This window comes from Macrotis lagotis, chromosome 1, assembly GCF_037893015.1.
Source record: "Macrotis lagotis isolate mMagLag1 chromosome 1, bilby.v1.9.chrom.fasta, whole genome shotgun sequence".
NCBI classification, from domain to species: domain Eukaryota; kingdom Metazoa; phylum Chordata; class Mammalia; order Peramelemorphia; family Peramelidae; genus Macrotis; species Macrotis lagotis.
In genome coordinates, this window is record NC_133658.1 from 903,237,133 (window position 1) to 903,519,215 (window position 282,083).

General features: G+C 45.5%; 15 protein-coding genes and 1 pseudogene across 22 annotated transcripts; 7 read left to right on the forward strand and 9 right to left on the reverse strand.

Annotated features, from left to right (window-relative positions):
- Window positions 1-1,633: 1,633 nt before the first annotated feature.
- AXL (AXL receptor tyrosine kinase) lies at window positions 1,634-23,745 on the forward strand. 3 transcript variants are annotated; one of them, XM_074219142.1, is made up of 20 exons: window positions 1,634-1,982; window positions 3,820-4,033; window positions 4,856-4,956; window positions 5,779-5,949; window positions 11,381-11,461; window positions 11,579-11,694; window positions 13,351-13,561; window positions 13,767-13,906; window positions 13,992-14,142; window positions 14,372-14,398; window positions 15,076-15,208; window positions 15,720-15,814; window positions 16,395-16,490; window positions 16,705-16,782; window positions 18,624-18,713; window positions 19,083-19,204; window positions 20,327-20,436; window positions 21,166-21,325; window positions 21,458-21,594; window positions 22,533-23,745. In XM_074219142.1, exons 1-20 carry the CDS (start codon window positions 1,901-1,903, stop codon window positions 22,876-22,878), a joined length of 2,661 nt encoding a protein of 886 aa, XP_074075243.1. In that variant the 5' UTR covers window positions 1,634-1,900; the 3' UTR covers window positions 22,879-23,745. The 3 variants fall into 3 exon arrangements, with proteins under 3 accessions (XP_074075243.1, XP_074075242.1, XP_074075244.1); XM_074219141.1 differs by having other exon boundaries at window positions 1,635-1,982; window positions 18,621-18,713; window positions 22,533-23,743; XM_074219143.1 differs by lacking the exon at window positions 14,372-14,398 and having other exon boundaries at window positions 1,635-1,982; window positions 18,621-18,713; window positions 22,533-23,743.
- An 11,603-nt stretch (window positions 23,746-35,348) lies between these two features.
- On the forward strand, window positions 35,349-65,363 carry HNRNPUL1 (heterogeneous nuclear ribonucleoprotein U like 1). Of its 2 annotated transcripts, none has more exons than XM_074219146.1 (15): window positions 35,349-35,587; window positions 37,301-37,429; window positions 39,766-39,928; window positions 41,123-41,196; window positions 43,332-43,471; window positions 45,059-45,158; window positions 49,036-49,148; window positions 50,087-50,353; window positions 51,092-51,214; window positions 51,309-51,437; window positions 58,153-58,321; window positions 59,012-59,341; window positions 62,621-62,895; window positions 63,960-64,154; window positions 64,401-65,363. In XM_074219146.1, the coding sequence occupies exons 1-15, from the start codon at window positions 35,563-35,565 to the stop codon at window positions 64,509-64,511; spliced, it is 2,343 nt and encodes a 780-aa protein (XP_074075247.1). In that variant the 5' UTR covers window positions 35,349-35,562; the 3' UTR covers window positions 64,512-65,363. The 2 variants fall into 2 exon arrangements, with proteins under 2 accessions (XP_074075247.1, XP_074075245.1); XM_074219144.1 differs by lacking the exon at window positions 35,349-35,587 and adding an exon at window positions 36,437-36,835.
- Window positions 65,364-70,113: 4,750 nt separating this feature from the next.
- On the forward strand, window positions 70,114-72,545 carry CCDC97 (coiled-coil domain containing 97). The gene is made up of 4 exons (XM_074219147.1): window positions 70,114-70,556; window positions 71,643-71,906; window positions 71,988-72,117; window positions 72,318-72,545. Exons 1-4 carry the CDS (start codon window positions 70,253-70,255, stop codon window positions 72,436-72,438), a joined length of 819 nt encoding a protein of 272 aa, XP_074075248.1. The 5' UTR covers window positions 70,114-70,252; the 3' UTR covers window positions 72,439-72,545.
- A 2,949-nt stretch (window positions 72,546-75,494) lies between these two features.
- TGFB1 (transforming growth factor beta 1) lies at window positions 75,495-78,698 on the reverse strand. Its single transcript, XM_074217357.1, has 7 exons — window positions 78,344-78,698; window positions 77,203-77,351; window positions 76,991-77,108; window positions 76,598-76,675; window positions 76,332-76,473; window positions 75,917-76,070; window positions 75,495-75,828 (listed from the first exon to the last, which is right to left on the reverse strand). Exons 1-7 carry the CDS (start codon window positions 78,696-78,698, stop codon window positions 75,670-75,672), a joined length of 1,155 nt encoding a protein of 384 aa, XP_074073458.1. The 3' UTR covers window positions 75,495-75,669.
- A 2,781-nt stretch (window positions 78,699-81,479) lies between these two features.
- B9D2 (B9 domain containing 2) lies at window positions 81,480-84,505 on the reverse strand. 3 transcript variants are annotated; one of them, XM_074219149.1, is made up of 4 exons: window positions 84,341-84,505; window positions 83,087-83,301; window positions 82,431-82,556; window positions 81,480-82,002 (listed from the first exon to the last, which is right to left on the reverse strand). In XM_074219149.1, the coding sequence occupies exons 2-4, from the start codon at window positions 83,172-83,174 to the stop codon at window positions 81,689-81,691; spliced, it is 528 nt and encodes a 175-aa protein (XP_074075250.1). In that variant the 5' UTR covers window positions 83,175-83,301; window positions 84,341-84,505; the 3' UTR covers window positions 81,480-81,688. The 3 variants fall into 3 exon arrangements, with proteins under 3 accessions (XP_074075250.1, XP_074075249.1, XP_074075251.1); XM_074219148.1 differs by having other exon boundaries at window positions 84,332-84,505; XM_074219150.1 differs by lacking the exon at window positions 84,341-84,505 and adding an exon at window positions 83,412-83,822.
- Window positions 84,506-101,778: 17,273 nt separating this feature from the next.
- TMEM91 (transmembrane protein 91) lies at window positions 101,779-104,527 on the forward strand. Its single transcript, XM_074192614.1, has 4 exons — window positions 101,779-101,907; window positions 102,413-102,680; window positions 103,843-103,992; window positions 104,086-104,527. Exons 2-4 carry the CDS (start codon window positions 102,429-102,431, stop codon window positions 104,242-104,244), a joined length of 561 nt encoding a protein of 186 aa, XP_074048715.1. The 5' UTR covers window positions 101,779-101,907; window positions 102,413-102,428; the 3' UTR covers window positions 104,245-104,527.
- Window positions 104,528-105,342: 815 nt separating this feature from the next.
- On the reverse strand, window positions 105,343-112,249 carry EXOSC5 (exosome component 5). Its single transcript, XM_074219153.1, has 6 exons — window positions 111,646-112,249; window positions 110,741-110,854; window positions 107,502-107,623; window positions 106,608-106,748; window positions 106,223-106,312; window positions 105,343-105,601 (listed from the first exon to the last, which is right to left on the reverse strand). The coding sequence occupies exons 1-6, from the start codon at window positions 111,770-111,772 to the stop codon at window positions 105,509-105,511; spliced, it is 687 nt and encodes a 228-aa protein (XP_074075254.1). The 5' UTR covers window positions 111,773-112,249; the 3' UTR covers window positions 105,343-105,508.
- Window positions 111,814-119,328, forward strand: BCKDHA (branched chain keto acid dehydrogenase E1 subunit alpha). The gene is given in 10 exon segments (XM_074219151.1): window positions 111,814-112,071; window positions 112,074-112,379; window positions 114,197-114,376; window positions 114,479-114,565; window positions 115,044-115,152; window positions 116,638-116,799; window positions 116,975-117,181; window positions 117,587-117,728; window positions 117,844-118,015; window positions 118,706-119,328. Coding segments are annotated over 10 exon segments (1,779 nt in total). The 5' UTR covers window positions 111,814-111,828; the 3' UTR covers window positions 118,877-119,328.
- Window positions 119,329-119,760: 432 nt separating this feature from the next.
- On the reverse strand, window positions 119,761-121,149 carry B3GNT8 (UDP-GlcNAc:betaGal beta-1,3-N-acetylglucosaminyltransferase 8). Its single transcript, XM_074219152.1, has one exon. The coding sequence runs from the start codon at window positions 121,006-121,008 to the stop codon at window positions 119,842-119,844; it is 1,167 nt and encodes a 388-aa protein (XP_074075253.1). The 5' UTR covers window positions 121,009-121,149; the 3' UTR covers window positions 119,761-119,841.
- Window positions 121,150-122,427: 1,278 nt separating this feature from the next.
- On the reverse strand, window positions 122,428-126,292 carry DMAC2 (distal membrane arm assembly component 2). 2 transcript variants are annotated; one of them, XM_074219155.1, is made up of 6 exons: window positions 126,190-126,292; window positions 125,011-125,108; window positions 124,252-124,332; window positions 123,738-123,874; window positions 123,469-123,631; window positions 122,428-123,293 (listed from the first exon to the last, which is right to left on the reverse strand). In XM_074219155.1, the coding sequence occupies exons 1-6, from the start codon at window positions 126,205-126,207 to the stop codon at window positions 123,077-123,079; spliced, it is 714 nt and encodes a 237-aa protein (XP_074075256.1). In that variant the 5' UTR covers window positions 126,208-126,292; the 3' UTR covers window positions 122,428-123,076. The 2 variants fall into 2 exon arrangements, with proteins under 2 accessions (XP_074075256.1, XP_074075255.1); XM_074219154.1 differs by having other exon boundaries at window positions 122,429-123,293; window positions 125,011-125,240.
- Window positions 126,293-126,323: 31 nt separating this feature from the next.
- On the forward strand, window positions 126,324-132,969 carry ERICH4 (glutamate rich 4). The gene is made up of 2 exons (XM_074219156.1): window positions 126,324-126,823; window positions 127,649-132,969. The coding sequence occupies exons 1-2, from the start codon at window positions 126,662-126,664 to the stop codon at window positions 127,805-127,807; spliced, it is 321 nt and encodes a 106-aa protein (XP_074075257.1). The 5' UTR covers window positions 126,324-126,661; the 3' UTR covers window positions 127,808-132,969.
- On the reverse strand, window positions 127,903-134,324 carry LOC141509539 (thymus-specific serine protease-like). The gene is given in 12 exon segments (XM_074219158.1): window positions 127,903-128,811; window positions 128,913-129,107; window positions 129,110-129,327; window positions 129,804-129,945; window positions 130,030-130,308; window positions 131,163-131,210; window positions 131,622-131,699; window positions 131,834-131,957; window positions 132,578-132,707; window positions 132,917-133,016; window positions 133,951-134,099; window positions 134,194-134,324. Coding segments are annotated over 12 exon segments (1,623 nt in total). The 5' UTR covers window positions 134,264-134,324; the 3' UTR covers window positions 127,903-128,721.
- Window positions 134,325-138,408: 4,084 nt separating this feature from the next.
- Window positions 138,409-143,493, reverse strand: LOC141491812 (homeobox protein otx5-like). 2 transcript variants are annotated; one of them, XM_074192616.1, is made up of 3 exons: window positions 143,382-143,493; window positions 139,310-139,461; window positions 138,409-139,092 (listed from the first exon to the last, which is right to left on the reverse strand). In XM_074192616.1, the coding sequence occupies exons 1-3, from the start codon at window positions 143,491-143,493 to the stop codon at window positions 138,409-138,411; spliced, it is 948 nt and encodes a 315-aa protein (XP_074048717.1). The 2 variants fall into 2 exon arrangements, with proteins under 2 accessions (XP_074048717.1, XP_074048718.1); XM_074192617.1 differs by having other exon boundaries at window positions 139,310-139,480; window positions 143,407-143,490.
- Window positions 143,494-161,287: 17,794 nt separating this feature from the next.
- Window positions 161,288-232,340, forward strand: LOC141491833 (NTPase KAP family P-loop domain-containing protein 1-like). The gene is made up of 4 exons (XM_074192621.1): window positions 161,288-161,846; window positions 221,007-221,135; window positions 227,679-229,366; window positions 229,804-232,340. The coding sequence occupies exons 2-4, from the start codon at window positions 221,120-221,122 to the stop codon at window positions 230,047-230,049; spliced, it is 1,950 nt and encodes a 649-aa protein (XP_074048722.1). The 5' UTR covers window positions 161,288-161,846; window positions 221,007-221,119; the 3' UTR covers window positions 230,050-232,340.
- LOC141491844 (large ribosomal subunit protein eL30 pseudogene) lies at window positions 161,369-161,775 on the reverse strand (annotated as a pseudogene).
- Window positions 232,341-244,334: 11,994 nt separating the features above from the next.
- LOC141509542 (14-3-3 protein theta-like) lies at window positions 244,335-245,260 on the reverse strand. The gene is made up of 3 exons (XM_074219162.1): window positions 244,973-245,260; window positions 244,830-244,938; window positions 244,335-244,564 (listed from the first exon to the last, which is right to left on the reverse strand). The coding sequence occupies exons 1-3, from the start codon at window positions 245,258-245,260 to the stop codon at window positions 244,335-244,337; spliced, it is 627 nt and encodes a 208-aa protein (XP_074075263.1).
- Window positions 245,261-282,083: the final 36,823 nt, after the last annotated feature.

A 282,083-nucleotide genomic window follows, 5' to 3' on the forward strand; every position in this document is an offset into this window, starting at 1 on the left:
CTCACACACAACACAGACACACCCTCCCATTGACATCAACCCTAGTCTCCAAGGCACTTGAGGACTTACTCTCGGAGACATCCACCCTCCAAGTCACAGAACCCCTCCTTACAAACCACAGACACACAGTCCCACAGACATGACCGTCAAGCAGGCAATGGAAGGCCAGAGGTCCTGGCTCTGGGTGACTTTGCCTCAGTTACTCAACTTCTCTGAGACCCACCCCCTCCAGAAGGAAGGGGCTAGACTAAAGTCCTGTTCCATAAGCCTTCTCCTCCCTGAACCTCCAAAGAAGGGACGAGCCCATCCAGATTGCTCCAGGACTAAAAATCTTTTCATCTTCGAGATCTCTGATCCTGTGACCCGTGACCTGCTCCTGTCAGAATCACAGACACACCAGGACACACCGATAGGCATGTGAACGTACACACACCCTCACGCCAACACAACTCAGACATATACAGCCACCCACAGCTAGACAAATATAGATGTGCACTTCCCCCTTCTGAAGATTGGGTCATCTCCTTTGAGTTTCCCAAGGAAGGGGTAGGCTCCAAGGGGCCTGGGGGGTGGGGCTGGGGGACCTGGGGAGAGTGTGTGAAGGGCCAAAGTAGCCCTTGTCTGTGCCTGTGTCTAAGAGTCATGGGGTGGGGGAGGGCAGATGTTTTCCCTAGGAGTTGGGGAGGAAACAGGATAGTTTACTTGGAAAGATAGACACAGACTTGGAGACAGAGGCCCCAAAGTGAGTCTGAGACAAAAACACTGGAAGTAGGGGGTCAGGAGGAATCCGAACGTAAAGGAATGGGCTAGTCCCTTATTTGGAGGGATGAGTGGAGGGTCTGTGGCTCAGGGAGCAGAAGGCTTATGGAACGAGACAAGATGAGTGAGGAGGGGCTGTGGCTCAGGGAGCAGAAGGCTTATGGAATGGGACAAGAGGTCCTGGGGCTAGGAGGCTAGCCCCAGTGGTCAAGTGACTTCTTCAAGGCCATACATTTCAACCCCAGCTGGAATCTGAACTTGGTCCCTGTGATTTCTAGTGAAGGGCACCACATCCTTCAAGGCTCCAAGTGTCCAGACAACCTCCCTCCACCACAGGCTTTCGAAACTGAGAAAGACAAAAGCAAAGTGGAAGGTGAAAGAGAAGAAACGAGGAAAGGGGGGGACTTCCCCATCTCTCCCTGGCTCACTCTCTGCAGTTTAGCCCTGAGAGTTGGGATGCCAGCTCCTGCCCCGCTCCCCACATAGGAAGCAAGAAAAGTGGGGAACCCCCAATCTTCTCTCTTTCTTTTCCCCTCTCTTGAGTTTCCCTATCTCTTCCTAGCCATGTGGCCTTGGGACAGTTCCTTCCCCAGCCTAGGACTCAGTTTCTTCCTCTGTAAGAGGCAGAGGAAGGACTTGAGGGTTTGTCGAGTCTGTATTTTGTTCTGCCAGTCTATGGTGCTGAGGCTGCCAATGCTCCTGTGCCTTTAAGAAGGGGGCCGGGCAGCCCCCTCCCCTCTTCTTAACTCTTTGGGGTCCAGAGCTGCTTCCCCCTCTCCAAGGAGAGGGAGGAGGGCGGGGTAGGAGGCGGGAAGGGGGGAGGGAGAAGGAGGCCCAGGCAGGCGGAGGGGGCCCAGGGGCGGAGACAGCCAGGGTGCTGAGAGTGAGGGAGAAGGAGGAGAGAAAGTTTGGTCCGGGAGGAGTTTGGGGCTGGCCAGTCCAGTTAGGGCTGAGATCCAGAGGCAGAAGGCTGGCAGCAACGGGTGGGTGGTGGGCAGGGAGGGCTGGGCACCGTCTGAAGGGCCAAGACATCAAGACCAGGCCATAGCCGGGGGGAGGGGGAGAACCCAGGCCCTGCCCCCCTCCCCCCTTCACCCCCCGCCAGCCTGAGGCCGGAGCCAAGGGAAAGTTTGGGCCCCGGATGGCTGGGTCCACCAGGATGGGCAGAACGGGGCTGGCATGGTGCCTGGCACTCTGGTGCTGGGGAAGTTGGGCCCAGGAAGGTGAGTGGGTCTAAGGGATGAGGGGAGGATGGATACTATCTCTAGATCTGAGGCCTAGAGGTGCGCCCCTTGTTGGGTTGGCACAGGTGCCCAGAGCCCGGATGTGGGTGTGGGGCTTCCCTACCTCCCCCCACACCATACTCTGCCTATTCTGGGGTCTGTGACTCAGACCACCCACTGAGGGAAAGTTAGGACTGGAAAAGTTGGGAGCTGGGCAGTCCCCGGCTGGGTTCACACACACACACACACACACACACACACACACACACACGCACGCACCTAGAAAAGGCTCGGCCTCCAGAAACAGGGGAAGGGGTCTGGGGCGGGGTGGAAGTGTGGGTGGGGGGAGGCTTGTCCCAGAGGGAGAAGGAGGGAGTGGGAAAGATCCAGAAGCTAGAGACTGGGATGAGAAACAGAGACAGGAGGAAGATACAGACTCGAAAATGAGGACAGCCGTAAACTGGCCAGATCCAGAGATAGAGACGAGACACAAGAGACTCGGATATTTGGGGGAGACTGAGGAGGGCGCCAAGAGAGGGAGACAGGGGTGGGAGTGGCAGAGGTGGAAGGGGCAGGGAAGGCAGAAGAGAGGAGAGAGCCAGGGAGGAATCCAGTGATAAGAGAGAAGGTGAGAGACAGGGAGAAATGAGGAGCAGGGCCAGGGAGGGGTTTCTGCGGGGAGGCAAAGGCTGGAGGGCTGGGGCAGGGCCCTGAATGTTGGACTCGAAGGGGGGATGGGGGTTCTGTATTTAAGGAGATGCCGGCTTCCGTTTATCGTTAGGGCCTGTGACTCAGTTGGCATAGGGCAGGGATTAGCATCCCCCACCGGCTCTCTTCTCTGGGTCCAGTCCAAGAGCAAGGAGTTGTGGCCCCTTAGGAAATACCAAGGGGAGGAATGAAAGTGGGCAGGGGGCAAAGGGTTCTGGGAAGTGAACTTGGGGAGGGGGGAAAACCTGTTGTGGCTCTCCAGCCCTGTCCCTGGTCTCCGGCTCCATCCCTTTTGCCCCTCTTCTCTCCAAGTCTCTCCATTTTGGACCTCTGTCTCTTCTGTCTCCACCTCTGTTTTTGCCTTCTCACCTCCTCTCCCTCTGTCTCTATCTCTATCTCTCTCCATCCTTGTATGTCCCTCACTTTTGCTCTTGCTCCTTCCCTCTCTCTTTTGGAGACTCCTGTTTCTCTGCCCCATCTATCTCTAATAGTCTGCCCCCCCTCCACCCCGCTTTCATCCTCCAGTCTGTCTCTGGGGATGTTGATCCATACTTGGGCCGTCTTGATGGTAGAAGGCCTGGTTCAGAGCGTGGGAGGCTTCCCCAGGGTTTGGACTTGTTCCCATTGGTTGTCTGGACTCTGGGGTCCCCTGGGACTGTCCTTTCTCCCATAAAGGTCTCTTCTTCCCTCCCTCTTTGCCATTCCCCTACTACTGAGCTCCTGCTGTTGATAGACCATGGTCTTCAGCACTGCTGGGGCTGCCTGAAGATACCCTTCCCCTCCAACCTCCCCTTAGGTCATGGGGACCTCTGCCCAGGAGGGATCCCTTAGAAGGGAGGGTGCTGACAAGGCTCCTGGGCAGGGTTCAAGGTCAGGTCCCCAGGCCTGACTTCTGTCAACTCCCACTCTCCTGCCTCATCCTCATGTCTTTCTCCACTCATCCTCACCCCCATACTTCCACTGGTGTCCCACTGTTTCCCTCCCCAACTCCCCCGTCCTCCCTAGAGCACCCATGTGTCTCTGCCACTTCTCTCTCCTCGCCCTTGTCTCTCCCACTCCCAGTTTCTCCACTGAATTTCCCTCCAGTGGCTTCTACCACGTGTCTCTCTTCTGGTGTGTCCCTGTACAGGTGTTTGGGACCCATTTGTGACTGGGCCTGGGAATGTAACCGGGGCCAGGGGGAGAGTAGCTGTGCTTCGTTGTGAAGTCCGAGTGACTGGGGAGGCCCCAGAGGTGAGCTGGCTTCGAGATGGGCAGGTCTTAGAACTGGCTGACAGCACCCAGACCCAGGTACCCCTGGGAGAAGATGACCAAGATGACTGGAAAGTGGTCAGTCAGCTCAGGTACACCTGGGACCCCTGCCTCTGATACAGACCCTACCCCTTTCCCCAGTCAAACCTCCCTGCATGCCTTTAACCCTGATTCTTCCCTCACAACTCTAAATAGAAATGCCCTTGAGGGCAGGAAAGGTCTGCCATTTAGAGGATATTTAATGCAATGTTTGCTAGGAAGTGTCTGAGGCTAAGTTTGAACAGAGAAAGAACCTCTTCCTGACTCCAGGCTATGTACTGTATCCATTGCTATTAAAAATGATTTGGTTTAAAAATAAAAAGGACACTTAACCCCGTTTGCCTTGCAAAAAAAAAAACTAAAAAAATAAAATAAAAAGGGAAATCTATGTTTCTTCCTCCAGCCTTCTCCTTAATGTAAGACCTGGATAGAACATCCCTTCCCAATCTTCCTAAATTCAAATCTGGCCTCAGACACTTCCTAGTTGAGTGACCCTGGGAGAGTCACTTAACCCTATATACCTCAGTTTCTTCATCAGTCAAATGAACTGGAAAAGGACATGGAAAACCATTCCAGTATCTTTGCCAAGAAAACCCTGAATGGGATCACAAAGAACTGGACACATCTGAAAACTGACTGAGCAACAATTTAATCCCAATCTTCCCACCCTTGCCCCTAATTCACTTGGGTCTAGCACCTATATCCCTGTCCAATCCAGAATGCCATCTGCTTCCTTGCCCAGGACCCCCTATCTAACCCTGAATGTGTTTCCTTCTCCCTTCTGGATCCTATCCCCCCTCCCCTGATTATGACTTGGCTCCAGCCCAGCCCCCTGATCTATCTCCCCATTCTGGGCCCCTGCCCTGTCTCCCCAGGATCTCAGCCCTACAGCTCTCAGATGCTGGGAAGTATCAGTGCTCTGTGGCTGTGGAAGGGGAGACTTTCCTGTCTCCACCAGCCTACGTAGGTCTGGAAGGTAAGCCAGAGAGCAGTATTCTAAGAATGGGGTGGGAGTGAGGGTCAAAGAATCTTGGAAAGGGGCCTGAGGAACATGGGAGATTGGTATGGACAGTCAGAATGGGGGTCCTGGATGTGGTATCTGGGATTAAGATAGCCTGGTAGTCTCTGATGAGGCCTTGGAGGCAAAGGATTTTGGAAGGTTTATAATGAATCGGGGGAACAGGGATGGTTTGAAAAGATCTCGACTAAAAGAATGGATGTTCAGATGGTCTAGAAAAGATGTCTAGAGGAATCTGAGGGAACCCTCCAGTGGAGAGGGGGTCGGAAAGCTTTGAGGAACTGTAGGAGGCTAGGGTAACTGAGATGGATATTTGTGATATGGAAGGTTATAGGACTCCAGCTAAAGAGTTTATTTAAGGGTTTATGGGGTCCAAAGTTCCGAGAGGAGGAATTCATAGGACTGTAATCCTACAATCATGGGGTCTGAGATGGGGGAATATCTAAAGACTGTGGGTACAGAGGATTCAGGATGGGATATGTGGGACTAGAGAGAATCTAATATAGGAGTCAGGGACTGGGAAGAATTAGGGGTACATCATCAGTGAAGGAGGAAGCTATAGATCTGGGAAGTTAGGGGGTCCAGATCCAAAGAAATACCAAAAGAGCCAATCAATGGTCTGGGATCAAGGTTCTGCAGGGGAATTAGAAGGTCTAGTGTGGGGGAAGTCAGCCTGTCTACAATAAAAGTCTGGAGGAATATGGTGGGACAGAGGATTAGAAAAGGAACTATGAGCCTATAAGTTCCTTGAACTAGGTACTCCCCACCTCTACCATCTAGGCCTCCCCTATTTCCTGGAGGAGCCAGAAGATATGACTGTGCCTGCTGACACCCCATTTAACCTCAGTTGTCAAGCCCAGGGGCCCCCAGAGCCTGTTCATCTGCTCTGGCTTCGTGATGGTTCCCCCCTTGGCACACATGGCCCTCCCCAGAGCCTGCTCCACCTGCCAGGTGAGTCTCTCCAAGACCTGGGACGCTGGCGTGAGGGGAGGGGGAGGCTGGAATTCCCTCCAGCTATGGTCCTTCTTTTTTTTTCCTTTGAAAGATTTTATTTATTTTGAATTTTACAATGTTTTCCCTAATCTTGCTTTCCTCCCCACACACCCCCCGCAGAAGGCAGTCTGTTAGTCTTTACATTGTTTCCATGGTACACACTGATCTATGTTGAATGTGATGACAGAGAAATCATATCTAGCTATGTGACCCTGGATAAATCACTTAATCCTCTTTGTCTCAGTCCATTGCAGTGTCTGTGACTTATGTATCCCTTTAGTTAAGTCTCTATTTTCCGTGTCATTGTAATTATTTCTTCTTGAGATTTCAGAATTTCATTCTGGAGAGTTTCTCATCTCTTCTGAACCAACTTCCCTTCTACAAATACTTATTAGAACTTAGAGACTCAAACCTATATCCCAGCTGGAATGCATGCTTCACTAAAAAGTATGGCCCTTCTTACATCCCTGTCTCTTCCTCTGTTTATTTCTTTCTGTCTTCTATCGGTCTCTGTCTCTCTCAGAGTCTCAGTCCTTTTGTCTCCCTTTCTGACTCTTTCTATTGGTCCCAGTCTCGTCTCTTCCCTTCTCTCTGTCTCTTATGAATCTCTCTGGCTTTCTCTCTACCTCCATTTCCTACTTATTGTCTCTTTTGATACTTTGTTCTCCTGTCTCTCTCTCTCTCTCTCTCTCTCTCTCTCTCTCTCTCTCTCTCTCTCTCTCTCTCTCCCTCCCTCCCTCCCTCCTTTCTTCTCCCTCTCCTTTCTTCTTCTCTCTCCCTTTTCCCTTCTATCTTTCTCTCCTCCCTATCTGCCTCTCTCTGTTTCTCTATCTCTGTCTCTCTGTCCCTGTCCCTATCTCTGTCTCTGTCTCTGTCTCTCTCTCAATCTCTGTCTTTGTCTCTCTCTTGCCCTCCACCCTACTGGTTCTCAATGGCCTCCTTTGTTTGGGGTCCAGATCTGAAGGCTGTATTTGGTCCAAGTTCGTGGTCTTGGACCCTGAGGGTAAAGTTGTGGGCATGCAGGGGAGGAGGGGAGGCACAGCCCCAAATGCCTCATCTTTTGCCCTTGACCTAGGCTACCGGAAACTTTGTTGCCCCTCTCCCACTCCATGACATGGGTTGGACTCTGCCACCCTAGATTGGCAGAAGCTCTCCCATTTTCTTTCCCAAATAAAGTCAACAGACAGGGAGAGAGACATAGAGGGAAGGAAGGAGAGAAAGAGGACAGAGATGGAGGTGGAGGAGAGAGACAGAGTCAGGGAGAGAGAGGTGAAAGAGAGGGGAAGAGAGAGAAAAGAGGGAGGGAAGGAGAGAGAAGTGGGGAAGAAGGAAAGGTGGAGAGGAAGGGGAGGGAGAGAGATGACAAAGACAGAGGTAGAAGGGAGGAGAGACAGAGACAGAGAGATGTGGGTGGAGAGACTAGATAGAGGTGGCTGAGAGGGAGGAGAAAGGGGAAGAGAGAGGCAGGAAAGAGGGAGGGAAGGAAAGAGAAGTGTGGGAAAGAGGGGGAGAAAAGAAAACAGGGAGGGAGAGAGATGATAAAGACAGAGGTAGGGGAAAGAGATGGGGTGGAGAGGTTGAAGAGAAGAGGAAGATATAGAGGGATAGAGAGAGGAAGAGAGAGAGAGAGAGAGAGAGAGAGAGAGAGAGAGAGAGAGAGAGAGAGTGAGAGAGAGAAGAGTATACAGCAAGTCAACAGGAAGAGACATGAGGGAAAGAAGAAAGGTGGGGGAGAGACAGAGAGGAAGACCCGGATTGAGAAACTGGAGAACAAAGGCTGTTAAAGGACAAACTAATAGAAACCTGAGGAGAAAAGCAGAGTGAGGCAGAGCCGAGGCAAAGGGAGAAAAACAGAACAACCCAAGTCCAGAACTGAAAGAAAGACCTTGAGGGGAATAGCATGTGGCTCTTATTGAAACGGGGAAAGTGAGGCCCAGGAAAGAGAAGACAGTTGGCCTAGGTCCTCCAGGCCTCCAGATCCCAGGGGGGAGAAATCTGGCTCCTTCCCCACACTCCGCCGGAGGGGCCAAGGGGCTGAGGAGGCTTGGCAGCCTTGAACCCTGCCCTCTAATGGGGGTGGAATATAGGCTGTCCCCACTCAAATCCCCTTTGAGGCCTAGAAGTTGGGTTGTTGGGGGGGAGGGTTGGAGAAAGGAACATCCGGGAGGCTGCGCCTGAGGGAAATTAGGTAACCACATCAGAGAGAGAAGACAGGGGCCTGGGCTGGGGAATGCCATATCCCTAGGACAGTAGGGGCAACATTTGGGCGGGGTCCACATTCCCTACATTCCCATGGGTCCCCCTTTCCCCCTCCCAGAGTGAGTCAGGGGCGAGTCAGGGGTGACAAGGGCTGAGTCAGGCTGGGGGGGTGGGGGTGGGATAGGGCACAGCATGGACCCCGTGGGGAGGAGAGGACCAGGACCCAGTCTGTTTGCCCATGTGTTTGTGTGTCTTTGTCCTGTGTGTTTGTCTGTGTGAGTCTGTGTAAGTGAGTGTGTGTGTATATCTCTGAATGTGTCTGTGTATCTATGTGGGTCTGTCTGTGTGTGTCAGTGTGTGTCTGAGTGTGTCTGTGTGGGTCTGTGTGTGTCAGTGTGTGACTGATAGTGTCTGTGTCTGTGTGTGTGTGAGTGTGTCTCTGTCTGTGTGTGGGTCGGTCTGTGTCTATGTGTGTCTGTGTGTCTCTGTGTCTGTGTGCTTGTGTGTGTGTCTGTATGGGTCTGTCTGTGTGTATCTGTGTGTCTGAGTGTGTCTGTGTGAGTTTGTGTGTGTCTGTGTGTTTCTGTGTGTGGGTCTGTCTGGATCTGTCTGTGTCTATGTGTGTCTGTGTGTGTTTGTGTAAATCTCTGTGTCTGTGTGTTTATGTGTGTCTGTCTGTGTGTGTGTCTGTGTGTGCCTGAGTGTGTCTGTGTGCCTATGTATATGTCTGTGTGAGTTTGTGTAGGCTGCCTGTGTCTGTGTGAGTCTGTGGATGTGTGTCTATTATCTGTATGTATGTGGTCTGTCTGTGTGACTGTGTGTGTCTGGTGTGTCTGTCTCTGTGTGTCTGCATTGGAGGGGTTCGTCCTTGTGATGCTGCCTCTGTTCCCACAGCTGCCACCTTGTATCATTCCTAGCTCTCCACGCTGGCTCACTGCCCCTGGTGCCCCCACCCACCATAAGACCATAAGCCCCTTGAGGCCAGGCCCTATTTCTTTTAGCCTCTGCCTTTGACTTTGCCTCCCCAACCCAAGATAGTGCCTGGAACCAACAAACAAAAATGTTTGTGAACTGAGCTACGTTCAGTGTGTCTACATCTGAACGTGGGTCAGTGTCTAAGAACATATGTGTGTGAGTGTACGTTTGGATTCGTGTGTGTGTCCATACCCATGTGAGTGTATATGTCTAGCAGGGTGTACCCCGGAGCGTTGGGCCCAGACTTTCTTTCCACAACTCCTCCTCTCCGTCCCTGGAAAAGCTGGGGGCGGAGAGCCCCTGCCAAGAGCTGAGGCCGGCTCACATCTGGGAAGCACTTCTGGAGAACATCCAGCCCCAGGCCTGGGCCAAGGGGCTTTTCCCAAGGTCCCGAGCGAGGGCAGGGCCTGGGTCCTCCCTACAACCCATAGATCTTCCAGGGGACTAGAGGAGGCCCCTTGGTTCTGAGACCACAGCACCCCCAACACCCTGGTAGGATCCCTTAGCCAGAAGCAGCTCACCCGCCCCCGAGGTGACTCACAGGACCAGGCAAGGGTGGAGGTGGGGGGTCAGGAATGCTGTGGTCAGAGCCTGGGCAACCGTTTCCAGCCCCCTGCTTTAGAGACTCCATGGGGCCTCTCTTCTGAGACTTCAGGGTCCCCCAAATTATCCCCTCCCTGTCCCTTAATGTCTGCTTTCTGCCTCCCCCCTCCACTCTGTCCCAATGTCCTCTACTCATTGTTTTCTGATTCCATTATTTTCTTTCCACAGTTCTCCCTTTCTCTCACCTTACTAACTCCTTCCACCTCCCTGCCCCCACTGTCCTCTGCCCCCCCACTGTTCTCTCTCCCTGCTTCCTCTTGTCCCCTGTTATCCTTTCTCTCCCCACCCCACTGTTCTGTCTCCTTACTGCCTCCTCTCTGAACACCTAGTGTCCTCTCTTCCTTCCTCCACTATACTTTCTCTTTCTCCCCACTGTCCTCTCTTCTGCCTCTTTTCTGTCCCCCCTCTTCCATGTTCCAGCACTGGTCCCTCTCTGGCCCCTTCAGTCTCTTCTTTCCTTCCAGCTCCCAGTCAGGATCAAGACCTGGGGCATCTCTTTTTTCCTTCTCTGGCCCTTGGGAAAGGCCATCACTGGGTACAAGCTGCCCCCTTCCCCCAGTTGGCATTATGCCCACTGATGGCAGCCGCCTGGGCATCTGACCTTGGCAGAACAGGGGAGGAGGGTATGTTTCCGGCCTCATGGGTCCCCCTCCTCCTCCTCAATCCTTCCCCCTCACTCCTGCTGACGATGAGAAACCTTGTCTGTACTGAGGGAGTCAGAGAGGAGCTGGGGGAGGAAGACCAAGTGGTGTGGGATGGGATGGAGGCTGGGCAGAACTACAGACACAGGCACACTCTACCCAGGGGTCCAACTGCCCAGCTGCCTCACTCTGGGCTGCCTCCAGGACTGAGGGAACAGTTCCCAAGAGTGTGTGTCCATTGGAGACTGTAGAGTTAAGAAACCAGGATACCATGTAGGCATTGGGATTTTGTGGAGGACTCCGTTTGTGTGTGTGTGTGTGTGTGTGTGTGTGTGTGTTTGTGTGTTTGTGTGTGTGAGAGAGAGAGCGCCTTTGATTCTAGTATTGTGTGTGTCCATGGTTGTCTGTTTGTTGATATGTTGTTGATATGTCTGATCCTATATGAGTGTCTATAACACCCTCTATGTGTTAAAGTACAGTCAGACTATACCAATGGGCATTTGGGCTGTGACTCTGGTTGTGTGACTAGGAGTAAGCGTGATGGTCTCTGACTCTAATTGTGCGTGTGACTGTGGTTGTATATATCAAGACATCTGTATATGTTATGTATCTGCCTGTTTATAGTTCTTGGACTTGGTGCCTCTCAGTCCCTTACATACACCCCCCCACATGCACACATACACACACACACCCCACACATACACAGACACACACATACACACACACACACACACACACCAATCCCTGTGACTAAGAACCCTAAACCTGAATTCTTCATTGTATAATTTCTATCTTGACCAAAGCATACCCTTTTGTGTGGCCCTGGGGATCAGTTTCTTCACCTGTGAAATAGGGATAACCCTGAGCAGAAATACAGAAAGTTTCTTAAATTGAAATTCCTAAAATCCTATAAATCTCAGAGATACCCTCATTCTAAGAACCTCCCTTTCCCTCAATGGCTGCCTCCCCAGGCCTGAATAAGACTTCATCCTTCTCCTGTGAGGCTCACAACGCTAAAGGGATCACCACATCCCGGACGGCCACGGTCTCAGGTGACCTTAGGGGAAAGGGATGGGCTGAATCCTTGGAGGGAAGGGTTGAGGGTAGCATGGGAGGTGGGCCTAGGAATGGGAGAGGGCTTCACAGCATGCCTTGTCTGTGATCCCTAGTGCTTCCACAGCGTCCTCAGCATCTCCGGCCCACGTCCAGTAGGCCCACAGAGCTTGAGGTGACCTGGACACCAGGGGCCAGTGGTATTTATCCCATCACTAACTGTGCTCTGCAGGTAAGAGGTCCTCCCAGTGACATCTTCCTGTCCCCACCTCAAATGAGGAAGTGTTTCCCCCAGAGACCCAAGTCCCACTTCCCACTGGGGCTGAATCCAGGGCCAGTGTCAAGGGTGGGGGTGGGGGGGTCACTACCACCACCAGGAAAAGGAGAAGTGGGAGTTAGGATGGGGACATCCGTCACTCCCTCTGTCCTCAGCAAATCCCACTTCCCCTTCCCCTCTGTGACTGAAGGACCAAGGACAAGACAGGTGCCTGACCCCACCCATTTACATCTTTCTTCTTCTCCAGGTTATGTTAGAGAAGTGAAGTTAAGGGGAGGGAACTCTCAAGAATCCCTTTCTCTTAGTATCTTTAGAGTTCCTTGTAAATCTCTGGGATCAGAAAACAAAACAATATTAGAACCAGAGTTATAAAATCACAAAAGAGAGAACCTTAAAGCATCAGAACCATAGAATATTGAACCTGGGAACTATAGGCTCATTAATCTGAGAACCAGAGAAAACCACAAAACATTGAACAAAAGAATCACAGAATACAAAGAATGTGTAGCCCCAGAACCATAGCATTTAGAATCTTGGGAACCAGAGGCAACCATGGGACCAGATCTTTAGAACAAAAGAATCCCACCATATATAATGTTAGAACCATAGAATATAGAACTTCAGAACCATAGCATTAAGGACCTTAGATTTAGAGGAAAAGGCAGAACATAAAATTTTAGAAGATAAAATACAGAACCATAGACTATAAAACCTCAGAATCATAGCACTAAAAATCTGATTTTCTGAGAGAATGACAACATAGAACCTTAGAACAAAAGAATCACAGAAAACAGAACCTTAAAAACCATGGCCAGACCATTGAACCTTGAACATGAGATTCACAAAATATAGAACCCCAGAACCATGGCATTAAGAACCTTAGATTTAGAGGGAATGACAAATATAGATCCTTAGAACATAAGAATCACCAAAAACAGAACCTTAAACCCATGAATATGAGATTCATATAACAAAAAGCTATAGAATATAGAACCTCAGAACCATAGCATTAAAAATCTTATTTTTGAGGGAGTGACAGAACATAGAACCTTAGAACATAAGAATCACAGAAAACAGAACCTTAAAACCACAGACACACAGATTCACAAAAATATAAAAGCTCAGAACCACAGCATTAAGAATTTTAGATTTAAAGGGAATGACAAAATATGGAACCTTAGAACATAAGAATCACAGAAAGTAAGACCTTAAAAACATATGGTCTTCATAAAACATAGAATTATAGAATATAGAACCTCAGAACCATAGCACTAAAAACCTTAGATTTAGAGGGAATGGCAGAACATAGAACATAAGAATCATAGAAACTAGAACCTTAGAACCATAGAATATAGAACCTCAGATCCATTCAATTTAGAACTTCAGAATTAGAGGGGAAAGTGGAGCCTGGTACCTTAGAACAAAAGATTCTTAGATAGTAGAACTTTAGGACAAAAGAGTCATATAATAATGGACCTCAAAGTCACAGTGAGCCTCAGTACATGGAATTTTCAACAAAAGATTAGTAGAATATAGAATCTTAGATCAAAAAAATCATAGTCTTAGATCCATGGATGGGCCCTGAACCCTCTTCCCTCTTCCTTAACCTAGGCTGTACTATCAGATGATGAGGTTGGGGCTGGCCCTGGAGCCATGGAACCTCCTGAAGAGCCACTGGCATTTCAAGTAGCTGTACCACCGCATAGCCTGCACATGAGGAACCTGCAGCCCCATAGTGCCTACCACATACGTGTGGCCTGTGCCAGCTCACAGGGCCCCTCCCCTTGGACCCATTGGGTGCTGGTGGAAACACCTGAGGGAGGTAGGATGGGTTCAGGTCCCTGCCCTCTCTATCTCCTAGCCTACCCTCTGACCCTCTTCTAGCCTAGGAAGATGCCCAAATAGAGCCCCTCCTCCCATTCACTTGTATCCTCATGTTTATTTGGCATATCCTCTCACACGGTGTCTCCAAGAGGCACCCTGACCCACATGGGGCTTTCTGCCTCCCATTCCTCCCTCTTTGCCAGTGCCAATGGGACCCCCAGAGAATGTGAGTGCCATTCGAAATGGCAGCCAAGCTCTGGTGCGCTGGCAGCCACCTCGGGCTCCTCTGCAGGGGATGCTGCGAGGGTACAAGCTGGCATACCGGGAAGAAGATTCACCTGAGGTGGGCATGGATTCAGTTGGGCAGAAGGGGGGGAGGAGACTGAGTCTCCATTCTCACCCCTCTTCCTGCTCTCCCCATCTCCCAGGTGCTGATGGATGCAGGGCTGAGGCGGGAAGTGACTCTGGAACTTAGGGGGGAAGGAGTGCTGCCCAACCTTACCCTGCGGGTGGCAGCCTATACCTCTGCTGGTGATGGGCCCTGGAGTTTACCTGTGCTATTGGAGCCCTGGAGACAAGGTACCCAAACCTGAGCTTCCCCAAGCCTGGTCCAGATCTGCAACCCTAAATGGGTCCCTAGGATCCACCCTGACTAGTCCCTGAGACTCTCAAAACATTTCCAGGGCTCCTCATATATGCCTTCAAAAGAGGAACCCTATGTCCTGTTCATCACTAAGACTTTTCCCTGCCTCCATTTCCCATACTGAGCCTGCTCCTCTTCCTCCCCTCCCCTCTTTTCTCCACACAGGGGACGGGCAGCCAATGCACCAGCATGGTAAGGGTCCCTGCATGACCCTTGGGTGCCCACAGCCCCTTTGCATGTCCCTGACTTGATCATCAAGTCCCTTCTTTTTCCCAGGGTGACCCCTGGAAAGCCTGGCATTGGTGCTCTCTCAAGAAACTCCCTTGAATGCTACTCCTGTACCTCACTCTTGATATTGTGGGGACCCTTTATTTACCCCCCAGCATGAGCTGCTCAGGATTCAAGCCATTCCATGCTCCTTGGACACTCACACTTTCTTTATAACCTTCAGCTGTTCATGTGCAGCTCCAGTTTGATCCTCTGAAGCTTGTCTCCCCTGTTTCCTGACCTTCCTCACACCCCTGTCCCACATGCCTGGCACATCCTTTTGCATTCCTTACAAACCAATGCAGGCCATCAAATCCATCATATGCTCCTTGCACCCCCTCCTCATCCAGTTTCTTCTACTCCCATTCCAGGCACCAACCCCCAATCCACACCCTGCCCTTCCCCATCACACCTTCCACCAACCAACCTTTCTGCCTCATCTCTCCATTTCACTCTTGCTCATTCCTTGCCCTCCTGACCTCCCCCCCAGTCTCATCGCAGATCCCTTCCCTACCCCATCTTCTTGGGTCCCTGGTGGTGTGGGCAGGGATTCCTCTAGGAAAGGGGCTTTGCTTCTCCATGACCCCCCCAACACCCTGCAGTGAAGGATCCCCCAGCCCCTGCCTTCTCCTGGCCTTGGTGGTACGTTCTCCTTGGGGCCGTAACAGCTGCTGCCTGTGTCCTCCTCCTCGCCCTCTTTCTCTTCCATAGAAGAAAGAAAGAGACACGTTATGGGTAAGTCTGGCCTGTTAGTTCCCTGAGGTCCTCTTCTCCAGCCATCAGATCCTAGAGCTAGCTTTGGAAGCCACCCCAGAGCCTATCCCAGGCAGCCCAGGGATAAGATAACTTGACCAAGGGGCAGAAGGAAACTTGGGTACTCGACTTTCCATATAAAACTTCCATAGGTGGCTAGGTGGTGTAGTGGATAGAGCACCAGCCCTGGAGTCAAGAGTACCTGGGTTCAAATCCGGTCTCAGACACTTGATAATTGCCTAGCTGTGTGACCTTGGGCAAGCCACTTAACCCCGTTTACCTTGCAAATAAATAAATAATAAATAGATAGATAGATAGATAGATAGATAGATAGATAGATAGATAGATAAATTAAAAACTTCCATAATAGGGGGCAAAAGAGGAACTTGGTGGGTGGGGAGGCCCCAAGGACCAAATAGGCCCCAGGTGGCTAGTTCCTTCTCCAAGATCCCTGATGGGGTTCTGACCTTTCCTCCTGCCCCAATCTCCCCAGAGAAGTCTTCCAGCCCACAGTCGATCATGGAGGAGAGCTGGTTGTCCGATATCGGGTCCGGAAGTCCTACAGCCGACGCACTACTGAAGCTACCTGTAAGGAATGAGTGGTCACTAGGATGCTCCTGCCTCTATGGTTGCCCCCTCCTCCGGATGATAGAGTCACGGAATCTTTGAATCTTAGGGTTCCATAATGTTCAGGAATTCTAGAGTAGACTACTACTAGAACCCTCGAGTCTTAGTCTTCTATAACTTTAGAATAAGTGAGCGGAAGGCATTTGCAGGAATCTCCTAACCCAGTCCATACTTTTCTATAAGCAGTAACTTATTAATCAACAAGAATTTATTTACCAAGGGGCGGCTAGGTGGTGTAGTGGATAAAGCACCGGCCTTGGAGTAGGAGTACCTGGGTTCAAATCCAGTCTCAGACACTTACTAATTACCTAGCCATGTGGCCTTGGGCAAGCCACTTAACCCCATTTGCCTTGCAAAAAAAAAAAAACCTAAAAAAAATTTATTTATCAAGAACTTTACTAAACACTGGGCTTTTTTTAAAAATAGACCCTGTCCTTGGAGACTTTACACAATAGGGAAGAAAGCTGGAGGATAGGAGAAGGGAATAGACATGGGACTTTTTTAGACCATCTCTTATTTCTGGCTCTTCCTTTGCTCTCAGTAAATAGCCTGGGTATCAGTGAGGAGCTGAAGGAGAAACTCCGAGATGTGATGGTGGACCGGCACAAGGTAGCCTTGGGAAAGACCCTAGGAGAAGGTGAGTTTCCCCAGACCACTCCCAACATCACCCTGATGTCTCTCTTCCACATCCCAAGTCCAAATCCTTTCCACAATTCAGTAAGAAACATGGAGATTACCCATGATGCCCAGGCTACACTCTGGCACCTCTCTACATGGGGTAAGGGGTCACCCCCCAGCACCTCTCTTCCTCACTCTTATCTCTGCCCCCCCTTTCTCTTTCCCATCCCCAGGGGAATTTGGCTCTGTTATGGAAGGGCAGTTGAACCAGGACGACTCTGTCCTCAAAGTGGCTGTGAAGACGATGAAAAGTGAGTCTGTACATTGGAGACCCATCTCCTCCCTTCCCCTCCAACCCCCTGCCTTCTTCTCTATGCACCCTAGCCCCCCCACCAGAGTACCTAAAATCAGACAATGTTGCTACTTCCATTCAAGGAAACAGGGAGATACTGGGTCTGAGTTTAGATGTGACCTTGAACTAGTTGTGTGACCCTGGGCAAATCACTTAACCTCTTTCTGCCTCAATTTATCCAACTATAAAATGAGGATAATAAGAGAACCTGCTCACAAGTTGTTTATTTGTAAAACACCTTATACAATTCTGGCAGATCATAGGTGCCTAATAAATGCATGTTGAAACAGGCAACAAGTATTTATTAAGTTCCTACTGTGTACCAAGAGCTGTGCTGGGAATTGGGGATCTAAAGGCAAAATTGAAACAAAAACAAAAATGAAAGCTCGGGGAGCTTACATGCTACTGGGAGGAAATAGCGAGTATAGAAAATGTAGACAATTCTGTTGGGCACAGCAATATCATTTTACTTGCCTTGGGAAACAGGAAGGAGGGAGAGAATTGGGAACTCAATTTTTAAAATGAATGTTAAAAACAATTTTTAAGATAGAAAAGGATAGAGGGGGAGAGAGAAAAAGGGAAAGAGACAGAGAGAAAAGAGAGAGAAGGAAAGGGAGAGAGGGAGGGAGAGAGAGAGAAAGAAAAAGGGAGAGAAAGAGAGATGGAGGGAGGGAGAGAAAGAGAAAGGGAGAGAGAAAAAGAGAGGAAGGAGAGAAAGTGAGGAGAGAGAAAGAAAGAAAGAAAGAAAGAAAGAAAGAAAGAAAGAAAGAAAGAAAGAAAGAAAGAAAGAAAAAGAAAGAAGAGAGAAAGGAAGGAAGGAGACAGAGGAAGGAGAAAGAGTGAGGAGAGAGAAAGAAAGAGAGGGAGAGAGGAGAAAAAGAGAGGGAGAGAGGGAAGAAGAGAGACAGAAAGAGGGAGAGATAGAGACAGGCAAGGGAAGAGAGCGAGAGAGAGAAAGAGGAAGGGAAGGAGAGTGAAAGAAAATATAAAAAAAGTGATTTCCAGCAAGGAGAGCCCTAGCAAAAGAAGGGGCAGAGAGACTTCTTGTAGGGGTGGCATTAAGCCCTCCCACGAAGGAAGCTCTGTGTTCTAAGCAGAGTTCTCCTGGCATGAGTGAGGGAACTGCTCTCTATACAGACACAGGGATGGGGAAAGTACTGTGGTGTGGGGGGAGATCAGCTAGTTTGACTGGAACATAGAGTACATTCAATAAAAAGCCTAGAAGAGTAAGGAGAAGTCAGGTTGTGGCACTAACAAGCGGGCCTGTGGGATTCTAGGGGCAATAAGGGAGCCCCAGAAACTTCTTGAGCAAGGGAGGGACCTAATCAAAACTAGGCTTGCCCAGGCTCAGAGCTCTAGAGCAGAAAGGGTCATCTAGAACAATAGCTTCCTTTGACAGATGAGGAAATTGTCATTTGTCCAAGGTCAACTCAGGCAGGATTTGAATCAGGGTCCTCTGATTCCAGAGCCAATGCCCTTCCTACTACCCCGAGCTATCTGCAAGAAGAGTGAGCTCTGTGGTCTCTAGGGTTCATTCTAAAGTGAAACCCTCAAAAGCCTGGGAGGGATGGTGGATAAGGACTAAGATCAAATCCTTCTTTCTGCCCGGCCATGTGGTCACAGCTGCATCACTTCCCCCCCGAGTCTCATTTTCCACTTCTGCTAAAATGAGCGTGGCAGGAGATGACTGGCCGGGCCCCCATCACTTGGACAGCATCCCTCTCCTACCTGCTTCCCAGGTGATAGTGAGACATCAACCATTGTTCTAATCGCAATCTGCCCTCCTCCCCTGGCTAGTAGCCATCTGTACCCGGTCAGAGATGGAGGACTTCCTAAGCGAGGCTGTCTGTATGAAGGAGTTCGACCATCCCAATGTCATGAGGCTCATTGGTGAGTTGGAGAACAGGGGAAGGGAGAGGGTGGCACATGGGAAATCTGGGAGGAGGGAAGGAAATGAAAGGGAGCCTGCATGGAAGTTGGTCCAGATCCTTGCACAGCCCCCACCCATCCTGTGCAGCCCCTCTCTCCTCATGCCCCTCCCCTCAGCCTGGGAATGTGGCAGAGATGTAACCCCTGACCTCTCCCAGAAATAGCTGCTCCCCTCTAACCCCCTGGGCTCCGGAAACAAACCCTGGGAACCAACCTCCTCTACCATTAGCCTCTCTGCTCTCCTCCCTTCTGCAGAGAAAGATATACACAGTGGTTGGGGAGAAGCTGGGGTACCTCTGGGGAACTTATGAAAGTGGGGGTGGGCATCAGGGGTTTGCCTCCAGGGCTCTGAGTGTGAGGGCTTCCCTTCGCCGGTGGTCATTCTACCCTTCATGAAGCATGGAGACCTACACAGCTTTCTGCTCTATTCACGCCTTGGGGACCAGCCTATGGTGAGGGGCCTGGGGTGGGGAAAGGGAGGAGGGGCAAGTCATCCATAGAGTGGCTTGCTCAGTCTCCACAGTTCAAAAGGGACAGAACTAGGGTTTTGTACCCAGAATTCTGGGGACCCAAGGAAGAGATTGGACTGAGGAGCACAGAGAGAAGGAAGGAAAGTGATGGAGGGAGGGAAGAGGGAACTAGAGAATTGAGTCATCTTAAAATACAAATTCATAGAACCTTAGAATCTAGAACTATAGAAATTAGAATATTAGAATGCAGAAGGCCATGACTAGAATGGACCTTAGAACTTGGTCTCTCTGAGCTCTTTTTTTTTTCTTAAAGGACCTAGGTTTTCATTAGTGTATAGGGGACTCCTGGTATGAAACTCCCTTTATCAAAGCAAGTCAGTGCTTTCAGTTTAGAGTCTTCCTAAGCTGCCTAGAGCACCAAGAGGTTGAGTAACTTGGCCGGGCTCACATAGCCAGAACATGGCTGAGTAGGACTAGAACTCAAACTCCTTGTCTCTGATCAATCTGGAAGTTTAGCTCTCAAGTCTTCTCAACTTAAACAACTGCTCCTTTCCAACCTCCCAGCTTTTCAGTTTCCTTCTCTGTTTCTCTCTGGTCTGTCTCTGTCTCTCTCTATCTTTTCTATTTTTCTTCTTCCTTCTTGATATCTCTATGTCTCTCTCACTCTGTCTCCATCTCTCCTTTCCCTCTAGCTTTCTCTGTTCTCTCTCTCTCTCTCTCTCTCTCTCTCTCTCTCTCTCTCTCTCTCTCTCTCTCTCTCTCTCTCTCTCTGTTTCTCTCATCTTCCTGGACCATGCCTAACCCATGCTTTCATACTTGGAAGTAAAGGTACATATGGTCCCAGGTGTGAGCATCTCTTGTTACACTTCTGCTGGGAAGGACCATAATATCCAACCATTAGAACCAGGAGAAACTCTGGAGTTCATTCACTTCAGGGTTTGGGGATTTGGGGCAAGGGCTGGGTAGGAACAAGATTAAGAAGATGGAAGTGTGAGTGGGAAGAAATGAAGTTGGGAGGAGGGCTTTGGAGAGTGAAAGTGGTCAGTCAAAGAGACCTTGATCACTACTATCCCTCATTCACCTGCTTCCCAATCCCCTGTCCAGTTCCTACCAACACAAACACTGGTGAAGTTCATGGCAGACATTGCCAGTGGTATGGACTACCTGAGTACCAAGAGATTTATTCACAGGGATCTGGCTGCCCGAAACTGCATGTGAGCCCTACTGTGTGTTTGGATGTGGGAAGGGGGAAGGGGGAGGGGCACAGACATTCATTGAGAAGGCAAGGCTATTGGGAGGGACTGAAAAACGGTAGCCTGGGGAAAGAAGAATCTATATACCCCAGCCAACCCTCAACAAAGAAAAAAGGAAAGAAGGAAAGAAGGAAGGAAGGGAGGGAGGAAGGGAGGGAGGAAGGGAGGAAGGGAGGGAGGGAGGGAGGGAGGGAGGGAGGGAGGGAGGGAGGAGAAGGGAAGGGACAGGAAGGGAAGAGAGGGGAGGGGAGGGGAGGGGAGGGACTAGAGCCTGGACCCTGTCCTAGAAGGCTGGAGGAGCTCTGGGGAGGGGATATTCTTGGGTCCTGGAACAGTCTCAGAAGACTGGCTAGGGGAAGCAGGGGGAGAGGAAATGATCCTAATTAGACCCTGATGGAGTTATTACTTCCCTCGGGAAATTGAGGGTTGATAGCCTAGAGAAATCAATGGGGCAATGGTAGGAGCTCAGAATCCTATGTTGCAGGGGCAGCTAGGTGGCGCAGTGGATAGAGTACCAACCCTGGAGTCAGGAGTACCTGGGTTCAAATCTGGTCTCAGACACTTAGCAATTACCTAGCTGTGTGGCCTTGGGCAAGCCATTTAACCCCATTGCCTTGAAAAAAAAAACTTAAAAAAAAAAGGATCTTATGTTGCCCCCAACCCACTTTGGTCTCCACCCTGTCTCTATAGGCTGAATGAGAACATGTCCGTATGTGTGGCAGACTTTGGCCTTTCTAAGAAGATCTACAATGGGGATTATTACCGCCAGGGGCGAATTGCTAAAATGCCAGTCAAGTGGATTGCCATTGAGAGCTTGGCTGACCGTGTCTATACCAGCAAAAGTGATGTGGTGTGTATAGGGACATGGACATGTATGTTTAGGTTGTGGTCAACCATGTGTGGGCCAAGGAGGAAGGGATCCCTGAGGGACTGAATTACTTCACTAATCCCCACCTTTTTTCCTGTTTACCTTGTCTGCTAGTGGTCCTTTGGGGTGACCATGTGGGAGATTGCAACCCGTGGCCAGACACCTTACCCAGGCGTAGAGAACAGTGAGATCTATGACTACCTGAGGCAAGGCCATCGTCTCAAGCAGCCAGTAGACTGTCTGGATGGACTGTAAGGCCCTGCCCCTACCCCCTCTCCAAACACCCCATTTTCTGTAGCATTCCCCAATTCCCCCAAATACCGTGAGCCCTGAATATCCTCCAATACCCTGAAATGTCTGATAGAGACTCCCCTAAGAACCTGAACATTCCCCAAACACAGAGAGCCTGGAAATCCACCTACAAACCAAAACACTGAAAGCCCCCAAAGACAACCCCAAAGCAACAAGAATGTTGCAGGAATGTCCTCCACCAGAATGTCTCCCAAGACCCCTGAAACTATCACTCATTTAATCTTCTAAACACCCACCAAAATGAGAAGCCTCCAAAACCCAACAAACACCCCCAAGAACCTACCAAACTCTGATGATGCACTTTCAAAACCTTATCTGGACTTCCCTAGAGAATGTCTTAAATAAGTGCAGATACCCTGAAAGTCTCCTCAGAGACCCCCCCCCAAGACTGCCAACCTCAGACCTCTAAACTCCCAGGATCCCTTAAATGTTTCCAGATATCTAAATCCCTTCAATGAACCCACTGAAATCTCCCCTGGAGCTCCCTAGATGTCTACTACCTTCAAACATGGTGTGGTAGAAAGAGCATTGGGCTTGGAAGAAAAAGATCTGGGTTCAAGTCATTATGTACTGTGTGACTTCCTTTTCTAGGCCTCAGTTTGCCCCCTCTGTAAATTAAGGATCTGAGATCATACTTCCTTTTGGCCATGAGACCAAGGATTCCCCTAAACACTCTGAGACCTTTTCTAGGTCTCTGAGACTCAGCCTGAATCTCCCAAAACTTCTCAAGCTGAGGCAGGCCCCTTTGAGTAATTGTCCCCAAATCCCTTTGACCTCCAAAGAGCACCCTCAGAGCTTCCTTTGCATTATCTCTCTGTCCCTGCCTTGACCCTATCCTCTGAGGCCTCCATTGCTCAAGTCACTGATTCCTCCCCAGGTATGAGCTGATGTCCCGTTGCTGGTCCCTGAGCCCCAGAGACCGACCGACCTTTGCAGAACTGCGAGAAGAGCTGGAAATGACACTGAAGGGCCTTCCCCCCTCCCAGGACCCTGAAGAAATCCTCTATGTCAATATGGATGGAGAACCCGCTGGGGCAGCTGGAGGCTCCCCCCAAGCCAGCCCCCTTCCAATTCCAAAGGCCTCCTGCAACTGTAGCTGTGTCACCTCTGCAGATGTCCATCCAGCCGGACGATATGTCCTCTGTCCCTCCACAGCACCTGGACCCCCAATGCCCACAACCAGAGGGCCACCTGCACCTCCTGGCCAGGAAGAGGGGGCCTAGATGAGGCCCCTCAGACCCCACCTTGAGCTAGGCACTGCCACTGGGGAAGTCAGGGGAGTCCACTCCTGGCTTTACCCACCCATCCCTAATCCCTGGGCCCTTCCACCAATTCCTGCCCCTCAGAGCTTCCCCCCCATTCCACCTCTTTTCCTTGTCTTTTGCCTTCTCCACAGCTGTCTCTCTTCTTCCCCCAAATTCCTATTTCTTGGACCCATCTATTTTGCCATTTCTCCCCATCCCTGGCTCCACCCTCATTCCAGTCTTCTCCCATCTTCACTCCCTCTTTTCTCCCTATCTTCCACCTCTCTTTTCCCATTTCCTTCCCCATCCTCCTTTTCTTCCTATTCCCCACCCCAGTCCCTGGACAGCTCTAGCCTTCTATTCCCTGCTCACATCCTTGACTCTCCCCACCTCTGTGCACCTCTTCCTCATTTCCTCCTATCTTTGCCCTCTTCCCTATCTCCATTCCCTTCATATCTCTCTTCATCTCAGGCCATCTCTTCCTCCAATTCTGATTTCTTTTCTCCCTACTTCCTGCTATTTCTGTTCCCATTCTCCCCATCTTTGAACCTCTTTTTTCTCCATCTCCCTCCCTTTTTATCCACCTCTTCTTTTCTCCCTATCTCTGTCCCTGGCTCCCACAGCTCCATTTCCCCTTGGGGTATGCCACCCCAGCTCTGTGCAATGCAATAGGGATGACCCCCCCCCAGGGCCATCCTGCCCCCCTGAGCCAGTCCCTTCCCCCCATGTACAGAGAATTTGTACAATGTTGGGTCTCCCCCCTCCTTCTTCCCTTTTCACTTCCAGGGCCCATTTTTGCCCCCATAAACATTTTGTATCAACCAGTATGTGCCTCCTGTCTTCCCTATACCCGCAGACAAAGGCATTCTACAGAGATAATATGGAGAGACACTTACAAACAGAGATCTAGAGAAAAACATTCAAGATAGAGACACAGAGAGACATCTATTCCAAAAAGAAAAAGACAGAAACACAAAGAGAAGGTGATTTTCAAAGACAGAGATGCTGACACATTCAGAGACATGCAGAGAAATAGGAATAAACAAAGAAAGGAATGGACCCACACTCAGGGATAGAATTTAAGAGACATATAATTAAGCAGAGAGTCACAGAGAGGCAGAGATGTACACTCTGATAGACAGAGACAGCTATCCAGAGAGAAAGAGACATGCAGAGAAACAGGGCCATGCCTTCAGAGAGGGACCCACAGTCAGACATGGGAGAGACAGAGACCCACCCCCAGGGAGGGACACAGAGGGGCAGAGATAGGAGAGACAGGTGCCCACCCCCAGGGAGAGACACAGAGGGGCAAATAGGAGAGACAGGCACCACTCCCAGGGAGAGATAGAGAGGGGCAGAGATAGGAGAGACAGGTGCCCACCCTCAGGGAGAGACACAGAGGGGCAGAGATAGGAGAGACAGGTGCCCACCCTCAGGGAGAGACACAGAGGGGCAGAGATAGGAGAGACAGGTGCCCACCCTCAGGGAGAGACACAGAGGGGCAGAGATAGGAGAGACAGGTGCCCACCCCCAGGCACAGAAACAGAAGGACAGAGATAGGAGAGACAGGGACCACCCCCAGGCACAGACACAGAGGGGCAGAGATAGGAGAGACAGGTGCCCACCCTCAGGGAGAGACACAGAGGGGCAGAGATAGGAGAGACAGGGACCACCCCCAGGCACAGACACAGAGGGGCAGAGATAGGAGAGACAAGTGCCCACCCCTAGGGAGAGACACAGAGGGGCAGAGATAGGAGAGACAGGTGCCCACCCTCAGGGAGAGACACAGAGGGGCAGAGATAGGAGAGACAGGTGCCCACCCTCAGGGAGAGACACAGAGGGGCAGAGATAGGAGAGACAGGGACCACCCCCAGGCACAGAAACAGAGGGGCAGAGATAGGAGAGACAGGTGCCCACCCCTAGGGAGAGACACAGAGGGGCAGAGATAGGAGAGACAGGTGCCCACCCTCAGGGAGAGACACAGAGGGGCAGAGATAGGAGAGACAGGTGCCCACCCTCAGGGAGAGACACAGAGGGGCAGAGATAGGAGAGACAGGGACCACCCCCAGGCACAGAAACAGAGGGGCAGAGATAGGAGAGACAGGTGCCCACCCCTAGGGAGAGACACAGAGGGGCAGAGATAGGAGAGACAGGTGCCCACCCTCAGGGAGAGACACAGAGGGGCAGAGATAGGAGAGACAGGTGCCCACCCCTAGGGAGAGACACAGAGGGGCAGAGATAGGAGAGACAGGTGCCCACCCCTAGGGAGAGACACAGAGGGGCAGAGATAGGAGAGACAGGGACCACCCCAGGCACAGACACTGAGAGACGGAGCAGGCTCGGAGCGACCACCCGAGACAGGCGCCACCCCCCAGGTGAGCCCGGGCCTCCCCGGGGCGGAGTTGGGGCGCTCTGCGGGGCCCCCAGCCTCTGGGCGCAGCCCCGGGGGGCGGCTCGGAGCACACGCGGCCAGAGGCGCTGTCCCCCCACACACACAGCCCCCCGGGGGCGGCGCCGGGCGGACCGATGACCAGCGCCCGGGCGCCCTCTGCCGGGCGAGCTCGGCCCCGCGGGCCGCTCTCTGCTCCAGCCCCCCGAGCGCCGGCGCCCCACCGGGTGCGGGGTTCCAGTCCCGGCCGGGGGGCGTATCCGGGGCCAGTCTCCCCTGCCTCCCGCCGGGGAGTTTCCCTCCGCGGTCCCGGCCCTTATGCCGGGGGGCTGGGGGGGATCATGGCCCCCGCGCACGAGGGGCTGCCGGGGAGGGGCGCCGGGCGCGGACAAACGCGCTCCCACGAAGGCGCCGGGAGAATCCTTTTTGTAGCGGAGGAATCTCTATCAACGAGAAAGGAGGGAGGGGAAGGAACATTTGGAACTCAAGGACAAAAACGTTCAAAATGGTTTTACAAGTATGTTTGTAATCTAAAAAGATATGATGCAACGGATGTGTTGGACCTGGAGTCAGGAAGACCCGAACCCAGAACCCAGTGGGGATACGGAACCAAAGCCCCAAACCTCCGCCTGCCTCAGTTTCCTCATCTGTGAAAGGGGGATCATAGGAGGCCCCGGGTCCCAGGAGGATCACAGGAGCTATCTACAACGCGTGGGCAAGACTGGAAACGTTCTATCACCGCCAGCTACTCTTGTTGCTACTAAGTTTCCCCTGGTATCTTTTGTTTTTCTCGGTTTGCTACATTGCCATCACTTCCTCCGGTGCCCTCCTTGCCCCTCCAGCCATCCCATATCACACAGAACATTTTACCAAGGAAAAATCAGCATAAACTGATGGATACATTAAAAAAAACTCTAAAAATAAGTGCATCGTCCCACGCTTGTGCCCTTGCCAGCTCAGCAAAGGGGCAGGATGAGATGAGGGTCTTCTTTGGTGCCGTGCTTGATCCTTATTCAAAGTAAGGGTGAAGGAAACTGAGAACTGGAGAGGATCAAAATAGTTCTCTAGGAAGTGGCACCCAAACTGAACTGAGCTGGAGGGAAGGAAGGCACCCCAGTCATAGTTTAGCATTGCAAAGGTGCAGAGGCAGAGGATGGAATGTTCTGGACCAGGATACTCGATAGGACAATTTACCTGAAAGATAGACTTCATGAAGGACAGCCATTTGTAGAAAGCCTGGAAAGACTCCCTGGAATGCAGTGTAAAGGATTTAAATGGCAAATGGAGAAAGCCAGAAGCACTAGGTAGCCATGGACAGTTACTGAGCAGGAAACTGAAGTGATTTACGTGTTCTACAACGTGAAGGAACCAGTGGGGAGAAGGGCAGCGATTACAATAGAGGAGAGAAGCATGGATCAATTTATTTAGCACCTACTTACGACCCAGACAGCATGCTAAGCACCTTCTACAAATATGAACTCCTCTGACCCTGACAACAAACCCAGGAGGGAGGTGCTGTTATTATCCCCACCTTTACAGTTAAGGAAACTGAGGCAGACAGAGATTGAGTGACTTGCATACACATATCACACATCTAGTACATGCCCAAGGTTGGATTTGAAATCAGGTCTTCCTGAACCCAGCCTAATCCATCTCTCCATTGTACCTGCTAGTCACACATAGAGAAGACTCAGTGACTAAGTAGATATGACAAATAAAGTTAAGGGGAAAGTCAAAGGAATGGAATTCCAAACCTGGATGATTAGAAGGATGGTGGTATCTTCAGCAGGAGTAGCAAACCTGAGAGGAAGGCCAAAAGGTATTGAATTCTGTTTGGGATGTCTAAGGAGACTTATTGAAGTTAAGATGTCCCTTAGGTGATTAATGATATGGGATTGAAGTTTAGGTCTTTGAGTATTCTGCATAGAGGTGACAGATAATGAAGATGACAATGATGTGATCATTGATGTTTGTCCTTCATTCTCAAAGAGACTGTGACATCAGGGAAGTGATGCCATGACAAGCAGGTGAATTGGATTTGAGTGAAGGGGGTTATACTAAGTCATCAGCCTCACTTTCTCCTCCAGAGTCATATGGATCCGGGTGATCAGATAAGAATCAGAACAACTTAGCGGACAATCTTGAGGTAATCAGAGTTAAGTGATTTGCCTAATGCCACATAGCAAGTAAATATCTGAGATCACATTTGAACTCAGGTCCTCCTGACTTCAAGGCAGTGCTCTATTCACTGCACCATCTAGCTACCCAAGAAATGATAGCCCCATGGGAACTGAGGTTACCAAGAAAAATGCATAGAGAAAATGGGGACCAGGATGAAGTCCTGGGGAACATCCAGTTTTAGAGGATGGTGATGTGATATGACAGTCACATAAAAGAGACTAAGAAGACAGGTAAGAGAAGAGCCAGGAAGGAATGGCGTCATGAAAACCCAGGGAGAAGACAGTATCTAGGAGGCAAGGATGCTCAACAGTGTAAAATGGTATAGAGAGAAGGGAGGAGGAGGAGACAAAGAGGCAGGGACACATACTTCCAGTGACAGATAGGTGCACAAAGAGACAGGTCTACACTAGGAGGCAAGGACAGAAGCATATATACATGGAGAAACAAGGAGAAATACTCAGAGACACACAGAGGAGGAGAGCACCAGGGAGCTCAAGAAAGGTGAAGACTAAGAAAAGACTCAAAAAAAAGCCATCCTTTCAGTCCTTTGATCTGTCTCTGGATATGTATCTAACTATACACTGTGCATCTTTGTTCCCTATCACAGTTAATGCTATATATCTGAGTTGTGCTTTTGTTGTGTCTCCAAGAGAATCAAGCAGGGTGTGTGTTAAGGTATGTTTGTGTATCTGAGTTGTATGTCTGAGGGAAGCAGTGATATTATTGTGTGGCTGCTAAGTGGGATTGTCATCCATCAGATTTGGAGATGGGAGACTGAATGGTACTTTCTTGGTGTCTCCAATGTCTCTAGGGGCAAAGTTGTGTGTCTGAGAAGTAGCCCCGAGAGATAGATCATCCCTTGATAATTAGCAATTTCTCATTTGCATTCAGAAAAGGATATGATTGTTGTGAAGATGAGTATAAAAATTTGACCTATCACACAATTTAATCAATGAACAGATTAACAAAGATTAGGCTTGCCTTTACTTTCTGCTAGGCATTGAACTTTTTTCTCCATCTTAACCCCTCAGCTCTGCACTGTCCTCCTCTCTTGAATCCCTTGAACCTTTATTCTATGTTTTATTGAGCCCTGTCAAGTCTCAGCCTTGAATCACTCCCACAATCCATTGCTTTTACTCCTACACACAATGGAGAAAATCACACGACCCTCCTGACTTGTTCCATTAGAATTGTGTTACACAGCTCCATCTGGGCCCTCACTGTTGCTTAGCAATCTTACTATACCGCCATAAACTCACTCTCCCTCTGTCCTCAATGGTTCTTCCAAACCTTTTCATCCCTCCTCAAAACCCCTATGGCTGCCCCTCCTGACCCTCTCAGCTGAGAACCCTGTCATATTTTGCAGGAAAAAAAAATTGAGATCATTTACCATGAGCTCCCTCTTCCTCATCTTACTTCACCCAGATGCCTTCTGCCTTTCTCTTCCATCACCTCTGTCTCGTATAGAGGTGGCATTATTCATCCCAAGAACAATCCTACCTTGAGCAACTGATCCCATTCCAACCTGCCTAGCTTCATCAGTAGATTGCTCCCTCTATCATTCCTAGTTTTATTCATCTTTTCTTACCTACAAGTTGCTTCCCCACTTGCAAATACTTCATTTGATCCATCTGTTCTTGAAGCTTTCATGCCGTACTTCTCCCTTTTGTGGCTCTCTCTAATGGGTGTCTATATTTCTCTCCTGTTACTCTCTTCTTAACTCTCTACACTCTGGCTTCTGGGCTTCATCCTTCAATCGAAACTCTAAAGTTCCCAGTCTCCTAATTGCCAAATCTGAATGCTTTTTCCCAATCCTCATCTTTCTGAACCTCTGAGCCTTTGACATTATCACTAAATCCTCCTCTCCTTGATCCTCTCCTCTAAGTTTTTGTGACTTGAGTCTCTCCTGGCTCCCAGAACTGCTCCTCCCTGGTCTCTTTGGCTGGATCTTCACCAAGTCACAACCCCTAACTGTGGGTGCTTGCAAGGATTTATCCTGGGACCTCTTCTTTGCTTCCTCTATTCAATAATTTTGCTTGGTTAGCTCATGAGCTGCCATAGAGTCAATTGTCATTTCTATGATGGTAATTCCCAGATTTTAGCCAAGTTGAACCTCTCTCCTGACCTACCTCTTGCATTTCCAACTGTCTATCTGAACTCTCAAAATGGATCTTGCAACTTAAATTCATAACCTTAAACTTTTAAACATGTCCAAAATGAATTCATCTCCTCCCCCAAACCCTTCCTTCTTCAAGATTTTCACTAGCTGTCCCCCACACCTGCAATTCTTTTCCTCATCTCTATCTCCTGCCCTCTCCTGCTTCCTTCAAGTCCCAGCAAATATCCCACCTTCCATTAGAAACCTTTCTCAATCTTTCTTAATACAGTATTGGTGCTTCCCCTCTGATGATTATTTCTGATTTATCCTATTTATATCATTTATTTGAACAAATTTATCCTTCATTAGACTTTAAATTACATGAGAATTACATGAATTACATTTCTTTGACTCCCCAGAACTTGGCACTATAGTGCCTGGCAGATAAAGTAAGTGTATAATAAATGCTTTTTGTCAGACAGCAGTCCTTCTTCCACATGGCCATCTTCAAATCCTTGAAGTTGTCTCTAAAAGTCTTCCTTTCCTTAGTTTGTGTTGGTTCATAGCACATCATCTCCAGTGGTTTTGCCATTCAAGGCTCCTTCTTTTGGAAATTCTAGGGAATATCATCTTCTTTATTCTGGACACTGTGGTTCACTCAGTGGTTCACTCACTATAGCCTAGACTGAACTAATTTGATTTGCCTTATCAAGTTGCTGATTTATATATTGATCTGGTCTGCTAATGACACCTCTCCTCCCCAAAAATGTCCCATAAGAAGTTGCCATCCAGCCATGTCTCCCTCATCTTGGTACTTGTGGAACTGATTGTTTGAACCCAAGAGCAAAACTTTACATAAGTCTTTATAGGAATTCATCGTATTAGACTTGGCTCAAGATTCCAGCCCCTTTACATCAACATACATGTCCCATGTCTGAGTTTTTCTCTTGTGTCTAAATGTATGTTCTGGGTATCTGTTGAGCCCCTAAGCAGAAAACACTTGTGTTTGGGTGTGAGTCTTTATTAGTGAATCCAACTGCTTGCTGTGTGTTGATGTTATTCATTGGATTTGGTGTTAGAAAACTAAGCTGTGATTTTTATCATGACACCGATTGAAGCTAAGGTCCATATCATGAACCTGAATTTGGACTCTATGGGGACACAGGATTTACATTGCATGGCCATTTCATGGAGGTGGCATCTTGACTGATGGATCTCTTTTTTGTGGATGCAGTTGTGGGTTCAAGTGCTCCCCATGCATATAGTGGGTGAAGATCAGGACCAAGATTTAGGAAATAGATAAGTGTAATAGAGGTGCTGGATTCAAATCCTGCTTCTGTCACTTTTGACCTATGTGACCTCAGACAAACAAATCATTAAGTCTCTGAGCCTCAGTTTCCTAATCTTTAAGGGGGAATGAATTCCATGGCTTCTGAGGTCTTTTCCAGCTCTTCAAAACAATTCTCATGCCCTGTCTATTGATCTCAGACTGAACAATTGTTTTATTGCTGCCCTCTGTGGAATGGGTCCATTTGATACTATAGTTGTAGTGCAGTGTGATGTTGTTACATGGTGTTACCCTTGTGTTGTGTGTCTCAGTAGTCTTGATGCTATAGAGTCAAATTGTGGAGTATGAAAAGGTTATGTATGTTATATATATGTTGCAGTTACAATTTTGGTTGGCTAGGTTATAAGGCATGGTTGTGATTTCTGGAGTGCAGTTGTGTTACTTTGTGGCAAGGCTGTTTCCACGGCATTGTTGTAGAGCCATTATGTGACATGGTGGAGATGCTGGATGTGGTTGTGACGCTGTGAGGATGCTGGTACTGAATTATGGTTATGGTGTTGGGTTCCATGGTAGTATGTGGCAAAGTTGTTTGGATATGGAGTTGTAGGGCTGTGGTATGTCATGGTGGTTTGTGTCACGTTTGTGATGCTGATGTTTGGAATTCTGGATATCACAGTTGGGTGTTGTGTGATGTGCCACAGAGGGATTGTGTCACAGTTAGGCTATATATCATTATTGTCATGGTGGTGGCATTACTTAGTGTTATGGCTGTGTTGTGTGTCATGGTTATGATGCTGCTACATGTCATAGAGTCACAGTGGGGATGGTAAGTTAACAGTAGTGTTGTGCATTGTGGTTGTAATGCTGTTGCACTCATGGTACTGTATGTCACAGTTGTGATGTTGTGTCATGGTGGTGGTATTGTGTGTAACAGTTGTGATACTATTGCATACCACAGTCATGTGTCATGGTTATTTGTATGACATGGTGGTAAAATTATATGTCACATTTGTGATGTTTCTGTATGGCAAAGCAGTGAGCTTGTGTGTGACAACTGTGATGATGGTGATGGTGTTATGTCACATTATGATGCTGCTGGGTTCACAGTCATGCTATGTTATGTGCTATGTTTGTGATACCTTGTATATCATGGTGGTGGCACTGTATGTCATATTGTGATACTGTTGCCATATGTTTCCTAATGATGGTGTTGCTTGTCACTGCACTGTTGTCCCATGTCATGGTTGTGATGGTGATGGAGGTATGTGCCACAGTTGTGATGCTGTGTCATGGTTGTGGTCGTGTTGAGTTTATAGTTGTATTGAGTATCATGGTTGCTATTCTCTTGTGTGTCCTTTCAGTGTTGTATGTCACAGCTGTGATGTGATTGCTCTAACAATTGTGACATGGTTGTGATGGTGCTGGGTTCACAGTTGTGTTGAGTGTCACAATAGTTATAGTGCTAGGGTCACTGTTGTGTTGTGTGTCACAGTTGTGCTGTTGTTGCCCAAAAAGTTGTGTATCACTGTGGAGATGGTGGGGGGGTGAAGTTGGGTTGTGTGTCACAGTAGTGATAGGGGGATCACAGTTGGGTTGTGTGTCACAATAGTGATGGTAGGGGGGTCACAATTGGGTTGTGTGTCACGGTGGTGATGGGAGTCCCAGTTGGGTTGTGTGTCACGGTGGTGATGGGGGTCCCAGTTGGGTTGTGTGTGATGGTGGTGATTGGGGTCCCAGTTGGGTTGTGTGCCACGGTGGTGATGGTGGGGTCCCAGTTGGGTTGTGTGTCACGGTGGTGATGGGGGTCCCAGTTGGGTTGTGTGTCACGGTGGTGATGGTGGGTCCCAGTTGGGTTGTGTGCCATGGTGGTGATGGTGGGTCCCAGTTGGGTTGTGTGCCACGGTGGTGATGGGGGTCCCAGTTGGGTTGTGTGCCACGGTGGTGATGGTGGGGTCCCAGTTGGGTTGTGTGTGATGGTGGTGATGGTGGGTCCCAGTTGGGTTGTGTGTGATGGTGGGGTCCCAGTTGGGTTGTGTGTGATGGTGGTGATGGTGGGGACCCAGTTGGGTTGTGTGCCACGGTGGTGATGGGGGTCCCAGTTGGGTTGTGTGCCACGGTGGTGATGGTGGGGTCCCAGTTGGGTTGTGTGCCACGGTGGTGATGGGGGGTCCCAGTTGGGTTGTGTGCCATGGTGGTGATGGTGGGGTCCCAGTTGGGTTGTGTGCCACGGTGGTGATGGGGGTCCCAGTTGGGTTGTGTGCCACGGTGGTGATGGTGGGGTCCCAGTTGGGTTGTGTGTGACGGTGGTGATGGGGGTCCCAGTGGTGATGGTGGGGTCCCAGTTGGGTTGTGTGCCACGGTGGTGATGGGGGTCCCAGTTGGGTTGTGTGCCATGGTGGTGATGGTGGGGTCCCAGTTGGGTTGTGTGTGACGGTGGTGATGGGGGTCCCAGTGGTGATGGTGGGGTCCCAGTTGGGTTGTGTGTCATGGTGGTGATGGTGGGGTCCCAGTTGGGTTGTGTGCCATGGTGGTGATGGTGGGGTCCCAGTTGGGTTGTGTGTGACGGTGGTGATGGGGGTCCCAATGGTGATGGTGGGGTCCCAGTTGGGTTGTGTGCCATGGTGGTGATGGTGGGGTCCCAGTTGGGTTGTGTGTGACGGTGGTGATGGGGGTCCCAATGGTGATGGTGGGGTCCCAGTTGGGTTGTGTGTGACGGTGGTGATGGGGGTCCCCCAGTGGTGATGGTGGGGTCCCAGTTGGGTTGTGTGTCACGGTGGTGATGGTGGGGTCCCAGTTGGGTTGTGTGCCATGGTGGTGATGGTGGGGGTCCCAGTTGGGTTGTGTGTCACGGTGGTGATGGGGGTCCCAATGGTGATGGTGGGGTCCCAGTTGGGTTGTGTGCCATGGTGGTGATAGGGGTCCCAGTTGGGTTGTGTGCCACGGTGGTGATGGTGGGGTCCCAGTTGGGTTGTGTGTGACGGTGGTGATGGGGGTGCCAGTGGTGATGGTGGGGTCCCAGTTGGGTTGTGTGTCACGGTGGTGATGGGGGTCCCAGTGGTGATGGTGGGGTCCCAGTTGGGTTGTGTGTGACGGTGGTGATGGTGGGGTCCCAGTTGGGTTGTGTGCCATGGTGGTGATGGTGGGGTCCCAGTTGGGTTGTGTGTGACGGTGGTGATGGGGGTCCCAGTGGTGATGGTGGGGTCCCAGTTGGGTTGTGTGCGACGGTGGTGATGGGGTCCCAGTTGGGTTGTGTGCCACGGTGGTGATGGGGGTCCCAGTTGGGTTGTGTGCCACGGTGGTGATGGGGGTCCCAGTTGGGTTGTGTGCCACGGTGGTGATGGGGGTCCCAGTTGGGTTGTGTGCCATGGTGGTGATGGTGGGGTCCCAGTTGGGTTGTGTGTGACGGTGGTGATGGGGGTCCCAGTGGTGATGGTGGGGTCCCAGTTGGGTTGTGTGTCACGGTGGTGATGGTGGGGTCCCAGTTGGGTTGTGTGCCATGGTGGTGATGGTGAGGTCCCAGTTGGGTTGTGTGTCACGGTGGTGATGGGGGTCCCAATGGTGATGGTGGGGTCCCAGTTGGGTTGTGTGCCATGGTGGTGATGGTGGGGTCCCAGTTGGGTTGTGTGTGACGGTGGTGATGGGGGTACCAGTGGTGATGGTGGGGTCCCAGTTGGGTTGTGTGTGACGGTGGTGATGGGGGTCCCAGTGGTGATGGTGGGGTCCCAGTTGGGTTGTGTGTGACGGTGGTGATGGTGGGGTCCCAGTTGGGTTGTGTGCCATGGTGGTGATGGTGGGGTCCCAGTTGGGTTGTGTGTGACGGTGGTGATGGGGGTCCCAGTGGTGATGGTGGGGTCCCAGTTGGGTTGTGTGTGACGGTGGTGATGGGGGGTCCCAGTTGGGTTGTGTGCCACGGTGGTGATGGGGGGTCCCAGTTGGGTTGTGTGCCACGGTGGTGATGGGGGGTCCCAGTTGGGTTGTGTGCCACGGTGGTGATGGGGGGTCCCAGTTGGGTTGTGTGCCACGGTGGTGATGGGGGGTCCCAGTTGGGTTGTGTGCCACGGTGGTGATGGGGGGTCCCAGTTGGGTTGTGTGCCACGGTGGTGATGGGGGGTCCCAGTTGGGTTGTGTGCCACGGTGGTGATGGGGGTCCCAGTTGGGTTGTGTGCCACGGTGGTGATGGGGGTCCCAGTTGGGTTGTGTGCCACGGTGGTGATGGGGGTCCCAGTTGGGTTGTGTGCCACGGTGGTGATGGGGGTCCCAGTTGGGTTGTGTGCCACGGTGGTGATGGGGGTCCCAGCTGGGCTGCGTGCCACGGGGGAGGCTCCGCGCCCCTCGGCGCGCCCCCTCCAAGCTCCCGCGGCTGCGGGCGGCCGGGCCCCTTCCCGGGGGTCTCAGCGCGGGGGCGCCCCCCGCCCACCCCTCCAGCCGGCTGACGTCACTTCCTGCCGGAAGCCTCTATGGTGGCCCGGCCGCGTCAGCGCTGCGTCAGGCTACGCCACCATAGAGACGTCGTCGAGGGGAGTGGAGCTGGCCGGGGAACCGCAATCGGGCGGGCGCGGAGCTGGGGCGGCCGAGGGGAGGCGGGGAAAGGCGGCCGGCGGAGCGAACCACTGAGGGGGAGCTCCGAGCGCCCCTGCCCTGCCGACCCGGGCCTCGCCCCCCGGCCCCGGCCTCCCCGCGCCCCCTCGCCGGCCGCCTCGCCCGCCCATGGACGCCAACGAGTATTTCTCAGGTAAAGGCCGCGCCTGTGGCCCCGGGCCGCGCCGAGGCCCGGCATCCCCCCCCCGCCCCCTCCCGCCGCCGGCCCGCGCCCGTCATCTGGGATTTAACCAATCCGATCCGCGCTCATTAGCATGGCCCGGCAGGCGAACGCCTCCGGATGAATCGGTCGCGCCGATTGGTCCATAGGGGAGCGGGGAGGGTCAGGGGATTGGGGGGATTCGGGGGTTTGGGGTTTTAATTGTTGCCTTTGGTGGTGGGTTTTTTTTTTTTGGCGGCGCTGAGAAGGCGCAGGCCTCTTAATCAATCAACCTCCTTCCGGGTCCTCAGTGGCTGGAAAGCGCTGTAGGGGGCGGGGCTGCAGGCTCCGCCTCGTCCATTGGCCGTCATGGCTTCCCCAAGCCATTCCCTCCGGGGGGCGGGCGAGTCGGCCGATGGAGGCGCGCGTCACCGCGGCCGAGTTGAGAGTTCGGGGGGCAGCTTTGTGGGCGGGGAGCCGGGAGGCGTTCCGCGAGGCACGCGTCGATTGGTCGGGAGCGCGGCGCCCCCCGCTCATTGGCTGCGGGCGGGCGGGCTCGGGCCAATCGGAGCTCGGTCTAACGCCCTTTCCCCTTCCACGCCTAAGGGGAAAGGGGCCCGCGGGAGGGCGGGGTGGGAAATGAAGGGCGGCGCCGCGCGACGTCCGCGGCCCCATTGGCCGCCTTCGCCGCTCGGCGCGCCGGCCGCCCGGGCCGCGGGCCAATCAGGACGCGCGCTCGGGCGCGCGGGGCGGCGGGGGGGAAGCGGTGGCGGCCATTTTGAGCCGCCGCTGCCGTCGCTAGTGCCGTCGTTGCGGCCGCCGCCGTCGGCTGTCACTGGGGCCGGGGCCGGGGCCGGGCCGGGGCCGGACGTTGCGGCGGCGGAGCGGGCGGCGGCGCGGAGCCGAGCGGCCGGGCCATGGACGTGAAGCGGCTGAAGGTGAACGAGCTGCGGGAGGAGCTGCAGCGGCGCGGGCTCGACACGCGCGGCCTCAAGGCGGAGCTGGCCGAGCGGCTGCAGGCGGCGCTGGCCGAGGCCGCCGCCGCCGAGCCCGAGCCGGAAGCCGAGCCGGAGGCACAGCCCGCGCCCGCCCCCGAGCCGTCGGGGCCGCCCCAGGACGGCCAGGAGGCTCCCCGGGCGACCCCGCCGCCGCCCTTCCCGGAGGCCGCGGGCCCCGACGGATCCTGCGAGCCCCCGCGAGCCGCGGAAGGAGGGCCGGGCCCCGAGGCCGCGGGCCAGGAAGGCAAGGAAGGGGCGGGCGGGGCGCGGCGGGGCGGAGGCGGCCCCGCAGCATATGGCGGCCTCCCGGGAGCCTCCCCTGCCTCCACGCGGGGGTCCCCGGGGGGCCTTGGGCACGCGCCGCCCGCACTTTGCCCTTCTTCTGGGGAAGGGCTCCCTGGTGGCGGCCCGAGTGGGGAGGCTGAGAGGCGCAGCTGCCCGGCTCGTGGAGGAGTTGCTGCGATGCTGTTGGTTCGGGTTCCTCCCTCTGAACAAGGAGCTTTCGGGGCTCAGCCCCCCGTGTACGAGTAGCGAGACAGGCCCGAAGTGGGGGGTTGCGCGGGCTGGAAAGTTAGCGGCGGAGCGCTGGCCCCCAGCCCTTCACACGCACGGGGCGCTTGGGACGGTTGGGTCGTGTGGCAGCAAAGCCTGTGGGTTCCGTGGGTCTCTGGGACCTGTTTCCCTAACCCCTAACCCCTTGGGTCTTTAGATGTCACTGGCAACACTGCAGACCAGAATCAGTTTTATGAGACCACAAATGTTCACCAGGAGAAGAAGACTGGTTATGAGAGCAAGCCCCCAGAGCTGGAGCTGGAGCAGCAGCTGGCTTCCTACCCAGGTGAGGCCTTGGGCCTTTGGGCCCCGTTTGCTAGAAGGCCTGTTGGAAGGACTTCCTTACTGTTGTTGAGTCATTGGTTAGGAAGTGCTAGTAGTTATTTTATGGGTTTTAGGAACTAAGAGGATCCAGAAGATAAGGAAATGACTGGGAGAACAGTTAGTTCAAGGGGCTGGCTGGAGAAGAAAACTAGGGGAGCTTCAGCTCACCCTCTCTGATTTTTTTTTTTTTAAGAGATCCTCAATCAGAGAGAGCAAGTTAGACTTGTTCTTAGACTGAACTAGTTGCTGAAAGTAGAAAGTCACAGACTGAAAAGTAGGTTTCAGTTTGGTATCTAGTAACTTTAAACATTTAAAACCATCCAAAAAAAATGAATTGCCCCAGAAAACTATGCGACCCTTTGGGGGGTGCCAAGCTGTTCCAAAACACATCAACTTCTCAACACCACTTCTCTAGGGAATTTTCCCAGGGCTGGTAACAAGGGAACAGAACCATCTCAGAAGGAACCAAATGACCAATGACTGGACACACAAAAGTTTGCCAGTTTCTGGCATGTTTGGTAATCATTAAGTCTACTTATGGTATTATGGACACAGCATTAGATGTTCTCTTCTGTACAGGTAGGGGTCATTCAACAAGATCACAAGTGAGCAACCCCCCCCACCAAGGCAGGTAGCCTTTGTGGGAAAGGTGCCCAGCAGGTACAGTCACCAATAGGGGTCAAAAAGGCTGAAATTAGTGTTCCTTTAAGTGCTTCCATGGATTTATGAGGCACTGTTATACTAGGTGGGGGGGGAAGGGGTAACAAGAAGTATTTACAGGGTAGTTTGGGAGGGAGGCACCTAGCAATTACTTAGATAAAGAAAGGCCTCATGATGACAGGGATACTTGAGTTGCATTTTAAAAGAGGCAGCGGAGGTGGCTCAGTGGATTGAATACCAGACCTGGGGTCGGGAAAATTCCTCTTACTGTGTTCTAATCTGGCCTCAATCACTAGATATATGACCCTGGGCAAGTCTGTTGTCTTAATCCACTAGAGATACTTTAGTATCTTTGTCAAGAAGAACAGTCAGAAACAACTACATTCTAAAAGGAAGAGAAGGGCTTCTGTTGGGTCAGTGTGGGTATTCCATCAGTCCTTTCTAAAGGACCTATATTGTCCTGGCACCTCCCCTTAGCAAGTCTGATATGTTAATGAATCAGGGATTAGAGCTGGAAGATCCCTTAGACAGGATCAGAGCCAGCCTCTTTCTCTTAGAGAAAAGGCAAGCAGTTCCCTCCTGGCCCCAGAGGAGGAGCAACAGCCCATGTTTGGGGCCTCCCAGTGATTCATGGGAATACACATGCAGCAGGCCAGAGCCCCATCAACTCTCTCAAAGCCACCTTTACTGGCCATGTGTGTCCTTGAAAGTATCTTGTGCCACTTAGCACACTCAAGTCTTCTCTGGCAGCCTGAGTGGGCCTGGTCATTGCCCTTCTTCTGGGATGGTAATTTAAAATGCTATTAAGACAGCAGCTAGGTGGCGCTATGGATAGAGGGTCAGACCTGGAGTCAGGAAGTTCCTAAATTCCCATCTGATCTCAGACTAGCTGTTTGATCCTGGACAAATCATTTCATCCTGTTTGTATCCCTTTCCTCATCTGTAAAATGACTGGGACAAGGAAATGACAAGAAAATACCAAAATGGGGTCATGAAGAGACAGGCATGATTGAAAACATTGAACAGCTATCAAAAATCATATTAATATGGAACTCAGTTCTTCAATGGTCTCCATTTCTATGTTTGACACCCTGTTCTAGACAGCTTGGTGTTTGGCTAATAACATGTGCTTTTGTTTCTGCCACATTTTAATTCTTGTATAACCTATTTAGTTTCCTCTGCTGTTAAAAACAAACTATTTTTTCTGATGATTTGGGAAGGGAGGAGATAGAGAATGACAAAGAAATGAAGGTGGGGCTATCACTTTGTCCTCCTATAAAATAATTCCTTGCCCCAGAAATGTTTCCTGGACCACTGAGACAAATTCTTTTTTTAGAGCCCAAGTAAGTATGGAAACCCTGGCTCCCTAAGGAAAACATAATTAAATCTGGATGCTAGCAGATAGTTCTCTTTCCCTCTTGTAGAGCAGTTTCTTCCACTCAAAGAACACTGGCCCTGGAGTCAGGAGTCCCTGAGTTCAAATCTGACCTCAGACACTTAATAATTACCTAGCTGTGTGGCCTTGGGCAAGTACTTAACCCCATTGCCTTGCAAAAATCTTTAAAGGGGGGGGGGGGATACCTGTCTCAGGAGATGATGACTAAAGTCTTTGTCTTGACCCTCCTTGTCTGTCTATAGCTGAAGTAAAGTCTGGAATAAAGAAGGAAGACTCCTTTGCGGGTTTCCCCCCTTCTAATCCCACACAGCCTCACCTATCAAATAGACATCATTACCAGAGCCGGAAAAGACCTTTTGAAGACAACCGGGGACGTGGTTACTATGAACACCGAGAGGATAAAAGGTAAGTAAAGAGACCACACAGTCCTAAAGGGTCCATCTGAACTTCCTTTGTTGGGTTCAGTGCTCACCAAGCTAAGAACCTTGAAGTTTGGGATCCTGGACAAGTGCAAAAACTGTCTTCCCCGGCTCTTTCCCTCCACTAGTTCAAGTTAATCTTACCAAAGCTTTGTTTTGCTCATGTCACCTCCTACTCCAGAACCTTAAATGATTCTCCTAGGGATTAAAATTCATCTTGGTGAATTTGTCTGGGAAGTCTCCCCACAGCACCTTTCACAGTCATTGTTCTCTATCTCTATATGGATATTTCAACTTCCAAGTTTTCATTTCCCTCTTTGTCACTGCCCTGTTTGGGACGAAGTTCAAACCTCTTCCCTCAGCTGGACTGTCCTGGTGTTGTTTTCTTTTCACATGTCTTTATAAACTAGATGTTTGCTTAGTCTGGTGTCCCTCACGGTGCCAGGCTATAGTACTTGACATACCAGAGGGAGTGTAGAAGCCTTGAATGAGGGGAGGGAAAGGTCACCCAGAGGTTAATCAGTCAGCAAAGACTTGGATTATGTAAGATTGGCATCAGTGGCATTATTAAAGGCCATAAGACCCAGGGTACAATCAGAAGCCTATTGGAGGAAAGGCTGGCAGCCATCACACAAAAATCATTGCACCTGCTATACCCCTTGGGCGGAGCAAGTCTGGGTGTTAATTCTGGCTTTTCCTATTCATATCCCATATGAAAATACGAAATGTGTAAGGTTTTGAGGCTATCAAATCTTGGTACAAACATTAGGATGTTTTTGAAACTGAGAACTAAATCATTTGGAATCCTCATTATCACCACTCATTTGTGCATCCCTTGGAAAAGGCTACAGCCAGACCTGTGATGCTTTCCTAAGAGCCCAGCCCTTGGCTTCTCTTTCTCCATTTCTATTGGCACATTTCAGATCTGGTCACGTATACATTGACACCTCCAGCAGAGGGCAGGAAGGGGCAACTCCTAGAGCTCAGACCTGTCATCCTGCTCAGTGACTGCTTTGGGCAGGAGGTGAAAACAGCTGGTCTCAGTGGAGGTAGTGGTGATGGGACTGTGGATTGTCCCTTAACAAGCCTCATGAGAGGCTTCCCCCAGTGTCATCTGTGAGCTACTGCTCTCTTTGATGGTTCTATCTCTCTCTCTCTCTCTCTCTCTCTCTCATCACAGGGGTCGATCTCCTCAACCACCTGCTGAGGAGGATGAGGAAGAGTTTGATGACACCCTCGTAGCCATCGATACGTGTGAGTTCTGATGAATAGCCTTCCCTTCACCTTCAGTGAGGTCCCTTTCACATCCTGCACCACCAATCTGACCTTCCTGTCCTAGCCTTTCACAAGTACTAGTCCATCCTGAGATTTGGTTTTCATCCACCAAGAAAGATGCATTGCCTTACATAGGGGTCCTCATGTCTTATGTCTCAATCTTGTAGCCATGTTTGGGACTGGACCTTGTAGAGTAGGACCTTTCTGTAAAGGGGAGAGGGTAGCATTCTAGGTTGGGAAAACAGCATGAAATGTTCTAGTGGGATTCTGCAGGTTGTATTGGAATTTAGTCTGGTGGGAATGAGGGGGCTTGGTGAGATGGGTCCTGGTTTAGCTTTTTTTATACTTGATGTATGTTTGATTGTGTGGATGCATACCTACCATCTCCTGTCTGTGCCAGGTGCTAATCTTGGGCCCTTGTGACCTTGAGCCTAGGGTGGCAGGCTGGATGGAGGAGTTTGTTCAAGCCAATGGGCCCTAGCAGTTTGCACTGGCTGTGTTTCCCCTGAAATCCATGCCAGTGGTGTGCTCAGAGGCTCTTGGTCATTGTTCCTGCCATTCAGTCTTAACTCAGTAGAGAAGGACTTTTTTTAAACCTCCATGTGGAGGGAGTAGACAAGGAATTTTGGAATCTTCCTGAGCAGACAGGACCCTCCTGAGTGCGGTAGCACAAGACAGCCCCAAGGGTTTCTTCAACAAAGCCTTTATCTGATCAGTGAGTGTGAACTTGCCATGGGGTATGGTGGCCGAAGCCCCCAGACCAGCTAGATTGTGCTCTGCTGGCCTGGCTTTCAAGGACTCAGGGTCCCAGTACACTGCAGCTCAGGAGCAGACATGGGGAATGAGGGGGACCACAGGAGGCCATGCCCTGGATAGGCTACCTTAGACCTAGAGCTTTGGATCTAGAGCAGCATAGCTAACAGCTTGGCAGGACTTGGATCAGCAAAGAGAAGAAGCACCTTCTGGGGGAAGAACATCGATCCCAGCTCACGTTTCTGTAGCTATCACTTTACACCTTGACAAAGTACTTCTGCACAGGTAGAGAAACTGAGGCTCCAAGACCAGGGAAGCATCCTGCCCAGAGACCCTTAGTTCCTCCTCACTGAGCCCACCTTTAGGCCTACTGAAGAGACAGAACAGTACTTGGTGCTACAGGGAATAATCAAGGGCCTGAATGGAGTATAAGTGCTTCGAAGCCATAAAACACTGTAGAAATGCTTGCTGAGTTAGGGAATATTTCTAGGAGAAAGCCAAGACCTCATTGGATTTGATAGTTCAGTGCTCCCTGAGGACTAGTGGAGGTAGCACAGACCTGTCCCACATAATACCTGCCTGACCAGATGTGATCAGGTGGTGAATTAGTACCACTGAACCCACATAATCATCCTCGTTAAACTGAATTATCTGGTGACCTTCGGTTGTTCATGCCTGTCTTCAGAACCATGCAGGCCAGGGCTTTGGCTGTGCCTGAGTTACAGTGAGGAGACTCCAGCCCAGGGGCTGGCTGATCATGTGGTAACCACTGTGCTTGAGGGACCCTGGATCATGTGAAAGCACAGATTCTTCATTGTTGTTTATAATTATTATCCCTTACTGGCCATGTTCTGAGACTTGTACCAGATGCCAGACTTAGAGAAGAAAGTCAGGAGGGTAGTCTAGGTATAAAGCTCAGACAAGATGGAGTGACTTGTATGAAGAAGGTCACTTGTAGGTTCATCCAAAAAATGAAAAACCTCAAAGGACTTCAGAAGCTAAGCAATGAGAGGGAGGCACCAGAGTGATCAGGGAATTAAATGAAGGATGGATCTCAGGGGATCAATCTAGCATGGGGTGATGAATGTCTGCCCAAGGGTGGGAGTCCGATAAAGGTAGATGTAACAAGTCTCAGTGAAAGGTTGGAACTAGGGGATCAAGTAATGAGGCGTTGGGAGCTAGGGGTACCTGGGCAGGGCCGGAGCAGAGGGGACAGTGATAGAGGTAATGTTATCTCTTTGGTACTTTTATACTTGAGGTGTCCAAAAAGGCAGTGATTGACAGGAGACAAGGAACTGCATGTCATAAGAGTCTTTTGCTTCCACTTGCCTTACTTTGGGTCACCCCTTCCTTTTTTCCAGATAATTGCGATCTTCACTTCAAAGTAGCCCGGGACCGAAGTAGTGGCTACCCACTCACCATTGAAGGATTTGCATATCTATGGTCTGGTGCCAGAGCCAGTTATGGGGTCCGGAGGGGCCGAGTGTGCTTTGAGATGAAGGTAAACCTTGATGGTAACTGTCCTGTCTGATTGATAGACAGGAGATGAGAAGATCATAAGAAAGGTTGGGTCAGTCTGGCCCAACCACTTACTCCACTGACACATAGTTAGGCATGCTAATGATGAGAGGGAATGACTTTGTTTCTGAAATCTGGATAAATGATAGAAAGTGGCCAGAGGTGGGGGGAATATCTTTTATTCCATTAGAAGTCCATTATATTAGCCATGCAGCTTCCTGGGAGGGCATCTTTTTGTTGGACAGATAAGTTTGGAGTAATATTTGCCTAGATGTTGATAACATTAGTTTAGACATTTGTGTTTTGCAGTGGAATTGGGGAGTATGAAAGGCCACTTGAGAGAAATGTGATATGCAGGGCTTTAGGACTGGAAGGAAAGGACATCAGAAAGAGTGGTAATCTCTTCTATAGCTGAATAGTTTATGAGGTTTCTATTTCATTTGCTTCCTGTGGCTGTCCACTTACTGGTCCTTATTCTGCCTTCTTAGACAGTGTGCATGTGCCTAATTATCTAGAGAAAAGGGAACTGGGAACATGTCTCCTCTAGCCTAACTCATTTGGAGTCTTTGACTCCCAACCCCATATTTTGAGAGGTTTTGTCCAAGTGACAGACCAGGGAAGGCACAGATCACCAAGATCCTGAGGACCTCTTGAGATGTGCAGCCTGAGAAAGGGAGTAGAGAACTGTTTCCAAGTATTTGGGCTGCTGACACTCGAGTAGGAGAGGGATCCAATTCTTTCTGGACTTCAGGGTAGAACCAGGAGCTTGGGCAGAAATGTTTTGGCTCAAGGTTTAGAAACTTCTGAGAATGGAGGAAAATGCTGCCAAAAGATCTCATCTCTGAAGGTCCGAACAGATTTTAGGACAGCCCTTGTTAGAGAGTCTTGTCAAGGAGATTCCTTCCTATTCCTTAACATTTGGCAACTGGAGACTTTTCATCCATTAACATTTTACTCTTTCAAGAACTCTGGGACCTGATGGTTTTATTCAAGACCATGGACCCAAATTATATGAATCCAGGTTTTCTCATCCATATCTAGAGCTAGAAGCAGAGAGGACTACCCTTGGGTGTCTAGAGAAGGAGGAGGTGGTTCTTAGGCAGCACCATGTCAGCCCCTGCCCCCTCCTGCAGGTGATTCTGAGGTTTTGCAGCAGTGGCCTCCTGACACCTCTCTTCACCTCTATCCTCATGATTCCCTGCTTATAGGGAGTGAAATTGGGAAATAATGAAAGGCCACTTGAGAGAAATGTGATCTGTAGGACTTGAGAGCTGGAAGGAATTTTGCAGTGAAATATGAAAGGCCGCTAGAATTACAATTCGTATAGTGTGTGCATAGAGATGTATAGTATCTCTGTAAAATGTAGCACAGGTGTAGTCCCCATTTTATAAATGAAAGAAACTGAAGCCCAATGATCTTTTTTTTGGCTCTTACTTTACATACCTGGCTCTAATAAGAAGCACCTTAAATAGACCTCTTGCAGGTGGTTCTCCCTGAGAGATAGAAGTTACACAAGTTGTAATCCATGAGTATTTTTTAACTCAGGGCCCCATGCTTTCTCTTTCCTCAGATCAATGAAGAAATCTCTGTGAAGCACCTCCCTTCCACAGAGCCTGATCCCCATGTTGTGCGAATTGGCTGGTCATTGGATTCTTGCAGCACCCAGCTAGGTAAGGATAAGAAGGTCATCTCCTCCTGATTCCCCCTGGGGAGCATCTTGAGTGGAGAGGCAAAAACCAGGTCACCTGAGCAGCCAGGTTGAAAGAGTTAGATCCTTTTTCCAGTTGGTTATTTTTACTTTTTAAGGAGTTCATTTCTTTAGTAAATTTTTCATACTTTTCCTGCATGGCTTTTATTTTTTTTTCCCCATTTTTCTCCTTCCTCTCTTCTATGATTTTTAAATTTAAGCTCTTCTATGAGGTTTTGGATTTGAGTCCAGATTTGAGAGATTTCCCCTGTAGGTAATTTGTCACTGCTTTCTTTTTTTGAGGTGGCATTGTTACATGTCTATCTGTATCATAACTTTCTATGGTTAACGTGCCTTTGGGGGGGGGTTGCTCATTTTGATTATTTGAGCTCTGCTCCTGGAATTTGGGAGTATAGCCCCAAGCTTCTTCTGGATTCTGGAACTGGGGTTTGATCCCTGGCTTATCACTGGCCAAGATGTTACACCTGTGCAGTGGTCTGTTCCCAACTCAGTTCTATCTTTGCCCCAGTGTTCCCAGGATTCAGACTTTGGGGTTGGGACCCTCCCTTCTGGTTTGCTATCTAACTGCCAGGACCAGTGCTGTTGTCTAGCTTCTGGGACCTGGACTGCACCATGATTTAAAAGCCTCTCTGGTTTTCTCGCTCTCCCACCTAGCAGGGCATTACTTCCTCTTTTTCCCCAAAGAGATACACCTTCACTGAAGGTCCTTCATGATGTCTACAGTTGAAAACTTGTTTAGATGTTGCCTTTTTTTGGTGGGATCTGTAGCTTTAATGTCTATTAGAGGCTTCATTTAATATTGTGTAGGGAAAAGCTCCAGGAGTGTGCTAGCTTCACGCCTCCATCTTGGCAGCCAAGTTTGGCTAAGAGAGGATGGGCTCCCAGAAACAGAGGGAGAGTCTTGGAAAGAAGTCTTGGATTGAACCCAGAAAATCTGGATTCCTTTCCTCTCTGAGTCTTAATAGCTTCATTTTTCAAACACAGTTCATCACATGCTGCTTTTTATCCTCTCTGTTACAGCGTTGTTTTAGAAGATATTTGGTAAACTGTACGTGCCTAACCATGGTTCTTGGGTTGGGAGGGTGGAAGTTATATATCCCTTAGTAGCCTTTTCCCATTGGCTATAACTAGACAGTTTACAAAGGAAAAAATACAAAATATAAACCTGCCAATAACTATATTTAAAATTCTCCAAAGCACTAGTATTAGGGAAATGCAAAGTAAAACAGTTCTAAAAGACCACCTCAACCATCAGATTGACTAAATTGACATAAAAAAAATGGACAAATGGTGGTAAGACAGGGGACACATACCCTGTGGATGAATTGTCAGCTGCTCTTGTCATTCAGGAAACAATATGAAACTATGTTCCAAAAGCTATTAAATGGCCCAGCAGTATTACTACTAGGTCCATGTCACAGAGAGAACAAAGAAAATGACCCATATGTGCAAAAATATTTGTAGCATCTCTTTTTGTGATGACCAAGAATTGGAAGGTGAGGGAAAACCCATCACTTGGGGAATGGCTGGACAAATTAATGTGTGTGAAGGCGATAGAGAATACTATTGTGCTGTAGGATGTGATGAAAGGGGTGGTTTCAGAGGAACCAGGAAAGACCAGATACAGAAAGAAGGGAGCAGAAGCAGGAGGACAATTTCCAGTATTACCATATATCCTTCCATCAGGCTCATGTTGAAGCATGTTACCCACCTCCTGATAGAGTTGACCAATGAGGACATTTTTTTGGATATATGTATCCAATAGCGAAGTCTTTTTTTGTTTGGATTTAACTGTACATTTAATTGTGGTTGTTGGGTAGAGGGAGAAAATTTGGTCCTGGTTATAAAATCTTTCTAAAAAAGATAAACGCTTAGCTAGATGAATTGCTACTATTTAAAAACATTTCTAGGGTTTGGTTTATTGCTAGTAATCTTAATTTTTTCAATTAGCAGAAATCTGCCTTCTCTCATCTCTCCCTCCCACTAAAAGAGAAAAAAAAAATTCTTGTCACAAATATGCATATTAATCAAAATAAATTCCCGCAATGGCCATGACCAAAAAATAAATAGATGTCTCTGTCTGTCCTTTAGATCCTCCATCCCTTCTGTCAGGAAAAGGCTAGCATTTTCATCATTATTCCTGGAATCATGATTGGTTGTTGACTGGGTTTCTTAAGTCTTTCAGGGTTATTTGTCTTCATATTCTGGTTCTGCATCAGTTCATATGGGTCTTTCCAGGTTCTTCCAAAACTATCCCCTTAATCACCTTTTTACAGTTCAAGAGTATCCTGTCACATTCCTATGCCCTTACTCATTCAGCCATTATCTAGTTGATGGACATTCCCTCAGTTGCTAGGTTTTTAACCTGGACCTCCCTAATGTCATAGTCTTCTTCAATAATGAAGGGCAAAGGGGCGGCTAGGTGGCATAGTGGATAAAGCACCGGCCCTAGAGTCGGGAGTACCTGGGTTCAAATCCAGTCTCGGACATTTAATAATTGCCTAGCTGTGTGGCCTTGGGCAAGCCACTTAACCCCGTTTGCCTTGTTAAAAAAAAAAAGAATGAAGGACAAACAGCAGGTTTTTGTCACTATGAAAAGAGCTGTTATAAATCCTCTTATAGAAATGGGTTTTTTCTTTCTTTGATGTGTCTGGACCTAATTATCTCAATGGACTGAAGGGTATGTATGGTTTAATAATTTGGGGACATTCCTCCAACATTTGTCATTTTCTTTTTCTTTTGTCTTAACCAATCTGATGGCTATGAGATAGGACCTCAGGGTTATTTCAACTCAACTTTTTCTAATTATTAGTTATTTATGAGTGGTGATAGCTTAGCTTTCTTCCTCTGAAAACTGCCTCTTCATACCCTTTGATCACTTATCAATTGAAGAATGGCTTAAGTACCTACCCTAGGTATCTCAAAAAATGAGACCTTTAACTTGGATAGATCCCCCCCCCGTTTGTCTATTTCTTGTCTGATTTTAGTTATTGATTTTGTTTGTGCAAAACTTTGTAATATTATATAACCAAAATTGTCCATTTTATTTTCTGTTCCTTTAGTCACAGACTCTTTATTCTTCCCTTTTTTTTTTTTTTTGGCAAGGCAGTGGGGTTAAGTGGCTTGCCCAAAGCCACACAGCTAAGGTAATTATTAAGTGTTTGAGGCCAGATTTGAACTGAGGTACTCCTGACTCCAGAGCCAATGCTCTATCCACTGCGCCACCTAGCTACCCCTATTCTCTCTTAGCCCTAGTCGAAAACCACCAAAAATATTTAATTTTGTGGAATATCATTTGCCCAGACTTAAGGAAGCTGAAGCATATGAGTCTCTGCAGTCCCCTGTGATCAAAGCCAAATGCAGATTATTAGGGGAACCATGAGGATTGTACACTTAATGACCATTCAGGTCATTCTAAAGGGAAGGGGAAAATCTATTTCAGAACAGGTTTCTCTATGCGATGTCTCCTTCCCCTGTACCTCACATCATAATTTAGAGTTGGAAAGGTCACTAGGTCACCTAAGCTCAATCAGCTCATTTTATAGCTGAACAGCTGAAATTCAGAGATGGTCGCATACCTTATATTCAACACTGCTATGCAATGCTCACTGCCTGGTGATTATATCTTGTCTGAATAGTGCTTGCTTTCTTTTTTTGTTAAGTTTGCTATGTAAATAAATGGCCTCTTTATCTTCACAGTAGGCTTGTGGTACAGCTAAGTAGATGAAGGAAATGGATTCCAGGGAGATGAGGGTCTCAAAGTCATAGTCTCCTGAAGACCACAAGACAGGCACTGTGTTAAAATGACCAGCCCATGTTTTGTGTCCTTTGCTTTTCAGGTGAGGAGGCATTTTCTTATGGTTATGGGGGCACTGGAAAAAAATCTACTAACAGCCGATTTGAAAACTACGGGGACACATTTGCTGAAAATGATGTCATTGGCTGTTTTGCAGTGAGTATGATGAGTAGGTGCCCAATATCTGGTGGGACCATGCCAATAAAATGATATGGGAACCACATTTCTTTTAAAAAAGACAACTAGGAGGTAACCTGGGTATCAGGCATGTCAAATAGGAGCAGCTCCTTCCCCTCAGGCAGCTTCATCCTGTTGGGTAGATGGCCAGTGTGAGATAAAATAGGTTGATGCATGCCAGGCATGGGGCACAGCTTGAGCAAAGGTCTAGAGGCAGGAGGTGAGAGGTCCTGTGCAGGAAGCAACACATAAGCCAGCTTGGATGAAATATTGAATATAGGAGGTGAAGCAGTCTCTTGGGTTTGAGTACATGACTGGTAGAGACAGAAAGAAGGGAAAGAGGGGGCGTGGCCAGCTCAAGCATTGGTCTGCAGCCCTCAATAGCAGAAGGGATTTGGGGCAGAAGAGTTGGGCAGCATTAAGTTGGGATTAGACCTTATGCTTCTGGCTGGCCTCTCCTTAGAGTTGGTGTCCCTGGGAAGAAGCTGAGACCACTCAGTGACCATGGAAGCAGTAGGGCCTTGGGGTAGGCTGGGTTTTGCTGATTTGTTGATGAGTTCTTCCTAATGGCACTCAGCTGCATTGAAGCAGCCAGATTGGAGGAAGGGCAGAGCTTGTTTTGGGCTTCCTTCTAAATCTGGAGTCTGTCCCCCCTTCAGCCTGAGAGTCTTTAGGCTCCTTGAAATTATTCACAAGTGCCCCAAGGTACCCTGTGGCTAGTCAGTACCAAGGGATGTTCTGCATATCCCCTAATAGTTCATTTGTGTTCTTGGTCAGAGTTGAGAGCTGTGCTGCTGCAGGCCCTGGTCTCTGGTTTACCTGGAGGGTAGAGAGACCCCAGGACTGCTTGCTGAACACCTCATCCTTCGTTGCTAACTGCTCAATGCTTCTGTTTGGTCATCTCTCTTCTTTTCCAGGACTTTGAATGTGGGCATGAAGTAGAGCTCTCTTTCACCAAGAATGGAAAGTGGTTGGGCATAGCCTATCGAATCCAGAAAGATGCCCTGGGTGGCCAGGCACTCTACCCACATGTCCTTGTGAAGAACTGTGCTGTGGAGTTCAACTTTGGCCAGAGGAGAGAGCCCTACTGCTCCATCATCCCAGGATTCACATTCATTCAGCATGTGCCTGTGGGGGAGCGTATTCGGGGTACTGTTGGACCAAAGAGCAAAGCAGACTGTGAGGTAAGGGCAACCCAACTTTGTGGTTCATCGATAGCGTGAGCATTTGGGGGGTTTTGCTGAAGATCACACAGGAAAAATCAGAATTTTAAGGTGGCTCCTCTTTGGACCTTCTGAGCGAGGATCATAAATAACCTGTCTCCTGCTTAGACTAGAAAGGGTCTAGGGGCAATGGTTTGACTAGAAAAGGGAACAGGGACTGGGACTGACTTCCTTCGTAATGGTTTGAAGGATGTTCTCTAGGAAGCTGTGTGGTCTCTGAGACCAAAGAGCAACCTCTGCAATGCCCCTCCTCTCCAGTTGCTCAGATCCCTGGTGTTTGCTTACCCTCCAGCAGGACAGACTGCCCCTTTCATTTCCTTTTCTTTGGGTGGTTTGGTGGAGGACTCTCATCTTTGTGACCACTGGGATCTTCTTTTATTCCACCTGAGAAGGTGGAAAAGAAGACGGGAGAAGCCACACCAGGTGGGGAACCAGGCCCAGGTTTATTCCATTTGGTCAGGGCTTTGTCTTTTTTTTTTTTTTTTTTAACATGGATCAGTTCTCTAATCTGAGGACCCAAGGTGGTCTCCTCCTTCCTCTCCCCCCAATCGTAAACTTGCTTTGTAGCCTTGGAGAAATCTTTTGTTGTCTTCCCAGAGTCTTTCAACTCTGATACTGTATGATCTGTTAGGATAGATAGCATGCCCCCTTTCACCAACCCTTGTGTATTCATGATATTCTCCACTGGATTTTCCTTAGATTCTAATGATGGTTGGCTTGCCAGCAGCTGGCAAAACCACATGGGCTGTCAAACACGCAGCTGCCAACCCCACCAAGAAATACAACATTCTCGGTACCAATGCTATCATGGATAAAATGCGGGTGAGTGTGGTGCGGCCACCATCCCTCCCCCTTGTTCACATAGGGCCCTCGACAGCCACCCAGCCTGTGTCTCTCCCCCTTTACCCCCCTCCAGGTGATGGGCCTCCGCCGACAGCGCAACTATGCTGGCCGATGGGATGTCCTTATCCAGCAGGCCACTCAGTGTCTGAACCGCCTCATTCAGATTGCTGCCCGCAAGAAACGCAACTACATCTTGGATCAGGTACTGCCCACCAGTCCCCATCAGTGTCAGTGTGCACACAAGGAGTTTGCTTTTGCCATATTTTGTTGGCTCTTTAAACCTGTGGCTTCAAGCCTGACAACAGCTTATGGCCTTGAGCCTAGATATGTTGCCACTTTTGGGGTTACAAAAGTATTTCCAAGCCCTTGTCTATCTTTGTGAGAAGACAGGAGCTAAAAGACACCCTGAGCCAGCCTCCCCGGCCCCTAAGACCTTGTTGTTGGCAGCCCCATGCTGTGGGGAGGTCTTGGTGGGCCCAGAGCTCAGCATCAAAGATTTTTGAAAAGGCAGTGACTCAGGCTCAGCAGCTGATATGCCTTTTTCTCCTGTATGACTCTTGAGGGCCAGCCCCCTTTGGGCTTCAGCTCTTCAATGACATACCAGCCTCCTCATTTTCTAGATGAGGAAATTGAGAACAGCGCTCAAACTGGGACCCTTTTTTTTTTTCACTGCAAACGGGGTTGAGTGGCTTTCCCAAGGCCACACAGCTAGGTAATTAGTAAGTGTCTGAGGCCAGATTTGAACCCAAGTACTCGTAACTCCAGAGCTGGTGCTTTATCCACTGTACCACCTAGCCGCCCCAACTGGGGCCCTTTTCAGGACTCCCCTTCTGTCTCCACAACTTAACTCAAAAAAGATGGGTCTGGAGTGGGAGGTGCTCCATCACAATGTGGTGGTCTCCAGAGTCCCCTCAGATGAGAGTTATTAAGAATGTCCACATCCTCAGAATCCATGGCCATGTCCCAACAGTATCATTTTGGGGGATGTAAAGCATCCAAAATGTGCTTTCATCAGTCAGGGAAGAAACATACTAGAAGAGATAAGGTGCTGGAAGCATTTTGTTAAAGGATTCTGTAGTGGGAAATGGTTTGTGGGGCATCTAGTTTTAAGAATTGGCTCTGTCCAAGGCCAGGGAACTGGAAAGGTCACTTCTCTCAGTTTCTTGGACTTTGAAGACAGGGCCAGGTTAGTGTGGGTCACTTGGGAGTCTGCCTGAGGGCCTGGGAGTCACTTCCAGGCAAGCAGTGGGCTCCTCAGGAATTGGCTCTGGCAGAATTCCCACAGCCTATTTAAAGTCCAGCTTGTCAGAAGGCCCAGCCCCATGGGTCAGAAAGTGCTGGTCAGTTATCCTCACTTCTGCCTCTTGTGATGAGAGACCACAAGGTGGGCCACTAGTCAGTGTACATTTATGTTTGGCAGCAGTGCAGAGAGAGAGAGAGAGACACATGTACACACATGCACATGCACATGACTCTTCTGACCATGGGCCCTTAGGTCAATAAGGGAGTATTCAGCCCCATTGGAAAACCCAGAGAACACTCTTCCACCAAGGAACTCACCCTTGGCTTCCTTTTTCTCCATTCTTGAGCCCAACTTGGTGTGTTCTTTTCCTTTCTGTGGCTGCTTAAATCAGCTCTGAGCTCCTCTGAACTGTAGCCAGCTGAGCTCGGAGGGGGGGGGGCTCCTTTTTCACAGGGGGGGGAATTGGGGGAGTCCAGCAGCCCAAGTGGAGCTGTATGTGTGTTCTTCTGTATGAGCAGCTGATGGCTGACTTTTACAGTAGCAAGAAAGAAAGAAGCCCTGCTTTCATGGACCAGGGGGATGAGGACTTTTTGACTGTCCGAAGCTGGAGGCCTTTGGAAGTGTGGGGATTGGGGTTGAGCACCTGCGTTCAGAGTGAGCCTCAGACCCTTTCTAACTGTGTGACCCTGGACAAGTCCCTTTGCTTTTCTGGGCCTCCATTTTCTCATCTTTCAGATGAAGGACTTGGATTCATTGACCTCTGAGTTCCCAGAGATGTATGACCTTATGATGTGGGGTTAGATCTCAGCTTGGCTACAACCCCAGTCTTCCCCATGAAATTAGCAGGGTTGGATTAGGTCAGGAATTTTTCATCTTTTTTCTGTCGTGGCCCTTTAGGCATCACCAGAATGCCCGACGTCTCCTCAGAATAATGTCTTCAAATGCATAAAATAAAATGCACAGGTTTGCAAAGGAAATCATTTTTGTTGAAATAAAGATGCAATTTTTTTTCCATCCTAGTTCACAGACACTCCTCATCCCATCCCAGTGGTCTTTGGCCCCCTGTGCTTTCAGGAGTCCAAAACTCAGGCCTCTGGGTATACAAGATTCAACCCAGGACCACCTTTGGGGTTTTTCTCCCACTTCTTTTTTGGCCTTGACTGTGGTGTAATCAGCTAATGAGCCTCTACATGAGGATCAGGAGGGGAGGGGAAGGGGTTTACAAGGAAAGGCCACACGATGGCAGCCCCTTCCTCAGGGGCTCCTGCTTAACTTCAAGTTGCTCTGAAGAAACAATTCATTTGTAAGGGTCAGGACATATGTACATATTGGCCCCTTGGTGTCTGGGGCCATGATTGTTTTCCTGCAGATGAAATGGTCCAAGCTAGGTGGCCTTCCCCTAAGCTGGTCAGCTGGTGGCCTTTTTGACTTTGTTACAGTAATAGAATTGGGTCTGGTGAGACCCCATGACTAGTGAGAAGAGGAGGCTCAAAAGAGGCCCAAAATTCAGACTGGGCACTCCTCTTGTGCCCTGAACCAGCTTCTGAGCTTCTCTGAGTCTCAATTTCCTTATCAGTAAAATGTTGGTGATACTCCTACTGCTTCCCTCCCAGTGTTGTGAAGAAAATGCTTTGTAAATATGTAGATGCAATACTAAATGTTAATAAAATACCTGTACAGCTGGAAGGGAAGCCAATCCACCCACCTATCCCAAGTGAAGAACTTGACAACCAAAAAGAGGAAAGGGACTTGACCTAGATCTCTCAGGTTATAAAATCAGGATGCAAACCCATCACTGTATTTTTTTTAGAGGAACATAAACCTCAAATTGGGGACTAACTTTTAGACCAGCGTAGATGGAGTAGAATAAATATTTAAGAGTAATTCTCTGGGGTGGCACAGTGGATAGAGCACTGGTCCTGGAGTCAGGACCTGAGTTCAAATCTGACCTCAGATACTTAATAATTGCCTAGCTGTGTGGCCTTGGGAAAGCCACTTATCACCACTGCCTTGCAAAAAAAAAAATAATTCTTCCATCCCCAAGGCTCCATCAGTCAGTCATAGGTCTGCCAGCAGATACTCTCAGGGGTCATCTCCCTTAGATCCTGGGCCATGGGCAGAGGAGCCAGGAGAAATGGAATGACTGATGCTCTCGATGACTGATGCTCTTGCTGTCTATGAGCACCCCTCTGCCTGGCTCCATTGTTGGAGTCTGTGTTCTTCCTAGAAGCTAGGCTGGGGGTCCCTGTGGGGCACCTGTGATTGCGGAAGTCAGCAGAACCTTGAAAGATCTGGTCAGTCCTCAGATCCTCCGGGGGAAAGCAAGAAGACTTGAACAAGAAAGAAGGAAGGAAGAAAAAAGAAATTCAAATATAGTATACTTGAGTCTGTATTCAGATGGCATCGATTCTTTCTCTGGAGGTGGATAGCATTTTTCAAGAGTCCTTTGGGATTGTCTTGGCTGCTAAAAGGAGCACCAGAACAAGGTGTATTCTGCCTCCTGCTGCCGTCCAAAAGCAGAAGCATGTCCTTAGATGGAACTCAAGCGGAAACAACCTGATCCCTCTGCCTCTGACTACTTTCCCAAAGATCCTCTCCATTTTTAATAACCTTTGCTGTCGAGTAGCCTAGATTTCCTATCACTGTTGCCTTTGTGTGGCAGGAAAGACCCATGTGGATGACACAGGCATTAGAAGTAGGAATTAGGATTTGATAGTGAGACTAAGGAAGTGTGTAGGGCCTTTATGGAGACCCCAAGACCCTGCTGGGGGAAGGGGCACTGGCTTTGCACCCTATAGGACATGCACTTAGAAGAAAGGGTTTTACTTCAGTGGATTGGGTACTCTATAGAGCTGGGGCCTGGAGGAAACTGCCAGCTGTTGGCAAGCTTGCCAGAGGAAAGTGTTATTCACACCCATGCCCCCCAGGCCCAGCCTGAGCTGCCCCTCAGGCCAGCTTTCCATCCCACACATGTGGTTCAACAAGCCAAGTCTGGGTCACTCAGTTTCAGTTTCCTCTTCAGTCTCTGGAACCATATAGGCCAAAGGCCTGCCCCCAACTACTGTGCCTCCAGTAGCTGCCCACAGCAGAAGTAATGGGGCTGTAGTCTCTTGACATACTCTTCCCCACCTACCAGGAGTACAATAGGAAAAACTATCAAGACCAGAGGAACTGGCTTCCCATGTGAATGGAAAAGTAGGCACTGCAGGCAGCAACCGCCCCCCCCCCTTCCCCCAATAGTATAACTAGTGTATCCTAGCAACCAGCCCTGGTGGTCCCTTGGTAACTGCCCTGGCGCCACATCTGGCCCAGAGGCCCTAAGCTCAGGCTCTGTTTGCTGTAGCAACAGCCTCTGAATTGGAACTATTTCCTCCCCTTTTCCAAGTGGGGAATAGCCAGAAAAACAGTCTCAGCCCCACAGTTGGAGCTGGAATTTAGCCAGTGGATTAATTTTCTAATATTTGCCACCATTGTCGCTAGGAAGCACCTCAGTATCAGATAATTTTCAAACCACAAAGTTTGGCCTTTGACTCGCCATTACTAAGTAGCCTACTTCATTCCACAGGGGATTCCAGCCACATGGTGGGGGGGGGGGGTCTGCCCCAGACTTAAAACAGACAAGCCCTACTTTGAGGATCTTTCCCCCAACTTTTGCACAGGGGCCCCAGACCCTTCCTAGAGGAAAACATCCATGGGCGCTAAATTGCTCCACTATGGAATCAGAATTCCAAGTTTATCCAAATCTCACCCTAGAGCCTTTTAAAGATGTAAGGAGACAGGGCAGCTAGATGGAGCATTGGCCCTGGAGTCAGGAGGACCTGGGTTCAAATCCAGCCTCAGACACTTAATATAATTACCTGTGTAACCTTGGACAAGCCCCTTAACCCCACTGTCTTGAAAAAAAAATCTAAAGAGTTCCTCCACAAAGAAGCCCTTGATCCCCAAAGTGAGACAAAAAAGATGGGGAGAATTGGAACCCATCTTCCTGATGGTGGAGTTGAGCTATTTACTGGTTTTCTCCTTCCTGTTGCCAAAGATCTCAGAGGTTCTACAGAATATGATGAAAGTTTATCATAGTATCCAAAAAACTGTTCTGTGACCAGTAGACAGCCAAGGTAATGTTTTTGAAGGCTGTTGAACAGTTCTAAATGATGACGAACAGGATGGTCACTGATCCACTCTGCCAAAAGAAAAGTGCCTTAGGGTGAAGGGGGGACTAGGGTCTTTGAGAGGTCCCCCTTCTGCACATCTGAGCAATATCTGAGTCAACCTGGGGAGCTTGGGACCATGGCTATTTCATCATCTTTTCCCTTCCGCCCCTTCCCAATCAGTCCCCTTATGGGTTGTAGCCATCAGGAACTGAAATTCTTCATGAAGCACCCTGTCCCTTCTTACTTTCCTCACAAAAAGGTACAATGTAGGATGGCCTAGAAACCGGGGAACCAAAACCAGAAGATGAGTGTCCTTGGTTTCACCCATTGGTCTGGCCACCTACCACAATGATTTGGTGTCAGATCTTGCAGATGAGCATCAAAGCTGGGCTGGGCAGGCTCTGAAGCCAAATTCCTCCCAAGGAAACCTGCTCAGTGATAGGACTTCCTACATCCAGAAATAGCATTATAGGCCTTTGATCTCTAAAAGTTCAGATCCCTTTAGTACCTTTGGCTTTGCCAGGGGCTTTCCTCCCAAAACATGTGAAGTGGGAAATGCCAACTATTCATCTTTCTAAGACAACATTTTTTTTGAAACTTCATCTTTGGAAAAAAAAGCAGAAATTCCATTTCCATGGTTGGACTAGGCCTCTAGCTAGTGAGACCAGCACAGGCCTGCTGAGCACTTCATGGAAGAATTGTTTTGTCCCTTGCTCATTCTACTTCAACTAAGTGTTCTTTGTCATTAAAGGGACAAGGCTTCTTGTGGAAGATGGACAGTTCAGGGTGTCTGGTGCTCCCAAAGGTGGCAATCATCAGAGCCTACTTCTGATTGGCTCCCACTTGGATGCATTTTTATGTCTGGCATCCCCTTCCTCTTACACCTTGTAAAATAGAAGTTTTTGGAAGGCAGGGTTGGTGGCATTTGGATTTTATTTCCCTAGCATCTAGCCTTCTTGGTTGTAACTTGCTTGAGAGCTCTGTGTGATGGGACCCACTCATAGAATCTCCCCTTACCCTTTGCTAAGTCATCAAAGTATCTTTCCCCACACCTGACTTTGTAGTTGCTGCTTCTGTGTATTCCCCCTGATCCAAGTGGATCATGCTTGCATCGAGGCCCAGAAGGATGGGGTCACTACACAGAACCTGGAACTTCTTAGAGACAAGAAGCCTTCAAAGTTCTCAGTATCCATGAGCAAGGAGTCCCCTTTAGAAGTAGGACAGGTTCTGCAGTTACTTTAGAGGACATCCTGAAAAGGAGGCCAAGGGCTGTAGCTCTAAAATTCACCCTCAATGCTGCTACATCTGCTGCTTTGGACAATTCATTGAGCCACCCCAGAACTTGGTTTTTCATCTATAGAATGTCATTAGCTGACTGGCCTTTTGGGCCTCTCTAGTTCTACCTCCATGATGCTGTGAAGTGAAAGCTTCCTGTGGAGTGTCTATTGACTGGCTGCTTCAGACCACCCCCAGACCAGAGATAACAAACAATTGTCTGCCTCTTCTCTGTCACTTGTCGCTAGACAAATGTTTATGGATCAGCCCAAAGACGAAAAATGCGTCCTTTTGAAGGTTTCCAACGCAAGGCTATCGTCATTTGTCCCACGGATGAGGACCTGAAAGATCGAACGATAAGACGTACAGACGAGGAGGGAAAGGATGTCCCCGATCATGCTGTATTAGAAATGAAAGGTAGGAAATGAGGGAGGAAAAGCAACTGATTCAGTCTGGACCCATGGTATTGAGGAAGGGAAATGCTATAGAGTACTGGGGTGGGGGTGGGGGGTCTTCCTCTCCTTTGTTGGTTTTCTCTGCCTTTCTTCTGTCCCTCATTTTCCCCATGATTGCCTCCAACCCTTAGTGGGGAAATTCCATAAACTGCAATGTGCTGTAGGAAAATCTCGTCCTCCCTTACTCCCCTCCCACCAAAGAAAACATACCTGACCATTGACAGTAGATGGTAAGTGTGAGATAATGGACAGAGCCCCAACCTGGGACTCCGGAGACAAATTTTAACCCTGGCCTTTTCCTTAAACCAACTGGCTGCCTGTCCAGGAGACTCAGCACATCCTTAGATATTTCTGGGAACAGTTCACCTTATCTGTCCCCTTGGAGCTGTTGTGAAATTGAAATGTGAGTGGCCAGGAACTGTTTCAGAAACACTGAGAGACTACCCACATGCAGGGTGGTATAGAGCATCATTGAAGGGCTGTCCCCAGGAGCATCCTGGTACATCAGTGATTAATAAAAGCATGAAGGGGATCTGGGAATAGAGGAGTTCTCCCTTACTGCCCCCAATCCAACCCTCTGTTTCTGAGGTGATTTGGAAGTAGCTGACCATGTCTCCTTTCTTTCCTCTCCCCTCCTGGGCATGCCCCAAAGCCAACTTCACATTGCCCAATGCCGGGGACTTTCTGGATGAAGTCCTTTTCATTGAACTCCAACGGGAAGAGGCTGACAAGCTGGTGAAGCAGTACAATGAGGAGGGCAGGAAGGCTGGCCCTCCTCCGGAGAAGCGCTTTGACAGTCGTGGGGGCAGCAACTCAGGAGGCTTCCGGGGCCGGGGCGGCACTGGGGGCTTCCAACGATATGACAGCCGAGGACCACCTGGGGGCAATCGAGGGGGATTCCAGAACCGTGGGGGCAGCAGCGGTGGCGTTGGTGGTGGTAGTGGCAGCAGCAGCAGTAGCAGCAGTGGCAGCTACCGAGGAGGTAACACAGTTCCTTCCCCCCACCCCTTCCCTTTTACCCTCCTATTGCCAGGCCAGCAAGGCTGGGTGATTCCCTAAGACTTTATGGGTCATCTTGTCTTTTCCTCTGACTATAGCTGGGTTGTCCTTTTCCCCACCCGACTAACAGGGGTCCTCTTCAGAAAAGCATCTGTAGCATTTGTTCCATACCTAGCTTCCAAGATCATCATCTGTGATCTCTCCAGTGATAACCAGAAAGGGTGAGAGTCTAATGGGGGGGGGGGGGGGAGTATGAGATTTGTAATGTAAATGTGGAAGTGAGAGACAGCTCAGAACCAGGAAGATCTGGGTTCAGATCCATCCCATGACACCTGGGTAATCCTAGCTACATCACTTCTCAGTGTTCCAGGTCACTCCCATCAGTGGTTGAGAAGGGGCTGTTCTGCTTTGGGAGACTTTTCCTTAGTAGAGAGTTGCCTCTGTCATTGAGATCCCAAGTGCAGTGTCACTTTGGGACCCTGGGCGAGTTCTTCCCCTCAGTTTTTTTCATCAGTAAAATGGAATGATTAATCCATGCTTGATCTGTGTAACTCACAGAAAAACTGAAGGGAAAGGATGTTGGTAAACCACAGACTGGCCTGGTCCCTAGGTCTCCTGCTTCCCCAAGAACAGCTCGTAGCCTACTCTGTCCCATGGGCCTGAGCAGAGCAAGTCCAACCCAAAACACTTCATTCCCTTCTTTCAACCCCAGTTTTATGTCGTGTTGTCAAGTTTGCTTACCCTAATTACCTGCCAGTATGTGAGATACATGACCAGGGTCCAGCTGGATCCTTGCCCACCTTGATGAAATACAAAGGAAGGACATGATACAGGCTAAAGCTTTCCCTTAAATTTTAATTTTGGTCATTCAATCTATCCTTCAAGCACGGTGTAATTTATTCTACATTAGGATCGTTATCTGCATTTTTGCTAAAATATGAAGTCTCTTGTTGCTTAGGACCTGATAAAAAGATTAAATCTTAGAAGCCTAGCAGTAGTGTTTTGGGACACAGCCCTAGGACTTCTATAGCCAGTGATATGGCACCATTAAACTATTCTCACCTAGTCTCTTCCATATTCTCCACAATACCACACTAGAGTCTCTAGCCTTCCCCTGATTTGCCAATCCGGTAATCCTCCCAAAAATGAGTTAAGCCATGGCAACTTCCAAGTGTTTCTGACTCCTCTTACTTTGAAAATGCTCACAAACCATTCCTTAGGTTCAGAGTTTCGAAAAAATCAAAATGGGGGCAGCTAGGTAGCACAGTGGAGAGAGCACCAACCCTGGAGTCAGGAATACCTGGGTTCAAATCGGCTCTCAGACACTTAATAATTACCTAGCTGTGTGGCCTTGGGCAAGCCACTTAACCCCATTGCCTTGCTAAAATACCTTTAAAAAAAAAATCAAATTCTTGTCCTTAAAAAAGTAAGGGGCAGCTAGGTGGCATAGTGGATAAAGCACCAGCCTTGGAGTCAGGAGTACCTGGGTTCAAATCCGGTCTCAGACACTTAATAATTACCTAGCTGTGTGGCCTTGGGCAAGCCACTTAACCCCATTTGCCTTGCAAAAACCTAAAAAAAATGTTCATAAAAAAGTAAACTACTGTGGTTTATTACTAATTCATAAACCATTCTTGTGGAATACAAAAGATAGGTATGCCCATTCTCCAACCACCTGAGGGTCCTCAGAGGGATGTCCACACATCCAGGAAAGGCCAAAGCCTGGATAGGTAGGCCATATGTATAAACCAAGGAGGGTTAGCTGTTTCCATAAAGATCTGAGGTGAGGTGTGCTGTCAACTGCACCAGCTTACCAGTTACACAGAAGCTAAGAGAAAGTCTGTTGAAGAGTCCCTTTTCTTTGGTGTCATTCCCCTCATCCCTTTTGCCTGCCAGGTGGGAATGGACAGATAGGATCTCACCTGGTCCTCATAGCCACCCAGGGAGGTAGACTCTCCATTTATAGCTGGGGATGTGGAGGCCCAGAGAGAGCAACTGATTTCCTTGGGGTCATGCAGTTGGTCAGCATCTGTAGCTAGATTTGAACTCAAGATTCCTGACTGTTCACCTGACGTCCAGTTCCCTGCCTTTAGTATTGCAAAGTCTTTGCTCCCCACGTCCCCATTTACTGCTTCTTACCTGTTCTAAGCCCATCCACCTCAGATAGCGGTCCAGCTATGTCTTTGATCTCATCTATTTGGGGTCTTTCATGGCATTCAGCAGCTTCAGTGGTCCTGTTGCTGGAATCATAGCTAACGATGGCTCATGTTTCTGTAGAACTTTCTGTGTCTCATTTGCTCTTCACCAAAACCTTGTGAGGGAAGTGTGGTACTATTAGTTTTAAAATGGGGAAATTGAGGCAGGTGGGCAAAATGACAAGCCCAGAATGGTTCAGCTGGGAAATGTCTGAGGTCAGATTTGAACTAGGGTCTTCCTGAGTGCACAACTCAGTAGTTTAGGTGGGGCATGGCATGGAATGCTGGGCCTGGAAGGAGTCTGAAAGACCCAGGTTCAAATGCAGCCTCAGGTGTCATGCAGACTCTGCTACCTCAGTTTCCTCAGATGTAGAATGGGAAGGATAACAGCTCTCACCCTCCCTGGGGTCTGTAGAGCATCCTAGAATGCTAGTTCTGCTTATTGCTCTCCAAGGGAGGCTCCATTATGGAGTTGTCTTTGCCTCTGCTTCACATTTTAAAAACTCCCAGACCTCTGCCCCGTCTTCCGCCTCTGGTCAATCTGGGAGCTTGGGGATCTCCAGCCCCATCCCTGGAGTCAGGATCTGAGTTCAAATCCAGCCTCAGACATGTATTAGTTACGTATCCCTGGGCAGGTCACTTAACCCTGTATTTGCCTCAGTTTCCTATCTGTAAAATGAGCTGGAGGAGATAGCAAACCACTCCAGCATGTGTGCCAAGAAGACCCCCCCCAAAAAAAATAGTTATGGAGAGTCAGACACAACCAGTACGACGGAAGAACCATGATCACATTGGCCAGTATGCGGGTACAGTTGTGTGGTAGATGAAAGAGGGCAGGGATGACTGAGGGGTTTATGCCTCCAAGGAACCTGAGCACTCACAATCCCGTCCCCTGTGCCCTGAAGGCCCCTGCTGCTGTGGGCAGGGATGCTGCCCAGAGTCACACACACACACACAAACACACGTGCGCGGATTCATGTTTGTCCTCCTTTCTTGAAGAAGACTATGGCATCAGGGAGGTGAGCCATGAAAAGCCAACCAACCACATCACATGATCTTTGTTTCAGGTTTCAACCGTGGTGGAGGTGGAAGCAATAACAGTGGTGGGGGCTACCCTCAGAACCGCTGGGGCACCAATAACCGGGACAACAGCTCCAACAACCGAGGCAGCTACCCTCGGGCCCCACAGCCCCAGAGCTACCCTCCAGTTAGGAGCCAGCCACCCAGCAGCATCAGCAACAGCGGCAACAGCAGCACCAGCTACAAAAGCAGCAATATCCCCACCTCGGGAGCCAGCAGTGGCGGCAGCAACCCTCCTGTCAGCAGCTACAGCCCCCCCCAGGTGAGACCCTCCTCTCCCCCATTGGGAGCTCCTGACCTTCTTGGAAGCTGTGCATTCAGATTGATTACTCATAAGATCTGAGCCTCTGGAGAGGCTGAGGAGTTATGTTTGGCATCCTGGGTGGCTTCATGGCCCTGCTCCCGGCTTCCAGAGGCCCTTGGTCATGTCTGATGCTGGGTCAGGTCTTTTCTCTTTGCCGTGCCTCGAGCCAGTCCCTCTGCCCTTTCTCGTCAGGGTTCAACTGAGGGCACTCAGAGTAGAGCAGGGGCTCCTGCCAGTGGAGCCTGTGGACCCCATTTGGAAAAGGATCTTTAATGCAGTGCATAAAGTGAGGTACATAGGATTACAAAGGAAAGTAATTTTCTTGAAGTCCAGCTATCTAGACATTTTATTTGTTTTTTGGGTTTTTTTGTTTTGTTTTTGCAAGGCAAGGGGGTTAAGTGGCTTGCCCAAGGCCACACAGCCAGGTAATTGTTAAGTGTCTGAGGTTGGATTTGAGCTCAGATACTCCCCACTGTGCCACCTAGCCACCTATCTGGGTATTTTAAAAAGAAAAAAGCAAGTTTATAATTCCCAGATAAAAACTGCAACTCTCATGGTGGACAGGAGACCAGTGGTGTGGCCTATCTTTGGGGTGCCCACATCCCTTATTCCCCAATTACCATTGAGGGATACTTATCTCCACTTCCTGGAAACTGTTTGGAAACATGTTTCCAGCTGGACAGGTAACAGCAGCATCCCATCTCAGAGCTGATCAGTTAGGTCTGGGCCTCCATTTCACAGATGAGGCAACTTAGACCTAGCTTTGGGTCATTTGCCCCTCAAGTGCCACACCTCCCTCACCTCTGACCTGCCATCAGGGTGGGGTCCGGAACCATGGGCTGCCTTGTGCCTGCTGCCTCTGGGTGTTGTAATGACTCCAATTATTTAGAAGAAACTTCAGTGGGGCCTGAGGAATTCTCAGCTGGCGCCAGAGACCAGAGCCAGAAGCAGCTCTGGGTCTGTAGCACCTGATGAGAACGCCCCTGTGCCCATCGACAAATCCCTCTGTTTTTCTTTTGCAGCAAACTTATACCCCAACCTATAATCAGGGAGGGTACACCCAGCCAGCTTACACCGCGCCGCCACCCCCTCCACCACCACCCCCTCCCACCTACAATTATGGGAGCTACACAGCCTACACCCCCCCCTATACCACTCCCCCGCCACCCCCCACCGCACAGACCTACAATCAACAGAACTACAACCAGTATCAGCAGGTAGGCCCTTGGAAGGAGGAGGGAAGGAGGGAGGGATGGAAGGAAGGTGGAAGGGTGGGAAAGTGTGGAGTGGGGGGCTGGGGCGTGCGTGGTGTGTCTGTGTCTGTAACTGGGACTGCCTTGTGGTGTGTGTGTGTGTGTTTCACAAGCACAGGTGGCCTCTCTGCCACTTGGACTTGGCCTGCATCACCCCAGATGCTGATGCCTCCTGTTCTGTCTTTCCTCTCCTATACCCCTTCCCTACAGTATGCCCAGCAGTGGAACCAGTACTACCAGGGCCAGTGGCCACCTTACTACGGCAACTATGACTACGGGAGCTATTCAGGGAACACACAGGGGGGCTCAAGTACACAGTAGCTGGGGCTGCCCCAGAGGCAGATGTGCCCTCCTGCCCGGGCAAAAGGGCAGCTGCCGCCTTGCCCTACTCTCACAAGTCAGTCTGCCCGGCCACGTCCATCCGTCCGTCTGTCCGTCCTCAGCTCCTGCCTTTCTTGCCCATCCTCCCATTGAGAAGGCGCGTGATTCCTCCGTCCTCTCCCACTCTTTTTTCCAGTTCCACAATGCAGCAAAAAAAAAAAAAAAACACCCCTTGCTTTTTATTCTTTTTTTTTCTTTTTGACTTTGGAACACCGGCACTGTGCTGCCCACCCCTGCTCCTTCCCCTCGGAGGCCTCAGGGGGCCTCCTGGAAAGCACTCGGTAGCTTCAGGGGCCAGAGGAGAGTCTGGGGGGACTGTGGCTGCCACCTTCGATTGCTCCTTGCTCCTCAGCTTTCCAAGCCTTCTTGAAACCAACCCCTGCCGGAGATGTTTTATTGTCTGAGACTTTGCAGAAAAAAAACAAAAACCAAAAAAAAAACCCAAAAGAATAAAAACGGAAAAAAATTAAAAAGATGGAGGGAGGAAGAGGCAAGCCAGATGTTTTATGGTAATTATGCTGTTTTTTAATTTTTAGAATTTATGTCAGTTTTTACTGTGGGACGGCTGTTAATATTTCATCAAGGTAACAATTTCTTTGCTGAGTTCAGGTGACTGAGGAAGAGCACGCATCCACTTGGGAAATGAAACCACGAAATCATCTTTAACCTAACTTTTTATACCATGTCTAAGTTCCCGTAACTTTGCACACACGCTTCTGTGTTGAGTTGAATTGTAACTGCTTTTTGTATTTGGAGAGAGTGACTATTGAACTTTAAAACTTTTATTCTAGACGTGCTGGTGGTCTCTTGGAGGGAGAGGGAGGGGAAGCGCCAAGGGACGGGAGGGGGGTAGCAGCCCGGACTCAGGCTCCCACTCCATGAGCTGAGCAGGAATTCTCGGGAAACCGTGCACCTGCTGCCTCAGTGGTTCTCCAAAGCCATTTCCCTTGGGGCTGCTGCTTGTTTTCTTCACTTCCACCCTAAATCAGCCAAGTGTTTGAGACCCCAGTAGGAGGAAGCCCAAACTCCCATAGGCAGAGGAAAGAAGCAGACCCAGGGAGGGTTCTTATCTGCCTCAGACTGCAGAGGGCAGCAGGCCCCATGTCCAGGCCAGTCCTTGGGCAGAAACCCACAGCAGTCCAGAAATCATGATGGGGGGTCTCAGAAGGAGCAGGCTTGGGGGGGGGGGAGGGGCTGAGCAAGGGAAGAAGCTGGATAGGACACAGACTAGCGGCCTGTGATCCCCAAGAGAACCCCAGGGAAGCAAGAGCTGTCCATTTGAACCCCACCTTACAGAAGAAGAAAGTGAACCTGAGGAAAGTGGCTCCCCACCTACCCACCCAGGGAGCATCCACACTCAAGCCCATCCTGCTCACCCTGAAAAGCCTGTCAAGTGTATGCAAGGTGCTGGTCGGGCAGCACTGGTAGAGGATAAGCCAGGCTTGGTCTCCGGTGCAGTGGGGCCAGGGGAGGACAGGTGGGCAGAGGCCCCAGCAGACAGCTGCTGAGTGGAGACCTTTGGGGAGGGCAGGGGCTGGAGCAGCGTTAGGATAAGTGTGGGAAGAGAAGTGGGCCAGGGACCAGGACTAGCGCAGTGGGCATTTAAATGGGGAAGCGTTGGATCCAGAAGGAAAGTTGGGTTGACTGGGGGAGTCTCTAGGAAGGAGGGGAGGGGGGTTGGTTTTGAGTGTGCCTAGTTTGAGGTGGGTGGAGATAGGCCATGCCCCTCTTAGATCAGGGCGAATCTGAAGCCCAGCTCTAGGCCCCCAGAGGGCCGGCCCTGTCTGGCCATGGACTGACCTGCAGCGCCCCCTGCCGGCTGGCTTCCGCTTTGTTCTCTTAACATCCCAACAAAGATGATGCCTTAAGAATACTGGCTTTCCTGAGGAGGATGGTGTAAGCTGTTAAATCTGCTCAAGTCAGTCAATCTGGTCATGTGGTGCAGAGCTGGAGAGGGACCGAGTTTCTCCAGAGAAGCCCTAAAAATGGGTGGCCGCCCCCCCCATTGTGCTTGTCCAACATGGGCTATTCCACTTTGGCAAGGCCCCTCATGAGGGAGCAGATAGGGAGGACTCGCCCTCTCCAGGACCACAGAGAGACCCCGACCTAATGCTTGTGCCTCCAGTTAGCTTGTTGCAGACACAAGTCTGTTTTAGGATCTAACCCCAGTAATGATTGTTCTGAGGAAAGCAGAGGAAGGGCCCTGGAGCCAGTGTTGTGGGGAGTGACTGTGAGAATCAGATGCTGCAGGACAAGTTCAGTGAGGTCCAAATCAAATGGAGACAGGGCCTTTCAACTGTTCACCAGGATCCCTGCAGGCTGCAGACTGGCCTGGAGAACCAGACATTTAATATGGCTTTCTTTTCCATTACTTTGATGTGTTTCCCACTTTGATCCAGTTGGGCAGCACTAGGGGGCCTCATGGCCAAGTATTTGACACCTTTGGTTCATCTGACTGCAGTTGTTCTTAAACATCCAAAAGGGGGTCAACCAGCCTCTTGCTCATGACAGCTCTGGGCTATTTAACTACTCTGAGGTCTCCCTAAGTCTCCAAAGTGTCTTTGGCATATGCCTCCTCGTCAATGGCTTAAGTAAAAATTGCCCAAGAGCTGGGTCTGTTTCAGAGTGGAACTAGAGCCGAGAAAGACTCACTTCCAAGCATGTGAATCCACAAAGACAAGTTTATTTCTGCTTCCAGCATCAGAGCAACTGGGGAACGCATTGCTCCAATGGGGGCCAGGGAGCCCAGAGAGCAGCTTTTTGACTGCCACTTCCAGTCCACTAGGATCCCCAGGTGTTGTCATGTCCAGTCTTGGTGATCCCACAGTCATAAAGCAGTTTGCCATTTCCTTCTTCAGAGGACTAAAGCAAAGAGCTCTAAGGCACTTTGGGGCAGGACAAGGAAGCCAAGGCCCAGGGAGACCGAGAGCTGCCCAAAGAGAAGCTTGAGGAGTGGGATTTCAGTCAAGGCCATCTGACTCCAAAGGGAATGTTCGTTCGTCAAGGATTGTAAAACTGGATGGGCCTTCCTTTCCTACTGGAATTAGGACAGGTCACTGGGCCTCTACCTGAAAATGAGGGGTTTGTGGACTAATATGGTTCAGAGCTGAAAGGAGCCTTAGAAGCCCCTTTTAACACCTTTTGTTTTATAGCTGTGGAAATTGGGCCAGAGTTGAGGGAACATTTATCAAAATAAAAGAGGCAATGTTGCTGAACCTCTCTAGGAACCCTAGACTGGATCTACTCAATTGATCTTAGTGGGGCCTTCCATCACAACATGGTAATCACGTTCTTCCTTGATGATCTGGAGGGCAACTAGGTGGTGCAGTGCATAGAACACTGGACCTTGGATTCTTGGGCAAGTCACTTAATCCTGATTGCCTCGCATCCAGGGCCATATCCAGGATCCACATATCTGGAACCAGATGGCTCTGGAGGCAAAAGTGAGGCTGGTGACTGAACACGCACATGTCATGGCATCACCTCCCTGATGTTGGGGGTCTTCAAAAATGAAGAACAATCATTATTAAAATTCCACTCAGGAAGTCTCTGTTGTCACTTCCTCCTCCTTCATGGATGACTTTCCTCCTTACTTTCTGTCCTCTCCACTTTGCATTCCAAACCTACCCTGTGCTATTCTCTGCTCCAGGCCCTCATAAAGAGGTGGAATGCTTCCTGCCCAAGCCAAGCCTGGATGCCATCTTCTCCTGTCTATTCTGTTTGCCTCCGCATTCTCCTTCTCTGTGGGCTTCTTCCCTGACTGATCACACAAACATTCTCAGGTCTACTCCAGTCTTAAAAAAATCACTCACTTGACCCCATCATCTCTCTAGTAATCAATCTCTCCTTTCTTTGATCTCACAGTTAAATTCTTAGGAAAAATTTTCTACACTCATTCCTTCTGCAACCTCACCTTCCTCCCACTTCACTCCTAGCCATCTGGCTTCTGACTTCATCACTGCTCTGAAGCCTCTCCAAGTTTAAATTGATTTTATTTCTAAATCTGGTGGCCTTTTCTCAGTCCACATCCTGATCATCTCTATCTCTGGCATGTCTTGCACACAGCAGGTTTTTAACAAATGCTCAATTCTTAAATCTCAGATTTTGACACAACCACCCGCTCTTCTTACCTCTCCACTTTCTCCTCTGGGTGATGTCCCATGTTAGCTCAATCATATCTGTCCCTAGAGTTAATCATAGCTAGTTCTTATAAGTGCCTACTGGGTACCTGGCACTGTTACAAATAGCTCCTTTGATCCCTGACTATCCTGAACTCTTTGGTGGCACCATTACATCATGGGTTAAATGATCATATCCTTCAAATGAGATACCTGTCACTTTGCAGAGTGGGTGAGGGGTGGAGCTGGGAGGGGATGTCCATTTTTTCATGTATTGATTGGTTTGTTGAATTTTTTTACCTTTCTGTTATTGGGGTAGCTTGGTGGTGCAGTAGATAGAACACCGGCCCCGGAGTCAGGAGGACCTGGGTTCAAATCCGGTCTCAGACACTTAATAATGACCTAGCTGTGTGGCCTTGGGCAAGCCACTTAACCCCATTGCCTTGCCAAAAAACAAAAAATAATAATTATATATATGATATATAAATATGTATTACTACTGGTGTCCTTAAAATGAGAATATAAATTACGACGAGGGCCTGTGGGCCGAGGCGCTCCCCCGTTGTGGCCCAGGCGAGGCGACCCGGCGCCCGGTGAAGGCCCTCCTTGCCAACTTGCCCTTCCAGAACTTTCCGACATCCCCTGAAGGTAAGCCGAGCAGACCCTGGGGCCCTCACCAGGGCCCGCCCTGCCCTTTGACCCGAGGTCCGCCCGGCCTGAGGTGTTAGCAGCACCCGGATGTGCGCGGCGCCCAGCCCGGGGGTGCCCGGATGTGCCCATTGTACGGACGGGAACGGCGGAATAGGCAGCCGCGCCACCTTCCTGGTGGGGGGAGGGCGAGCCCCGCGTGGTCCGGAACCAAAGACCGGAAGCGCGGGCCCAGGCAGGAAGGGTTTGGGCGCCGCACTCGGGAGCGCCGGAAGTGGGCTCGGAGAGCCCGGCTCGCGAGCGAGCGGACTCGGGATGGAGACGGAAGCGGCTCAGGGTCCCCGAGCAGGTGAGCCCCGGGCCGGGCGGTGCAGCGGCGGGAGTGCCAAGCCGCGGCGGCCCCAGACACCGCACCGGCCCCTCCGCCGGAGGCCCCCGCCCCCCGTCCGCGGGCCTTCCCGGAGAAGCCGCGCGAGACGACGGCCGCCCCGGGAGCGCCCCTTCCCCCCCGCCCTCTCGGATGGCTGGTCCCGGGGGGCCGCCCCCTACCCATCCCGGTGTTGGCGCCTGCGCACATGGAATCCCCGCCTCCTTTGGGGGCGGAGCTGCGGGGAGGGGCGGGCTTTGGAGGGAGGAGGAGCTGGATTCGAATCTTAGCTTTCCCTTGAACCTGAGGCCGCGAGTTTCTGCCCCCTCCCCCGCCCCTCTGTGAAAGGAGGCGGCTAGAGTGCGGGGGGCGGGGGACCCCCGGCGGACTGCTCACTCCTCTTCCCCGCAGCCCCCGGGCTGGGAGGCGGCGCCCTGCACTGGGGGGAGCCGAGCGGGGCGCAGCCCCCCGAGGTCGCCCGGGCCGAGGAGGAGGAGGAGGAGGAGGAGGAGGAGGAGGGCGGCCCGGGGGAGGCCGGCGTGCGGGCCATGCTGCGCGCCGTGGCCGGCGGCCGCATCCCGGTGCAGAGCCAGCAGAAGGACGAGCCCGACTTCACGGAGCGCGAGAAGGTGGCCATCCTGGGCCGCCTGTACCGGGACAAGCCGCTGGTCTTCCTGGAGCGCTTCCGCGGCGGCCTCCGCGAGGAGCACCTGGCCTGCTTCCAGCACCTGCGCGGCGACTACCGCGCCGACTTCTACTGCGCCGAGGTGCTGCGGGGCGCCGGCCGCGGCCGGGCCTCCCGCACCCGCCTGCGGAACCGGCGCTACGCCGCGCTGCAGGAGCTCATCCGGGGTACGGCGGGGCGGGGCCGGGGCGCTGACGGGGGGGGGGGGGGGGGGGGGAACACTGCCGGGATGGGGGCGGGGCCCGGGGACACTGACAGCGTGGGGGCGGGGCCCGGGGACACTGACAGCGTGGGGGCGGGGCCCGGGGCGCTAACGGGGGCGGGGCCCGAGGACACTGACACTGCGGGGTGGGGGCGGGGCCCGGGGACACTGACACTGTGGGGGCGGGGCCCGGGGACACTGACACCGTGGGGGCGGGGCCCGGGGACACTGACACCGTGGGGGCGGGGCCCGAGGCGCTAACGGGGGCGGGGCCCGAGGACACTAGCACTGCCGGGGATGGGGGCGGGGCCCGGGGACACTGACACCGTGGGGGCGGGGCCCGGGGAACACTGACACTGTGGGGTGGGGGCGGGGCCCGGGGCACTGGCAGGGGATGGGGGCGGGGCCTGGGCACAGGTAGGTATAGAGAGTGATGGGAGTCTGGGGGCTACGCAGCCTTGCAGGGCTCATGGGGTGTGGGAGGGGCAGGATGGGCATAGGGTCTCCCCATCCCACTGCAGAACAGGGGGTACACAGCACTGGAGAACTCGTCTGAGTGGGGGGGTGACACCGACAGTGATGGGGGCAGGGGGCATAGAGCACTGAAGAAGCTCATCAGGGCATGGGGGTGGGGTGGAGAGTGGGCACTGGCCATGATGGGGTTGGCTAGGCCTGGCTGCAGGAGCTCATCCAGAATTTAGTCCTGGGGGCATGGACAGGCTGGGGAATGGGGGAAGTGATGAGGAACAGGGTTACACTGCCTTTGCTGCAGGAACTCCAGGGCCTATGGCCCTGGGGGTGGGGTGGAGACAGGGACAAAGACTGAAAATGTAGTCAAGGATGCAGACCTGGGCAGGCAGCTTACAGTGACCTTGCCCGATGGCCAGGCCCCCCAAAGGTAACTCTGCCTACAAACACAGGACACAGTCACCTCCAGATAACACATTCCCCCACAGAAACTCTGGTTGAAAAACTGAGTGTGGCAGGGGAGGGAGGGAGCTGTGGTTCAGGGCACCCAGGCGGACCTGTCCTGTGTCCTGTCGTGGCCCAGGTGGGGAGTATTTCAGCGATGAGCAGATGCGAGCCCGGGACCCGCTGCTGTACGAGCAGTACATTGGACAGTACCTGAGTGAGGAGGAGCTGGCAGCTCGGTCCCCAAAGACCCTGGCGGCCGAGGGCTGCCCCCTGGCTGACCTGCTCCTCCAGTCCTACCAGGAGGGAGTGCTGCAGCGGAGGCTGCTGCAGCAGCAAGAAGAAGAGGAGGCCTGCCTGGAGGAGGACGAGGATGAAGAGGAAGATGAGGAGGAGGAGGAAAGTAAGAGAGAAGGGGCTGAGGGGGGCTGCAGAAGCCGCTCCAGGATGACCCAGCCCACCGCTTGAATGGTGTGCCCCACAGATTCTGGACCTGGCCAGGAGGAGGAGAGCTGGGTCCCCGACTCAGAGGAGAAGGTCATTCTGAGGGAAGAATTCACCAGCAGGATGCACCAGCGCTTCCTGGATGGCAAAGACGGAGACTTTGATTACAGGTGGGTCTCTTGTCCGCCCCTCACCCCAGTGCTAAAGCTCTGTGTGAGCAGGTCTGACAAAGCAGCCCAGGGAGCTCAAGAAAAAGAATATTCCGCCCGCAACATTGGCCTGGGTTGGAGAGCCCCTGGGGCTCTGAGCTGGACTCTCCAGGGGTTGAGGGGAGCAAGCCTGTTGACCCCCTTTATCCCCCCCCCCGCAGTAAGGTGGATGACAACCCAGAGTTTGACAACTTGGACATTGTGACTCGGGATGAGGAAGAACGATACTTTGATGAAGAAGAGCCCGGGGAGGCGCTCAGCACAGAGCTGGATGAGGACTAAGACTGGGGGGGCCCGGTGCCGTGGTCATCAGCCCCCAGCAGAGGGCGTCCTCTGCCAGACACAGATACCCCCCCACACACCTGTAACATGACTGTTGTGGAACCACAGCCTCTGTGCTTCTCTGGGGGCCCTCGGGCCAGCACCCCTGCCCCAGTGGTTCCTCTGTCCCCCAGGGGCTGTGTGGGTCTGTCTGCCTCTGTCCATGCTGCTGAGTGTCTCCAGCCTCTGGCTTTCTCTCCCCCGAGCCTGCCCCCTCAGCTGCTTCTCTTCCCCTTCTTTCAGGGTCCTCCTGCCCCGGCCCCATCCTTGTCAAGATCTCCCTTGCAGGATCTCCGGAGGAATGGAGTTTGTTAGAGGAGGCCAGCCCCCGGCTCCCCTCTAGTCCCCAACCACAGCCACAACTTTCCCTTCCTTCACTTCCTCCTGTCCTGTTTACACTCCCCAAATACTTGCAGCCTGTTATCATGGGCCCTGAGTCATCCTTTGCCTTCCCCCCTCTTCCCCCGTGAAGGCCTTCCCACCCCTTCAGGTCCAGCCCCATGGCCTGCCTGGGTGGGGGGCTCAGATGGTAGTCTAGCTGTGCCTAATGGGAGCCAGATGACCCTGGTGACTCAGCCAGTTGTGTGGGAACCCAGGCGTCCTGCCTTCCCAGGCCCCTGATTCCCCCTCCCCCAAGGAAAAGAAGGCTTGGATTCCCTCCCTCCCCCAAACCCTTGGGGGGAACAGGCATCTGAGCTCCTAAGCTATCAAAAGCCATGGGAAGGAGACCACCTAGCAGCTTCACCCCTCCCTTTCTTCCTTCCCAATGGGGCTTTCCTGCTGAGTCACAGTGGGAAATGGGGTGAGTAAGGACTGGGGAGACGTGCCCCACCCCTACCCTTCTGCCCGCTGGGGGGGAAGGAGGCAGGGGCAAAGTGCTGAGTTCCTGAGGAAGGTAGGACCTGCAGAAGTGGAAACAGACCAAGATGAAGTCCCACTAGCAACAGTCATAGAGAAACAAGATGTGCTCTTCTGCAAACACCAGAGGGGAAAACTCAGGTCCCAGAGGACAAAGCTCAGAAAACCCAAGCCTCTCAGCTGCCAGCCCAGGGCAGAAAATGCCAATGAAGAAATGCAGGGACTGAGGGCAGGGGGGAGGGGAGAGAAGAGTCCTCCCTTAGTGGCTGAGGCTGTTGCCAGACAGGTCTCCCTAGCTCCATCTGCCTCTCTGCTATCTGCTTCTCTACTTCCATTGTCCCTTGCTGGGCTTCCCCTCCCACGCCCCCCATTTCTCTCCTGGGACAGACTGGGTGATTCCAGGTCAGGGGATGACTGGTGTCCCCCACAGGGGACTGAGGGGGTCGGTGGGTCGGTCAGTCTGTCTGGGTCTCTCCCTGTGGGGGTTAAGAGGAGTGAGTCTGAGTCTGCGTCCCGGGCCAGGCCCAGTCTCGCCCACGGCTCTGGAGTCAGAGAAAATATTTGTGTTCCGGGCTGCCCCCTCAGGGACCCAGGCATCGCGGCCTTGGGGCGCAGTCTCTGCTCTCCCAAGCCCGGGAGAGAGGAGCTAGGGAGAGATGAGTGTCTGGGCTGGCTAGTGCCTCCCCGGGCCCCCCTCCTCAGGGTCCCCTCCCCAGGGTATGTACCATGTAAACACACCAGGCCTGGGGCTATTTATACAGTGGGCTGGGCGCTGTGCCAACGCCCACCGCAGCCCCTGCCCTCGGGCGCCCGCCTGCCACGGTGGCAGGCAGAGAGGCCCCAGGGAAGGGGGAAGGAGGGGTGGGCACAAACGCACACCCCAAGCCACAGACAACACAAAACACCAGCAGGAGGGAAAACACCCAAACTCCAAGACACAAATACACCCACTCGGCTCAGCTGAGATGCTCTGACCCCCCCAAAGAAAACTCACACATGCTCCTAGGGAAAGGGGGGCAGTGACAATCCCTTGTTTTAAGACCAGGAGGAGAGACAGGAAGGGTCCCTACCGCCCTCAGTTTCCTGCCCCTGTGGGGGCCGGACAGGAAGCCACACCGGAACCCAGGCATGCCCCCCTTCACTTCCCTCCGGCCCCAGCCTCAGGGGAGGGACTCGGGTCTTTGGGGGAGCAACCACCTTTGTAACCCTCCTCTCCCCCATCCCCCACACGCAGACTCGAACAGCTTTAGGCATGGGGTAGACGTGCCCTGACTTAGCCTGACCACCCAGCCAGGGGCCCCTGGCAGGCACGAGTCAGGCATGGGGCAGGGCCCCGGGTGCGAAATGGGGAAGGAGGAGGGGCTCTGGAGATGCCAGGGTGGCACACAAAGGGGTGGGGCTTCCCCCACCTCCCCAGAAAGGGGAAGGTGCTTAGCTACACAGTTTCTTGACTACAAGGCAGGGCGGGCACCCCTGAGGCCCAGCCCCCTCTTCTTGCCAGCTCACTGGGCATCCCTGGCCCAAGAAATTCAGCCCGAGGGCAGAAGGAAAGGTTAGGAGGAAGACAGGGGCATTCCACTCGTGTATGTATGTGTGTGGGGGGGGGTGTATGTCCACAAATGAGATATATCTGAGCCTCCATGTTCATTCAGTGTTTCCGGCTCTCTGTGTGGGTATCTCTGATCAGAGTGATGTCCATTCTGTAGTCCATGCCTGGGGAGTAGGTGAAACAGAGCTATGTGTTGGGGGGGGGGGGGTAAATGTCTGAGTCTGCTGTTGCACCTCCTCACTCAGCCCCTATCCCGACAAGTTCTGACAGTTCCCCCACTACCAACACTGCTCCCCATCAGGAGGAGCCAATTCCCAGAATCCTGGTCCTGGGTCTGGAGAGACCCTACTTTGGGAACCCAGCCTGGCTCCCAGTTCATGCCCACTGCTGGGGGGAATCCCTCAGTACTGTGAGGGATCCTGGCTGGGAGAGATGGGCAGAACAGAGACTTCAGGGAAAGATGGATGAGACAAAAGAGCTGGAGACTAGGCCGATGAGGACAAAGAAAGGAAGGAGACATGGGATAAGGAAGACAGGCAAGTGGAGACGTGCCCCCAGTTCCTCATCCCAAACAGCTTCCCCGGTGCCCTCAATAACACACAGATCCCAGTTTCTCTCTCCACCTTTAATCGGCCCCCGGGGTGGGGGGGTCCAGGTGGTCTTTAAATACCACACCCCCTCCCAGGCCAGGTCCCTCTCCCCCTCCCATAAGGGGCCAGCTTGGGGAGGAGTGGGGGGAGGGGGCCGGGCCTGCCGGGGGCTCCCCGGGGATCAGGGCAAGGGTCTCAGCTGCACTTGCAGGAGCGGACAATCATGTTGGACAGCTGCTCCACCTTGGGCTTCCGCCCCACATAGTAAACGATGGGCAAGGGCTCCAGGGCCTGGGGCACACAGCAGGGGTTCACTGATGCCCCAGGGTTGTGCTGGTTATAGAGGGCCAGGACCTGTAAAGAGGGAGATGACAAGACTGATGCACCCAGGGGCCTGGCAGTTTTCTCCACCCCCAGGCCTGCTGCTTTGACTGGGGCTCACCTTACTATACTGGTTGTCCAGGCTCCAAATGTAGGGACAGGGCCCCAGGCAGAAGTTGGCATGGTAACCTTTGGGTTCATGGATCCACTTCCAGCCCAAGTCTTTACGAAAATCAATGTAGAGGGGACGAACACAGCAGTTCTTCTCCGAGGAGCTAGAGGGAGGAGAAGAATGCCAGTGCTCACAGGGGAGGGATTGTGGTCAAAGAGTTAGGGGGGGAAATGGGGCGCTGCCAGGGGACAGTGGTTAGACAAAGGAGATGGGGCATCCAGGAGAGGGGAGAGAGAAGTAGAAGCTGGGGGGTGGGGAGCAGGCAGAATGACAAGGGTGAGAGGATATGGGAAGAGAAGCTAGGGGTGAGTTCCCAGTAGCTCTGGTAAGGCTGGAGCAGAGGGGACAAAGCAGTCATCCTCACCTGAAGCAGTAGTCGGTGTCCAGCGCCCTTCGATGCCTGCTCTGAAGGTTCTGTGCCCGCTCCAGGGGGGTGGCCATGAGCAGCAGGAAAGGACGATTCTGGTTCTGAATAATACCCATGTCGCCCCGGACGCTGTTCAAACCTGATCCAGAGAGAAGACGTGTGGATGAGACCAAAGCCACAGGTGTGGGGGGAGAGGAGGAAAGGTGGTGAAATGCTGACCCCAGAGAGGCTCCACCTCCCAGATGCCCAGATCTGCCACTCACCACTAACTTCCATATGGAGCTGGGTATCTTTCTGGTCACAGGAGCAGTGGGCACTGAGGCGGAAGGTCTCAGTCTTTTCTGGGAGCCCCAAGAAGAGAGAGAGAGAGGTGAGGAGGGGGGTGGGCAGGTGCTCAGGGAAAGTGAAGGGATAGATAGGCCTAATGTCCCCGGGGACACCTAAAGAGAGCAGGGGATCTTAACCTGAGGCAACCCAGTGCCCCCGAGGGGTAAAAAGCATCCTCGAGGGAATATCCGTAACTATGGTCTGCTGTTGAAATGAATCAGTCCCCCTCTGCTTTGTATTTCCCAGACCAAGGTTCACTGAAAGGGGGGCCCAGGAAGTCGCCCCTCCTTTCTCCCCAGTGCCCCCCTCCTCTGCCTTCCCCCACTCACCTCTGCTTCTCAACCACTCGAACACCACACTGGTGACATCAAAGGACAGCCACTCCATGTTGGGGCTGACCCGCACCCGCTGGTTGGTCAGGTACCGCCAGGAGCCGTTGCCATATTTCTTGGAGGAGAAGGAAGGGGAGTGAGGGGGCGTCCGCAGAGGGGCCCACCCCCCCCCCGGGCCCCGCACCCCGCGGCCCGGCGCCTGAGCTCACCTGATAGAGCTCCACGTGCTGCTCCACCGGGGTCCGGATCTTCAGCATCCGGAGCTCGGCTCGAGACAGCAGATGCGGGTCGGGGACGGCGTCCTGGAGCTCCGACGTGTTGAAGTGAAAGTAGATGCTGTGGGGGATCTTCTCGGCGTCTGGGGGGCAGGTAGGCAGCGGTCAGGGGAGCCGGCCCCAGGCCGCCTGGGTCTCCGGGCCGGGGCCCCTTCCTCCTCTCCCTCACTGGGTGCCTCCCCCGGCCCCTCGCAACGGCTCTCTCTGCGCCCGAGCCCACTCATCAAGCAGAGCCAGCCCCTGGGTGGCCTGGGCCCCGGGATGTAGGAGCAGAGGCGGGAGGCTCGGGGTCCAGCAGGAGGCGGCGAGGGGACCCCGACTACAGAGCAAGAGGGCGGGGAGGGGGGCAAAGAGGAGTGGAGGGGAGGAAGCTGGATGGAGGGGGACCGGACGGCGGAGGAGACAAAGGCCCCGGCTCGGGGGCCGAGAGGACACCTCGCCTCCCACGCCCCTAGCGGGCGGAGGGCTGGATTCGAACCTAGGACTTGCGACTTGAGGCGAGAAAAGGAGAGGGTGAGGGGCCGGAACGCAGAGAGGGGGCCGGGGGTGGGAGGAGGGAGAGCCGGCCGGGGTCCCCCGGGCAGGGGGGGAGGGAAGTGAACCGCCTGCCCCCAGCCCCGTGGGACCCTGGGGCTGGGTCCAGGCCGGGCCGCCCCCGGGGCCCCACGCAGCCGCGGGTCCCCCGCAGCCCCCAGTCCCAGTTGGGCCGCCCGCAGCCCCCGACCCCGGGCCGCCCCCCTCAGCCCCCGGTCCCGGGCCGCCCCCCGCAGCCCCCGGTCCCAGTTGGGCCACCCGCAGCCCCCGGCCCCGGGCCGCCCCCCTCAGCCCCCGGCCCCGGGCCGCCCCCCGCAGCCCCCGGTCCCAGTTGGGCCGCCCGCAGCCCCCGGCCCCGGGCCGCCCCCCGCAGCCCCCGGTCCCAGTTGGGCCACCCGCAGCCCCCGGCCCCGGGCCGCCCCCCTCAGTCCCCGGCCCCGGGCCGCCCCCCGCAGCCCCCGGTCCCAGTTGGGCCGCCCGCAGCCCCCGGTCCCGGGCGGGCCCCCCGCAGCCCCCGGCCCCGGGCCGCCCCCCGGCTCACCCGGGCTCTGGGGCAGCATGAGCACGCGCGTGACCTCCTTGGCGTAGTAGTCGGGCTCGGCCTCGGGCCGCGGCTGGGCCACGCGGTCGCGGGTGCTGTTGTAGAGCGCCAGCACGGCGTCGGGCAGCGGGCCCGGGGGCGCCTCGGCCGCGGCGGGCGGGCTGTCCAGCCGCAGCTTGGACAGGATCTGGCCGCGGATGGCCTCGATGCGCCGCCGCCTCACCAGCTCCATGTCCAGCGTCTTGCAGGTGGACATGGCCGCGGCCGGGCGCGGCGGCGCCAGCAGCGGGCCCAGCAGCAGCAGCAGCGCCAGCGGCGGGGCCGGGCCGGGCGCCCGCGGCCCCGGGGGCGGCATGGGGGGGCGCGTCCCCCGCCCGGCGGCGGCTGGCGGCGGCTCCGCGGCCCCGGCGGCTCCTCGGCCTTCCTGCTTCCTCGGCTGCGGCCGCGGCCCGGGCCCCGCTAGAGCCGGGGGCGTCCCGGCCGGCCCCGGGGGCCCCGCATGGGCCGGGCGGGGCTGCGCGGCGCGGCGCGGGGGGCGGCTCGGGGCGCGGCGGGCGGCGGCGGGGGGCGGCGGGCGCCGAGGGGCGGCGGGCTCGGGCTTCGGAGCTTTTTGAAGCGGCTGCGGCCCCACCCAGGAAGCGCGCGCGGGGGCCGGGGAGGAAAGGCGGGGGGGCCGAGGGGAAGCGGGGAGGGGGGAGCGCGGCGCCCCGGCACCGGCCGCGCCCCGCCCCCGGGACCCCGGCCCCCCCCCCCCCGGCCCGCCGGCCAGCGGGGGCTTCCCTCGGGCGGGGCGTCTGCCGGACCGGCCGCCGCGGGGAGGGGCCGTGGAGCGCCGGGCGCGGGGGACCGCCGAGTCTTCCCCCTCGGGGCGGCGGCGAGTGTCCCCCCCATGCGCGGTGGGGGCTGCCTCTCCCCGGGCCCCGATCTGCTCTCCCACCTCCCCACCCCTCCATCCCCACAGTCAGACGGGCAGCCTAGGTCAGGCTTAGCCTGCCATCCAAGAGGGTCAGGAGGGAGAGATGGGCACGGGATGGCAGGAGGGAGAGATGAGGGGCACAGGACGGCAAGAGGGAGAGATGGGCACAGGATGGCAGGAGGGAGAGATGAGGGGCACAGGACGGCAGGAGGGAGAGATGAGGGGCACAGGAGGGAGAGATGGGCACAGGATGGCAGGAGGGAGAGATGAGGGACGTAGGACAGCAGGAGGGAGAGATGAGGGGCACAGGAGGGAGAGATGGGCACAGGATAGCAGGAGGGAGAGATGGGGCACAGGAGGGAGAGATGGGCACAGGATGGCAGGAGGGAGAGATGAGGGGCACAGGAGGGAGAGATGGGCACAGGATAGCAGGAGGGAGAGATGGGGGCACAGGAGGGAGAGATGGGCACAGGATGGCAGGAGGGAGAGATGAGGGGCACAGGATGACAGGAGGGAGAGATGAGGGGCACAGGACGACAGGAGGGAGAGATGAGGGGCACAGGACGGCAGGAGGGAGAGATGAGGAGCACAGGACGGCAGGAGGGAGAGATGAGGGGCACAGGACGGCAGGAGGGAGAGATGAGGGGCATAGGACGGCAGGAGGGAGAGATGAGGGGCACAGGAGGGAGAGATGGGCACAGGATGACAGGAGGGAGAGATGAGGGGCACAGGACAGCAGGAGGGAGAGATGAGGGGCACGGGACAGCAGGAGGCAGAGATGAGGGGCACAGGAGGGAGAGTTGGGCACAGGATGGCAGGAGGGAGAGATGAGGGACATAGGACAGCAGGAGGGAGAGATGAGGGGCACAGGAGGGAGAGATGGGCACAGGATAGCAGGAGGGAGAGATGGGCACAGGATGGCAGGAGGGAGAGATGAGGGGCACAGGAGGGAGAGATGGGCACAGGATGGCAGGAGGGAGAGATGAGGGGCACAGGAGGGAGAGATGGGCACAGGATGGCAGGAGGGAGAGATGAGGGGCACAGGATGGCAGGAGGGAGAGATGAGGGGCACAGGACGGCAGGAGGGAGAGACAAGGGGCACAGGACGGCAGGAGGGAGAGATGAGGGGCATAGGACGGCAGGAGGGAGAGATGAGGGGCACAGGAGGGAGAGATGGGCACAGGATGGCAGGAGGGAGAGATGAAGGGCACGGGACGGCAGGAGGCAGAGATGAGGGGTACGGGATGGCAGGAGGCAGAGATGAGGGGCACGGGACGGCAGGAGGGAGAGATGAGGGACACGGGACGGCAGGAGGGAGAGATGAGGGGCACGGGACGGCAGGAGGGAGAGATGAGGGGCACAGGAGGGAGAGATGGGCACAAGATGGCAGGAGGCAGAGATGAGGGGCACAGGAGGGAGAGATGGGCACAGGATGGCAGGAGGGAGAGATGAGGGGCACAGGATGACAGGAGGGAGAGATGAGGGGCACAGGATGGCAGGAGGGAGAGATGGGCACAGGATGGCAGGAGGGAGAGATGAGGGGCACAGGATGACAGGAGGGAGAGATGAGGGGCACAGGATGGCAGGAGGGAGAGATGGGCACAGGATGGCAGGAGGGAGAGATGAGGGGCATAGGATGGCAGGAGGGAGAGATGAGGGGCATAGGATGACGGGCTTCATGGGAGGGATGGATAGGGCAGATAAGGGACAGGAGGCCCTGGGGATGGGGAACAAGTCTCACTTCAGCCCACCCCCACAGGGGAAGGCATTGCAGTAAGACTAGGGAAAAACTCCAGAGGGAGAGGGAAAGGTGGTGAGAATAGTAGAAATGGGGATGGAGGGACAGGTGAGACAGAAAGATGTGAGATGCCAAGGACATAAGAAATGGGGCCCAAGGAAAAGAGGAAAAGGGAAAGACCAGAGGGCAGGAGTCAGCCAGAGGCCAGGAAGTAGGCCCAAGGAAGATGCCCGGCCAACGGCTGGGGTCCCTTTGGGGAGGTTCCCTTTCCTTCATCGACCTCTAGTTCCCTATTCTCCAAGAGTAGGTTGCAACCAGATGGCATCTGGGGGTCTCTACGGCTCCTTTTAACTTAACATTCTGGGACTCGGTCACTGGAGTCCCCGGGCTCAGTTTCCCCCTCTGCAGACATCTGAGGCCCATTTTTCTTTGACACGGTAGGGGAAGGTTGGAGACCAGGCGTTTTGCACTCAGTAGCAATCTTGAATATACCAATATCTATATTTCTTTCCACAAGGGCTCCTCATTAACATTGCTGCCTGGGGCTGCCCGGCTTGTTCCTGGCATCCCCATAAGTATTCAGTAACAGTTTGGTGGCCCCCAGCCAGGGCAGGGGTTTGGGGACAGACAAAAAAAGAGGAGGGGAGGGGAGGAAGGGAGAAGGAGGTGGGTAGGGAGCTGGCCGAGGTGCTCAGCACTCAACCCCATAGCGGGAAAAGTTTCTCAGGATCACTGCCAGCTCCAGGTGCACGGTGCCCCCCGCTGCCGTGTGGAGCCTGTAGCGGTCGGCCCCGCTGTAGACAACATCACTGTGTAGCAGCTGGGGCCCACCACCTACGAAGGCCCTCGCCAGCTGCTCTCGCCAGCCCCCCAAGGGCCGCCATGTCACACAGTCGAGGCTGTGGGCTCCGGGGCTGCTGGGGATGTGGGAGAAGCCATAGCCAGACAACTGGCAGCGTCCAAAGCTGTCCTGAGACCATACTTGGAGGTGGATCCGAGGCCAGCCTGGGGGGAAAAACGGGGCCCGAGGTCTCAGCCGGTGTGCCAACCTTCCACGGACCAAGTCGGTCCTCCTTCCCAAGCCTGGAGCTCCTGGCCCCCTTCCATGCCTTTGCTAAGGCTGCTGTAGCCACCCCACATGTCTCCCGCCCACCAATGATCTCTCCACTCTGACCAGTTCTCATCTCCCCACCCAGAAATGACAAGTCTATGTTAAACAACACAGACTGTCTGTCTCTTTTCTCCTTCTCTTCAGTCCTCCCAGTTGTTCTGGGTCCAGAAGGGATTCCCATTCCCTTCAGGGAAGCCTCTTGGCAGGGCCAACCCCAGAGTCCAGCCTTGGGCTCCCTTCCAGCCTGGAGAATGGCCAGGTTCCCTGAAGTGGACACTGTCTCTTTCCTGCTTACTTCCAACCAGAGGGCCCCTTCCCTTACCCTGGAGGCCTTTGGTGGCAAAATGCAGATCAATTGGGTGAGACCAGTAGGCCATGTTGCCCAGCTGGGGGGTGTCCACTTGAGTCTGGCCCTCACGAACACCAGATAGCAGTTTCCATGCTCCCCCTGCCAATCAGGAAAGGAAAGGGGCACTGAGGAAGGGGGGCCAGGGGAGGAAGGACTAAAGGGAAAGGGGTTCAAGTCCTGGTCCTGCCAATAACCTAATTAGGCCTTAGCTTTCTTAAGTTTCTTGAATGTGGGTTCTCTACAAAGGTCAGTAGGGTTTGGTGTAGGACAAAGACCTGTCTCTGAAGCCCACTCTGTCTCCAAAGCTAAGGGTTCCTCCTAATAAGAAAGGATTGGCACTCACAGTCTCAGAGACAAGGAGAATAAGAGGGGGGTCTGCCATGGGGTGTGGGTCCTGAAGAATCAGGAGGAGGGCCTCAGGGCTCTCACTCTGCTGTGAAGACTCAGCTTGGGTCCTGAAGAATCAGGAAGAGGACCTCAGGGCTCCCACCCACACATACTCTCCAGTTGTACGGACCAGGAAGGTCAAGGAGGGCCAAGTTTCCTACTTGGGGAGGGGTGGGTGGTATATGGGAGTCCCCAGGGAGCCAAGCAGTAGAGGCTGGCTTCCCCCCCACCCACACACACACCTGTATGGACACCCCACTTGCAGAAAAGGCTGCTCTCAGAAAAATCTGTTGCCCCAACGATCTGCCCAATGACATGGACCTCAGCCATGGCCGGATAAAGAGGAGAGGAGACCCCAGGAAGGCCACCCTTGGAGATCAGCAGGGACCAAACTGCTGCCCGGACTCAGACATGCCTCTGGGTCTGTGTTCCCCTGGACGGGCCTCAGTTTTCTCATCTGTAAAACGAGTGCACCGAGACTTCAGCAAGCTGGCTCAGTGGACTGAGCACCAGACCCAAAGTCTTGACCATCTAAATCCAGCCTCAGAGGTTGGCAAGTCACTTCACCTGTCTGCCTCAGTTTCCTCCTCTTTAAAATGGGGACAATGAGAGGTCGGACCTCCAGGGTTGTTGTGACGCCTAATCAGGTAATATCTGTGCAGCGCTTTGCACTGAAAACAATATATGGACGGGTGGGTGGAGGGATGGATGGATGAATGTATGGGAGGATGGATGAATGGATGGATGGGTGGGTGGATGAATGGATGGGAGGATGGATGAATGGATGGATGGGTGGGTGGATGAATGGATGGGAGGATGGATGGATGGATAGATAGGTGTGTGGATGGACAGATGGGTGGATGGATAGATGGATGGATGGATGGATGGGAAGATGGATGGATGGGTGTGTGGATGGATGGGTGGGTGGATGGATGGATGGATGGATGTGGGGATAGATGGGTGGGTGGATGAATGGATGGGAAGATGGATGGACGGATGGGTGGATGGATGGACGGATGGATGGACGGATGGATGTGTGGATGGATGGGAAGATGGATGGATGGGTGTGTGGATGGATGGGTGGGTGGATGGATGGACGGATGCATGTGTGGATGGACGGATGGGTGGATGGATGGGTGGATGGATGGGAAGATGGATGGATGGATGTGTGGATGGGTGGGTGGATGGATGGGAGGATAGATGTAGATGGAAGGATGGGTGGATGGATGGGAAGATGAATGGGAGGATGGAGGTCAGAATATGCCGTCTTCAGACTCCTCCCATCTTTATAGCCCCTCCCCCTCGTTGCCTCTAACCCCGCCCCCAACTCCAACTAGGCATGCGCAATATCCCTGGAACGGAGCAAAAGGCCGGGGATTGCAACCCCCGCGCAGGCGCCGTTCCTCCGGCCAGCTCCCGCAGAACTCCGCGGGGACGTCCCCGCGTCTCTCCACGCCCGGCCCCCGCCTCCCCTGCCCCTAATTCACCCGAGAAACCTGAAGACTTCGGGACCGTCGGCAGGCTCTCCGGGGTCCGGAGCCTGCTCAGGCCGTTGCTCCGGCAACTGAGGCTCGCGGTCTGGCCTTAGCGGCAGTCGCGCCCGCCCTCGCGCCGCTGATTGGCTCTCCGAGAGGAAACGGGCGGGGCAGGAGAGGGCTCCGGCCTTTCCCCGCCTCATACGCCGTTGATTGGGCCTCAGATAGAACCGGGGGGGGGGGGGCTCCCGACACGCCGCTGATTGGCCCTTGCGGAAGGGAATGGGCAGGACTAACGTCTCCTCCCTTCCAGGATGCCTTGCGCCCGCCCCTTTGACGCTGTTTGGTGTGTGACTAAGACACCGGGCCGGGACCAGGGCTGACGGGCGCCATATTGAGTGTGGCGTGTGGTGGGCCTTGGCGTGACGCCATGTTGAGTGTGGCTTCTTTGCCCTCTCATTCCAGACAAACACGAAGAAAACCCGGGCCCCCCCCCTCCGCCCGCGTCTTACCGGTCAGGGCTCCCCCGTGTAGCGCCCCCACCCCGGCCCAGAGCCCCAACCGGGCCGCATTTAGCAAAGGCCTCCTCGTGGCCCTGAGGGCTTGTTGCCGCGACCCGCTGCTCTAGGCTGCGGACTCGATAGAGAACCCGAGCATGGGTTGGGGGGGAATCAGCACTTAGGAAGCGCCTCCTGCATGCCAGGAGGCCAGAATGGCCCGGGGCGGGGGGGGGGGGGCAAAGGACAAAAGGAGACCCGGGCCCTGGACTTGTACCGGATGGCTGGGCGGCCGTCAGGGACACTGCGCGGCGCTGGGTGTTGCATGTGCCCAGAGACGCAGCAAAGGTGGATGGAGGGAAGGTGGGCAGACAGGGATGTGTGAGGAGCCAGGTGGAGAGGTGGGGGTGGGGCGGCTGACCCAAGTTCAAATCCGGCCGCGGACACTTACTAATGACCTAGCTGTGTGGCCTTGGGCGAGTCACCCGACCCCGCTGCCTTGCCCCCCAAAAAACTTAAATAGACGTGGATGGATGAATAGATGCTGGGTAGATATGGAAATGTAGAGTGAAATCAATAGCTGTCAATGGATGCTAGGTAGCTGAGATATGTAGAGGAGTGAGATCAGTAGGTATGGATGGATGCATAGAGGAGGGATAGCAAGGGGGCGGCTAGGTGGCACAGTGGGTGGAGCACCGGCCCTGGAGTTCAAACCAGCCTCAGACACTTGACCTAGCTGTGTGGCCTTGGGCGAGTCACTCGACCCCACTGCCTTACAAAAACCTAAAAAACAAGTGAGATCAATAGATGTGGACGGATGGAAAAGATCGAAAGATAGATATGGCTATATAGAGGAGTGAGATAAATGTGGATGGCCTTTGTTCTTGAAGAACATCAAGGAGGTGGACGCCATGACAAACACATGGATTGGATTTTGAACGAGGGGAGGGCTGTGCAGAAGTCATCAGCTTCACTTTCCGCTCCGGAGTCCTCTGGCTGGGTCCAGTGGCTGGGTCCAGCTCCACTTGGAGACAGCCTGGATGCAAGGCAATCAGGGTTAAGGAACTTGCCTAGGATCACATAGCTAGTAAGTATCTGAAGCTCAATTGGAATTCAGATCCTCCAGACTTCAGGGCTGATTCTCTACCCACTGCACCATTTAGCTGCCCCAACCTGGTACAGAGAAGGAATATCATTCTATGGTAGCTGGAACCTTTTCTGGAATTGAACCCTTTTGGCTGTCTGATGTAGCCTATGGATACACCTTTCTTAGAATAATGCTTTAAAATACATAAAATGAATAGGATTTCAAAGGAAATCAATGATATTGACTTTGTTAGCAAAATATTTAAAAACAAACCTCAAGACAAAAGCTCCTAAAATTACCTAGAATGTTGACAGTTAAGTGACTTGGGACAGCTAGGTGGCACAGTAGATAGAGCACTAGCCCTGGAGGCAGGAGGACCTGAGTTCAAATTTGGCCTCAGACAATAATTACCTAGCTGTGTGACCTTGGGCAAGTCACTTAACCCCATTATGTTAAATAAATTTTTTTTAAAAAAACAAAGTTAAATGACTTGCCTAAAGTCACACAGCTAGAATATGTCAGAGGCAGAACTTGAACACAGGTTTTTCTGTTTTCAAAACTGGTTTTCTAGCTATGCCACACTTTCTCTTGTATGCCAACTGACACCATATAACACCATATAGCTAGCTTAATAATGATAGGGCATTAGATAATAACCTGTTCTTTTTCATTAAGCTGTCCTCCATTACATACATGTTTTCCAAACAAGTCATATGTTGGAAGGAGCATCTTTCCAATCATAAAAATGGGACAGTACTCTCATAATTCATAAAGATAGTCTCTGAAGAGTCCCATAGGTCTAATACTGAGCAGGAAGCAGTCTGTCCATTTACTGTCAACAAAACTTCTCTTGTTCCAGTCTGACTGATTCTGATGGCAGAGCTTTCAAAAATGAAGGAGCACAGCCTCCTTCTAGGTTGTGGACCTGAAGAGCCAACATACTTTCCTGAGTATATAACCTATAATTATTGTTAAGAATCCTGTTCCCATTAACATCACTACAGATTGGGGTGGATGTTTGGGAGCTCATGATTCCCCATTGTTTCCAGGATATCTTCTAAGCTAATGAATACTGAGAGTAAAGCTCCATCTGACCTGATTATGTTCTGTCTGTCCAGATCTGCTCCAAAGACATAGAACAGCCAAAAAACCTTTTCCCATGCTGTGGCCAACTGGAAACATGTTGATGATAAGTGTGATCTCTCCTGGCATCACATGACAGTATTTTGTTGGGGATTTTTGAGCTACAAGACTGTGGTTCTGGACTCCACATGTTAGAAGGATGTTGACAAGCTTAAGACTGTCCAGAATGCAGAAGACACTGGAAACCTTGTCATACAAAGAGGAACTGGTCCTATTATTTTAGCCTGGGTAAAGAGAGACACAGTAAAGTGGAGGAGGGGTGTAGTTTTTGAGGAACTAACAAAAGAAAGGGGGAATTAAACTTAGAAGGGATACTAGCAGGGTTAGCTAGGTGGTGCAGTGGATAGAGCACTGACCCTGGAGTCAGGGGGACCCAAGTTCAAATCCGACCTCAGACAATAATGACCTAGCTGTGTGGCCTTGGGCAAGTCACTTAACCCCATTGCCTTGCAAAACAAAAAAAGGAATGCTAGCTTCAGAGCTTGAAAGAACCTCAGATAGAGAAACTGAGGCCCAGAGAAGTGAAGTGATTTGGCAAAATTCATAAAGGTAGTGTCAAAGGTGGGCTTTTTACTCAGTTCACCTAACTCAGAAATGGGCACGCTTGCCATTATACCACAGTGGTTGGTACCGGAAAGATGCTGAGGAGAGGTAAATGAAGGATTGAATTTTTTTTAAACTTACTAATATTTAGAGCTATCCAAAAGTGTAATGGACTGCCTCTGGGAACACTGAATTATCCCTTATCAGAAGTCTTCAAATAAAGATTGGATGGCCACTCATCAGGACCATCATATAGGACAGAGGTAGGGAGTATTTTTTCTTCCAAGGGCCATTGGATATTTATAACCTCAATCACAGGCCATACAAAATTATCTACTTAGAAATTAACCTGCTATATTTGGTCAACCAATTAATTCACCCCTTAAAAGCTCCTAGATTTATTGAATTTTGAGTCCTGACTGCAGTTGACATAGCAGTGCCAGGCCAAATGATTTCTGGGACCTTAGACTCCCTGAGGGCCGGATGTTTCCTGTTGCTGATATAGGAGATTTCCTGCACTGGTAGAGATGATCTCAGTCCTGAGATTCTCCTAATTCTGTGGTCTAGTCCCAACCCGTACATTTTACAGATCAGAAAAACAAGACCCAGAGTGAGTCATCGATTTCCCCAGTCACACAGAACTAGATTTTCAAACCTTGATCCTCAGACTCCATCATCAGTACCTCCAACCCAAAGGATGGATGGATCGGTAGATGTGGATGGATAGTCAGATAGTTTAGATAGAGATATAAAGAAGTGATTCCCTAAGTGTGGATGGAGAAATAAGAGATGGGTTTGTAAACTCTGTCTGAAGCAACTTATTTCAACCTATACCTGTTGTCTTCTCCTACAATATCTTGGGATTGAGGATGTTTAGAGAAGACAAGTAACTCTGGTGTAAGGGCTGCTTTCCAACATTGGTGCTCTTGATCCACCTACCTCTCATCTGTGCCTCCAAGAAGTTGCAGCATGCACAGTGGCCACATGCCGTCAATTGTTTTGGCATATGGGTTAAACCAGATTGTGGGTAACTAAGGGGTCTCAATCCTATTGGTGGTGTCTACCCCAAGTGTGTAAAGATGGCTTCCAGTGGAATGGGGATAAGTGAACAAGAACAATTTGTTCCAACAGCCACAAAGGTAGCCAACACAGGCTCTGTGGAATGCTAAGAGCTTGGTTTGATATCAAAGATGCCAAGGACATACCCTGTATCTAGAACCCATCACCAATTGTCTTGACTCTGTCCTGCCACTGGACTATGATGTCTCTGGAAGAAAGAATGAGAATGACAACTTTGTGCAACTCTGAGCCATTTAAATCTAACTTATATACGAATCACCCATACTATATCACCATTGTTATCTCAAAGTCCTGTGGCAATAGGCAAGTGATGCAACAGCAGGTGTGGACACACTGGCAGGGGGATTCAGCAGTCCCTGGGTGTCTGAGTAGCCTTTTAAGGATCACATTACTCACTTGTTTTGGGGAAGGGGCTAGAAAAGGTGCCCTAAGAGTTGTCTGCTTACTTAACCCTGATCTGATTACTGAGGCAGATGGGGATACACACACAAACATACACACACACACACACACACACACAGAATGTACAAAAATGTCTTCAGAGATGGTTCCATTTACCATCAGTACATGGAATATGTGCACACTCAGAGACAATACAAAATCTGGTACACCTCCCTCTACTGCAGAGAATACAACTCCAATGGGCTGTTCAGACTGTTCGAATGCCAAAGGTATGTGTGCCAAAAAAACATATATTTTATGGAGAACTCACACGGGCAAGCACTCCCTGGAGGATCGGAAAAAGTGATACCAGTCCAACCTCAGACACTTAATAATTACCTAGTCATGTGGCCTGGGGCAAGCCACTTAACCCCATTGCCTTGAAAAATCTAAAAAAAAAAAAGTGATACCAGAACACCCTGAAGGTCTCTCTTAAGAACTTTGTAATTGATTGTGCATCCTGGGAGACCCTGGCACAGGAAAACCCAGCCTGGTGGGCCTTCATCAGAAGAGCTGTACTCTATGAACACAGAAGAATTGCAGCAGCTCAGAAATATGTCAATCTAGGGAATCCACCCCAAATGTTCATATGGACTATTTATGCACCACCTATGACCTGTGGTAGGGCACTGTGGCTCCTATTGGTCTGAGCTGCCACAGTCAAACTGTAATTTTTTTTTAATGTTTTTGCAAGGTAAATGGGGTTAAGTGGCTTGCCCCAGGCCACACAACTAGGTAATTATTAAGTGTCTGAGACCAGATTTGAACTCAGGTACTTCTGACTCCAGGGCCAGTGCCCTATCCACTGTACCACCTAGCTGCCCCTCAAACTGTAATCTTGACTTTGCACAGCGGATAAAGCACCGGCCCTGGAGTCAGGAGTACCTGGGTTCAAATCTGGTCTCAGACACTTAATAATTACCTAGCTGTGTGGCCTTGGGCAAGCCACTTAACCCCATTTGCCTTGGAAAAACCTAAAAAAAAAAATAAAACAGCTCATGATGCTTGGCCTGGAGAACAAGAGGTCCAAAAGTCAGCAAATAAGGGAGGAAGAAGAGGCACCTGTCAGAAAAAGAAGTGACAGCTAGGAGATGGAGTAGCTCAAGAAGGTAGTAGCTAGATAGAGCTGTGCATAGAGCTGGAGTCAGGAGGACCTGAGCTCAAATCCTGCCTCAGACACTTACTACTTACCCAGCTGTGTGACCATGGGCAAGTCACTTAACCCCATTAACCCAAACAAAAAACCAAAACAAAATCAAAAGAAGGTAATGGGTTAATGTGATTCCAGAGGAGGTAATTCTTCCACTTTGCTGGCTAACAGATGGAGATTATTTGACTCAGAATCACCTAGGTCTGAAATGGGTCTAAGGTGACTTGCTTCTCCTTTTCCATCAATGTTAAAACCAACAGGGGTGGGGGGAATCCTGACTTCAGATCTGCTGCTGCGTGATTTTCTCTCTTCAGCTTGATTATGCAAAGTCCTGTCATCTACATAGGAGCTGAATAATCCCTTCAAGTTGATGCTGCGGTGAAGGAGAGAGGAAGAGACCCTGCCTATGGGGGCTAGAGCCATTTCTTAGTGCCGATCTTTGTTTGGGTTAGAAACACCCATTGCTTTTGGCTAGACAGACTCCCCAAGAATGACATTGAAATCTGGAGGAACCCAGGGACCAGGCAGGGCTCCAGGCAAGCGGAGCAGGGGGACAGCTGGGGCTTGAGCTTGCCCAGTTTGCCGGGGGCTGATTTCCACTTGGTGGGGACCCACTCATGCACAATGACTCTGGTTCATGGTTCTGGGCTTCAGGTGCCCCCTGGTGGCCAACTCGGATAGGACACCTGGAGTAACTTCAAGCTACACCTGCCTTGGGAGCCAGTGGAGAACAGCCAGGTGCCTCAATGGTAGATACATGTCCTTTTTCATATGAAAAGGAAAATGGTACATGAAGTGGCTCTCTGAAAGAGGCACAGGAATGATACTAGGGGAAATTTTGGTGATGTAAAAAATTTTTAAAATATATCAAATAAAATATCAATAAAAAATATCAGTTAAACAAGTTTGAAACAAGTTTGGGCATCAGGCAGGTAGAGGTGAAGAAAGAATGCATTCCAGGCAAGAGGGATAAAGTGAGAAGATGGAAGAGCCCTCCCTGGGGATGGCGAATGAGCCAATTTGGCCAGAAAGAATAAGGGGAATCCAGGGTGGAAAGGCAGACTGGACATAGTCTGTGAATTCTACGTGTCTGGTAACAAAGGGATTGGAGAATTGTCTAGGGTGAAAGGAAGGGAGGCAATATGCATTTATGGGCCTATGGTGGGACAGGCACACCGGGAAGATCCATTATAACATACTTGACCATCAGCCATTCAGGGTCTGAGGTAGGATCCACCAGCTCTCAGGGCAACTTATTTCACTATTGGATATTTACTGTACAGTAGGGATGATAACAGCCTTTACCTCAACCCCATTTTACAGTTGAGAAAACTGAAGTCGAAGTTAGTGTGCTCGCTCAGGACCACCAAACCAGGATCTAAGGACAGATTTGAACTCAGGTCTTCTTGACTCTTGGTTCAAGACTCTTCATCCTTGAGCTGCCTCAACTAGAGATGAAGTTGCAAAAGAGTGGAACAAGTTGACTTGTCAGGATCAATTTCCTACAAATTAAAATTATCCAGGAATTATAAAAGCCTCCTTCAGAGGTGGCAGATTCTACCTCAGACACTGGATGACTAAGGGTCAAGTATGTTATAATGGAAGATCATGGCAACATGGGATGTCCAAGGAAGTTCATGAGGATTGTACATCAGTTCCATGATGCCATGCCTGCCCGGGTTCTAGATAATGGACCATACTCTGGAGCTTTCCCAGTCACCAGTAGAGTGAAGCAGGGTTGTGTGCTTGCTCCTATGTTTTTTAGCATGATGTTTTCAACAATGTTATCAGACACCTTCAACAAGGATGAACAGTGTTAGGAAACTTCAAATGGAAAAGGCTTGATACAAACCAAGACTGAAGTGGAGGGAAAGTTGGTCCATGATGACTGTGCATCAAAGCTAAGGCTGAGATAAAGCAGAGTACAAATTTATATTTGTATCTACCGCTTGTGCTAATTTTGGCCCAACATTTAACACCAAGAAAACACAGATTCTCCACCATCCATATGTGGAAACATTGGTTACAGCCAATGGAGAGATTTTCAAGGCTGTGGTTCATTTGCTTACCTTGACTGTGCTTTCCAGGGATGTCCACATAGATGCTGAAGTTGACACACACATTGCCAGAGCTAACCCACGGTTTGGGAGGCTCTGAAAGCATGTGTGGGAAGGAAAGTTTGGTAGGCTGCCTTCCAAACTGAAGGCCTGAAGAGCCTTGTGCTGACCTCATTGTTGTAGACCTGTGAAACATGGACAGGCTACCATGCCAGGAAACTGAATCATTTCCATCTGAATTCTTAGGAAGATTCTGAAGATCCCCTGCAGGATAAGGTACCAGACACTGAGGTCATTCCTCCAAATGAACCGCCAAACATCCAAATTCTACTGCAGAGAACGCAACTCCAATGGGCTGGCCATGTTGTTCAAATGCCAAACATTCCCTTACTTAAAAGACTACTTTATGGAGAACTCACAGAAGGCAAGCACTCACAAGGAGGTGAACAAAAGAGAAATCAGGACACTCTGGAACTGATACACGATCTTCATGAACTTCCTTGAGCATCACGTGTTGCTATGATCTGCCATCATAACATACTTGACCATTAGTCATCCAGAGTCTAAGGTAGAATCCAACCGCCTCTCAAGGCAGCTTCTTTCACTTCTGGATAGTTCTAATTGTTAGGAAGTTGGGTCCTGAAGAACTTTGGAATCAGTTTTGAGACATGGGAGACGCTGGCAAGGACCGTTCAACATGGCAGGCCCACATCAAAGAACAACAGCCAAGTTACGAGGGGAAGGCAGCTAGGTGTGGCCACAGTGCATAGAGCACTGGACCTGGACTCAGGAAGACCTGCATCTGGCCGACCCCAGATATTTCCTACCTAAGCAAGTCAACTTGATTTGGTTTATTAATCTGTAAAATGAACTGGAGAAGGAAATGGCAAAATCGCTTCAGTTTCTCGGAATTCCATAGCATCTAACATGACTGAAAAGTGATTGAATATGTTATAATGGTTTTTGCTTTCTGATCTGGGTTAGATCCACTGGTTTCTGATGCCTCTTCCAACTCTAAATTCTCTGAATTTGTATTTTAACTAAGAGATAGGAATGTTCTGGTAAATAGTTAAAAACCAAGGGGCGGCTAGGTGGCGTAGTGGATAAAGCACCAGCCCTGGAATCAGGAGTACCTGAGTTCAAATCCAGTCTCAGACACTTAATAATTACCTAGCTGTGTGGCCTTGGGCAAGCCACTTAACCAGATTTGCCTTGCAAAAACCTAAAAAAAAATAGTTAACCAACTCTCTAGGAAAATATGCAGCAGGACACACTTCTAAGTTGAATTTGAATTATTGGCATTTCTTCCATCACTGTCATGTCTAGACAACCAAACAATAAATACACCAAACTCAGGTTTAGCTTAGATTTAAAGCCCTTGCAGTTGTCTGAGGTAGAAGTATTCATTCTAAAAATTTAGCAATCGGTTCTGAGTTCCGATTCCATTAGGCTTCCCCATCCAGTGCAGAGGTGCAATAAAGAACCCTTGAAGGTTTCTAAGCAGAGGAAAGAAAGAGAAAGACCAGTGGAAGATGATTTTGGTGGCTCCATTGAGGATGGATCAAGGAGGCTGGCCTAGCAGCAGGGAGTCCAACTTGCAATAGCACAAGTAAAGGAGGAAGTAAAAAAGGGAACCCACCAAGGATGGCATTGAAAATATGTTTTGCGGGGCAGCCAGGTGACCCTACAGTCAGGAGTACCTGGGTTCAAATCTGGTCTCAGACACTTACTAATTACCTAGCTGTGTGACCTTGGGCAAGTCACTTAACCCCATTGCCTTACAAAAAGAAAATATGTTGTGCATGTATAATCTATATCAAATTACTTTCTATTTTAGGGAAGGCAGAGGAAAGGGTGGAAGGGAAAACATTTTACAAAAATGAATGCTGAAGGGGCGGCTAGGTGTTGTAGTGGATAAAGTACCGGCCCTGGAGTCAGTAGTACCTGGGTTCAAATCTGGTCTCAGACACTTAATAATTACCTAATCGTGTGGCCTTGGGCAAGCCACTTAACCCCATTTGCCTTGCAAAAAATAAACTAAAAAAACAAAAAAAAATGAATGCTGAAAACTGTTTTGCATATAATTGGAAAAATAAATAATTTTTTTTAAAAAAGAAAGCTATCCTGGAGTTAGAATGGGTAAGAGTGGTAGATGATGAGAGAGGATATTGAAAAGAGGCCAACTTGAGCTGGCAAACCTGGTAAAGTGGAAAGGACAGTGGCATCCTCAACAGAGAAAGGGAGGGGAATGTGGTCTTGGGGAAAGGCAATGAGTTGTTTTGGACATATTGAGCTTGAGATGATGATGCGCATTCAGATGATATGGAACTGGAGCTCAGGAGAGTGGTGAGGCCTGACTATTGAGATGATGGGGATAGGGATGCAAAGGGATGATCACTGAGCCCATGGGAGCTGATTGGGCCACCAAGGGGGAGGGTGGTACAGAGGGAGCACCCCTTTATCTTGAGGGTGATGAGGAAGCTGAGCAATGGTCAAAGGACCAAGAAAGATCTGGGTCCCAAAAGCCTCGAAAGGAGAGTGTTGTGTCAGAAGCTGCAAAAGGGTCAATGAAGACTGAGAAAAGATCATCAGCTCTGGGGTTTGTGGGTAACTTTGGAAAGAGCAGTTTCAGCTGAGTGATGAAGTGGGAAGTGAGAAGCCAGATGGGAAAGAGTTGAGGGGAGGAGAGGATCTGGAAACAGCAAGAATAGACCACTTTTCCAGGAGTTTGACTGAAGGGGCCTGAAGGATGCTCTCTTGAGAGAAGAGTCAGATCTGTTGAAGATTTCGAAGGAGGCTCCAGAGTTGGACACATTGGAAAGCAATAGGGAATGAATCACTGGACAAGGTGAGGCTGAAGCCTGCAGACTAGGCTGAGGATGTAACCTGTGAGAAGATGCAGGGGGCTGGGGTCAAGGGTACCTAGAGAGGGGTTAGAATGCCTATTTTGGCTCCACTTTTGGTCTGGCAGACCCATTTCTGAGATGAGCATGTTGGGACCGGGATGCCAGAGAAAGGCCAGTTCCTTGACTCAGAGATCTATTCTATTTGACCTCAGAGGGAAGGACCAGAGAGGGCAGAGCTCAACCTGAACAAGTCCTAAAGTATCCCTAAAGACACATCCGTTTCCCTAAAGATAATGAGGATTTTCCCCAACCTCTAGTCATTGCTTGGCTTAGTCTCAAAATCAGGTCTTCCCATGAACCTTCATTGTCCCTTCTCCCCCATCCCCTCTTTGATGACCCTCAAACTCTGCCCCACTGGAAATCATAAAAGGGAGGTTTCAGTGACAGGCAGAGAGGGCTAGAAAGTCGCCCGACTCTCCCATCAACCAGGAAGAGGACTATAGAAGTTAGAACCCAAGGAAATCTGGCCTAATAGTGTTACTTATGGGAGAAGGCCATCTCCTCCATGAAGCCTTCCCTGATTTCCATCCCTCTTCAAAGGAATATATATTTATCAAATACTGTGCCAACTCCCTGTGGGTGTAGTGTCCCCATTTCCTGGAATTTAGTAAGTGCTTAATAAAATCATAGTAAGAAGACATGAATTGTTGGATGAATGAAATTCAGTTTGGAATCATGATTGTGAACTGGGAATTTAGAGATTATCTAGTACAATCTTCTCATTTAACAGAGGAAGAAACTGAGGTTCAGAAGGAAAGGTGAGCCCAGATTAACCACAGATAGTTAGGCGTAAGAGTCCTGGGAGTTGCAGTTAGACCACCAGCCATCATCTGGGGAGGCACAGAAGGAGTCCTCTCTCCCCACTGGGACGTCAGCCAACTGCCCCAAATCTCGGGGCTGGCAAGCCAGCCTAGCTGAAGGAAAAGGGTCCTGAGGAAGAGACGGGGAACAGCAGATGCCAGGTAAGTCAACCCCATGGTTCCCCCTTGGCCACCACCTCCCTCCAGGTCCTGAGCCCAACGCCTTTGGGATGGTGGGGCTTCTGGCCCAGGGGCTGCAGCCCACAGCTCCCAAGGTCCCAGAAGGAGCCTCCTGGTCCTGCCAAATGGCTCCATGTCAGTGGTTTGTTGGTCAGTGGAGAAGACACGGAAGAGGCCTCACCATCTGTTCTCTGACTGCCCCCAAGGCCTCGCGCCCTGCTCCCGGCTAGAGGGGAAGCGAGCAGGGGCTCCCTCTTGCCTGCTTGGACCCCTAGTGATAGCATGGTTGTTAAGTATTTAATAACAGGGTCCCTTTCCGACCAGAAGGCCGACTCTGTCCTCGCCATCCCTCCGAATCTGCCCTGCCCCCAAGAAGAGCCAGGCACATCTCCAATATCTCCAGACAGTTCCTGGAAGGAATAAACGAAGCCAAGGCCCGCCTGCTCGCACCCTGCCCCCAGACTCAGGAGGTGTGGGAGCTTCCAGGCTTCCCCACTCCAGAGCAGGCTAGCTCCCACCCCTGGCCCCATGCCCCACCCCACCCCCCAAGACAAAGCACCAGGTTTTCCCAGCCTCCTCTCTCCCCTGAGAGACAGCAGATGGAGTGTGTTTGGCACCTCCTGATCCTGTGCCGGCTGGTGATAACCAGACCCTGCAGTTCTGGAAGGGATGCCAGTGCTGGGGGGGGGGGGCACAGAGAAGCCCTTCCTAGTGTGGAGAAGAAAACAGCCCTCCTCCTTCCCGGAGAGGAGTAACCTCCCCTGAGCAGTCTCATCTCACCCCCCATCTTCACCCATCCCCAGAGCCCGTAGCAAACCCTCACAACCACCTTCTGTAAATGAGAGGCTGGGCTGGATCCTCTTACCCCCCCATTCCTTTAGCCTTAACATGCCAAATTTGGGGGGTGCTAAGATGGTAGAGACAGAAAACTGACCCCCGTTCCCAGTCACAAAGATGTGCGTCCAGGATCTGCCTCAGACACAGACTAGCTGTGTGAGCTGGAGATCAGCACTAGGAGGGAAAGTATCCACGGTGGGAGTCCCTGCTCCAGTGAAATCACAGGGCTGAACCTCCCCAAAATGTCCAGACCCAAAGCAGCTCTGGGGCTCCCTGGGTCCAGTTCGGCGGCCAAGGGGCCAGCATCTGCTCATCATGGGCCTGCTGGGCAGCTCCCCCAGACCCCACTCGCAGACCAGAAAATCATTCAATCGAAACCCAAAGGATGTTAATCGTGACAGGGGAACCTAACAGAGTGACTCCTGACCCTCGACTGGCTGCCTGGGAGCCTCAGCCCGCAGTCCACCGGGAGCTGCCCTGAGCAAGCAGACTGGATGGGAGCCCTAGAGGACGACAGGCCCTGGGCTTGGTGCAGCCCCTGGAAGGGGCCTGAGGACCCCAACTGGAGCTGGGGCCTGGGTGTGAGAGCTGCACACGTGTGTGTGTGTGTGTGTGTGTGTGTGTGTGTCTGTGGCTTGGATACTTTATGGGTCAGCAGACCTGCCCTGGATGACCTTTAAGACCCCTTCCACTATATATCCATAGCCCTGAAACTTCCCTTCAGGGGACTTGGTTTCCACATTTGTTTTTGGGGGTTTTTTTAGGTTTTTGCAAGGCAATGGGGTTAAGTGACTTGCCCAAGGCCACACAGCTAGGTAATTATTAAAGTGTCTGAGACCGGATTTGAACCCGGGTCCTCCTGACTTCAGGGCCGGTGCTCTCTCCACTACACCACCTAGCCGCCCCGGTTTCCACATTTGTAAGATGATCACCTCATGTCTCCATGGGAGCAGGGCTGTGTTGGAGGAAGACCCATAGCCTCGTGGTATTGGGGCCTTTGGGGGTAAAGGGTACATCGCCTGAGGTAGCCCTAGGAAGGCAGAGGCAGAGCGGAATCTGGAACCAAGGTCATCTGATGGTGGAAAGGGGAAAGCTTCAGGCCCTATCCCCAGGAAAAGAAAGCAACCCCTGAACCCCCCCCACCCCAAACTGAACCCCTTCAGGCTGACCCAGCTCTAGTGCTGGAGGATAAGATTCACCCAAGGAGGCTGGAGAGGCTCCTGGCCCTAGAGATCAAGGATAAGGGCAGAATTCTGGGGGGGGGGGCTGCACATTTAAGGGGAGGGGGCCTTGTGCTGAGAGCCAGGAGGGGTTATGAAAGAGTATTTGAAGGGGAGGAGAGGATTTGGGGGGTATTATGGGGAGAAGAGGCTATTAGGGTATTATGGGAAGAAAAGGGTTTTGAGGTTATTATGGGAAAGAGAAAGTTTTGGGGTGTTATGGGGAGAGAAGAAGTTGTGATTGTTATGGTGAGAAGGTATTGGGTTGTGATAGGAAAGAGAGGGTTTAAGGGTATTATGGGGAGGGGAAGGTATTGGTAGTGCTATGGAGAGTTTTGGGGTGGAGAGGGGAGGAGAGGTTTTGGACATATAATGGGAAGGTTTGGGGCATAATGGGGAGAAGAGGTTTGGGGGATGGTATAGGGAGGAGGGTTGGGGGATGTTATGGGGAGGAGAGGTTTTGGGGGATATTAAGGGGAGGAGGGTTGGGGTATTCTAGGGAAGAAGGTTTGGAGTATAATGGGAAGGAGAGTTTGAGGGATGTTAAGGGGAGGAGGGTTTGGGGATGTTAAGGGGAGGAGGGTTGGGGGTATTAAGGGGAGGAGGGTCAGGGGTGTTGAGGGGAGGAGGGTTTGGGGATGTTGAGGGGAGGAGGGTTTGGGGGTATTGAGGGGAGGAAGATCGGGGTGTTGAGGAGAGGAGGGTCAGAGTGTTGAGGGGAGGAGGGTTTGGGGGTGTTGAGGGGAGGAGGGTTTGGGGGATGTTAAGGGGAGGAGGGTTTGGGGGTGTTGAGGGGAGGAGGGTTGGGGTGTTGAGGGGAGGAGGGTTTGGGGATAAGGGGAGGAGGGTTTGAGGGTGTTGAGGGGAGGAGGGTCAGGGTGTTGAGGGGAAGAGGGTTTGGGGGATGTTAAGGGGAGGAGGGTTTGGGGGTGTTGAGGGGAGGAGGGTTTGGGGGTGTTGAGGGGAGGAGGGTCAGGGTGTTGAGGGGAGGAGGGTTTGGGGGATGTTAAGGGGAGGAGGGTTTGGGGGATAAGGGGAGGAAGGTTTGGGGATGTTAAGGGGAGAAGGGTTTGGGGTGTTGAGGGGAGGAGGGTCAGGGTGTTGAGGGGAGGAGGGTTTGGGGGATGTTAAGGGGAGGAGGGTTTGGGGAATAAGGGGAGGAGGGTTTGGGGGTGTTGAGGGGAGGAGGGTTTGGGGAATAAGGGGAGGAGGGTTTGGGGGTGTTAAGGGGAGGAGGGTTTGGGGAATAAGGGGAGGAGGGTTTGGGGGTGTTAAGGGGAGGAGGGTTTGGGGGTGTTGAGGGGAGGAGGGTTGGGGGTGTTGAGGGGAGGAGGGTTTGGGGGATGTTAAGGGGAGGAGGGTTTGGGGGATGTTAAGGGGAGGAGGGTTTGGGGGTGTTAAGGGGAGGAGGGTTTGGGGATGTTAAGGGGAGGAAGGTTTGGGGGTGTTGAGGGGAAGAGGGTTTGGGGATGTTAAGGGGAGGAGGATTTGGGGGGTGTTAAGGGGAGGAGGGTTTGGGGGTGTTGAGGGGAGGAGGGTTTGGGGGATGTTAAGGGGAGGAGGGTTTGGGGGATGTTAAGGGGAGGAGGGTTTGGGGGTGTTGAGGGGAGGAGGGTTTGGGGGATGTTAAGGGGAGGAAGGTTTGGGGGTGTTGAGGGGAGGAGGGTCGGGAGTGTTAAGGGGAGGAGGGTTTGGGGATGTTAAGGGGAGGAGGGTTTGGGGATGTTAAGGGGAGGAGGGTTTGGGGGGTGTTAAGGGGAGGAGGGTTTGGGGGTGTTGAGGGGAGGAGGGTTTGGGTGATGTTGAGGGGAGGAGGGTTTGGGGGTGTTAAGGGGAGGAGGGTTTGGGGGTGTTGAGGGGAGGAGGGTTTGGGGGTATTGAGGGGAGGAGGGTCGGGGGTGTTGAGGGGAGGAGGGTTTGGGGGATGTTAAGGGGAGGAGGGTTTGGGGGTGTTGAGGGGAGGAGGGTTTGGGGGATGTTAAGGGGAGGAGGGTTTGGGGGATGTTAAGGGGAGGAGGGTTTGGGGGATAAGGGGAGGAGGGTTTGGGGGTGTTGAGGGGAGGAGGGTTTGGGGATGTTAAGGGGAGGAGGGTTTGGGGATGTTAAGGGGAGGAGGGTTTGGGGGGTGTTAAGGGGAGGAGGGTTTGGGGGATGTTAAGGGGAGGAGGGTTTGGGGGTGTTGAGGGGAGGAGGGTCAGGGTGTTGAGGGGAGGAGGGTTTGGGGGATGTTAAGGGGAGGAGGGTTGGGGGATAAGGGGAGGAGGGTCGGGGGTGTTAAGGGGAGGAGGGTTTGGGGGATGTTAAGGGGAGGAGGGTCGGGAGTGTTAAGGGGAGGAGGGTTTGGGGGATGTTAAGGGGAGGAGGGTTTGGGGATGTTAAGGGGAGGAGGGTTTGGGGATGTGAAGGGGAGGAGGGTTTGGGGATGTTAAGGGGAGGAGGGTTTGGGGGTGTTGAGGGGAGGAGGGTTTGGGAGTGTTGAGGGGAGGAGGGTTTGGGGATGTTGAGGGGAGGAGGGTTTGGGGGTATTGAGGGGAGGAAGATCGGGGTGTTGAGGAGAGGAGGGTCAGAGTGTTGAGGGGAGGAGGGTCGGGGTGTTGAGGGGAGGAGGGTTTGGGGGATGTTAAGGGGAGGAGGGTTTGGGGGTGTTGAGGGGAGGAGGGTTGGGGTATTGAGGGGAGGAGGGTTTGGGGATAAGGGGAGGAGGGTTTGGGGGTGTTGAGGGGAGGAGGGTTTGGGGTGTTAAGGGGAGGAGGGTTTGGGGATGTTAAGGGGAGGAGGGTTTGGGGGGTGTTAAGGGGAGGAGGGTTTGGGGGTGTTGAGGGGAGGAGGGTTTGGGTGATGTTGAGGGGAGGAGGGTTTGGGGGTGTTAAGGGGAGGAGGGTTTGGGGGTGTTGAGGGGAGGAGGGTTGGGGGTATTGAGGGGAGGAGGGTCGGGGGTGTTGAGGGGAGGAGGGTTTGGGGGATGTTAAGGGGAGGAGGGTTTGGGGGTGTTGAGGGGAGGAGGGTTTGGGGGATGTTAAGGGGAGGAGGGTTTGGGGGATGTTAAGGGGAGGAGGGTTTGGGGGATGTTAAGGGGAGGAGGGTTTGGGGGTGTTGAGGGGAGGAGGGTCGGGGGTGTTAAGAGGAGGGTTTGAGGGATGTTAAGGGGAGGAGGGTTTGGGGATGTTAAGGGGAGGAGGGTTTGGGGATGTTAAGGGGAGGAGGGTTTGGGGGGTGTTAAGGGGAGGAGGGTTTGGAGGTGTTAAGGGGAGGAGGGTCGGGGTGTTGAGGGTCGGAGGGTCGGGGTGTGGAGGGTCGGAGGGTCGGGGGGTTGAGGGGAGGAGGTCCGGGCCCAGCGGCAGGCCGGCGCGGGGGCGCTGTGCTTGCACTCAGGGCTCGGCCCCCTCCCCGCCGTGCTGCCAACATCCAGGTCCAGGGTAGCGCGGGGGAGTGCAGGGAGGAGGGGGAGTGCGGTCCTGGGCGCCTGGGGCTCCGGGCGGGGGCGGCGGGAGCAGCTGCGCAGAGCGCGGCGCCCAGAGCCCAGGACCAGTCTGCTCAGCTCCGCAGCAGCAGCCTCGGCCCGTCCTTCCCGGCCTTGCCCCCCTCTCCCCGGGCACCCTGAATCCGCAGGCTCAGGAGGCTGGGCTGCCCAGTCCCGGAGGGACCGGGTGAGTGGGGGGCGGCGGCGGGAGAGGGAGGGCTCCTGGGAGAGCGCGGGGCACTGCCCATCCCCCCGGCAGGGGTGGGGGGCGATGGGGGCACGGGGGGGGGTTGCCCAAACCCCTTTGCCGCAGGCTTCCAGGGCTCTGCCTCCGATCCCCCCACTTCCTCTGTTTAGGGGGAGGGGGCGAATATCGGAGGATCAGAGGAGCGGGTGGATGGGTGGGCAGCCTTGGAGATCTACGGAGCTTTTGGGGGGTAAGGGGGGTGGGGGGCAGGTAAGCTTTCCTAGAATGCCAGAACCCTGAAATGCTAGTGTGAAGGGAGGATGAGCAAATGGGGGAGGGGAAGAGCTGGGGAGAAGCCTGGTTCTGACCCTGACCCCTTGCTGGGCCTCAATTTCCCCACCTGTCAAAGAGGGGGGCAGGGATTAGACCCCGGCCAGGCCGGATTCCAAGGAGAAGGTATGTCTCTGCTCTTCTGACGGACCTCCCCCTTCTCCCCCTCCCCAAGGGAGTCTAGACAGACCATGGACAGTCCCCAGGAACTGCACCAGCCCTTGCTTGGGCCACCACCAGATGGGTCCCCGGTCGTGGAGCCCCCCAGCACCAAGCCCCCCAGCTCTAAGCCCCCCAACTCCACCCCAGGACCAAAGCGGGCCTCTCGCAAAGAGAAGAGCAAAGATAAGCTCAAAGAGAAGGAAAAGGAGAGGATCAGGGAGATGCTTCAACTGCCCACTGTGAGCTTGGGGCTGCTCGAGCCCAAGAACCCCGATTTAGAGGTAGGAACTGGGGGGGCAGACCATGCCCTGGTAGTCGTGCCTGGGACCCTTTTTCGGTGGCCTGTCTCCTCGGGGTCTCTGCCTCCCAGACGAGTGAGCTCCCTGTCCATGCAGGCTCCAAGCAGGGCCACTTGTTGGGGCTGTGGAGCCCCCCCCTTCACTGCAGCTTGCCATGGCTGGCTCAGCCCGCCTCCTTTGTCCCCGCTCCCCTCAGCCTCTGGCCCCTGTCCGTGGTCCTGGCCCTGGTCCCTGCCCGTCTCCCTACTCCCGGCTGCCCTGGGCCCCATGGGCCCCCTCCTGGCCCTCTGGGGCTGCCCCTGCTCCATCCCTCTGCAGTCTCCTTGCTTTGTCCCCACTTCCGCCTCTCTCCAGCTCCCTCCTTGGCGTGTCTCTTTTTCGTTTTGTCTCCAGCTGTTCCTCTGGGCCTCTGCTGCGTGCTGGCTCTGCTACTCTGCCCCTCCCCTCTTTTGGGGAGGGAGGGGGGCTCTCTCTCCCATGGAAAGCCTGGGTTGGAAAGGGAGGAGAGGGAGGCTTGGTCCTAGCAGCTCCCCTTCAGCTGAAGGGGGGTTCGCCGGGCCTGGCATGACACCCCCCCTCCCAGATGCCCCTCGGATCCATTTTGTCTCCCACCAGTAGAATGGAAGCTGGAGGAGGAGGGACTTTCAGTCTTGCTCTCCTTGCTGCCTCACACAGGTGTTAGGGAGGCCTTGCCAGTCTCTCTGCATCTGCCCAGGCTGGGGGTGGGCATTGAGGCTGAAGGTCGCCCCAGGCAGGGCCCCACCACACACACACACAGACACACACACAGACACACACAGACACACACACACAGAGACACACAGACACACACACAGACACACACACAGACACACACAGACAGGCACAAGACACACACACAGACACACACAGACACACACAGACACACACAGACAGGCACACAGACACACACACAGGCATACACAGACACAGACACACAAAGACACACAGACACACACACAAACACACAGACACAGACACACACAGACACACACACACAGAGACACACAGACACACACACAGACACACACACAGACACACACACACACAGACACACACAGACACACACAGACACACACAGACACACACACACTCTCTCTCTCCTCTCTGTCTCCTTCCTCCATAGGATTGCTGGTCCAGTGACAGTGACTACGACGGAATGGGGGTCGGCCAGTTCACCCCACTGCTGTCTCGGGATTATGTGGGCCTGGCGGTCTTCTCTATCCTCTGCTGTTTTTGGCCTTTGGGCATCGCAGCCTTCTCTCTTGCCCAGAAGGTCAGCAAGTGCTGGAGAGGAGGGGGAGGGGAAACGGGGGAGGGGGCCTCTGGGACGCAGGGCTCACGGTCTCTTCCCCTCTTGTCTCCTCAGACTAACAAGGCCTGGGCAGCAGGTGACGTTCGGGCAGCCGGGGCATCTGCCCGGCGGGCTTTCCTGCTGGCGGTGCTCGCCATTGGTCTGGGGGTCTGCATCTACACGGCAGCCCTGGTCACTCTGGCCACCTACCTGACCTCTGGGGATTCCCTCTAGAGGCTCAGCCTGGCTCCTCCGTGTGGGGCCAGTGTGGTCTCAAAAACACAGCAACTGGGACCACAAGGACCTACCCCACTATCCACCCCCCTCTACCCATCCCCACCCTCACCCGCTATACTCCCCCTCCCTCTCTCCCCCAGTCCCCACCTTCACCCCATTTCCCATCCTCACCCAACTGAGCCCATTCCCCACCTCTGCTCCCTCCCATTTCCCACTCCCACCCCCGCCATTCCCCATCCCTATTTGCCCCAACCCTCAGTCCCTCCCCATCCTACCCTCAGCCCAGGAAGAAACAAAGAATTAAACCTGGGATTCATCTGAAGGCAAACTGTTGTGTGTCTGTGTTGGGGGGATTGGGACCCCCTAAGCCCTGCTCTGGGAAGGGTCTCCAGAAATGGCCAACCCCAACACCACCTAGGTCCTCAAGAGGACTCTCTCTCCAGGCAGAACCAAGACTCTGAACCATCTCCCCCTTCAAGGAGGTGACCCTGGGGCCCTCACCTCATATCACATTTCCCAACTCCTCGCCTTTGCCCAGGCATAGTTCACATTCCCTCTTCTCCTCTGCTATCATTCCTTCAAGGCTCAGCTTGGGAATCAAGTGCCCTTGGTCTGCCAGCACCAGGCATAAAAAGACCAATGGCCTGGTGCTGGGTGGGAAGATGGCACAATGCCCGGAGGGCACCATGATGCCCCGAGTTCAAATCCAGATTCAGACATACACTGCCAGGATAACTCTGGGCCAGTCACTTGCCCTAACCATTTCCTCAAATGTAAACTGGGGATAACAGTCCCAAGTCCATCGTGAAAATGAAAGAGACCATCTAAGGTGAAATCCTTAGCTAGGGCCTGGCATAAAGTAGGTGCCACATGAAGGCCCATCAGTCCACTCCCCAGCACAGGGTTAAAGTTGGATGGGTTCTAGAAGGCCAGAGTCTGAGCCCCAGCTCATAGTGGGCAGCCGGTGGGCCACAGAGGACAGAGGCTAGCTGGGGTCACGAGGCCGGTGGGCTCAGAGCAGGGGTCTCAGGGTCTTGCCCAGCACCCCCCAACAACCCCTCCCAGGACAGACAACATCTCAGACAGGTTCTTGAGGCAGACAAAAGATGTTTCATTTTTCCAGGGAATGTGGGAGGAGGGCAACAGCGTTCCAAGCAGAGGACACCTAAGATGGCTTCGTGCAGCCCCTTCTGTTACAGAGGGGTCGCCTGGGCCTGGCCCGGGCCCCGGGAGTGCTGGGGGGGTCCCATCTGGCTGTGGGTCAGCTCTTGGAGTATCGTCGCTGCAGAGAGTCTCTGTAGAACCGAAAGATGTGATGGGAAGCGTGCTGAGCAGCGGCAAGACACTGCTGGAACTGTGGGAGAAGAACAGGGGGTCAGCAACTCCTGGGGCTCCTCCCCTTCTCCCCCCCCAGGACTTCAGGAGAAGGGTTACAAAGGGTCATTGGAGAAACCTCCCCCCATCCCCACCTCAAGAGTTGGCTCCGAGGATCCTCCCTGTCAACTCTCCAAGGCTGGGAGGAGCCAAGTGCACTCCTGCTCCAGGTTACAGGGCCAGGAAGCATGGCAACACTAGGTGTACCCAGGTCACCTTCTGGGTGAAGATGCCACCCTCCACCACAGCTTGCTGTCTGTCTCCTGGAGGGTTGGGGTCCCCCTTCTCCAAATCCCTGTCCAATAAGGGGGCTGCAGGGACCAGCACTGCAGCAGCCAGAGGGACCCCAGGAAGAGCCCCAAGAGTTGGAGTCTCTAAGAGTACTGGGAAGGTGGTGAAGAAGCTGGTGTTCTAGAAAGGAAAGGAAACCACCACCCTGACCTCAAGCCAAAGCCACCAGGGGCCGGAGGACAAATGGGCCTTTTGATCTGGGAAGGGCTGGCCTCCTCAGACAGACCCTCAGCCCCACCACGGAATGCCCTATTAGACCCCTCAGAAAAGTCACTGGGGCCACCGAGGCTCCTGGGGCCTGGGAGGTTACCTCGGCCACAGAGTAGAGTCCCTTGGTGGTGGACATCAGCAGCTTCTGCTCTGTGCTGTCCAGGGCAAAGGTAAGGATGGCCCGAGCCTCCTAGAAAACAAAGGGGGATGAAACTCCTGCACCCCCTCCCCCCCCATCAGGCCCATCTGTCCATTCTGCCTCTCCCTCCACCGGCCATACGTACACATGACCCAGAGTCACCTGTCACCCATGCATTATGAGGCCCTCCTCTCTGGCAGAGCAGAGCCCCCCATCCCTGTGGTCAGGTGGAGGACTGCCAGGTCTTGGGCACACCCTCCAGGTCAGAGCTCCAGGTCTGGCCATGTGATCGGCCTCCCGTGGGACCATTCATTCCTTCACTCCCATCACCTATGCTTCTGCTCACCTTCTCCTGCTTGGCTGTGGGGTCAAGGACAAGGCCGCCATCTGGGTCAAGGACACAGGTGACCCCGCAGAACAAGGCCCGCATGGGCACCCCAGCATCCACCAGGGCCAGACAAGCTGCGTTCAGGCAGCAGGCCAACAGCTGTGCAAAGGTCAGGGTCAAGGAGGCAGGGTGTGGGTGAAGGATTTGGCGATTTGGGGAAGAGGGGTTAGATGAACTGTCTCGTCACCATCCAGGCCAGGCCAGGACTTTGGAGCAGACTGTGGGTCACAGGGTCACTGTTCTAAGCCAGGAGGGAGCTCAATGGTGACCAAGAGTCTACCTCCTGGCTGAAAAGGGGCTGGATACACACTAGCCAATCCGGAGGGCCTCTCCCCCAACCCCCCTCATGCAGAGGCCCTTCTCCGGAGGGAGGCAGCTCCCACATGCAGGCTTCAATTTCTCTCAGCCACTTCCATCCCAGGCTCCCTGGTCTCCCCTCTACAGCCCTTCAGATGCCTGGATATGGCTCCCCAGCCTTCTCTTCTCCTGAACAGCACAGACTGACCTGAGCCACCCTCCCTCCAGCTTATCCACCCCCTTCCTAGACCAAGGCTCCCAGAAAGGATCAAAATCCCTCTACTGTGCCCTCAATATCAACCCCTTATCTGGAAGCCGTGGATCTTCTGATGAAGTTCCAAACTCTAAGGCTTTGGGAGCTTCTCCCTCCCACTGCAAACACCCAGGGAGTTTGCTGATCACTTGCTTTCTAAATGAGTAATCTGACCCCCCAGAAGGCTTTGGAAAGGGTTAGCCCCAAACCATTTGAGAAATTAGGTGTGTTGGTCACCAGCCTGGGGAAGGGGCTCCAGCCTAGAAGAGGGAGGAGAGGGAGGCCCCCAGAGCAGAGGATACAGAGCCAGCATCACTGATGATCTGCAGTACGATGGTGATGGAGGTTCGGGGGTGCAGGGTCCCCAGAACAACAGCCTCACATGTGTTTCGGATCAGCCGCTCCCTGCTTTTCTCTGCCACTCCTGGGAGGAAGAAACAAATGGAACTGGGCCCCGGCTCATCAAGGGCCCTGCCAAGCCCTCTCATGCACCCCCTCATTTTACAGCAGAGGAAGCAGTCCACAACTAGTCAAAAGTGAAGCTGACTTTGGCCCACCATTTTAAACTTCAAATCAAGTCTTCCTTCTACTGCAGCGCACGATGTCTGCGGTTGAATCCACTGGACGCCGGACCAGCGAGCAGCCCAGGAGGGGTGGCAGGAGAGACGAAAGCTACAAACACACCCCCAAACATACACAAGGATGCAGACAGACAGAAATGCCTCAGCAGATGACCATGATAACAAATCCAATGAGAAGACCAAGGCCATCTGCTTCAAATTCCTCTTTTATTCACTAAACTCCAGTCTGAACCAGCCCTCCTCCAGTCTCTGAAGATGTGGCTCTCCTCTGCCCCAGCCCTCAGACCCATCCTCCCACTGGCCTCCCCCGAGGATTGCTCCCCTCTCTCATTTTCTATCTAACTCCCTATGCAGGCTCTTTCACCATAAAATATCTCTGCCTTCCTCTGACCCAGCCAACCCCTCCAGTCATCATTATTTCACTTATGACAGCTAGGTGGCACAGTGGACAGGGCACTGGCCTTGGAGATGGGAGGACCAGAATTCAAATCTGTATTCAGAAAACTGACACTAGCTGTGTGACCTTGGGTAAGACACTTCACCCTCACTGCCTCACATCCAGGGCCATCTCCAGCCAAACTGATTTATAACTAACTACTGGACCCCGATGGATCCGGAGGAGAAAGTAAGGCTGGTGACTTAGCACAGCACACCCTCACTCAAAATCTAATTCACTTGATTGTCACAGCATTGCCTCCCTGAGTCATGGTCTCCTTTGAGAATGAAGGCCAAACATTATTATGACTTCTAATCTCTGCTTCTCCCTCTTCTCAAGCAATCTCTCAAGACAGCCCCTGGACGCTCAATGGAGAAATCTTAAGGTTGCCTTTTTGTCATCCTCATGCTTTGGGGGTCTGGACACAAATGACCAGCCTCTTCCTCCTAGATAACCTCTCCTCCCTTGCTTCTTAGACCTGGGATCTCCTGTCCTCCTCCTCCTTCCTCCTCCCACCCATGCAAACGGCTCCCATGTTGTTCAGTCAGGTCCAACTCATCAAGAGCCCACAGACCATACTGACCTTTGGTTTTCTTGACAAATTTTCCTGGAGTGATTCGCCATTCTTTTCTCCACTGATTAAGCCATAGAGATATTAAGTGATTTACCCAGAGTCATCGAGTTAGTGAGAGTATGAAAAGGATTTGAACTCAGAAAGAAAAGTCTTTCTGACTTCAGGCCTAGTGCTCTATCCACTGTACCATCTAGCTGCCATTTTCTTTATTTACTTAACCCCATTTGAGGCTTTTTAGTGAAGATACTGGAGAGGTTTACCATTTATTTCTATAGGTCATTTTATAGATGAAGAAACTGAGGCAAACAGGGGGAGGGGGTCAAACAGCTAATGTGTCTGAGGTGAATTTGAATTCAGATCCTCCTGACTTCAGGCCCAGGGCGCTAACCATTGCATCATGCAGTCACCCTAAAGCTCCTTTTATCTGTTCTAATAATGACTCAAACTTCTTTAATGCTTTGAGGACTGAAAAATTTGAGAGAGATGTTCCAAGTATTACCCCAATTCACAGATAAGCAAACTGAGATTTGAGTGATTTGTCTCAAATTATACCACAGACCCTTAGGAAGGTGCCCTCATCTTCTTTCCACTGCCAAACCCCTAGCCCCAGCTGGCACAGATTTGACCAGGTCATCCTCTACTGAAAAGCCTTCACAAGGCTAATGTGGAAACATGTTTTGCATGACTTCACATGTACAATCAATATCAAACTGCTTACCTTCTCAGGGAGGGGGAGGATTTGGAACTCAAAATTTTTTAGAGTGAATGCTAAACATTTTTATATGTTACTAGTAAATAATTAACAAAATAAATATATAAATAAGTGCACATATTTTTAAAGGTCTCCAGTGGTTCCTACTGTTTAAATGAAAAAGGAAAAGCAGCTTCTCCTGGTGTTCATGGCCCTCTACTTTCTAAATCCGACCTACCATTCCAGACTTCCTTCTTTTTCTGTCCCTTTTAATATCATTTGATTCTAGAATCACTTTCACTTTGGGGAGCACATGCCTCCTTCTCCTATCCAGTAAACCATGTCTTGTGGTTAGAAATTTAAGAAAATAAAGGAAAAATGCAGTTTAGCAACTAGTCAACTATTGTCTTATCTGCAACATCCCTACCCACAGTCCTCCACCTCTGCTGAGAGGCAGCCAAAGTGCAATTCCTCTGCCACATTCTTGACCACCACTGGCACCCCCTACTTTTCACCATAACTATTGTTAGAAAGGAAGTCAATTGCCCCATGACTCTGGTTCATGGATCACTGAAGCTGAAGTCAGGAAGACCCAAGTTCCAATCCAGCCTTAGACACCCAATGACCAAGTCCCTGAAGTGCTCTCTGGCCACAGTTTCCTCATCTGCAAAATGGGGATAATAAGAGCAGCTAGCTCCCAGGGTTGTTGTGAGGACCAAATAGGGTAATCGGAAAGGATTTTGTGAACTTAAATGATTCACCATCTTTATCATTTTTACCAAATACTTCCCTGACCCCAACTCATTTGTGTTGTCTCCCTTATGAGCATTCACACCTGCATACATATGTGCAGATACATGCCCCACAGACACACATATGCTCATCCAGCTTACTTAATAAAAGCTTTTTCTTTCCTTCACTGACCTCTGCAAACACAGGAGAAGGGTACTTCTTCCTGCCTCTTCTCTAGCTCATTATGATCGGTAGCTATGTAATAAGAAGCTGGAGCATTTCTTGGCTCTTTCCCATGACATCACCATCACTGCTGTGGTCCTGGCTCTGCCTGCTTCCTCCCTGCATCAGTTCTGTCAAGTCTTACCGGACATTTCTCATTTGTGAACCAGACTCTTTCTAGCCCTGGGCAGTATTCCTACAACTCTAAGGATCCCTGACCCCACCCCCTTCCCCCAAGGATGGGCCGAGAAGAATAAAGAGGTAAAACAGAATAAACGAGGGTCTCCGGCCCACTCCTTGCTCACCGGGCAGCCCTATTTTGGGCTTCAGGATCACCTCCAGCGTGGCCTTGTTGAAGATCTCCTTGCTGACTTTGACCTCTGCCGGACCATAGACTCCGACTAGGACTGACGTGTCACCTGCAGAGACGGGGGCAGAGGAGGAAAGTTCTGGTCTGAACACTTCTCCCATCTCTAGACCACTCCCCGCTCCTCCCTCCGTCTAAATTAGTTCCACTTGACGATAACTGGGGTTTCAGAGCGATGCAGCTTGGAGCTGTTAAGACTCCTCTTTCTGAGTTCAAATCTGGCCTCAGACACTTTCTAGCTGTGTGACCCTGGGCCAGTCACTTCACCCCGTCTGCCTCAGTTTCCTCGCCTGCGGCTGACCCCTCCAGTGTCTCTGCCACAGTCAGGCAGGGCAGGGGCACCGTTTCCTACAGTCCTTCTCCCTGACGGGACGGGACGCGCCTGACGGTTCTTGTATGTTTCTCTCTCGGGCCATGACGTCAGGGGGATGATGTCATGACGGTGACGTCATGGCGAGCGCACCTAGCGGGTGCCGGGGAGGGGGAGGGGCGCCCCGTGAGCCTCCGCCTCCTCTGGGGGCCGGGCAGTCGGGGCGCAGGGGCTCGCCCAGGGCCCCCCCGAGTCATGAGCGCCGCCGCCACTCCCCTTTGACACATGAGGCCGGTTAGGGCGCCAGGACTCGAACTCGGATCTGAGGGGTGCCGCTCGTCCAGAGGCGGGGTGCCTCCGCCCCCTCCGGATTGTCCTGCGAGGACGCGGCCACATCGCCCCGCCCCGCCCCCCCCGGGATGCTCCTTTTGCGGGGGGGGCTCCCCCACGGGGGGGCACCCCCACGGGGGGGGGGGCGGGATCTACCGGAAACAGGCCATTCCCCGGAAGCAAAGGGGGAGGGCGGCCCTTACCCTGCAGGAAGGAGGCGGAGCCGTCGGGGCGGGAGAGCAGGTTCTGTTCGCAGGCGAAATGCCGGAGGCTGCAGCCGGCGCCCCGCGGGCCGGGCTCCGCTTCGGGCCCCGCGCTCTCCGTCTCCATCTCCCTCCACGTGAAGGCCGGCCGGGACCCAGCTACTTCCGGGGTGGCCGGGGCGCATGCCCGGAGCCCTCGGGGAGCATGCGCGAGGTCGTTGTTTGCTCGGGCACGTGGTTTCGGTCCACTTCAACCTCCCTCCCTCCCTCCCCCCAGCTCCTGCGGACGGCTGCAGCGCCGCACGAGCGGCGGGAGAGGGCGCTCGCGGCACGGTGGCGACACTGTTTGCCGTGGCCGGACGCCACGCTTTCCCTCAGCCCCGCCCCCGGCCGAGGCCGGAGAAGGCTATTAGTTGTCCAGAGCGGGGAGGCGGGACCGGAAGGGCGCGAGGCCCTATCCCGGCCCGGGCCCGGCCGAGGGGCGGGGCGTCCGAGGACCCGACCTCCCCGGGCTGACCGCGCCGCCGAGGGCCCGAGGGGTGTGGCTGACGCGGGGCGGCGGCACAGGCCGGGCAGCGGCGGCACAGGCCGGGCAGCGGCGGCGGCACCGCGCGGGCACGGCTCCGCTCCAGATGGCGATGGCGGCGGCGGCGGCGGCGGCGGCGGCGCGAGCCTGGGCCCTGCGAGGGGGGCTGGTGTGGGCCCGGCGCGGGCCCCGCGGACTGGCGGGATCCGTGAGTGCGGGGCGCCCCGGCGGGGAGCGGGGAGAGGAGGGGCCCAGCCGCCTGAGCCCCCGCCGCCCGCGGCTCGGGGAGCCCCCCGGAACGCGGCCCGGGCGCGGGGAGAGCCGGCGGGCCGCCGCCCCTCCCCCCGAGTCCCGGAGGGCCCGAGGGGTCGGCGCCCCGCCCCTCCACGTGGGCAGGTCCTGGGCGGGGCGCGGCGCCTCCTGCCCATTGGCCGGGCCGGGGGGGCGGGAGGGGCGCTTGGAGGAGGCGGCGCTGGTTCCGGGGCCCCCCGGTTCCAGGGGCTCCCCACTCTCTCCAGGGGCACGCGTGGGCCCCCCAGCGGGCTGCCTGGAGCCTCGCGGGCGGGGGAGTGGGCCAGGCCGAAGCGGGGCCTGCGGGTGGCGCCCCCCACCCGCCCCCACGGAAGGGCCCCTTCCTCATCCGCGGCCACGCCACGGCCGTCTCTAGTGACCTTTCACAACTCCCCACAGCCCTTTTAAGCCTCAGCAGTCTAGGAACTCGGGCCAGGATTTGGGGGTCGGGGGCTCTGACCGGGCCTCAGTCCCACCCTGCTCCCCCACGGAGCCCCCGGGGAGGCCACCGAGGCCCCCCTGAGAGACCTTGCCTGGATAGACCCGGGCCGACTTTGATCTTGGCTGCTCTCCCCACCCACCCACACGCTAACGAGCAGAACTTGCCCTTGTGGGGAGCAGGGAGGCAGAGACCCGGACTGGTCTGGGCAGGATGAGGGGAGCTGCTGCCCGAGGAGGGCCCACCCACCTGCCCTCCCCCTGCAGTCTCCCACTGCCCTGGCTGGTTGTCTTGGAGCAGGCTGAGACTCCTGTCACCGCCAGAAAGGGCACCGGGCCCTTGACCTTCAGTTGGCTGTGGGCAAACTCTGAGCCTGTTTTCTTTTCTATGAAATGGAGATAAAACTTTTCACCAAGATATCTCACAAGGTTGTCCTAGAAGTGAGCCCCGATAAGGGGTGCTAGGTGCTTTGTAAACCTAAAGACTAGAAATGTCATTTGTCCCCCTTGACCTGGGCCTTGGAAAGGAATGCGGCTGTACTGAGATGATGGAAGGTGGTGGAGTCTGGAGAGTAGCTGAGGCAGAGGGAGACAGATTGACCCAGACATGCCCCACTGCCCAATGGCTCTTCTTTTTTGTTGTTGTTTTTAGTTTGTTTGCAAGGCAATGGGATTAAGTGACTTGCCCAAGGTCACACAGCTCGGTCATTTTTACAGGTCTGAGGCCAGATTTGAACTCAAGAGACTCCCTACTCCAGGGCTGGTGCTTTATTCCACTGTGCCACCTAGCTGCTACCCCCCCCCATGGCTCTTCTGACTAATTAAATCAAGCCAGACCTCCTTCAGGCTCTCAAGGCCATGTATTGGGAGGGCATCACAGAGAAGGCCCAATGTGGGGCAGGCTGGCTGATGCAACTGCCCAACAGCCAAGCTGAGAAGGAGTCAGCTGCCCAGAGCTATGTCTTCTAGGACTACCTGGGCGGCTGGAGCGGCCTCACCCTTACCTTCTTCCTAGTTTGGAAATCAGTAAGCCCCTCCCTTGTGCCCAACTGGGCTAGGCCCTGCAGCCACACTTTGGAAAAAAAAGTTTGCCTTCCTAAGGCTCATAATTTAGAGGCAGATGAGGATGGCAAGTAAAGAGGGATAGGAAGACCAGAGGAGGACAGCCTCAGTGGGCAGTGCCCCTGAGAGGGCCATCAGAGGGCAGCTGAGCCAGCTTGTCCTGGGGGATGATAGCCTTTGAGGTGCTAGTGGGGCCCTCACCTTCCTGACACATTTGCCTCCGCTCTGTCTCAGGCCACCCATAGGCAGCAGGAAAATTTTTCATCCCTGGATGAAAAGCCCCAGTTCCCTGGTGCCTCTGCTGAGTTTGTGGATAAGCTAGACTTCATTAAGCCCAATGTCATTTCTGGCATCCCCATCTACCGGGTGATGGATCGTCAGGGGCAGATCATCAATGTCAGCGAAGATCCTCAGGTGAGTTCTTGCTGGTGTCCTAGACCCTTAGCCTTTTCCCCTAAGCCCTCTGTCTGGCTCAGACTCAGACCAACCCCAGCCTTCTCCTTGCTCTGTCCTCAGCTGCCTCAGGAGGTGGTTCTGAAGCTGTACAGAAGTATGACCCTTCTCAACACCATGGATCGGATCCTCTATGAGTCCCAGAGGCAGGTAGGAGTGGGTCAGACACCTGGGGAGGGCAAGACTGGCTGTTTACAACAGATGCGATGAAGAGAGAGAGAGACACACACACACACACACACACACACACACACACACACACACACACAAACACAAGGTAGGGAGGGCCGGGCTCCTGAGACCTGACTTCTGTGAGCCTACCTGAGCTCCTGTGATGGGGGAGGAGACAGAGTGGCAGAGAGGGAAAAGGACAGGAGGCTGCCTGGTCATGACCCAGTGCCAGGTCACGCCCTGGGGAGCTCAGTCTGCAGCTGGAAGCTGCCCAAGGGCAGGCCGGAATTCCATGGGTTCTAGTCCAGTGCTTTCCTCAGGGTTGTAGCTTAGAGGATCTGGGATTGTTGGGGTGGTATGGCCAGAGAGGGAAGGTGAGAGATGCATGGAAAAGGATCTGGAGGCATCTGTGGGACTTGGGGGGCTCCCTTTTTCCATTTCCCCCATCCCCATGCAGGGCCGGATCTCCTTCTACATGACCAACTACGGGGAGGAGGGCACTCACGTGGGCAGTGCAGCTGCCCTGGAGGACACAGACCTGGTGTTTGGCCAATACCGAGAAGCAGGTATGTCTTCTGCCCACGCAAGCTGGGTTCTATAGGTGGAGCCAAGGGGAACTGACAGAGGAAGCATTGTGTGAGTCTGTGATGGGCCTTCCCTGTGTTCAGGGTGCTACCTGCCCACCCAAGCCCAGCTGAGCAAAAACAGCCTGAGGAAGTAGGGGCAGGAGGGATTGAGGGAGCCAGAGAACTCCTGAAGATCAGCCTTCACTCTCCTGCCACATAGGAGAGGAGAGGCTGCCCATCTCTAACCCTGGACCATGGCAATTCTGCCTTTCCTTTCCCCTCAATCCTCTCCAAGCTCAGGGAAAGCAAACGCACTCCGAATTTGCCTCTGATCTGCCCCACTGCCAGCTCCCTGGGGCCTGACCGAGCCCTCCCTCCAACTTAAAACTGCATAGGAGTGGATACTGCCAAGTGACTTTCCCAAAGCCACACAGCTAGGTCATTGTTAAATGTCTGAGGCCGGATTTGAACTCAGGTGTTCCTGACTCCAGGACCGGTGTTCTATCCACTGTGCCACCTAGCTGCCCCATGGGGAGCCCTTTTAAACCGGCAGCTTGAGTCACCCTTTGGAGAGCATCCACTGCCCTGGAGCATTGTTGGTGCATCTTATCAGACATTAGGCATTGTTCCCCCCTCAGGAATAACCTGGGTGTTCAGTACAGGGATAGGGAGGAAATTTCCCCATCAAGACAAGTTGGCACCTTCTCTCTCACTGCCAGTCTGGGAGCTGCCTACTTCCAGTTTCAGTTCCTTTCCATCCTGCTGCCCAGGCTAAATAACAGAAACCAGGAAGGTCTAATCATGGGGTTATGTATCAGAAGGGTCACTTCAGCCAAGCTTCAAAGAAAACTAAGGACTCCACAGTCAGAACTAAATGGGGGGGGTAATACCAAACTTGGGGCTCAACCAAGCCTGTCCTGGTCAGGGTCACTGTGTGCCAGCTTTAGTGGTACAGACATCTGTCTGTCCTGGAAGCACTCCCTAAGCTGGTCTGATGTGCCAAAGGCCAGACTGAGCCAGGCTCCAGCAGAGCCACAAAGCTTTCTGCAGGTAAAAATGGAAGTGACCTGGCATTGTCAGGCTCTGTCATGGAGGTTTCTAGATCCCCACAGGGCACAGCACATTGAGCACCAACGCTATGCATGTGGGTACAGAAGATTGGGCAGGGCTGATGGAGGCTCTAGGGAGGCTCATGTGAACCCCAGACAGCGTCCTCAGGAGAAGAGAGGCAGGCCTCAGAAAAAAGACCACCCTGGGGCAGCTAGGTGGTACAGTGGATAGAGCACTAGCCTTGGAGTCAGGAGTACCTGGGTTCAAATCCGACCTCAGACACTTAACGATGACCTAGGTTTGTGGTCTTGGGCAAGCCACTTAACCCCATTGCCTTAAAAAATCTAAAAAAGGCCACCTTGGCTTGGATATCCTCATGAGTGGGATTGGTCTTCACATCTAAGACCAGATCTGTAACCTCCTTCCTCCCCCCAGGAGTGCTGATGTACCGGGGTTTCCCCCTGGAGCTGTTCATGTCCCAGTGCTATGGCAACTCAGGAGACCCCAGCAAGGGCCGCCAGATGCCAGTCCACTATGGCTGCAGGGAAAGGAACTTTGTCACCATCTCCTCCCCACTGGCCACGCAGATCCCACAGGGTGAGTGTTGCTGCTATTGGGAGAAGGCCCTGTCCACCTTCAGGGCTGGCTAGCACAAGAGATGTGGCCCTAGTTCTTAGAGGTTCTCCAGGGTCCTGGCCGGCCTCCCCCTGGGAGGGGAGGATGGGTCAGAGCAGATAATGTGCCCCTCACCACATCCCTTTTTCTTTCCTAGCGGTTGGAGCAGCCTACGCAGCCAAGAGGGCCAACTCCAACCAGGCTGTGATCTGCTACTTTGGGGAGGGGGCAGCCAGTGAGGGTGATGCCCATGCTGGCTTCAACTTTGCTGCCACCTTGGAGTGTCCCATCATCTTCTTCTGCCGCAACAACGGCTACGCCATCTCTACTCCCACCTCAGAGCAGTATCGGGGTGATGGCATTGGTATGCTAGAGTTGGGGCTTCCTCCTTTCTTTTCCTCCCTGCCCCTCCCCCCAAAAAAGCTGCAGAGTCTGTGGCCTGGGCCTCTTGGTGCTTGGTCGGGCATTTCCCCTGACCGGCCTTTCTTTTCATCCTCTCCATGAAGCAGCTCTGACAGGATTGTCCTCCTTCACCCAGGATTCTGATGTTTGGTGTCATCTTGCTCGACCACACACCCTCTTTAACTCTTCTTACTGGCTTTGGCCCTGAGTCCTGGTGCAGAGGATGGGGGGGTGGGGAGTGGCCAGCAAGAATCAGGATAGGTCCCTCTTTTACCCTCCCCCTGCCCCATTGCACTGGAGCTCTTGGTAGTTCCCATGTGAAGGTAAGGGGGTTCTCCCCTGGAGCTGACTGGGGCCTTCTCCACAGCTGCCCGAGGCCCTGGCTATGGCATCATGTCCATCCGAGTGGACGGCAATGATGTGTTTGCAGTGTACAATGCCACCAGAGAGGCCCGGCGGCGAGCAGTGGCTGAGAACCAGCCCTTCCTCATCGAGGCCATGACTTACAGGTGTGGTGAGGCTCCCCCTCCCAGACTCCTCTGGGGTTGGGCATCTTCTCAGGTCCCTTGGCAGGCACCCCAGACCAGCCCCCGCCCCATTCTTCCCAGCTGTCTCCTCCCACAGGATAGGGCACCACAGCACCAGTGACGACAGCTCGGCCTATCGTTCTGTGGACGAGGTGAACTATTGGGACAAGCAAGACCACCCCATCTCCCGGCTGCGCCAGTACATGCTGAGCCGAGGGTGGTGGGATGAGGAGCAGGAGAAGGCCTGGAGGAAACAGTCCAGAAAGAAGGTGGGAGTCTGGAGTGCCTGAGGGGGAAGCCAGAGGCTCCTTGAGGCATAGGAAGGGAACCCCTTGGGGGGGGGGGCTGGAGGCCTAGGCCGCTTGGCAGGCTTCAGAAAGCTTTCTCTACATTCTCTTTGGACCTCCCAGGCACAGCCAGACCTCTAAGGGTCTGCCTAAAGTGAGTTGACCTTCCACATCAGCTTCAGGCAGGACAGTGGGGGAAGCCTGTGAACCACTTGGGGTGAGATACTACCCCAGGACTGGGGTCTGTGAGGATCCTCCCCTGTACTGCAGGCCACACGTGGCCAGGCCTAGTAGGGGAAACTGAGGCCCAGAAAGCCAGACCAACATCCCTGCTGGCTCAGACTGAGACCAATGACAAGACATGTCCCTTCTTGGGCCTGTCCAGGGAGTCTTCCCGTGTGTGCCAACCCAAGAAGACCTTCCTGCTGGACACTGCCGCAGCAAGCCGATTTTCCCTGGCACACTCTGCCTGCCTCCTCCCTCATCCCCTGCCCAGCTCTGTGCCCCTCTGCTGTAAATGCCAGGCTGGCTGTTGGGAGGCCCAAGTGTACCACTCCCAGACAGCAGTTCCTCAGGTTGGGAGCACATTTTACCAGCAGGTGTTCTAGATGTTGGATAAATGTTGAATTGTCTCTTCTCTCTCCCTCCCTTCCCTTCCCCCATGCTGAGAAGGTGATGGAGGCCTTTGAAGAGGCTGAACGAAAGCGGAAGCCTCCCCTTGGCCTCATCTTTTCAGATGTGTACCAAGAGATGCCAGCCCAACTCCAGAAACAGCAGGAAGCCTTGGCCCGCCACCTGCAGACCTATGGCGAGCACTACCCACTGGACCATTATGAGCAGTGAGGGACTGAGCAGGGAGAGGGCTGGGGCCAGGGGCCAGATGCCAGCCAGACCCAGCCAGGCAGCGAGGGTCTGTCCCGGCCGGGCCCCTTCCTTCGGAAAGTTCTAAGACTCTTCAGGGAGGAGTTGCAGGGAGTGGAGCAGAAGCTGTCTCCTCTGTCTGTACCACCAGAACTCCCCCCACTATTAGCACAATTTAGAAGCCTTCCCTTTTCTCATGGTTACTGCACCTGGGAAGAGGCAGGTCCAGATCTCCAGCACCTCCTGTCTGTGACAGTGCCTTTTCTCCAGGCCTTTTGGGAAAGTTAGGGCAGCTGGTCCCTTAACCCCCAGCCAAGAAGCACTTGGAGCTCCTCAGGGAAGGGGGTGCTCCCAGACCTGGTGTGTGAGGGCTGGGTGGTGTCAGACATGCACTTGGGTGGTGGGGAGTCTAATAAAGATGGCTTTGCATTTGACCCAGCTTTCGTTTGGGGGCTGTCGGTGAGCCTAGAAACGGGAGGAGGGATAGGCCCCCACTACCAGCCCCCATTCTCCCATCTCCTAGGGGCGCCACGGAGGATGTCAAGGGGCCATCAAACCTGGCCCCATGCTAGGTGGCCCTCGTGAGGACCAAGGGTAGGTCTGCGCCTGGCTGGACGTGGCCAAGGAGGTGCAGTGAGGAAAGCTGGAACTGGCCCAGCGGCCCCCTGCGGGTGGGAGAGAGGACTCCCCCACTCCCCACTCCCCAGCCCACCCTGGTGAGAAACAAATCACTCTGGAGGCCCGGATTCAGGAAGGGGTTAGTTTTAAATAACGCAGCCGCATACAGCCGGGGCCCAGCGGCCCCGCCTGGGCACCCCCGCCGGCATGGAGGTGGTCCGAGTCCCGAGACCGCCGCGTGCGGGCCCCCGGTGTCTGCCAGAGCCCCCCCCCGGGCTCCCGCCTTCCCTCCCTCTGGCAGCGGGCCCGGCCCCGGGGGTGCCGGGGCCTCAGCAAGGGGCCCGCAGGTTCTGCAGCACCTTCCAAAGCCGGATGGTCTGCTGGGGGTCGCGGGGCTGGACCAGCACCAGGCTCCGGTGGGTGCAGGGGTTCTCCGGCTCGCCGCCGCTGGGCCAGTTGGTGAGGAAGCCGGGGTGGTGCTGCGGGGCCAGGCCCAGGGCCCTGAAGCAGAGGCCCGAGTAGACGTCGTCGATGGGGAAGGGCACCACCCGCTCGGCGGCCCGCAGCAGCCAGGGCGCCAGCTGCCCCGCGAACACGTAGCCGCCCCCGCTGGCGTAGGCCGGGTAGGGCCCGGCGTAGAAGGACTCGGGCACGTAGTAGGGCCCCTTGGGGCTGCGCACCGGCGAGGCCCGGTCGAAGACGTGGCCCAGGTAGAGGCCGCGGGCCGCGGCGGGCGGAAGCGCCCGGAGCAGCCGCAGCAGGGCCCGGACGTGGACGAAGCTGTCGTCCTGGGCCCGCAGCACGAAGGTGGCCCGCGGGCAGCGCCGCGCCAGCCAGCGCAGGAAGAGCACGTCCTTGAGGCTGCGGTTGAAGGGCACGTCGAGGAAGTCCCAGAGCAGCAGGTCCCCGTGGCGCCGGCTCTCCCACCGCAGCAGCGCGCTCAGGTCGGGGCCCGGCTCGCCGCGGGCCGAGCCCAGCAGGAACAGGAGCCGCACCCCGGGCTGGGGGCCCCCCCACGTCTCCCGGATGGCCTGGCGCTCCCCGAACCTGCCGGCCGACGACTTGACGGCCAGCAGCAGGTAGGGCGCCGGGGAGTCCGGGCAGCCGGGCACGCCGGCTCCCGACAGCCCCCAGGGGTAGTCGCGGCAGGCGGCCGACAGCAGGAAGCGCCGGTGGGGCTCGGGGTAGGAGGCGAAGTCGGGGATCTGGGCCGCGGCCGCCCGCCCCCAGGCCCGGCAGTCCCCGGCCGGCGCGCCGGACAGCAGCTGCTGCCGGTTCCAGTAGGCGGTGGCCGGGGGGCCCGGCTGGCCCAGGCGCCCGGACAGGTTGGCGGGGAGCGAGGGCCGGAACGGGAGGGCGCCGGCCCGGCCCGGGGGCGCCCGCGCCTCCCGCTGCCCCCGGAGCCCGAGGCCGCCCGCGCTCCACTCGATGTAGACCTTGAGGGCCAGCAGCGTGAGCAGGGCCAGCAGGCAGAGGACGCACCTGGAGCAGCGCATGGCGGGGCCCGGGCCGGACAGCGCCGGGGGCCGCGGGCCGGGGCCGCCCGCCTCCTCCCTGCTGGGCCCCGGGCGCGGGGACCCCGCCGCCGAGCTCGCCCCGCGCTCACTCCGGGGCCGGGCCCCGGCCGCCAGCTGCTCCCGCGGCCGCCTCCGTCCCCGCCAGCCGGTCTGGAGGGGAGGGGAGCGGAGCCCCCAGGGGCCAAGGGAGCGGCCGGGGCGGGGCCGGGGAGGAGACCCGGAGATACCGACTGGGAGGGCGTGTTCGGACTGGTTAGCCGGCCCGGGAGGAGGGGCCGGACCGGACCAGAGACAGAGACCGAGAAAGGGGGACCCCCGGGGGAGACGTCGGCGGAGACGGGGGGGGGGGGGAGCTGGGAAGAGCCCAGAGGGCGAGAGGCCCCGGGGACTAAGGGGCAGGACCCCTCCCCGGTCTTTCCGCGGGGGGGGGGGGGTGTGGGAGGGAGCAGGTCGTGGGCAGCAGCGTTCTGGGCCCCACTGGGGAACGGATCGGGGCGCCCTCCGCCCACCATTAGACTCCCCACTCGCCCCACCCCACCCAGGTAGCCCCAACACCTACCTGGAGACTCCACCCACTTCTCACGCCCCTCCCCAGACCTCCTAGCGGAGACTAACGAATTTCCGGCCCCCTTGGGAAATAGTGTTTGCATCAGTCGGTCCTCCGGGGGCCCAGGCTTGTCTCTTAACTGTCAACAAACACAGCCCCTGCCCATTGGGGTGCCAAAACGAGGAGTTCCTCACAAAGGACCTGGGGAGAGCTTGGGGTCACGGACCCACCCTAGCAATAGCTGCCTCCCGGACTCGCATCCCCCCTGGCCCTAATCTTTGCTCCCCACACCCCAAGGTGAGCGTGGGGAGGGCCCCCTCCCATCTGTCATATTTAACATTCATTTTTTTTTAATTTTGAGTTCTCAAGCCTCCCCCCCCCCCCCCCCCCCCCCCCGCCCCGCTCCAGTCCTTCCCCCTGTCCCGGGGCAGGGAAGCAGTGATTCCCACTGTTTTCTTGTTTGTTCAGTGGGATGAGAGAATGAGAGCAAAGGCCTCCTTGGCCCTGGGGTGCTCCGATCCCGATCTTATCTTCCACCATCAACAAGCTGCGCCCACAAGTCCCTTCACCTCCGGGCTTGGGCTCCCACATCTGTAGAGTGGAGGCGATTACAGACCGACCCCTCCCCTGGGTGTGAGAATAAACGATTCGGGTAATGGTTTTACTGAGCCCAAAGCCCCCTCCACCACCAGCAGGGCCATCAGCATCGAGGATAACATCATCGGCATCAGCATTCCCACCCACCACACCCCTTAGGGAGCTTCCAGACTCCAGACTAGTTTCCAACAATGTTTATTATCTGTGTGTGAAGGAAAGGGGGGAGGGGCTAGAGTGACGGAGCCCCAGTTCCCCTCCCTTCTCCCTCCCTCCCCCCCCCCCAGGCTAATGAAACCCATGGGGAGAGGAGGAGGGGAACGAAGCCTGGAATTAATGGACTCAGGGCTATACTCAAGACACTACATCCCGGTGGAGGTTGAGAGGGAGGAGGGAAGGGCCACCAGCATCTTCTGGCGTCTCTCACCCTGGTTTCTGAGGCCACCACTGAAGGCGGGACTGTCAGGGCTTGTCAGTCCCCCCATTTTGCAGATCCCCCTGGCTCGCCCCTTGTTTCCCCCACACTCTGTTACTCCCATTAACCAGTCCCCACTCCTAACCCAGGACAAAGAGAAACGGGGAGACAACTGAATGAGGGAGTCTAGTAGGGGCCGCTCTATCACCCATTTATTCAAGGGTACAGAGAAGCTAAAAGAGAGGGGCAGAACTGTTAGGCAGATCAAACATCCCCAGTCCCACCTCCCCCCACCGAGCATCATTAGGGTAACACCCCTTACTTCCAGTGTATCTAGAAGTACAGGGTAGGGAGGGGGAAAGTGACAACCCTGATGGTATCCTTCTCTTCCAGAACGTTCCCTGTCCCACCTATGCCTTGGAAATACAAGGGAGGGGGGGACCCTTAGAAACTCAGGGCTGACAGTGTCTCTTGGGGGACCTCTATACACTTCAGGTTCCTGAGGAAGGCATTGGACCCACGGGGGTTCCGGGGATGGTGGCTGTAGTCCCTGCTGTCACTATCTCTTCCTCAGAGTGGGGTTCCAGTCCATCAGCATACTCTGACCCGATCACCTCACAATCTGGCAGCATCTCCTCCACCAGAATCTGGATTAAGCCCTTGTTGGACACTGCAGGGAGGTTGGAGATGTCCAGACACCGAAGGTTCCTAGAGTGACAGTTTTGGGCAGTAAAAGGGTATAGACCTGGGGATGGGATAGGGAAACCCATCCTGAGGTCCACATCATTTTATCCCCCTCTGGGCCTTGGTCTAGAGAGCTGGGGGGCAAAAATCCAGAAAAGAGAGGTCAGGAGGTGGGAAGACTCTGAGCCAGATCTCTTACCGGAGGTGATGGAGGCAGGCGAGGCCTCGCTCAGTGACCCGGGGACAGCCAGCCAGGGAGAGTTCCTGTAGGCAGCTGCTCAGAGAGTGCAGGCGGCTCAGACACCAGTCATCCACGTAGGGGCAGCCACACAGCTTCAGAGACCTCAGCCTGGGCAGGTGTACTGGTCAGAGGTAAAAGACAGGGTGATTCCCAACCCCAACCTCAGCAAAGAGGAGGCCCTGCTAAGTCTGCCTCCAATGCCAGCCTGGCCATACCAGCCCCCTCACCCAAGTTTTCCAGCCCATAGTAGTTGATGACACAGCCACTGGCATCCACCTCCTCCAGGGGCAGGTTCTGGAATTGAAGGCAGTTCCGAAAGAATCTATTCTTGTCTTGGGGGAGGATCCACTCCTGGTCCTGGAACCTGAAGGACCAAGGTAGGGAATCCCATCTTAGCATATTCTATCCCTGATTCCCACACTATTACCACTCTTCAAAGTACCCAAATCCATTTGTGAAGATCCCAAATCACTGGAAGTCGTTCCAAGTCCCCCTTCCTGAGTTCTACATTGAGATCCTATTTGTAAAGCACAAAACCCAGGGCCAGCAGGCACCATGTAAATGCTTATTCCCTCCCTTCAAACCCAAGTCTTCGGAAGCCCTCTTGGGGTCCCCAAATCCAAATCTCTCCAAATATCCAGAGGAACCAAATCAGGTTCCCCAGATATCCTACATCTTTCCAAATCTCCCTTTTGGAGTCCTCTTGACACCCTTTCCCTTCAAAAGTCTGGGCTTCCTTACCTGATAGCTCCCCCTTGGGTCAGGACAAAGTGAGCAGCTGCCACATTGGGGCCATAGTGTTTCAATGTATGGCTGAAGACCCTGGGTTGAAAAGAAGGATGTATCTTCAGCATGGGAAAGGAAGTGGCTGGATAATGGGGAGAAGGGAGTCTCTCCCATACCTAGTGAGGAAATCAGGACACTTGGTTCTATAACAGTTTCCCGTTCTACATAAACAAAGAGGGGCTATCATGCCATCCTCTAGTCTGGGCCTTGATTCCAGATTGTTGGGAGAAAGGTGAGCTCTAGGAAGGGGAAGACCCCAGGGATGGAACCCTAGAGCAGATGCCTAGGGGCAACTGGTCTCCATGGTAGTGTGGGCCATTCTTGGAGGTAGGACAATGATTCCCCTAGCTGAATGCTTGTGGCTTTGACTCCCAACATTTCTGCACTGTTTGACTCACGTGTAGACTTTTTTTTTTGTAAAGCAAACAGGGTTAAGTGGCTTGCCCAAGACCACACAGCTAGGTAATTATTAGGTGTCTGAGACAGGATTTGAACCCAGGTACTCCTGACTCCAGGGCTGGTGCTTTATCTGCTGCACCACCTAGCCGCCCTAATCACAGGTAGACTCTTCACCCTCTCTGAACAAGAAGGGGGTTGGACTGTGGGACCCCTAAAGGTCTTTCTAGCTCTGGCATTCTAGGAACAAATAACTCACTTTCCAAGTTGGGCCCTCTGAGTCTCATTGTCCCTCAAAGACCTGCACCCAGAGCTCACTTGTTTTTCCGATATAGATTCCAGCTCCAGAAACGGCGAATCCATTCTCGAATGTACTCCATGTCGTAGAATCGAGAGGTCATGTGGGCTATCAGATTCTGCTTGGGGACACGGTCAGGATTTGGATTCAGATCATAGATGGGGTCAGGGCCTTTGCGAAAGTTATTCCAGCTGCTCATGGCCCTGGGGGTTCCTCCTCCCCACCATGTAGGGCATCCAGCTCGGAGAAGCTAGAGAAACAGAAAGAACAGAGACAGAGACAGAGAGAGAGAGAGAGAGGAAAAGGGGAGAGAGGCAGAGAGAAGAAAGATGAGAAAGGGCAGAGAGACAGAAAGAGGCAGAAAGAGAGGAAAGAAGGGCGGGAGAGGCAGAAAGAGACAAAAGAAGGTCAGAGAAAGAAGGGGAAAGGAAGAGAGGCAGAAAAACAGAAAGAAAGAGAAGAAGGGAGCAGGGGGAGACGTGGGGGTGACGGCTGGGTGGGGCCGGGGCCCCCAGATGTCTCTCTCCATCTTTTCTTGAGTCATTTAAATTCCCCAACACTAACTCAACTCCCTGATTCCTTCTTAAAGTTCAAAATGCCTCCCAGCCCCCATTTGGCCCTGAATCCCCCTAAGCCAGGCCCGAACCCCAAAGTCTCGGTGGGGCCCGCCCCCTTCTCAGGAGGCGCCGCCCTCTCCATCCAGGCTCGGGTCTCCTCCCCCTGCAAGCTCCGCCCCCTCCCCCTGCAAGCTCCGCCCCTCACCTTCCCCGCCCTAGCCGCTCCTCCCCGAAGGCCCATTCCCGGACTTTCCCCGCCCCTCCTTCCCTATGGCACGTGCTCTCATTGGGTGGTTCATCGCTCCCCTTCCCCCTCATTGGCTTGTCAAGTCGCCCGCTCCTGTTTCCCCGCCCCTCCAGCACACTCCACTCTCCATTGGCTGTTCAGCCGGCTCCCTTTGTACTCCCATTGGTCCTTCTGTCGCTCCTGCCTATTCTTATTGGACAGCCCATCGGAGTCTCTGACCAGGGGCCTGCTCCGAAGTTCAACCTTCCCGCGACCCCCGGGTCGCTGACTGAACCAATCATCCCCCCCCCGCAGGTTCATCGACTTTCCGAGATCCTGCGCCCGCCCGAGATGCTGCGAGGAGAGCCGGTGAAGAACCCGACCCTAGGAAACTCTGGCTCCGTCTGGGAACCTACCGCCCTGGGCGCCGCCATCTTGATTCTTGGTTCTGACTAGTCTGCCCGCTCTCCTCTCGCAACGGCTCACTCATTGGCTCTTCCTTCCTTCTCGAAGCCCCGCCCCCGATATGTATTGGCTCCTCCCTCCCCAAAGTCAACCCTTGAGATCACACATTGGCTCCTCTCTCGAGACCCCACCTCTCCCCCTTGAGGCCCCGCCCTCAGCCCGTTCATTGGCTCCTTCCCTTCTTAGGCTCGGCCCCCTGTTAAAGGCGCCGGCGCCGCCTAATTGGGCATCTTCCCGGAGTGCTGGGCTCTGCCCCCGCGCCCACCGGTGCTCCCCGGCGTCTGCCCCGCGCCCCTCCTGCTGCCGGGGGCCTGCCGGCGCCACGGCGCTCGGGGTGCCCCCGGCGGCGGGAGGGATTGTGGGTAGCACAGCCCGGGCAGGGCGGACTTTGGCCCCGGCTGCCTGCGTGGCCCCGAGAGCGGGATGGAGGCCTGGGGGCGGCTGGCCAGGGCCGGGCTGGTGCCGGCGGGGCTGGGGGCCCCCCCTCGGGCCCTGAGAGACCCCAGCGGGGCCTGCGCCTCTGCGGGGCCGGCAGCCGGGGCCCCCCGGCCCGAGGACCGCGTGGTGTGGGTGTGGGAGCAGCTGGTGAGGGGGATGGGCCAGAGACGGGGGGGGGGGGGCAGAGAGAACCAGGGAGAAAGAGATGGGGTACAGAGGGAGAGATGGGGGGCAGAGAGAAAGACGGGGGCAGAGGGAAAGAGGGGGGCAGAGAGAAAGGGGAGCAGAGAGAACCAGGGAGAAAGAGATGGGGTACAGAGAGAGAGAGGGGGCAGAGGGAGAGATGGGGGCAGAGAGAAAGAGGGGGGCAGAGAGAACCAGGGAGAAAGAGATGGGGGGCAGAGGGAGGGAGAGGGAAGCAGAAACAGCTGAAGAAGAGGGACCTGGTTGGGTAGATATGAAGACCCCGAGTTGGTGAGGGAGACTCCTGGGGGACAGAAAAGGGAGCTGAGCAAACCCAGATACACGTACTGGACACACAGTTCTAGGGGCCTAGATACAGATGGAGGGGAGAGACAGCCAGAGGAGAGATGGAGAAAAGACAGAAATGGAGGTGGTAAGATGGAAGAAGTGGGAAAGGAAGGGCCTGGCCCCTGGAAGGGGTGGTAAGAGGGGAGGGGTTGACTCTAGCACTACCCTATCTTGATCTTTCTGCCTTAGATTGTCTTAGAGAGATCCTGTGAGCTAATAAAACAAAGCTAGGGAGAGATAGCCAGAGGTGCATCAGACTGAACCACGGAGAGGAGGGTAGGGGGAACTGGTCACTGGTTAGATGGACCCCCAAGTAGGGAGGTAGGGGTGGGACCATGCTCCAACTGCCAGGGTCGTGGGGTGGGGGTGCCGGGGGAAGCGTGACTGGCTCCCATCTGAGATCTGTCCACTGCCCTCACAAGTGTTCTCCCTCCCCGACAGAGGAGCCTGCGGAGGATGGACATCCAACTCTTTACCCAGCTGTGTACTCTGGGCCTAGAGATCCAGGCTCTTCGAGAAGAGACAGAGGCCGATCTGGAAGAGGAAGGAGGGGGTCTGGGCTCAGCTTGGCTCATCCCAGACTTTGAAATCACTATCTGAGAACCTGAGGAGCAGGAGGGAAGGATCTCACTCCCCCTCCTCAGGGTGTCCAAAATGCCAAGGAGACACAAAAAGACAGCAGACATTCAGATATTCATCCTTATGGAAGACTTTGGATTTTTTGCCCTGTAGGGTTCAGGGATGCCATTGTTTAATAGATGAAGGAGTTTGCCAAGGAGAGGATGTTCTCATTAATAATGATGATGGGGAAAAACTGATTTCTGTGGCTTCAGTGTTGGCAGGTGAAGCCCAGATGCTTGCTGGTTAGGTGCAGATCTGAATAAAGGACCACCGAATGTTCAAAGATTCAGATCGCAGAATATAGAGCTTAAAGAGGCGCTATAGATGATTTAGTCTGTTTAGTATGATTTAGTAGTTTACAGATAAGGAAACTGAGCCTTGAGAAGGAAAGTAACTTGGCCAGGGTCCCCCTGTGGGTTGAGAGCAGAGCAGAGATGACCTGATTCCAGATCCAGGACTCTGCCCACTGAGCTAACCTACTGGTTGACCTAAAGACCCTCCAGAAATGAGAGAGAGAGACATGTTTGCTCATGAGCTGAGTGTGTCTGGATAGCAAAGCAGGAGTTTAGGAGTTTTCAAGGAAAAGATGACTGTTTGCTGAGGTGGTGTGGATGTCAGTGGAGAAGGTGCCGACCTTGTCTTGATGAGACACCTCATTGGTTTCAAAGGGGCAGATCTTGACCAAAACTGAACTCTTTGTGGCTGAGATCCTGGGGCTTGCCAAAAGAGGTTGATTTTTGTACATGTGTGTGTGTGTGTTTGCATGTGAGCTACTTGGGAATGGGGGAAGTGAGGGAGGAGATGAGTTGAATGGGCTCCCTGTGGTCCCAGATTAGGGTAAGAGGAGGAGTTCCACCTGGAGGAAGGGTAACTATGGGCGTATTCCTAGCTGCTCATTGATCATCAGATGGTTTGGGTCTTCCTGCCAAGGCTTGAGCTACTTCTGCCTCCTGTAGCCAGATCTTGAGTTGCTGGAGAATCTTCTATTGAGGAAATGGGATGAAGTTAGAACTGAGTCAGCAACCACCCTATTACACCCCCCCCCATTATTAACCCAATGGTCTTGAAAATAGTCCCTGCTAACCTGGCGCCCCAGGTGTAGGCTGGGTGGATCTGAGGGCTGGGGTGGGGCCATGTCCGAGCAGTGGGATGTGCCCCTCAGGAGCATGGCTGACTCTGAGGGTTCAAGGGCCTGGAGCACGCTCAACACATGCCAAGGATCAATATCGCCTGGGAACAGGAAGAGGAAGGGGGATACTGAGACAAGGAAGGACAGCTGGAAGAGGGAGGGTCTCTGGATTCCCCAATCCACCCCTTACCATTGACAAAGAACACACGGGTAGCCCCAGGGCTCCGGCCACCATAGTAGGTGTTGGTCCTGGTCACAGCTTTGGCCACAGATGCCAATGAGAGCCCAAACACCTGTGCACACAGCTGAAGCTGGGCACTCAGTGTCTTCCGCCTGGAGAAGGGGCAGCTCAGGTCCTCACAGGTGATGTCTGTTGAGGCAGAGGAAGGAGAAGATGGGGAGGAAATTCCAGTTTCACCTAGTAAATGTGTGCTGGGGTCAGAGGTCCACTCAGGTGCACACTTTGGGAGGTTCTCAGGTATATGTGAATTTTGTTAGAGGTCCATGTGGCACAACTAGGAGGCAAATTTAGATTGATTTCCCAGGAGTACTATGGGCCCCCCAGCAGAGGCCTGGAGAGAATCTCCCTTGTGGGAAGATTCCTGTCTTGTATGGGTAGCCCAACATGGCGACCAAAGTCCTGTCCAAATTGGAAACTCTGGGATTGGCATCCATTTGGGAGTGTTGTCTGTGGACCCCAAGCATAGCTGTGGGTGGGTCCATGAAGGAGAGAACTTGATAAACTCGTGATTAGATTGTCAGGCCCAAGACAATGATGGTTGATTGAGATGTTGCCTCCTCTGGGTTTTGTGGCTTTTCAGGGCTGGTGGAGAGAGGGTTACTCACAGTATCCAAACTCAGTACAGGTTTGATAGAACCACTGCCTGTAGCCCAGGCCCACAGCCTGTGGACGGGTATCCTTCAGTTCAGCCAGGGCAGCTGCCTTGGAGCTGGGCAGGCATGGGAGGTCTAGGGCCTTGAGCACAAGCTATGAGAAAGGATTCCTGAATCTCAGAGAGGAACTGGGATCCTCAGATATTTAGGGTCCTTGGTGGCAGGTCTGAACCCTTACCTGGATGGCATCCTGGAGTCCCGAAAGGGGCCCTCTGCTCTGGTTGACCAAGAGGAGGTGGCAGAGACTTCTCACGTCCAGGACAGCTCCTACCTGTTGGTCATACTGCACCGCCGCCCCCACCAGCCCTTCCAGCTGCTCCAGGAGCTCGTCCTGATCCTCCGGGGCCTCCAGGGGCCCACATGCCCTTACTTCTGATTGCAGCAAAGCCTGAGTCTCTTTGCCCTCAGACAGGCCAAAGTCCAGGTCAGAGAAGGCCTGGGCCACAGCCATCAGGCACTACCAGGAGGGAAACTCGGTCAAAATTCCTTCCTCCCTCCTCCCTGTCTGTCTGCCCTTTATCTGCAGCCATTGGTATCAGAGTTGTCTCCTCCCTTAACAGACCCCGGAGTCACCACTTGGGTTTAGTACTGGAAAGGACCTCAGAGGCTCTCTGGTTTCTCCACCCCTCACCCCTGCCCTACCCCTGTGATTCTACAGAGGAGGATATTGAGGCCTTGGGAGTGAAATGCTTTGGTCAAGGTCACACAGGTTCAGTATTAGAACTCAGCTTGTGACAGATCCCGGGAGCTTAGAAATCCTTTGGCTAGCCCTTAACCTTCTGGATAAGGAAACTGAGGCCTAGAGAAGGGAAATTCTCAAGGTCATAGGGTATCAGACTAGAACCTAGTCTTCTGTAGTCCTTCTGGAAATCAGTGGTCCAGTTTCCAAGCCAGGCACTCCCTTCCCAGCCCACCCCTCCCCAAAGTATGTCCTTTAATCTATTAGAATGTAAATGGTTTCCCTACAGGCATGGACTGCCTCCCTTTGTCTTCAGGTCCCCAAGGCAACCCCAGCTGGTGCTTTCAATTCATTCCTCTCCTTCCCCTAGACCACCCTGCAACCCTAGACTACGTATCTACCAGTCCAGTGATAAGTAAATGAAACAATTCCTCCTCCCAAGAAACTTACATTGTAGGACCTGAGTTCAAGTCCAGTCTCAGACACTTAATAATTTCCTAGTTGTGTGACCTTAGGCAAGTCATTTAACCCCATTGCCTTGTAAAAGGCAAAAAAAAAGAAGAGAAGAAATCTGCATCCCAAAGGTTCCTAGTTTTCCCGGCCCAAGATGTCTGATGACCCCTGGAGAGTACCTTAGGTGAACCACCCACTGCAGGGTCAGCCAGGCTTCTGGATACTACCTGGGGGTGGAAAGCACACCAGTGGATCCCAGGTCTGGTCTTCACACATCTTCCCCAATCCCTGCTCCTTTGAAATTTTCTAGCCCATCCCAGCCTCAGTCCCCACCACACACATATTCCCCAGACCCAGGCCCCACAGCCCCTCCCTAATCCCAGCCTCGACTCCCCCCCATACACACGCACACATGCACACCGCACACGCACACGGTTGTTAGAAGCCCATGTGGTACAACTAGGAGGCAAATTTAGACTGATTTCCCAGAAGTACAAAGGGCCCCCCAGCAGAGGCCTGGAGAGAATCTCCCTTGTGGGAAGATTCCCGCCCTGTATGGGCAGCACAGCCTGGCCACCAAAGTCCTGTCCAAACTGCAAACTCTAACTAGCCCACTGTTGATTGATTTTTCTAGTGACCTGGTTGTAACCGGAGAAGTCCAACTGGGCTTGTACAGGAGCTGAGGAGGCCACGGCCGCCCAGATGAGATGGGGGAACTAGGACGATAGGGGTAAAGGTTGGATCATGCCTCCCTTCCCTCCCCCAGAATGAGTGTCACCTTCGACGTGACCTCCCCCCACCCCCCATCCCCTCAACTCCCTCCCTGTGGCCTGGAGAGAGGATGCTGAACCTTCAGCCGGGCCCAGGCAGCCAGGGAGCCAGCATAGGAACCTCCGAAGGCGATCCAGGGACTGGAGGCTGAGATGTTGTAGATGGCAGAGAGATGGACGCAGGCAGAGGCCACGTCAGCCAGGCTAAGGAAGGAAGACGGAACAGAGAGACAAACTACAGAAACAGCATGATCCAGGAGACTGGCTTCGCAAACAAGCCTGTGTTCATTCACATCCTGTTTCTGCCACTTGCCAGCTGTTTGTCCTTGGACAAGTCAACTCTCTTCAGTTTCCTTCTCTGTCAAATGAGGTTGAACTTAATGGTCTCTAAGCTCCCTCCCGTTCTAGACCTGTGGTCTTATCATCCCGTGGTCCCCAGAAAAAAGAGACAGAGATGCTCACACACACTGAAAAGTAGAAGGGGAGGGAGGTCATACAGAGACATCAGGAGAGAAGCAGATGGGCAAATCCCAATAGTTAATATCCTTCCTAGATAAACCCAAACAGACCCTGAGGGCCTCCACAGGTAGGGTTCCCCATGTCCCCAACCCAGAGCACCCACTCATCCGGAAGAATATCCGAGGTGAATGAGGGACTCACACCCTAGGAAGATAGAGAATCTCACCCTGCTGGGAAGAGGACCAGAATGGACCTGAAGGACTTCAGGGTGTTGGGGGGGAGCCCCAATGGGGCCCTTGCGAGGCAGAGGAATGGATGAGACATTCTTCAGTCTCCTTCATTCTCCCTCCCCAACACCTACTCACGCATGACGGCTAGACAGGAAGCGGAGCTGAGCTATGTCTAATCCTCCTGGGGGGATACTGTGTCCATAAAATCTGTGTTCCAGAGATACCACCAGAGCCCCCCAGTGTGGGGCCAGGGTCGCAGGGTGACCTGAGGGAAGGAGATGATGGAAGTGGCCATTGCCATACTCTATACCCACTCATAGCTCATAGTCCAACCAACATGGAAATACCCTCCAGACCATCCAGCCTCAGCCTAAGAAGTAACTACCCCCCCCCAAGCCTTCAGGCCTTTCCTCTTCAGGGTCCCCAAGGACCCTGCCTTTGGGCCCAAGATTTCCTGTCTGCTGCCTTTTATACCTTTAAGCACAGAATTCTGCCCAAGGCTGCCTTCACCCCCGATGTGCAGGAAAACAGGGCCATCTGGTGATGTCCAGTGTCTGGTATTCACCCAGTATCTCTGAGCAGGGCAGAAGGAAGGGATCATGGTCCACATCCTAGGACAGACCTCATTTCTCTGGCCTATCAAGGTTTGCAAATTACTTTCTCTTCAATCACCCAGTGAGGAAAGAGGCTCCCAGTTTTATCTCTTTTATGGATCAAAAACTGGAGTCCAGGCAGGCAAAGTACTTTTTGATGACTACAGGTCCATCACTCCTACTAAAACTATGTGTCCTCTCCTAGCACTAATCCCTAACCCCAATTATCTTACTTCCCTAATGGTCCTGGCCTTCAATACTTCTGTCATCCCAGAGCAAAGGTGGGATTCAAGAGCCAGGGAATTCCTTAGCAAGTCTATGGCCTAGACTCTTGTCTATCACCATGGGGTCATCAATGCCAGGGGACTAGACAGCAAATACTGGGTCTGGACTATTGCTAGAACAGTCCATCCTGGAGCAGGAATGGGTAAGATAATTTGATCTTTGGCATATTTTATTGGGGGAAAAAATTGGGACTGACCCTGAAAAGGAGTGGAAGAGGGGAAGAAAACTCAGACACCTGAATAAGGTTGGGAAAAACTTTGGGGAGGGAATGGGGAATTTTGAGTCCAAGATTTATGAGTCCAAAGAAAACTTTGGATCTTGGGGGTTTATTTAGATAGAAAAGATGGAGTCTAGAAAGAAAGGTTCAAGGAGAGATATCAGATCCTCAAGACCTGTATATGTGTGGAGAGAATTGGGGGGAATGAGCTATTTGCTGGGAAAGAATTTATGTCCAGAAGAGTATTTGGTTATCTGAGATTAAGGGACCTTATTGGTGAGAGAAGTTGAATGGGGGGGGGGGCCTGTTTCTGACCATCAGGACATGATAGAGTTGAGGAAAGGTGAAAAAGTCCTTGAGATGGGGCTGGGAGTGGTCTGCAGGAGAGAGAAGCTGCCATGACTGAGGCTGACCTGGAGGAAGAAGCGCTGATCAGAGCTGTTGAAAGGATCCAGTGGCTGCCAGAGCCAGCCCTCCTTCACTGGACTCGGCTCCTCCAGCTTCTGGACCAACCTAGCCTGTACTTCTCGGACATGATCCCCAAGCAGACTCAAGAGGGACCCTGGAAAAGAGAGGGAGAAAACAGAGGTTCAACCTGGGAGATCTAGGGACTTCTGCAGTCCCTGAGGCTTCAGGGGAGGGGAGAAGGCACACACTTGCAGTGGAGACCCCCCAAAGAGATGCTAAGAGGAGAGGGCCCAGCAGGAAAGCAGTAGTAGGAACCATGGTGACAATGGAGAGCAGGGGATCTAAGCAGCTGGGTACTTCCCCTGGGAGCACCTTATAATATCTCTCCCCCACCCCCAAACCCATTGGCTTCTGACCAGCCCTTAGCTTGGGCAAGCGTCTTTAGAAACAGCCCAAGCTCACCAGGGACGCCTGAAAACCCAGGAGGTGCCTGCCTAGACATCTACATACTCACCCTCCCTTTCTCAGGTTACCCCCAAAGTCAGGCTCTCCTTTCTCTCCTCTCAATCTCTTCTCCCCAAACCCATCCCTAACCTTTCCCTTTTTCTCCCTCCATCTCTCTCAGTACTAGGACCATAGAATCCTAGATTTAGAGCTAGAAAAGATTTTAGAAGCTATTCCCCTACCCATTTTACAAAAGGGGAAACTGAGACTCAGAAAGATTTGCTCAATAAAGAGAGTGGCAGAGCCAAGATTCCAAGCCAGGTCATGTAGAACATGATGCCTAAGTGGAATCTGGAAGGAAACCATGGATTCATAGTGAGATGGAAGGACAGTCCTGACATGAGGGATGGGTGGAGCAGGCATCATGAGTGGGCAGCCGAATGGAGACGAGTATGGCCCGACCATGGAGTGAATGGAGAAAGAATAAGCATGGAATGGAGCTGTGTTGGAAAGAACTTTAGATGGGATCCTACAGCAATGGGATGCTACTAGAGTCTGAGGGGGGAGGGTGACATGGCAGAACTGTCCTTTGGCAGTTGGGTAGGGGGGATCGGTCTGAGACATGAAGCTTAGAGACATTCAAAAGGCTATTGAAGCAATCTAGAAAAAAAGAGTAGGATCCGAACCCCCTTCTAGTCTTCAGTTCTTTGTCCTCAATTTCTGTCCTCCACCTTCCTGCCTCTGGGGCTACCTTAGTCTTTTCCTTCTCTAGCCCTAAATTTCCCCTCTATCTGCCCCCCTTCCCTCCTCAGCTCTCCCTCTTGTCCCTCAGCCTCCCCAAGCCTTGTGTTCTGGGAAAAACCAAGGTTCCCCAGGTGAAGATTATCCCTGCGTGGCAGGGCCAAGGACATCTACACTGCCTTGTCACCCATAAAAAAATGGAACTAGAGAGCAATGGCCCCGATGGGAAGCTACTCCCCAATCTACCGATAACCCAGAAACCTCCTAGGGAGCCCGGACTTTTCAGAGGGAGCCTGGTTCAGCAAGGGGAGGGGGAAGGCCCTCAGCTTGGCCAGCATTTCCCCCTGTTCTCCCTCCTCCATCTGTCCCAGGGATTAGGTGGATTAAGGCCTCAATTAATCTACCCCCTCCCTCTCATAAAAGGGAGTGGGGGAGAGCGTCCTCTATGACCCAAGACTGGTCTCCATGGAACTCAACCTATGGCTGTAACACTGCCCAAAATAGTTAAACTAATACTAGTCTTTTATATCATTTAATATACTTTTGTGACTTTGGCCAAATATCAAAACTCTTCACCTCACTTTCCCTATCTGTAAAATTAAGTTGACCTGGATGACTTCTAAGACCCCTTTCTAGTTCTTAGTCTAGAACTTTCTTCTCTACCCCCCACCCCTCACCAGATAGGTGAATACTACAAAACTAAAAGGCCAGTTGACTTAATCAGATCTTAAATATCAGGGCCAAACTTAATATTTTGGACAACTCTCAAATCACTCCTGCTTTCATTTGTATATTATAGTTGCACTAGGGGTGGGGTTGAGGACTTAAGTTTTTCTGAGCCACAAATGTAAAGGAAGAAGGGACTTCTCCAACCCCATCATTTCAAAGGTAGGAAAATACCAAGTCATACAGGTAAGAAGCTTTGAGGGGCCTGTCTCTGTTCCTTTGTCACAACCAGGCTTTCTCTGGAAAGCCCAGACACCTGGGAGTACCTGGATCATCACTGATCAGAATTTCTCTGGACAGCCTTGCTGGTTTGTTTTTTCTGTTGAGTTTCCAGTCATCACTGGAGCAGCTGCAAATGTTCTTGTTTCAACAGAATGGGGACTTGGTGTCCCCATTTCCCATCAGGCTCAGCCACCCTTCCCTCCCCCAAATCCCTTCCAACCTGCTGAGAAGGCCTCAGGGACAGGCCAGGCTAAGAGGATTGGAGCTGGTGTTTGCAAAATTAGATCATGATGGGGAGGGAGGGAAGAAGAGAGGGAGGGAGTCTGGGCTGGTTTGTGGCCCAGGCCGACCTAGCTACACATATTAAGGCGACAACAATGTTTAAGAAACAAAGAATTGAGGTACCAGGCAAATGAAAGAGTATGAAAAGAAACCAAGATGAGCAAAGATTAAGGCAGCTAGGAGAGGGTAATGGAGACCACAGGAAGTAGAAAGGCATAGAAACAGGACAGATGAGTCAATTTAAGAGGAAAGATGATGCACAGGGTTGCTGAGGTCATTCCTGGTCTTCCCACACCCAATCCTCATTATCTTCCCATCTTCCCAAGAAACCAGATTCTCAAAGATTTTTTTGTTGTTTTATTAAAATGGATAAAATTCTGGGGAGGATAAAGTCCTCTCACTCTCTACTGACTCCGAAAAACTTATCTCGGACTAGGTCATAGATTGGGGCAAGGGTGGGGAACAGTGAGGTTCTGGGAAGGAATAGGTGAGGGCGTGCTCTCAGGTCAGGACTCCAAGATCCTTGGGATGATGACCTGAGCAAAAAGGGTTCATGAATAGGGTTAACTTGGAAAGAGGGGGACCCTGTTGGCTTTCACAAGTAATTGGAAATATACTACCACCCCAAAGATACCTCCAGGAGAGCCACTTATACTCCTGGGTCACCACCTGGAAGAGACCTCTGCTACAATCCATTCTATAGATAAGTAAACTGAGGCTTCAGAGGAAGGATGGGACTCAAAAGGTCCCATGCATCAGGCGAAAATTCTGAGAATCTTCCCTCTGCTCACCCATTCCCCATTTATCCTCTCTATGGTTGGTTTGTCCTTTGACACTGAGGGCAGGCCTATTTTTTACCTTTATTTGTAGTATTTGCACTTAGCACAGGGTCTGGTGCATTTTAAGTCATATTTGGATTTATTTCGGCAAAGATTGGAATGATTTGCCATTTTCTTTTCCAGCTCCTCATCTGACAGAGTTAAGGTGACTTGAGGCAACCAGAGTTAAAGTGACTTGCCCAGGGTCAAACAACTAGTAAATGTGTAAATGTCTGAAACTGGATTTGAACTCGATGAGCTTCTCTGACTAAAGGCCCAGCATTCTAGCAACTTGGACCACCTAGCTGGCACATTAATAAATATTGTCTTAAAAAAAAAAAGCTATGTAATCAGTGCTGGGTTTCTTTAATATCTCCTCTCAAAGGTCTGTGGACCCAGCTGGCATGGGGAACCCGTTAAACTGAACTGGCCTGAAATCCCCCTCCCCCAGCAGTTCTTGGACTATGTACAATTCTGTTGGGAGTCAAGGTAGGTAAGGTTTTCATGATGGGACTTGCCCTTATCTGAACCAGTCCTCTGAAGTCTGTAGAGTGAGTTTTTGTGGGCTTTTTTTTTTGCAGGTTGCAAAGATTTCTTTGAAGGCTTACTAAAAGTTCATTTTTTTTTCCTTCAGTATTTCATGTCATTTTGCCATTTTAGAAGTGGAAGGGAACCCAAGACACCATCAGATCCAATCTCCTTGTCTATACGTGAGAAAACAGTCTGAGAGAAGCAGGAATGTGTTTCCTAGGATTTGAACAGGGGTACTGGCTCCAAAAACTTCTTTCCACTGAAGCACCAAGGAAAGTCTATTTGTCCAATGCCTTTGAAAATCAAATCCTTTCCTTCTTGGGTGGGGGGAGGGTTAGTTGATCATCTATGTCCTTGTGGGGGCAGATCCCAGTATTTTAAAATTTTCATTCTTCTAAATTAAAGCATAGTAGGGATGTACAGGATCTCAATGAGTCAAGATCCTTGTCTCCTTCCATTAGAAGCTGCTAGTAACAATCTTAGGGATCATCTATCTGTACCCCCCCTAATTACAGGAGAAACTGACCCAGGAGAAGAGAATTGTTTAAGGTTACAGTGGTGATAGATGGGAGATTCAGGGTCCTGGATCCAGTTGAGAAGTTCCTTCCACAAACCACCCCTACCTCCTCGTTCAGAAAGATGGAATCTTAAGAGGGTTCAACTCCAAGAAGGAAAGAACTTAACTCTCCCTTCCCTCATCTACAACACCTGGAATTTCCATGAGGTTTGATCCTTGTATTCCAGGCAATCAGCAGTTGTGCTAAAGTTGAGTTTCCAGGTACTGTTGGACTCTTTGTAATCCAGACAATCCACTGGGCTGAAACCCAGGCCCCCAGCCGCAAAACTCTGACCTGACAAAGAGGCGGGTGACTGGCCCAAGTGGGGTCCCATGCCAGGGGCAGGGAGAGGACTGAGGGAAGAAACAGGTCCGCCCAGCTGGGACCCCATGGGTGAGAGGTAGGGGCTACAGTCTAGACCCCCAAAAAAGGAGCTCGAGCTCCCATAGGGTGAGGAGGAGGCACCGAAGGTTGCTGGGGTAGGAGCATAGGTCAACGCATAGGAAGAGGAGGCAGAAACAGAAGCCCCAGGACCACGTTGGGTACAGACGGATGAGCTCCCCGAAGCCCCCATTGTTGCCAGGGGGTCTGACAGTGGAGAGAGGGCAGGGCTCCAGATGGATACTGATGCTGAAGGAGGAGTGCCCGAGGAAACAGGAGTTGGGCTGTAAGGACCTGGGGGTTCTGGCCCAGATTCTGCTCCACCTCGGGGCGGAGAAGTGCCCTTCTTCTTGGTGGGGCGGGTCTTGGATGTCCCCGCACCTGCTGGCTGCTGTTGCTGCTGCTGCTGCTGGCGACACTTTGCTCGGCGGTTTTTGAACCATACCTGGGGGAGAGAAAGAGTATAGAATTCTGAATGGGAAGACCAAGTCAGTCAGGATGAGACTTAGGTTCAAATCCCCATCATGGACCAGATATTTAATGGGTTAACGCCAGCTGTGGTTAGGATAACTCACAGGGCTGCTAGGAGCTCATGGATACTATTAGGGGGAAAGGCAGACAGGCTTCAGAGCCTGGGATTCTGAGGGGTAGCAAGTCTAGACCTGGACTCGGGATTCTGGTAAGTTGATTTTGCCTGCTACATCCTCTCGCATGAAGATATCAGGGTATCGGGTCTTGGCAAAAAGGCCTTCCAGGATATCTAGTTGAGCTCGGGTGAATGTGGTCCGTTCTCGTCGCTGCTTCCGTGGTGTGCCTGGGTAGGACAAGATGGCCCCAGTCAGAAGCTGTCTGATGAACTAGGGTGGGGGCGACCCAATGCCATTTCGACTTTCCCTCATTCTCTTTCTGTTTTTCTCATCTTCATGTTTCTTTCATCCCTTTTTCTTTCTCATCTTTCCTTTTCAGCCTTTTCTTTTCCTCATCTGCCCAACTATTCTCTCTCATTCCTCCTTTCTCTTTTTCCCTTTCATCTCCCTCTTCTTTGCCTTTCTCCTTCCTCTTTCTCTAGTGCAGGACCCCAGAGCTGGAAGGGGGGGACACTGCAACAGCCTTCCTGATCCTGACCCATACAAGAAAGGAATGCCTCCTGATGGAGTCAATAGGAGGAAGCCACCTACCTGTCTTCTTAGAGCCTTCTCTTCTTCAGACTAATTAAGTACAGTTCCTAAAGTTCATTTAGGCCAACTCCATCATTTTATGGATAAGGAAACTGAGGCACAAAGGTATCTAAGATCACATAGATTAAATAGAAGTCAGAAGCTGACTTCAAATTCAGCATTCTTCACACTGCCTTCTTTCTTTCCTACTTCTATCCCTTTTATACCCTTCCATTTTTTTCTTCTCAGTCTCCATCCACCTTTTTTCTTCTCTTTTTTTCCCCCTCCCCACTGAAGTCATGGATATGGGAGAAAGACATCTGAACCTGAGAGTCTGAAGACCTGGTTTCTGGTCCCATTGAATCTTGGGTGGGTCTCTTTCCTACAATGGGTCTCAGTTCCTATCTATAAAATGGGTCAGTACCAAGTTCTTGAAAAAAGGCTCAAAGAAGACAAAGGGGGATATGTAGTGGGATAAGAAATAAAGGGAGATATGTCTAAGTCTAGACTTAGGAATCAGAAGTCCCCTTTCCATGAGAACAAAATTCCTATAATTTTCAGGATGCCTCATTACCTCTCTGGACCTTGATTTCTTTTCTTTGTAAGATGGGAACCACACAATCTTGAAAGTTGGAAGGGAAGCAAGCAGTCAATTAGTTTAACCTTTAATTCAAAGAGAATATATTCTTTAACATAGTTGAATCCTCAGTGATGGAGAATCCATTACCTCCACTTTTGGAGAGCTCTCATCAGGTAACTCTTCTAATGTTTAAGTCCAACATTAGCCAATGCTCTCCCCTTCTATCTTCTGGGAGCTAGTGTAAATCCTGTATATAAGGGCAGGGTCAACTAAGCCTTCCCTTCTCTCCAGGTTGTTTTTTTTAAGGCAATGGGGTTAAGTGACTTGCCTAAGGTCACCCAGTTAGGCAATTAGTGTCTGAGGCTGGATTTGAACTCAGGTCCTCCTGACTCCAGGGCTCACTCTACCTAGCTGCCCCTCCCTCCAGGTTTCTAACTCATTATTGCCCTTCTCAAAATGTTCAGAACTGGGTAATAATCCAAATGTGGTCAGATATCCGGAAGAATATCTCCCTAATCCAGTGGAATCCATCAAGAAGCACCTAAGTGTCTACTAGTCCCAATCATTATTGTTGTCCAGGGTCACCCAGCTAGTATCTATGTCCATATTTGAACTCAGAATCTGAACTCCAGATTCTACCTCTTAAAAGTAATGGTAGAATCTCTCTTAATGTAGCTCTTACAATATTTCTAAAGAGATAGATGCTATAGACATGAAGCCAAAATGGTTTTTTTTTAACCTTCCTACTGAAGTCAATAGTGGCCAACTTTGGCTTTCTCAACAGCCTAAGGGGCACAGGGGACTCAAATTCCTGAGTTCAGATCCAACCTCCTATCATCTGTGACCCTAGGCAAGTCACTTAGCTCAACTAAAGCAATTCCATGACAACAACTAACTGTCCATGCTAGCCCCTAGATCCTTTTCAGGGCAAACTTTGCTCTGGTCAAACCTCCCACACTTGGGCTCTAGGAAGGTGATTTCCGGATGCCCTTTTCTCAGTGAGATCTCTGGATTCCAGATTTGATCATCTTTATCTACTATTCTGAGGCAAATTGGAATCACTTGCAAATCTGATAAACAGACCCACAGTCCTCCATAACAATGGCTCTTTCCTTAACTCCTAATGGTTAAAATCAGGGCTTCCGGACCTAATCATTCAACAAACACATACTTCCCTAAGTTACAGTCTCTTATTTGCCAAATCTAATGACCTTTTCTCAGTCTTCCACTATTCTGATCTATGGTAGCTTTTCTTTGATAGTGGAAAGCCCCCTTCTAGATCCACAACCCCTCAGGTCTTCTTGCCTTCCCTACATTTGGGTCTGAGGCATCCTCATCCTGGTACTCACTTAGGCTACTTGAAAATCAAGGAGTAAGCCTCTTCCCTCTCCCATCCCCCTGGGCCAATCCATTTGCAAATCTAGATTTTGTTTTTGTAACCATCTCTCGGGCACATTCTCCCTTCTGACATTTCCCCTCTGGCATAGACCTTCATCACCTTCCATCTGAACTATTAGAATAGCTTTCCAGATTGCCACCTTGTCTCAAATCCCTGCCCACTTCCCCACTTGAAAGGAAAAAAACTTCCTTTGGGCTTTTTTTGGATCAATAAGGCAAAAAGTCAGGACCAAGAATCTGATCACAATGGCTCCCCATCCCCTCCAGGATCCTATGTTTGGCTTTCAGACCATTCATAACCTGGTGGTCTCTTTACCTTTCCAGTCTTCCTAACTCATCTCTCCCACCTGCCAGTACTATTCTGAGGCTAGGAAGTGGCCGGTGGTTTTATATACAAGTGCTAGATGAGTTTGGATGGAGACTGGACTAACTCGGTAATACTCTTTCCTGATCCTCAAAGGGAGTCACCAGTCTTAAGTACTGGATATTGTCACTGGCTGTCCCTCATGGATGAAATTTTCTCTTCAAGTGCCAGCTAAAATCTCACTTTCTGCAATAAGACTTTCCTAAAGTCTTTTAATGTTGATGCCTTTCCTCGGTGGATTATTTTGATTTAACCCTAAGTCATCTTTGTATGTAGTTGTAGGTTTCCTCCCCCATTTGAGCACCAAGAAAACAGATGCTCAGATTTATTCAGCATATAGTAGGTGCTTAATGTTCATGGATCAACACAGATCACCAGAAAACTCCACTAGAGACTTTTTTTTTTTCCAAGATAGCAATTCATCAGTGGGAACTCTTAGGTCTGATTTTTATGCTCAGTTCCTCCTTATTTCTCCATCTTTTCCACCCAAAACATTAGAATCTGTCAAATGTTTTTCTCAGAAAAAGACAAACTCTACAATGGCATTCTCCTGAACTGCCCTTATAAGCCTGCCCTGTCTCACAAGGGTTTGTATGGATAACTGCAAACCTAGGAATAGCAAGTAACAGGAGTGCACCTCTGCTCTTCACTTCCTTTTCCTATGTCCCCTTCCATTTTCCCTTTGAGGTTCCTTTAATAATCAAATGTCATGTAGGATAGAAGACTGCCCCAGTTGAACTCTGAGGCAGCTCCTGGTTTCTCTGCCTACAAAAGGAGACTAACGTAGCCCTAAGCCCCGAGTAAGTTACTTGAAAAAAACAGCTTCAGTTTCCCATCCAAAAAATACAAATAGCTCCCACCTCACATTGAGGGCTAGAATTAAAGGAGATAATTAGTCTGTGTTAGCTCTGATTACTTTTTTACCAAGTCCTTTCTCCATACATACTTTTCTTTCTCTTGTCTTCAATGGGACCTTTGTTGGACTTGCTACTCTCCCTTCCCACAGCTCTCCTTTTTTCTTATTTCTTCTCTTCCTTCTCTGCCTCATTCCTTTCTTCTCCCCCAGCCCCCTTCCACAACCCCCCCCCCCCTTTGTATCTGCTTCTTCCCCTTCCCACAGAGTTGGGCTCGGTCCAAATTTTTGGACGTGTCTCTGACCTAAGCCTCAGTTTGCTCCCTCCGGATAATGGGGCAACAAAATAAAACCGATTTCAGAAGGACTGGATTTGACTCACCTGAGTAGCCAGTGGTGGGTGTTCCGTGTAGAATCTCCAAAGCAGGTGTTGCCAGGGTCAGTGCATTGACCGAATAATGGGGTGGGGGTGACTTGAGGTAAGAGGACATCATGCTCCCAGGACCAGGGACCCAGGGGTCCAGGCTGAAGTGGGATAGCGGGGAGTGTCAGTCAAGGCTACTGTCCACCACCCACCTCCAAACAGTCAGTGAGGAAGAGAAGGAAGCGACGGAGACCCTTCCTCAGGGGAAAAAGTCTGGAGACCGAGAAAACTCACCCAGACCAAGACACCCAGGGAAGAAGAAGAGGGAAGAGGAAGCTAGGGCGAGTCAGAGACATAAGGAGGAATGGGGTTGGGATGGGTTGAGGCCGAGTCTGAGGCCCTCTGGAAGAGATAAGAAGTAAGGAGAGAAATTCAGAGATATGGAGGGAGGGACTCCCAGGAAGAAAAGGTGAGCTCCACAGGATGGAGTAGAACTTTTGTATTAGAGTGATGGAAGATTTAAATACAATTATCTAAGGCAAGGGCTAGACTAAGGACCCAGGGGACCGCACCTCCTAGCCCCACCCAGTTTTGGCCAGAGGGCAAGGAGGGAAACCTAAACTTCAGCCACCCCTTTTTTAGGGTCTCTTTCCTCTTTGTCCAGTCTCCATCCAAACTCATCTATGAGATGTATATGAAACACTGGCTACCTCCCAGGTGCTGAAGGACAAAATGAAATACTCCCTGCCCTCAAGAAGCTTATATTCTTCAGACCTTAAATTCTCCACCTTTGCCTCTCCAGAAACAACTGTTCTTCCCTCCTATTGTTTATCCATCCTGGTGTCTCTCCCTCTCCAGAGAGTCTTTCCAACCTCTCCCTCTCTTGGTTCATGGGCACTTTTTCCGACTCTCTTTTGTGGTTCTCTGCCTTCCCCCTTCCTTTGCCTAGTGACTCTGTCTCTGCAGACCTTTGAAGAGTCATGCTCTTCCTCCTCACCCCTATTTTCTGCATGTTTGTAACTTTTATCTCTGACTCTGCTATCTCACCGTCTCTGTCTCCCTCGGCTATTTTTCTGGTTCTGACTCTTCTGACTACTATTTCATCTTACTGTTTCTTTCCTGTTGTCTTCCCCATCCCCAGTCCACTCTGTTGGTCTCTTTCTCCTGTTTTAACCTCTCCAGGGTCTCCTCACTGTCTCAAGTCTCTACCCTCACCCATTAGCTGGTCACTCACCTTTTAACTGGCCAGACTAGGTTCAAGGACCCCTAAGGCAGGGGCAAGAGACCAGCTCCAACTATCACTTGGGAGTTGAACTGTCGAAAGCTGTGGCCACCCAGGGCCTGGGGATTTTAAGCCTGGTCTCTGAGTGATGTCACCCCAGCCTGGCCTGGATCCTGGGCCCTAATCCTGGGGAAGGCTGCCTCTCCCTGGAACCAGGAGGTGACATTGGGAAGGGGGAGGGGGGTAGAGAAACCAGCCGGTCCATAATCCCCTCCCTTCCCCCCACATTGACCTGGCAGTCAGGGCTGACAGGAGAAGGGAGAGGACTGGGGACGGGGCCCTGTAGTCAGCCCCCTGTCATAGCTAGGAAGGCAGCCCAGGTTCTGACCAGAAGCCCCCTTGCCTCAAGCTAACTTACCCCATTGGTTTTTCCATTCCTTCTCCCTCTAACCCCCTAAAACGCACTCTCAGCCCCAACTGTACCACTTGGCTGCCATACCTTTGGTCTCCCCAGTTCATTCTTGGAAAGAAGCCTGAACAGAACCCAGTACAAAGGGTGCTGAATCAATTTGCCATTTTCTTTTCTTTCTTTCTTTCTTTTTTTTTTTTTTAGGGACAAAATTTTATTTAAGCATTGCTGTGGTTAGCAGAAGTTAAGGGACAGTAGAATAGCAGTAAGGAAAGGTATAGGAGCATGAGAAGTTACCTGGGGCATCACGTTCCCCCAGAGCAGGCTGCCCGTCCGAAGGAAGATGAGCTAGCTGGGCATAAGGAGTAAAGGAAGGCACAAGTGAGAGGTTATTTGGGGATCACAATCCCTCAGAAGACAAACCTCAACTTGCCATTTTCTGTGACAATGCATTTTTTTTTTGTATTTGACTAGATTCTCGGTTCTAGAGACTTGATCTAAGCCTCTGGAATTCTTTACATCCAGTCCCATCCCCTTTTCTCCAGCTGACAAATTAATAAATCAAATCAAAGATATAACTTCTGGACTCCCCTCCCTTAGAAGTTCCAAGGTAACATACAAACCAGTCTAAAGCTAAAAACTCTTTATCATTCAGGCTGGTAATGAATAACTAATGACTATAGACTCCTTTATTCTTTTTTTTTTAGATTTTTGCAAGGCAATGGGGTTAAGTGGCTTGCCCAAGGCCACATGACTCCTTTTATTCTTGTAAAGCGCTTCGCAAAAATCTCATTTGATCCTTAATACAAAGATTGATGCTCCTATTATCAGCATTTTACAGGTGAGGAAACAGGATGACAAGGTTAAATTATTTGGTCAGGATAAACAGCCACTATGACAGTGATTGGGGCAGGACTTGAACTTGGGTGATTCTGATGTTAGGTCCATGCAGGTCAAGTCACTGTGTCACCAGTTGCTAATGCTCTCTATTACTTGTAAGGTAATGACTGCTCATTTCTCTTCACCTTTAGGTCTACTTGCAAGTTACCATCGCTGGTTGTCCCCTGTCCCAATCTGTTCCCCAACTGACCATCTCATCTAGCCAGCCAAGTTCCCAATCCTTACCTCCACCTCTCGGGATTCTTTCCTAGCTTCTGCTCATCTACCGTCTCTTATAAGAGTACTTCAAGTCCCCTCCCACTTTTTAGGGATTTAATTAAATTATCATAGAGTGAGGAAAGGGTCTTTAAATTTTTGACCAAAGTAAATACTTCGATTAGTCTCTTGTCCAAAGTTCCAACCAGCATTGAGGCTGGACAGTTCCTTTAAATGCCAATCACTGTCAGTGGCTTTGCAAAAACCCCAGCCCAGACACTAGGGTCTCTCCAGTCTCCCACCAGCTTCACTAACCCAGACATAGACTGTGCATCTGGGGATTAGGGGCAGACTGAAAAAGCCGTGGGGAGGGGGGAAGATGGGGAGAGGGGAACTGGGACCTCATTAGCTGAAGACTGGGGTGAGAGAGTGGAGGTATATAGACTAGGATAAAGCATGCCCAGCTGAAGAAGGAAGTTGGCTTCTTAATTGGAAAATCCTTCCTTGGAAAAGAAGGAAGATTAGGTCCTGGGATAGAAAATAGGAGGTAGGAAGAAGGAGGCCCCCCCCCATTATCATCCTGAGGACCTTTGAGGATGTTTGGGTCATGATATCCTTTGGAACACCCTCATGCCACTTCTAATGCTTTGAGATCATCAGGGCAGCTACTTGAGGGTGTGGGTTGTCTTTTATTGTTTTTGTTTTTGTATCTTTAGCACTTTGTCTGACTTGTTCTTAAATGATTGATTGATACTTGAGACTGGATATGGGGTGAGGGTGTCAAAAATGTGGGGAAGAACATAAAATAATTTGTCTAGAATTGAAAAAGACTTTGGCCATCACAGTCTGGCCCTCACTTACATTTCCAGACTTATTATGTGTCCAACAGTCTCTAGCTTACTTTCTATCTCCCAAAAAGGAAACTCCATCTCCAGGTTTTGCACAGACTGGTCCTTCATCCCTGGAATGACCTTCAGGCAACTCAATTCTTTAAAATCTGGGAATTAAAAAAAGAGGCAATTTTGATACCACTAGGTCTGGATCCCAAGGAGATCAATGAAAATGGAAAAGGACCTCTATTATAAAATATACACAGCATAACAGTTCTTTTGTGGTTGAAAAGAATTGACTATTGAGGGAATATAATCTTCTCACTCTCTTTTTCTTGCCTTTTTTTTTTTTACATTTTTCAAGGCAGATGGGGTTAAGTGGCTTGCCCAAGGCCACACAACACAGCTAGATCATTATTAAGTGTCTGAGGTCGGATTTGAACCCAGGTACTCCTGACTCCAGGGCTGGTGCTTTATCCACTGTGCCACCTAGCCACCCCATTTCTTGCTTTTTTTTGGTGAAATAGCTAATATGGTTTCACATGTATAAGTGATATATTGCTAGAGAATTTAGGAACTCAACATTTTTGAAAAAAGAATATTGAAAATATATAAATAATATATATATTTTTTAAAAGTGGCAAAAAAAAAAACAGTCCCTGCCTTCAAGGAGCTTACAATCTATTGGAGACAACATGCAAAGAAATATATTCAGGATAAATAGGAAATAACAGAAAGAACTTGACTGAAGAAGGACTGGGGCAGTGTAGAAGGTGGGATTTTCGTTGGAACTTAAAGGAAGACAAGTAGATGAGTTGTTAGAGTGGAGGAAGGAAAGCATCCAGTCATGGCGGATAAGCAAGAGGCAAGAAATTGAGGATCTTGTTCTTGGAACAGCCAAGAGATCAGTGTCACTGGATTAAAGAGTAATGATGGGGTATAAGGTTTAAGATCTCTGGCTCCCAGAATCCGCTGCTTCCTTCAAAATTTAGCTCTTAGCTTATCTTCTATAGGGATGCCCTCCTCTCCTTCAGCTGGGCTCCCCAAATCCCTAACCCTCCTCTTTCTGAGACTCCCTAAAAAAAATTTCCTTGGTTTGTACTCTTTATGTATGCCATATTTGTTGGTGTCAACCTGAATTCCCAAATACAATGAATAGAAGCCCCCCCAGAGGGGCAAGGACTTTTCTTTAGCAATCCCTCCCATTGCCTAGAATTGAAATTGCAGTCTTGAATTGTATTCAAGGTAATTTGGTCCCTCCCATCCCACACTTCAGCCTTAATTTACAGTGGAAGAAATTCCATTGTTCTTATTCAGTCATGACTGACTCTTGGTGACCTCATGTGGAGTTTTCTTAGCAGAGAGACTGGAGTGGTTTGTATTTTCCTTTTCCTTATCATTTTGCAGATGAGGAAACTGAGGCAAACTGAGTTAAGGTCTGATTTGAACTCAGGTCTTCCTAACTGAAGGTACCAATTCATACCTACCCACCCAACTAAACATCTCAATTTCTAACAACTAAATTCTCAATTTGTAAGAACAAATCTTTTCTCTGCACTTTTTTGCCTCTGGCATGGGTGTGGGAGCAGTGAATGGGGGCCTGTGATTAAATTTGGTGTGTTGGCTTCAAAATTAGCCCAGTTTGGTACTTTGAGATCTATGATGTATGGTCCTTTGTATCTGACTTCCTCCTCATCTTTGACAGGGAAATCTGGGGCAAGATAGGTGGAGAAGGGTGATTTATATTATATATGTGAGAGATGGAAAGGGACCTTAGAAATCATCATGTAGTGCAATCTGCTCATTGTACAAAGAGGGAAACAGATTCAGAGAGGAGGTTGGAAGCTAAATTGGAGAGAGCAGAAAAGTAATTGAAAGGAAGAGAAGTGGGAGTAGAGAGAATAGACTTTTTTTTCTTTGAGTTTGAGTAAGGAAAGGACTAAAGTATGCTAATTTAAGAGGATGGTTCTAGAGAAAGTTTGTAAAGATAGAGTAGATGGAACCAATAAATGAAAAGAGGTTGAAGATGGTGATGGGAAAGCTGGGAAAAAATTGAAATTGTAGTCTGCTAGAGAAGATAGGAGGATGGGATGAAGAGCCATTTAAAGGGGCTGACTTCACCAAATTGTCAAAGATTGGGGAAAAGGTAGGGGCAGCTAGGTGGTGTAGTGGATAAAGCACCGGCCTTGGAGTCAGGAGTACCTGGGTTCAAATCCAGTCTCAGACACTTAATAATTACTTAGCGGTCCCATTTGCCTTGCAAAAAAAAAAAGATTGGGGAAAAGGAGGAAATGGTGGGAAATGAAGTCAAAGCATTTTGAAGATGAGTAAAATGACCTTATTTTTCATTCAAAAACTGAGAAAGTGGGGGGCGGTTAGGTGGCGCAGTGGATAGAGCAATGGCCCTGGAGTCAGGAGTACCTGGGTTCAAATCTGACCTCAGACACTTAATAATTACCTAGCTGTGTGGCCTTGGGCAAGTCACTTAACCCCATTGCCTTGAAAAATCTAGAAAAAAAAAACAAAACTGAGAAAGTCAGGGTACAGGAAGGTGTGGAAAGCTTGAGACTAGAAAGAAAGATTTGAAATGGCTTCTGGAGGTAATAAATTTGGTCCAACTTCATCTGTAGCACTGTCAAGTTAAATTAATGTCAGAAGCTTGGAAGGGCAGAATGAGGCTGTTCAGCAAAAAGGTGGGCTGGGGGACATCGGGAGAATAAAGAGGATCCAAGAAAGCACAGGGCTAAATTTTTATTTTGTTTCTGATTTCTCTGTAAAGGAGAATGCTCTTTGCACTGCAAAGAATGGAAGAGAGTTGATAGCCCAGATAAATAAGGTGATAGCTATCCTTGATGAAGTGAAGCCACCTGGGCCAGATCACTATAGCAAACCTCAATGCTGAAAATAAACAAGTCACTGGGACTGATGGCTAGGCCACTTTAAGGGATATCTTAAAAATCCTGGGGGAAAGGAGAGATCCTTCAAGGTTGGAGAAGGAAAAACTTCACCTCCATTTCCCAGAAATGGGAAGAAAAGAGTCTGCAAAAGGTCAAGGGAGTTTGCCTCTTGTCCCTGAGAAAATTTCAAAATGCATTCTTAAAGGTTTGGTTGGCAAGCTGGTAATCATGACTTGGAGACCATGATTACCAAAAAGAACAGGGCGACCTTGGTTCCTTTTTTTTTTTTTTATGAAGGACTACTGAACTGGATGAGAGGAAATGTTATAAAAGAGCTTACCTGGTTTTTATCAAAGATTTTGACAATGTATTTCATGGTCTTATCTGAGAAAGGATGGGAAGGTGCCAAATAGACAATAATACGAGGAGAGTGGATTGGATGAATAGACACCAAGAGTTACTGTTAATGGTTCAATTTCAGCAAGATAGTTGAGTCGGCATTTTCTCCATTACTTTCTTAGTCTCCATACAATCAGCAAAGCAAAAAAAAAAAAATCATTTGTGATTTGTGGTGTATGCCAAATTCTGAGGTGGGCATGCTCACACTGAAAATTTAATCATCGGTTCTGGGGAACCATTTTGGGTTGATTCCAACACATCCCCTCCATCATTTGTCATGTTCCCCCTTTTTTTGGTCAACTTTGCCAATATTAGATATTAATAAATATTGATATTAGATATTAATAAATATTGAATGATTTGTCTTGACTTGCCTTACCTCTTTGGATCACAATTTTTTCACTTGTATAATGAAGATCTTGAACTAGAATCCCTTTCGATTCTAATTCTGAGTCAGAATTCAGGGCTTTACATATGATTGGGTCTTGGAGGAAGGGTAGGGATGTAGTCCCACTCCCCCTTTTACTTGTCCCATTCTTTAGTCTTTACCATCCAAAGTGGGTTTTTTTTGCAAGGCAAATGGGGTGAAGTGGCTTGCCCAAGGCCACACAGCTAGGTAATTATTAAGTGTCTGAGACTGGATTTGAACCCGGGTACTCCTGACTCCAGGGCATCTAGCCACCCCAGTCTACCATCCAAGGGGAAAAGTAGGTAGTCCCTTCCCCCATCCCCCAGATGCCCCCTCCCCCCAGGAACTGCTTTCCAAAGTGCTTAGCAAATCCTCTGATCCTCCTAACTTTCTTGAGGATCCAGCTTCAGGTTTACCTCCTTTCCACATGAATCCCTGGCTTTCTTTCCCTGGTTTCTAGTATCTCCCTCCTCTCTCCCTCCTTACTGTCCAAGCGTCTCTCAAAAGTCTTCTCCAAATATATTTTGTATGTCTGTGGTAACTTTTACCAAATTGCTTGCCTTCTCAATGATGAAAGAGGGAAAGGAGAAAGAAAATTTTGAACCCAAAAGTTTAAAATGTTAAAAATTGCTTTTAGGGGCGGCTAGGTGGCACAGTGGATAAAGCACCAGCTCTGGAATCAGGAGTACCTGGGTTCAAATCCAGTCTCAGACATTTAATAACACCTAGCTGTGTGGCCTGGGCAAGCCACTTAACCCCATTTGCCTTTCAAAAAAAAAATTGCTTTTAGGGGGAGCTAGGTGGCACAGTGAATAGGGTATTGCCCCTGGAGTCAGGAGGACCTGAGTTCAAATCCAGCCTCAGACACTTAATAATCACCTAGCTGTGTGACCTTAGGCAAGTTACTTAACCCCATTGCCTTGCAAAAAAAATAACTAAAAGTTGCTTTTACATGTAATTGGGGGAAAAAATAAGATAATTAGTCATTTAAATGTTTAAAAAAAAGTCTTCTCCAGCACCACAATGCAAAAACATCAGTTCTGCAGCACCTCAGTTTTTCTTATGGTTCGATTCTCACAGTCATACATTGCTAATGGAAAAACCATAGTTTTCACTACATAGACCTTTGTCAGCAAAATGATGGCTCTGCTTTTTGAGTGTACTGTCTAGATGTGCTATAACTTTTCCTTCCAAAAAAGTATGCACTGAACTTTTAATTGCTTGGCTGCAGTCACCATTTGAATTGATCTTTGAGGCCAAGAATAAAAAATGTAATACTGCTTCCATTTCTTCTCCCTCTATTTGCCAGGAAGTGATGGTGCCAGTTCCCAAGATCTTAGTTGTTTTTTTTTTTGTTTGTTTGTTTGCTTGTTTTTAATGTTAAGCTTCAGGCAGATTTTTACACTCTCCTCTTTTCCCCTAATCAAGAAATTTCTTAATTTCTCTTCACTTTTTGCCATCAGAGTAGTATTGTCTGGATATCTGAAACTGTTAATATTTCTTCAAGAGACCTTAATTCTAGCTTTTGATTCATCCAGCCTGGATTTTCCATTTAAGTTAAAATAAAGGTGATATATATAGTCTTGTGCTATTTTTCCAATTTTATATTACTAAGTTCTGTTGTTTTTTTGACCCTCATACAGGTTCCTCAAGAGCCAAGTAAGATGATCTGGTACTCCTATCTCTTTGAGGATTTGCCATAGTTTATCATGATCTACACATGAATGGAGGAGAAGTAGATGTTTTTGTAGAACTCTTGCTTTCTTTCTAATCCAGTGAATGTGAGCAATTTGGTCTCAAGATCCTCTGCCTCTTTGAAAACCAGTCAGTTTGGGTTTTTTTTTTTTTTGCTAATTCATGGTTTATGTATTGCTGAAGATTAGTTTGAAGAATCTTAAGCATAAACTTGCTGTGATGATAAATGAGTGAAATTGTTCAATAATGCAGACACACAAATACATATAGATAGATATGGATAGATAATGCAGATTCATATAATGATAAATTATGTCCCCAATTCAGAGGAAGCTCCTTCAATGCCTAAAGGGAGGATCTCTAACAACTAGGATCTGCTATGAATTACTTCTTTTGCAGGCCTTATTTATTCTCTAATCTTGAACCCAATTTCCCCTTAGTTATACTGGTGGGAGAGATCAGCACAAATTTGGGGAGTGAGAGGTTTTTTCTTACTCTATAGTAACATTTGGCTAAACACAAATCTAAAAAAAACAATGAGGAGAAGGAAATTATGTACCAAACACTTAAAACAAAAATAAAAATAAATATTATCTCATTTGATCCTTACAATAACCTGGAGGTAGATAGTATTATTATTATTCCTATTTTAGTTGAGAAAACCAAGGAAAACAGAGATTAAACGATTTACCCAAGTAAGTTTTGGAAACTAGGAATTATCAGGGATGAAGTCAAAGTCAAGTCTTCCTGGCTTCAGCCTTAGCACTCTAGTGGATAAAGCACCACAGATGATGCCTTTAAAGGCAGGTAAAGTTCCTTAAAGTCAGGGACTCATTCTGTTTTCTTTTTCCCTTTACATGTTTGTGTAGTTATTACATAGAATTATCCCTTGCACTTCTCAACTTTCCCATTACAGTTTCAAAATATTGGGGGTTGATATAAGAAATTATTGTGCTTTCGATGCAGCCTCTGAAACTGAGATGCAACAATAATGGACCTATCCTCTGCTGTTTGTGCTCATTTTGGTTTAACAATTAAAACCAAGAAAACCCAGGTGTTCCATCTGCCAGCACCACACCATCCATACGTGGAACCATTGATTACAGCAAATGGAGAAGTCTTGAGTGGACAAGTTCATTTACCTTGGCAGTGTCCTTCAAGGAGGTACAACATTGACAATGAAGATGATACTCCCATTGCCAGAGCTAGCTCAGTATTTGGGAAGCTCTGAAAGAAAGTGTGGGAGAGAAGAGACACCAAACTGAAGGTCTACAGAGCCGTTGTTGTGTGTCCGTGAAATCTGGACAGTCTACCTGTGCCATGTCAGGAAATGGAATTGTTTCCATTTAAATTGTCTTAGGAAGATTCTGCAGATCACCTGGCAGGAGCTGATACCAGTCACCGAGATCCTTTCTTGAGCTAAACTGCCAAGCATGCCAACATTACTACAAAGAGTGCAACGATGATGGGCCAGACATGTTGTCAGAATGCCAGACCAGAAAAATTATTTTATGGAGAATTCACTCAAGCTAAGCACTCACAACAGGGTCAGAAGAAGTGATAGTGAGACACCCTGAAGGTTTTGTTGAAGAACTTTGGAATTGATTGTGCGGCATGGGAAACACTGGCACAGGACTGCTCAACATGGCATGCCTTCATCAGAGAGGTGTCTGTGAAAGGCAGAATGGAAGCAGCTCAAAGGTAAATGTGATAACTATAAGTTTAGAGTACCCATCCCAAGGTGTTCCCATTTGTGCCTGACCTGTGGTAGAGCATTCTGAGCTCCTATTGATCTAATTAGCCATAACTGGACACATTATAATTTGTCTCAGAGTGATGTCATTTTGGTCTTCCTCCACAATGAAGGACAAGAACCAGCCAAAAACCCACCCAACCAACCACCCAACAAACAAACCAAAACCAAACATAAGAAGTTTCCAGAGAAAAAACTGTGACCTCTGAATGCAGACCAAAATATACATTTTCACTTTTTAAACTTGTTTTATTTTATTTTTCTTTTCTCATGCCATTTTTCCCTTTAGTTCTGATCCTTCTTTTACGATATGATTAATATGAAAATATGCTAAATATGATTATATATATATATATAAAACCTATATCAAATTACTCATCATGGGGAAGGGGGAAGGAAAGGGGGGGGTAGAAAAATGTGGAACTCAAAGGCTTACAAAAAGGTGATGGTGGATAGAGAATTGGTCTTGGAGTCAGGAGGATGAGAGTTTGAATCCTGCCTCAGATACTTGACTCTTATTGTCTGTGTGACCTTGGGCAAGTCACTTAACTTTGCATCCAGAGCAATCTCCAGTTGTCATGATTCATATCTCCCCAGTGGACTCAGATGATTCCGGAGGGAAAAGTTGAGATTGCTGATTTAGCACAGCAGGACCTCACTCAAATCCAATTATTATGGCATCACCTCCCTGATATCATGGTCTTCTTCAAGAATGAAGTCCCCCCCCAAACAAAAACCTATTTAAAATTCAGACTTTTTCTCTGCCCCTAACCAGTCTATTATGGAAAGAATAAATTTGACAAATAGTTCAATTCTATTGGTCAATTCTATTTATTAAGAGTGTTATTGGGGTGGATAGAGCACCAGCCCCAGAGCCAGGAGTACCTGGGTTCAAATCTGGTCTCAGACACTTAATAATTATCTAGATATGTGGCCTTGGGCAAGCCTCTTAACCCCATTGCCTTGCCAAAAAAAAAAAAAAACAAACCTTAAAAAAAAGTGTTATTGCCAGACAGTTTAGGATAAAAAGGACTGGAAATATAAAGAAAGAAGCAAATTCTAGTTTTTTGATTAGCTGATCTGGAGTTAGACTGGTGCTAATTTCCTGATTTCAGAGACTTTTGTGGCAAAAAGAATCTGGTACAAAAGAATAGGGGATAATTAATTAGCATTCCACTCCCTCCCTCAACCCAGAAGGGATTGAATCAGACTGAAGCAGATAAGGACTGAGACTGGCACAGCCTGGGGTTGGGAGAAAGGGAAGCTAAGGGCTTGAAACAATGGAACTGAAATCCTGAGGGGTTTGGAGACCTAGGATGGGTTTGGCAGTGGAATAAGCTGGGGGGGGGGGGGGGTGAGGGATGAGAACATCAAATAAAGACCAGGCAAAGAACTGAGTACACTGAGCCTGCCCATGGAGATATTTTTGTCCTTTGCTTTGGAAAACATGCAATGACATCCTAGGGTGCTGTCTGGAATTTCAAGCGAATTGGATGTGTGAGGTAGAGCTGTACAGATTTGTTAGCCTCACTCTGTCTTCCATAGTCATCAAAGTCGTGATGACTGGCCATGGCATTGGATGCAGTGAATGACCTTGGTGTCCTTGATGTCTGATTAAGCTCTAAGTGTTTCAGAGCATCAGCTCTATGGCCCTAGGAACAAATTGTTCTTATCTGCCCAATTCTGCCTGGGGAAATCTTCCTGTGCTTGGGGAAGACAGAGCCTTAACTCACCAGAGATGACAACAAACAGCAGCAACAAAACAGAGGTACAACAACAGCAAAAAAGCAAAACCACAATTTGGCCCTTTAAGAAATTCACAGCTTACTAAAGGCAGGGACAAGCAAATGTATATAATGATGATTAAGGTAATATATGGAAATTACTTAATTATTCTTATTCTTATGAATTTAATTCTGGATGAGATGTTTTTGTTCTTTTTTTTTTCAAAGATCTTGACTTCAGGGAGGTGATATCATGATCAGCAAATGAATTAGATTTGAGTGTGTGGGGGGGGTGCATGCTAAATCCCCAGCCTCACTTTCTCCTCTAGAGCCATCTGGGTCCAGTGACCAGATATGGATCAAGAAATGGCCCTGGATGCGCGGCAATCAGGTTTAAGTGACTTACCCAAGGTCACACAGGTAGTCTGAGGCTAGATCAGGTTTTCCTGACTTCAGGGGCAGTTCCAACTCTATTGAAGATGATTACCTGGGCTCACTCACTCCATTTTATTCTGCTGAGAACCAGTTTAGACTGATACTGAAAATCTTAGCCCTGGTAGGCTGAATATTCTGAGATAATGAATTGAGTAATCAAGTCCCTACTCTGCTCTAGGAGGAGATGTAAGGACAAAAAAAAAAGAGGGAAACAATTTTATATAGAAAATAAGCACAAGGCTATTTATAAGAGGAGCACCTGTAGCTTGGAGGAGGAGTTAGAAAGCTTTCAGGTAGGTAGTCCTTGAGCTTAGTTTGAATTTTAGAGCCTGAGGTATAGATAGAGTGCTTTATGGAAAGGGGAGTTTGTCAGTGCAAAGTCAAGAAGGTGGGAGATAAGAGAAAACCAATTGAAGATCAAAGATGGAGCCAATTAGGAGAGTGATGGAGCATAAAAGATAGAGACTAGACCTGTGATTTTATTGAAATGGGGAATCTTGGGTGAAGAAACTTCCTTCATCAAACTTCAAAATTTAAAGAGTCCTCTACAGCTAGTCAATCCAAGTCAACCACCTATTCAGTGACTGAAGCTTTGCTAAGCAGTTACCTACCCTCAAGGAACTCACAGTCAAATGGGGGAGATAATCCAAAGAACTACATAAACAAGATGTAAATGGAATGTAATCAACCAAAGAAAGGAAGAAAGATACAAAAGTACTAGGAAGTGATTCCTGTGGGACTTTAGCTGAGAGATTAGAAAGCCTTCTGGAAAGCTAGGAAGTTGAAATGAGGAGGGAGAGAATTTCAGGCTATGAAGAAAGGTCTAGAGAGATGGAAGGAGGCTAATGTCAGTGTATTGCAAAGCCTGGGAAGAGATATGTAAGGTATAAGAAGATTTAAGAAGCAAAACACTTTGGAGAATGGACAGGATGAAAGGAGTAGGATAAACTGGGGGAGGGGAAATAGGAGGGAGGGAAATACACAGTAAACATAGCTGAAGAAATTGCAGCAAGTTTCTCGGATAAAGACCTCGTTTCTCAAATATATAGAAAATTGAGTTAAATGTATAAGAATAAGAGGCATTCCTCAATTGATAAATGGTCAAAGGATATGAACAGGAAACTTTCAGATAAAGAAATCAAAAGTATCTAGTCATATAAAAATGCTAGAATTCACTATTGATTAAAGATATGCAAATTAAAATAACTGAGGTACCACTCCATGAAAAGAAAATAATAGTGTTGGAACAGATGTGAGAAGATTGAGACGCTAATGTACTATTGGTGGAATTGTGAACCTATTTAACCATTCTGAAGAGCAATTTGGAACTATGCCCAAATGGATTGACCAAGCATTATCACTACTAGGTCTGTAACCCAAAGAGTTCATAAAAAAAGGTAAGGTCTGTTTGTACAGAAATAATTTTATCAGCTCTTTTAGTGACGACTAAGAATTAGAAGTTGAGGGGAATTAATTGGGGAATGGCTGAGCAAATTGTGATATATTAATTTAATGGAATACTATTGTTCTTTAAGAAATGATGCGAGTAGGGGTGGCTAGGTGGTGCACCGGATAAAGCACTGGCCCTGGAGTCAGGAGTACCTGAGTTCAAATCCAGGGTCTCAGACACTTAATAATTACTTAGCTGTGTGACCTTGGGCAAGCTACTTAACCCCATTGCCTTGCAAAAAATTTAAAAAAAAAAATAAGAAATGATGTGAGTGGATAGAGCCCTGGCCCTGGAGTCAGGAGGACCTGAATTCAAATCCGGCCTCAGATACTTAATCATTATCTAGCTGTGTGACCTTGGTCAAGTCAATTAACCCCCATTGCCTTACAAAACAAACAAATGAACCAAAAAAAAAAAAAGAAGAGTCCCATTTAAAAAAAAAGAATTGATTAGCAAGTGGAATTCAGAAAAACCTGAAAAAACTTACATGGGCTGAAAGGAAAAAGAACAAAACCAGAACATTATACATTAGTAACAGCAAAATTGTATGATGATCAGTTGTGAATGACAGCTATTCTTCGTAATATAATGATCAAAGACAATTGCGAGAGTCATGATGAAAAAAGCTATTCATCCCCAGAGAGAAAACTAATGGAATTTGAATTCAGATAAAAGCATACTTTTGCAAGGCAATGGGGTTAAGTGACTTGCCCCAGGCCACACAGCTAGGTAATGATTAAGTGTCTGAGGTCAGATTTGAATTCAGGTACTCCTGACTCCAGGGCCAGTGCTCTATCCACTGCACCACCTAGCCACCCCAAGAGCATACTTTTTTAAAACTTTATTTCTCTTGTTTTTAATCTGTGCTTTCTGCACATGCATAATCTACATCAAATTACTTATTTCTCAAAGAGAGAGGAAAGAATTTAGAATTCAAAACAAAAAAATGATAAAATGTTTCTTATATTAACTGGAGAGAATAATAAATAAATATCTTAAAAAATTAAAAAACTCCCCCCCCCAAAGGATATCAGAAGATTGAAAAGGTAAGGGCTAGGATAGATTATGAGAGGCTTTAAAAGTCAAATGGAGCAATTTTTATTTGGTCTGGAAGGTAAGAGAGTCACTGGACTTTATTGAGTAGAATGGTTAGATCTGTGCTTTAGAAAAATCACTTTGAATAGAGGATGAAGTGAAGCGGGAAGTCTTGGGATAGACACACCCTGCCTGCTTAGTGTACCTTACTATTGTTATCATTTCAGTTATGTCTAACTCTTGTGACCCCATTTGGGATTTTCTTGGCAATGATAATGGAATGGTTTGCTATTTTTTTCTCCAGTCCATTTTTTTTTCCAGAGAAGAAACTGAGGCAAACAGAGTTAAGTGATTTGCCCAGGGTGATACAGCTAGTGTCTGAGTCCAGATTTAAATTTAAGATTATGAGTCTTCCTGACTTCAGATCCTTAAGTCTATCCTCTGAGCCATTTTGCAGCTCTGAAGTTCCTCAGATTCGTCCCACTTGCCTGGAATGCTCTTTTTCCTCTTCTCTGCCTCCTCCCTAGCTTCATTCAAGTCTCAACTAAAATCTTACCTTCTCCTGGAACCTTTTTCTGATCCCTCTTAATGCCAGTGCTTTCCCTCTGTTGGTTATTTCCTATTTTTCCTGTATATAACTTGTTTCTATCAAATTTTCAAAATTAAAAAAAAAAGGATTCCAAAGTCTAGTTATTCACTCAATATGAACTTAGCAAATGGTCCTTAAGATTTGCCTCATAAACATGATGACCAAAGATGTCTAGTCTCACTCAAACAACTGGGAAGGGCACAGACTCCTTCTCTCCTCCAGGCTATTATAATAGTCCACAGGTGAAGTGACCAAGACCTGCACCAGGATAATGCCTATGATGTGGAACTGGGATGTTTAGAATAAGACCTGGATGGTTTCCTTGACTTTATGGCTAACCCATGAGACTCTGAGAGCAATAGTGACCAGTGTTTCAATAATCACTCTAGTCCTGCTCAGAAAGTGGCCAAGGGTGCTAATATCACCATTTCTGACCAGCACAAAGTCTTGGCTTTGGAACCAGAATGCTTGGCTGTTTAGTCCTCTGTAAAAGGGAACTGAACCAGTGGACTCCTAAGGTCCTCCTAGGTCTGGGTTACTCTAAATGTGAGGACTATATCATATCAGGGTGTGGAAGTCCAACACTCTTAACATTCTTGAGATAAATGAAATTAGAAGATAAAGAGTGTTGCCTTGAAGGATCTCTCCTATCTCCACCACTTATTACTTCAATGTAGAAAGAGTGATTCAGAAAGACTTGAATTCAAATTTGACCTCAGACACTTACAAGTGTGTGACCCTGACTGGGCAAGTCTCAAAAAAGAAAGGCAAACTCATAGAGCTCACAATCTAATGGGGGAAGACAACCTGTAAACCACAACTGTATCATCATTGTAATAATGATACTAGCATTCATATAATGCCTACCAAGGACCAGAAACAATGGCAAACATTATCTTGCAAATCGAATACAGACTATATACAGAATAAATAGGAAATAATGAACAGAGAAAATGTGCTGACATTAGAAGGGATCAGGAAAGTGGTTGTACCCACCACCATGAAGATGGAGGGTGGAATCAAGAAGAGAAAGGTAAGATTCCGGTAAGAGGTGAGATTTTAGCTGAGAATTGAAGGAAGTCAGGGAAGTCCCAAGGGCGAGATAGGGAGGGAAAGCACTCATTGCAGGCAAGAAGGAATGGTCAGTGAAAATGAACAGAGCTGGAAGAGTCTGACTTGAGGAGCAGCAAGATAATAAGAAGTATCTCTGAAGATCTGAGAGTCTCTTATCTCCCAATTCCCTTTGTCTCAAGAATGTCAGTCTGGGTTAATGTGTCTTGTCCCTCCCACCCCACACCCCATGGTGTGGCACTTATATCTAGAGTAAAGTTAATAGAAGTTAAAGATTTGAAGATCATGAGATCCAAAGTTGGAGGACCTTAGAGGTCATCCCCCTCCTCTTATAAAGAAAACTGGGCCAACAAAATTGTAAGGGCCACCAGGTGTTCATGACATCAGAATGGAGCATCCCAATGAAATGACTCAAGTCTGAACCCTGACCAACTGGCATCGTAGCTTGAGACAAGGGAAGGTGACTTTATTATTGAACCAAATGACTATACCACTCACCTGGCTGCATGCAAACAACAAAGACCCCCCCCCACACACACACACACGCACACACGCACACAAACACTCCACAAATGGCAGAAGAAAACTAACTAAAAAATAATTCTCTTCTTGTAGTCTCAGGTAAGAACCTCCACTGAAAGTCTGAAGACAAAATGAACTTACTTTCCCAGCTCATACATAGGTTTCCCTTTTCTAGGCATGCCTAGGAACCAGGAATTAGGATTAATTGGAGTTTCAGAGGTCATTTTATTCAACTTCCTTCATTTTACCAAGGGAAAACTTTAGACAGAAAAGTTAATCACTCACCGAGACCAATCAAACTTAGAGAATAATTGAATACCTACTAGTTGTGCAAGGCAGGATAATAGGGAACATAATACTTTCTATATTCTAGAGTTTGAAAAGTATTATCTCATTTCATCCTCACACCTTTGGAAGGTTAGTGCTATTGTCCAGATTCTACAGATGATAATGGGGATGTTTGTCCTTCATTCTTTTTTTTTTTAAAACAATCTCTGGCCAGTTTATTAAAGAATACTTCTGTACAGTTTACTTTTCACTGGTCTGTTCTGGCACGCTTCTAATGATATCAGAATCACCTGGATCAATGATAGCCAGTGTACATACTCTGTTAGTACTTCCCACGTGCTGTGCCCAATTCAATGTTGTTGCCACCGTAGTGATGTACGCCAGTTTTGGCCAACATGGCATAATATTCAATCTCTGATTTCCTCAAGGCCGGGCAGTTGTTGGCCAGGATGACCAGTTTGGCCTTGCGTTGCTGGATCATCTTCAGGGTCTGCTTGTAGCCCAGCACGTACTTGCCACTTTTCATCACCAGCTGGAGCCTCGAGTTGACGGACTCCAGAGACTTTTTCGTCTTCTTTGAGGCCACCATCTTGCTGCCTGCGGTGGAAGGACCCTCAGCCAGAGACCTGCCGCCAAGATGGCTGGGGAGCAAGAAAAAAGGTTTGTCCTTCATTCTTTTGGCTTTTTTTTTTTTGTGTTTTTTGCAAGGCAAATGGGGTTAATTGGCTTGCCCAAGGCCTCACAGCTAGGTAACTATTAAGTGTCTGAGACCAGATTTGAACCCAGGTACTCCTGACTCCAGGGCCTGTGCTTTATCCACTTTACCATCTAGCCACCCGTTGTCCTTCATTCTTGAAGAAGACCATGACATCAGGGAGGTGATGCCTTCACAAGCATGAAGTGAATTGGATTTGAATGAGGGGAACCTGCTGAGTCCCCAGTCTCACTTTCTTCTCTGGAGCCATCTGGGTCCAGTGGCCAGATAGGAATCAGGAGGACTGGAGATGGCCCTCAACTCAAGGCAATGAGGGTTAAGTGACTTGCCCAAGGTCTCACAGCTAATGAGTGTCAAGTATCTGAGGTCAAATTCAAACTCAGGTCCTCTGGACTCCAGGATAGATGCCTCTTTCCACTGAGACACTAAGAACATTGAGGTAGAAAAAAGTTAAGAAATTTGACTCAATTCATATACATGATGCACAGTGTCTGAGGCTAGATCTGAATTCACTTCTTTAGATCTCCAGGATCCATGCTATCTCTATCCACTGCATACTCTAATAAATGATTTGACTCCATTGGGAACCATCTAAAACTCATCAAATACTCTTCCTTTGTCCTTGTGTATATATGCCTGTTAAATAATTGTACAAGGAGCTTTGGGTGACATCAGAAGTTCAGAATCATTTCAATACAGATAAGATATTCTAGAACCATGAAATGTTATTTCTTTTTTAAAAAACATTTTATTTATTTTTCCAACTATGTGCAAAGATAATTTTCAACACTCATTTTTTTGGGGTGGGTTTGAAAGGCAAACGGAGTTAAGTGACTTGCCCAAGGCCACACAGCTAGGTAATTATTAAGTGTCTGAGAATGGATTTGAACCCAGGTACTCCTGACTCCAGGGCCAGTGCTTTATACACTATGCCACTACGCCATCCCTCAACGCTCATTTTTTTTTGTGTGTGTACCTGTCTTTTTTTTAAATTAATTTTTATTAAAGATATTATTTGAGTTTTACAGTTTCCCCCCAATCTTACTTCCCTTCCCCCACCCCCACACAGAAAGCAATCTGTCAGTCTTTACTTTGTTTCCATGTTGTACCTTGATCCAAATTGGGTGTGAGGAGAGAGAAATCATATCCTTAGAGAAGAGACAAGAATTCTAAGAGGTAACAAGATCAGACAATAAGATATCTGTTTTTTTCTAAATTAAAGGGAATAGTCCTTGAACTTTGTTCAAACTCCACATCTTCTTATCTGGATACAGATGGCACTCTCCTTTGCAGACAGCCCAAAATTGCTCCCGATTGTTGTACTGATGGAATGAGCAAGTCCTTCAGCGTTGAACATCACTCCCATGTTGCTGTTAGTGTGTATAGTGTTTTTCTGGTTCTGCTCATCTCACTCAGCATCAGTTCATGCAAATCCCTCCAGGCTTCTCTGAAATCCCATCCCTCCTGGTTTGTAATAGAACAATAGTGTTCCATGACATACATATACCACAGTTTTGCTAAGCCATTCCCCAATTGAAGGACATTTACTTGATTTCCAATTCTTTGCCACCACAAACAGGGCTGCTATAAATATTTTTGTACAAGTAATGTTTTTACCCCTTTTCTTCATCTCTTCAGGACATAGACCCAGTAGTGGTATTGCTGGGTCAAAGGGCATGCACATTTTTGTTGCCCTTTGGGCGTAGTTCCAAATAGTTTTCCAGAAGGGTTGGATGAGTTCACAGCTCCACCAGCAGTGTAATAGTGTTCCAGATTTCCAACAATCCTTCCAACAATGATCATTATCCTTTCTGGTCATATTGGCCAATCTGAGAGGTGTGAGGTGGTACCTCAGAGAAGCTTTATTTGCATTTCTCTAATAATTAATGATTTAGAGCATTTTTTTCATATAGCTATGAATTGCTTTGATCTCCTCATCTGTAAATTGCCTTTGCATATCCTTTGACCATTTGTCAATTGGGGGAATGGCTTTTTGTTTTAAAAATATGACTCAGTTCTTTGTATATTTTAGAAATGAGTCCTTTGTCAGAATCATTAGTTGTAAAGATTGTTTCCCAATTTACTATATTTCCTTTGATCTTGGTTACAGTGGTTTTATCTGTGCAAAAGCTTTTTAATTTAATGTAATCGAAATCATCTAATTGGTTTTTGGTGATGTTCTCCAACTCTTCCTTAGTCATAAACTGTTCCCCTTTCCATAGATCTGACAGGTAGACTAGTCCTTGATCTTCTAATTTGCTTATAGTATTGTTTTTTATGTCTATGTCCTGTAACCATTTGGATCTTATCTTGGTAAAGGGTGTGAGGTGTTGGTCTAATCTAAGTTTCTTCCATACTAACTTCCAATTATTCCAGCAGTTTTTATCAAAGAGGGAGTTTTTAATCCCAATGGCTGGACTCTTTGGGTTTATCAAACAGCAGCTTACTATAATCATCTCCTACTTTTACACCTAGTCTATTCCACTGGTCCACCACTCTATTTCTTAGCCAATACCAAACAGTTTTGACAACTGATGCTTTATAATATAATTTTAGATCAGGTAGGGCTAAGCCACCTTCTTTTGCACTTTTTTTCATAAAGCTCCTGGCAATTCTTGACTTTTTATTTCTCCATATGAATTTACTTACAATTTTTTCTAACTCATTAAAGTAATTTTTTGGAATTTTGATTGGCAGGGCATTAAACAGGTAGTTTAGTTTTGGTGGAATTGTCATTTTTATTATATTAGCTCCACCTATCCATGAGCAGTTGATATTTTCCCAGTTATTTAAATCTGATTTAATTTGTGTGAAAAGTCAACACTCATTTTTTGTAAGATTTTGAGTTTCACGTTTTTTCTCCCACATATATAACTATATTAAACCTATATTCATATTAATCATGTTGTGAAAAAAATCAAATTGAAAAGGAGAAAAAATGGAATACATGAGACAAGTTTTAAAAACTGCAGATAGGGGTGGCTAGGTGGTACAGTGGATAGAGCACTGGCCCTGTATTCAGGAGTACCTGAGTTCAAATCTGGCCTCAGACACTTAATGATTACCTAGCCGTGTGGCCTGGGGCAAGCCACTTAACCCCATTGCCTTGCAAAAACTAAAACAAACAAACAAAAACTGCAGATAGTAAGTTTTAGTCTTAATTTATACTCTATTGTTCTTTCTCTGAATATGGATGGTATTTTCTATCACAAGTCTTTTAGAATTGTCCTTGATTATTCTGCTGTGGAGAGGAGCAGGTCCTTCATAATTGATCACCACTCAACATTTCTGTTAATGTGTATAATACCCTTCTGGTTCTGCTCACTTCACTCAGTCAGCATTAGTTCATGCCAATCTTTCCAGGCTATTCTGACCTACAGGATTTCTTATAGAATAATAGTGCTCCATCACATTCATATACCACAATTTGTTCAGCCATTCATTCCCCAATTGATGAGTATCCCCACGATTTCCAATTCTTTGTAATTTGAAAAAGAATTTCTATAAATATTTTTGCATATGTGGGTTTTTTACCCTTTTTATGATCTCTTTGGGATATAGACCTAGTAGTAATATTTTTGGTTCAAAGGGTATACATAGTTTAATTGCCCTTTGGTCATAATTCCAAACTACTTTCTAGAAAGGGTGGACCAGTTCACAACTCCACCAACATTCCTTCCAACAATGTTCATTTCCTTTTTTTTTGTTTTTTCAAGGCAATGGGATTAGTTGACTTGCTCAAGTCACGCAACTAGGTAATTATTAAGTGTCTGGGTGTTCATTTCTTTTTTAGGCATATAGATCAATCTGATTGGTGTGAGGTGGTACCTTAGAGTTGTTTCAATTTGCATTTCTCTAATCTATAGTCTTGTAATTACACATAGCTTTAATTTCAACTGAAAATTACCTTTTCATATTCTTTTACCATTTATCAGTTGGGGGAATGTCATTTTCAGTAAGCACTCCATCTTTTTATCTTGCAATACTCTTTTTTAAAATTTAATTTAATATTTTTTATTAAAGATATTATTGGAATTTTACAATTTCCCCCCCATCTTACTTCCCCCCCCCCCACGGAAAGCAATCTGTCAGTCTTTACTTTGTTTCCATGTTGTACATTGATCCAAATTGGGTGTGATGAGAGAGAAGCCATATCCTTAAGGAAGAGACAAGAAGTCTAAGAGGCTCTTTATCTGGATACAGATGGCACTCTCCTTTGCAGACAGCCCCAAATTGTTTCTGATTGCTGCACTGATGGAATGAGCGAGTCCATCAAGGTTAAACATCACCCCATGCTGCTGTTAGTGTGTCCAGGGTTTCTCTAGTTCTGCTCATCTCGTTCAGCATCAGTTCATGTAAATCCTTGCAGGCTTCCCTGAAGTCCCATCCCTCCTGGTTTCTAATAGAACAATAGTGTTCTGTGACATACATATACCACAGTTTGCTAAGCCATTCCCCAATTGAAGGACATTTACTTGATTTCCAATTCTCTGCCACCACAAACAGGGCTGCTATAAATATTTTTGTACAAGTGATGTTTTTACCCTTTTTTATCATCTCTTCAGGATATAGACCCAGTAGTAGCATTGCTGGGTCAAAGGGCATGCACATTTTTGTTGCCCTTTGGGCGTAGTTCCAAATTTCTCTCCAGAAAGTTTGGATGAGTTCACAGCTCCACCAACAGTGTAATAGTGTCCCAGATTTCCCACAACCCTTCCAACAATGGTCATTATCCTTTCTGGTCATATTGGCCAATCTGAGAGGTCTGAGGTGGTACCTCAGAGAAGCTTTAATTTGCATTTCTCTAATAATTAATGATTTAGAGCAATTTTTCATATGACTATGGATTACTTTGATCTCTTCATCTGTAAATTGCCTTTGCATATCCTTTGACCATTTGTCAATTGGGGAATAGCTTTTGTTCTAAAAATATGACTCGGGCGGTTAGGTGGTGCAGTGGATAGAGCACCAGCCTTGGAGTCAGGAGTACCTGAGTTCAAATCCGAACTAGGACACTTGATAATTACCTAGCTGTGTGGCCTTGGGCAAGCCACTTAACCCCATTATCTTAAAAAATCTTAAAAAAAATATGACTCAGTTCTCTGTATATCTTAGAAATGAGTCCTTTGTCAGAATCATTAGTTGTAAAGATTGTTTCCCAATTTACTACATTTCTTTTGATCTTGGTTACAGTGGTTTTATCTGTGCAAAAGCTTTTTAATTTAATGTAATCGAAATCATCTAGTTTGTTTTTGGTGATGTTCTCCAACTTTTTCTTAGTCATAAACTGCTTCCCTTTACATAGATCTGACAGGTAAACTAGTCCTTGATCTTCTGATTTCCTTATAGTATTGTTTTTTATGCATCTTGCAATACTCTTGAGAGAGCCAGTTATCATAGTGGCTAGTGCCTGGGCCCTACAGTCCTACTATCAACTCTGCTTTAGAAACTGTGTTAAGTTTGGAGAAGTCACTTAACCTCTTCTGTCTCAGTTTCCTCATCTGTAAAATTAGGATAATCATAGCACCACCCCCCTCCCCAGGTTGTTGTGAGGCTCAAATGAATAAAAGATGTGAAGCACTTTGCAATTCTTAAGAATTTCAAATTCTAGGGGTGGCTAGGTGGCAGTGGATAGAGCACCAGCCCTGGAGTCAGGAGTACCTGAGTTCAAATCCGGCCTCAGACACTTAGTAATTACCTAACTTTGTAGCATTGGACAAGTCACTTAACTCCATTTGCCTTGCAAAATCATAAAAAAAATTTTCAAATTCTTACATAAATTCTGGTTGTCATTATTATTGTTACTTCTACAAATAAAAGGAACCCCTATGAGCTCATTGTTTTTCTTGCACTAACATTGTTTTTCTTTCATCTTTGTTTCCAAAGATGACAGACCAGGTCGAGAAATTGTAACAAGAGTTTGATAGTGTGGTGTGATGGAAAAGTCCTAGTTCTGGAGACAGAGGACATAAATTCAAATTCTTTCTCATTTTAAATTTCTTCTGTTATAAAATGAAAGGACTGGAGCAGGTAACCTAAAAGGTCCCTTCTAACTTTGGATCTAAAACCCTAATAGAAGAAGACTTTATACAATACTATATAATATAGTTATATACAGTATATATATATATATAATACTATACATTTGTTTTACACATGTCTGAGTTTCTAAACTTTTTTTGTGTTGTCTGCTGGCTTTTGCCAGCTTCTGCAAAACTCCCCCCCCCAAATTCCCCTTTAATTTCTTTCTTTCTTTCTTTCTTTCTTTCTTTCTTTCTTTCTTTCTTTCTTTCTTTCTTTCTTTCTTTCTTTTCTTTCTTTCTTTCTTTTCTTTTCTTTCTTTTCTTTCTTTTCTTTCTTTCTTTCTTTTCTCTTTTCTTTCTTTCTTTCTTTCTTTCTTTCTTTCTTTTGCAAGGCAATGAGGTTAAGTGACTCCCAAAGTCACACAGCTAAGCAAATATTAAGTATCGGAGGCAGGATGTGAACACTCAGGTACTCCTGAAACCAGAACTGGTGCTCTGAGATAGCTGCCCCCTCCCCTTTAATTTCTTTTGCCAGTCTGATCTTGAGATATATCTTTGGGGGAGGTCTATATGGAAGGGATCATTGTACTTGGTAAGACTAATGCTAAGTGCAACAAAGCTAAGGTGTGAATTGAAATCCTCTTTTCCCCAGAGACCAAGAGGTAAAGAAGAGATTTTGATTTGTGATAAACCTTTTGTTCCAGTAATGTAATCCCTTATTGACAATATACAAAAAAAGAATTTAAGCACTAGATTACACCTTAACACTCTGCGTCCTCAGAAAGATTACATTCTAATGATTAGAGACCATACAAAGAAGGGAGTGGTGGCAAGGGAGGAACACTTTGGTACTAAAAGTTACTTGGTTACTTGATAGAGCCTTAGAAAGGTAGGTTGTCAAGCCTTACCAGGAACAATGGCAGAGTTAATTCAATTGTGGTTCATCAGATGTAATTTTCTAGGGCTGGTGGCTCTATCCACTGCACCACCTAGCCGTCCCCTCCATAGGTATTCTTTATTGAGTTCATATATGTTGCAGTCTTTCCCCCACCATGCTCCTTTCCATTGTCCTCTTTTCATTGACTGTGTAGCGAAAGCTGCTCCTGTCTTAGAAGACAAAATGATACTCATCTTTAGTCCCTCAGAGATAGGGATAGTTGATGTCTAACTGCCATCTGGCATCACTGACAGTGAGCAGTGCAAAAAACCAATCTTTGCTTTTGTTGTATGCTTGGCTTCAGAAGAACACTGTATTCTTTTTTTGGTCCAATCCATTATTTATTTGTCCTCTGAGCTTGTCCATACACATGCATTTTTAAATTTGGGCAATTCTTCATCTCATTCTTCCTTCTATAAGTGAACAGACCAAATGTGTTGAGAGATTACAGAGGTCTTCCTGGAAAGTCCTCTGTGTCTTAGAGTCTGATGCAATAAGACACAATGTCACCCACAAATAGGACCTTTATGGAAGACTTCACCATTCCCAGAAAATCTCTCTAGCATTTGACTGTGATCTGGATCCATCTATGAGAGTGGTGAATGTTTTTATACATATCTTTCTGTTTATTAAACTGATCATTGAACAGGATAATTTTTCTTGTGACATCTTCTAATGAGTCTTGACATATGGATGTAAGACAGATGGCTCATGTATAAATTGGAATCTTCTTTCTATCATTCAATTAATTGTGAGAAGTCAGCCAGCTAGAATACTCTAAGCACCTACCCATTATGCTAAGTATTAGTAAAGATGGGATCAATTAATGAATATCATTTATGAAAACCTGCTTGTTCCCTACTAATAATGTCCTTTCAAAGATGTTCTCTTTTTATGTATAGATGACTCTGAAGGATGTTGTAGAAATAGGAAATGAAGCATAAAGGCTGAGAGGTTTTCTTTTATTTGTCTTTTTTTGGGGATTTGCCAGGATTGCACCAAGTAATTGGTTTTTTATTTTTGTTTTTTTTTGATCAAAGGGCTGATGATGCAGAGGCACGAAGCTTTTATATAATCTACAATTTGTCCTCTCCAGTGCTTTTACTGAATCATACTTTCTCATATATTGTTCCCTCTTCTCTGCTTTCCCCACCATTACAATGAAGTCACTATCAGAGGGAACATTGATTTTTATGTGGGAAGTCTCAAGGGCTTTATAAAATTTCTCTGTCACTTTACTGTCAGCAATTGCAACTTTTTCAAAATAAAATTTTATTTTTCTGCTTTCTCTTCCTCCTACCTTCCCTTGACTGTAAAAAAGAAAAATAACCCAAATCCTAATAAAAATGTGTAAAGTAAAGCAAAACAAATTCCCTCATTGACCATGTTAAAAAAACAAAACATTTCTCTTTCTGTTCCCTTATTTTATCTCTTCTAAGGAGTTGGCTAGCACTTTTAACCTGACTTCCATGGAATCTTAATTGATCATGGCATTGTTCAAAGTTGTTTAGTTTTTCAGTTGTTTAGCATTATGATATTATTTTACTGTATAAATTGGTCTCTTAATTCTGTTCACTTCACTTTTTATCAGTTCATACAAGGCCTCCCATGTTTCTCTGAAATCAACGTCTTCAGCATTTCTTATACAACAATCACATGCCATAACTTAAGTCATTCCCAATTGATTAGATACCCCCCCTCCCAGTTTCCAGGCCTTTTGCCCCTACTAGAAATAGTTTTGTACATATGAGTATTTTCCTTCTTTGATTTCTTTGTGGTAGAGATCTAGCAGTGATATCACTGATATCAAATGTGATAGCAAAGACATGTGCATGGCTTAATAGCTTTGGGGGCATGCCTCCTAAATACTTTCCATTAGAGCTGAATCAATTCAATGCTCCATAACAGTGTACTAACATCATACCTGTTTGCTTACAGCTCCTCCAAAATTTGTCATTTTCCCCTTTTGTCATATTTACCAGTCTGATGCATGTGAAGTGCAACCTCAAACTTGTGTTTTTCCAATTTTTTTATATTTTTCTAATTTTAGTGATTTGGGGGACAGCTAGGTGGTTCAGTGGATAGAGAGCACTGGCCCTAGAGTCAGGAGGACCTGAGTTCAAATCCAGCCTCAGACACTTAATAATTGCCTATGTGACCTTGGGCAAGTCACTTAACCCCATTGCCTAAAAATAAATTTTAAAAAATTATTAGTGATTTGGAGCATTTTCCCTTTCATTATAAATAACTTGAATTTCTTTCTTGAAAACTGCCCAATCATATCCTTTGGTCATCTATCTATTAGAGAATAGCTCTTGTCTTTTACATTTGACCTATATTTCTTGGAAATGACTTGATCACTTCTTTTCTAACTGTAATTGCACTAGTTTTGTTTCTGGAAAAATCTTTAAAATTTTAAATAATGGAAATGGTCCATTTTATCATTTGTGATCCTCTCTATTCATTGTTTGTCCATGAGCTCTTCCTCATCCATAGATCTCTCTCTCTATATATATAGATTCCCCACCCTTTATGTCTAAATCTTTTGTCCCTTTGGAGCTTATATTTGCAAATGTTGCCAGATCCTGGTCTGTGTAAAAGTTCTGCCCAACTATTTTCTTTTTTTTTTTTAAGGTTGTTTTTGTTTTTGCAAGGCAAATGGGGTTAAGTGGCTTGCCCAAGGCCACACAGCTAGGTAATTATTAAGTGTCTGAGATTAGATTTGAACCCAGGTCCTCCTGACTCCAGGGCCAGTGCTTTATCTACTCTGCCACCTAGCCGCCCCCCAACTATTTTCCAATAGATTTTGCCAAATAGTGATTTAGTACCTCAGAAACTGATGTCTTTGGGTTTATCAAACATTAGGTTACTTGAATTTGTTTGCTTTAGGATATTGTGTACCTAATCTGGTCCACAGATTGATCCCTCAATTTTTTTAAACTAGTACCCAATCATTTTGATGATTGCTATTTCATATTATAATTCGAGATATGGTACTGATTGACTCTCTTTCTTTCTCACTCCCCCCCCCCCCCAGAGATGCTAGAAATTTTTTTCAGATAAATTCAGATAAATTTTGTTATTATTTTTCTAACTCTACCAAGTAATTATTATTTGCTCATGGATAGGCCAAGCCATCATAAGAAAAATGATAATACTACCTGAATTGATTTACTGATTCAGGTTCATGCTAATCAAATTACCAATTATGTAGGTATTAACCATTGTAAAAGGTTGCTTTGTACTTGTGATCATATAGTTCCTATGCTGTGTTGGCAGGTAGCTTGTCAAATATGTTACACCTTCTGTAGAAGCTTTAAATGGCATTTCTCTTTCTCTCTCTTCCTTCTGGATTTTATTGGTAATATATAGAAATGCTGTAGATTTATGCTGATTTATTTTATTTCTTTCAACTTGGTAATTACTTTTTATTTGGTTCTCAAGAGTCCTCAAACACCATCTGACCTGCTTAAAAAAAAAGGTTTCTACTTTGCCTATGCTTAGTTTGTTTATTTTTCTGTCTTGCCCTATTGCTATAGCTAACATTTTTCATTCGTGTGATATGAAAACAGCAGTGATGATAAAGAATATCCTTGTTTTACAACCCTGCTCTTATTGGACAAATTACTGATTGATCTTCATCATCTTTAATGCTAGCCCTTTGTTTTAGATAAATATTCCCTGTTATATTAAGGAAAGATCCATTTATTCTTCCACTTTCTGATGTGTTGTTTTTTTTTTAACAAGAAAGACCAGTTTAAATGGACATTGAAAAGTAAACACATCTGCTGGGGTTCATGAGATACAGCTGCAAAAGTACCTTGAAATGTGAAGTAGTTGAACCATGGGAAAACTAACCCATAGTGTGAAGTGTGTGTGTGGTGGTAGAGTTTAGAGGGATGCCACATACAAATATATCAGAATTAGACCCAAAGTCTGGGAGAAATGGTGGAAGGACCAAGTAAGATTTAACACAGGTGATATTTCAAGTAGAAGGGACCTAGGGATTCTAAGAGCCATAATGGAGTAATAAATAGCATTACAGGCACCAGGGGACAGCCTACACAAGGGAACAGAGCAAGATTTGGAATGTGGTGTCCAGGGTACAGCAGATAGGTCATCTGAGATGGAATATAGGGTGCCTAAGTGGGAGTGATATGAGATCAGTCTGGAAAGACAGATTGGAACCAGGCTGTGATGTGCTTTTAACAGTAAACAGAAGAGTTTATATTGATCCTAGAAATAAGTCCCTTCAAGATTTATTCCAATGTATCTTGGGAATATCTTTTTTGGCAGCTGTGTGGGGTATAGATCAGACAGAGGAAGGGAGGAAAAAAAATAGAAGTTTATTGCATTAGGCACTATGCAGAAGGACAATTAGGTAGTACATTGCATAGAGCATCAGCCCTGAAGACAGGGACCTGAGTTCAAAATTGGCTTTAGATCCTGGGCAAGGCACTTAACCCTGTTTGCTGCAGTTTCTTCATCTGAAAAAATGAGCAGGAGAAGGAAATGACAAACCACTTCAGCATCTTTGCCAAGAAACTCCAAATGGGGTCACAGAGAATTGGAAATGATTGGAAATGACTCAACAATAACCATCCAGGAGGTGATGTGGGTCTGAATAAAGGAGAAGGATCTCTCAGTGGAGAGAAGAGAACACATACGAAGGTTGTGTAGGGAGTAGTTAACCGGATTAGATACCAATTCAATGTGAAGGGTAAGGGCTGGGAAAGTGAAGAGAATGACTCAGAGAGTACAAGCCTGAGAAACCAGACGGCTGGCAGTAATCTCTCACCAGAAAAACTAAGAAAGTTGGGTGGATTTAGGAAGAAAGACAATGAGTTCTGTTTTAGACATTTTGAAATTGAGATACTCAGGGAATATCCAGGTAGAGATGTTCAGCAGGTAAGGTGATGATGGGTGATTGAGTTCAGAAGCTAGAGGAAGTCTGGATATACAGATCTGGAATTCATCTGCATAGAGATATGGGTTTTGATGAGATAACTAAAGGAGAGAACCTAGAAGGCACCAGCACTAAGCTTTGCGGTACATTGGAGTTATGGGCTGGGACATAAAAGATGACCCTGCAAAGAAGTCTTAGAATTTCTTTCTTTTGATTGTTTTTTTAATATTTTTTTCAAATACCTTCATCTTTTTGTAAGCTTTTAAGTTTCACATTTTTTCTACCTCCCATCCTTCCATCCACCCTCCCTATGACAGTGAGTAGGCTATATATATGTATTTAGATATTATTTCATTGTGAAAGAAGAGTCAGAATTAAAGGGGGAAAAACCATGGGATGGAAAAAAAACATAAAAAAATTTAAAAAATGAAAATAGGGGGCAGCTAGGTGGTGCAGTGGATAGAGCACCTGCCCTGGAGTCAGGAGGATCTGAGTTCAAATTTTGCCTCAGATACATGATAATTACCTAGCTGTGTGATCTTGGGCAAGTCACTTAACCTTAAACATTGCCTTGCCAAAAAACAAAAACCAAAAAAAAAGAAAGAAAAGAAAAGAAAATAGTATACATTCGAACTCCATGCTCTGGATGAGGATAGCATTTTCTATCACAAGTCTTTTTAGAATTGTCCTTGAGCACTGAACTGCTGAGAGGAGTTGAGCACATCATAACTGATCACTGCATGATATGACTCTTAATGTGTACAATCTTCTGGTTCTGCTCATTTCACTCAGCATCAGTTCATACAAGTCTTTCCAGATTTTTCTTAAATCTGCCTGCTCATCCTTTCATATAGAACAATTGAATTCCATTACAATGAAATACCACAGCTTGTTCAGTTCTGCCCCAACTGATGGACATCCCCTTAATTCCCAATTCTTTGCCATTACAAAAAAGGCTACTTTTTAAATATCTGTGGTTTTCCCCTCATTTTTGTGTTCTCTTTGGAAATCGTGGTATTGCTAGATCAATGAATATGTTCAGTAACTCTTTGGGCATTGTCCTAAATTACTCTCCAGAACGGTTGGATTAGTTCACAACTCTACCAACAGTGCATCCAGTATTTAATCCTTTCCCTTTTCTACCATATTAGCCAATCTGATGAGTGTGTCAGATGGTACCTCAGAATTGTTTTAATTTGCATTTCTATAATCAATAATGATTTAGAATATTTTTTCATATGACTATAGAAGCTTTAATTTCTTCATCTGAAAATTGTCTGTTCATATCTTTTGATCATTTAACAATTGGGGAATGACTTTGTATTCTTAAAACTTTAATTCAGTTCTCTCTATATTTTAGAAATGAGTCCTTTATCAGAAATACCAGTTGTGAAAATTGTTTCCCAGCTTTCTGTTTTCTTTTCATCTTGGTTGCATTGGTTTCATTTTTTGCAAAACCTTTTTAATTTAATGTAATCAAAATGATCCATTTTACATTTTATAATGTTCTCTCTCTCTTATTTGGTCATAAACTCCTCCCCTCTCCATAGATCTGACAGAAAAACTATTCCTTGTTCTCCTAATTGGCTTATAGTATTAACCCTGTATGTCTAAATCCTGTACCCATTTTGACCTTCTCTTGGTATAGGGTATAGTATACTTAGTTTCTGCCATATTATTTTCCAATTTTTTTCCAGCAGTTTTTGTCAAATAGTGAATTCTTATCCCAGGAGCTGAAGTCTTTGGGTTGATCTAATGGTGGATTACTATAGTCATTTACTGCTGTTTCTTTTGTACTTTATCTCTTCTCCTGATCCACCACTTCAGAGGACTTTTTGGGTTTGAGACCAATTCATAATCCCCTTTCAGACTTCGCATGTAGGCATTTTGTCATTGCTTTCCTCTTCTGAGATATCATTTTGATCTTCCAATGACCGTAGTAGCTTTCTTTACTTAGGATTTTTTGTTTTGTTTTGATTTTTTGTGTGTTCATTTTGAAAGTTGAATTGTGCTCCAGGGATACTCAAGGTTTTTGTATTAGGGGCCAAGGTCTGGTTCCTGATTTTCCCCAATGGGGTTTCAGGTACTCAAGGCTTGCTCAAGTCTGTATTAAGGTAACTTGACCCAGTCCTGCCTGTTGCCCAGGCTTTCAGGGCTTGCAGTTTGCTGAGCCAGGACCCAGCTGCCTTGGTTATTATACTGTTCTGTGATTAAGAGCCTTCTATAGGCTTCCCAGTTCCCAGCCTACCCTGTGCTGCACTCCCCCTTTACCCACAAGACATAGAGTTTTTCTTTTGCAAGGCAATGGGGTTAAGTGACTTGCCCAAGGTCACACAGCTAGGTAATTATTAAGTATCTGAGGTCCTATGTGAACTCAGGTCTTTCTGACTTCAGAGTCGGTGCTCTATCCCCTGTGCCACCATATTACCCCCATGGAGTTTTTCTGAAGTCCCTCCAGGAGATCTTGAATTGAAAAGATTTCACTTTTTTGGGGAGGGGGTTTCCATTGCTTTAGGGTCTGTTTAGAGACTTCATTTAAAGTTGTTTCAGAGAGAAACTTGTAAAAGCTCCTGGAGATTCCTAGCTTCTCCAAAGAAGCCTTAGAAGGGTCAATCAGACTGGAAGGAGGAGAACCAGGAGAACCAGGAAACAACCAAAAACCCCAAAGATAGACTATTAATTAGAAGGGGAGAGTGAATGATAAGGTAAATTCCCTGAATGTCCTCCTTAAATGATGATAAACTTGTATATTGTTATTATCATTATCATTTTTCTTCTTGGAGTTCTTATGAATACATATCCTCTCTCCCAGAGATGTTGCCATGGAGATTTGGTACTGTAGCAAGGTAGTTGACTTTTATAGTCATTACACTGTGTTCCCAAAATTTCTAGGGCTATTGACCTTGGAAGTCACTTCTGCTGAGAAACCATAATTTCCGGAAAGAGAGGAAGAGAAAATGAACTGTGAGCAATGCTGTTTCCCCATATTTCTCCCTCTTAGTCATCAGGAAACAGATGGACATAAAGCTGATAGAAAATAGAGAAAGCAAATGAAACTGAGACCTCATATTGTGGGGGAGTAGGCAGGGAGATGGGACGAGAGGAGAATGAATGCCAGAGAATTAAAAGGATGATCAAGCTGTACTGTTTGAAAAGACTATGGCCTATTCCTTGATGCCTTTCCTCCCTTTTCCTTAATGGAGTGTAGGAGAGAGCTGTAACTCTAGGGGGGAAATGCCTCCCTTCCTTTTAAAATCATATTATTTTATGTATTTTCATGAATGAACATGTATTTGCAATAATGTGATTCAATTTCGTTCAGCAGTGTTGCACTCCTTGTGACCCCATTTGGAGTTTTCTTGGCAAAGATACTGGACTAGTTGGCCATTTTCCTTTTCCAGTCATTTTAAAGATGAGGAAACTGAGACAAACAGGATCAAGTTAGGAAGTGTCTGAGGCTAGATTTGAACTCAGGAAGATGAATCTTGCTTACTCCAGACCTGGTACTCTATTCAGTGTGCCACCTAAGTTCCTCCCTTTCTTTTTGAAGACTTCCATTTCCTTGAACTTCTAATAAGGAGAAAGGAGAGGTGACTTCATTTATCCCATACCCAGCAGCAATGAAGACTTAGAGAAAAATATAGCAAGAGAGAAGCAAGGTGTTTACCCATGCTAGCCTGAGATGGGATTCATTAGTCCTTGCTGTCTTCTTTTGCCTATTTCCTTTTTTTTTTTTTTTAGGTTTTTGCAAGGCAAATGGGGTTAAGTGGCTTGCCCAAGGCACACAGTTAGGTAATTATTAAGTATCTGAGGCCAGATTTGAACTCAGGTACTCCTGATTCCAGGGTCGGTGCTCTATCCACTGCACCACCTAGATGCCCCTATTTCCTTTTTTCTGAGCATAGACCAAATTAGCATTATCTTGAAAAATGGTTATATGCAGCCTTGAAGGTTACCTATGTCCTTGAGTTTGAAAGTTGGGCCACCAGTCATCCAGAAGGAGAAGACATCTCTCTAACAGTACTTTGATGAGAGAAGAGTTGGTTTGGGATCTATAGCTGAAATGCTTTATCTCTGCAATGAGGAGTCAAGAGATTTGAACTTTGTCATCCATAATAACTGTGATTAATTATATACTATTAATTATTAATAATAATTAAATAAAAAAATAATGATTGGCTCAAGTTGTGCACATAGCGATGAGAAGGAAATTAATGCTTTGTCAGACACGAAGAATGATGAATGTAATGGGCTTCTCGATGACTTTTCTCTAATATGACAATAAACACTGGGTTAGATAAGGGGGGGGTAGTTTAGGAGGCCAGAGCACTCATTTTCCACGAAAAGTTTCCTTTCATCTCTGGACATTGAAAGAGAGGAGTTAGGTTATTTCTCTCTGATTCTTTATGACATCAATCCAGCATCTGGGGAAATTTACTTTATATTTAGGTTTGACTCATGTCTCGTTGCTATTGTTCAGTCATGTCTGACTCTTTACGACCTTATTTAGGATTTTCTGGTCAAAGATATTGGAGTGTTTTGTCATTTCTTTCTCCAGCTAATTTCACAAACAAACTGAAAAAAACAGGGTGAAGTGACTTGCCCAGGCTCACACAGTTAGCCAGATTTGAAGTCATGAAGATAAGTCTTCCTGATTTTAGGTTTCATCACCTAGCTGCCTCAAGTCTAGGGGTCTCCCCAAAAGGAATGACTAGAAGTGTTCTCGAGTACAATATCAGTCAGGGACAGGACAGCTTTCAATTTTTTCCACACAAAAGAAATGTCTAATACAATAGTCTCACAAAGGTGCATGGATAAAAACTTAAGCATTGAACAGAAACTTCTATTGTTAAAGTCTCAGGAGGTTGAATTATCAAATATCAAGATATGAAGCAATTGTGGGGATGCAAATTTAATGTTTCACATTTTGTGTTAGCTCTCCATTGCCTAAATAATCCCATCCTTATTTCCTGTCTTTTGGCAATCAGTAAGCCAGTTAATTGACATTTATAAAGTCCCCACTATGTGTTAGAAAATGCTAAGCACTGGAGAAACAAGAAAGGCAAAAGAAAATTTCTGCCCTCAAGCAACTTACAATGTAAAGGGTGGTGGTGGGGAAGACAATATTCAAAAGGAAGAATAATATGGGGGAAGTAAGTGACAGGGGAGGTGGGGAGATATGGAAACATTCAGAGGAGTCCACTCTGATGAGAAATGAGGAGATGACTGACCCGGGCTTCATTTCCATCCAGAGGGAGGGAGGGGGTTCAGGGACAGAGGGTGCTGGGGAGATGTGACTTCCAGGGCTGAAATGATCTTGAAGGATGAAGAGGGCCTTGGGGCACAATGGAGAATCCCATAGAAGTGCCAAGGTGTTGGTGGAGTGTGAAATGCCTCCAGTTGGCCATCATTTCCTCCAAGAAGCCCTGGAATAGTTTCTTTTTTTAAAGAATATGAATATTTTTATTTGTTTTCCAATTACATACAATAGGAGTTTCTACCTATCATTTTTTGTAATGTTTTGAATTTTACAATTTTTCCCCCAACTTCCTTCTCCCCCCCAGAACAGTCTGATAGTCTTTACATTGTTTCCATGCGATACATTGATCAAAATTGAATGTTGAGAGAAAAATCTTATCCTTGAGGAAAAAATAAAATATAGGAGCAAAATTACATGGCACCTAAGACAACTTTTTTTTTTTTAAATTGAAGGTAATGTCTTTGGTTTTTGTTTAAACTCCACTGTTCTTTCTTTGGATACAGATGGTATTCTCCATCATAGATACCCTAAAATTGTCCCTGATGAATATTCCATTTGCCAATAGTTTTATTGTGACTGAGCAACCTAGGATCTATAGACCCCTTGAATCCATGAAATTGCCTTCAAGAGTCTAAATCCAACTCAGGGTTTCAACTCAGTCACCTATTCTGAGGAAAGAAGAAAATCAGAAGAATCAGCTACAAACCCAGGTTCAAGTTCATCTAGAAAGGACATGTGATTTACACTATATTCATAGTTTCCATGCTGCCAGGTAGGGAGATACAGTGTAGGGGATGGGTAGCCTGCACCCATTCAAAGAGAGATCTTGACTATTTGGAGTGATGGGGGAAGAGACTGAGAATAGAGTCATTCCCTTTTTTAAGGTCCACTGAGTTCTTCCTAGTCATCAACCAATGAGAGTATCATCCCTTTGCATCCAGGACTCCAGAAGGTACCCATGGGGACTTCAAAGCAAGATTCTAGCTGTTATTCCTATTGGCCTCTGGGGAGCACTCCCTGATACCTAGTTCATTTATCCTTTGTTTCTTATATGGTTCCTTATATAATCTCTGTAGTGGAGGGACTATATGGAAACCCATATTGTATATTGAATGTGAGGGAAAAAAAGAAAGGAACGAGTAAGTATGCAACAGTAACAATCAAAAATGCTTTTATGATACCTTGAAGGCTATTTATGGACTAGAAACCCATGGTGCACTTCAGCTATGGTGGATTCATATTGATTAATGATAGGGACATTATCCTAGAAAGATGGACTGAATACTTCCACAGTGTTCTTAATAGATTGTCATCAATCAACACTGAAGCCAATGATCATTTATCTCATATTCAATTCAAAATATGGCATCCAGTATGACTTTCCACATACACATGGTGGTCAGAAAAAGAAAGTTACAAGAACACTCTCAAGGTCTCTCTTAAGAACTTTGGGATTGGGGCAACTAAGTGGCACAGTAGATAGAGCACTGGCCCTGAAGTCAGGAGGACCTGAGTTCAAATGTGGCCTCAGACACTTTATAACTGCCTAGCTGTGTGGCCTTGGGCAAGTCACTTTTTTTGGCAGGCTTTTGCAAGACAATGGGGTTAAGTGGCTTGCCCAAGGCCACACAGCTAGGCAGTTATAAAGTGTCTGAGGCCACATTTGAACTCAGGTCCTCCTGACTTCAGGGCCGGTGCTTTATCCACTGTGCCTCCTAGCTGCCCCGCAAGTCACTCTTAACCCCATTGCATTAAATAAATAAAAATTTAAAAAAAAAAGAAATTTTGGATTGATTGTGAGACATGGGACAAACATCAAGTCACCCCAGGTTTCCTTGAAACTGTTTCTAGGGGTGGCTAGGTGGTACAGTGGATAAAGCACAAGCCCTGGAATCAGGAGTACCTGGGTTCAAATCTGATCTCACACACTTACTAATTACCCAGCTGTGTGGCCTTGGGCAAGCCACTTAACCCCATTTGCCTTGCAAAAACCTAAAAAAAAACCTTATAGGTTATAATCAAGGTCAACTGTTCAAAGGCATGCTTAATATCCAGTGAGTGATCACAATGAAGAATTAATGAAATTGTGGCTAAAGAAAGGTTTGTTCATTCATTTGATCAATTAAAGAAGGTATTATTCCTTTCTTGTGAACCTGAGACCAAATCATGAAAGTAATGAAGCAAAAGGGAGTCATATTATGCATTAAAAAGTACAAGAAGACAACTCCCTTTACTATATTTGGAAATGAAGGTGATGTAAAAATTATAAAAACAGCTAGCATTTATTGAGTGCTTACTGTATACCAGGCACTTTGTCGAGATAAAATATTTGATCTTCCATTTGATCCTTTATCCACACCTGGGAAAGAGGTGCTTTTATCACCATTTTATTGTTGAGGAAAACTAGTTAGACAGAAGTGACTTGTCCAAGTTCATTCAGCTAATAAGTATAAGAGGCTATATTTGAACTCTGGTCTTTTGGACTCCAATCAAAGTTCCATCTACTTTGCCTTTGTTTATCCAATTATCAATAACCATAATAAAAAAAGAAGTTTCAATAGTCTCTTGAATACTACAAATTCCATCTCCTTATTCAAGTTCCAACCTCACCTTCCAAGGGTTTTTTTTTTTATGACAAAAGCATTTTTGCAGCCCAAATAAGAGTTAAAAAGAAACAAGCCCCAGCCCAGAAGGTGCTGATAGTCTAATGAGGAAGGGCCAGAGTATGGGGAGTGGTGTCCTGGGAGTAGTGTTTTGGTCTGGAAAGTAAAGGGAAAGATGAGTGGAGCTACAGAGAACTGATAGACAAACCTTTTCCGGAAATACTGTACTTTCCCCACGGATTTGGAAAGTCTGAGTTAGGCAGGAAGGGTGTGTGAGAGTGGGAAGAACTTGGGAGATGGTTGGAGGTAGACTTGCTAGCATTTTGGTGAAGCTAGAGATGGACAGGGGCACGAACTGACACAGAGGATGGTGCTTGATCTGACCTCAGGGTGATTCATCCTGAGTTCAAATCTGGCCTTAGACACTTACAGACACAGTCACAGAAGTGACCCTGCAAGGTACTTTACCTCGTTTACCTCAGTTTCCTCACCTGTGAAATGAGCTAGAAAAGGAAATGGAAAATCAATGTAGCATCTGTGTCAAGAAAATCCCAAATGTGGGGGCAGCTATGGGCACAGTGGATAGAGCATCGGCCCTGGAGTCAGGAGGACCTGAGTTCAAATCCAGCCTCAGACACTTAATAATGACCTAGCTGTGCCACCTTGGGCGAGCCACTTAACCCTTGGGGGGGCATCAGGAAGAGTTGGACACAATTGAAAAATCTACTCAACAGCAGCAACGACAATTAGAGACTGAAAGATTCAACAATAGATGGGAGAGTTCTCAATTCTCCTCTGCCCCCTGGAGTGGGCACAAAGGTCATCTAATCCAACTCTCTCATTTGACAGATGATGAAACTGAGGCAGGTAAATGATTGAACCCAAGATCATTCAGGAAGAGCTATTAGGAATAGGGTTTTAAACTGTGAATCTTTAGATTCTAAGGCAGTGAGTGTTCCTCCATACTATTTCACTGGTGATAATATCAGTTCTCAAGGGTTCAACATTATCTGTAGGCAAATGGATTCTCAGGTCTAATTTTCTAGGCCTAACTTCTTAAAAAAATTATTTATTTATTTCATATTTACATTTTTTATTTATTTACACATTACTAAAATAGTCTTGTTGTAAGAGTGAACATAATAATCCCCCCCTTCCCCCACAAAAATAAAAATCCTCACTAGAAATAAAAGTGAAAGAAGGAGAAAAAAATGTGCTTCAGTCTGTGTTCTGATACCATCAGCTCTGTCTCTGGGGTGGATCTCATCCTTTACCATAAGCCAGAGGTTACTTCCATATTTTTCCACAGATACTGTTTCAATTGTAATTCCCTTCATTCATTTCGCCCCACTACTATCTATTATATGTTTTCTCTCTTTTCACTCTGTCCCTCTTCCAATGTGTGCTATGGGGCAGCTGAGTGGTGCCCAGACAGAGCACCGGCCCTGGTAAGGCCCCAAACCTACATCCCACCCCAGAGACCCAGCAACCACCCAGCCCTGTAGTTCCAGACAGACCACCCAATCCCACCACTTTGAAAAAAGGAAAAAAGAAAATGTGTTATATCTGACTATCCTCTCCCATGATCCCCTCTCCCCTCCCCCTTTCCCCTTTCTCCCATCTCCTTTTTCTCCTTTTTCTTCTAGATGTCTATACCCTATTAAGTATGTATATTGTTTCCTCTCTGAGCCATTTCTGATGAGAATGAAGTTTCCCTTGAGGTTCCCTCTCACCTTCCCTCCTTCCACTCTGTTGCAAAAGCTTTTTCTTAACTCTCATATATGAACTATCTTAGCCCATTCTACTTCTCCTTTCCCTTTCTCCCAGTACAGTCCTTTCTTGCCCATTGACTCCATCTTTACAATATATTATACCTTCACATTCACCCCTCCTGTGCCTTGTCTATATATGCTCCTTCTAATGGGAGCATTATCAGTATCATCTTCCCATGCAGGAATACATGCAGTCCATCATCATTAGGTCCCTCATAGTTTACCCTTCTCCTCTGAGTCCTGTATTAAAGATCAAACTTTCTGTTCAGTTGTGGTTGTTTCAACAGGAACATTTCCCCTGTTTCACTGACAATCCATCCTTTCCCCTGGGAGAGGATGTTCAGTTTGCTGGGTAGTTGCTTCTTTGCCATCTTCTAGTCCAACATCTGTAACTGCCTGTTAGAGACATCTGGAACTGGATGTTCTATAGACATCTTAAATTCAACCTGTCCAAATCTGGGCCACCTTTCTCCCAGTCTGGCAACTTCTGGAGTTCGCTCTCTACTTCTATAATCAGATGCCAAATCTTATTTCTACCTGCACTAGAGCTTGAATAGCCCCCTTCTCTCCTCTGATACTAGCTCCCCCTCATATAGGATCTTATCACCTCGAAGTGGATTTTTGCAGTGATTTTTTTTTAGATTTTTTTCAAGGCAATGGGGTTAAGTGGTTTGCCCCAGGCCACACAGCTAGGTCATTATTAAGTGTCTGAGGTAGGATTTGAACTCAGGTACTCCTAACTCCCAGGCCAGTGCTCTAGCCACTGCACCACCTAGCTGCCCCTGTGATTTTCCATTAAAGCCCAAGTCTGGGCTAATCACTCTAATCAATAAACAGCTGGGACTCCCTTTTACCTCTATAATCCCATGCAAAACCCTCTCTTTGTCTTTGAAAGCCTTTCACGACCTAGCTTCCACTTACCTTTCCATTCTTCTGCTACCTTAATTCCTTACATTTACCCTATCCTTTCTCTTCCTTTGTACCCTCAGTTCTTTTTTTTTTGTTTATAAAGGAAAGATTTTATTTATTTTGAATTTTACAATCCCCCCATCTTCCTTCCCTTCCCTCCCCCACCCCCCACAGAAGGCAATCTGTCAGTCTTTACATTGTTTCCATGGGATACATTGATCTCAGTTGAATGTGATGAGAGAGAAATCAAATCCTTAAGGAAGAAAAATAAAGTATAAGAGATAGCAAAACTACATAATAAGAGAATTTTTTTTTTTTTTTAATTAGAGGTAATAGTCTTTGGTCTTTGTTCAAACTCCCCAGTTCTTTCTCTGGATACAGATGGCATTCTCCATTGCAGACAGCCCCAAATTGTGCCTGATTGTTGCCCTGTTGGTATGAGCGAGTCCATCCAGATTGATCATCACCCCCATGTTGCTGTTAGGGTTGTACCCTCAGTTCTCAATACTTTGCCTCTCTCACAGCAAGTGCTCAATTAATGCTTCTTGATGGACACTGCCCCCAAGAAGGGGTGCTGGCCATTAGCTTTCACCAAAAGAATCCTGGTATTGCTCTCTCGGATCTAGGAAACCTGGCATAGCAGATGCCTCCATCTCCTGACCCCGGTCATTTTAGTCAATTGAGTCCTAAGCCTGAGAGTCTCTTCTCGCCCCTCCCTCCCTCCTGGTTTTCTGGACTTCCTTCTTATCCCAGCTACAATCCCACCTTCTGCAGGGAAGTCTCTCCCAGAACTCCTTCAAGTCCAGGATTCTCCTCCCAGAGCTACAAAGTCAAATTCTAGGCTTATTTGCATAATGTCTACATAAGGAATCCCTTGGGGGCAGAGACCTTCTGTTGGCAACCTTCACAGCCCCAGAGCTTAATTTGGCACAAAGTGTGTTTGTGGACTGACTTGTTCTCTCCAAGTTAATGAACCTATTTGGTTCCTAACCCAACCCTCCAGGGGCTCACTAGAGACAACCAACAAACAATGTAGATGAGAGAGTCTCAAAATTATCCCTATTAGAATGGAAGTTCCCTGTGGACAGGTATTGCTTAATTTTGGTCTTCCAGGTAGTCTGTAGCAACCTGCACAGGTGTGGTAAAGTGCTGGGGCAGGGGTGGAGACCTGCATAAGGTGGGAATCGAAATTCAATAAACACAGGCACTTTTTAGGGCTGAATTAATTCAATGTTTGACCAAATAGAGCAGGCTAATTTTTAAGGTGACAATTTTGTATGGCCCACGAATGATGGTATAAAAGATCCAAATGGCAGAAAAAGGTTTCCCCACCTCTACACTAGGGCTCAATATGTTCTTGGTGAATTGACTAGAATTGAATAACTCCACTTATAACTGGCATAAGAGTTCAAATCCAGCCTCATACACTTCTTACCTGTGTGACCTGGGCCAGTCACTTCACCCTGTTCGCCTCAGTTTTCTCATCTGTCAAATGATCTGGAGAAGGAAATGGCAAATCACTCCAATGTCTCTGCCAAGAAAATTCCAAATGGGGTCATGAAGAATCTGACATGACTGAAAAAATGATTGAACAGCAACAACAAATGCTGTGTTTGCAGCAGTTCCTGTATAGGGAGGAAGCTCCTGGACGAGGAAACTCCTTCAATGAAGACCACCTCTACCACTTAGAGAATGTCCAAGGTTAAGAGACTTGCTCAGAGTCACACAGCTTAGGTGGGCTAAAGGGAGGACTTGAATCTTTCTGGATCGAAAGGTCAGAGCTCTCCAAGGTCAGGAAATGTGTGACTGTAAAGGATGATCTGGTAACAGATGGACATGAAGGGTAGACAGGCCAAAACATTGAATCAACAAGCATTATTCTGAGAGAAAGACAGAAAAGCAGCCCCTTCCTTCACAATGCTTCTATTCTAATGGTCTGACTACATGCTAAAAGAATCTGAAAAGGGGGTAGAAGAGTATTACATCTGTAGGTACCAGTGTGGGGAGATTGTAGAGAAAGTCTAGAAGGCAGTTTGGAGAGGAATGAGATATGGCTGTAGAGGCATTTTCCTTAAGAGGAGGGGAAGTGAAGGCTGGGGGACAGGGAAGGGGAGGAGAGGAAAGGCGGGGAGTAGGGGGATGGGATGGAGGGAAGGTCTTCCAAGTAGCAATCACAGCTTTGGAGTTGAAGAGGTTCCTGGAGCAGGGCAATGGAGACTAGAGAGGAATGACCATATAAAAGGCAGAGAGAGAGAGAGAGAGAGAGAGAGAGAGAGAGAGAGAGAGAGAGACAGGATGCCAATGAGGGAATTTGTTTTGCCAGACTGACTGTGGTTCTCTACCATGGATTTTGTTTTTGTTTTATAAATTTGCTTAATGGGGGGAAGAGGTATGGCAGGAGGGACAGATTAATTTAAAAATGCTTTCATATGAAAAAATTTTTAGATCAGATTTTTTTTTTCAAAGAACATGGAATGTTAGAGCTGGGAGGGGCCTTAAAACAGGGCATGTGAGAGCTGGGAAGACCCTTAGAATAGGGAATGTCAGAGCTGGGAGGGACCTTAGAAGAGGGGATGCCTAGACTGGGAGAGACCTTAAAGGTCATTCAGCGTCTGCCCCACCCCCTTCATTTTCCAGAAGGTGAAGTAGAAGTGCAGTGATTCAGAGAAGGTCCCATACTAGGTGGGAAAGACTTAACTCAGTCCCAGGCCTCCCAGCTTCTGGGCCAGCAGTCTCTCCGGGGATACTGAAAGCTCCTCCAGCCCTCCCAGTGTGATTCTGTCCTCTTGCTCCTCAGGGGCCAGCCTAGGAGTCTGGATCTCTGCCAGGCCCCTTCCCCCTCAGCCAGGGCCAGCTGCCAGGTGTCCATGTGTCCAGAGGTGTCCAGTCTGATCCGTCTATTTCAGAGCAGGTGGGGGTGCTAATCCCTAATCCCTTGTCAGGAGGCCTCAGTGGAGACTTGGGTGGGGAGGAAGAACTGAGCTGAGAGCCCCCCCCCCCCCCATGGGGGCACCTTCCTGTGACTCTCAGCTCCTAGCACTCCTCACACACAGACAGGAGGAAAAGGCCCCTAGAGGTGGCCAGAGCTTCAAGGACAACTAAGGTTTAGTTGTGTCTCTTGTATGACCTGGAGTGAGGCCCTTCGACTTCTTAGGTTTCCTTCTTATCACCTGTAAAATGAGGGACATTCTAGGGGGTCACTGAGGTCCCTTGTGGGGCAGAGACTGTCCAGACACATTCTGGGGACTAAGCTGTGAATAGGAGTTGAGGAAAACTACTCCATATTTACCCCTTACTTGGGGGCCCTTTAGTGCTCAGAATGTTTCCAGGTATGCCATAGGTGTCTATTAAATGCTTAACTGATTGATTTGCAAAGCTAGGGGTTTGCTCTCCAAGGGCACTATGGCTCAACCCCTCAGGATTGTGGGGTCCTCTGAAGGACAAGGGACAGAAATAATCTTATATGAGTGGATGCTCCCCTCCAGCTCTCCTTTTTCCATCTTCACCTTCTTCACCATCACTACCCCTCCCCAGCCCCAATACATGCAGTTCTCAATACAAGCCCGCCCTCTGGTGGTCAGACCACTTCCTTAGAGAATGCCTTTATCTTTACAGACTCAAGGGATCCCTTGCCCTTGGCTAGGTTTTCCCCAGGCCTTCCAGTCCTTCTTCCACCTTCTCCTCCAAGAAGCACTCTGGGAGTGTGGCTCTCCCAGAAACGCCCCTCCTGGGTCAACAGGAGGAGTAGATGGACTCATCTCTTTCTCTTATTCTGCACTTTCTCTGAGTAACTTCCAAAGGAGACCTATGGCTGCATTCAGGTCCTGGTCCTGGGGTCATTCCCTCTCCTTTCCCAAGGAGATCTTGACCTGGCTCCTTATGTTCCTCTCTGCACTTATACCCTTACCCTTATACTTGGAGATATCTACATACACACTATATCAAATGTCCACTCAAGCAGGCTGACCTCCTAGCTCATCAACTGCCCTACCTCTCATGGCCTGTTTCTTCTCTTTGTCTCAGCTGTACAAATCTATCAACTTTTAATTTTCTCTTGAACCCCAGTCTCACACATCACCAACTTCCTGATAGATAGCCCCTCTAGGAATCCTAAACTCAGCAAAAGATAATTAATATCCAAATGAATAAACCATTGAATTGTTTAATTATTAAACCCCAATTCATTAAGTTATAGTTAATCACTAACTAAATTAACAAATAAATGCCTCAAAGAAAGTTAATTATCTGAATAATAGCTCCAGAATCAGAGGTTCTGGGTTGAAATTCTATGTCCAATGTTTTCCAGTTTGTCTGATGTGGGTAATCATATCATCCTATGATCTTTCTCTCTTAAGTCACCTCTTTCTCTTGACTTCCCTATTTTTGTTGAAGATCTCTTTCACCTGGATAGGAAATTGTAGAATCATTCTCCCTTGGCTTTTTTTTTATTTTTGATGTTTTGCAAGGCAATGGGATCAAGTGACTTGCCCATGGATCACACAGCTAGGTAACTATTAAGTGACTGAGGTCAAATTTGAACTCAGGGCCTTCTGACTCCAGGGCCGGTGCCCTATCCACTGTGCTACCTATCTACCTTTGGCTTTTCTATAGTTTAATAGTTGGCAAGTCTTGTCATTCTCTCTTTCCACAATACTTGTATTTGTCCCCTTCTCTCTGTTCATCCCAATAATTTTTCTTTCTTCTTCCATTTCTCCATTCTTTTTTTTTTTTAGGTTTTTGCAAGGCAAACGGGATTAAGTGGCTTGCTCAAGGCCACACAGCTAGGTAATTATTAAGTGTCTGAGACTGGACTTGAACCCAGGTACTCCTGTCTCCAGGGCTGGTGCTTTATCCACTGTGCCACCTAGCCACCCCTTCATTTCTCCATTCTTTCTAGAACCATTGCACCAATCTTCTACTTGGTCTTCTTGCAGTCATTCTCTCTCTTCCTAGATTATCCTGCACCCAGTTGCTGGGCACCTCTCAGATCTTTGTTTCTCTAAGCTGGGCCTAGTGCTTATAATGTAAAATTATTCACAATATTTTATAATATAATCCAAGGTCCACATAGACAAAGTTTTGGTCTTTTCCACTGGCAATGAATGATTGTGAGAAGATTGTGTAAGGAAAACTGAGTGTCACAGAAATGATGCTTTCAAATGATGGGGCTGAGGGAGACTTCTGAGAATCCCTTGAATGGCAAGGAGGTCAAAGCAGCCAATACGTAAATAAATCCATCTACATTATTCCCCACAAGGGGAAATGATAAAGGTGAAGCTGAAATATTTTGACTGTATGAGGAGAAGTTGGGACTTATTAGAAAAGATCCTGATGTTGGGAAAGACTGAAGGAAAAAGAAAAGGAATGGTATCATGGAAACCATGAAAATGAACCTGAATGATCTTTGAGAGTTAGGGGAGGGTAGAAGGGCTTGGCAAGTTCTGGTCCAAGGGTCACAAAGAGTTGGACATGACTGAATAATAACAAAAGCACAAACTGACCCATTATCCCTACCAAAGTTTAAGTGCTGGGAAAATGTCCAGCTATAGCTTATGCCCCATTAAGGTTCTTATCGCCTTCCCAACTTCACATGACTCGAAAGAAAAACAGATTAAAGTCGAAAGTACAGTTTTTGAATGAAATCGGAAAAGATACAGAATAAGCCTGAGGATGCTCTGTTATCCTGAAAATTATCTGAAAAACTGTTTCAATTCCTTTTTTTGTCTTCCACTGGGGTTGTTCAGAACAATGTATGAGCTTCAGCTTCATGAATTCCTGTGTTCTCCATTCATAAGGGGGAGGGAACAAGCTTTTCTTAAATCCTAGAATGTCCCAGGTACTATGTTGAGTGATTTACAAATATTATTTTATTTGATCCCCATAAGAACCCTGGAAGGTGAGTGCTCTCTATTATGAGTCCTATTTTTAAAATTTTTTTTTCCTAGGCAGTGGGGTTAAGTGACTTGACCAAGGTCACACAGCTAGGTAATTATTAAATGTCTGAGGCTGGATTTGAACTCAGGTCCTCCTGACTCCAGGGCAGGTGCTCTATCTACTGCCACCTAACTGTCCCTTATAAGCCTTATTTTATGTTTGAAACAGAGAGAGGTTAAGTCATTTGCCTTGGATGATATAACTAGTTAACTATGGATTTGAACTCAGGTTTATGTAATTTCAGGCCTAGTATTCCACCCACTTTAGCTATCTTGGTAGAAACAAGCAGCAGCAGCAGCTTGCATTGATATGGTGCTTATTAATGCTTTCTGTGCTAACTCCTTTATAAATATGTCATTTGGTTTTTGTAGCAACCCTAGGAGATAAGTGCTATTTTAGAGATGAGGAAACTGAGGCCCACTGAAGTTAAGTTACTTTCCCAAATTACACATCTAGTAAATGTCCAAGGCTGGATTTGAACTCAGAATTTCCTGACTCCAAGACTAGTTATCTCTTTGTAGTCTAGGGTATACCTCATAGGGTGTCAAGTATGCCATGGACCATTATTCCTGTCTTCATCCAGAGAAGGCTGAAAACCTGAGTTGGTCAATCAGAAAACCAGTAGAGTCCTTCTGGACTGACATACCACAATCCTTTGTCCTCTGAATGATCCCAAACTATCTGCTGGGTCAGCCACCATGAACCTGCACAGGCATCCTGGATCAGGAATGGGGAGGGAGACTTTCATACTTTGTGGAACAGAAAACACAGATCCCTGGAGTCAGAGGAGCACCCTTGTTCTCTTAATGGAACTGGGACTTGACTGACATCACAGACATCCTCAGTCAAGGGGCATTTCTCTAATGGAACAGTGACAAAAATCAAGACAACGTGCGACAGCTTTCTGACGCTGTGAGGCCAGCCTCCAAAAAGGTCCAAAGCAGTTAGGTCTCTCCCACAACCCCCAATCTTGATCTTATCTTTATTAATTTTCACCACCAGGCTTCATTTTGAATTTTTTTTTGCAAGGCAATGGGACTAAGTGGCTTGCCCAAGGCCACACAACTAGGTGATAAAATGTCTGAGGTCTGATTTGAACTCAGGTCCTCTTGACTCCAGGGCCGGTACTCTAGCCTCCCCTAGAGTCCATTTTGAGTTTCAGTTTCGAACTGGAACTCCCTTGCATGCATAATTGTGAGTTTAAGAGAAATAAAGTAGCCTCAACCTGATTCTGTTTGTGTTTTTTAAGACAGCACTCTGAAGGCTGATGTTGCAAAGTCAGGACCCATAGAGTTCTAAAGGAGGAATTTGAGGCCCCACTGCTTATGTTTCTCTCCCCCGTTAGGTGCCTCATCACTTCACTTTCTTTTATAGCAATTAAGTTTAATATCAATTGAATTTTACAAAGGAATATTGACTCCTAAGGTGAAATAAGAATAACAGTACAAATATTTCCTCACAGTGCATGTGGACACATTCCCTCCAACCTTACCTTGCTCTCTGGGAGGAGACTCAGTTGAGTTTCTACACAGCATCAGTTACACCAAGTTGATGTCCAAAGGCAATATTGGTGCAGAATGAGTCTGTCCCATTTTTACTGATATGAGTCCTAAAAGTCACTTCTGAAGGGTCATTCCATTCTATCTGGGGAGTTGATAATGAGCTGGATAAAAAACTTGGATCCTGGAACAAACTGAAGTCCAAGGCTTTTTCTCCTTACAGTGTTGTCCTTCACTAGATTTAATCATGAAAGAGATGAAACAACTAGAGAACATGGGGAGAGCTTTGTTGTTGTTTGTCCTTTGTTCTCAGAGAGGAGCATGACATCAAGAAGGTGATGCTATGACATACAAGTGAAGTGAATTTAAGTGAGGGAGGGCTGTGCAAAGTCACACATTCCTCTGGAGTCATCTGGGTCCAGCAGCCAGTTATGGTTCAGGACAATTAGAGATGCCTCTGGATGCTGCGGGAGACCTTGGCCTTTTCAAGCTAAGGTCCTTCCCAGGTGTCAGTTTGTCTGAGACAACACCCATTCAATGATTAAGGCGAAGTAAGAAGAAATAAAGCAAAGAATGATCTTTTTTACTTAGTTTAAAAAAAGAAAAATCAATTTGGGAAGGGAAGATCCACAGGGTTCTTGACCAAAACAGAAACAATTGCTATTTACTTTCACTCTGAGTCAATCAGCCTTCAAAGAAAGTTTGGACTGGGACCTATTTATATTCCTTTGGGTAGAGCACCCAGAGGCACCAACGTGCCAGATACTTTGCTAAGCCCTGGCAATACAAAAAGAGGTAAAAAATAGCCCCTATCATCAAAGAACTCATGATCTCATAGGGGAGGCAGCACACAAACAGTTATAGGAAGGAAAAATAGCAAATAACTAAAAGTCTAGAAGTAGAAAGATTGGGCAAGGCTTCTTATAGAAGTATGGATTTAAAGTGAGTTTTGAAGGAATCTAGGGAAGACAGAAGGTGTAGATGAGAAAGGAGAGGCATGGGGGAAAGTCAGAGAAAACACCTAGATCTAAGAGATGGACTGTCTTGTAAATGAATAGCAAATGGAGGGTGTAAAGTATAGGAAGAAAGGTGGACAGAGATGAGTTTTGAGGAGCTTTGAAGGCCAAACATAGGAAGAGGATAAAACAAAAAGAATGACCAGACCAACTGAGGTCTTTTGGTTGATGTCCCATGTTTTGGCTTTTTAGTCAATCAAAAAAGACTTCTAAATACTTGTGGTTGGCAGACTGGAATCAGCATACTCTACAGTCTCTCAAGGTCATGCATTATGTATCATGTATTATGTATCATCCAAGAAACAAAGTCTTTGGCCCCCCCCCCCCCCCATATGGGAAATTTGTATCCAACTAGCATGTTGATGAACTCTGAATATGTGCTGGCAGTCCCTGTTACAGTTACAATAGATGTCAAGAAAGGGCAGCTAGGTGGCGCAGTGGATAGAGCACCGGCCCCAGGATCAGGAGGACCTGAGTTCAAATGCGACCTCAGACACTTAATAATTCCCTAGCTGGGTGACCTTAGGCAAGCCACTTCACCCCATTGCCTTGCAAAAAAAAAAAAAAGATGAAGGACAAACAATACATGTCAAGAGACAACTTGAACTTTTGCTTCACTCAGGACCATGACACAGGCTTTCCACTTCTTCCTAGACCGAAGTCATTGCCCACTCTACTTTTTACCATCTAGTATGTTTAGGACGTGATTCTTCCTAAATGTTGGCATATATTTTATTATTATTTTTTTCAAGGCAATGGGGTGAAGTGGCTTGCCCAAGGCCACCCAGCTAGGCAATTATTAAGTGTCTGAGGTCACATTTGAACTCAGGTACTCCTGACTCCGGGGCCGGTGCTCTATCCACTGCGCCACCTAGCTGCCCTGACATATATTTTAAAAGACTATTGTTCTATTTGATGAATCAAATTGTCAATTTAACTATTATCCAAACTTTAGATCTTGCTTAACCTTTTGCTATTTTTAAACAATTATATTTTATTTATCTTAAGAGTCATTTAAAAAATTTTTGAAATCCTAATTCATTTCTCCAATCCCTTTTCTCACCCATTAGGAAGGCAAGCCACATAATGGGAATTTAAACAAAGTATTTTTCCACATTAACCTCATCACATTTCATCCTTAGTTTGTACTGGAGCTCTCCTGAGTTGAAGTGATGATGACTTAGTTGGTCAGGTGGGAGTCTTTGCCACCTCTCCTTCCCTTGAAGCTCTAAAGCACAAGTCATTAGGTGGGGGTGATTCTTTCCCTAATCTTAGCAAGTAAGATGTAAATGTAAAGTCCACCCATTTCTGCTTGGTGCCATCCCATGCAATTAGTCAAGTATGTTATAGGATAACCCCACCGAGATGAATGCTTAGGTTTCAAGGTAACCAGCAGTCCAAAGAAATTGACTCACATTTAAGCCCTCTATCTATATAAACTCTTTTTTAAAAAAAAATTTTTTTATGGGGCACACGAATTAAATTGCCCAAGGTATGTACACCCCTTTTAACTGCCCTACTGATAACAAAATTCTTAGGAATTATATCCACCATCTTCCTAGATAGGAATATGAATGTTTAACTTTATTGAGACTTTTCTATTTACTCCTTAGAGTTTACTTGAGTCTTTCATTTCTCAATGGACGATTTTTTTAAATTCGTGGTCACTTACTTTGCATTTGCTCCATCTCATTTTATTTATTATTTCTTCATTCTTAACATTCTTTTCTTTTTTGAATTTTGAGTTCCAGAATCTCTTCCCCCCTCTTATCCCTCTAGCACCCTGAGAAGGCAAACAATATATTAATTATACATTTGATAACATGCAAAACATATTTCCCTATTCTCTATATTGCAAAAAATTGAAAAATTATAGTGAGAAAATAATCTTTCATTTTGAACTCAGAGTTCGTCATTTGTTTCTCTTGAGATGGATGTGATTTTTTCATCATGAGTCCTTTGGAATTGTTTTGGGTCACTGTAGTAATCAGACTAGTGAAGGTTTTCAGAGCTGATCATCATTGAAATATTGCTATTACTATTCACGATGATCTCCCAACTTTTCTCACTTCACTTTGCATCAGTTCACATTCATCTCTCTCATCATTTCTTATAGTATTCCAACCCAATCATGCTGCAACTTATTTAGGCATTTCCCAATGCATGACCATCCCCTCCATTTCCAATTCTTTGCAACTACTGAAAGAGCTGCTATATTATTACAAGTATAGATCCTTTTTCTTTTCCTTTGAGTTATAGACCTAGTAGTAGTATTTATGGATCAAAGTTTTATAGGCCTTTGGGCTTAGTTGTAGATTGTTCTCCAGAATGCTTGGATCACCCCACAACTCCACCAACAATGCATTAGTGCATGATCCCCTTCAGCATTTGTCATTTCTAACAGGTGTGAAGTGGTACCTCAGAGTTTTTTAATCTGTCTTTTTTTCTAATCAAGAGTCATTTAAAGCATTTTTTTCATATGACTATAGGTAACCTTGATTTCTTCATCTGAAAACTGCCTTTTCAAATCCTTTGAGCATTTATGAATTTGGGCATGTCTCTTATTTTTATAAGTTTAACTCAATTCTCTGTATATTTGAGAAATTGGTTTTTATCAGGGAAAATTGCCCTATTTAAAAAAAATTTACTTCATTGTTTTTTAGTAACATGTAATTTCCCTGATTATCTCTTTCAATTAGGTCCAATTTTTCTTTTTCTTTGTCTGAACTCATGACTGCTACCCCTGACATCTTCACTTCAACTAAAGCATCATAGATTTTGCTTTGGCCCTTCTTTTTAACTGTGTGTTTCTTTCTGTTTCAAGGATGTCTGTTGTACATAACCTATTGTTCAAGTCTGTCTTGTTTCTGACCACTGCCTCCCCCAATTTGCCCTTTTTCTTATTACCTTCTCTTCCCCAATTACAGATTCACATATATGCATCTCTCTCTCTCTCTCTCTCTCTCTCTCTTTCTTTCTCTCGCTCTCGCTCTATATATATTGTATATTTACTCCATCCCATTTTATTTATTTCCTCATTTTCAACATTCTTTTCATTTTGAATTTTGAGCTCCAGGATCTCTCCTTCCCTCTGAATGTTCTCTTAGGCACTGAGTAGGCAAATAAAATGATATCATTATACATGTAATATCATGAAAAACAAATTTCCATATTGGCTATATTGCCAAAAAATTAAAAAATAAAGTGAGAAAATAATATTTCAATGCTAAGTAAGAATTCATCATTTGCTTCTCCTGAGGTGGCTAGGATTTTTTCATCACGAGTCCTTTGGAATCGTTTTGGATCACTGTATTGATCAGAGCAGTGAAGGTTTTCAGAGGTGATCATCATTGCAATATTGTTATTACTATACACAATGGTCTCCCAGTTTTTCTCACTTCAGGTTGCATCACTTCATATGGTTCTTTTTTTTTTTTTTAAGGTTTTTTGCAAGCAAACAGGGTTAAGTGGCTTGTCCAAGGCCACACAGCTAGGTAATTATTAAGTGTCTGAGACCTGACTCCTGACTCCAGGGCCGGTGCTTTATCCACTATGCCACCTAGCCACCCCCACTTCATATGATTCTTACCAGTGTTTTTGCCCTGAAACCATCCCCCTCATCATTTCTTACAGCCTAGTAGTATTCCAACATAATCATGCTGCAAGTTATTTAGCCATTCCTCAAATAATGGGCATCCCCTTCATTTCCAGTTCTATGCAACCACTTAAACAGCTGCTATGAATATTTTTTAGATTTCTTTTTTTTTTTAGATTTTTCAAGGCAATGGGGTTAAGTGGCTGGCCCAAGGCCATACAGCTAGGTAATTATCAAGTGTCTTAGGTCGGATTTGAACCCAGGTACTCCTGACTCCAAGGCTGGTGCTCTATCCACTGCACTACCTAACCACCCCTGCTATAAATATTTTTGAAAATAAAGATCTTTTTCTTTTTTCTTTAATTCCTTTGAGATAGAGTTCTAGTAGCTGCATTACTGAGTCAAAGTTTTATCGACTTTCGGCCATAGTTGCAGAATGTTCTCCAGCATGGTTGGATCAGTTCACAACTCCACCAACAGTGCTTTAGTGCATGATCCTCTCTAGTAACTATCATTTCTAATAAGTGTGAAGTGGTAACTCAGAGTTGCTGACATTTGCCTTTTTCTAATCAAGAGTTGTTTAAAGCATTTTTTTCAATATAACTATAGATAGCTTTGATTTTTTTTTCCATCTGAAAAGTGCCTGTTCAAATCCTTTGGGCACTTACAATTGGGTAATGGTTCTTATTTTGATAAATTTGACTCAGTTTTCTGTATATTTGAGAAAATAGGCTTTTATCAGGAAAACTTGCTATAGTTCTTAAAAAACTTACTTCACTGTCCATGGTACTTTTTGCTAAAATGTAATTTCCCTGATTATCTCTTACAATCAGGTCTAATATTGCTTTTGCTTTGTCTGAGATCACAATTGCCACCCCTGACATCTTCACTTCAACTGAAGCATTATAGATTGAGCTCCAGCCCTTCATTTCAACTCTGTGTCTTTCTGTTCCAAGGTGTCTGTTGTATATAACATATTGTTGAATTCTAGTTTTCAATCCATTCTGTTAACCACAAGTCTGTTTTGCTTCTGTGCACTGCCTCCACACTTTAGCCTTTTCCTCATCACCTCCCCTTCCCCCTCCTATCTCCTTATTGTGAAAGATAGATCTTTCTACCCAACTGAGTATAGTAATAGAAACACACATATATTTTTTTCCTCTGTGAATTAATTTCAATGAAAATGAGGTTCAAGCACTGCCTTCCATTTCCTCCCTACATTCGATGAGAGCCGGAGTGATTTGAGGCTGGTAAACCTCAAAGATATCTTGCCAGGTTTCATTGATCAAAATATATATTCTTTTGGGCAGAGCACCTAGAGAAAACCACATGCCAGACATCTTGCTAAGCTCTTGCAATACAAAAAAGATGTAAAAAGTCCATCCCCTGATCTCAAGGAGCTCCTAATGTCATGGGAGAGACAACTCACAAACAACTATAGGCAAGAAAGATAGTAAATAATTAAAAGAATGGAAATAAAAGGATTGGGAAAGACTTGCTGTAGAAAGATGTATTGAAATTGGGATTTGGAGGAAGCCAGAGAAAGCAGGAGGTTTGCATGAGAAAGGAGAGACATGGGGATAGCCAGAGAAAGAGCCTAGATCTGAGAGATGGAGTCTTGTTCATGAATAGCAAAGAGGTCATTGGCTCAATGGAGGGTGTAAGGTATAAGAATATTGGAAAGGTAGGGAGGGGAAAAGATTTTGAAGGACTTTGAATACCAAATATAAGAAGTGAATTAATCAAAAAGAATGATCTAAATCATCTAAGGTCTTTTGGTTGATGCTCCAAGTTCTGGTTTCATAACCAATCAAAAAAGATTTCTCATTGTTAGTGGCTGGCAGACTGGAACCAGCATACTCTAGTTTCTCAAGGTGTTTCAATTGTATATCATCTCTTCTCTCCAAGAAGTATAGTCTTTAGACTCTCCCACATAGGAAATTTGTATCCAACAAGCATGTTGATGAACTCTGAACATGTACTGGCTGTTCCTGTTACAATAGATGTCAAGAGAAATCTTGAACTTGGGAGTCTCCTCCACTCAGAACTGACACAAGATTTCTGCTTCTTCCTAGCCAAAGGTCATTGCCCACTCTATTCTTTACCATATAGTATGGTTTAGGAAGTGATTCTTCCTAAATGTTTGCATGTATTTGAAAAGGATATTGTTCCATTTCATGAATCAAATTGTCCATTTAACTATTATCCAAACTTTAGATCCTGCTTAACCTTTTGCTATTTTTAAACAATTATACTTTATATATCTTAAGATTCATTAAAAAAATTTTGAATTCCTAATTTATTCCTCCAATCCCTTTTCTCACCCATTAGGAAGGCAAGCCATATAATGGGAATTTCAACAAAGTATTTTTCCATATTAACCTCATCACATTTCATCCTTAATTTGTACTGGAACTCTCCTGAGTTGAAGTGATGATGACTTAGTTGGTCAGGTGGGAGTCTTTGCCACCTCTCCTTCCTTGGAAGCTCCAAAGCACAAGTTATTAGGTGGGGGTGATTCTTCCCCTAATCTTAGCAAATAGGATGTAAATGTAAAGTCCACCCATTTCAGCTTGGTGCCATCCCATGTAATTAGTCAAGTATGTTATAGGATAACCCCACTGAGATGAATGCTCAGGTTTCAAGATAAACAGCAGTCCAAAGAAATTGGCTCACACCCAAGTCATCTATGTAAAGTCCCTTTTTTTTAAACTTGATTTTTTTTTGTGAGGCACTGTAATTAACTTGCCCAAGGAATGTAAACATCTTTTAAATGTCCTTGTGATCATAGATTTCTTAGGAATTATATCCACCATCTGCACATATAGGAAAATAAATGTTTAATTTTATTCAGAATCTTATATTTACTCCTTAGTGTTTACTTTGAGTTTTTCATTTCTCAATGGATAAACTTTTAAAATTCATGGTCACTTTGCAGTTTGCTCCATCTCATTTTATTTATTATTTCTTCATTTTTAACATTCTTTCCTTTTTGAATTTTGAGTTCCAGTATCTCTTCTTGCCTGTCATCCCTCTTGCACCCTGAGAAGGGAAACAATATATCAATTATACATTTCATAACATGCAAAACACATTTCCCTATTCTCTATATTGCAAAAAATTGAAAAATTATAATGAAAAAATAATACTTCCATGTCAATTAAGAGTTTATCTTTTGTTTCTCCTGAGGTGGCTAGGAGTTTTTCATCATGAGTCCTTTGGAATTATTTTGGATCACTGTACTGATCAGACTAGTGAAGGTTTTCAGAGCTGATCATCATTGCAATATTGCTGTTACTATGCACAATGATCTCCCATCTTTTCTCATTTCACTTTTCATCACTCCATATGGTTCTTACCATGTTTTTTCCTGAAACCATCTCCCTCATCATTTCTCATAGACCAATAATATTCCAACCCAATCATGCTGCAATTTATTTAGTCATTTCCAAATGGATGACCATTCCCTTCATTTCCAATTCTTTGTTACCTAAAAGAGCTGCTATATTTTTATAAGTACAGCTCCTTTTCCTTTTCATTTGAGATATAGACCTAGAAGTGGTATTGCTGCGTCAAACTTTTATAGACCTTTGGGCATAGTTGCAGACTGTTCTCCAGAATGGTTGGATCATGTCACAACTCCACCAACAGTGCATTCGTGCACGCTCCCCTCCAGCATCTGTCATTTCTAAGAGGTGTTAAAGTGGTACCTCAGAGTTGCTTTAATCTGCCTTTTTCTAATCAAGAGTTGTTTAAAGCATTTTTTCATTTTTCATATATATTTAAAGCATTTTTTTCATTTTTCATTTAAAGCATTTTTCATTAAAGCATCATTTTCATATAGTTAGTCTTGATTTCTTCATCTGAAAACTGCCTGTTCAAATCCTTTGAGCATTTATCAATTGGGGCATGCCTCTTATTTTCATAAATTTAACTCAGTTCTCTGTATATTTGAGAAAATTGGTTTTTATCAGGGAAAATTGACCTTTTTTTAAAAAAAAAAGTTTTACTTCATTGTCTTTTAGTAACATGTAATTTCCCTGACTATCTCTTTCAATTAGGTCCAATTTTGCTTTTTCTTTGTCTGAGCTCATGATTGCTACCCCTGACATCTTCACTTCAACCAAAGCATTATAGATTTTGCTTTTGCCCTTCATTTCAACTGTCTTTCTGTTCCAAGGTGTCTCTGGTACAAAACCTATTGTTGAAGTCTGTTTTGTTTCTGACCATTGCCTCCCTCATGTCGTCCTTTTGCTTAGTGACTTCTCTTCTACCCAATTGATGATTCACACATATAGACCCACATATCTATATTTATCTATCTCTGTCTTTATTTCTGTTTCCTCTCTCTCTGGCTCTAACTCTATCCATATCGTGCATTTATTCCATCCCATTTTATTAATTTCCTCATTTTTAACATTCTTTCTTTTTGAATTTTGAGTTCCAGAATTTCTCCTTCCCCCTAAATCTTTTGTTAGACACTGAGAAGGCAAACAAATGATATCATCATACATCTGATATCATGCAAAATAAATTTCCATATTAGCTATATAGGTATATAAAAATTAAAAAATCAAGTGAAAAAATAATACTTCAGTGTTAATTAAGAATTCATCATTTGTTTCTCCTGAGGTGGCTAGGATTTTTTCATCACAAGTCCTTTGGAATTGTTTTGGATCATTGTATTGATCAGAGTAGTGAAGGTTTTCAGAGTTGATCATCATTGCAATATTACTGTTACTATGATATCCCAACTTTTCTCATTTCACTTTGCATCACTTCATATGGTTCTTACCATGTTTTTTCCCCCTTGAAACCATTCACCTCATTATTGCTTTTCTTTTTTAGTTTTTACAAGGCAATGGGGTTAAGTGGCTTGCCCTGGGCCACACAGCTAGGGAATTATTAAGTGTCTGAGACCGTATTTGAACTCAGGTACTCCTGACTCCAGGGCCAGTGCTCTATCTATTGTGCCACCTATCCACTTCCCACTGCCCCAGCCAGCATCATTTCTTACAGCCCAGTAGTACTCCAACATAATTTTACTGTGTTATTTAGTCATTCCTGAAATGATGGACATCTCCTTCAATTCCAATTCTATGCAATCACTAAAAGAGCTCCTATGAATTTTTTTAAACTTTTAAAATTTTCTTTAATTACACATTTATTTACACATTACTAAAATATTCTTTATTAAGAGTAAGCATAATATCCTCCCCCCCCCCACAAAAATATAAAATCTCAAGAGAAATAAAGTTAAAGAAAGAGAAAAAAATATATATTTCATTTTGCTCTGATACCATTAGCTCTGTCTTAGGTGGATCATGTTCTTCATCATAAGTCCTTCATAGAAGTTACTTCCATATTTTTTTCTGCAATTGCTGTTGCTGATTGCAATTCCCTCCATCCATTCTTCCCCACTACTATCTATTATATTTTCTCTCTCCTTTCACTCTGTCCCTCTTCAAAAATATGCTGTGGGTCAGCTGAGTGGCACAGCAGACAGAGCACTGGCCCTGAGGCCAAGAGGCCTCAAGCCTACAGCCCACCCCAGAGACCCAGCAACCACCCAGCCTTGTGGTCCCGGACAGGTCACCCAAACCTACCACTTTGCAGAAAGTAAAAAAAGAAAATGTGTTATATCTGACTATCCTCTCCTATGATCTACCCACTCCTCTGTCACCTACATCCCCTCTCTCCTCCCCTGTCCCCCTTCTCTCCTTTTTCACACTCTATTGAGTGTGTATGCTCTTTCCTCTCTGAGCCATTTTTGATGAAAATGAAGGTTCTCTTATTCCCCTTCACCTTCCCCCTTCCATACCATTGTAAAAGCTACATGAAACATCTTTTACATGAAATGTTTTAGCCTATTCTACCTCTCCTTTCTCTCACTCCCAGTACATTTCTCTTTCACTCATTGACTCCATTTTTACCATATATTATATCTTCAAATTGAACTCTCTCCTGTGCCTCATCTATAAAAGCTCCTTCCACCTACTCTATTAAATGAGGACGTTCAAATGAATATTATCAGTATCATCTTTCCATGCATGAATTTATGCAGTTCATTATCATTAAGTCCCTCATAATTTACCCTTCATGTCCACCCTCTCTATGTTTCACCTGAGTCCTGTACTTAAAAGATCAAACTTTCTGTTCAGCTCTGGTTATTTCAATAGGAATATTTGAAATTCCTCTGTTTCTCCTGGAAGAGGATGTTCAGTTTTGCTGGGTAGTTGATTCTCAGTTGCAAACCAAGCTCTTTTGCCTTCCTGAATATTATATTCCAAGTCCTAAGAGCCCTTAATATAGGTGCTACTAAGTCCTGGGTAATCCTGACTGTTGCTCCATGGTATTTGAATTGTTTCTTCCGGATGCTTGTTATATTTTCTCTGACTTGAGAGTTCTGGAACATGACTATAATATTCCTGGAGGCTGTTTTTTTGGATCTCTTTCTGGGGGGGATGGGTGGCTTCTCTCAATTTCTATTTTACCCTCTGCTTCTAGGATATGAGGGCAATTTTCCTGTAGAAATTCTTTAAAATGAGGTCAAGTCTCTTTTCCTGATCTTAACGTTCAGGTAGCCTAATAATTTTTGAATTATCTTACTTGGATCTGTTTTCCAGATCAGTTGTTTTTTTCAGTGAGATATTTCATATTTTCTTCTAGTTTTTCATTCTTTTGGTGTTGAATTATTGTGTCTTGATTTCTCACAAAGTCATCAGCTTCCATTAGCTCCATTCTACATCTGAAGGATTTGTTTTCCTCAGAGAGCTTTCTTATCTCTTTTTCCATCTGGCCAATTCTGCTTTTTAAAACATCCTTCTTCCCAATAACTTTTTGAACTGTTTTATTCATTTGACCTAAACTGGGTTTTTTTTTTTTAGGTTTTTGCAAGGCAAATGGGGTTAAGTGGCTTCCCAAGGCCACACAACTAGGTAATTATTAAGTGTCTGAGACTTGATTTGAACCCAGGTACTCCTGACTCCAGGGCCAGTGCTTTATCCACTGCACCACCTAGCCGCCCCCTAAACTGATTTTTAATAGGCTATTTTCTTCAGCATTTTTTTGGATCTCTTTGACTATGGATTCTTTGACTATTTGACTTTGGATCTCTTGCTGACTTTGTTTTCATCTTTTTCCTGCATCTCTCTCATTTCTTTTCCCAATTTTTCTTCTACCTCCCTTACTTGATTTTCTAAATGTTTTTTGAACTCTGTCAGCCTGAGCTCATCTTCTATTTTTCTTGGAGTCTTTAGATGCAGAAGCTTAGACTTTCTTATCTTCTGATTGTGTATTTTGGTCTTCCATGGGACCAAAGTAATTGTTTATGATCAGGTTCTTTTTTTCCTGTTTACTTATTTACCCAGGCTGTGCCTGGTTTTGGGGGTGCTTCCTGAGTTTTTGATTATTATTGGGACACCCCCAAAAGGATCTCCATATGTGAGGCTCTGACTGCTCTCCTGATTTGTTGAATAGTCATAAAGCTCATCCCTCTGGGGTCCCAGACTGTGACAGTCTGAAAGTGGTCAAAGCCCCAGAGTCCCAGGGACAGAGGACAGACCTGGGTGGTCTTCCTCCTTTCCCTTACATTCCATGGGCTGAGCAATCAGGGAGCAGCTGCTGAGCAGCTCCTGCTGAGGGGCTCCACAGGCCTGCTTCCATTTCCTGGGATCTAGGCTGTGCTAAGAGCTTCAAGCTTGCTCTGGCAGAGGTCTGCCTGCTGATCCTCTAAGCTGTGCTTGGTGCTCGCTGGGGTGGCCTGTTAACTGCTTCTGCTGCCAGGCATCCTGAGGCTGTTCCCAGAAGGCTGAAGCTCCTTTTCATTCTGTGCTCCTCCAACCCCATGGAATACAGCCTTCCCACTATTTTCCAGGTTACCTTGGGCTGGAGAATTGCCTCACTGGATCTTTCTGTGGGTTCTGTCTCCCCAAAATTTAGTTAGAGTCATAATTTTAAGGTTTTTGAAATATTTTAGAGAGAGCACCTAAGGGAGGCTGTTCTCCTGCTGCCATCTTGACTACACCCTCCTGCTATGAATATTTTTGTAAATAGAGATCCTTTTCCTTTTTCTTGATTTCCTTCAGGATCAAGACCTAGTAGCTGCATTACTGAGTCAAAGTTTTATCGACTTTTGGCCATAGTTGCAGATTGTTTTCCAGAATGGTTGGATCAGTTGACAACCCCACCAACAGTGCATTAGTGCATGATCCTCTCTAGTATTTATGATTTCTAATAAGTGTGAAGTGGTAACTTAGAGTTGCTGACATTTGCCTTTTTCTAATCAAGAGTTGTTTAAAGCATTTTTTTCAATATAACTATAGATAGCTTTGATTTTTTTTCCATCTGAAAAGTGCCTGTTCAAATCCTTTGGGCACTTACAATTGGGTAATGGTTCTTATTTTAATAAATTTGACTCAGTTTTCTGTATATTTGAGAAAATAGGCTTTTATCAGGAAAACTTGCTATAGTTCTTAAAAAACTTACTTCACTGTCCATGGTACTTTTTGCTAAAATGTAATTTCCCTGATTATCTCTTACAATCAGGTCTAATATTGCTTTTGCTTTGTCTGAGATCACAATTGCCACCCCTGACATCTTCACTTCAACCGAAGCATTATAGATTGAGCTCCAGCCCTTCATTTCAACTCTGTGTCTTTCTGTTCCAAGGTGTCTGTTGTATATAACATATTGTTGAATTCTAGTTTTCAATCCATTCTGCTAACCACAAATCTGTTTTGCTTCTGTGCACTGCCTGCACACTTTAGCCTTTTCCTCATCACCTCCCCTTCCCCCTCCTATCTCCTTATTGTGAAAGATAGATCTTTCTACCCAACTGAGTATAGTAATAGAAACACACATATATTTTTTTCCTCTGTGAATTAATTTCAATGAAAATGAGGTTCAAGCACTGCCTTCCATTTCCTCCCTACATTCGATGAGAGCCAGAGTGATTTGAGGCTGGTAAACCTCAAAGATATCTTGCCAGGTTTCATTGATCAAAATATATATTCTTTTGGGCAGAGCACCTAGAGAAAACCACATGCCAGACATCTTGCTAAGCTCTGGCAATACAAAAAAAGAGGTAAAAAAGTCCATCCCCTGATCTCAAGGAGCTCCTAATATCATGGGAGAGACAACTCACAAACAACTATAGGCAAGAAAGATAGTAAATAATTAAAAGAATGGAAATAAAAGGATTGGGAAAGACTTGCTGTAGAAAGATGTATTGAAATTGGGATTTGGAGGAAGCCAGAGAAAGCAGGAGGTTTGCATGAGAAAGGAGAGACATGGGAATAGCCAGAGAAAGAGCCTAGATCTGAGAGATGGAGTCTTGTTCATGAATAGCAAAGAGGTCATTGGCTCAATGGAGGGTGTAAGGTATAAGAATATTGGAAAAGTAGGGAGGGGAAAAGATTTTGAAGGACTTTGAATACCAAATATAAGAAGTGAATTAATCAAAAAGAATGATCTAAATCATCTAAGGTCTTTTGGTTGATGCTCCAAGTTCTGGTTTCATAACCAATCAAAAAAGATTTCTCATTGTTAGTGGCTGGCAGACTGGAACCAGCATACTCTAGTTTCTCAAGGTGTTTCAATTGTATATCATCTCTTCTCTCCAAGAAGTATAGTCTTTAGACTCTCCCACATAGGAAATTTGTATCCAACAAGCATGTTGATGAACTCTGAACATGTACTGGCTGTTCCTGTTACAATAGATGTCAAGAGAAATCTTGAACTTGGGAGTCTCCTCCACTCAGAACTGACACAAGATTTCTGCTTCTTCCTAGCCAAAGGTCATTGCCCACTCTATTCTTTACCATATAGTATGGTTTAGGAAGTGATTCTTCCTAAATGTTTACATGTATTTGAAAAGGATATTGTTCCATTTCATGAATCAAATTGTCCATTTAACTATTATCCAAACTTTAGATCCTGCTTAACCTTTTGCTATTTTTAAAGCAATTATACTTTATATATCTTAAGATTCATTAAAAAAATTTTGAATTCCTAATTTATTCCTCCAATCCCTTTTCTCACCCATTAGGAAGGCAAGCCATATAATGGGAATTTCAACAAAGTATTTTTCCACATTAACCTCATCACATTTCATCCTTAATTTGTACTGGGGCTCTCCTGAGTTGAAGTGATGATGACTTAGTTGGTCAGGTGGGAGTCTTTGCCACCTCTCCTTCCCTGGAAGCTCCAAAGCACAAGTTATTAGGTGGGGGTGATTCTTCCCCTAATCTTAGCAAATAGGATGTAAATGTAAAGTCCACCCATTTCAGCTTGGTGCCATCCCATGTAATTAGTCAAGTATGTTATAGGATAACCCCACTGAGATGAATGCTCAGGTTTCAAGATAAACAGCAGTCCAAAGAAATTGGCTCACACCCAAGTCATCTATGTAAAGTCCCTTTTTTTTAAACTTGATTTTTTTTGTGAGGCACTGTAATTAACTTGCCCAAGGAATGTAAACACCTTTTAAATGTCCTTGTGATCATAGATTTCTTAGGAATTATATCCACCATCTGCACATATAGGAAAATAAATGTTTAATTTTATTCAGAATCTTATATTTACTCCTTAGTGTTTACTTTGAGTTTTTCATTTCTCAATGGATAAACTTTTAAAATTCATGGTCACTTTGCAGTTTGCTCCATCTCATTTTATTTATTATTTCTTCATTTTTAACATTCTTTCCTTTTTGAATTTTGAGTTCCAGTATCTCTTCTTGCCTGTCATCCCTCTTGCACCCTGAGAAGGCAAACAATATATCAATTATACATTTCATAACATGCAAAACACATTTCCCTATTCTCTATATTGCAAAAAATTGAAAAATTATAATGAAAAAATAATACTTCCATGTCAATTAAGAGTTTATCTTTTGTTTCTCCTGAGGTGGCTAGGAGTTTTTCGTCATGAGTCCTTTGGAATTGTTTTGGATCACTGTACTGATCAGACTAGTGAAGGTTTTCAGAGTTGATCATCATTGCAATATTGCTCTTATTATGCACAATGATCTCCCATCTTTTCTCATTTCACTTTTCATCACTCCATATGGTTCTTACCATGTTTTTCCTGAAACCATCTCCCTCATCATTTCGCATAGACCAATAATATTCCAACCCAATCATGCTGCAATTTATTTAGTCATTTCCAAATGGATGACCATTCCCTTCATTTCCAATTCTTTGTTACCTAAAAGAGCTGCTATATTTTTATAAGTACAGCTCCTTTTCCTTTTCATTTGAGATATAGACCTAGAAGTGGTATTGCTGGGTCAAACTTTTATAGACCTTTGGGCATAGTTGCAGACTGTTCTCCAGAATGGTTGGATCATGTCACAACTCCACCAACAGTGCATTCGTGCACGCTCCCCTCCAGCATCTGTCATTTCTAAGAGGTGTTAAAGTGTTACCTCAGAGTTGCTTTAATCTGCCTTTTTCTAATCAAGAGTTGTTTAAAGCATTTTTTCATTTTTCATATATATTTAAAGCATTTTTCATTTTTCATTTAAAGCATCATTTTCATATAGTTAGTCTTGATTTCTTCATCTGAAAACTGCCTGTTCAAATCCTTTGAGCATTTATCAATTGGGGCATGCCTCTTATTTTCATAAATGTAACTCAGTTCTCTGTATATTTGAGAAAATTGGTTTTTATCAGGGAAAATTGACCTTTTTTTTAAAAAAAGTTTTACTTCATTGTCTTTTAGTAACATGTAATTTCCCTGACTATCTCTTTCAATTAGGTCCAATTTTGCTTTTTCTTTGTCTGAGCTCATGATTGCTACCCCTGACATCTTCACTTCAACCAAAGCATCATAGATTTTGCTTTGGCTCTTCATTTCAACTGTCTTTCTGTTCCCAGGATGTATGTGGTACATACCCTATTGTTGCTTCCCTCAATTTGTCCTTTTCCTTATGGCCTTCCCTTCCCCTCCTATCTCCCTATTGTGTAAGATAAATTTCTATACTCAACTGAGCATTCACACAAATATTCTTTCCTCTTTCAACCAATTTTTAATGAAGATGAGGTTCAAGCATTGCCTTCTACTTTCTCTTTCTCAGAACTACATTCAATGAGAGCTAGAATGATTTGGGGTTGGTAAACCCCAAGATATCTTGCCAGGTTTCAGTGACCAAAATTAACACCCTTTTGGACTGGGTACCCAGAGGTAAAAACATTTCTGGCACCTTGCTAAGTCCTGGAAGTATAAAAAGATGTAAAATACAGCCCCTGTCCTCAAGAAGCTCATAATTTCATGGGGGAGACAACCTATTAACCACTATAGGAAGGAAAAATAATAAATAATTAAAAGTCTATAGAAGTAGAAGGATTGGGAAAGGCTTCCTGGCTATGATGACTTAGTTGGTCAGATGGGAGTCTTTGCCATCTCTCTTCATCCTTGGAAGCTCAAAAGTACAAGTCATTAGGTAGGGGAGATTTTTGCTCTTATTTTAGCAAGTACTATGTAAATGTAAAGACCACCCATTCCTTTTTGGTGTTACTCCATGCAATGGGTCAACCAAATCAGATTAACTCCATGGAGGTTAATGTTTAGGATTGTCATTCAAAGCCATTAAAATTTTCAAGATAGCCATGAGTCCAAAGAAATTGACTCAGACCCAAGCCCTCTATCTTTGTAAGCTCCTTTTTTTCTTTGTTTCCTTTTGTTGTTTGCTTGTTTTTTTGTGGGGCAATGAGTTTAAGTGACTTGCCCAAGGTATGTAAACTTCTTTTAATTGCCTGAGTGATAATAAAGTTTTTGGGAATTCTATCTATCTTCTTCCCATATACAATATAACAATGTTTAATTTTATTGAGACTTTTATGTTTCTTCTTTCCTGTTTCCTTTTTCTTTTAAGGGCAATGTGGTTAAATGACTTGGCCAAGATCACACAATTAGGCAATTATTAAGTATCTGAGGACAGATTTGAATCCAGGACCTCCTGACTCCAGGGCTTGTGCTCTATCCACTGTACCACCTAGCTGCCTGATGTTTATCTTTTTTTGTGCTTCTCTTGAGTCTTTTATTTCTCAATGGACAAATTTTTTAAAAGTCATGATCACTAATTGTGCATTTACCCCATCCCATTTCATTTATTATTTCTTCATTTTTAATATTCTTTTTTTAATTTTGAGCTCCAGAATCTCTTCCTCCCTCTCACCCCTCACTTGCATACTGAGAAGGCAAGCAATATGATATCAATTATACACTTGATATCCTGTGAAATAAATTACCATATTAGTTATATTGCAAAAAAATTTAAAATATAGTGAGAAAATGGTTCTTCAGTTTGAACTCAGGTTCTCCCTTTGTCTCTCTCGAGTTGATATGAGTCTTCTCCTCATGAATGCTTTGGAATTGTATTGATCAGAGTAGTGAAATTTTTCACAGTTGATCATCATTGCAATGTTGCTATTACTATGCACAGTGTTTCCTAGCTTTTCTCACTATTTTGCATCAGATCATATGGTTCTTACCATGTTTTTTCCTGAAACCATCATTTCATCATTTCATACAGCCCAAAATAATTCCATCACAATTTTGCTGCAAGTTATTAAATCTTTCTCCAATTGATACACAGCCCCTCCATTTCCAATTTTTTACAACCACTAAAAGAGCTGCTATAAATATTTTTGTAAATATACATCCTTTTTATTTGATTCCTTTATGATACGGACCTAGTTATGGTATTGGTGGATCTAAGTTTGATCAACCTTTGGGCATATTTGCAGATTGTTCTCCAGGAACTAACTCCACCAACAGTTCATTAGTGCCCTCCTCCCCTCCTGCATTTGTAATTTCTTAGAGATGTGAAGTGATTCCTTATTTTTCCAACTTGCCTTTTTCTAATCAAGATTCATTTTTTTCATAGATAACTGATTTCATCATCTGAAAACTGGTCAAATCATTTGAGCATTTAGCAATTGGGAAATTCCCCTTATTTTTATAAATTTGATTCAGTTTGCTATATATTTGAGTAAATAGACTTTTATTAGGGAAACTTGCTTTAATTTTTTTAAAATCTTGCTTCAAAGTATATGATACCTTTTAGTAAATTGCAATTTCCCCGATTATCTCTTCCATTTAGGTCTAATTTTGCTTTGGTTTTGTCTGAGATCATGATGGCATCTTTGATATCTTCACTTCAAGAAGCTTTATGGATTGTGCTCTGGTCCATTTTTTTGGCAAGGCAATGGGGTTAAGTGGCTTGCCCAAGACCACACAGCTAGGTAATTACTAAGTGTCTGAGGTTGGATTTGAACTCAGGTACTCCTGATTCCAGGGCTGGTGCTCTATCTACTGTACCATCTAGCCGCCCCCTCAGTCCATTTCATCTCTATGTGGGTCTTTGTGTCTCAAGTGTGTCTGTTGCACAAAACATATTGTTGAATTCTATTCTACTAACCATAAGTTTGTTTTGTTTCTGACCCCTGCTTTCCCCAATTTGCCCTTTTCCTCATCACCTTCATTTTTCCCTTGTGTCTCCCTATTGAGTAAAATAGATTTCTTTACCCAAATGACTACACACAGATAAACACACATATTCTTTCCTCTTTCAACCAATTTCAATGGAGGTTCAAGCAATGCCTTCCCCTCCCTTTTTTCTCAGACCTACATTCAGTAAGAGCCAGAGTGATTTGGGGCAGTAAATCTCAAGGAAATTGCCTGTTTCAGGGATCAAAATTTACACAGAAGTAATGTGTCAGGCAGTGTGCTTATTGCCTGAACAAATTGTGGTATACGAATGTAATAGAATACTATTGTTTTGTAAGACATGAGCTTTCAGAAAACCTGGAAAGGCTTACATGAACTGGTATAGGGTGAAGTGAGCAGAACCAGGAGAACACTGTACACAACAGCAACATTGTATGATCATCAACTATGATGAACTTAGCTCTTCTCAACAATACAGTGATCAAAGACAATTCCCAAAGACTGATGGTGAAAAATGCCATCCACATCAACTATGGGGTCTGAATGCAGTCTGAAAGCATACTGTTTTCACTTTTTAAAATTTGTTTCTTGTTTTTTCTTTCTTATGTTTTTCCCCTTTTCTGATTCTTCTTTTATAACATGATTAAATGGAAATATGCTTAATATGGTTGAACATGTATATCCTCTAGCAGATTTACTTGTTGTCTTGTGGAGTGAAGAGGAAAGGGAAGGAAGAGAAAAATGGGAAATTAAAAATCTTACAAGAAATGAATGTTGAAAACACATAATTTGAAAAAAATTCACAAAATTTCTTCTTCCATTTATAAATATGTGTCTTTCAACAAGAGACTGGAGCATAGTTCCCAAAGAAAAGGGGCCAGATTGTTCTCCTCCTCCAATGCCAATTCCATGGGAAGTACTCCTGTTTAGCCTCACTGCATTTTGGTTTTGATATAATTTCCATTTCCAAGAATATATTCCCTTTCTCACGTTCTAAAAGTCATCCCTTGTAGAAAAAGGAGAAGGAAAAAGTGAAGAAGAAGAGGAAGAAGAGGAGAAGAAGGAGAAAAAGGAAGAGGAGATCAGGTAGAAGGAGGAGGAAGAAAAAGAAGAGGAGGAGGAGGAATATTTTTAAAAGGATGGGGGGGAAAGCCTGCCAACAAGATTAATTGGCACATGAACTCAACCAGGATTTAGATGCAAGTTCCATACTCTTAGACAAGATGTTTTTCATCTCTTTTCTTTTTCATCTCCTTTGTGCACAGCTGGAAAACTCCTGATACTCACCCGCCTTTTTGTTTCAATATTACTTTAATCCTTGGTCTACACCCTCTTGTCCCAATTCATGAGTTTTTACAGACTTTGTTCCCACACCTTTGATTTCTGATAAGTGTTCCTTTAACAGTTTATGTTAGTTAAGATCCTACTCTCTGATTGGTTGAGATTTTCTTTAAATGTTCACCTGGGGATCCAGAGTTATTATTTAGGGGAGACATCAGGACTCAGAAGTCTGTACAAGCACAAGTCCTTCCTCTGCCTTCTCTGCACCTGACATTCTGGTTGGCTGATGGTGAATGGGAGTGTACAAGGTGAGTCATGATGTGAGGACAAAGATGAAGAGCAGTTCAAGTGGTCTGGTCTGCTGGCAGTTGGGCTGCATTCTCTTCAGTGTCTTCTTCCCTCTTCTCCATACTCCCCAGCCCTTTTGATCTTTAGGTGCCAGCTGAAGTTGACCAATCCCTCACTCCAGGAAGGCTTCAAGGCCAGTCCTGATCTCTTGGGTCCTGTCCCCTCTATGAACTTCTCCAGACTTTTAAGCCTCATAAAAGAACACTGGGATGTCCAAAGACCCGGAGGGGTCTTCAGAGGCTTTCCTTGAAAAGAACCCCTATCTCACCAGCTCTACTCAGGTCATTGACCCAGCCTCTCCCAATACCTGGCCAGTCAAGAACTTCTCCAAAGGGAGGAGATATCAAGGGCATTTGATGAACAATGTTTCTTCATCTGTAAAATGGGGATTAGAAAGAAGGAACACTTAGCTTTCAGGAATGTTGTGAGGATAAAATGAGAATTTGCAAAATGTTCTGCAAACCTTAAAATGTTGTATAACTGATAGATAATGATGATGATGATGACTCTTCCTTCAGGTGCCATATCCAGCACTGCCATGAGTGTCAAGGCTTCAGAATTTGTAATGGAATCAAAACCACTGATTACCAGTGAGTATGGTAGTGGAGGATGATGGTTTAGAATGTTTGAGCCTTCCATATGAAACCCAAATAAGGGGTTGTGTCCAAGATCTATGACCATTTCAGAAGGGTCCATAGGGCAGAATTCTGACTCTCACTTTTCTTTTCCTTTTTTTTTTTAAATTTTATTTATGGCAATGGGGTTAAGTGACTTGCCTACATAGCTAGGCAATTAAGTGTCTGAGACTGGATTTGAACTCAGGTCCTCCTGACAACAGGGCCAGTGCTCCATTTGCTGCACCACCTAGCTGCCCCTGGACTCTCACTTTTAGTGTGATACTCTATTGCTCTTCAGGTACCACTCCTCTTGAGTCTTTAAAGACCAAGAATTTCAAATTCATTGCAACTTTTTGTCCTTAGTACCATTCCATTCCTGTCAGACACTGGTTCTGATAGGTTTCTTGTTCATTCCCATCCCACATATTCCCTGTCTTTTTTTTCTCCATTCTTGTTTGGGGTCTCTTGGGACAGAACTGGGTCTGGTTATGGGGACTGGAAAACATGCTTTGCAGGATGAAGTGTAAGAAATGGAATTTTCAGACTGGAGAAATGAAGGGGTGAGGACATGTTAGCTATCTTCTTCAAGTAGTCAAGGGTCTGTGATAAAAAGAAGGATGAACATTTTTGTCTTTAGCCACAGGGGAGAAAAATTAAGTTGAAGTTACAGGGATTCAGCCTTTTAAAAAATAAGTTAATTTTATTTTCATGAAGTTCAGTTTTCTATCTTTTCCCTTCTCTTCCTTTTCTTTTTCTTCCCCTTCACTGAGAAAGTAGGCAAATCAAAACCTCTTTTTACAAATATGCATAGTCAATCAATAAAGATTCCCACATTGACCATGTCCAAAAAATTATATCCCAGTCTGCCCTTAATGCCCATCAGTCCTATATGGAGATTGATGCTATGTTTTTTTCTTGAGTCCTTCGCAACTCTGTTTGGATATTCTAAGTACCAGACTTCTAAGTCATTCAAAGTGCTTGTCTTACTAATATTGGAACTTTCTAATAATGGAACTCTGGTTGGACATACTAAGTCTAAGAATTCTAAGTCATTCAAAGTCGTTTGTCTTTCTGATATTGTTGTCTTTGAATAAATTGTTTTCTCAGTTTAGTTCATTTCACTTTGCTCCAAAGTTCACATAAGAATTCTCTAAAGCAATCCCTTTCATCATTTCTTATAGGATGATAGTATTCCATCACTTTCATATTTAGCCATTCCTCAATTGAGGAACATTGCCTCAGTTTCCAATTCTTTGCCACAACAAAGACAACTTCTTTAAATATTGTTGCATATATAAGTCCCTTTCCTTTCTTTGAAGAAAGGCAGATTTAGACTTATTATAGAGAGAAGTCTCCCTAACAATGATGGTTATTCCATAATGGAGTCACCTTCCTTAATAGGTAATAAATTTTGCCCTCTTAGGAAACATTAAAATGGAGTTTGGGTGACCCCCTGTTGGACTTGCTTTAGAGAAGGGTCTTTCAGGTAGACATCTATGGATTTGGTTTTAAAAATATTTCATTAACTTTATTTCATTGTAATAGATTTCCTTTGTAACTCAATGTGTTTTGTTTTATTTTAAGACCTTATTCTGGAAGGGGGCCCTAGTCTTCACCAGACTATCAAGTAGCCCAGGGTACAAAAATGATGATGAACCCCTGCTGTAGCATATTTCTAAACCAGTAAGGTGTAGAGTAGCCCTAGAGTTTGTTAGTCTATAAATATTGGATCTCTGTGACAGACCATAGGTTCAGAGCAGGAGTCATCTTCTCTTTCAGAAAACAACTCCAACTACACAAAGAGAATGGGTGAGTTGTTCTCATAGGTTCAGGTTGGCTTATTTGTGTATGTCATTATCTCTTATTTCATCCAATTCAATTAAAAAGTGGGGCGTCTTAGAGCCAATTGTACCCAACCCAAAGAGGACTGACAACTGATTCTTCTATCTTAAGGTTCATGTCTGTGACCCTTTGTGTCAGAGGAGCCCAGTTTCAAGGGATCAACCTTTGTCAGGACTCTCAAGACATGAATCTTCCTGGTTATCTCTCTGATATAGAGGAGTGTGTGTGTGGGGGCAGGGGAGACAAAATGGAGGTGGTAGGAAGTAGTGGAGAGAGTACTAGGATTATTGCTAGGAAATTTGGCAGTTTCAATTTCAATATTTATTAGCTGTGTAATTTTGATGTAATTTTGCAAAAAAGTAATGCTGAGACATAATTTTCTCCAGGGTAAGATAACATTTTATTAATAATGATGAATATACTGTTAGTAAAATGGATCAAACTGGGCATCTCAGTCAATAAACCAAGGACCTGAGCATTATTAATACATTTATTAAGCTAGAAATAATCAATAAATAGGATCAATGACCCCACTTTATGACCAAAGACTGGGAGAGAGAGCAGACAGGTTCTTTTCTTTTCTTTTTTTCTTTTCTTTTTTTTTAAGTTTTTGCAAGGCAATGGGGTTAAGTGGCTTGCCCAAGGCCACACAGCTAGGTAATTATTAAGTGTCTGAGACCGAATTTGAACCCAGGTACTTGTGACTCCAGGGCCGGTGCTTTATCCATTGCACCACCTAGCTGCCCCTGACAGGTTCTTTTAATATGAGATGTGTCTTCCTTCTGATTGAGCAATAATATATCATTTACACCTCTCTTGGCAAAAGTAAGATAATCCTGTTTGGTAGATATTTTAAAAAGGAGATCAGTAATAAGTTACTGTATTTCCTTATATAGAAGATGCACCTTAATTTTGGCCTAAAATTTGAAAAAAAATTATTACATAAAATTATTGAACTCATCATAGAATTCATATAACTCCTCATTACTGTCAAAACTCCCATCCATTACTTCATACTCATTTGTGTTGGATGATAAATCACTATCTTAGGAGAGACTCTGACTGCTCTCCTGACTGTGCTCTGGTCTGTGGTTGACCACAAGCACTCCCTGGACAAGTCTGGTGCCTGGATGTATGTTTAGTCCATTCTGTTTCATGAACCCGAAGCTCCAATTGTGTCCTCCTATGAAATCAGTCACTTCTTTTTCATCACAATTCTTTTTGCCTCCTGCTGAACCATCTTTGTGGACATAGGAATTCCACTTGCCCTTTGCTCCTCAATCGATCTTTTCAATTTCCTCTCTAACACAGGCCATTTGGCTGACTTGCCTCTCATGATCTTCTGCAAGGGCATTTTCAGTAGGGTTTCTTCAGTAAGGCTCCCTGCAGAGCAGTCTTGGATTGTTTTCTCAGTTGGAAGATGACCAAACTGAAGTTCAGGAGCACAATTTCCATTCACTTTAGCAAATTGGATCACTTTGAACTTTGATATAGCCCTGGACGAAAATCTTTTCTGTGCCATTTCTGGGTCGAACATGGAAAAAAGTCACCCTAAAATAGCAGTAACAAATGTGAAGCAAGGAGCACAAGGACAACAAACTCAAAAAAGTGAGAAATGCAAGTAAAAAAATCTGCAAACTTAAGATACTCCCCGTATTTAGATCCCAAATTTTTCGATAAAGGCTTTATCTTATAGGAAGTAGGGATTTTTTTTTAGGGTTTTGCAAGGCAAATGGGGTTAAGTGGATTGCCCAAGGCCACACAGCTAGGTAATTATTAAGTGTCTGAGGCCAGATTTGAACCCAGGTACTCCTGATTCCAGGGCCGGTGCTCCATCCACTGCGCCACCTAGCCGCCCCAAGGCTTTATTTTATAGATGGGCAAATACACTACCTCAGCTTCTCTCTCCTACTTTCTCATTGGCAGACTGTAGTAATCCTCCAGTGATAGGATTAGTCTGCAGCTCAGAAAAGTCATACCTTAAGTTATGACTTCCTCTTTGGCAATTTATTGATCAGTTATTTTTCAGTTCCATAGAACTCTTCCTGATCTCATTCTTGGCTGAGATGCTGGAGTGAATTGTCATTTCCTTCTCTATCTTATTTTACAGATGACAAATAGGGTTAAATGATTTGCCTAAAGTCACACAGCTAGTAAGTATCTGAGACCAGATTTGAACTATGGAAGATGAGTCTTCCTGACTTCAGGCCTCTAGTAATTTTGGACAGAAAATCAGAACCAAGTCAATTAGGATTCCCCATCCCCATCCTCATTTGGTCTCCAACTTTGGAGACTGAATTTCCCCTAATTTTGACAAGGAGAGACAGGGGACCCAACCCTAGACACGCTTTGTTTACAAGTAAGCAGAAAAGAGAATCCCAGGTTAGGAAGCAATGGAGAGGAATCTTTCTCTAGGGAAGGGGAGGTGAGATGGAGAACCTGCAAAGACATGATTATGTTGGCATCCTAAGGTCTTTTGGCATTTCTCATTGAGATCACTCAGGAGGTACAGGAATCCTAGACAGTATTGAACCTTATACCATTAGCTCTTCTTCCTAAACTCAACTTCTTAATATTATGCTACAGATCTCTGTTAGGAACTGTTGTGTGTGGGAGTACTGTAAATCTTCATCACCTAGTATCCTTGAGCACCAGAACATTGTTTTACTAAGTGCCATGGGAGTGGGAGTGGAGCAGGGACTGGGGAGGATATTTTAAGAAAAACTTAACACCTTTTAGATCAACAGTATTTAACAGCTTTTCTTCTGCTGGAATAGGTTTTTTTTTTTGGCAAGGCAAATGGGGTTAAGTGACTTGCCCAAGGCCACACAGCTAGGTAATTATTAAGTGTCTGAGGCCGGATTTGAACTCAGGAACTCCTGACTCCAGGGCCGGTGCTCTATCCACTGCGCCACCTAGGCGCCCCCTGGGGAGGATATTTTAAGCACTTGTATTTTGATAAATAAATGGAGATCTTGATGGAGACCTTGGTATAAAGGGAGAACTTGTCTTCCTTGTCTCCCACCCCTTCAATGCTCGCCTGGGGAAGGATAAGCAAGTCTGGAAAGGGACTTAACAGATCTCCTTTTCCCATCATCACTTTAGCTGTGACTAGTGTTTTGATTTTTGACCCAATTGGGACTAAAGATTAGAAAAGATGAGATGATAGGGAGAGGAATAGTTGTTCACAGAAGTCTGGGCTCAGTAGAAAATGAATGATGGAGAATCTTATGGTAGTGTTCATAGTTAATAGTATTGATAAACTTCCATCTCATAGGGCTCCAAAGGAATCTTCCATTGATGTAATTTCATGTAGACCCAATCTTTTGGCTATAGGGAATGACACAATCCATTGAGGGCTCTTGGCAAAGTCTCTAGGACTTAGAAATGATAGACTTTAAGATATTTCACCTGTTTCCAGCAATGATTCTATCTCTCAGCATGAAGTTGAATGACATGAAGAATTTCATACAAAGGGTTTAGGGAATGTTGATATTCTTACAGACCTTCCCATGAATATTTCCTGTGGGTTGAGTTCAGTTTTTGTTTTAGGATGAATTTCCACTCATAAGAGTGATTTCAGGGGTTGCTAGGTGGCGCAGTGGATAGAGCACCAGCCCTGGAGTCAGGAGTTCCTGAGTTCAAATCCGGCCTCAGACACTTAATGATTATCTAGCTGTGTGGCCTTGGGCAAGCCACTTAACCCCATTGCCTTGCAAAAAAAACAACTTAAAAAAAAGAGTGATTTCAGTTCATGTCTTGAGTAACTCTCGGTTTCACATGTCTGGAGAGATAACTCTGTGTCTCTACTGCTTCAACTGGCTAAAGGAGATGAGGGACAGGAAAATGCTGTGGAGTTGGAGAACTTTGTACAATTCCTAAAAGACAAATGTAGTGAATCGAGTGCTGCAATTATAGTAAAGAAGACCTGAATTCAAATGCGGCATCAGCACAGTTACTAGACCTTTAATCTTGAGTGAATTATCTTCTCTCCTGTTCAGTTTTTTCCTCTAAAATAAGGAAATATTAATCATATCTACTTCATAGGCATCTTGTGAGGACTCAATAAGATAACATTATATGTGTATACATGTGCACAAATAGATGTATAAAATCCTATTTCATTGCAACCTCATCAGTTCAAGGGAGACCTATGAGTGCACTGTTTAATCTTCCCTGCTTAGGAAGCTGCTGAATTGGATCATCCCAGATTCTGTTGTCCACTTCCATTTATCCCTAAACTTATAAAAATAGCTTACAGCTATATAGTCCTTTAAGATTTGCAAGGCCCTTTATAAATATCATTTCATTAGATCCTCATAACAATTCTGGGAAGTTAGGGTTGTTATCATGCCTAGGTTTTAGGTGAGGGAACTGAGGCAGAGAGAGCTTACTTAAATGACTTTCTCAGATCCCTTAGTTGGTAAGAGTCTGGGAAAGGGTTTGGAATAACTCTGGGTCTAGTCAGGCCTCACTTGGTCATTCTTTGGGTTTTGATGACTTGGAGTGAGTGTAAAGAACAATTGTTTCTATTTTGACTAGAAACCCTGGGAGTCTTCCTTTCCCAGATTGACTCAGTAAAAGAGACCCTTCTCTGTCACATTTCTTACCGGGCCTTGATCACTGAATGGGCATTGCCTCAGACATATTGAGACCTGGAAGGAACTTGGATTAAAAAAATCAACATCTTCCACTGTATCTGGGCCATCTCCAGGCATCCTAATCTATATCTTGCCACTGCACCCAGATATCTCTGGAGGAGAAAGTAAGGCTGACTTTGCACAGCCTTGCCTCACTTCAACCCAATTCACTTGTAAGTCATGACATCCTCTTCCTGATGTCCTTGGTCCTTTTTAAAATGAAGAGCAAATAACAAACAACAGCAACAACGCTAACTCCAGACATAGAATTCTAGCAATGGTGCTACCTACTTGAATTGTGGTGCAGGTATAAAACTTTGAATTAAGAGTCGGGTTGATTGAATGAACCACCTCTACCCTTTTATTGGGTGAGGATTTCTTTGGAATGAGTTATATTATCATTCTGTAGAGTTCTAGTCTTTTGAATCTCCAGCCCTTAATCATATCAAGAATTGCCTCATTCTTTGATTTCTTCCATCATCGGCTGCCTTCTTTTCTACATATATGCTACTGAACGAAGGTGCAGAAAAATCACACAATTGTGCTGACTAGGTCCCATATAAATTTATGAAATAGAATCTCAACTGGACCCTCACTGCTGCCAGACAATGCTATTATGCCTTCTCCATTAACTCACTGTCACACTCTGCAGTGGCTCTTCCAAATATTCTCATTCCTTCTCAAACCTCCCATGACTCCTCCTACTCCTAATGTGTCAGTTAAGATCCTTCCTTCACATTTTATGGAAAAAATTGAAGCCATTTACCATGATCTCTACCTTTATCCTCTCTTTCTTATCTCCTATCATTAAGATAGATTCTGCTTATATCTCCATCTTTCCTCCATTTCACATGAAGAAATGATTTTCCTTCTTATCATGACTGGTCTTTCTACCTACAAAAGTGGTTCCATTCCAGTCCATTCTCAAGCAATCTGGAAACCTTTTTACTAAAAGAAAAGATGGTAAGCAACAAATATATTCATGTTGGGTGAAGAGTCAGCAGTGTCCTGTGGGGCTTGGATGAATAGAAAAATGAATTTGAAATCTTACACTGGGGGGACATAGCAGCAGAACAGTGTCTGCCAAATTCCTAAGAGGATTTTGCCTCAAAGGAAGGCAGTGAGGCTGGATCACATGGAATTACTAATTTACTATAAGACAAGCAGAGCTCTTCACAAGGGGAGAGATGGAGAGGGTATGCAGTTCCAGATATTGAAGCTGTGAAACCTTTTGACGTTGTGTGTGACAGTGAAATAAATATTGATGGTGATAAAAAATTCAAAAAGCCTTGATAGGGATCTTGGGTTCACAAAGGGGTCAACATACATTTTTTTAAATTATCCTCTCACTGTGGAATTTCCATTCTTTACCTAAGGGGTCTCCTGGGTCTTTAGCATTCCAAAAATTATACAAGTCAGTGGTAGAAATGGGAGTCAAACCTACCTGTTTCTTCTTTCATCTGTTTCTCCAGACCATTTGCCAGATGAGGTATACTGTGAAACACTGGGGAAGATTCTGCATCATGCAGAGACACCTGTGACTGTTGGACTTTATGGGGCATGTCGGCATCGTCTGAGGAAGGTCATGGGGAAGATTCAAAGTAGGTATATGAGCCTTCGTCACTCTTGGGATATGGAGCATGTCTTCTGCTTCACTGCCACTGGCAGGCCCTTCTCTAGACCTCCCACATCAGACTCATTTCTGTCTCTAGGTCCCTTAACTGTACCAATGCCTTATGAATCATGTTCACCCTATTTGGTCCTATTATGAATTACCAGAATGAATACTACCTCCTGAGATGAAGAAAATAGGTAGGCTTCTATTAACGCACTGTTGATGGGTTGTTGGTGGAACTGTGAACTGGCTCAATCATTCTGAAAACAATCTGGTCCTGTGCCCAAAGGTTATAAGTTTGTGCATACCTTTTGACCTAGAAATAGCACCATTAGGTCTGAAGCCCCAAAAGATCAAAGATAAAGAACAAAGGACCTATCCATACAAAAAATATTTATAGCATCTCTTTTTTGTGATAGTAGAGAATTAGAAATTGAGGAGATTCCCAACAACTGGGGAATGGCTAAACCAGTTGTGATATATGATTATTATAGAATATATTTGTGTTGTATGAAATGATAAGGTGGGTAGTTCCAGAAAAACCTAGGAAGACATATCAATTGATGCAAAGTGAAATGAGCAGAACCAGAACTACGTATACAGTAGTGGCAATGTTTTAATGACTGTGAAAGACTTAGATTCTAGTATTAAGGCAATGATCCTAGACAATTTCAAAGGATGCATGAGGAAAATGTCAGCTTAGGTGTTGCAGTAAATAGAGTACAGACCCTGGGTTTGGGAGGACCTGAGTTCAAATTTGGCCTCAGACACTTAATAGTCTGAGCAAGTCATTTAACCTTGTTTATCTAAGTTTCCTCATAGGTAAAATGAACTAAAGAATAAAATGGCAAACCACTCTAGTATCTTTGCTAAGAAAATTCCAAATGAAGTCTTGAAAGGTCAGATGGACTAAAAACAACTTAACAACAAACATGATGAAAAGTGCTATCCATCTCCAAAGTGTTGATTGAAGACTTTTTTCCACTTTCATTATGTTTCTTGCCTTTTGTTTTGTTTTGTTTTTTGTTTTGTTTTGTTTTGTTTTGTTTTGCATCATGGCTAATATATAAATGTTTTGCATAACATCATATATATAAGTGATATCATATTACATATCTTCTCAATGGGTGTAGGAGAGCCTGGAAGGATGGAGAGAATTTGGAATTCAAATTTTTTTTAAAAATTAAAAATTAACCCAGAAATGATATGAACACAATTACAAAATACTTTCACACAAATTGAGTAAGACTTAAACAATTGGTAATGTGTCAATTGATCATGGGTAGGCTGAGCTAATACAATAAAAATGACTATAGTCTGAGCAAGTCATTTAACCCTGTTTGTCTAAGTTTCCTCATAAGTAAAATGAACTAAAGAATAAAATGACAAACCACTCTAGTATCTTTGCTTAAGAGAACTCCAAATGAAGCCTTGAACGGTCAGATGGACTAAAAACAACTTCACAACAAACATGATAAAAAATACTATCCATCTCCAAAGTGTAGATTGAAGACGTTTTTAAATTTTCATTATGTTTCTTGCTTTTTGGTTTTGTTTTGTTTTGGTTTTTTGCATCATAGCTAATATAGAAATATGTTTTGTATGACTTCATATATATAAGTAGTATCATATTACATATTTTCTCAATGGGTGTGAGAGAGCCTGGAAAAATGGAAGGAATTTGGAAATCAATTTTTTAAAAAATATTTTGAAGATTAACCCAGAAATGATATGAACACAATTACAAAAGTTTTTCCACAAATTAAGTAAGACTTAAACAATTGGTCAAATGACTATCCTATCTAAATAAACTACTTTTCAGTGCTTTACCACCAATCAAACTACCAAAAAAACTATTTTATGGAACTAGAAAAAAATAGTAAAAAAATTCATCTGGAGGAATAAAAAGTCAAGAATCACAGGGGAATTAATGAAAGAAAAAAGGCAAAGGAAGGTGGCCTCACCTTCAAATGTGAAACTATATTATAAATCAACATTCATCAAAACTGATATTGTTGAAGCAATAGAGTGGTGGATCACTGGAATAGCTTAGAGACAAAAGAAACAGTTATAAATGAATATAGCAATTTCTAGCTTCTGGAAAAATAATTCATTACTTGACAAAAACTTCTAGGAAAACTGGAAAATCATATGGCACAAACACCCTATACCACGATAAATTAAAATGGGTAAGATTTAGATGTAAAGAATGACACTATAAACTAATTAAGAGAACAAGGAACTGATTATCTGGGGAGAGGGAAGAAGTTTATGACTAAAGAAGATATAGGGGCAGCTCAGTGGCTAGTGCACCGGCCCTGGAGTCAGGAGTACCTGAATTCAAATCCGGCCTCAGACACTGTGGCCTTGTAAAAACCTAAAAAAATAATAATAATAATATTTTGAGTTCCAAATTCTCATCCTCCCTCCTTCTCTCCTAATTGAAAATTCAAACAGCTTAATATAGATTATACATGTTCAGTCATTCAAAACATATTTCCATATAATTTTGGTATGAAAGAATATACAGACAAAAACAACAAAGGAAAAGGTAAAAAAAATGTGCTTCAATCAGCATTCAGACTCTTTGGTTCTTTGGAGATGGTTAGCACTTTTCATCATAAGTCCTTTGGAGTAGCTGGGATTATTGCATTTCTGAGAATAGCTAAATCATTCACAGCTGGTCATTATATAGCATTGCTGTTACTATGTCCATGATTCTCCTGGTTCTGCCCATTTCATTGTGTATCAGTTCATATAAATCTTAACAGGTTTTTCTGAAAGCATCCTGCTCATCCTTTCTTATAACACTGCAGTGTTCCATGAAAATCATGTATCAAAATTTGTTCAGTCATTCCCCAATGTATGGGAATACTCTTGATTTCCTATTCTTTACCACTACAAAAATAATGGCTATAAATATTTTTCTCTTTTTGGGATATACGGGTGTAGTAGTGGCATTGCTAAGTCATAGGATATGCATTGTTTTATAGCCCTTTGGGCTATGGTAGGATCAGTTCACAATTTCACCAATAGTGCTTTAGTGTCCCAGTTTTCCCACATTCCCTCCAAGATTTGTCACTTTTCTCTTCTGTTAATTTGCATACCTCTAATCAGTAGTGATTTGAAGAATTTTTATATGATTAATGGTAAATTTGATTTTTTTATCTGAAACTATATATTCCTATCCTTTGACTACTTATCAACCCTTGAAAGACTTGCATTTTTATAAATTTGACTCTGGGAAAATGAGGCCTTTATCATAAAAACTTGCTGTAAAATTTTTTCATATTTATGATTACTATGTATTTCCCTGCATTTTATTTTTCCCCTCTATATCCTACTTTCTGTCTTCTTTCACCCTGTCCCTCCTCGAAAATATTTTGGTTCAGACCACTATCTTCCTCTAGATCTACCCACCCCACCAGCTTTTTCATTCTCTTCCTCTCCTATTTCCCTATTGGATAAGATATATTTATATATACAACTGGGTGTTTGTATCATTCCCTCTTTGAGCCAGGTCTGATTTGAATAAGGTTCAGATGTTGTCTGCCACTTCTGCACCCTTATCTTCCCTCCACAGCTTCTTTTATATTAGATAACTTACCCCATTTTACCTCTCCCCTTAGCGCCTCTTCCAGTGGATCTCTCTTTCTCATCCCTTAATTTTATTTTTTTAGATATCATCCCCTCATATTCAACTCAAATCCATGCCCTCTGTTTATGCATACTCCTTTTAAGTGCCCCAATAAGGATAAAGTTCTTGCAAATATCCTCTTACATATAGGAATGTAAATAGTTTAACCCACTGAATCCTTTATAATTTCTCTTTCCTGTTTCTTTTTTTTGTTTTTCTTAAATGTTGTAATTGAAAGTCAGATTTTTGATTCAGTTCTGGTCTTTGTATTAGGAATGTTTCAAAATGCTCTATTGATTAAATATGCATTTTCCCTGAAGGATTATACTATTTTTTTCCTGGGTAGGTGATTCTTGGTTATAATCCTAGCTCTTTTGCCCTTCTGAATATATTCCAAGCCTTTTAATCCTTTATGTGGAGGTTGCTAAATCTTGTTTATTCTGACTGTGACTTCATGACATTTGAATTGTTTCTTTCTGAGTGTCTGCAATATTTTCTCCTTGACCTTGTTACTCTGGAATTTCATTATAGTATTCCTAGGAGTTTTCATTTTGAGTTTTTCTTTCAGAGGTGATTGATGGATTCTTTGCATTTCTGTTTTACCTTCTGTATCTAAGTAAAGTGTTCCTTGATAATTTCTTGAAAGCTGATGTCTAGTTTCTTTTTTTTTTGAACGTGGTTTTTGAATGATTCAATTTTGTGCTCTCTCTCTCTCTCTCTCTCTCTCTCTCTCTCTCTCTGGTTCTTGCGAGGCAATGGGGGTTAAGTGACTTTCCTAAGGTCACACAGCTAGGTAATTATTAAGTGTCTGATGTTGGATTTGAACTCAGCACCTCCTGCTTTCAGGGCTGGTGCTCTATCCACTGTGCCCCAGCTGCACCAAGAAATTATTTTCTCCACTGAATTTTTCTACCTCTTTTTCCAGTTAATGGACTCTCCTTTTTAAGGAGTTCTCTTTTGTGGATCACTTTGCCTCTTTTACCATTTGACCTAGTCTTTTTTATTAAGGTGTTATATTCTTCATTATTTTTTGTGCTTACTTTACCAAGCTGTTTATTATTTTTCACGATTTTCTTGTATCATTGTCATTTCCCTTTTCTTTCTCTTTTGACTTGAATTATTTGGAATTCTTTGTGGGAGGGGGGGGCTGAAAACAATTCACATTTTTCTTTGAGTCTCTGCATGTAAGATGTTTTAATTGTGTTGTCTTCTGAGTTTGTGTTTTGACTTTGTCACCATAGTAACTTTCTGTGGTCAGATCTTTTTTATTTTTGCTCTTTTTCCAGGCTATTTCTTGACTTTTAATTTGCTGTGAAAGGTGGACACTATTCCAGATGGAGGAAATACTGCCCCAAGTATCAAGTTTTTTTTCTGTAGTTCTTTATGGAGCTAGTTCTGAGGATGTAAAGGTTTTCCATTATTCCAAGGCAGTATGACCTAAAGGGGAGCTCTTGTCACTGCTCTCCTGGCTTGTCCTCTAATCTGTGAGTGACCACAGATACTCTTCTGTGCTCTGGAACTGTAATTTAGGGTCCCCACTCTCCTAGGGCTGCATACACTACTGTTGGACTGCCATCTTGAGCTATCCATGGGCAATACAACAGAGCCCTAAGCCTAGTGCCAATAAAGGGTACCCTGAAATTTCCTTCTGACCATTTATCTGACCGTATTGTTATTTGTGGACTCAGAGCTCCAGAATCAGTCACCTCCAGCACTCCACTGTGACCATAGTGAAACAGGCTTTGCCTATTGGTCTTCCAAGCTTCATTGTGCTGGAAAATTGTTTCATTGCATCCTTTTGTTGGTTCTGCTGCTCCAGAATTCATTTTGAGGTATTATTTTAATACTTTTTTGGAGGGGACTTTGGAAGAGTTAGGTGAGTCCTTGCCTTTACTCTACCACTTTGTCCAATGCGAACACTTTTATTTGATCATCTAAGGAGAAACTCTGAATCATTCATCCAGTCAGCTGTAATTTCCTTCCCTTCTTTTAGTTTTTGCTTATAATGAGAGAGTGAAGATTAATATGATTGATTTCACCAACTTATTTTTCCCTGTCTAGAGCATTCACAACTGAGTTAGTGCTTTTAGAAGTTCCAGGGGTTCTTTCTCTGGAATCCATAAACATATTTTTGAATTTTTTGATAATTATTTCAATATATTGTTGCTTTTTGAACAATGCATTTCAAAACATGATTCAGAGAAGGAAGCCCTAGGATTCATCAGACTACCAAAGGGCTCCAAGACACATGGTTAAGAATCCCTCATATAACATCTGTGTGATTCTTGTCACACTCTACCCCATTTCTACTATTCTGCCTTGATCATTGTTAAATTGGAAGGAGTTCCTTAGGATGAGGTTCATTTATCATTTTTTATGGTTTCATTTATTGCCATGGTCAAAGAATTAATAGTGGTCAGTCTATGGATGATGAGTCCTTCATGATGCTTAAGTAGGCTGCTCCTCTGATAGTAGACTCAAACTGTAGTCAGAATTCTATACATAACCTTTTGAGCATTGGAGTCCCTGCCAGAGATTTCATTCCACTTGCATAACCTTTACAAAACCAGTGTCATCTTGACAAGATAATGAGGGTCTGAGAAGGATTTCATGAAACATATACGCATCAAAAATGAACACTACAAGAACATCAAAGTGAAGTTTCCCATAATATTCAAACCATCACCAGAAATCCAGTTTCCTATTAGCTATGACCATGGGATAATAAGGGTTCTAGAAAAGACAGTGATAAGGATGCACTACTTTCCCCTTACTCTAATCAACATAATGTACATGTCATGAAATCATTCCTTTGATGCCATGATCTTCAAATACAAAGTACAGCAAGAGACATTTAATATCTGCTGACTGATTAAATTTTTTCTATTACAGAACACATCCTGGATGATGAGGAAGAGCAAAGTGAAGAGAGTTATATTAAATTCTGCCATCAGATTCTCCTTCTGTTGAAAATTGCCCTATGTGTGCCCAGGATACCAGCAGAGAAGACCAACAAGACTCACTACATTTTTGTTCCCTTCCAGGCCTGGGAGTTTGCCGGCAGTGACTTCCTTTGGGCTGGGCTGGTCACCACCCTCTGTGGTTGCATTGAGAAGAAATATCAGGTGCCACTGTTTTTTTATAAGTGTTTTGGAATTCCTGTCCAGGAAAAAGTTACATGGCGAGTGGTCATTTATTACCGTAAACTAATATTATTTCTTGTTTTGGTGATTAGTTCCATTGCTATTGGCTTGTGTTCCTTTTTATTTCATTGGGACATCTATGGGACCATGAAAACACTCTTGTATCCTTTGGCTCCATTGACTGCAATAGCTATCTGGGAACTTGTATGTGGGATATATTCATTTTTCCAGACCTCTCAGAAAACCATCAACAAACTCGTCAAAAATATCAAGTTCTCAGATCAGCTTGGCTTCATGCATTCTGTGAAGGAGCAGATTGAGGCTCTCACTGAATTCCTCCATGTCTTGGATGTTTACAACAAACAGCAGACTAAGGTGGTGCTTCAGATCATCCATCTGGATGCCTGCCCCCCTGAGAAGGTGATGGATACTCTGGAAGCCCTCAGCATCCTCCTCTCAGACCCTGAGGCTCCATTCATTTCCATCCTGGCTGCTGACTCCAAGATTATTGCTGAAAGTGTAGAGAGGTCTGGAAAGGTAGGTAACATGCCAGGTGCTGGCTACCAGTACCTCAATCAGCTCATCACACTCTCTTTTTCTTTGCCCCATATGAACAAGGAAGAGAAGAAGACTCTCCTGGAGGAGTTTAAATTCTCAGTAAAGAAAGACAAACAAAGCTGTCAGATGAAGAAAGGCCAACAACCTAGAAACCATAATAGAGATACTGAAAATGGGAGAAAGAACTACAATGATTCACAGGCCAGTTTCAATGCTGAATTTACAACCATCATCAACAATCTTCAAGATAAATTCTGCAAATTTCTCCCAAATAAAGAAGCTCAGATGAAGCAAGTGATTTACAACAGCTGGGTCACCCTGAAACTCAGAGAATGGAAATTTGGGAAAAAATGGGAGTCAAGTGACTCAGAAGCCTTCAGGGAGGTGATTGCCTGGGTCATCCTGGCCAATGAATGGCCATTCCGGGTCAACTGGCTGCTCCAATATGCTGAAGACACCCAACAATGGAGAGAGATAAATAGCAAGCATCAATGTATCCAAAAATCCAATGTTACCCAAAATCTGTCAACAGTGGGTGCCCCATCAAGCCCTAAGGAGGGCAATAACAGCCTGAAAGAGGCATTTTGCAAGGCCATTTTTGAATTGGATAGTGTCAAGGAGGACGTGAAGAAGTTGATGGAACTGGATCGGGACCCTGAGATCTTCTTCCAGTTGCTGCAGTTTCTAGAAGATGAAGACATCAATTTAGATGTGCAGAAGGCCCTAGATTATTGGGAAATTACCCCCAACCTGCACAGGTCCCTCAAGCGATATATGGAACTGATCCGGGGCAGTCGAACCCTGAAGCAAGCTGCCAGGTGTTATCAGTTGCTCCCATTGCCTCTGCTGAAGATGTCCAAAGATGAAGTGTGTGAAGAGGTGAGGTGCTGGGATCTGGGAGGTAGAGGTCTGATCTTATTTCTTCTCATCATCACACTTTTCCTTTCCCTTCCCAGCACTTGTCTCTTTCCTCTTCCTTCCTTTGCTAAAGAAAGCACTGTACTGTCCTAAAGTAAATTGTCCTTACTCAAAAGAAACCTGAGATGTGCAAATTTAGAGCCATGTCTACTCCAAATGTTCACTTAGAATTTTGTGCCTGACCTCTGGTAGAGCCTCATTCTGGTGTAATCTGTCACAGTTGGACACCCTGTCCCTTAACCCTGATATAGTGATGTCATTTTGGTCCTTTTCAAACATGAAGGACAACAGCCACCCTCAATTCTCCTCTTTGCAGATTTGGGATTGTACAGAGTTGACCTTTTTACGGCCAAAAATACATCACTCCCTAATTCCAAGTCATTCTCTTTTTCCCACAGCTGAGGAATAAAGCCAGTGATCTGAACATCTCTGAAACCAACATGGAGCAGTACATAGACAAGTTCCAAAAAGAGAACCTGAATGGGAAAGCCCTGGTCTACAGCCGCAACTCAGACATCAAGAAGACCCTGGGGATGTCCCTGGGGGACTGGACCAACTTCAGTATCCATTTCCTAAATGTTCTGCCTGAGGACAATACCTCCTTAGCAGCTATCCTGAGGGAGGAAGGTCTGGGGGTAATGTAGCCTATGAATGCTGGGGTACAGATAATTAGCTGAATGTGCACGATCCTTTAGAAAGAAATCCTTACTTATCCTGGCATAGAAAACCTCATTCCTCTATCCATCCCCTTCCACTCAAGTTACCATGGCATCTTCTCTACCCTATGTATTCATCAGTAGTGTTTCCACTCTTACTCAACTGTTCTTTCTTCCCTGTTCTCCTCCATAGCCCTACCCCTATTCTCTGTACTCTTCTCATTTCACCTCTTCCTTCACCACTCACCTCAGGTCCCGTATACTTCTGGGAAGTCCCCCTCCCCTGTCCAGGTCAGCCCACAGGCTTCTGTCCTTGCTCTGAGCTCCTTTTCTTTTCCCCATCTGGTTCTCTCTCTGAGGACCTAAGTTATCAACAGTGTCTTCACAGTATGTCCCACATGAGTTACTTCTTACAGCTTATACACTGCTCTGCACTCCACATTCATGAGATCCAGTTGATACACGATTTACGTCCCCCTTTTAGCATCGAGGTTCAGAGAGCTGTAGGGACATTCCTAAGTGCACACAGCACAAAAGGGAGACTAGAAGCACCAGACCCTGGTCCATGACACATTCTCCCACATAAAGTTGTCCTTATTTAGTATAGCTGACCTGTTGTCATTGTTCCTTTCTTTTGGAGAGTTATTTAAATTCAGAATTAATTTTTTAAAAAAATGAATAGGAATTATAGATCTGAGAAAGACCTTGGATGCAAGCTTCTTTTAAAAAAATCACTTTAATTCAATCAAATGTTCATTTCTAATGAATTTCTATTTTGCTCCTCCCTCCCTCAGTCACTGAGAAGGCAAGAAATGACATATGAAGTCAAGGAAAACAGCTTTGTGTGTTAATTATATTTCAAATAAAAGTAAGAAAGAGAAAGAAATATGCCTCACTAATCACTCTTGATCCCTCAGTTCTCTATTTGGATATGGACAGCATTTTTTTCATCATGATTGTTTTGGAATTCCTGTGGATAATTGTGTTGATCAGAGCAGCTAAGTTTTTCACTGTTGGTTTTTTTTTAAGGAGTTAAGATCAAAATTTGTTATATTTCAGATGAACTTAAGAAAACAGGAATAGAAAACATATTTACAGACAACAGTAAAAATAGGTATGATTAAAAGTAATATAGAAGGAAATTGCACTATTTTTTTTTGCAAGGCAATGGGGTTAAGTTACTTGCCCAAGCTCATACAGTTAAGTAAGTATTGAGTGTCTGAGGCAGGATTTGAACTCATGTCCTTCTTATTCTAGGGTCAGTGGTCTATCCACTGTGCCACCCAGCTGCCCCAAAATGCATTATTCTTGAAAGAATAAATTTTTAAATTTTTTTAAAAAATTAAATTTTTTTTTTAATTTTTGCAAGACAATGGGGTTAAGTAGCTTACTCAAGGCCACACAGCTAGGTAATTATTAAGTGTCTGGGGCTTGATTTGAACTCAGGTACTCCTGACTCCAGGGCTGGTGCTCTATCCTCTGTGCCACCTAGCCGCCTCAAATTTCTTAAAGGCACCATATACAATGAACATTAATCCTTACAATTTAGTCACTGAATGACCAAATATTTAAACTTTTAAAGGGAAAGTTAAGCACTTTACCAAAAAAAGAATAAAACTACAATAATAAACTATAACAGTTGTAAAGTAAAACTCTAATAGTTGGCGACCTGCATGTACCACTTCCACTGATACAAATCTTCCAAAATGATAAAGGATTTTAGGACCTGAATAGAATTTTACAAGTTAGCTATATCAGATCTTTGGTGAATACTGGGTTGGAAGTGAAAAGAGTAAACATATTTCTAAGCTTCTCAAAGCACCTTCACAAACACTGATTATATATTAGGGAATAAATAGCTTACAAACAAATGTAGAAAAACAGAAATATTAAAGATATCCTTTACTGGTCAAAAAGCAATAAAAATAATACTCTCAAAAGGGCCTTTGAGAAAAGGATTAAATATTAGATATGAAATAATTTAATCCTGAAAAAAGTCAAAGAACATATCATAGAAATAGTAGATAATATAATAAGCAAAATGACAGAGAAAACATAATAAAACTTTTGTGATGCAGGCAAAGTCATCTTTAGAGGAAAATGTATATTGCTGAAGACTTTCGTCAATAAAAGACAGAAGGAACAGGAATTAAGAATGCAACAACAACCCCCAAACCTGGAAAAGTAGCACATCAAGAACCCTAACTAAACACAAAATGAAAAATTCTGAGAACCTCTCATGACACTCAATTTGGATCAATGTACAACATGGAAACAATGTAAAGACCAACAAATTCCTTTCTGTGGGGAGGTGGGGGGGAGGAAAGTGAGATTGGGGAAAAAATGTAAAACTCAAAATAAATAAAATCTTTAATAAAAGTTCTGAGAACAAAAGGAATAAATAAAACAAATTTAAAAAAATCATTAACACAGTTGATTATTTTTACGGCATTATCATTGCCAGTAGTGAATAACCACAGTAATCTAGCATGTGATAAACCCCATAGTCCTAGCTTTTGGGACAAATTCAATTTGAGAAAAACTGCTAGGAAAACTGGATAACACTTCTGCAGATACCAGGTATAGACTAGCGTCTCACTCTATATACTAAGCTACATTATTTAGACATAAATAGTGATACCATGGGCAAATGAGGAGAGCATGGAATAGTTTACCTGCCAAGTCTATGGATAAGGGTAGAATTTATGACTAAGGAAGAGATAGAAAGCATTATCCAATGTAAAAAGGATAATTTTAATAAAATAATTTTGTATAAATAAAACCCATGCAGACAAGAGGATAAATAAAGCAGAAAGCTGGGGACATTTTTTTGTAGCAACTTTCACTAATGAAGACCTCATTTCTCAAATAGAATAGAGAATTTTGTCAAATTTATAAGAATCTGAAGCATTCCCCAATTGGTAAAATGGTCAAAGGATATTAAAAGGTGAAGAAATAAGATGAAGAAATCCAAGCTGTCTACACTAATAGGAAGTTTAAAATTGCAATTGCTTAGAGAATGCTAATTAAAATAACATAACAGAAAAGGGAACTGATAAATGTTAGAGATGTGGGAAAATTGGGACACTGAAGCATTATGGGTAAAATTGTGAACTGATTCAACCATTCTGGAGAATAATTTGTGATAATATCCAAAAGGCTGTAAAACTTGATCCAGCAAGACTACTACTAAGTTTACATCCAAAAGAGTTCATAAAAAAAGAAAAAGGACCTATTTGTACAAAAATATTTATCGCAGCTCTTTTTGTGGCGGGAAAGAATTGGAAATTGAGGGCATGCCCATCCATTGGAAAATGGCATAACAAGTTGTGGGATATGATAGTCATGGAATACTATAGCTCTATAAAAAATAATGAACAGGATAATTTCAGAAAAACCTGAAAAGTCTTTCGTGAAAGGATGCTAAGTGAAGTGAGCAGAACCAGAACAGTCAACATTAACAGCAACTTGTACAATAACCATCTGTGAATGATTTAGCTACTCTCAGCAATACAACGATTCAAGACAATTCCATAGGACTGAAGATGAAAATACTAACCACCACCAGAGAAAGACCAGATGAAGTCTGAATGAAGATTAAAGCATACCGTATTTCACATATTTTTGGTTGTTATTTTTTATCTGTGCTTTCCTTCACAATATGACTAATAGGGAAATCTATTTTGCATGATAACACATCTATAACCTATATCAATTTGCATACCATCTCAGGAGGGGGTGTGGAGGAAGGAACGGAGAGAATCTGGAACTCAAAATTTAAATTTTTAAAAGAATGAATGTTAATTGTTTTTATCTGTAATTTGGGAAAACTAAAATATTTTAGAAATGATTGTTGTTGTGAAAATTTTTCAGTTTCTGTTATCTTCATTTTGGATCAGTTCATATAACTTTTCTTATGTTTTTCTGAGACCACCCCCCTCTTTCATTCTTTTTTTTTTAATTTTAGAAAGGTTTTATTTAATTTCAGTTTTACAATTTTTGCCCCAATCTTGCTTCCTTTGCCAAACACCCCCAGAGAAGGCAGTTTGTTAGTCTTTTCATCATTCCCATAGTATGCATTGATCTAAATTGAATGTGATAAGAACGAAATCATATCCTTAAAGAAGAAACATATAGTATGAGATATAGCAGAATTACATAACAAGACAATTAAAAAAATTAAATTAAAGGTACATAGAAAGTCTTTGGTCTTTGTTCAAACTCCACAATTCTTTCTCAGGATACAGATGGCATTCACTATCGCAGATATCCCAAAATCATACCTGATTGATGTCCTGTTGGTATGAGCAAGTCCATTAAGGGTGATCATCACTCCCATGTTGCTGTTAGGGTGTACAATGTCCTTCTGGTTCTGCTCATCTCACTCAGCATCAGTTCATGCAAATTTTTCCAGGCTTCCCTGAATTCCCATCCCTCCTGGTTTCTTGTTTTGTTTTGTTTTTTTAGGTTTTTGCAAGGCAATAGGTTTAAGTGGCTTGCCCAAGGCCACACATCTAGGTAATTATTAAGTGTCTGAGGCCAGATTTGAACTCAGGTACTCCTGACTCCAGGGCCGGTGCTCTATCCACTGCGCCACCTAGCCACCCTTACCTGGTTTCTAAAAGAACAATAGTATTTCATCACATACATATGCCACAGTTTGTTAAGCCATTTCCCAATTGAAGGCCTCTCTCAGTTTCCATTTCTTTGCTACCACAAAGAGAGCTGCTATGAACATTTTTGTACAGGTGATGTTTTTTAGCCTTTTTCAACATCTCTTCAGTGTATAGACCCAGTAGTGGAATTGCTGGATCAAAGGGTATGCACATTTTTTTTTTGCCCTTTGGGCATACTTCCAAATTCCTCTCCAGAGAGGTTGAATGAGTTCATAGCTCCACTAACAATGTATTAGTGTCCCAGATTTCCCACATCCCTTCCAACATTGATCATTGTCCTTTCTGGTCATATTAGCCAGTCTGAGAGGTGTGAGGTGGTACCTCAGAGATGCTTTAATTTGCATTTCTCTAATAATTAGTGATTTAGAGCGATTTTTGATATGACTATGGATTGCTTTGATTTCCTCATCTGTAAATTGCCTTTGCATATCCTTTGACCATTTGTCAATTGGGGAATGACTTGTATTTTTTATTTTATTTTATTTTTTTAGGTTTTTACAAGGCAAATGGGGTTAAGTAGCTTGCCCAAGGCCACACAGCTAGGTAATTATTAAGTGTCTGAGACCGGATTTGAACCCAAGTACTCCTGACTCCAGGGCCGGTGCTTTATCCACTATGCCACCTAGCCGCCCCTTGACTTGTATTTTTTAAAAAAAAATTGACTCAGTTCTCTTCATATTTTAGAGATGAGTCCTTTGTCAGAAAAGCTAGTCGTAAAAATTGTTTCCTAGTTTACTACATTTGTTTTGATTTTGGTTACAATGGTTTTGTCTGTACAAAAGCTTTTTAATTTAATGTAATCAAAATTATCTAGTTTGTTTTTAATGATGTTTTCCATCTCTTCCTTGGTCATAAATTGCTTCTCCTCCCATAGATCTGACAGATAAACTATTCCTTGATCTTCTAGTTTGCTTATAATATTGTTTTTTATGTCTAGATTCTGTATCCATTTTGATCTTATCTTAAGGGTGTCAGGTGTTAGTCTAATCTAAGTTTCTTCCATACTAACTCCCAATGTTCCCAACAGTTTTTATCAAAGAGAGAGTTTTTATCCCAGTAGCTGGATTCTTTGGGTTTATCAAACAACAGATTACTATAATCATTTCCTGCTTTTGCACCTAGTCTATTCCACTGATCTACCACTCTATTTCTAAGCCAATACCAGACAGTTTTGATGACTGATGCTTTATAATATAATTTTAGATCTGGTAGGGCTAAGCCACCTTCTTTTGCACTTTTTTCATTAAATCTCTTCATGAAATTAAATAAATCTTTCATTAAATTCTTGACTTTTTATTTCTCCATATGAATTTACTTACAATTTTTTCTAACTCATTAAAGTAAATTTTTGGAATTTTGATTGGTAGGGCACTAAACAAGTAGTTTAACTTTGGTAGAATTGTCATTTTTATTATATTAGCTCGACCTATCCATGAGCAGTTGATATTTGCCCAGTTATTTAAGTCTGATTTTATTTGTGTGAGAAGTGTTTTGTAAATGTTTTCTAAAATTTTCTGAGTCTGCCTTGACAGGTAGACTCCCAGGTATTTTATGTTGTCTGAAGTTACTTTGAATGGAATTTCTCTTTCTAGCTCTTTCTGCTGCATCTTACTAGTCATGTATAGAACTGTTGAGGATTTATGAGAGCTTATTTTATATCCTGTGATTTTGCTTAAGTTGCTAATTATTTCTAGTAGTTTTTTGGATGATTTCTTGGAATTCTGTAGGTATGCCATCATGTCATCTGCATAGAGTAAGAGTTTTGTCTCCTCTTTCCCTAATTCCTTCAATTTCTTTTTCTTCTCTAATTGCTGAAGTTAACATTTCTAATACGATATTGAATAGTGGTGGCGATAGTGGGCATCCTTGTTTCACCCCAGTTTTATTGGGAATGCCTCTAGCCTATACCATTGCATATAATGATTGTTGATGGTTTCAGATAGATACTGCTTATTATTCTAAGGAACAATCCATTTATTCCTATGCTCTCTAGTGTTTTTAATAGGAATAGCTGTTGTATTTTGTCAAAAGCTTTTTCAGCATCTATTGATATAGTCATATGATTTCTGACAGGTTTGCTATTGATTTAATTAATTATAATGACAGTTTTCCTAATGTTGAACCAACCCTGCATTCCTGGGATAAATCCTACTTGGTCATAATGTATTATCCTAGTGATAACATGTTGTAGTCTTTTTGCTAAGATTTTAATTAAGAATTTTGCATCTGTATTCAATCAGGGAGATAGGTATATAATTTTCTTTCTCTGTTTTAACTCTTCCTGGTTTAGGTACATCACAATAATATTCCTCACAATCATATATCATAGTCTGTTCAGTCACTCCTCAAATGATGGGCTTTCCCTCAGTTTCTAATTCATTACCACAACAAAAATAGCTGCTGTAAATATTTTTATACAAATAGTTCCTTTTCCCTTTTCTCTGATTTCCTTGGATATATACCTAATAGTAGTATTTCTGGATCAATTTTGTAGCTTTTTGGACATAGTTTTATAGTTTCATGGCTTTTTGGACATAATTCCAAATGGCTCTCTTGTATAGTTGAACTGCTTCACAGCTCCATCTATAGTGCATTAGAGTAACTATTTTCCCATATTCCCTCCAGCCTTTGTCATTTTCCCTTTTCTGTCATCTTAGCTAATAGGGTGGGTATGAACTAGTGACTCAGAGTTTTAATTTTCTTTCTCTACTTATAGATTTAGAACATTTTATTCGTGTGACTCTTGATATCTTTGATTTCTTCCTCTAAAAACTTCCTGTTTGTTTTCTTTGATCATTTATCAATTGGGGATCCCCTGAAATTTCAATACTTTGCCACTATGAAAAGAGTAGTAGCATACTTTTAAAATGGATTTAGAAGTTTTCCTATTGGGGACAATGACACAGGCCAAACAACAATATCCCATATCCTAACAGCCTGGGAATGACTCACTTTTTCTTCAAACATTCTGAACTAGCTAATGAAAAGAGATATATAAGCTCCCATTCAAAGTCTAAGAAAAACGACTGGCATTAGAGAGATTCACAGACACAAAATCTCTGGAAGGGTCCTTAGAAGGTATACCACAGGGTCTCTACTCATTTTGTGTGATGGACCTTGTGAGAAGTTGGGGGCAAACCAGGGACTCCTTGTCAGAATCATGTCTTAAAAGCAAAAAAAAAATATTACAAAGGAAACCAGTTATGTTAAAATAAAATTATCAAAAAAGAAATAAGTTCGCAGACTTCCTTTCCTCTTTCCCCCTAAAATAAACCAAAAACCTAGTAAGCCTGATAAGAGGTCATCCAACTTTCAATTGAATGCTCATTGCTCATTGTTCCTGAGAAAACCCATTTCATTATAAAATCTTTCCCATTATTAGAAAGTTTTCCTCTACTTGATCTTAAATCTGTATCTCTGGAATTTCTTCTCACTGCTCCTAATCTTGTCCCTTGGGGTCAAACATCAAAATTTTCATCTACTTTTCCCATTAAAGTCTTTAAATATTTGAAGACAGCTCTCAAGTCCCTCCAAGTTCTCCAGAGTAGTCCCCAATTAAGTATCCTGCACATCCTCAAAGAATTAGTGTGGAACATGGAACTGGGTGAGTGATTCACCCTGGATCCTGCTAATAGATGCTGTGCCAGGAAGGTAGCAATTATCCCACAACCCTCAGTAGTCCACGACTCACTCCCCAACCAGGGGCTTGTTCCCTGAGATACCACACTGGACTCAGAGCAAGACTGCCAGGCTTAGCTTCTCAAAATTATCATGCTGCAAGACAACACCTCTGGAAAGTCCTCCTTTGCTGGGCAGTGTGTTCAGGAAGCTTAAGGGAGATAGAGCAAACTGTAAAACTGGACTTCTTTTAGAAAAGGATAACACTGCCAGGAAAACTTGCTCTACAAGTTTTGGATATAGAAGGCCAAAAAATTGACAGTAAGATATTGAAAGTTCTCTTGGTATGTGACCAAACAAATGACCAAACTTTGAGAATGTACAAGACTAGTATAACATAGTGAAACCACCATTGCCTTGACCACTTCCACCTGTTCAAGCACAAAACATCTTTCCCTGGCTGCTGCCAGTTCAATATCCCATTGGGGATGTGAAGAACCTCTGGTGCAAATAAGAAAAGCTCTTCCTTTACCATTAGGACCTATCTCCTGTTATATCTGATTTTGGAAAATAGAGCAGTAGAGACTAACCCATGGTCAACATTCATGACCACATTCTAGTGACTGATCTCCAGGAGTTCAGGATCCAAACCACATCCCATGGCTAACTCTTCATTTCTATGTCCTTCAACCCTCCCACTCTAAAGTTTCAGCATAATTCTATTCCATAGACAAGGGTCAGAAACACAGCCAATGGTAGCCTATTCATGGGTAGTAAAAATAGTCTAGAACCTGTGATAACAGGAAAATCTTAATATCACCTATAGTTTTGCCAGGAAAATGACCTTAATAAGTTTTCCTGTGTTTTCAGAGAGTTGTTGATGAAATCCTTGGGATCAAATTAAACAAGACAGAAGTTAACTGTCATAGAGGATGGTGAAAGCAGATATTGTAAAGTACTATCAGGAGCTGATGTCAAAAGCTATTCATTCTTCTTGAAGCTTGATGAGTATAATTAAATGAATATGTTTTCTTTGTAGTGATCAGTTGAACAGGCTGCACATATTTTATATGGATGGGCTCAAGGACTAGTAAGAACTTTTGTAACTTTTGTTTGGAAGGCACACTTTGGAACCTGTCCAGGACCACAGGCAGTTGGACCTCAGGGGTGAAGTTATGTTAAAATATCTAATTCCAAGGACTCAGCTATCAAGTTTGGATAGGTTCTCCAGTCTTTGGCTCTGTAATATATCCTAGGAGATAAGAGTGGTCTGGTATAGAGTAAGGAATAAAGAGGTGCTGTATAGCATAGAGGAATGATTGGAATGAGGAAAAGAATGTGGTCTTAGGGTATAAAAGGCTGTAAGAAAAGTGAAGAAAGAGACTTCATTTTGAAAGCCTAAGTGAGTTCTGTCTGTCTGTTCAACTTTTTGGTCTGAAAACTTTCTCTGGTTAAGCTGCTGGACAGCCTGGCCTCTCACCACTGGCATCCAAGACATGGGACCACAAAAGCAGACCGAGTCAGGAATCGGGAATCTGTGTGGGTTTCACCAAGAAGACCCTCTGACTAATTTGATGTAGGATCCTAGGTGTGGTGGTAAGGGGAAGGCTCAGATGAGCCCATTCCATTATTTTCTCTTTCCTCCTGAGCATGAAAAGGACTATGGGTCAGTTACAAATAAAACAGCCCTGCAGAGAGACATATGAAAAGGTCCTTCAGAGATTCATGAAGGAACCAGGTCTTATTATCCTCAGAGACCAAATAAAGGAATTTTTTTAGATGTTTGAAATCACTTTTTTGTGGCTTCCTAAAGAGGGCACTTGAAACCTAGAGAAATGGGAACAATTAATAAAACATTTTGCACCCCTAGGATCAGAGAAGTTTCCTGTACATTGTTTTCAGCTATATAATATTATAAAACTATGTTTAGTGGATCCTCCTCATTAGAAGGAGAAAAAGTTTGATTTAGAAACACAAGTCGAATCCACAGAGGAAGAAATAAAAGAAACAAAAGGGAGAAAGAAAAGAGTTTAAGAAAGATCAAGAAGAGGAGATAGAAAGAGGAAAGGAGAGAGGGAGATGAAGTTACCATTCCATCTGCTCCCCCTTTCTCACGCTGCCCTTTACAAAACCAAAGATCCTGAAGTAGGAGGGGGGAGAAAGAGTACATCTTTAGAGAAGGCTTTAGAAAAGACAAGAATAACTGGAGAAGATATTCAGGATTTAGAATTGCATTTATATCAATGAATTGAAGCAGATAATTCCAATATTCCAGGGCAAAAGAGACAGTCAGGAACCTTTAGATATAAGAATGTTGAGGGAAATGAAAAAGGCTTCTGTCGAGTATGGTCCCACCTCCACTTAGGTGAAAACCTGTTAGATCAAGTAGCATATCCCACCTGATTGGAGCCAAATTGCTAGGACTTGCTTAGAACTGGGAGAATATATGTTATAGTGTTCAGAGTATCAAGAACAGGGCAGACAACAAGCAGTGAGAAATGAACAACAACAAATGAATTTTAATTCTGAACAATTGTCAGCGACTGGACAATACCAGGCAGTGAGAAGACAATTATATTATGATGTAGCAGGGTATCCACACGTGTGTGTGCCACTAGGGCTTGGGTTGCTTTGCCAGGGAAGGGAGACAAAGGACAGTCATTTACAAAAATTAGTCAAGGCCCTCAAGAAACATCTTCTGACTTCTTAGCTTGTCTTACACAAGCAGTTTTAAGAGCTATAGGGGAGGGTCCTGCTGCAGATATATTGATTAAGCAATTGGCTAAAGAAAACTGTAATAATGATTGTAAAAGAGCTTTAACTGGAAGTAAAAAGGATGTATCCATTGAGGAAATGATTCGGAAATGTACATCAGTAGGAACTAATACATTTTATGTAGACTCAACAGGGAAAAACTCAATGCATGCCTATTGAAATGAAGGGAATAAATAATAAAAACTATGGGGGGAGTGTTAAAAGGATGTTATAATTGTGGCTAACTGGGACATTTACAAGCGCAGTGCAGACAAAAAAAGAAAAGGGAAAGAGAAGGGAAATAAAATGGGTACAGTACATCCAGAAAATCCTTGTCCAAAGTGTGGAAAAGGGTATCTTTGGGCATCTGAATGCTGGAAGAGGGGCCCTGCCCCAGAGCCTCCTCAACAATAATAGGGAATGGCAGCTGCCTTAAGTACTCCTCCCCCTTCCCTCCAGCAGCAGTGTGTCCAATTACAAGTACAGACACCGCAGGAGAATGTTCCCCTTTCACCATCCATGTGGTAACAGTTCCCTTTTATTCTGATTGCAGTCATCCAATTTTTGCTTATATTCAGAGTATTTTGCTCATACTCAGAGTATTGTGGCAGTTCAAAGAATTCCACCATTACCAAAGGGATCTGTTGAAATTTTACTGATACCTGTTGAAGTTCAATACAGAGGATTTGTAACTATTTCTCAAATTTGGCAAGAATGTGAGACAATTGAAAAAATAGCCATTATTAATCTCTTGGATAAAGAGATTAGTACTGATTTAAGAGACAATAGCCATGGGAATTATATTGAATATGTCCATGGGACACATGAAAATTGACAGGTTAGAAAGAGAAGCTATGAAAAAGGAGTAAGTCTTTTGGACACAAGTGGTTGGGTGTTTTAGATCACCATTAAGGATATGAATTAATGGTAGTTTATTTACAGGTCTTATTGATACAGGTGCAGATAAAACAATTATATCACAATAGCCATCTAATTGCTCATTACAAATGGCAAATGCTCAAATGAAAGGTGTTGGAGTTGTACAGAATCCAGAAATTAGTGAAAGGAAATTATATTGGGAATGTGATGGAAAACAAGGAATTATTCAACTTGATATCTTACCAGCCTTACCAACTAACTAATGGGGACTGGATTTACAAAGTCAAATGAATCTTACATTGAGTATATCGGGTTTTAATTGGAGCCACTGAAAATGAGCTTCCTCTAAAATTGGAACCTATCCCACTCAGTTGGAGATCAGAACAACCAATATGGATAGAATAGCGGCCCCTCACAAAAGAGAAAATAGAAGCCCTACATAGTATAGTACAAGAACAACTGAAAGAAGGACACATACACATTTCCAATAGCCTATGAAATTCTCCCGTTTTTGGAATTAAGAAAAAAAATCTGGAAGATAGAGAATGTTAATAGATTTAAGATAGGTTAATGCACAAATGGAATCAATGGGAGCATTACAACCTGGTCTTTCATCTCCAAATATGATACCAAAATATTGGAAAATATGGGCTGTTGATATAAAAGATTGCTTTTACTCCATGTGTTTTGCATTTTCTATACCTAGTATTAACCTCCAAAGGCCTTATGAAAGCTATCGATGGAAAGTCCTTCCTCAAGGGAGGAAAAACAGTCCTATTATTTGTTAATTGTATGAAGATAAAGCTTTACAACCTGTCTGCAAGGGATTTCAAAAAAAAATGTATATAATACATTATATGGATGATATACTAGGAGCAGCTTCTTCAGTGCTAGAATGGAAGCATCCTTACAATTTACAACTCAATGTCTTCAACCAGTAGGTTTAGTGGTGGCAAGTGACAAGATACAAAAGACGGATCCTTATAATTTGGGTTATGCTTTAGATAATATTAAGGTGCAATAATCGCAGTTACAGATTAGAAGGGATCAATTAAAGATTTTAAATGATTTTCAAAAGTTATTAGGAGATATTCAATGGATTAGAGAACATATTGGAATACCCACTTCATCACTGACAAAATTATACTATATATATATATACATATATACATATATATATATATATATACATATATACACATATATATATATGTTTTAGGGTTTTGCAAGGCAATGGGGTTAAGTGGCTTGCCCAAGGCCACACAGCTAGGTAATTATTAAGTGTTTGAGACTGGATTTGAGGTGCTCTATCCACTGCACCACCTAGCTGCCCAGAATTATGCAATATTTTAAGAGGATCTCCTGATCTTAATTCCACAAGACAACTTATAGAAGGAGCAGAAAAACAACTGAAACTTAAAGAACAAGCCATAGCTTCTTGCTCTACTGGCAGAATACAATATGATATGAGTATAGAAGTCTCACTACTTAATACATCTATATACCCATCAGCAATGCTACATCAAGCAGAGACTAATCTTGAATGGTGCTTTCCACCAGCTCAACCAAAAACTTCTTTATTGCCCTACTCTTCTCCTTCTGCAATACTTTTATTTATTTATTATTATTTTTTTTTTGTGAGTGAACTTTTATTGAGAAGAAATTGTCAAATGAAACAGCAGCAACTTAAGGGTAAGAAAACTTCAAGCTGTCACAGGATATATCTTACAGGAGAACTATTTCAGCTTGTGATCCCTAACTCTATCACAAATTTGTTTCCATTTGACCCAAATACTTCCAGATTCCTCCTTAAAAGGAATATTTAAGAGTAAGTGTAAGTTGTTTGCTGAAAGAAAAACCCTGAAAAACAAGATGAGACTATGGGGGTAGGCAGGGGAAGCTATGTAAAACACTTGAGTTGTATTTAACTACATTTTCATATCTTCATTGTAATACAAAACACAGTCATCACTTGCAGAACTGGTTCAGATTTTTGAATACCAGATACACTTTAGTCCTCTACATAAGTGTTTGGAAGTTACTTATGTTTATAAGAAATGAAGCTATTAATACTTTTCTACAGCCATAACCACACACCAGGAAGGCCAGGACAAACACAAATCAAGGAATGGAGTTTTCCCAAAGCTGCATTGTGAAAAGACTATAAATGATTGATTTCCATACACATGAATGGGTTCTCTTTGCTATAGGAAAATCCAAGTGGAGCTATAAGGAATAGAGACGTGTAAAAAGGTTTCTTGAGAGAAAGGAAGATGACACCTTGTATGAATTTTAATTTTCTGCACCTTCTGCAGCATCACATTCTTCTCCTCCATTGTCTGATGATCATAATGTTAGGTTGTCTCTAAGCAACTGCATGATAAGGATACTGTCTTTGTAGGAATCTTCATTCAAAGTACCAAGTTCTGCAATAGCCTCATCAAAAGCCGTTTCAGCCAAAGTGCAGGCAAGCTCTGGGTGATTAAGAATCTCATAGTAAAATACAGAAAAGTTAAGAGCTAGTCCCAGGCGAATTGGATGTGTAGGTTGCATCTCTTTCTTGCTGATGTCAAATGCTTCTTTTTTTTTTTTTTTGAAAATGACTAGATTTTTAACTGAGTCCTACCTATGTTATTTTGGACCACATTTTTCCTATGAGAGAGCATATGTTATATACAACACTAAGTCATATTAATTTTCCTAGGTTTTAAAACATCAGATGTGGCTTCTTAACAATTTCTAAAGGAAGAACATAAGACTTAAAACACATAATAACTAAGAGAAAAATTTAGGAACTAAGTAAGACTACGGTTACAGAGAACTAAGTAAGACTACGGTTACAGTCAAATGCTTCTTGATAAGCTCCTTGGGAATTATCTATTGTTTGTTTTCGGTCATCTCCACAGGCTACTTCAGCAAGGTACCAGAAGTAGTCTCCCTTCATTTTCAGCAAGGTACTAGAATTAGTTTCCCTTCATTTTTGTATAGAAGACCTTGCTCTCTGGATTAGTAGCATTGGCTATTAAAAACTTATCCAATAATTCCAGGACGGTGGTGCAGATGGACCTCAGTTTGCACTCCAATTTCTCCCAGTAATCCTTGACAAGCTGCATCTTGTCAGACGTGTCAGTTTTCTGCTCAATGCTTGAAATGACCCTCCAGGCCGACCTTCGGCCCCCAACCACGTTCTTATAGGCCACTGAGAGCAGGTTGCACTCCTCGTTGGAGAGCTCGGCCCCCTGCTCGGTCACCACCTTCATGGAGGTGGCCATGTCATCGTAGAGCTTGGCCTGCTCGGCCAGCTTGGCCTTCTGGATCAGCTCGGTCTTCTGGGCCGGTGTCAGGTGGGAAGTCGGGGCAGCCGCGGTGAGGGGGCTCCGGGAGAGGGAGAGACCTCTGCAATACTTTAAAAAAGAGCTATTCATCATTCTTTATTTCTTTCTGGATCATATACTTCATTAGTTTATGTAATGTACTTATTCTCAACTTAATGAACTCTTTCAACATGATAAGGAGTGGCAGGTATTGTTAGGATACTCCCATACAATTTCAACATAAAAATGTTATACCATTTGGCAAATTCTTGACTAAATGGCAATGCATATATCAATGTATAGTGACTAAAGACCTAATAATAAAAGGAGCATTAATTGTTTTTACAGATGCCACTAAACATAAGGTATCTATAGAACGTCCACAATTACAACATACATTTGTTTTAGACACACCCTTTTCTTCTATGAAAAAGAATGAACTGCATGTATTAGCCATAGCAGCACAAAGATATCAGATCCAATTCATCTTGCGACAGTCAATATGCTTCCAGAGTAATAGAAAGGATAGAAACCGCTATTGTTAGAAATCAAACCAATGATATTTCCCAATTATTTCTTTTTGTTAAAAAAATTATTAGGTCTAGAATACATGCTCTGTGTGTGTTACAGGCTAATTCCCATACATCATTGCCAGGATCACTTTCAAAAGGAAATGAATTAGCGGATGCGGCTCTTCTAGGAAAAGAAGCTAGAGATATAGTGAAGGGCCGCACCCCAGTGTTCTATTTACATTTCCACCTCGAAGACTACTTCCTGTACATCCTCGTGGTGCATTCCCTAATCATATCTTGCAGATGGATGTCACTCATAGACCTCAATTTGGTTGTCTTAAATATGTACATGTCGGGGCAGCTAGGTGGCAGTGGATAGAGCACTGGCCCTGGAGTCAGGAGTACCTGGGTTCAAATCCGGGCTCAGACACTTACAAGCCACTTAACCCCATTGCCTTGCAAAAACCTAAAAAAAAAAATATGTACATGTCACAGTAGACCCCTTTTCTTCTTTCACATTTGCTTCACCAGTATCTGAGGAAACAACTAAACATGTTATTTCACATCTATTATACTGTTTTCAAGTGTCTGCCCCCCCAATATTTAAAAACCCAGCCAATTTTCTTTCTTTCTTTTTTTTTTTTTGGTGCACAATATGCCATTACACATATCACTGGAATCTCCTATAATCCCACTGGATAAGCTTTAGTTGAAAGAAAACATAGAGATTTGAAAACATTCTTGGAACAACAAAAGAAAGGGGGAGATAGGATAGCTATTCTCCATCTATGAATAGATTAAATCTAGTATTATATACTTTGAATTTTTTTGACCTGTAATAAAGAAGAATTAACAGCAGTAGAAAGGTCATATGGATATACTAAGAATAGCAACATTAATAGAATAAATAATGGGTATCAATATAGACAAGGACAACAGGACAATAAAGCTAAGGACTGTCCCCAAAAGGTCATGTGGAAAGAATTAAATACAGGTGAATGGAAAGGCCTTGGGGAGATGATTATATGGGGGAATGGGTATGTTTGTATCTCCCCAGGACATGGAGCAGAACCAGTGTGGATCTCCCAGCAATGTGTTTGGGTGTATAAAGAAATTACAGAAATTGCAGAAATTACATCTGACCCCAAGGAAGAGCATCTGGCTGTCATCCAGGAAAAAGAAGGTGTCCAAAGAATAACAATTTATCTCAACGATTACAAGCTTGTGGGACCATGTAATGTTACTCATTCTGCCTAATGGTTTTAAAGGAAAGGAACACTGATGGGCTCATCCTCCATGGTTTCATGGGAAGATACATCAATATCTATAGTAGTATTGGGCACTGGAACAGTGAAAGAAATATTTGGAGCAGCAGTAAATTATTCTGATCAGATTGAAAGAAAAAGATACAATTATATAGATCTTTCTACTACTCCCTCAATTTGTTTTAAAGAAGGTCCTGATGGACCTGATCTATTCATTAAGATCACAAAAAGTTTCACAACATAACCATAAACCATAGAGAGACTGAGGTACATGGAACAAAAAGAAACAATATCACTTTGAATGGATTTGACTATATCCTGAGTAACATGAGTGATTCAACATATCCACAAGTAAAGCATTGTTGTAGTCTAATGAAATGGACATTGAAAGGAAGATATTTGCCTTTTGTGTGATGTTGGAACAACACAATATGAGATGACTGAAATCTGGGGTGAAAATCTTTATCATAATACTGGAACTAATTACAAGGAAATATTATATTGGGGCTTGGATGGAAGATGAGAATCTAAATGGAGGGTGGGTGGTTCCAGAATGGACCACATCTTCAGGTAGAACATAAAAGGATTTGTGGTTAGCATTAGCAACAAATGAGAATGTTACTAATTTTCATGGGTACCAATTGGGAAATATGAGTATGAATAATACTATTATTACACATTTAACTGCTTATGTTCCAAACAATTTTCCTTTGTAATGAGTTGTTTTACAATAGAAAATAAACATAGTGCAGAGTTATGGAATATTTCATGTATTAATTGTATGTTTTATCAATGTAAAAATCAAACTATTGTGAAAGAACAACAAGATCAAACTACTGAATATATTCAAGAATTACAAAAGAATGTTACATTGGCATTGCAAAAGCAGAGTGATGTTAATGAAAAATGATTAAAACTGGGGGCGGCTAGGTGGTGCAGTGGATAGAACACGGGCCCTGGAGTCAAGAGTAGCTGAATTCAAATCTGACCTCAGACACTTAGAAATTACCTAACTGTGTGGCCTTGGGTAAGTCACTTAACTGCATTGCCTTGCAAAAAAACCTAAAAAAAAGTTATTAAAATCGATTGCTGTAATCAGAGATACTGTTATATGGATAGGAAATGAATTGGAAGTTTTAGAACGATGCTTAGTTATGAAATGTGACTATAGATATTCTTCTGTCTGTGTTATGTCTTTTAATTTCAGCATCACTTGGAATCAAGTAAAAATCATTTATTGGTATTTCATAATATCTCTATATAAATAGATTTTGAAAAATTTGATGGATTTTTATCTGATATAGACAAAGCTGCTGAGCAAGAATTGATGGAGAAAATATTATACATGGTATATGGAATAATTTCAAGGAATTTAATGTTTTCATTGTTTGTATTTGTGGATCATTCCAATGGTTCCTATAATGTTAATTGACCTCCTTGAGCTTTGCATTGTTCACTGTTTGGTAAAGCTTCTTAGAGGAGCTTTCCTTCATATCTTTACTGACTTACATTTATTGCATCTTTCACAAAAGAAAGGGGGAGCTGTCAAGGACCACAGGTAGTTGGACCTAGCGATGAAGTTATATTAAAATATCTCATTCCAAGGGGCCCAGTTATCAATTTTGGATAGGTTCTCCAGTCTCTGTCCCTGTAATATATCATAGGAGATAAGAGTGGTCTGGTTTAGAGTAAGGAACAAAGATGTATAGTATAGGGGAATGATGGGAATGAGGAAAAGAATGTGGTCTTAGGGTATGAAAAGCTGTAAGAAAAGTGAACAAAGCGACTCCATTTTGAAAGCATAAGTGAGTCCCATCTCTCTGTTCAGTTTCTTGGTATGAAAATTTTCTCTAGTTGAGCTGCTGGATAACCTGGCCTCTCACAGGAACCAAAATTGAGAATCTATTCTTTGGAGTGATTTTGCTTCTTTGAATATAGTGATGTCTATACTCTTTACGTAGGTCTATATTTCTTTAATCAATGTTACCATAATTAAGATGTCTGTATTTGAAAACCACCCGTGACCAAGGAAATTAAATTGTTCCACTATTTGATTCTATGGTCTAAACTCACATGTAGTAAAGTGAAATTCAGATGCATTGTCAGAGGAAAAACAATTAAATGGGTAATAGATATTATCTATGAGTAATTGAGAAAGAATTGTACAAACTGTACAATAATTATTTCAAGAGTCTTAAAATAAAGCTCTAATATAAATATCTTTTCATTTTAAAAAAGTTTTAAATTGTTCTCAAAAACTCATTGAGTACCCCAAGGATGGAACTCAGTTTTAAAAACTGAACCCAATCCCCTTCTCCTTTCTCTACCAAATCCTGACCATAAGAAAGCTACTGTGGCAGCAAGGAAAATCAAAAAGTTATCTTAGAAGAGGAAAACAGTTGCAAAATGCTGAAATATGAAGCCTAACCGACCTGAAACCCAAAAGTTCTCTCAGAAGTAATCAAAAAGCATTTAAAAACTCAATTAAGAGTGGTAGAAGAAAAACTGGGAAACTAAATGAGAGATATGCAGGAAAATTATGAAGAACTGACAACCTGAAAATGATAGCAGAAAAATTGAATGCAGAAAACAACTCCTTATGAAACAGAATTGATCAGATTCATTAATTCTCTCTCTCCCTCTCTCCTTCTCTTCCTCTCTTCCTCTCTCCTTCTCCCTCTAAATGTATTTATATACCTTTGTCCATATTGTATCCTAACAGTAGACTAAGTTTCTTGAATCTGTAATTTCATTTACTCTGTGTATTCCCATTAGCTTGTACATAGTAAATTTATAATAAATGTTGGTTGAATTGTTAAGGTAAATATGGAACAAGAATAGAGAATTGATCTGTATTTTAATTGCTCTTATAATTCAGCATTTTTTCTGTAGTTAATAGTCTAGACCAGAGACAAGGAACTCCCACTTCTGGAGGTGTATTGGTCTAGTGTTGACAAGGCAAACTGCAGGCAGAACTCAAAATTCAATAAACCTAGTAGCTTCTTAGGGGTGAATTAATTGTTTGTCTAAATAAATATAGCCCCACGAATGACATCATAAATAGCCAAATGGCCCTTGGCAGAGAAAAAGTTCCCTAGTCTAGGGTACTGAGAGGTAAAAGGTCACACAATTAGTAGGTCTTCCCCGTCCCAAGAATGGTGTTCTAGTCACCATTTCATTCTGTCTCTGAATATAGAATATATTTATTAGGAATAATAAATTATTTTTTTAATTTTAGTGTTGATCAAAAGAATACAGATATACAAGATGAAAAATTATCCCATAGGAAACAGAGGATCCTAGAGAATAAACTAAAAGATCTTGAAACAATTAACATCTTTAACAGTTGCAGGATATTGAAAAAACCCATGTAAATCATCAACATTTGTTTATATTATCCACAAAACCCAGCAGCTAGAGACAGAAATTCAAACTAAAATAATTGTAGACAATATAAAATATTTGAAAGTGTACATGCCAAGAGAAACCCAGGAACTATAGAAACACTTTTCTATATAAAACTATATAAAGCACTTTTCACATAAATAAAATCAAATTAAACAACTGGAATTTTTTAAGAAAAAGAATCACATAGGAGCAGCTAGGTGGCGCAGTGGATAGAACACTGGCCCTGGAGTCAGGAGTACCTCAGTTAAATCTGGGCTCAGACACTTAATAATTACCTAGCTGTGTGACCTTGGGCAAGCCACTTGACCCCATTGCCTGGCAAAAACTAAAAAAAAAAAAGGAATCACATGCTGTACTCCTGGTATTCCTGCATGGGAAGATGATCTTGATGACTCAAATGAAGCTTCTCATTTATTAGGACTGTTAGAAGGAGCATATGTAGACAAAGTTCAGGAGAGAGTTGAATTAGAAGGTATAATATACTAAGAAGATGGAGTTAATGGGCAAGAAAGGAATGTACTGGGAGAAAGGGAAAGGAGAGGTAGAATGGGGTAAGATATTTCACATAAAAGAGGCAAGAAAAAGCTTTTGCAATGGAGTGGAAGAGGGGAAAGGTGAGGGGGTATGAGTGAGCCTTTACTCTTCTTGGAAGTGGTTCAGAGAAGAAATAATATACACATATGAAAGGGAAGATTGTGGGAGAGGATAGTCAGATACAACACACTTCTGAGGAGGGGCAATGAGAAAGGAGAAAGAGAACAGAATAAAAGGGTGGGGGAATAGAATGGAGGGAAATACAGCTAGCAATAGCAATTGTGGGAAAAATATTGAAGCAATTTCTCTGATGGACTTATGATAAAGAATGCTATCCAGAGGCAAAGCTTCTGTAAAAGACCTTAACCACCTTCCAGCCAAGGTGGTGGAGGGAAGCCAGGCACTGTGCTAAGGTCTCCTGGTTTTCCCTCAGAATTAATATGAATCAAGCCTCTTAACAGAATTCAAATCCAGAAAGAACAAAGGAGAAAAACATCTACCAACAAGGTCTGTCTCAGAGGAATGTGGGTGAGCTGGGGGCAGAGAACAAAGAGCCAGGGCAGGGGTGGTGGGGTGAGACCCAGGACTAATCTCAAGACAGCCTCAGAGTGTATATGTTTTGGCTTTGTGAGCAGGCAGGGGAGCCACACAGTAGGTGGAAGAGCTCCAGTGCAGCGGCTATACATCAATCTGGTCAGCTCTGCTGGCCTGGAAGACCAGGGCAGCATACCCCATATTTTCAGTGGAATCCCAGTATTTTCAATTGAGTGCCTCCCCCCACCCATCCCTGTAAAAGAAAGGGAATCTTTCCAGAACAAACACAGTAGCAACCTCCCAAGCCCCCCCCCCCCCCCCAGGCTCAGATGTGGGCAGTAGATCTCTCTCAGTACTGAGTGAGTAATGAGATTAACTAAATAGCCCAAGGGCCCAGCCCACATTGTCCAAGAATAATTCAGACCCTGCTGCTCCCCTCACCCTGCCAGGCCTAGGGAGTGGGCCGCTAATCAAGTTCACAGACACTTCAGAGAAAGTGTCTAGCACCCCCTACTGGCCAGCCCACTTGGAGTTACTAAGCCCAGTGAACAAAGCCTCTAGGGTTTTCAAAACCAAAGATCTATGAACCAGAACCTCACCCCCCCCAACACAAGATCCTAGGAAAATGAAGGAAATCCAAATGAAAGGGAGGTCCATTGAAAGTTATCTTAAAGACAAAGACCCTAACTCAGAGAGAATTGGAACTTCTGAAGAGAATATGAATTTGTCTCCAGCCCAGAAAGACTTCTTAGAAGAGATCAGGAACGAGTTTAAAAATCAATTGGAAAAATTGGGAAAAGAAACAAGAGAAAATTAACACCTTGCAACAAGAAAACAAATCTTAGAAAACACCATTGGACAAATGCAAAGAGAAAATAATTCTCTTAAAACCTCAACTGGGCAAATGGAAAACTCCTTCAAAAAATAGAATTGACAGGGGTGGCTAGGTGGCGCAGTGGATAAAGCACTGGCCCTGGAGTCAGGAGTACCTGGGTTCAAATCCGGTCTCAGACACTTAATAATTACCTAGCTGTGTGGCCTTGGGCAAGCCACTTAACCCCATTTGCCTTGTAAAAACCTAAAAAAAAATAGAATTGACCAATTAGAAAAGGAATCACAAAAAAAAGTAAGTGAAGAAAATTCTTCTCTAAAAAAAAGAATAGAATATGTGGAAACTAATGACTTCACAAGACAGAAAGAATCTGTTAAACAAAACCCAAAAATTGAAAAAAGAGAAGGAAATGTAAAATACCTCATCTGCAAAACAACTGACCTTGAGAATAGAGCCAGAGGGGCAATTTAAGAATCATTGGTCTTCCTAAAAACAATGAAGAGGGGAAAAAAAAAGCCTGGACTTGATATTACAGGATTTAGTGTAAATTGTCCTGATATCATGGAACCAGAAGGCAAAATAGTTATTGAAAGAATACATCAATCTCCAGAAAGGGATCCTAAAATGAAAACATCAAGAAATATTGTGGTCAAATTCCAGAACTATCAATCAGATAAAAGAGAAAATCCTGCAAAGAGCCAGAAAAGAAACAATTTAGATCACAAGATGCCACAATAAGAATTAAACATGACCTGGCTGCATCAACATTACGGGATTGGAGGGCCCGGAATGAGATATTCCAAAGAGTAAGGGAGTTTGGAATACAGCCAAGAATATGGCAAAACTGAGCCTTCTCTTTCAGGGGAAAAGATGGACATTCAACAAAATAGGAGATTTCCAACTTTTCCTAATGAAAAGATCAGAGCTAAATAGAAAATTTGGACTTCAAACAGGAGACTCAAGAGACACATGAAAAGATAAAAAAAGGGAAAAAAGAAAAATACTGCTATCCAATAAGATGAAACTTACTATAGCCCCACCTGGGAGAAATATTCTCATAACTCTCAAGAACTGTAACTCTATTAGAGAGAATATGCTTAGCAAGAAGTGATGGACACTCATGACTCATCCATGACTCTGATAGAATGATTTAAAAACAGTATCTCCTTAAAAGGGGGGGGCAGTAAAGAGAAGAGAGGATGGAGGTGATTGAGGATAAATCACATTACATAAAGATGTACAAAGGACTTATTGCAATAGAGGGGAAGAAGGGAGGAGGTGAGAACTGCTTGAATCTTACTCTCATCATATTTGGCTTAGAGTTAACATTCATGCACTCTGTTAAGTTAAGAAACTTATCTTACCTTTAAGTATTAAAAGGGCAAAGGGGGAGGGGGAGGAAAAGAGGAACTAACAGAAGGGGAGGGGGTTGGATATAAAGGAGCAAACACACTGAAGGAGGTGGTGTTCAGAAACAAAATACTGGGGAATATGGATAAAGTGAAAAAAGGGGAAAAATACAAACAGAGGGAAGATAGCATGGAGGGCAATAAAGAATTAGTAATTATAACTTTGAATGTGAATGGGATGAACTCTCTCATAAAATGTAAGTGAATAGCAGAGTGAATTAAAAACCAGAATCCTACAATATGCTGCTTACAAGAAACTAATCTGAAGCAGAGTGATACTTATAGAGTAAAGGTAAAAGGTTGGAGGAAAATATATTTTGCTTCAGCTGAAGCAAAAAAAAAGCAGAGGTAGAAATCCTTATCTCAGACAAAGCAGCTGCAAAAATAGATCTCATTAAAAGAGATAAGGAAGGAAACTATATCCTCCTAAAAGGTACCATAGACAATGAAGTAATTTTAATACTAAATATGTGTGCACCAAATGGTATAGCATCCACATTCTTAGAGGAGAAGTTGAATGAGTTACAGAAAGTCATAGACAGCTAAACTCTACTGGTGGAAGACCTCAACCTCCCTCTCTCAGATTTAGATAAATCTAACCATGAAATAAACAAGAAGGAAGTTAAGAAGGTAAATAGAATGTTAGAAAACCTAGACATGATAGACTTTTGGAGCAAATTGAATGGGGACAGAAAGCAATATGCTTTTTTCCTGCAGTACATGGCACTTACACAAAAATTGAGCATGTATTAGGGCATAAACACATTATAATCAAATGCAGAAAGGCAGAAATAGTGAGTACATCTTTTTCAGATCATAATGCAATAAAAATTATATGCAATACTGGGCCATGGAGAGATAGACCTAAAACTAATTGGAAACTAAATAACCTCATTTTTTTTAATTCTTAAAGATTTTATTTATTTTGAGTTTTACAATTTCCCTTAATCTTACTTCCCTCCCCCCATCCCCCACAGAAAGCAATTTGCCAGTCTTTCCATTGTTTCCATGGTATACACTGATCCAAATTGAGTGATGAGAGAGAAATCATATCCTTAAGGAAGAAACATAAAGTATAAGAGATAGCAAGATCAGACAATAAGATATCAGTTTTTTTCCTAAATTAAAGGTAATAGTCTTTGGTCTTTGTTTAAACTCCACAGTTCTTTCTCTGGATACAGATGGCATTCTCCATTGCAGACAGCCCCAAATTGTCCCTGATTGTGGCACTGATGGAATGAGCAAGTCCAACAAAGTTGATCATTGCCCCCATGTTGCTGTTAGGATGTGCAGTGCTTTTCTGGTTCTGCTCATCTCACTCAGAATCAGTTCATGCAAATCCCTCCAGACTTCTCTGAATTCCCATCCCTCCTGGTTTCTAATAAAACAATAGTGTTCCATGATATACATATACCACAGTTTGCTAGTCCATTCCCCAATTGAAGGACACTTACTTGATTTCCAATTCTTTGCCATCACAAATAGGGCTACTATGAATATTTTTGTACAAGTTATGTTTTTATCCTTTTTCATCATGTCTTCAGGGTATAGACCCAGTAATGGTATTGCTGAATCAAAAGGTATGCACATTTTTGTTGCCCTTTGGGCATAGTTCCAAATAACTCTCCAGAAGGGTTGCATGAGTTCACAGCTCCACCAACAGTGTAGTAGTGTCCCAGATTTCCCACAACCCTTCCAACAATGATCATTATCCTTTCTGGCCATATTGGCTAATCTGAGAGGTGTGAGGTGGTACCTCAGAGTGGCTTTAATTTGCATTTCTCTAATAAGTAATGATTTGGAGCAATTTTTCATATGACTATGAATTGCTTTAATTTCCTCAGCTGTAGACTGTCTTTGCAAATCCTTTGACCATTTTTCAGTTGGGGAATGACTTTTTTTTAAAATTTGATTCAGTTCTCTGTATATTTTAGAAATGAGTCCTTTGTCAGAAACATTAGTTATAAATATTTTTTCCCAGTTTGCTACATTTCTTTTGATCTTGGTTACAGTGGTTTTGTCTGTGCAGAAGCTTTTTAATTTAATGTAATCAAAATTATCTAGTTTCTTTTTAATGATGTTCTCTATCTCTTCCTTAGTCATAAACTGCTTCCCTTGTCATAGATCTGACAGGTAAACTGGTCCTTGATCTTCTAGTTTGTTTATAATGTCTAAATCCTGTATTCATTTGGATCTTATCTTGGTATAGGGTGTGAGGTGTTGGTCTAATCTAAGTTTCTTCCATACTAACTTCCAATTTCCCCAGAAGTTTTTATTGAAGAGAGAGTTTTTATCCCAATAGCTGGTCTCTTTGGGTTTATCAAACAGCAGATTATTATAGTCATTTCCTCCTATTGCATCTGGTCTATTCCACTGGTCCACCACTCTATTTCTTAGCTGATACCAGACAGTTGTGATGACTGATGCTTTATAATACAATTTTAGATCTGGTAGGGCTAATCCACCTTCTTTTGCACTTTTTTTTCATTGAATCCCTGGAAATTCTTGACTTTTAATTTCTCCATATGAATTTACTTACAACTTTTTCTAACTCATTAAAGTAAAATTTTGGAATTTTGATTGGTAGGGCACTAAACATGTACTTTAGTTTTGGCAGAATTGTCATTTTTATTATATTAGCTTGACCTATCCATGAGCAGTTGATGTTTTCCCCATTTATTTAAATCTGATTTAATTTGTATGTGAAGTGTTTTGTAATTGTTTTCAAAAAGTTTCTGAGTCTGCCTTGGCAAATAGACTCCCAAGTATTTTATACTGTCTGAGGTTACTTTGAATGGGATTTCTCTTTCTAGTTCTTCCTGCTGTATCTTGCTAGTCATATATAGAAAAGTTGAGGATTTATGAGGGTTTATTTTATATCCTGCAACTTTGCTAAAATTGCTAATTGTTTCCAGTAGTTTTTTGGATGATTTCTTGGGATTCTATAGGTATACCATTATGTCATCTGCAAAGAGTGAGTTTTGTCTCTTCCTTCCAAATTCTAATTCCTTCAATTTCTTTTTCGTCTCTAATTGCTGAAGCTAACATTTCTAATATGATATTGAATAGTAGTGGTGATAATGGGCATTCTTGTTTCACCTCTGATCTTATTGGGAATGCCTCTAGCCTCTCCCCATTGAATATAATGCTTTTTGATGGTTTCAGATAGATACTGCTAAGTAACCTCATTTTAAAGAATGAATGGATCAAACAACAAATTATAGAAAGAATTAATGATTTCATCCTAGATAATGACAATAATGAGACAACATACCAAAACTTATGGGATACAGCCAAGGTAGTTGTCAGGGGATATATTATATCTTCAAATGCTTACATGAATAAATTAAAGAAAGAGGAAATCAATGAACTAACCATGCAACTAAAAAAATTAGAGAAAGTATAAATTAAAACCCCCCAATTAAATATCAAATTAGAAATTCTAAAAATTAAAGGAGAAATTAATAAAATCAAAAGCAAGAGAACGATGGAACTAATAAATAAAACCAAAAGTTAGTTTTATAAAAAAACCCCAATAAAATTGATAAACCTCTGGTTAATTTGATTTAAAAAAAGAAAGACAACCAAATTGCTAGTATCACAAATGAAAATTGTGAACTCACCACCAATGAGGAGGAAATTAAAGTAATAATTTGGAATTATTTTGCCCAACTTTATGCCAACAAATTTGATAATCTAAGTGAAATGGATGAATATTTACAAAAGTATAAGTTGCCTAGGTTAAATGAAAAGGAAATTAAATACCTAAATAACTTTATGTCAGAAAAAGAAATTCAACAAGCCATTATTGAACTCCCTAAGAAAAAGTCTCCAGGTGATGTTCAATCTTGAAGGACTTGCTCATTCCATCAGTGCAACAATCAGGAACAATTTTTGGCAAAGGAGAGTGCCATCTGTATCTAGATAAGGAGCTGTGGAGTTTGAACAAAGTGCAAGGACTATTCCCTTTAATTTAGAAAAAAAACAGATATCTTATTGTCTGATCTTGTTACCTCTTAGACTTCTCTTCTCTTCTTTAAGGATATGATTTCTCTCTCATCACATCCAGTTTGGATCAAGGTACAACATGGAAACAAAGTAAAGACTGACAGAGTGCTTTCCATGGGTGGGGGGTGGGGGGAGGGAAGCAAGATTGGGGGGGAAATTGTAAAACTCAAATAATATCTTTAATAAAAATAAATTTAAAAAAAAAGAAAAAGAAAAAGTGTCCAGGACTAGGTAGATTCATAAATGAATTCTATCAAACATTTAAGGAACAATTGGTTCCAATTCTATATAAACTCTTTTGGAAAAACAGGTGAAGATGGAATTCTGCCTAACTCTTTCTATGACACCAATATGGTGCTGATACTTAAACCAGGAAGAGTCAAAACAGAGAAAGAAAATTATAGACCTATTTCCCTAATTAATATAGATGCAAGTGATTACAGCAATTTATCACTAGGAAAATACACTATGACCAAGTAGGATTTATCCCAGGAATGAAAGGTTGGTTCAATGTTAGGAAAACTGTGAGTATAATTAACTATATCAACAAACCTATCAGAAATCATATGATTATCTCAATAGATGCTGAAAAAAGCCTTTGACAAAATACCACACCCATGCCTAGTAAAAACACTAGAGAGTGTAGGAATAAATGCATTGTTCCTTAGAATGATTAGCAGTATCTACTTGAAATCATCAACAAGCATTATATGCAATGGGAATAAGCTAGGGCTTTCCCAGTCAAATCAGGGGTGAAACAAGGATGCCCATTATCACCACTTCTATTCAGTAATGTATTAGAAATGTTAGCTTCAGTAATAAGAGAAAAAAAGAAATTGAAGGAATTAGAATTGGGAAGGAAGAGACAAAACTTTCACTCTTTGCAGATGACATGATACTATACCTAGAGAATCCTAAAAAATTATCTAAAAAAACTACTAGAAACAATTAGCAACTTAAGAAAAGTCACAGGATATAAAATAAACCATCATAAACCCTCAGCATTTCTATATATGACTAGTAAGATGCAGCAGCAAAAGCTAGAAAGAGAAATTCCATTCAAAGTAACTTCAGACAATATAAAATACCTGAGAGTTTATCTGCCAAGGCAGACTCAGAAACTTTATGAGAAGAACTACAAAACACTTTTCAGACAAATAAAATCAGACTTAACTAGGCAAATATCAACTGTTCATGGATAGGCTGAATTAATATAAGAAAAATGACAATTCTACTTAAATTAAACTATTTATTTGGTGCCCTACCAATAGAAATTCTAAAAAATTACTTTAATGAGCTAGAAAAAATTATAAGTAAATTCATATGGAGAAATAAAAAGTCAAGAATTTCCAGGGATTTATTTTAAAAAAGTACAAAAGAAGGTGGCTTAGCCCTACCAGATATAAAATTATATTATAAAGCATCAGTCATCAAAACTGTCTGGTATTTGCTAAGAAATAGAGTGGTGGATCAGTTGAATAGACTAGGTGCAAAAGAAATTTGCAGATTACTATAATCATTTCCTGCTGTGGGGGTGGGGGGGGAGGGAAGTGAGTTTAGGGGGAAAATTATAAAATTCAATGAAAATAAAAATAAAAAAATAAAATAAAAGATCTCAACCTGAAAAAAAGAATGCTATCCATCCCCAAGAAGAGTTCATGGTGTCTGAATATAGACTGAAGCTCACTTTCCCCTTCCCTCTTTATTTTTCATGAAGTTTCTCTTTCTTTGGGGGGGGTATTTTGTTTACTTTTACAACTATGGCTATTGTGGCAATGTGTTTCATGGCTACACATTTTTAACTTTCACCAAGTAACTTGCTTTCTTAATAAGGGGATTGGGGTGGGAGGAAGGGAGAGAATTTGAAATGCAAGTAAATGTTGGAAGTAAATGTTGAAAGTTGCTTTTGCATGTAGCTGGAGTAAAAATTTTAAATAAAATAAAATATAAACAAAAGATCTAATGGACATTATTCTGTGTCTAATTCCAGGTATGATCAGCAAAAGAAATTCTGGGGGGTAGTCATAGTCTATAGAAGTCAGAAAACCCAAAGTGGTGGTGGTGGAGGATGGGGTTGGACAGTGCAGTTGATAAGCTCATTGGGATAAGATTTGAAAGCATCATTTTAAAACAAGTTCTGAGATTGAATTCTTTCTGGTTTGCGTTACCAAATGTGACATTTGGAAAATGTTTCACTTGGCAGATTTAAATTCTGGATCAAGGCATTTGGTTGCCCATATGACCTTTGTCTGAAAGCCGGCATTTAAAATATATACATACATATACATCTATATCTACATCTACCAATAAATATATTCATATGTGTGTATATATACACATATAAATAAATTTTTCTTTGATGTCCCAAATCTTTGTAGTAAACTGCTATAATCAAGTTGATGATCAATACTAAAATTAGGTGCAGAAATTTTAGGTCATTTGATCTATAGTTATCTAGATTCTAATAGCCAAATAGGCTAGTATTGTAAAACCTTGGCATCTATTAACAGCTATTTGTTCCTATGAGAATTCTTTTTAATGTTAAGGGGACTTGTAAATAAAACAATAAGAAACTTTTGAACTGTTTTAAGGAAAGGAATGTGAGTCAACTGATTATATCAGAAGATGAATAACCTATGGTTTATTTAGAAATATTTTGAGGAGAAAACTTCATTTTTAGTTAAGGATATTTGAATAATTATTTTAATAATAGCAAAAGGTTAAAACTGTTTTTATTTGTAAATCACTTACTGGACACTCTTTGTTCTGGAATGATTATCATATGTAAATGTTACAAGCTCAAGTTAATCTGGAAATCTTCAGTGAATTCACTTTTGTAGTAAGCCTTTGTGGAACTTTATTTTGTTAGAGTAGCAACCTCCAAATGGATGATCAAAAGGAGTAAGATAGTCAAAAGCAAAACTAAGTCAATTCCTATTTGTACCTAAATTTTCTGGGTGTATATCAACATGACAGCAGGCAAGTCAAAATCTAAGATCTAAGATGATGATCTAAGAAGCTCCAGAATTTTATTTTCTAGTGATGAAAATATGAGTTTTGATCTGATTAAAATGTGTTAAGAAATTCTTTTATCATTACTTATTAGGGAAATTATTTTACCAGAAAAGAAGATCTCTTCAAGTGACCTAAACTGGCGAAGTCCTTTTGAAACAGACTGAAGATGCAGAAAAATATCAGATGGCTCCAGATTAAAGAAAAATCGGGACAAAAGTTCATCTTCTACATCTTATGTCTGTGTATATGAGCTATTTAATCAAACGAGACTTGCCTCTTTTAATAACTCTAATTTCCCCCCTGAGTCTGTATGTGTATCACCCATACTTGTGCTCCCTTCTTGTTGATAAACCTCATGTCTGTTGCTCCTCCATTACCAGAACAGGACATTGAGGTTACTGAACTCTCATTTACATCCTCAATAGGCTCATAAGATTACAGGCAGTGGTAGAGATCATCACCAACCAAACAGTTAAAGTGCTAGAGTTATTGGCCAATCAAACTATTCAGACCAGGGAAGCTACCTGTGTGACTCCTGTGTATGGTACAAACAATAACTCAAGGGGTGGCTAGGTGGCATAGTGGATAAAGCACGCCTTGGAGTCAGGAGTACCTGGGTTCAAATCCGAATCCGGTCTCTGACACTTAATAATGTTCAAATCCAGTATCCGACACTTAATAATTACCTAGCTTGGGCAAGCCACTTAACCCCATTTGCCTTGCAAAAAACCCCCCCTAAAAATAAATAATTACCTAGCCATGTGGCCTTGGGCAAGCCACTTAACCTCATTTGCCAGGCATAAACCTAAAAAAAAAAAGTAACTCAAATAGTACAGGAATCCATCAGTAAAACAGGATGAACACACATCTCTGATAATAAAGAGGTAAAGATTTTGAATGCAAGTACCAACAGTACCTCCAGTGATGAGGACTGTGAATTAATGCTAAAGAGATCTGAGGAAGAAACCTCTAGTATGAGAGTGGAAAACAAATTCTTATTTAAAAAAAAATGGGAGAATTTGTGAGAAAATGCTATTGGTTAGGTTTCCACAGATTATTATCAGAACAATATATCACAAAAATGAAGGCCTCTGGGTGATTGATGAAACCCAGTTGACACAGCATAGATGCAGGAATGAAAACTCGAGATAAGAGGAAAGGGAGTAAACGACCCTGTCCAATCATATAACTAGGAGAATTCTTTAAGGCCATTTTGAAGGAGCCCGTGCCTAAATCTGTTCAAATTGGATGGGATCAGGGGATAGTTGCTGACCTTTCACTAACATGCTTGCTTAAATAGCCTCAAGCATATCAACTTATCCACTTCCTGTGATGATTGAGGTTCATTAACATGGCCTGCATTTTATGACTATGTGGGGGACATATCAAGGAATGATATGAGATGGGCATATTAGGTAGACTGTAACCCTGAAGGGCTTGTACCAACTCTGGTCCTGATGGGACCAGTAGGACTTTATTAATCACATATAAGGCTGGATTTCTCTTCCATTTGTTATGTTCCTCACTAGAGGGAGCACCTGCTTCTTGCAAGAATTGTAATAAATGATTCTTCTTTCCTTCCAGGCTTAGTTTTATTATTAGAAGCCAGATACCCCACTCTGTGAAAAAGGTTTTGGGGTTCCATTTCTAACACCATATTGCTGGATTCTGGTTTCCAATTCATTCTGCTAACCACAAGGCAGCCACAACCAAATATATATTAATGATAATTAAGGTGAAGTATAGAGAGTGCATAACTATTATTCTTATGAACTCAAATCTGGATGATATGATGATGTTTTTGCCCTTTGTTTTTGAAGAAGACCCTACCATCAAGGGTGTTGCTATGATATGCACATGCATTGGATTTGAGTGGCGGGGGGGGGGGGGCTGTACTAAGTCACTAGCCTCACTTCTTCCTCAGGAGCCATCTGGGTCCAGTGACCAGATATAGATCAGGACTACTGGAGATGATCTTGGATATGAGGCAATCAGGATTAAATGTCTTGCCCAAGGACACTCAGTTAGTCTGAAGCTACATTTGAGCTCAGATTCTCCAGACTTCATGGCCAGTGCTAGCTTTCATGGATTTTATTTTATTTTATTTTCATCCATTTGTACATGCATATTTCCAAGTTACAAAATTTCCCTCCACCCTTCCTTCACACACCCCTCCTTAGTAGGGAACAGTTAGGATGACATTTTATATACATAGTTTTTAAAGCATATTTACAAGTTAGTAATTTTTGGCATGAGGGTTAGGGTTAAGGGAAAGAGATATATGAGATACTTTTTATAAAGTATTCATCAGATTCTGTAAGGGTGTTTTTTTTCCTGTGTGGTTTGTTTTCTTTTGTTTTTCTTCTGCTGATTGGGGATAATATAGTTCCATAACCAGTCTAATACAGCTGTCCTAGCTCTCTGGACTGTCCAGAAGAGTTGCGTCTATCAAGGTTGATCATCTCGTAATATTGTTGATATGTCCATTGTTCTCTTGCCTCTACTCCCTTCACTCAGCATCAGATCCCACAAGTCCTTCCATTCTTCTCTAGAGTCCAACCATTTATGGTTTCTAATAGAACACCAGTGCTCCATAGTATTCATGTACCATAACTTATTTAGTCATTCCCCACTCAATGGGTATCTCCTGAATTTCCAATTCTTTGCCACTACAAAAAGGGCTGCTATGAATATTTTGGAACACGTAGGACTTTTCCCATTTTTTACAATGTCTTCTGGATATAGTCCTAGAATGGGAATTGCTGGATCAAAGGGTATGAACAGTTTTATTGCTCTTTGAGCAAAGTTCCACATTGCTCTCCAGAAAGGTTAGCTCCATTCTCAACTCCACCAGCAATACATCAATGTCCCAGTCCTCCCACAACTCTCCAACACTGATCATCTTCCCTTTTTCTCATCTGGGCTAATCTAATAGGTGTGAGATTCCTCATTGTTGTGTTAATTTGTATTTCTCTAATCAATAGTGATTTGGAGCATTTTTTATATGATTATACATAGTTTTAATTTATTCATTTGAAAACTATTCATATCCTTTGATCATTTATCAATTGGAGAATGACTTGTGACCTTATAAATTTGGTGCAATTCTCCATATATTTTAGAAATAAGACCTTTATCAGAACTCCTGGTTGTGAAACTTGTTTCCCAGCTTTCTGCTTTTCTTCTAATTTCGGCAACATTGATTTTATTAGTGCAACTCCTTTTTAATTTAATATAATTAAAATCATTCATTTTGCAGTTTATAGTGTGCTCTAATTCTTGTTTGGTCATAAATTTATCCCTTTTCCATAGATCAGATGGATAGAGTATTTGGGGTCTATTAATTTACCTATGGTATTGCTCTTTATGCCTAAATCTTGTACCTATTTTGATCTTATTTTAGTATAGAGTGTGAGATGTGGATCTATGCCTAATTTTTGTCATACTATTTTCCAGTTTTCCCAACAATTTTTATCAAATGGTGAGTTCTTACCTCAGAGGCTGAGTCTTTGGTTTTATCAAATAGTAAATTGCTGTAGTCATTTACTAAAGTTTCTTTTGAAACTATCCTAATCCACTGATCCATTACTCTATTTCTTAGCCGGTACCAGGTAGGTTTTTTTTGCAAGGCAGTAGGGTTAAGTGACTTGCCCAAGGCCACACAACTATGTAATTATTAAGTGTCTGAGGCTGAATTTGAACTCAGGTGCTCCTGACTCCAGGGCTGGGACTCTATCCACTGCACCACCTAGCTGTCCATGTAGTTTTGATGACTGCTGCTTTATTAGTATAGTTTTAGATCTTGTAGAGCTAGGCCAGCTTCCTTTACATTTTTTTCATCAGTTGCCTTGCTATTCTTGCCCTTTTGCTGCTCCAGATGAATTATGTTACTATTTTTCCTAGCTTGGTAAAGTAGTTTTTGGTAGTTTGATTGGTATAGTACTGAATAAGTAATCTAATTTGGGTTGAATTGTCATTTTTATTATATTAGCTTGCCCTTACCATGAACATTTGACATTTTTCCAATTACTTAGATCTGACTTTATTTGGGTGAGGAGAGCTTTATAATTGTGTTCATACTTTCTGGATTTGTCTTGGGTGGTAGATTCCCTAGTAGTTAATGTTTTCTACATTTATTTTAAGTGGAATTTCTCTTTCTATATCTTGTTCTTGGGCTTTGTTGTTCATATATAGAAGTGCTGATGGATTGCTTTTTATATCCTGCTACTTTGCTGAATTTGTTAATTGTTTCAATGAGTTTTTTAGATGTTTTCCTTGGGTTCTCTAGGTATACCATATCATCTGTAAAAAGTCAGAATTTTGCTTCCTCATTGCCAATTCTGATTCCTTCAATTTCTTTTTCTTCTCTATTGCTACTGCTAGCAATCCCAATACTATACTGAATAGTAATGGTGATAATGGGCATCCTTGTTTCACTCCTGAATTTATTCTCATAAAATATAATATTTGTTGATGTTTTAGATAGATACTATTTTTTATTTTAAGGAAAACTCCATTTCTAACCTTTCTAGTGTTTTGAATAGGAATGGATGTTGTATTTTACCAAAGGCTTTTTCAGCATCTATTGAGAATCATAATCATATATTTTTCTATTGGTTTTATTGTTGATATATTTAATTATGTTGAGTGTTTTCCTCTTTAATGTTTTCAGGAAGACCTATAATTCTTAGGTTGTCCCTCCTCTATCTATTCTCGTGGTCAATGGTTTTGTTGATGAGGTATTTTACATTTTCTTCTATTTTTTTCTCTATAGTTTGGTTTTGTTTAACAGGCTCTTGATGTCTCATGAAGTCATTAGTTTCCACAGACTCCATTCTTTTTTTTAGAGAAGAATTTTCTTCATTTACATTTTGCAGCTCCTTTTCAATTGGTCAATTCTATTTTTGAAAGAGTTTTCCATTTGACCAATTGAGGTTTTGAGAGAATAATTTTCTTTTTGCATTTGCCCAATTGAGGATCTGAGAGAATTATTCTCATTTTGTATTTGTCCAATTGCATTTTCAAATGATTTGGTTTTTTCCCCCAAGGTGTTAATCTTCTCTTGGGTTTCTTTTCCCAAATTTTCCAATTGATTTTTTTTTGCAAAGTAATGGGGTTAAGTGACTTGCCCAAGACCACACAGCTAGGTAATTATTAAGTGTCTGTTTGAACTCAGGTACTCCTGACTCCAGGGCCAGTGCTCTATCCACTGTGCCACCCAGCTACCCCCCTCCAATTGATTTTTAAGCTTTTTTTTTAGTTTTTTTTTGTAAGGCAAATGGGGTTAAGTGGCTTGCCCACGGCCACACAGCTAGGTAATTATTAAGTGTCTGAGACGGGATTTGAACCCAGGTACTCCTGACTCCAGGGTCAGTGCTTTATCCACTGCACCACCTAGCTGCCCCTCCAATTGATTTTTAAACTCCTTTATTTCTTCAAGGAAGTTTTTCTGTGCTGGAGACCAGATCATATTCTCTTCAGAGGTTCTAGGTGTCTCTGAGTTGGGGTCTTTTCCTTCCAAGAATTTTTCTATGGACCCTCCTTTCTTCTGGCCTTTCTTCATTTTACTAAGACCTTGAGTTGGGGAGGGGCTGGTTCACAGAGGTTTGGTGTTGGGATCCCTAGAGGCTTTACTCACTGAGTGTAATATTTCCAGCCAGACAGTAGGGGGTGCTGGTTGCTTTCTCTGTAGTGCCCGTGACCTTGATTGAAGCCCCTCTCCCTTGGCCTGGAGGGAGTGATTGAATCTGTTAAATACTTTTGTCTTTGATCAATGGTGGGCTCTACTCTGGGGTGAGGTGATCACTCTCCCTGTTGTCAGCTGAGGTGGTTCTGCTGCTGGCCTTAGCCTGGGGCAGAGGTGGTCAGTAATTGTGCTTGTTCTGGGAAGAGGTTTCAGTTGAAATGGAGGCATGGACTCTGAGTTCCTCTGGACCAGAGGAGTCCAGGGATGACGTCTGCAGCTCTCCCACACTGGAACTCTCCCTGCCAGCAAGCTCCAGTCAGTCAGTGCCACTACCAGTGCCTCTGCTCCCTTGCTGACCCAAACCCCTGTGGTCAACCAGTTTCTAGTCCCACTGACTGATCAAGCTGGTCTGGTTCTTGGGCCCTCAGGCTCCTGGGCTCTAGCCCCTCTGCTAATCAGCCTAATCTGTAGATAATCCAGACTCCCAGTCTCTCCTGGTCCCCTGTTCCCTCTGTGCCTGGACTCATCCAAGATTGAGGAAGACAAATCCTGAGGTAGATGTTCTTTCTCCTGGCTTTTCTTTCTGGGTTTTGTTGATTGCATTTCTGTTAAGAGGTTTGTTTCATATCATATATAGGGGAAGATCAGGAGATTTTAGAACTGTGCCTGTCTTCTCTCCACCATCTTGGCCAGGAAGTCCAAGTGTTTTCCTAATGTTGAACCATCCCTCCCTTCCTGGTACAAATCTAACCTAATCGTGGTATATTATTCTAGTGATAATTTGTGGTAGTCTCATTGCTAAAATTTTATTTAAGATTTTTGCATCAACATTCATTAGGGAGATTGGTCTATAATTTTCTTTGTCTGTTTTGGTTCTTCCTAGTTAGGTATCAGCACCATGCTGGTGTCATAAAAGAAGTTTGGCAGAACTCCTTCCTCTCCTATTTCTTAAAATAGTTGATGTAAGACTAGGAATTAATTGTTCCTTCAATGTTTGGTAGAATTCACTTGTAAATCCATCTGGACCTGGAGACTTTTCCTTAGGGAGTTTATTAATGGTTTCTTCAATTTCTTTTTCTGAAAAGGGGTTATCTAAGTAATTTATTTCCTCTTCTGTTTATCTGGGCATTTTGCATTTTTGAAAATTTTTATTCATTTCACTCAAGTTGTCCAATTTATTGACATATAGTTCAGCAAAGTAGCACCAAAATATCTCCTTGATTTCCTCCTCATTAGTGGTTAGTTCACCCTTTTCATTTTTGATACTAGTAATTTGGTTATCTGCTCTTTTTTTAAAACTCACATTAACCAGAGTTTTGTATATTTTATTTGCTTTTTCATAAAACCAACTCACTTTTATTTATGATATCAATGGTTTTCTTGCTTTCTATTTTATTAATCTCTCCCTTGATTTTCAGAATTTCTAATTTGGTATTTAATTGGGGTTGTTTAATTTGTTGTTTAATTTATTGTTTTGCTAGCTTTTTTTTTAGTTGCATACCCAATTCATTGATCTTCTCTTTCTCTATTTTACTCATATAGGCTTTTAAAGATATAAAGTTTCCTCCAAAACTGCCTTTACTGCATCCCATAAATTTTGGCATGATGTCTCATTATTGTCATTTTCTTGGATACAATTTTTGAATATTTCTATTTGTTGTTTGATCTACCCATTACTTAAGATAAAGTTATTTAATTTTCAATTAGTTCTTGGCTCATATTCCCCTGACTCTTTATTACATGTAATTTTTATTGCATCATGATCTGAGAAGTGTATATTTATTATTTCTGCTTTTCTGGATTTGATTTTAGGGTTGTTGTGCCCTAGTACATAGTCTATTTTGGTGAAGGTGCCATGTACTGCCAAGAAAAAGGTGTATTCTTTTCTATTCCCATTAAGTGTTCTCCAGAGGTCTATCATATCTAACTTTTCTAAGATTTCATTCACCCTCTTAACTTCCTTCTTGTTTATTTTGTTGTTAGATTTATCTAGGTCTGAGAGAGGGAGGTCGACATCTCTCATTATTAAAGTTCTGCTATGTCTCCTTGTAATTCACTCAGCTTTTCCTCTAGGAATCTGGATGCTATACCACTAGGTACATACATGTTTAGAAATGCTATAATGGTGCCTTTTAAGATGTACTTTCCTTCTTTATCCCCTTTAATGAGATTGATGTTTGCTTTTACTTTATGTGAGATTAGGATCACTACTCCAGATTTTTTTACTTCCGCTGAGGCATAATATATTTTGTTTCAACCTTTATACCTTTACCTGTGTGTATCTCTCTGCTTCAAATGTGTTTCTTCTAAACAACACATTGTAGGATTCTGGTTTTTAATCCATTCTATTTTCCATTTCCGTTTTTATGGACAGTTCATCCTATTCCAATTTACAGTTAAGATTACTAATTGTGTATTTCCCTCCATGCTATCTTTCTCCATTTATATTCTCTCTTTCCTTTTCTCTTATTCTTTCTCAACATAATTTTACTACCTTTCCCCTTTGACTTTTCTTTTAGGAATTTAACTTTCAGTGTATTTTCACTTATCCCTTTCCTTCCCTGTTATCAGTCCCTTCTTCCCTTATCTTTCCCATTCCTTGTCAATTCCTTTCCTGTAGATTAAGTCATATTTTTTAAGCCCAAATGGGAATGTATCTTATTCCCTCTCTGGGCTAAATCTATTGAATAGAATTTACTCATGATTTACATTCTCCCTTCTTTCCCTCTAAAATGATAAATCTTTGTGCCTCTTCCCTTGGTGCTCTAATATTATTAATTATGTATCACCAAGCACAGTTTGATTATTTGCTTGATAAATTATTGTTATCAACATATCCTCACAGATTGTTTACCTATTTCCTTGATTAGCAGCATTAACTCAAATTGCATCAAATTGTAATTATAATCACTTTTTTACCTTATGCTCTTTTCAAGTATTTTTCAAGTCCACAACCCTCTTCATGAGCCAAAGTATCCCCCAAAGCAATAGCATTTCTTGAACTATTTGTGCCCCTCCTTCCAGGCTTATTTTCTCACTTTATCACCACCCCCTTCCCATCTCAGGTACTTAACACCTTGTTAAATGAACCAAGGTCAATTGTCTCCCCCCCCCCCCCAGGATGATAAACCCCTTATTAAGTGAAGTATCAGGTGCTGATCTACTTAACTGTAATAATCTTGAAGATCTCTAAGTACTGGGAGGCTCTGGTTGTCTCACTGAGAGCTTTACAAATGATTGTAAGTAACATAGACATTATCTCAGAACCTCGAAACTTATGATGCCCTCATTAGACAAGGTGCTTAGCACTTTGTAATTACAGTAAGTCAAAGTATAATGAGACACTTAAGTTGAAGTTAACTTTGCCTGCTTTTTTTTCAGGGCTTTTTTGTCTCAAACATAGTGATGTGATCTTGGACCTCTTCATTTGAGAGACAAGATACAATTATACCCCTATCCTTTAGGTTAATTCTCTCTCTCTCTCTCTCTCTCTCTCTCTCTCTCTCTCTCTATATATATATATATATATATATATATATATATGAAGAGAATGAAGCCTAAATCTACCCTCTAATTTTCCTTAGAGAAGTAAAGTCATAAAGAATTAGAATTGTCATATCTTCCCTTTTAGGGACCAACATTGGATTAGAATTGTCATATCTTCCCTTTTAGGGACCAACATTGGTACAAAACAATTTTTGTTTGTTCAGTCCCCTTTTTCATTTACCTTCTTTTTTATATAACTCTTCAGTCATGTATTTGGTGATTGAATTCTCTGTTCAGTTCTGGTCTTTGTGACAGGAAATTCTGGAAGTCCTGTATTCTGTTGAACATGCATCTTTTCCTCTGACAGTATGTGCTGAATTTTGCAGGGTAGTACACACTGGATTGTAATTCCAGGGCTTTAGCTCTCCAAAATATGTTATTCCAGTTCTTCCTATCCTACAGTGATGAGGCTGATAGTTCCTGTGTTAGTCAGATTGTTTTCCCTTTCCATTTGAATTGCTTTCTTTTTGCTGAGTGCAATATTGTCTCTTTTATTTGAGGGTTCTAGAATTTGGCTATTACAGCCCTTGGAGGTTTTATCCTGGGGTCTCTTTCTGGAGGGGTTCTGTGGATTCTTTCAATTGTTATATTGTTATCTTGTTCTAGTAGGATGGGGCAGTTTTCCAATTTCCTGCATGATATTTTCCAGATCATTCATTTTTCCCTAGAAGTAACGTTACATTTTTGTCAATTTTCTTTAGTCTTTTAATTTTGTTTGATGGAATTTTGTAGTCTTGTAGATTTATTAGATTCTCACTGTTCAATTCTAATTTTTAGGATTTTATTTTCTTCAATTATCTTCTGTGTTTCCTCTTCCAATTGGTTATTTTTACTTTTTTTTTTTTTTTGCAAGGCAAACGGGGTTAAGTGGCTTGCCCAAGGCCACCCGGCTAGGTAATTATTAAGTGTCTGAGACTGGACTTGAACCCAGGTACTCCTGACTCCAGGGCCGGTGCTTTATCCACTGCCACCTAGCCACCCAGTTTTTACTTTTAATGGAGTTGATTTCTTTGGTCAAAATGTCACAATCTTCCTGTGTGACTTTCATTTCTTTTTTTCCATTTTTCTTCTTCCTCTCTTCTTTGGTTCTTAAATTCTTTTTTTTAAGCTCTTCAATGAGCTTTTGTATTTGAGTTTAATTTATAGACTGTTTTGATACTTCTGTGAGTAATTTTTCTACTGCTTTCTTCTTTAGACATAGTTTTGCTGTCACCTTTATCTGTGAAGTATTTTTCTATAGTGAACACTCTTAGTTTTTCTGTTTTTGTTGTTGTAGTTCTGCTCCTGGGGTATATGAAGTCTAGATACAATCTTTTATTTTGCTGGGGCTGGGTTCTGATCCCTGTCTCACTATTGGGTGAGATGTTGCCTATGCAGTCCAGACCTTGCCTTTGCAGAGGTTTATTTCCTCCTTTATGTCCAAGTTTTGTCTTAACAGAGGATTGTTCTCAACTCAGTTATGTTTTTTTACCCCAGTGCTCTCAGGGTTCAGACTTTGTTTGAGTTGGGATCCTCCCTGCTGGCTTGCTATCTAGCTACAGGGATTTCTGTGATTATTAAACTGTTGGGACCTGGATTGCACTGTGGCTAAAAATCTCCAGCTGCCTTTCCCACTCTCCTGCCTCCAGGACTTTGCTTCAGTTTATCCCTCAAAGGAGAAGACCTTCACAGAAGATCCTCCATGATGTCTATAGTTAAAAATTTCTTTGAATCTTCTCTTTTTCTTGGTGGGGTCTGTAGTGTGAATGTCAGAGTAAAAGCTTCATTTATCTTTGGTAGGGACTATCATGGATTTTATTGCCTGGCCTCACCCACCAAGGCTCCCTTCTATTCTGCTAAGTACCAGTTTGCACAGATACTGAAAATCTTAGCACTGGTGAGCTGAATATCCTGAATGAAATAATATCCTGAATATCCTCAATGAAATAATCAATATGTTACTCTATACTAGGAGAAGGAGATATAAGGACCAAAAAAAAGAAATAACAGTTCTATGTAGAAAATAAACACAGGCTATTTGTAAAAGATGCACCTATAGCTTCGACAAGAGGGGTTAAGAAAGCTTTCAGGTAGGTATTCCTTGAGCTGATTTTGAATTTTAAGATGCAGTGAATTACAGGAATGGAGGGCAGTCAGTGCAAAGGCAAGAAGGTGGGAGATAAGAGAAGACTAGTTTAGCCATATCTACCACCATGAAGATTAAAGATGGAGCCAATATGGATCCTGTTAAATTTATGAGAGTAGTAGAGTATAAAAGATAAAGTCTAGATCTGTGATTTTATTGAGATGGGGAATCTTGGACAAAAACTTCCTCCATTAAACTTGAAAATTTAGACAGTAACCTAGAGTTAGTCTGTCCAAGTCAACCAATATTTATTAAATATCTATTCAGTTTTTGGTGCCATGCTACAAAGAAATGCAAAAACCAATTTCCTACCCTCAAAGGACTCAGTGAAATGGGGGAGAGCACCCAAAAAACACTGTATAATCAAGATGTAAATGGAAGCTAATCAATCTCAGAAATTAACTAATATAGAGAAATACTAGGAAGTGATTCCTGTGGACTTTAGCTGAGAGATTAAAAGGATTTCAGGAAAATTAGGAAACTGAAATGAAGAGGGAGAGAATTTCAGATTTTGAGGAATGGCCAGTGAAAAGTCCTGGTATACAGAGAGATGGAATGTTTGAAGAATTTGCAAGGAGGTTAAAGTCAGGGTAATGCAAAGTTGGGGGAAGGGGTATGTAAGATATAAGAAGACTTAAAAAGCAAAACACTTTAGAGGATGGACTGGGTGAAAGGAGAGAGGATAGGATAAATTAGAGGAGGAGGAATAGGATGGAGGGAAATATATAGTCATTATAGGTATAAAAAATTATAGCAAATTTCTCTGAAAAGACCTAATTTCTCACCTGTACAGAGAACTGAGTCAAATTGATAAATATAGGAGGCATTCTTCAATCGATAAATAGTCAAAGGATATGAAGAGGCAGTTTTAGATAAAGAAATCCAAAGTATCTATAGTCAGATAAAAATATTGGGATTCACTAGTGATTAGAAAGATACAAATTAAAGTAACTCTGAGCTACTACTTGACAATTAGCCTATTGGCTAATAAGACAGAAAAGAAAATGACAAGGTTGGAGCAGATGTGAGAAAATTGAGACACTAATGTACCATTGGTGGAACTGTGAACCCATTCATCCATTCTTAAGAGCAATTTGGGGCTATGTCTGAATGGATTGAACCATGAATAGGCCTTTGACCAAGCAATATCACAACCAGGTCTGTCTCCTAAAGAGACCATAAAAAAGGGTAAAGGGCCTATTTGTACAAAAATACTTTTATCAGCTCTTTTAGTGGTGGTTAAGAATTGGAAATTGGGGCCTGCTAGGCGGCCAGTGGATAAAGCACCAGCCTTGGAGTCAGGAGTACCTGGGTTCAAATGTGGTCTCAGACACTTACTAATTACCTAGCTGTGTGGCCTTGGGCAAGCCACTTAACGCCATTTGCCTTGCAAAAACTAAAAAAAAGAATTGGAAATTGAGGGGAATCAATTGGGGAATGGCTGAGCAAATTGTTGTATGTGGATGTAAATGGAATATTATTGCTTTTTATGAAATAATGAGCAAGCTGATTTCAGAAAACCTGGAAAAACTTACATGAGTTGTTGCAAAGTGAAAAGAACAAAGCCAAGAGAAGATTGTAAATAGTAGTTGTTTCTTGCCCCTTATTATCAAAGAAGACTAAAATGACACCACTATGTTTGAGACAAGTGACAGACAATGTGTCCAACTGTGGCCAATCACACCAAAATAAGCTTGGAATGCTCTTCCACAGGTCAGGCACAATCCATGTGAACACCTGAGGTGTTTACTCTAACTTAAATATATCACATTTCCTTTGTATGGCTTCAGTTCTGCCTTCCTCATAGAGCAAAGCACCCTTTCTGATGAGAGAATGCTAGGCTGGGTGGTCTTGCACCATTGTCTCCTATGCTATACAATCAATTCTACAGTTCTTAAGAGAGATCTTCAGGGTATTTTGCCTTCCATAAAATTGTTTTCCATAAACTAGTCTTTTTGGTAAATGTACTCTTAACATTGTAGCACTGTGCTGAGCCCATAGTAGTTGCACTTTCTGTAGTAATGTTGGCATGCCAGGCAGTTTAGCTTGAGAAAGGACCTCAGTGTCTGGTATCTTCTCTTGACAGGTGATCTTTAGAATCCTCCTAAGACAATTTAAAATGAAAGTGATTCAGTTTTCTGACAGGCTGGTAGATTGTCCAGGTTTCACAGGCATACAGCAATGAGGTTAGCACAATGCCTTTGTAGACCTTCAATTTGGTAGTTAGTCTAATGCCTCTTCTCTCCCACATTTTCTTTTACAGCCTCCCAAATATTGAACTAGCTCAGGCAATGCAGGTGGCAATTTGTTTTTGCCTGATCAGCCACAGTTGGGCATAATGTAATTTGTCTCAAACGTAGTGGTGTCATTTTAGTCTTCTTTGATAATGAAGGGCAAGAACTAACTACTATATACAATGTTCTCCTGGTTTTGTTCTTTTCACTTTGCAGCAATTAATATAAGCTTTTCCAGGTTTTTCTGAAATCAGCTTGCTCATCATTTCTTTTTTACTTAAAGATTTTATTTATTTTGAGTTTTACATTTTTTCCCCCAATCTTGCTTTCCTCCCCCACCCCCACAGAAAGCAATTTGTCAGTCTTTACATTGTTTCCATGTTGTACATTGATCCAAATTGAATGTGAGGAGAGAAATCATATCCTTAAGCAAGAAACATGAAGTATAAGAGTTAGCAAGATCAGACAATAAGATATCAATTTCTTTTTCTAAATTAAAGGTAATAGTCCTTGGTCTTTGGTCAAACTCCACAGTTCTTTCTCTGGATACAGATGGTATTCTCCATTGCAGAAAGCCCAAAATTGTCCCTGATTGTTGCACTAATGGAATGAAAGAGTCCATCGAAGTTGATCATCACTCCCATGTTGCTGTTAGGGTGTACAGTGTTTTTCTAATTCTGCTCATCTCGCTCAGCATCAGTTCATGCAGATCCCTCCAGGCTTCCCTGAATTCCCATCCCTCCTGGTTTCCAATAGAACAATAGTGTTCCATGATGCGGGGGTCTAGCCTCCGCGGGGTCCTTGGAACCTGACAGGAGGGATAGAGTCGGCGAAATGAGTTGAGTCAACACAGGGGTAAAGGCAGGAGCAGGTTGACTGACTGTCAGCTGCTTGTATTTATTTTTATAGTCTCAGAATTGTGTATGTATCAAGCAAGCAAGCTAAGATCATTTCCTTGGTTACAAAAGTGTACAATTTTCATCATCAATCATATAATTCATGTGGTTACAAGTTTAATTAATAATCATATAGTTAATTGATTTTTTTTATCTCTACTCAGACCATGACGACCTCAACCTATCTGTTACCTTGTTTATTACTACATTGTATAATTGTTAATTCATTTAAAGTTATTAATCAAGCATTTCTTTTAATGGAAAGATTTTTATATTTTTTGCGTAAGTAATGTTTTTCGATACACTTGCTTAACAATCTATAGTGAGGGTCTTTATGCTTGTCCACCCATCTGTTAACTCTTACAATAACCAATTTTTCTTTCAGGCCTTGTTGGTAGAAACCATGGTTTCTGTGACTTTTTTATTCTTTCCCATGAAACTAAGGCTGTTAGAGTTCACATATCAGTCACCTATACTATTTTCTCACCATCTTTTTCATATATTCCTGTGTATGGTATTATATACATTTACATACATCACATACATACATTACATTTCCCTGGAATTCTGTCTGACCCATCTTGTATCTGTTTTCCCTGTATATATTCTGACATCTCCTTGGAATTCCCAGTGTTGGGTTTTCCAGAGATTTCATAATGTTGAAGCCTTTTGTATGCCTCAGGGAGAGGCAGTCCTATTAAATTTGGACACAGTTTACAATCTGTTTTATTCAAGGAATTTTTCTGAAATCCTTCCTTTATAGTCATTCCACTGTTAGGGTAAGTTTTGCGATCAATAATAGACCTATAAATATTGGTATGCATGGAATCCATATATATATATATATATATATATATATATATATATATATATATATGTATTGAAGAAGGAAATGTTCCATCAGGCAGTGTGACCACCTTGAGTCTTCCTGCTGCAACTGTGTCAAACAGCTTAGAGACCCTGGCTCCCAACACCATGACATACATAGACCACAGTTTGCTAAGCCATTCCCCAATGGAAGGACATTTACTTGATTTCCGATTCTTTGCTTCTACAAACAGGGCTACTATGAATATTTTTGTGCAAGTGATGTTTTTACCCTTTTTCATCATCACTTCAGGGTACAGACCCAGTAGTGGTATTGCTGGATCAAAGAGTATGAACATTTTTGTTGCCTTTGGGTGTAGTTCCAAATTGCTCTCCAGAAAGGTTGGATGAGTTCACAGCTCCACCAACAATGTGTCCCAGATCTCCCACAACCCTTCCAACAACGATCATTATCCTTTCTGGTCATATTGGTCAGTCTGAGAAGTGTGAGGTGGTACCTCAGAGAAGCTTTAATGTGCACTTCTCTAATAAGTAATGATTTAGGTGCTCATCATTTCTTAAAGAACTATGATATTCCATCACATTCATATACCACAATTGTCAATGTGTACCTCCTTGGAAAGGACGCTGTCAAGATAAGTGAATTTGTCCACAGACTGAAAACTTCTCCATTTTCTTGGTACATATGAATAGTATGATGGAGCACTTGTGTTTTCTTGGTGTTGATTGTTAGATCAAAATGAGTGCAAGCAGTAGATAATTGATCCATATTTTGTTGCATCTCAGCTTCAGAGGCTGCATTAAGTGCATAATCACCTGCAAATAGAAGATCATGCACCAACAATCCCTCTTCTTTGGTGTTGGGTCATAGTCTTTTTAAGTTAAAGAATTTGCCATTAATGAAGTAGCTTCCCTTGAGACTATATTCCTCCTTAGTGAAGGATTTTGATAACATCATGCTAAAAAGCATGGGAGCAAGGTCACAATCTTGTTTTACTCCATTAGAGACCAGGAACTATGCAGAACTAGGGCAAGATGGTATCATGAAACTAATGTTCAAAGCTGATGAACCAGGCACAGCCCTTTGATCAAGCAATTTTACTACCAAGTCTGTAACCTAAAGAGTTCATTAAAAAGGGGAAAGTGTCTATTTGTACAAAAATATTTTTATAAGCTCTTTTAGTGATGATTAAAAATTGGAAATTGAAGGGAATGAATTGGGGAATGGCTGAGCAAATTGAGGTAAATGAATGTAATGGAATATTACTGTTCTTAAAGAAATGATGAGTAAGTGAATTTTAGAAAAACCTGGCAAAGCTTACATGAACTGATGCAAAGTGAAAAGAGAAAAACCAGGAGAATATTGTACATAGTAACAGCAAAAGTGTATGATCACTTGTGAATGACTTCACTATTCTCAGTAATATAAGGATCCAAGACAATTCCTTGATTCAGGATGAAAAATGCCATTCATCCCCAGAGAGAATGCTAGTGGAATCTGAATGCAGATAGATACTTTTTCAAATTTTTTTATGGTTTATTTATTTAATTTCATATTATTACAATAATCTTGTGAAAGTAAACATAAACCTCCTCTCCCACAAAAGATGGAGAAACCTCAAGAGAAATGAAGTGAGAGAGAGAAAAAAGCATATTTCAGTCTATGTTCGGATTTCATTGACTCTGTCTCTGGAATGATTTGCCTTCTTTTTTCATAAGTCCATCAAAGAAGTTGCTTCAGTATCTTTTCCCACAGTTGCTATTACTAGCTGTATTTTCCTCCATTCTATTCCTCTCCACTCCCATTTATTCTATTCTCTTTCTCCTTTACCTTGCCCCTCCTTAGAAGTATGTTGTATCTGACTACCCTCTCCCACAATCTTCCCTCTCTTTTATTATCTACTCTCCTTCCCCTCCCCATTCCTCTTATCCCATCCCTTTCCTCTCATTTTTCTTTAGGGTGAGATAAATCTCTATACCCTATTGAATGTATATGTTATTTCATCACTGAGCCATTTCTGATGAGAATGAAGTCTCACTAATTTCCCCCTCACCTTTCCCCCCTTTTACTCCATTGCAAAAGCTTTTTCTTGATACTTTTTATGTGAACTATTTTAGCCCATTCTACCTCTCCTTTCCCTTTCTCTCAGTATTTTCCTTTTATCACCCTTTGATTCTATCTTTATGCTATAACATTATATTCAACTCCCTCCTGTGCCTTGTCTATATATACTCCTTCTAATTACTCTTAGAAATGAGAAGGTTCATATGAGTTATATGAGTTCATATGAGTTTTTTGTGGGGTAATCTCTTTCAGTAGGTGATTGGTGGATTCCTTCAATTTCTATCTTACCTTCTGCTTCTAGGATCTCAGGGCAATTTTGCTGAATTATTTCTTGAAAAAAAAAAAGAAGTCCAAGCTATTTTCTTGGGCTTTGAAGAGCAAAAATAGGAAGAGAATAAAACAAAGAGAGTGATCCAGACCAACTTAGATCTGTTGGTTGATGCCCCAAATTCTGGTTTTATAGCCAATCAAGAAAGACTTTAAAAAAATTATAGTGGTTGGCAGACTGGAACCAGCACTATCCACAGTCTCTCAAGGTGTTCCTTTATGTATTATCACTATTTCCAAGAAGCAAAGTCTTTAAACCCTTCCCACATGGGAAATTTGTCTTCAACAAGCCTGCTGATGGATTCTGAACATATATGCTGACAGTTCTGTTACAATTGATGTCAAAAGACAGCTTGAATTTGGGAATCTCCACTTTTTCCTAGCCAGAGGTCATTGCCCACTCTATTCTTTATCATATCAAATGGTTTAGGAAATGATTCTTTAGGATAGGTCAACACTTTAAAAGACTATTTTTCTAATTGATGAATCATTTTGTAAATTTAACTATTATCTAAACTTTAGGCCTTGATCAAACTTTTTTTCTTTTTTAGATTTTTTCAAGGCAATGGGGTTAAGTGGCTTGCCCAAGGCCACACAGCTAGGTAATTATTAAGTGTCTGAGGTTGGATTTGAACTTAGGTACTCCTGACTTCAGGGCCGGTGCTCTATCCACTGTGCCACCTAGCCACCCTACTTTATTTATCTTAAGATTCATTTTTAAATTTTTTGAATTTCTAATTCTCACCCTTTCTCACCCATTAAGAAGGCAAGCCTGGTGCTCTCCTGAGCTAAAGTGATGATGATTTGGTTGGCTAGGTGGGAGTCTTTGCCACTTCTCCAACCTTGGAAGCTCCAAAGCACAAGGCATCAGGTAGGGGTAATTCTGCCCCTCACTTTAGTAAGTACCATGTAAATGTAAAGCCCACCCATTCCTATTTGTGCCACATCTTGTAATTAGTTAACTATGTCATAGATTAACTCCACTGAGATGAATGTTCAGATTTCAAGATACCTAATGGTCCAAAGAAATTGACTCACACTCAAGCCCTCTATCTGCATAAACTCTTTTTTTCTTTGCTTTTTTTAGTTTTTTTTTTGTGGGGCAATGGGGTTAAGTGACTTGTCCAAGGTATGTACACTTTTAACTGCCACAGTAATAATAAAATTCTGAGGAATTCTATCTATCATCTTCTCATACAGAAATATAAAAATGTTTAATTTTATTGAGACCCTTACATTTACTCTTCAGGTTTACTTTTATATGCTTCTTTTGATTCTTTTATTTCTCAAGGGACAAATTTTTAAAAATTCATGTTCACTAATTGTGCATTTGCTCCATTCCATTTTATTTATTATTCCTTCATTTTTAACATTCTTTTCTTTTGAAATTTTGAATTCCTGAATCCCTTTCTCCCTCTTACCCCTCTCTTGTACATTGAGAGGGAAAACAATGATATCAGTTATACATTTAATAACATGTTCCAATTCCAAGAATATCTTCCCCTTCCACCTTCTGCTTTCTAAAAATCCATCCCTTGTAAAGGAAGAAAGAGAAGAAGGAGAAGAGGAAGAGGAAGAAGAAGAAGAAGAGGAGGAGAGGAGAAAGAGAAAAAACAAGAAGAGAAGGAGGAAGAAGAGGAAGAGGATTATTAAAAGGGGGGGAAGTCTGTTACCATGATTAGTTGTCACATGAACTCAACCTCAATGTATATGCAAAATTCCAAATTCATGGTCAAGATGCTTATCATCTCTTGTCTTTTTCAGTCCATAATAGTAGTCTCCTCTGTGCACTGCTGGGAAACCCCTGGTACTCATCTATCTTTTTGTTCCAATAATATTACTTTAGTCCTTGGTCTCCACCCTCTTGTCCCAATTCATGAGTTAGTGACTTTGTTGCCAAACCTTTGATTTCTGATAAGTGTAGCCTTAACAGTTTATCTTAGTTAAGATCCTACTCTCTGATTGGTTGAGATTTTATTTAATTATTCACCTGGAGATCCGGAGTTATTGTTTAGGGTACATCAGGACTCAGGAATCTCTTCAAGCACAAGTCCTTCCTCTGCCTTCTCTGTACCTGAAATTCTGGTTGGGTGGTGAATGGGGCTGTACAAAGTGAGTCATGATGTGAAGACAAAGATGAAGAGAGGTTAAAGTGGTCTGATCTTCTAGCAGTTGAGGTTCATTCTCTTCAGTGTCTTCTTCCTTCTTCTCCATACTTCCCAGGCCTTTTGATCCTTTAGTTTCCCTCACTCCAGGAAGACTTCATGGCCAGTCCTGACCTCCTGGTCCTCTCCCCTCTGTGAGCTTCTCCAGACTTAAGCCCCATACAAGAGCACTGGGATGTCCAAAGACCTGGAGTGGTCTTCAGAGGTTTTCCTTGAAAGGAACCCCTATCTCACCAGCTCTAATCAAATTTCTGACCCAACCTTTCCCACTGCCCAGCCAGCCAAGAGCTAGGGCCCTAAGAGAGGAGACATCAAGGGCATTTGATGAAAAATATGTATCTTTATCTGTAAAATGAGAATTAGAATGAAGGAGTACTTATCTTTCAGGCATGTGGTGAGGCTAAATGGTGCCATGGATAGAGCACTGGCTTGGATTCAGGAAGATGGCAGTTCAAAAATGGGCTCAGATATTTGCCACTTACTAACTATGTGACCTTGGGCAAGTCACTTTCACAGTGATTCCTCACATCCAGGGTCAATTCTAGTTGTCCTGATTCATATCTGGCAACTGGACCCAGATAGCACTGGAGGAAAAAGTAAGGATGGTGACTTAGTACAGCCCCCTTCACTCAAATCCAGATTTTGAGATAGAGTCTGAATTACTGCTTAACAGTGAATATGGTAGTGGAGGATGATCCCAGAATATTTGAACCTTCTATATGAAGTCCAAATAAGGGGTTGTGTCCAAGGACTATGGCCATTTTAGAAGGGTTCACAGGGCAAAATAATGAGCCTCCCTCTTAATGTGACACTTCAGGCCCTGCTCCCCTAGCTTCTTTTCAAGTCCAAGAATTTTGAATTAATTGCAACTTTTTGTCTCTAACACCCTTCTACTCCTGTCAGACCCTAGTTCTGAGAAGTTTCTTTTTCATTCCCATACCAGACCCTACCATACTCTCTGTCTCTATTTTTCCATTCTTGTTTAGGGTCTCTCGGGACAGGACTGGGCTTGTTGATGGGGCCTGGAAATCATGCTATGTGGCATGAGAGAAAAGAAATACAGTTTTCAGACTGGAGAAATGAAGATTTAGTGGTGAGGTCTTTGTTGCCTGTCTTCAAATAGTCAAAGGTCTGTGATGAAAAAGAATGAACATTTTTGTGTTTGGCTGCTGGGGAAAAGATTAAGATGAAATTACAGAGATGCAGGTTTATAAAAAATTAAACTGATTTTATTTTCCTAAAGATCAGCCTTCTATCCCTTCCCTTTCTTTTTCCACTCCTTCACTGAGAAAGTAAGAAAACCAAAAGCTCCTATTACAAGTGTGCATATTCAATCAAAAAGATTCCCACATTGATCATGTCCAAAAAAAAAATTTTTGTCTCAGTATTTCC

Coding starts and splice junctions, on each gene's coding strand:
- AXL (XM_074219141.1), top strand. CDS start 1,901: ATGGCTGGGTCCACCAGGATGGGCAGAACGGGGCTGGCATGGTGCCTG. Junction 13,562..13,766: donor GGTGGAAACACCTGAGGGAG/GTAGGATGGGTT, acceptor CCTCTTTGCCAG/TGCCAATGGGACCCCCAGAG. Junction 16,783..18,620: donor GGCTGTGAAGACGATGAAAA/GTGAGTCTGTAC, acceptor TCCCCTGGCTAG/TAGCCATCTGTACCCGGTCA.
- HNRNPUL1 (XM_074219144.1), top strand. CDS start 36,511: ATGGACGTGAAGCGGCTGAAGGTGAACGAGCTGCGGGAGGAGCTGCAG. Junction 58,322..59,011: donor TGCTGTATTAGAAATGAAAG/GTAGGAAATGAG, acceptor CATGCCCCAAAG/CCAACTTCACATTGCCCAAT. Junction 59,342..62,620: donor CAGTGGCAGCTACCGAGGAG/GTAACACAGTTC, acceptor TCTTTGTTTCAG/GTTTCAACCGTGGTGGAGGT.
- CCDC97 (XM_074219147.1), top strand. CDS start 70,253: ATGCTGCGCGCCGTGGCCGGCGGCCGCATCCCGGTGCAGAGCCAGCAG. Junction 70,557..71,642: donor GCTGCAGGAGCTCATCCGGG/GTACGGCGGGGC, acceptor GTCGTGGCCCAG/GTGGGGAGTATTTCAGCGAT. Junction 71,907..71,987: donor AGATGAGGAGGAGGAGGAAA/GTAAGAGAGAAG, acceptor TGTGCCCCACAG/ATTCTGGACCTGGCCAGGAG.
- TGFB1 (XM_074217357.1), bottom strand. CDS start 78,698: ATGCCGCCCCCGGGGCCGCGGGCGCCCGGCCCGGCCCCGCCGCTGGCG. Junction 76,071..76,331: donor GACACCGACTACTGCTTCAG/GTGAGGATGACT, acceptor TCCTCCCTCTAG/CTCCTCGGAGAAGAACTGCT. Junction 75,829..75,916: donor TGGACAACCAGTATAGTAAG/GTGAGCCCCAGT, acceptor CCCTCTTTACAG/GTCCTGGCCCTCTATAACCA.
- B9D2 (XM_074219149.1), bottom strand. CDS start 83,174: ATGGCTGAGGTCCATGTCATTGGGCAGATCGTTGGGGCAACAGATTTT. Junction 82,557..83,086: donor CAAGTGGGGTGTCCATACAG/GTGTGTGTGTGG, acceptor CCTGATTGGCAG/GGGGAGCATGGAAACTGCTA. Junction 82,003..82,430: donor TGCCACCAAAGGCCTCCAGG/GTAAGGGAAGGG, acceptor TTTTCCCCCCAG/GCTGGCCTCGGATCCACCTC.
- TMEM91 (XM_074192614.1), top strand. CDS start 102,429: ATGGACAGTCCCCAGGAACTGCACCAGCCCTTGCTTGGGCCACCACCA. Junction 102,681..103,842: donor CCAAGAACCCCGATTTAGAG/GTAGGAACTGGG, acceptor CTTCCTCCATAG/GATTGCTGGTCCAGTGACAG. Junction 103,993..104,085: donor CCTTCTCTCTTGCCCAGAAG/GTCAGCAAGTGC, acceptor TTGTCTCCTCAG/ACTAACAAGGCCTGGGCAGC.
- EXOSC5 (XM_074219153.1), bottom strand. CDS start 111,772: ATGGAGACGGAGAGCGCGGGGCCCGAAGCGGAGCCCGGCCCGCGGGGC. Junction 107,624..110,740: donor GCCCAAAATAGGGCTGCCCG/GTGAGCAAGGAG, acceptor TCTTCCTCCCAG/GAGTGGCAGAGAAAAGCAGG. Junction 106,313..106,607: donor CCACAGCCAAGCAGGAGAAG/GTGAGCAGAAGC, acceptor TTTGTTTTCTAG/GAGGCTCGGGCCATCCTTAC.
- B3GNT8 (XM_074219152.1), bottom strand. CDS start 121,008: ATGCGCTGCTCCAGGTGCGTCCTCTGCCTGCTGGCCCTGCTCACGCTG.
- DMAC2 (XM_074219154.1), bottom strand. Junction 124,333..125,010: donor AATCTATATCGGAAAAACAA/GTGAGCTCTGGG, acceptor TTTTCAACCCAG/GGTCTTCAGCCATACATTGA. Junction 123,632..123,737: donor CTATGGGCTGGAAAACTTGG/GTGAGGGGGCTG, acceptor ACCTCTGACCAG/TACACCTGCCCAGGCTGAGG.
- ERICH4 (XM_074219156.1), top strand. CDS start 126,662: ATGGAGGCCTGGGGGCGGCTGGCCAGGGCCGGGCTGGTGCCGGCGGGG. Junction 126,824..127,648: donor TGTGGGTGTGGGAGCAGCTG/GTGAGGGGGATG, acceptor CCTCCCCGACAG/AGGAGCCTGCGGAGGATGGA.
- LOC141491812 (XM_074192616.1), bottom strand. CDS start 143,493: ATGATGTCCTCTTACCTCAAGTCACCCCCACCCCATTATTCGGTCAAT. Junction 139,462..143,381: donor ACCCACCACTGGCTACTCAG/GTGAGTCAAATC, acceptor TGTCCTACCCAG/GCACACCACGGAAGCAGCGA. Junction 139,093..139,309: donor TACCAGAATCCCGAGTCCAG/GTCTAGACTTGC, acceptor TCTCTCCCCCAG/GTATGGTTCAAAAACCGCCG.
- LOC141491833 (XM_074192621.1), top strand. Junction 229,367..229,803: donor AAGATGAAGTGTGTGAAGAG/GTGAGGTGCTGG, acceptor TTTTTCCCACAG/CTGAGGAATAAAGCCAGTGA.
- LOC141509542 (XM_074219162.1), bottom strand. CDS start 245,260: ATGGCCACCTCCATGAAGGTGGTGACCGAGCAGGGGGCCGAGCTCTCC. Junction 244,939..244,972: donor CAGAGAGCAAGGTCTTCTAT/ACAAAAATGAAG, acceptor TCTAGTACCTTG/CTGAAAATGAAGGGAGACTA. Junction 244,565..244,829: donor TTATCAAGAAGCATTTGACT/GTAACCGTAGTC, acceptor AAAAAAAAGAAG/CATTTGACATCAGCAAGAAA.